Source organism: Mobula hypostoma, chromosome 4, assembly GCF_963921235.1.
Source record: "Mobula hypostoma chromosome 4, sMobHyp1.1, whole genome shotgun sequence".
Taxonomy (NCBI): domain Eukaryota; kingdom Metazoa; phylum Chordata; class Chondrichthyes; order Myliobatiformes; family Myliobatidae; genus Mobula; species Mobula hypostoma.
The window spans coordinates 27,506,151-27,751,115 of NC_086100.1; the positions used below are offsets into that span (position 1 = coordinate 27,506,151).

Consider the following 244,965-nt stretch of genomic DNA (forward strand, 5'->3'; position numbering starts at 1 on the left):
TGGGACAGGAGGCCCACGGAGAAGGAAAAGGGGGAGGGGGGAAAGAGGATGGGCAAGGGGTATAGTCAGAGGGACAGAGGGAAAAAAAGGAGAGTGAGAGAAAGAATGTTTGCATATAAATAAATAACGGATGGGGTACGAGGGGGAGGTGGAGCATTAGCGGAAGTTAGAGAAGTCAATGTGAGGCGACACTTCACCTGTGAGTCGGCTGGGGTGATATACTGCGTCCGGTGCTCCCGATGTGGCCTTCTATATACTGGTGAGACCCGACGCAGACTGGGAGATCATTTTGCTGAAGGTTGGAGGAACAACACCTTATATTCTGTCCGGGTAGCCTCCAACCTGATGGCATGAACATTGACTTCTCTAACTTCCGCTAATGCCCCACCTCCCCCTCGTACCCCATCCATTATTTATTTATATACACACATTCTTTCTCTTTCTCTCTCTCTCCTTTTTCTCCCTCTGTCCCTCTGACTATACGCCTTGCCCATCCTCTGGGGTTTTTCCCCTCCCTCCCCCTTTTCCTTCTCCCTGGGCCTCCTGTCCCATGATCCTCTCATATCCCTTTTTCCAATCACCTGTCCAGCTCTTGGCTCCATCTCTCCCCCTCCTGTCTTCTCCTATCATTTTTGATCTCCCCCTCCCCCTCCCACTTTCAAATCTCTTACTAGCTCTTCCTTTAGTTAGTCCTGACGAAGGATCCCGGCCTGAAACGTCGACTGTACCTCATCCTAGAGATGCTGCCTGGCCTGCTGCGTTCAGCAGCAACTTTGATGTGTGTTGCTGGAATTTCCAGCATCTGCAGAATTCCTTGTGTTTACACTACCATGGTGTCCCAGCATTCAACAGCAACAACTTGCAATTGTTTAGCTCTTGTAACTTCAGAAAAAAACTCGCTTCACAGGCTGAATAAGACTTAAAATTGGCACTGGGCTAAAAATGGGAGATGTAAGTAAAACCTTAGTTCAAGGATTTTTTTAAGATGGGACAGAGAGACAAAGGTTTAAGGAAGGATCTTCAGAAATTTGGGCCAAGTCATTACCACATTTGAAATGAAGGTCACGCAAGAGGCCAGAAATAGAGGAACACACAGTTTTCAGAGACTCCAGAGATTGAGAAATGTTCACTCTGCCTCTCTTCATGATTACCAACCGTATACATGTAATTTAGTAAATCATTCCACTCAATATATAAACCCAGTCAGAGGTCCTTTGGCAAATACTTAAATATCCGCTTTGACAGTTATGTTGAATGCAATTTGTAACTCCAGTTTTTTCTTTCTAGCATCTGAGAGCTGCAGGCTGAACATTCAGTTGTAAATTGATTCCTGCATAGGTAAATAATGTCACTTTAACTCCTTGCTACATCATAATTTGTGGAATTTAACTTTAGCTCTGCATGGATGCTGTCCTTCCACTAATTCACTCACCTCTTCAAAAATATCAATCAGATTTCTCAGACATGATTTACCTTTCTGCAAATTCACATTTGTATCCTTCAATCAATAAAAAAAATGTGCAAGATTTTCATTTGTCCTGTCATTTATTCCAGCAATTATCTAACCACGTTCTGCTCTATAGTTCCCTGTTTTGATTTCCCTTCTCTGTACCTGTCATTCTGTTTTTGAAGACTGGGGATTATTTTCCAATTTAATATGATAGTGGTAGGCGATGGTTAGAATTTAACATTTCTTCTTTGTTTAAAATAGAAATATAGAAAATCTACAGTACAATACAGGCCCTTCGGCCCACAAAGTTGTATTGAACATGTCCCTACCGTAGAAATTACTAGGGTTACCCATAGCCCTCTATTTTTCTAAGATCCATGTATCTATCCAAAAGTCTCTTAAAAGACCCTATCGTATCTGCCTTCACTACTGTTGCCAACAGCCCATTCCATGCACTCACCACTCTCTGCGTGAAAAAACTTACCCCTGACATCTCCACTGTACTTATGCCCAAGCACCTTAAACCTGTGCCCTCTTGTGTTAGCCATTTCAGCCCTGGGGAAAAGCCGATGACTATCCACACGATCAATGCCTCTCATCATCCTATACACCTCTATCAGGTCACCTCTCATCCTCATTTGCTCCAAGGAGAAACGGCCAAGTTCATTCAACCTGTCTTCATAAGGCATGCTCCCCAATCCAGGCCACATCCTTGTAAATCTCCTCTGCACCCTTTCTATGGTTTCCACATCCTTCCTGTAGTGAGGCGACCAGAACTGATCACAGTACTCCAAGTGGGGTCTGACCAGGGTCCTATATAGCTGCAACATTACCTTCCGGCTCCTGAATTCAATTCCACGATTGATGACGGCAAATACACCATATGTCTTCTTAACCACAGAATCAACCTGCGCAGCTGCTTTGAGCATCCTATGGACTCAGACCCCAAGATCGCTCTGATCCTCCACACTGCCAAGAGTCTTACCATTAATACTATATTCTGCCATCATATTTGACCTACCAAAATGAACCACTTCACACTTATCAGGGTTGAGCTCTATCTGCCACTTCTCAGCCCAGTTTTGCATCCTATCAGTGTCCCGCTGTAACCTCTGACAGCCCTTCACACTATCCACAACACCCCCAACCTTTGTGTCATCAGCAAACTTACTAACCCATCCCACCAGTTCCTCATTCTGAAGAGTAAGGGTCCCAGAACAGATCCCTGAGGCACACCACTGGTCACCGACCTCCATGCAGAATATGACCCATCTACAACCAGGTTTTGCCTTCTGTGGGCAAGACAGTTCTGGATCCACAAAGCAATGTCCCCTTGGATCCCATGCCTCCTTACTTTCTCAATAAGTCTTGCATGGGGTACCTTATCAGATGCCTTGCTGAAATCCATATACACTACATCTACTGCTCTTCCTTCATCAATGTGTTTAGTTGCATCCTCAAAAAATTCAATCAGGCTCGTAAGGTACAACCTACCCTTGACAAAGCCATGCTGACTATTCCCAATCGTATCATACCTCTCCAAATGTTCTTAAATCCTGCCTTTCAGGATCTTTTCCATCAACTTACCAACCACTGAAGTAAGACCCACTGCTCTATAATTTCCTGGGCTATCTCTACTCCCTCTCTTGAATAAGGAAACAACATCCGCAACCCTCCAGTCCTCCGGAACCCCTCCTGTCCCCATTGATGATGCAAAGATCATCGCCAGAGGCTCAGCAATCTCCTCCCTCGCCTCCCACAGTAGCCTGACACAATATCTAATCTGAAAAATATAAAATTCCACCTTCTCACTGGGTAGAGCTTTAAAAAAAAAGGATGAAGAAAAAAAATGGGGTGACTTAATAGAGGTGTGCAAGATGATAAGAGGAGTAGATCAAGAGGACAGCCAGAGAATTTTTCCTAGGGCAGAAATAATTTTATTTTTTACATAATTTTAAGGCGACTGGAGGAAAATACAGCGGGGAATGTCAGAGGTAATTTTTTACATAGAGAATGGTGGGTGTGTGGAACGACCTGTCAGGGGTGGTGGTGGAGACAAATACATTCGGGACATTTAAGAAACTTTTAGATAAATACATGGACTAAAGGAAAATGGAGGCCTATGTAGGAGGGAAATGTTAGATCAGGGGTTCCCAAACTTTTTTATGCATTGGACCTCTACAGTTAACCTGACAGGTCCATGGACCCCAGGTTGGGCACCCCTGTGTTATCTTGGAATAGGTTAAAAGGTAGGCACACCATGAGGGGCTGAAAGTCCTGTTCTGTGCTGTTGTTATCTACCTTTAAAAAGAGACAAGCAAGTCGAGCCAATATCACGGATGGATGACTGATCCTGACGGTGAATTGAGTTCTACAACTTAACATTGAACCCAAAAGGCTGTGCCACACCCAGGTAGAAGATGGAGGTGCTGTTTCTAAAGCTTGTGTGGACCGTAGACTAATAGGTCTGAGTAGGAGAGGGGTGGAGTATTAAAATGGCATAAAACAGGAAGCTCTGTGTCGCCCCTAAGGATTGAAGGCAGGTGCTCTACGAAGTATTTACCAACCTGTGTCTGGTTTCTCCAGTGTAGAGGAGACCACCCAGTTGATATGTAATTGCCCAGACTGGAAGAAGCAAATTAATACTGCATCTGTTTTTAAAGTCCACAATGTTTTCTACCATTTTGAGGTTAAAGTTGAGGAGAGAAGCACGTTTCATCGTAACATGGGAAATATTAAATACAATACAAACGAGCGGCAGGAAAATATCAATATGTGACATTTATAAGGTTGATTATTCACAGACCCGCCTGCCAAAATACCATCAGCTGATCTTGAGTAACACACACAAAATGCTGGAAGAACTCAGCAGCTCAGGTAGCATCCATGGAAAGGAATAAAGAGTCAATATTTTGGGTCTTTTCTGGATTGCTGCCTGCAGCATTGGAAATTGTGGGATAATTAGATTAGGAGACCTATAGTCATGTTGTGTATTCTGCCAACACTTTAAAAAACATTTTGGTAATAACAACACAGAGGACAGCAGAGTTGTGCAGAAGATATATCTACTGATGTGCAACTCCAGTGACCCAGTGTGGTGCTGGTGTGGCATTTCCACCCAAGTCCTTGGTTTCTGTCCTAGATCCCAAAGATTTTAACCAGTAACTGTAACCTATCCTAGTGTAGGATTTAGGCAGAAGCATTAGAAGAGTTGATGTGTCTGTAAGGTTATGGGTGAATAAAGGCAATAGGAACATTCTGAGACATGCTATATACGCCATGGCTGCCACTGTGGGAAAACCTTCATGTCATCTTCATGGAAGAGAATTGTGTTAAGGAAGTGTGAGCAAATGTAAAATGGTCTCTGGATGTTCTGAACAAGAGCATGAAGTAGAATTAATTTACTCTTTCTGATCATTATGAATTGCTAGAGATGCTGGAAGTGATACATTGTGCTGTCATAGGGTCATAGGGTATTTCTACCTACTCAAGGGTAGACAAGGTTGTCTTTTATTGGAAAAAAAGGAACAGAAAACTACAATTGCTGAAATACAAAGATAATGTTGGAAAGACAGATCAGAAATTCAGGCAGAATCCGAGGAGGGAGAAATGGTTGAGATCATCGATTCTTCATCCTTGATTCATGCTGATGGTTTCTGGCTGTTTGGTGGAGAAGCACTGGTTAGTGCCAGTCTGCCCTGGGCTTCAGTACCTGGACAGTATGGTGCTGAAATGCAGTAAGTGGTGGACTCACTGCTGGATTTAGTGCAGAGACATTCTTTAACCAGCATTAAAAAGTTGATCATTTTCTTTCTTCTTTGATTAATACAGTTTTACCTTATAAAATTATTTATATAGCTTGAAGGTAGCTTAAATGAATATTTAACACCGTTAATTATTTAAATGTCATTTGATTATTTCTGAAAGTCATTAAAGAAAACAAATGGGGAAGTCCATGGACAGGACTTTGGTTTCCACCACCTGTAACCTACACTCTTGGTTCATTCCATCTTATTGAATCTCAGCCACAATGCTGACAGGATATTGGAAACCACAAGTCTGTAAAATATAAGTGTGATGGCAGGCATCCCATGTAAAGCTAATGCAAGACAAGGGCAGGGTCCAACACTGTCTGACTTACTGTCTTATCTGAAAGATGACGCTTTGGAAAGTACAGTATACCCTCACGACTCCACTGAAGTTGGAGTACAGATTTTGACATTATGTCTATGGAGCTTTTGCCTTTTGTTTGAATGATTCTGTAATGGCAGTCCACCTTATGGGGTGTCTCCCACTTACTTATTCATTAACTGTAGATATGTTGTACTTGTATCTAAATCCCTTAAAACTAAATTAGCTTAAAATTCATACATATAGAACATAGAACATAGAATAGTACAGCACAGTACAGGCCCTTCGGCCCACAATGTTGTGCCAACCCTCAAACCCTGCCTCCCATATAACCCCCCACCTTAAATTCCTCCATATACCTGTCTAGTAGTCTCTTAAACTTCACCAGTGTATCTGCCTCCACCACTGACTCAGGCAGTGCATTCCATGCACCAACCACTCTCTGAGTAAAAAACCTTCCTCTAATATCCCCCTTGAACTTCCCACCCCTTACCTTAAAGCCTTGTCCTCTTGTATTGAGCAGTGGTGCCCTGGGGAAGAGGCACTGGCTATTCACTCTATCTATTCCTCTTATTATCTTGTACACCTCTATCATGTCTCCTCTCATCCTCCTTCTCTCCAAAGAGTAAAGCCCTAGCTCCCTTAATCTCTGATCATAATGCATACTTTCTAAACCAGGCAGCATCCTGGTAAATCTCCTCTGTAGCCTTTCCAATGCTTCCACATCCTTCCTATAGTGAGGTGACCAGAACTGGACACAGTACTCCAAGTGTGGCCTAACCAAAGTTTTATAGAGCTGCATCATTATATCGCGATTCTTAAACTTTATCCCTCGACTTATGAAACCTAACACCCCATAAACTTTCTTAACTACCCTATCCACCTATGAGGCAACTTTCAGGGATCTGTGGACATGTACCCCGAGATCCCTCTGCTCCTCCACACTACCAAGTATCCTGCCTTTTACTTTGTACTCTGCCTTGGAGTTTGTCCTTCCAAAGTGTACCACCTCACACTTCTCCAGGTTGAACTCCATCTGCCACTTCTCAGCCCACTTCTGCATCCTATCAATGTTTCTCTGCAATCTTTGACAATCCTCTACACTACCTACAACACCACCAACCTTTGTGTCGTCTGCAAACTTGCCAACCCACCCTTCTACCCCCACATCCAGGTTGTTAATAAAAATCACGAAAAGTAGAGGTCCCAGAACAGATCCTTGTGGGACACCACTAGTCACAATCCTCCAATCTGAATGTACTCCCTCCACAACCACCCTCTGCCTTCTGCAGGCAAGCCAATTCTGAATCCACCTGGCCAAACTTCCCTGGATTCCATGCCTTCTAACTTTCTGAATAAGTCTACCGTGTGGAACTTTGTCAAATGCCTTACTAAAATCCATATAGATCACATCCACTGCGCTACCCTCATCTATATGCCTGGTCACCTCCTTAAAGAACTCTATCAGGCTTGTTAGACACGATCTGCCCTTCACAAAGCCATGCTGACTGTCCCTGATCAGACCATGATTCTCTAAATGCCTATAGATCCTATCTCCAAGAATCTTTTCCAACAGCTTTCCCACCACAGACGTAAGGCTCACTGGTCTATAATTACCTGGACTATCCCTACTACCTTTTTTGAACAAGGGAACAACATTCGCCTCCCTCCAATCCTCCGGTACCATTCCCGTGGACAACGAGGACATAAAGATCCTAGCTAGAGGCTCAGCAATCTCTTCTCTCGCCTCGTGGAGCAGCCTGGGGAATATTCTGTCAGGCCCCGGGGACTTATCTGTCCTAATGTATTTTAACAACTCCAACACCTCCTCTCCCTTAATATCAACATGCTCCAGAACATCAACCTCACTCATATTTCAAGTTCCCTCTCATTGGTGAATACCGAAGAGAAGTATTCATTGAGGACCTCGCTCACTTCCACAGCCTCCAGGCACATCTTCCCACCTTTATCTCTAATTGGTCCTACCTTCACTCCTGTCATCCTTTTTTTCTTCACATAATTGAAGAATGCCTTCGGGTTTTCCTTTACCCTACTCGCCAAGGCCTTCTCATGCCCCCTTCTTGCTCTTCTCAGCCCTTTCTTAAGCTCCTTTCTTGCTTCCCTATATTCCTCAATAGACCCATCTGATCCTTGCTTCCCAAACCTCATGTATGCTGCCTTCTTCCACCTGACTAGATTTTCCACCTCACTTGTCACCCATGGTTCCTTCACCCTACCATTCTTTATCTTCCTCACCGGGACAAATTTATCCCTTACATCCCGCAAGAGATCTCTAAACATCGACCACATGTCCATAGTACATTTCCCTGCAAAAACGTCATCCCAATTCACACCCGCAAGTTCTAGCCTTATAGCCTCATAATTTGCCTTTCCCCAATTAAAAATGTTCCTGTCCTCTTTGATTCTATCCTTTTCCATGATAATTATAAAGGCCAGGGAACAGTGGTCACTGTCCCCCAGATGCTCACCCATTGAGAGAACTGTGACCTGACCCGGTTCATTACCTAGTACTAGATCTAGTATGGCATTCCCCCTGGTCGGCCTGTCCGCATACTGTGACAGGAATCCATCCTGGACACACTTAACAAGTTCTGCCCCATCTAATCCCTTGGAACTAATCAGGTGCCAATCAATATTAGGGAAGTTAAAGTCACCCATGATAACAACTGTGTTATTTTTGCACCTTTCCAAAATCTGCCTCCCAATCTGCTCCTCTGTATCTCTGCTGCTACCAGGGGGCCTATAGAATACCCCCAGTAGAGTAACTGCTCCCTTCCTATTCCTGACTTCTACCCATATTGACTCTGGATCCTGCTACATTACCCACCCTTTCTGTAGCTCTAATAGTATCCCTGACCAGTAATGCCACCCCTCCTCCCCTTTTTCCACCCTCTCTATCCCTTTTAAAGCACTGAAATCCAGGAATATTGAGAATCCATTCCTGCCCTGGTGCCAGCCAAGTCTCTGTAATGGCCACTACGTCATAATTCCATGTATGTATCCAAGCTCTCAGTTCATCACCTTTGTTCCTGATGCTTCTTGCATTGAGGTACACACATTTCAGCCCTTCTACCTTACTGTCTTTAGACCGTTTATTCTGCTTCTCTTTCCTCAAAGCCTCTCTGTATGTTAGATCTGGCTTTACTCCATGCACTTCTTTCACTGCTCTATCGCTCTGGGTCCCATCCCCCTCGCAAATTAGTTTAAACCCTCCTGAACCATGCTAGCAAACCTACCTGCAAGGATATTGCTCCCCCTCGAGTTCAGGTGCAACCCATCCAATCTGTACAGGTCCCACCTTCTCCAGAAGAGATCCCAATGATCCAAAAATCTAAAACCCTGCTCCTCGCACCAACTCCTCAGCCACGCATTCAACTGCCATCTCCTCCAATTCTTACCATCTCTGTCACGTAGCACTGGCAGCAATCCTGAGAACGTCACCCTTGAGGTCCTGTTCTTCAGCCTTCTGCCTAATTCCCAAAACTCACACTTCAGGACCTCATCCCTCTTCCTGCCTATGTCGTTGGTCCCAACATGTATCATGACTTCTGGTTGCTTTCCCTCTCGTACCAGGATGTCATGCACCCGGTCAGTGACATCCCGGACCCTGGCACCCGGGAGGCAACAAACCATGCAGATGTCCTTCTCTCGTCCACAAAACCTCCTGTCTGCTCCCCTGACTATAGAGTCTCCAATGACGACAGCTCTCCTCTTCTCCGTCCCACCCTTCTGCACCACAGGGTCAGACTCAGTGTCGGAGGCCCTGCCACCATGGCTCACACCTGGTCGGTCGTCCCCGCCAACAGTATCCAGGATGGTAAACTTATTATTCAGGGGAATGGCTACAGGGGTGCTCTGCACTACCTGTCTGCTCACCTTCGCTTTCCCCCCTCTGACTGTCACCCAACGACTTGCTTCCGACAGCCTAGGTGTGACTACCTCCCTGTAGCTCTCATCTATGACTGCCTCATTCTCCCTTATGAGTCGAAGGTCATCCAGCTGCTGCTCCAGATTCCTTACATGGTCTTCCAGTTCGCCCAGCCGTATGCACTTCTGGCAGATGTGACTCTAATATAATCTAATGATACTCCCCACACATTTTGAAATAAGTGTTGCTCAAACAAATTGTGTGTTTTGACTATATATAGGCAGTATGCAGCAGGGAAGACCACTTTGGTTTGCACACCTGAAAGAGCTAACATATCTTTCCAGCCACACGGGTTTAACATCTGAGTTTTATAAGAAATCTACAATAATTCCAGGCCTCTGCTCCACACTCGTAGTGACGAAGGACATCCAGTGTCTAGACCCTCACTCCGCACTTGTAGGTCAGTGGTGTGAACATCTGGAATCTAGGCCGTTGCATCCAAAGGCGGGTGACGTAGATGTGTGATAAAAAGTCATCTGTGGATTCCGGGCTGTCTCAGGACAGTGGGTCCTGGGATCAAATGTTTGTGCAAGCAGGAGGCACAAGGGCCAGTGAATCCAGAGTCCAGGGTCTTGTCATCGGGGATCAAAACTCAGGATCAAAGCCTGAAAGTCAATCAGAAGTCCGGAGGCTGAAGGTGGATGGCTAAAGCCTGGAGACTGCAGGCCTGAAGGCCTATACAATACTGGGGTTGGAGGACTATCAGCCTGTTTGGGTGGGTGGGAGGGAGGTAAGGGCTTGTTCTGATGTTATTATTTTGTTGCTTGTTGTGCTCTGTTTTATTGTGTTCTGTAGAGCATTGTGGACATGCTATATTGGCACTGGAATGTGTGGTGACCTTAGGTGTGTTGGTAGTTAATGCAAACATCACATTTCACTGTATGTTTCAATGTACATGTCACAAATAAATGAATCTGAATTTGAATTACATCATTTGACAATGGCCACCAATGTTAAATGATGTAATTCAGGTCACTTCTTGAAAAAAACAAGCGGATATTGCTTACCTCTAAGAGGACCACAAACTTGTCGCGGGTTTTGGAGACTTACCTGCCTCATTGACCTGGAGGGCTATGTTGGCTGGACTCAGGGCTTTATTCTTTGGCTCTTGGTAGGGTCACCCTTGCAAACAGGTCAAAGGGTAGCGGCCAGACTAAAAGCAGTCCACCAGTCCTTCAGGTTTGGGGGTTCAGCTCATGGCCAATAACCCTGACTGATGAAACAAAATTTTTGAGGAACAGCATTGAAGAATCCTTCTGCATCTGAGCATGAATATCCTTGAGTCTTCACCTGGGACTTGTATGACTGACATGATGAAGGAATACCTGAACACCAGCATAGATGGAGGACCTTCAGTGCTGCCCTAAACGCCTGTGGCGTAATGGGCAGTAAGTTGAGTGAGTGATTTTGCTTGCATTTTGGACAGCAGTATTTGAACATCTAGCAAACTAATTAAATCAAATAGGAAGAGGCGCAGTCAACGTTTCAGGCCGAGACCCTTCGTCCTGAAACGTCGACTGCGCCTCTTCCTATAGATGCTGCTTGGCCTGCTGCGTTCACCAGCAACTTTGATGTGTGTTGCTTGAATTTCCAGCATCTGCAGAATTCCTGTTCTTTGTAATTAAATCAAATAATGTCTTCAGCCGTCCCTAGGTCCCCTGGTGCTTAAAGCCCTAAAAAGTGAAATGTTTTCTACATTTATTGCAATTTCTCAAAAAAAAAGATGTTATGATCTGCAAGATGCTGCAAGTAATCATCAATGCTTTATCGGCCATCAGATCTGTCAGTTGATGTGGGTTCCCTTGGGATTGTGGGGAATGAAAACTGTAAGGACCCAGGTCATTAACAAGTTGCATTCTAATCTCCTGATATGCGTGCTGTCATACGGGGCAACAAGGATCAACATTGGACATGCACCCGTAACCCGAAATGACACGATTTTGGTTAACTAATGGTTTGTAATAAGAGTTCTTGCCTGAGATAATTTATCATTAATTTATTGTTGTTAGTTGTTGGTCTTTTAATTCTGGTCCCTCAAACATTTCCAAATTTAATTGTGTTCAATGAAAAATTCAAGTTATATAGTACCATTAATGTAACAAATTTCTTGTTACTTTACATAGAAATACTTCATAAAAGCAGCACTTCATGTTACTCTAGACACAATAAATTACTTGAAAGTCTTGTGCTTGGAATAACATCCGTACAACACAACATCTGTCTGCGTGAGGGCATAAAAGGGTTATAATGAAATCTTCCATTTGTGAATTGAATTCACCTCATTGTTTGCATATTTCTTCCAGACTCTCTGAAGACGCAGAATATCTTCAGTGAGATAAGATATGAATCATTAAGCTGCTTTATGTTACCAGCAAGTGAAGCAAGTAAAGAAGATTACAATGAGTAATGACGCTAAATAATGAACACACTCTGCTTCCCTCACATTGGCAGGTCATCACTCTTGACATAAACAAAACAAGTACACGTTCAGTATTGTAGCTTTCTCACAGTCTTCACTGAGCCTACTGCATTTCAGGATCCTGTGTTTTTAAAACAATTGTCTCCATCTTTATTTTGTTAAAACTCTCTCTTTCCACAGCCTACTATGGTTAGACAAGATGGGCCCAAAAGTGTTCTGTGTGTAATAGCTTCTCGAGTGATTGGCTGCAAAATAGAGATTATATGGTATTCTGAGGCACTAACAATGTTGAAACAATTTAATTAGGAGGTTGACAAGGACATAAAATGTAAATATCCTTTTCATGTAAGTTGTCCCCACCACAGGACAGCTGGCCCAGGAAAGCCATAACTTCTTCACAAACATGGCCGGTATGTTATCAGGGACTTATGGAGAAATCTATACTATATATGGTGTGAATAATTGGGACTTGCAGTCCAAATGACTGGGAATCACTGAACCAGAATAGTTTCAATAGGTACATTAAATGTCAGAGAACTGTATACAATATACATCCTGAAATTATTTTTCTTCGCAAACACCCATGAATACAGAGGAGTGTCTCAAAGAATGAATGACAGTTAAAAGTTAGAACCTCAAACCCTACCCCCCCAGCTACCCCCCCCACGCACAAGCAGCAGCAAGGCAACAGCCACCCCCTCCCCCCCAGCAAAAAGGCATTGGCACCCCCCACCAAGCACTCAAACGTGCAGCAAAGCATCAATAAAGACGGAGACTTGCAGTACCCCAGAGACTACTTGTTCACCCTGTAATTCAACATTCCACAGGTTTTCTCTCTCTCCCCAATAAGGGAAAAAGGGGTGTCCCCATTTCACAGCGAGAGGGGAGACATAACACAACAACTCGCTGATTTTTGATGTTCAAAGTCTGTTGTGTCGCTTTTTCTGAACTCTGTGGCCAGAGAGTCAGCCCCAGAAAGGCTCAGGTCGCTGGACACACGGCCAACAGCTAACCCACTGCTCCCAATGTTTTGTGTTCCCCCGCGAAGCCTCATTCAGGGGCACCGACCTTCTATCAGCCCATCTCCAGAGGCATGAAAATCCAGCACCCGGAAGGCATGCTAGTCTTCCAGGCCGTGTCCTTGGGATATCAAAAAGCAGCCGGTCGTGAGGACCTCAGAGCGGCTTCCATTCCTGCAAAAAACCAAAGTCAGGCTCTTCAAAAGAACTTTGAAAAGGAAAAAAAAGAGATATCAAAGACAGAAATAGAGCTGTTTCCGGAGATGCAAACAAAAGTGTTGCCGTTTAGCGCCATTGTGACTTTGCTTTGCCCTCTGAGTATTGAATATTAGCAAAATTATTTCATATTTTTAAATATCACAACTATACTTTAAAATGCATTCTGATTTTTTTTGACATCCACGTGATATTAGAGCCAGACTGAATAACTTTTAGATAGTTCTTATAAAGAGCACATAGTCACTATTGCCATATTACTATTCAGTAGGAGAAGAGTAGTAAGAAATTGAAATCCGTTTTATTTTAGTATTTTTGTGGGCAAATGCTTTTCAAAATATTCTTAAACTTGGCAGACATACTTAAGAGCAGTTATTTCAAATTAGATACTTCCACCAGTGTACCTAAAAGGACATTTAAAATTATGGCTCTCCAGCTAGCCCAGCTACTCTGAGCTGCGTTCTCAGTAGGCCCCTATGTGCTCTGTTTAGGGTTGTAAGTGCTATAAAATGACTGGTCATTGTTTTTCTGTCTGTTTTATTTAGGATGTTTGAATAACAACAATGGAGGTGAGCTGCACTCCTGGTAAATATGAGACATATAGATTCATAGATTGGGAACTGTCTGGAGACATGTTAAAATTGATTTTCCTCATTCATAATTACAATGACTCAGCAGTGTGGGCTTTAGCGTTGCTATCAAACATCTTGCAAGTCTCAGCTAGCCTTTTGAGTTCTGAGTTTAGCACTTCAGCCATAGGTTTTAGTAATAGGATATAAAATTAATAGTCTTGGGTGTATTTATTGATAGGATATAAAATGTTTTTAACAGCTACCTTTCCCCTGAGTCCACACACATACCCATATGTTAAAATAGGATGGATTTAAAATAAATTGTGTGGAAATACTGGGGGGATATTTTGTGCCTCCATAATACCATTGCATTTGAAAAACAAGGCGGGGTGGGGGAGAAATCAAAATAGCGGAAGAAAGGAAGGGCTTGTGTTCCTGCCCATTCCAAATTTCAGTGGAAATTGGTCTAGTTTGCCAAAACCTACTTGGAAATGGGTGGGCACTCCGTGAGTGTACATCAATGAGGCTCCGAGTATGTGATTAATGCGGCAATGCCTCTGCACTGTCAGACCACAGAGAGCACAGTACGGTATCTGCCGTTTGCAAGTGATATTCTCACGTGCGTTACTAAAGCTGAAGAAAGTTATCGAAATATGTTGTCTCGTATCACGTGGCTTTCATTTTGTAATTTAGCGATCGTTGGTGTCTTTGTAGTTGGTGTGTTGCTCATATAATTGCAATTATTTCTCTTTCATGTAGGCGATTCTGGAAATTCTACCGGCAGAATGTGGGAGAAACAGCTGCAGGTTGTTGGAGGAAACTGAGCTGCAGCTGGAGGGAGAACAAATAAAAAGAGATGTGTTCACATGAGCACAGACCCAGGCTAACACACTTGCAGTGCTCAAAGAAACAGTGCATGTGGAGGCAGTCCTCCAAGGACACTGTGATATGATGCAGCCAACTACCACTTCGGATATCTTCTCGGTATCCAAGCACTCTTATAATCTGGGGTAGAATGGTGATCAGGGACACCTGCTACTTTTCCATTTTGTCCTTATCTTACTACATTTTAAGTACACATAATGATTTAATTCAAAGGTTCAAAGGGTTATTATTATCAAAGTATATAACTCTGAAATTATTCTTCTCCAGATAGCCACGAAACCAAGAAATAAAAGAACAGCAGCAAGATCATCAACTCCCAAAATCCCCCCTCCCCGCACAAAAAAACCCAAAAAAGTCTGTTGGGGTCATCTATTGCATCCAGTGCTCCCGGTGCGGGCTCCTCTACATCGGTGAAACCCGACGCAGATTGGGAGACCGCTTCGTCGAGCACCTCCACTCCGTCCGCCGCAACAGACAGGATCTACTACCCATTGTTTTCAGGGCTATGACGTCAATGCTTCCCCTCCCCCACCCCTTTGTCTTTCAAGTTACTGGTTTTTCAACTGACGCTACAAGCATTCTTCAAATCCTTCCCCATCTTTCATTCTTCAGTCCTGACGAAGGGTTCCGGCCCGAAATGTCGACTCATCATTTCTGACTGATGCTGCCCGACCTGCTGAGTTCATCCAGCGTACTGAAAGTGTTGCTTTGATCTTTTACAGCATCTGCAGATTATTTTGTGTTTACAAAAAAAACAAACAAAAATGGAACGGGCAAACAGGCACATTGACCCCCCCCCCCCCAATCCCCTTCCCCTACACACAAAAAGCAAGAAAGATCGGGCAAAGAACATAAGAGTATAAAAGATCTAAGACTGGATAAAAAGTCCAAAGACCAAGTCCACATCCAAATCACAGGAAACTTGGACAAAATTCTCCGGGCAAAGCAACAGCTTATCCCCTCTCCAGCAGCAGAGTGATCTCACTGGCAATCAAAAGGCAATCTCCCCTCTCTCACAGCAGAGTGATCTCACCGGTGATCAAAAGTCAGTCTCCCCTCTCTCACAGCAGAGCAATTCCTCTAGTGACGCTCCCCTTTTGCATTTGCCTATATGTTTCAATCTCCCTTATTGCCTTAATCAGCAAATAATGGAAGCTTTAATTGGTGAAATGGCTGGTGCCCTGTCCCACGCACTTCTCACCATGAGGTTTGCGCACACTGCCTCTGCCTCCTAGAATCCTCTCGGAGACTGCAGAGCACTGAAACACCCAAACGATCTTTAAACTGTAAATCACAGGCTCCAACAGTTCCAGAATCACACTTAAGATGAAAAACAAATATAAAATACATTAAAGGAAGTGAAATATATGGTTTCATGATCTATCCAGAAGATGTCGACTGCGGGAGCGTTTTACGCAGGTGCCACCTTGACCAGATTCCCTGCCTTAATCACAATGCAACTATCTCAGAAACAGCTAACAAGTCAACCCTATTTATCCCTACTTGTGGCATGGATTTGTCTGTTTTGGAATGATCACCTTATGCGTTTGGATAAAATGCCTTTGATTTTAACACATTTGCTTTGAGTTTATTCAACGATTCATTATTGGGTTAAACACTCTTCCCAACCTCCCTCATTCTGTTTAGGACCCAAACTGCCACTTTGTCTCGTGTCCTTCACTCTTCCCTTCGCATCTTAACCTTCACCATTTCTCAACAATCCACACCCTTTAAAACAGAAGTCTACAGCCCTTGTAATTCAGTTTATTGCAACTCTGGTCATAGTCTAGTTGATGCATACACTATCAAAACAGGAAAGTTCTCTCTTTTCTCAGAATTGGTTCACTGAACTGTTCCCACAATCTATGGACTTATTTTCAAGGGTTTTTCATCTCGTGGTCCTGATATTTATTGCTTTTATTCTATGTTGCAGTCTGCTGGGGCAGCAGGGTAAGAGCAGCTGATGCCAAGAAGATCAATAAGCTCGTCAGGAAGACCGGTTTCCCTGGTGGTTGTATCTAAACACATAAATAGAACATAGAAATCTACAGCACCTTACAGGCCTTTCAGCCCACATTGTTGTGCCAACCATGTAGCCTACTCTAGAAACTGCCTAGAATTACCCGACCGCATAGCCCTCTATTTTTCTAAGCTCCTAGCTATGTACCTATCTAAGAGTCTTTTAAAAGACCCTATTGTATCCGCTTCCATCACTACTGCCGGCAGTGCATTCCATGCACCCACCACTCTCTGTGTGAAAAACTAGCCCCTGACATCCCCTCTGTACCTGCTTCCAAGCATCTTAAAATTATATTCCTCATGTTAACCATTTCAACCCTGGGAAAAAAGCCTCTGGCTATGCATACGATCAATGCCTCTCATCATCTTATACACCTCTGTCAGGGTACCTCTCAGCCTCCGCTGTTCCAGGAGAAAAAGCCAAGTTCACTCAACCTATTCTCATAAGGCACACTCTCCAAACCAGGCAACATCCTTGTAAATCTCCTCTGCACTCTCTCTATAGTATCCACATCCTTCCTGTAGTGAAATGACCAGAATTGAACACAGTACTCCAAGCTGGGTCTGATCAAGGTCTTATAAAGCTGTAACATTACCTCACAGCCCTTGAACTCAATCCTATGGTTGATGAATGCCAACACACCATACATCTTCTTAGCAACACTGTCAACCAGTGCAGTAGCTTTGAATGTCCTATGGACACGGACCCCAAGATCTCTCTGATCCTCCACACTGCCAAGAGTCTTACCTTTAATATTATATTCTGTCTTCAAAGCTGACCTACCAACATGAACCACTACACACTTATCTGTGTTGAAGTCCATCTGCCACTTCTCAGCCCAGTTTTGCATCCTATCAATGTTCCGCTGTGAACTCTGACAACCCTCCAGATTATCCACAACACCCCCAACCTTTGTGTCATCAGCAGACTTACTAACCCAGCCTTCTATTTCCTCATCCAGGTCATTTATAACAATCACAAAGAGGAGGGGCCCCAGAATAGATCCCTGTGAAACACCACTGGTCACCGACCTCCATGCAGAATACGAACCATCAACAACCACCTTTTGCCTTATGTGGGCAAGGCAATTCTGGATCCACAAAGCAAGGTCTCCTTGGTTTCCATGCCTCCTTACTTTCTGAACGAGCCTGAGAGGAGGATGCTGCAGAAGTTATGGAGCATTATGGGTGATGCCTCTCACCCCTCCATGGCATACTGGACAAACCTTTCATAACAGACTGATTCCACCAAGGTGCACCACTGAACACCACAGGAGATTCTCTCTCCCAGGGGCTATATGACTCTAAAACTCCTCCTCCTTTACTATATCAGTATATGGTTTCATTGCACATCTGTATTTTGCACTATTACTTTTTAATGCACATTTTGTATTATTTTTCATACCTCAATGCTTAAATTCTGTATTTTAATGTGTATATTTCTGATTGAGCAACCTTGCAACAATAAATTTCTTTGGGACAAATGAAGTTTTATCTTATCTTGTTTTCCTATTTATTATTACATTTTCTCTTTTGTATTTGCAGAGTTTGTCATCTATTGCACGTTGGCAGTTGGCTGTGGACTTTCATTGATTCTGTTGTGTTTCTTGGATTTACTATGGATGCCCACAAGAAAATAAATCTCAGGGTTGTATATGGTGACATGTTATGTACCTTGATGGTAAATTTACTTTGGACTTTGAAGGTTGTAGAAATCCAGAGTGTGGCCTCCACAAGACTCCTATTCAAACCTTTGATCCATTTACCTGTAAGCAAATATAGATTTGGTGTATCCAGAGTTTATTATTCTGAATGGTTTGCATTTAAATTACAACCTGAGTTCCTTCAACTCTCTGGGTAGAAACTCATTTTCTAGTTTTCTATGTGAGCTGGATCATCCCACCCCCTGTCTCCCTTTGCCTGACTCTAGCTCTGTGAGATATATTTGACCTTGACCTGGGGCAGGAAATACGGGCTTTATGCTTTGCAGTCATAAGTACATACAGAGATACCTTTGTATGTGGAAGAATAGAAATATGACCCTTAAATGCTGGAATCAACAAAACCGAAAGAGCTTTAAAGATTCCAGAGTAACACACACAAAACGCTGGAGGAACTCAGCAAGTGAGACAGCATCTATAGAAAGAAATAAAAAGCTGACATTTGAGGCAGACTCACTTCAAGAGTCAAAAAACGTCAATTCTTTATTCCTTCACATAAATGCTGCCTGACCTGTTGAGTTCCTCCAGCATTTAGTGTTTGTTGACATTTACAAAAGCAGTTTCAAATGTAAATTCAGGTCCTACCTGAGTGATAAATAAACATCTTATGTCTGTCTCAAAAATATCACTGACCATTTAGGAGATTGGCAGGATGAATATGTCAGATACAGTTTGGCTTGAGGTATTGAATTAATCATAACAGTACCTCATTAGAATAGCAAGTAGACAATCCTTTTCTCCCATTGCTTTTTAAATCCAATTCCCAATTATTTTCTGCCTGTTTGACCTACTTTTCTCAAGGTAGTCTCTTTCTCTTTTTCGCACTTACACCCACAAAAAATGCATATTAAAAAATCTGAATACTATATACTATCTTGTAACCACATTGTGTATTGAAAATGGTATTTATTATTTAGTTTTGACACACAATTTATGTCAACAACTTTCAAATAACATACACTAAATATACATATATATGTGGATATTAATAAAAAATCAAATATGCTTATTTGGGTTCTCCCTAGGTTGTGGCAGAGTTCAGTTCCTGTGAACTGTTTATAATCTGAAACTGAACAAATCAGAAACGCAGAAGGTGCCTGCAGCCAAAAAGCAGCTGGCAAGTTCATCCAGCCAATCTCCTAAACGTTCAGTGGCATATATGAGCCGGACATAAGATGGTTATAACCTGGTTAGGAGCTGAATTTACAATTGAAACTGCTTCTGTAAATGTCAAAGCACTAAAAGGCAGGTCAGGCTGCATTTATGGGAAGGAATAAAGAGTTGATGTTTCTTGACCCTTTACGGATCTCGGCCTGAAATGTCGACTCTTTATTCCTTTCCATAGATCCTTCTGAGTTCCTCCAGCATTTTGTATGTGTTACTCTGGATTTCCAAAATTTGTAGGATCTCTTATTGTTCTATAGCTGTCAAACAGTTACTACATTCTCCCACCAAAGGTGCTGCAACAATCCCTCAGATTTCTGATTCAGACTGCAATGCACAGAAGTTGCTACAATTCAAACACTTATGTCCCAAATTGTTGAGAGTTTTATAAGACATAAGAGCAGAATTAAGCCATTTTGACAAATCGACTCTGCTCTGCCATTCCATCATGGCTGATTTATTATGCTTCTCATTCTCCTGCCTTCTCCATGTATGATGCACCTTCAATAACTCCAAAAGACTGGAAGCAGGGTAAATACTGAAAGGCTTTTATTCGCGGTAAGACGTGACCTTCATACTGAGTGTCTGCCCCGGGACTGAGGAGGAGGAGCAATGGCGTAATCGCCTTTATTCAGGGGTCTGTGGGAGGAGCCACAGGGGCAGTCAGCAGAGGGGCGTGTCCAGACAGGTAACCCAGTTACAACATATATATATGGTTTACCACAGTGTAATCATTGATCCAAAGGTTCAAAGGATCATTTATTATCAAAGTATATAGCTCTGAAATTTTTCTTTTCCAGGTAGCCACGAAACCAAGAAAGAAAATGATCATCAATCCACAAATCCTTCCTCCCTGCACAAAAAAAAGAACAAAAATGGAACAGGCACACTGACCTCAAATTCTCCCTCCCCCACACAAGAAAATGAGAAAGCTTGGGTGAAAACACAGAATACTAAAAAACCATAAGACTGAAAAAAAGTCCACAGTCCAAGTCCACATCCAAAATGCAGAAAACCTGAGGAACATTCTCCCTCTCCGTAGCAGAGCGATCTTACCAGCGATAAAAGGGCAGTCTCACCTCTCCTAATCCTTTACTCATCAAGAACTTATGAACTTCCGCTTTAAATGTACCCAGTGAAGTTTCCATTGAGATATTTCACAATGAAGTATTTTAAATTTTTATAATCAAAATTATAATTTACAATTATATAATATAATTATATTTATTTTATATATAATTTATAATAATATAATGTGAATGCTGGAAAGCTGAAATAATAGATAGCACTTTACAGATCAGGCTACTCCATTAGAAAGAGAAACAGAATTAAATCTTTAGGTTAAACACCCTCTCTTTTTCGCTTTCAACGAGCAGAGAATATTTGGAAGTAATTATTTCTGAGTGATGTGAAAAGTTAGGCAGGCAAAATAGAGAAGGGGAGATTTCTGGACTTCAAGGGATCATAGGATATGTGGACAGGTCAGGACAATGGTGGGTGAGATGAAAGGTCAGGGATGATTTTGTTGAACAGATTTGGTGGAATCAAATGGTCTATTCCTGCTGGTACGTTCAATTTGTTTTGCTCAAAATATAAATATATTCATAAAATATACAGTAAAACATTTGGGATATTCTACTAGCTTCGTTCACTATACCAAATAGTTTATAACAGGGATAGAGTTCTCCCTGTCTTTACTCACCACCTCATGAGCTTCCACATCCATCACATTATTCTCTGTCGCCTCTACTATTATGAACAGTATCTTACCACTAAGCACACCTTTACCCCCAATCCCATTCGTTGCTTTCCACAGGGATTGTCCTCTACATGACTCCATTATCCTCTTGTCCCTCCCCCCCCCGATCTCCTTCATAGCACTTATCTCTGCAAGTGGAACAAATGCTACACCTGCCCCAAAAACCTCCTTCCTGACCGCCATGCAGAGCCCCAAACAATCCTTCCAGGTGAGGTGACACTTCACTCACAAGTCTGCTGGAGTTGTCTGTTGTATCCAATTCTCCCAGGGTGGCCTCCTCTTCATCGGTGAGACCTGACATAGATTGAGGGAAGATCGACCACCTTCGCTCCATCTGCTAGAAAATTTGGGATTTCCTGGTGGTTTTTTCATTTCAATTTGACTTCCCATTCCCATTCCATCATGTTAGTCTACGACTGCCTCAACGGCCACAATGAGGCCACTTTCAGGTTGGAGGAGCAACTTATCTGGGTAACTTCCAACCTGATAGCATTAACATCAACGTCTCTAACCTGGTAATTTCTCCCCCCTCTCCTTCTCTCTTTTTCTATTTCCATTCTAGCTCCCCTCGTCTCTTCTCCATCACCTCCCACTCATGTCCCTCCTCCTTCCCTTTCTCCCATGGTCCACTCTCCACCCCTATCAGATTCCTCCTCCTTTAGCTCTTTACCTCTTTGAAGGTCCAACGGTCAAGAAGGCGGTCTCTGCAAGCGTCGTGGAATGTGTAGAGCACAACAAGACACAGAAGACATCCTGGTCATCTGCTGCGCCTAGTCCCACCTCCAGCCGTCTCGATTCTGTCTTGCCACTGGGTCCAAATGGGAATTGGGAAGAGAGAGTGAGGCTGACACTGCGCAACTCTCCCTCACTTAAATTCAAATCATGCGCTAGTCTCGACACCATCAATGGTGTCGAGATCGTTATGGACGACGACGATGGATGAACAATACCTCTTACACCATTCACCCCCACCTTTTCACTTCATCTCCCCTGCCCCATTGACCACCTTCCCCTTCATCTGGTTTAACCTGTCAGCTACTAGCTTGTACTCCTTCCCCCCCCTCCACTTCTTACTTGAGGTTCTGCCCCCTTCCTTTCCAGTCCTGATGAAGTGACTCAGCCCAAAGCGTCGACTGTTAATTCCCCTCCGTAGGTTCTGCCTGACTTGCTGAGTTCTTCCAGCATTTTGAGTGTGTTGCTTATTACAGTCACTTACGGAGTATTAAAATCACAAATGGTTCATGATTAATCATTCTGTTAAGAGAATCTTTTAAAAGGCTGTTACATTGGGCGTAGCATATCAGCATACTGTGGTTGTTATTTCTGATGTTGTTATCAAAAATTATGGCTTCATTTTACCATTTTGTAGATGATTAATTTGCTCTGTACTCTGGAGTCGTCATCCTCGTTATGTGTCGCATGATGTGGGCGATAATGGTCTTTCACCATGATTGTTCTTGGCAAACTTTCCTATGGAAGTGGTTTGCCACTGCCTTCTCCTGGGCAGGGCCTTTACAAGACGGGTGACCCAGCCAGAATCAATACTCTTCAGAGATTGTCTGCCTGGTGTCAGTGGTCACATAACCAGGACTTGTGATGTGCACCAGCTGCTCATACCACCATCCGCAGGCTGCTCTCGTGGCTTCACGATCAGGGGACTAAGCGAGTGCTGTACCTGAACTGAGTGACCTGCAGGCTAGTGGTGGGAAGGTGCGCCTTACACCTCCTTTGGTAGGGACGTATCTCCACCGCGCCACCCCGCCTCCGGAATGGAAGATGTTAAAAGTGGCATTTTAACACCTTTAACATTCCTTTCTAGATGCTCCAAAGAACATTAGGGCCAGATAACTTCACTGGTAGTATAGTTACTGTTGTATTCCGACAATATTTGCATGTAGGCAATTTGCATACATGGACAGCAATATTAAAATGACCATATCTTCTGTTTTAATATTTTGTTTGTATTCCGGGAATCAACCAGTACTGGGATAGGACGGAAAGTGGCACTGAGCAAAAAAAAATTAGCCACTCTACTGTATGGAGTGAACAGCTTGTTCCTGTTTCTATTTCTCATGTTTCACTGAGGAATTGAGGATATCCATAATAAATCACATTTTTTTTCAAAAAGTGAGACGAAATCTATATCAGTATGAGAGCAAATGCTGCTTGGGTTTATGCGTTAACTGAAAGACAACTCTTCCAAACGCAAAGCAACCTGTTAATACAGCACCCAGATTTTTAGGTACAAATATTTAGTGAATCTTGAATGTACATCCTCCTCAATGATTGTGTGAAATACAGATCACAGAAGGGTTAAGCGCTCTCTATTATGAGCACATTGTTTTAATCAAATACAAAACATACGTAGGTCACCATCACCCTTTTGCATAGAAGCTATTCCAAGTATTTAATGTATTTTATTCCTCCTATGGAAAGTAGAACGGTTTTGTTTAATTCTTATGTACGTAAAGCTGGTACTTCCGCAGGCAACACTCCACACGCGCTACGCGTAAACATACGAATCATTTTGGAAATATTCAGTGGATCCCCTTCCTGAAATGGTAACTTGAGTTTCCCCCTCCTCGGATGCCGAACATTTCCAGCAATCGGGTTTGCGGGGGAGGATTTGTTTCGGATTTCCGACACAACATGCAGTACTGTACTTAACGTCTGTTTCAATTTGTTGGGGATCGGTGACATCACGTTCGGGTCGCACCGGCCCAGCCCGGCCCGGCCTGGCAGAGAAAGCACGCGCTCCAGGCACACGCCGGGCCCTCAGCTGCACCAATGGGAAGAGGTGGAGTGGAGTAGGGCCCCGCCCCCTTCACCTCCCCCCCCCCGGAGAGAGAACGCCCGCCAACGGATGTGAGGGACGCAAGATGTACAGTAGGCAAGCGTTGGGAGGGAGTCATGGCGGAAGAAGATGAAGCGGTTCGCATATTACAGAGCTTGAGGGGAAAGATATGTGAGTTTAACTTCATTCTCCATCGCGCTGCCTCTCCTTCAACTATCCGGCTGTGGCTGGGTGGCCTGGCTGGAAAGCGGCTCTTGATGCCGGTGTTTCCGAGGTGGGGCAGCGGCACACGGTAGCCCCGAACTAGCGCTGCCCCCTCGCCGGTCTGCGAGTGCGGAATGCCTCTTCGCCGTGATCGAGCTTTTCTTTATTTTCTTTCTCACCCGTGGTCGAGCCGGCCCTGGCAGCAGCTGAGGTAGCTCCTAGGGCACTGGGAGCTTTCAGTGTACTGTGTTTCTGAAGCACAGTAATGTGAGAATGGGATTCTACAGGCGCCAGTAAAATTTACATGGAAATTTCAGCGTGCTTACTTGGCTGTGGGATAAGATACCTTCAGTCTATAATCCTCAGTGAAATCCAGCCATCAACCTGTATCCCGAGAGGGTATTATTTTCATAGAAATATGAGGTTGGGGCAATGCGTGCATTGCGATTGACTTGCATGTTCTAATAAAGTGCAATTAAACTTTAGTGTACAGTGTAAGTTTTGTTTTAGCATTTCGTGCAAACATCGCCGGAGCAAATTCACTCAATGAAGATGACAAGTCGAAAATCTTGATCTTTTACGATATGATTTTTTTTTAAGCAGCGGATTTTCTTCATAAGCGCTCTTGCGGTATGTGTCCCTCTATTACTTTGGCGTTCGTGCCGTTAATGCGAACAGTAATCTAGTGACTGTGGTCAAACTGATTTCTCGTTCTTCTTACATCGCCTTCGGGTCTACAGTTATTCTCAAGTCTTGCTGTGCCATTGGTACTCTTTTTCGACAGTGTAATTCTTCGAGTCAAACTTCCCTTCACAGTAATTTTAATTTAGCCCAACCTTTTATAATTAAGTGAAGAATGCCTTCCACTATTCTACTGCATAGTAAATATAAATTCGTAGGTAATAGCTGAGGATTGGTATCATGTTATTCTAATTTAGATTTTAATTTCACTTTAGCATGTGAAATATGAATTAATTTATAATTTTGTTATGCTATTTATTCTGATTCTGTTGACCCACTTAATTTAAGTACATCAAAAATACTTGTTTGCTATTAATTTGTATTAAGGTGGTTTATTGTATTAAAATGTTTCAATATCTCATCTAAAATATAGCACCACTGATTGGTGCATTAAGTGTCAGTTTGGACTATTAGCAGCGATGTGATATGGGATTACTTCTCCTGAACTATGACAGACAAATTCTTTAATATAGAAAATATTAATAATGAAACCATTGATTTATCTAGAATAATGAACATAGTAATAAGAACCCCGTGTTGCTTGTGAATGAGAAGTTTTTCTGCTAACAACAGATATTGAAGAGTTGTCTGAATCAGCATTGTCTTCTGAGTGTATTGCGGTGTTTCTTTTTGAAGAATTATAGTACCATTTAGTACTGTAATGTATATAGTTGGATGACGGTATTAGGTTTGCTCATAGATTGTGATTTTGTTTATGATTAGTACTTTTATTGCAAATGACGTGATTGTACTGCATTCTTCACAGCTAAGTGAGGACTATTTCCGTAGAAAGGCCCTTTTGTTCCATGAGTAAATATTAAGGGCAAACAATGCTGACTTGAACATTAATGGTGGCTACTTATTGCCAGATCTCAGATTCTGCTTTTCTCTGCTTAAACAGTAATGGTCAGTGTTTGAGATCAATGGAGATAATTCTAGTTTATCTTCATTGCTTGGCAAATCGACACTGCTGTCTCATGCCCATTAATGTATCTATGCACCTTATTAATTTCTTTGCCAGGTAAGAGCACTGGCTGCCATTGGCACATCATGTATCTGTACCTCAATTTTAGAATGATCATCCAAATTTTCTGTGAACTTAGCCACCCTTTGGGGCAATGTTAATATTTAAAAATTTCAATCTGGACTTCTGAATATCTGTTTTAATTTGATTTATCATTAGTGACTATGCATTTGACTATGTAAGCCCTCTCTGATAGCCCTATATTTCACTTCCATGCGTCTCCCTTAAAGATTCTCCTTTTTAAAAGCTTGGATAAAATTTTGCCTCTTGTTATAACATCTTCCCATGTATTCTCAACTTCAAATCCTGTCAAGCACTTGGGACATTCCCTGTATTACTTCAAGTTGTTACAAGTTCAAGTTCAGTTTATTGTCATTCAACCATCAGCATGTATACAGCTAAACAGAACAAGGTGCACAGCACAGTACGTATAACTCACATGCACAGCACAGTACGTATAACTCACATGCACAACATATAAAGTAATGTTACCGCAAATAAAGTAACAAATAATAAGTGCATTTATGGCACATTTAAAAAGTAAACAGCATACTATATAAGCATATTTTTGGATGCTGATATATAGTTTGTCAGCAAAACACAAACATTAGAGATGAAAAGCTTAGACTGAGCCAGAGAAAAAGTGGGTCTTGGACAATTTTGTCTCTTGACTGATGAGTCATAGGGAACATCCTATGCTGCCACTGATTGAATTAAGGATTGCTGGCATCTTCTGTTAGTACCATCGTCTGCGTCTCTTCATTTACTTCAAGCTACTGATGCCTTGAGAGTTTGAAGAAAATAGCCCATACAGAGGACAGTTGTGTTTGCTTTTGGACCATGGTTATAGATTATTTTGTCTCAAAGCCGTGTTGAATCTAGTTCCAAGAACACCAGTTTTGCTTATTAGCTTATTCTGTAACTCCAAGCACTGCTTATTCTCACTTCCTGTGTTGATACCATGTCTGTATAATCTTTCTATTATCAGTTCAGCTACTTAGTAATAAGCACTTGGTAGGTTGAGCAGTACCTGAGGAAGGAGAAACAAGTTAACATATTGGAGATTTCATTAAGGGAAAGCTAAATTGTGCCTATTTTTATAATATTGATATATTAGTTTATGTTGTATAATTAATGTGTTTTATGCAGTAAGTTGGAAATGTTATGCCAAATATGATGAGAGAGGTAATTAAAGGTTCATGTCAATGATCAGGTTTCTGGTCTCTGTGGTATTTTGTTTTTTTATTTTATGTTTGCCATATATATTAAATAATACCTTCCATTTCTGTATCTGAAGTGGTTGTTTGCAACATTTATTTAGTGGTCGCCCTAAGAACCACAGAAAATTTACAATGTTCAGCTCATTACAACTATGTTGGTTGAATAACTGCTGCACGACCTAATCCAATCATCCAACAATAAGCTGGCAGTGCTACAGGTCGTTGCTGTTAAGGTATTCATCCATATACTGTTTAAATATGAATAGGGTTTCTGCCTCCAAAAGGCATGCCCTTTTCTCACTGTTAACATCAGGTAGGAGATACAGAAGCTTGAAGGCACACACTCAGCGATTTAGGAACAGCTTCTTCCCATAGAAACATAGAAAACCTTCAGCACAATACAGGCCCTTCGGCCCACAAAGTTGTGCCAAACATGTCCCTCTTCCCATTTGCCATCTGATTCCTAAATGGACTTTGAAGCTTTGGACACTACCTCACTTTTTTTTATATTCAGTATTTCTGTTTTTGCACATTTTTAATCATCTATTCAATATATGTAATTGATTTACTTTATTATTATGTTTTATTTTATTTATTTATTTTTTCTCTCTCCGCTAGATTATGTATTGCATTGAACTGCTGCTGCTTGCTAAGTTAACAAATTTCATGTCACATGCTGGTGATAATAAACTTGATTCCGATTCTGATTCCATTATCCTTTCAGATCTACACCTCAATTGTCATATGGGTAAAATAAATTTTCTACATGTCCCTTCTAATCCTTCTAACAATTACTTTAAATATGTCCTTCATTCAATCATGCGCTTGGAGAAGAATGAGGGTTTTTTTTCTATTTATCTAGTCTAAACTATTTGTAATTTTATTCATCTTAATGCAGTCACTCGTCTGCTCCTTCGATTCCAAAGTACAATGCTAGCTAGTCTAAATTTTGCTCATATGTAGTTTTCCAATCTAGGCAACTTTGTAAAAGATCTTCTGCAACTTCTGTAGCAGAGTTGCATCATTACCTCTAATGTGATGTGCAGAATGATACACAGTACTCTAGCTTACTAGTGTTGCATATAATTCTTAGAGTCATAGAATTTTAAATCATGCTGTCCTTGCATGGACACCCTACTGTGTATTGGTTTATACATCTTGTTTTCTCACTTTTTTATATGAATAATTTGATATGTCCTTTCAGCTGCTTGTGTTTATTGCATATTGAGGTGTTGTTGGACCTAGCTCTTGTGTGGAGAGCAAAACTAAAATTATGCTGAGGGTTTTGATTGTGGAAAGCCACCACAAAGTGTAATTTTGTTTTATGCAAAATATACTGCTGTTGCTGGAAATATGAAATGCAACAAAGTGCTAGAATTACATAACAAGTCAGGCAATGTTTAGGAAGGGGAAATGCATCAGCTTTACTGGCTGGTGAACATTATTTTGGAATTTTAGAGTCTACAGTGTTTTGATTTTGATGAAAGATCATTGACTGGTAGTTCTGATGAAAGCTTGTTAGTCTGAGTTGTTATGTTTACTTTTCGAGCGATGTTGCCTGACCTAAATGTTTTAATTTTCTCTAAATTCTGTAGAATTAATATCTTTAGAGTGCACAGGAAGAATTGTGAGATGTTGGTTCATAAGTCGTAATCCTTGATCCTCAGCAGTAATTTCTATATCAGTTTTCAAAACTCTTTTTGTTTCTTTTCAAGCTGAAGAAATTTTACTCTTATGTTACCAAGGAAGCATCTGAAAAATTTTGATACTGCTTTGTGCAATCTTTGTTTAGTCAAGTTCATTAGACAGCGGATAAATGCAGAGGTGCAGAGCATAGTACAAAGCCATAGACTGGAGATCTTGTGTGTACTTAGTTAAGTAGATAATAACAGAGACCCTGGTGTTCAAGGCTTAAAGGAAGGAAAATGAGAAAATTACAAACAACAGAAAATCTGCAGATGCTGGAAATCCAAGCAACACATATAAAATGCTGGAGGAACTCAGCAGGCAAGACAGCATCTATGGAAACGAGCACAGTAGATGTTTTAGGCCGAGATCCTTCATGAAGAGTCTCGACCTGAAAAGTCAACTGTACTCTTTTCCATAGATGCTGCCTGTCTTGCTGAGTTCCTCCAGCATTTTAAATGAGAAAATTATTTGGGATTGTTGATGCTAAAAACTCTTCACTGAACAACATTAATATTGATTCATGCAGTTAAACTTGATTTTAATTGTTATTCTTCTCTTTTCCTTTCAAAAAAAAACTCATAGCAAAAATAAAGTCGTTGGCTTCCAGAATGCAGACATCCCACCCTGCAAAAACTCATGTAAGGGAGGTAGCACCATCAACTTGCGGGAGACTTCCGGGAGAGGTGGGATGTCTGCGATAGAGTAGCTCCTTAGCAGCCAGCCAGCTAGTTTAAATAATGTTAGCTATGCTAATGAACGGATGACACCTGTTAAACTCACCTCAAGCAACACACATCTAAGTTGCTGGTGAACGCAGCAGGCCAGGCAGCATCTCTAGGAAGAGGTGCAGTCGACGTTACAGGCTGAGACCCTTCGTCAAGACTAACTGAAGGAAGAATTGCTCTTCCTTCAGTTAGTCCTGACGAAGAGTCTCAGCCTGAAACGTCGACTGCACCTCTTCCTAGAGATGCTGCCTGGCCTGCTGCGTTCACCAGCAACTTAGATCTCTGTTGCTTGAATTTCCAGCATCTGCAGAATTCCTGTTGTTTGCGTTTAAACTCACCTCAACATGTCTTTTACAGTCTTAACCCACCATGGGCAATAGAAAAGTCACTGTTACAAACAGTGCAGCGAGCAACACTGTCATTATTTTGACCCCTATTAGGCAGGGGTACACTTTAGTGTAGTCTGGGGTGATGTACGTTTTATTTTTTTTTGGAACACTCTGCAATGGCGTGCGCGCGCTCTCCCTCTCTTGGTCGCTTGCGTGCTCTCAAGCACTCTCGTTTGCTTTCTCTCTCGCTCGCGCGCTCTCGCTTGCTTTCTCTCTCTCTCTCTCTCTTGCGCGGTCTCTCTCGTGGTCGCTCTCGTGCTCTCTCTTGCTTTTCTCTCGCTCGCTCTCAAAAAAAATTGATTTCCATGATATTGTATATAATTTGCGGGCATCAGGGAGCCGCTATTAATATGCAGGAGACTCCCGGAAGTTCCGGGAGAGGTGGGATGTCTGAGAATGGGTGCTTTAGTGTCAAAGTCTCACCCTGGCAAGATAGGCAAAATGCAACTGTCTTTCAGGCTCGAGGATGTCTTGCTTCCACTCTGGTTCCATCAGTTTTAAGTGACTGATAAGACTAATGGTACGTGCAGACTTGACCACAGATTAATCAAGCGGATCTGATGGGATATATGCGTGTGTAGTTTGAGATGGTGTTGCCTGTTTGCTGTTTACATAGCCTCTGTATGCTCCTGGCCTGTAGTCTCTTAAGTTAATGGCATTCCAAATGTTCCTTTTCCACTTTGAGTAGATTCCTAGGGGGTGATGGAGATACTTTTCCATGGAGCCTTTGAGAGTACCTTTTGAATCTTTCTCTTTGCCCACAAAGTAATATCCTCTTGTGGGAAGAGTTCATCTGTTTTGCTAGTTTGACATCGTGCACGTAAATACTGTGGTCTGCCCACTAGACTGAATTTAATTAGGGCCATAGGGTGATGTTGGCTAGGAGAGAACATTGATATTGGTTTGGAGAAGTTTCAGAGACCTTGGTGGTGGTGTATCACCAGTACAAAATTAGTGCCTGCTGCAGGTTAGTCCAAGTCTGTAGCATTCAAGAGAGTGAAGATCACAGCTGCCTGGTGGATGAATAATTTATTAATATGCTTAAGCCTTGAATTTCAAATAACTAAGATCAAGGATTAGGTTTTCTGCCACCATACATTCACACTTGTAACTCGAACTCCTAACATTTCATTTTGCCATTGCCAAAGGTGTGTACAAGATAAGAAAGAAGCAGCTCTGAAGATGATGGCTGTCTACAGTGAAAATGCAAATCATAAATTGTTTCTTATGGCACTAAAAATTGCACTTTTAGAGTGAGGTCACAGATCAGCAATAATTTCATTAAATGGCATGACGTGCTAAAGAGAGCTAAATAGGCTGTTCTAGTTATTAGTTCACTAATACTTGAAGAGCATCTTTAAACAGTACATGTAGTATTTTAAAAGATGAAAACCTAGTTGGGGTCTGTTAGATTGTTAACCTGGTCAAGAACAAAAAAACAAACTGTACTGTCAGAATTTTCCACTTGGTTTATAGAAAAATAGTTGATCCTGAATGTTTAATACAACTGTGCCTTTATTTCGGGTTTATGAATGATGTGATCAGAATTATATCTTCAAGAAAGAAGTATTTAGCCGATGTGGTAGGTCAAACCAAACTCAATATTTCTGTACCCTGTGTGCATGATCTTTCACCATGGCCTTAAGTTTGAGTTTTCAAATAACAGGGGATTGCGGTGAATGGAGCCTTTGGTTAATTGAGGCAGCTGTTTATTTGTGATAACTCTTATAAGAACAAAACTAATTGAGAAGCTAGCTGGGAATCCCTTCATTTACTTAGGACACTATGCCGCTGACCTGTTGCCGAGGAGCTTCTAACTAGTGTCAGACGCATATACACTGTGTGATCATTCGACACTACACCGTGTTTACAGTGAACAGTTTTTAGTGTTCAGAAAGCAGCAATTTTTGTCACTGATAGTTGGTGAGAAATAAGCATTAAGACAATTCAGAATTGTTTTGCTGACTGCAGTTTCAAGCATTCAGGCTTAGAGACGCCAGAAATGGCCTGGAGTGAAAATGAAACGATTTCACTGCTTCAAGTTAGGAACTATGGAGAATTTGGAGGTATTTACGAATCATCTTGAATGTTACAGTGAAAATGGAGATTTGGAGGATGCATTTGTCAACAGCATTATATGAAGACAGTCCATTATCTGCACTAGGTGTTTGCGTTGATTTTGTTTGTTTACACTCTCAAGAGAGCACGGCAATGTAATTCTTCCATCAATAACTACAGTATAGGGAACTAATACAGTTTTATAGTACTGTATTTATAGTGTTCTAGTTTGTTCTGTGTTTCATTTAAATACACAATCTGATACTCAAATTTGTCTTTTTTTATATACCTTTTTAAACTATTTCCATACAACTTCAGTGAATTGAGACAACCGCTTAATTGGGCCAAAACGTACTGGTCTTGATATCTCCAAATTAAATGAAATCCACTGTATTAATTCACTTTTCCAAAGTTGTTATGGTTCTGCTTCTTTCTGTTTCTAGTAGTATCTGTTGTCCTAACAATCTAATGGATTTATTTTTCTTTCTGGCTATTAAGTGATTGACCTAACAAATGTATTTTTAATTTGCTAAAAGCACTTAATATCTTATCTTGATATTCTAATAGGAAAAATTTCTTGAGTTGCTGCTTACAGATAAATTCTCTCATTGATATTTTAATAACTTCCTGCCATTGCCCTATAGTCCTCAAGGGAGCCACCCAATATTTATTACTGGAAGTAAGATCAGCTGCGTCTTTTGTCACCTACCAATGTGCCCGCACATTCACGTGCAGATGCACAGAGTCTAATTCCACCTTTTGCTTGTCTGTTGCCCTTCCCTCTCACTTTCGTATACTGGCTATTTTCTTTTTACACTCTTAGCTCTGTTTGGTCCACTGAGTTCTTTGAGCAGTTTTGTTTTTACTTTCCTTTTAAAGTGGAGAAAAGGAGGGAGAAATTGAGGAAAGTGTACGTTAAAAGGTGGGTTAATTTAAAAAAAGAATGGCAAAAATGTGAGCTGTCTCAAAGACTAGTCAAAACTTTTTTCAAAAGGAGCAAGACAGGCAATTACAAATCTGTCAGAGGTGGAGAAGTTCTTGAAAAAAATGTGAGAGACGATAAATCAATATTTAAAAAGATAAATTGATCAAAGCTAGTAAGCAGGCTGTTGTGTGGGCTTCTGGCTAACCAATTTGAAATTTTTGAAGAGATGACACGATGTATTGATGAGGGGAGTGCAGCTGATTTTGTCTACTTGTTCATTTGTAAGGATTTTGACAAGTTCCCACATGTAATACTGGTCCAAAAGCCCATGTGAATCAAAACATATTGGCAACCAGTTCCAAAATTAAGGCTTGGTGGTAGGAGACCTTAGATAATGCTGAAGGTTTGTCTTTGTGAATGGGTACCTGTGACCTGTGGTATTCCACAGGGATTGGTGCTGAGACCCTTGTATTCACTTATTTGCAACACGCACAACACGCTGGAGGAACTCAGCAGGTCGGGCAGCCATCCGTGGAAACTAGATCAGTCGACATTTCGGGTCGGAACCCTTCGTTGAGTTCCTCCAGCATGTTGTGCGTGTTGCTTTGACCCCAGCATCAGCAGATTATTTTGTGTTTACTATTCACTTATTTGGATGTGAGTGCAGGAAGTACAATGAATAAGTTCAGACATCATGAAAATTAGTGACACAGGAGATTCAGCAGATGCTGGAAATCCAGAATCAGAATTAGAATCAGGTGTAGTATCACTGGCATATGTCATGAAATTTGTTTGACATCTGCAGTACATTGCAATGCATAATAATAAAAGCTTTAAATTATAGTATGAAATAATGAAGTCCAATTAATTGACCAATTGGTTAATCCCTTTTTAGAACAATTCTTAAAGAACAAAAAGTAATCAAGAAAATGGATGGGATTTCCTTTGTTTATTTGGGAGCCTGTGCCACATAATTGGGGTAAGAGACTGTTGCCAGTTTTCCACTAGCGCAGTTGTGTGCAGTTATGTGGCCATTAGATGCTATAACATGCTTGGAGTGAACAGTTTTTAAATAGTGTCAGTTGTGTGTACTTGTGTTCAAAAAACAATGATTTTTGTCACTGATTGTTGGTGAGAAATAAGCAATAAGACAGTTCAGGATTGTTTAGCTCACTGGTTTCAAGCACTCAGGCTTGGAGATGCTAGAAATGGCTGGGAGTGAAAATAAAATGATTTAATGACTTCAGGTTAGGAACTACAGAGAATTTGGTATTGACAATTATCTTGAATATCGCAATAAAAATTAAGATTTGGAAGATAATTTTGTCAAAAGTATTGTTTGAAGCCAGTCCATTATATGCACTAGTTCTCTGCGCAATTTTTGTTCATTTACAGTCAATCAAAAGTACATGACCGCGTACACTAGATGAATTGCTCTGTCGATAACGATTAGGAACTAATACTTTTATTGTGCTGTAGTAATATTGGTAATGTTACATGCATAATTAGTGACTTATTTAAACATAGTTTTTTTAAAAAAATACTTTTTCAACTGTTTCCTTGAAACTTCAGCTAATTGGAACAACCGCTTAATAGGGCCCAAATGTACATGTTCCGATGTGTCCCAATTAACCAGAATCCGTTGTTTGTGTCTGTGTGTGGGGAAGAACCTCCATCAGGACTGGAAAGAAAGGGCGGACGGTGTTCTGGTTTCTTCACCCTTCCTTTCCATTTCTGATGAAGGGTCTTGGTCCAAAACACTGACTGTTTATTCTTTTCCATTATGCTATCTGCTCTGCTGAGTGCTTCCAGAATTTTGAATGAAAATTAGTGATGTTGTTGATATTGAAGAGGATTGTCTTGGGCCACATTAAGATATTGACTAGTCTTGAATTGAATTGACTTTATTACTTACATCTTTCATATACATGAGGAGTAAATATGTTTACATTACATCTCCGTCTAAATGTGCAATTTATAGTAATTTATAATAAGTGGTATGTACAATAGGATAATCGATACAACATAGGAATACAGTTGTGTCTGATGGCCTGGTAGAAGAAGCTGTTCCAGAGCATGTTGGTCTTGGCTTTTATGTTGTACTGTTTCCTGGATGGTAGCAGTGAAACAGTTTGTGGTTGGGGTGACTCAGGTCCCCAGTGATCCTTGGGGCCTTTTGACACACCTGTCTTTGAAAATGTTCTGAATAGTGGGAAGTTCACATCTTCATCTGCACTAGGCTGTCCGCACCACTCTCTGCTGAGTCCTGCGATTGAGGGAGGTACAGTTCCCATACTAGGTAGTGATGCAGCCAGTCAGGATGCTCTCAATTGTGCCCCTGTAGAAAGTTTTTAGGATTTGGGGGCCCTCACCAAACTTCAACCATCTGAGGTGAAAGAGGCGCTGTTGTGCCTTTTTTACCACACAGCCGGTATGTACAGACCGCGTAAGATCCTCGGTGATGTTTTTGCCAAGGAACTTAAAACTTTTCACCCTCTCAACCCCAGATCATTGATGTCAATAGGGGCTAGCCTGTCTCCATTCTTCCTGAAGTTCACAACCAGCTCCTTTGTTTTTGCGACATTGAGGGAGAGGTCGTTTTCTTGACACCTCTGTGTCAGGGTGATGATTTCTTCTCTGTAGGTTGCGTCATTATTATTTGAGATTAGGCCAATCAGTGTAGTGTCATCAGATTTAATTAGCAGATTGGTGCTGTGGGTGGTGATGCAGTCATGGGTATACAGAGAGTAGAGTTGGTAAGATATGTAGAACAGTGGCAAATAGAACTTAATTCTGATGAGTAGACTTGGAATGGTTATAAGGATAGGTCATGCATAATGAATGACCCATGGAATATTGAGGTGGCAAATGCAAATATCCTAAAAAAAAGGTTGCATTTGTAGGTCAGGTGATGATGAAGGCATTTGGATTGTTTGCCTTCATTAGCGAGGGCATAGAATATCAGAGTAGGATGGTTGGGTACAACTTCATAGAAATGTTGTTTAGGCAACAGCTGGAGTTCTGTGTCTATCTCTGGTGCCTTGTACCAAAAGGAAGATTCACTTTTTTGATTAAAGACAGAATAAGCTTGGTTTGGACTGGAGGTGGCTGAGGTTTGGTTCAGTAGAATACCTGATGGAGGTGTATAAAATTGAGGGGCAGATTATAGAAAAAATTTTCCCCAGATCAAAGGTGATGTCGACTTTTAGATAACATGACATCGAAGGGGCAAAGACATTTTGAGGGGATCTGAGGAAGAAATCTTTCATCTAGAAGATGACTGGAACTTGGAAGACACTGCCAAAATGGGTGATGGCAAGATCTCTCTCAACTTTTTTAGTATCTAAGCAAACGCACAGTTATAAGTCATGGAAGGCTGGTACCAAGTGCTAGGAAATGGGATTAGTATAGATGAATAGTTAATAGTCATTTTGGGCTTAGTGGGGTGATGGGCCTGGTTCTGTGCTTGATGTCTCTGTAACACTCTGGCATAGTTGTATCCACTGAACCACTAAATGTTGCAGTACTGGTATGCAGGTGATGTGCATGTTATGGCAGTTTGGGAAACAACTTGGGGAATTCATAAACTACTGTCAAAAAAATCTGAAATGCAGAATAAAAATTTGCTCTGCAAAATTTCTGGAGGGGCGTAAAAATAAATAACACAATCTTGTGAACTTTTTTCTTAATGCATGCAGAAATGATGTGGGTGTGGATTCACACTACAGAAAATCAGTATCAGTTATCTAGGAACGTAAACTACACTCCCTCCCTGGTAATGCAGGGGCCACCATTATGCACTTAGACAAGGGTGGTTCTGGGTCCTCAACGTTGACTCTAGAAACCTGATCAACGCCATCAGCTGCAGCTGAGTGAACATTTTGATGTATCCTGAACCATACATCGAGTAAACAGTGAGTCTGGAAAGATCACTGGATAAGAAATGTCCCTGATGATGATTTGTGCAATTGGCTCACTATTGCGCAAGCAAGCCATGTCCTGAAGGACACAGAGGGCTGCATGGTAGTGTAGAGGTTAGCACGAGGCTTTTACAGCTGTGGGCATTGCAGAGTTCGGAGTTCTGCATGATTCTGTGAGGATTCCTGTATGAGTTCCCTGTGGAATGTATGGGTTTTCTCCAGGTCCTCCAGTTTCCTCCCACAGTTTAAAGATGTACTGAATAGATTAATCGGTCATTGTAATTTGTCCCATGATTAGGTTTGGGTTAATCAAGTTTGTTGTGGCTTGAAGGACCAGAAAGGCCTACTCTGCACTGTACGGTTAAATAAATAACTACAAATTTGGGCCTGCATCAACTGAAGAGAATTAATGTGAAAGAAAAATAAATAAGATTTTCTTTTCACTAGTTGACTTGCTTCAGATTCAGCTGTCTGTGACAGTATTCTTAGGTCCAACCATTCAGTCACTTCAAAAGAAGTACCCTCTCCGTTGTCTTGTGAGGCATAATACAGTGCTAAATGGGAGATTTGGAGCAACCTGGTATATTTCGTCTTCCACCATTGCCATCAAGCCACTGAACAAACCCTGGTTGAAAGAGATTGTCAGGAAGAGTGCCATCATTTGTAAATAAGGATTCAACCCAGTGAAACTGCAAGATTCATATTGTAGCATGAATGCATACTGAGTTGCAGAAGTGTAGTGAAATGGTTCCTTATCCGCACAACCAAATCAAAATCACTCATCATTTATGGACGCTGGTGGGTAATTAAACAACGTACAAGAGGAAAATGATGCAAGGTTTCCTGTCGGCTTTGGTCCGAACTGATTAATAATCCACCTCTGCTTTCTCTTGTATCATCCTCACTACAGAAACCAGTCTGCAGTCAATACAGTATCTTCTGTGTGATGAAAGGAAACAGTTGTCCATTATGCATAATGCAAAGGCTGCAGGTGAGAGGAAAAGTGAATGACTGGTTTTGATATCTTGATAGCATTTAATAGACTGGCAGGAGGAGCTTTAGGAAAGGTTGAATCTTTGGGAATTGGGGAGTACACTCTGTCTAGTTGGAAGTGTACAGAGTACAAACGAAAATGATAATGGATGTTGGAGGCCAGTTATCTTGCATTTTTTTTTGGGAGGGGGTTCCCCTATAGGAGGCCATTTGGCCCATTAAGTCTATGGTGACTATTGAATCAATCCCATCTCCTTGACTTATTTTCCCTGCAACTCATTCTCACTTAACTTCTGTTTCTCATAGCACAAAACCAGTAAAGGGGGGCAGTTCGCATTTTTTTGGGAGGCAACCACAGCACCCAAGGGAAACTTTTGAGGCGATAGAATGTGCAAACTGATTCGGAAATCAGGTCACAATTGAGCCTGATGTACTAGAGCAGGGGTTCCCAACCCTTTTTATGCCTTGGGCCCCTATCATTAACCAGCGGGTCCATGGACCATAGGTTGAGAGTCTCTACTAGAGCTATAAGTGTTGTCGATAATAAAATAACTAGCCCAGAACACATGCAGTCTTACAACTCAAATACGAGGGGTGATGGATAAGTTCGTGGCTTAAGGTAGAAGGAGATGAGTTATACAGCTCTCGTTACATGCACATGCAGTTCAACTCTTTGATTATGCAGAAAGTTTAAAGTTAATAACTCATCGCCTACCTTAGGCCATGAACTTATCAATCACCCCTGATGAGTTATTAACTGGTGAGTTATTAACCTCAAACTTTTTGCATAATCACTCAAAAGGATTGAACTGCATGTGCATGTAATGAGAGCTGTATAACTCATCTCTTTCTACTTTATCAATCACCCCTGCTGTGGGCACTTTCTGGAGGTCCAAGATCAGTATGCTCCACAACCGCTGGACTTAAGGCTGATTTATACTTGTTCGTCAATTTGACGCTGTAACCTACGCAAGTGGCCTATGCACATTGTGAACATTTATACTTGTGTGTTGGTGTGTCTGCGTCGCTCTGCAAATTGCGCACGCAGCGCATGCACACACACCTGCCCGCACAAGGCTTCATGGTCATGGTAGTCTTCCTCGGGGTAAACAAGTTTAAAGCGAGCGTCTTTTTTCGTAAAAGCGAAATGTGTCCTCCATAATTTCGGAGATCTGTAAAGCTTTATGGAAAGCATTGCAGCCAAAGTTCCTTCCCTGCCCTTCAGTCACCCAATGGGAAGCTGCTGCAGCTAGGAGGAAGTGCGATGCTACCAGGTGGACCAATCACAGATGTTGCAGGTTGCGTTGCCGCAACGTGTAGTTACATTTTGGGAGAGGTGCACATCAGGCTACGGCGTACGGATCCGTGTAGGCTCTGCGTAGGGTTCACGGCAACGCCGTACCTATGGCATCGAGTTGACGCAGAAGTATAAATCAGCCTTAAGTGTGCAAATGTAGGAGGGGACTATGTTGAAAAATAACTGCTAGGTTTTCTAAAATTGACTCCTTTTACCCTAGGCCACGAACTTATCAATCACCCCTCGTATATATTTGTGCACAAGGAGAACAGCATGGCCCCGTCACCCACACTGATTTGAAGCCAGAACAGACAACTTGCTATTTTTATACACAATTGGTTTTATCAGTTATGGACCATTTGGTAAATAGCATGTGCTTAAACTCCTTACTTGCATGATCAGTCGCTATTCACAATAGAGGTTGTTAAAAGTCAGTCAAACCTCAAGCTGACAACTGATGATATCTTAAAGCTATTAAGACATTGATCCTTAGTTGTTGTGTGTGTATCATAGCCTTCTGTTTTTCTTATCTCGTATGTTTCCGGACCCCTTATTCAGTAAAGGGACAATGATTTTGGAAAATCTTTCTAGAAAAATCTCAGTAGAGGCCTCACTCGAACGTGCAGCTCCTCCCGTGGAGGGTCAGACACCCTGAGCCAATAGACTGGTCCTGGACTTACTTTCCATCTGGCATAGTTTGCATTTTGTTGTTTGATTGTTTGTGGTTTTTGTATTGCTATATTTACGCTCTATTCTTGCTTGGTGCGGCTGTAACGAAACCAAATTTTCCACGGGATTAATAAAGTATATCTATCTATCTATCTTAATATTGAAGCTGGAAGGTCTGTTACAGGTGAGGATCTGGAGCTGATTGCTAATGATCTATGTAGAAATGCTAAATATATTTTAAAAAGTACTTGGAAGTGATGAAACCCGCAGGACACTGGATCAAGCGCTGGGCAGTGGGGTTAGTCAAATTCTTCCCTTTGACTATGATGGATTTTTTTTGTGTGTTTCTTTCATGGGCCTTAACCTTGGGATAAAGGTTCTTTGTTTTCTTTTACTTTTTAGTGAAGTCTTGGAATGTCAGGTCAAACATGAACAAGAAAAACATTTCTCGATTACCACCTATAGTCATCCCTTAGTTTGAAAAATAGCAAGGTTGCAAATTTATTCCTGTCTCTGTCCCCAAATGGGTGACAAAATAAAAACAACACCAAGGGAAAAAAGTGTTTCAGCCTCACATGTGCGATTGTGTCTGCTACAAGTACTGAATGAGCTGACATGAGGGCAAGCCTGCTTAACCTCATGCTCATCAACCCAGCTGTAGTAAATACACTTGTCTATGGCAGCATTGATAGAAATAACTTTTGCACAGACTTTGTGAAGGGAAAGGTTTGACCTGTCTTCATTACTGCTATGTGAAATGGAATAGAATTGGAACACAATTGATTCTGCAAAGTTGAGCATCATGTGGACTAGGTGTACCTATGCAGGAGATGCTAACCTATTGAAACTGCAGCACTAGATTACATTTGTGTCAAGGGGCAAAGTTGGATACAATAGTTGAAAGAGTCCCAAAATGAATGGATTAAATGTACGTTCTCAGTACTGGCACATCCAGTCAACAATACTAGAAATAACAAATTTGGCAACATTTTGTAGAGAAATTAAAAGGTAAGTTTCAATCAATAGATCTTGGCTAGAAGTGAAGAAATGAGCAACAAATCAGACAGCGTCTCTGGAGAGAGGAGAAACGGTTGATTTTACAAATGGGTGACTTTTCATCAGGTTAACCATTTCTGACACACATGAAAAGCTGTTTATTTGAAAACATTCAATTAGGAATTGAATCTTGAGGGGTGTGTAATAGCCCAGATGGAAGACTTACTTTGGAGCTCTCTGGAACAGTAATGGAAATCAAAGACAGGTCAGGGTGGGAATCAGAAACAGATTTATTATCACTCACCTATATGATGTGATTTTTTTTTGTAGCAGCAGTACAATGCAAAAACATAAATTACTATAAATTACAAAAAATAAATTGTGCAAGAAACAAGAATAATGAGGTAATAGCTTGTAACTATTATTCATTTCAAGTCCACATGCTGTCACATATATTGAGGGTACATCACATTTTATCTCCCTTACTGTAAGGACTCCATTGCATTCTTGTAAGACTTTCCACACCTGTGCCAGTGAGATGTCTTTCCTTAACCCCACCCAGAGCTGATGAGGCTTTTTAAAATATCTCTTCATTTCCCTCTCCTCTCATCCAGCACAATTTTTCCCATTGTCTGACCGACCTCTGTAATTTCCATCACCTTCAATGAGATTCCACCACCAAGAACATCATCTCCTCTATGTTTCTAACATTACAAGGAGAATAGTCCCTTTCTGACTCTCTAGTCCGGTCTTCCATTCCACCAACTACTGTTTGTGGTATTTTCCCACTGCAGTAGATGCAGAACTACCTTTCATCTTTTTCTTTCAGCAACTCAAAAATTCTTTTTAGGTCAATAAGAAATACATTTGCATTATCAATTTATGATGCTCGTAAGGTGGTCTCTTCTGCATTGAAGAAACCAAATGCAGATTAGATAATATTTTGCAGAACAACTCTGTTCAGGCCACAAGGGCAATGATGTATGCTTGTCACTTTAAATATCCATCCTGATAACTCTGTGGCCCAGAGAACAGTACAAAACAGAAACAGGCTGCAGCTCATGGTGGCTGTGCTGACTATGTCAAATAAAATTAATACAATTAGCTTGCACATGGTCTATATCTCTCCATTCCCTCTCTGTTCATGTGCTTGTCTAAATGTCTCTTAAATATTGCTCTTGTATCTGCTTCTACCACTTCCTCTTGCATTGCATTCCAGACATCTACCACTCTGTGAGTCTCTTTTAAACTTAAATATTCTTAAACTCTCAACTTAAAGCAGTACTGTCTAATGTTTGACATTTCTATCATGGGGTGGGAGAGGGGGTGGAAGACCCTATCTCTCCCAGACTTTTGTGGATTTCTGTCAGATCGCCTTTCACCCTCCATTGCTGCAGAGACAATCCAAATTTGTCCAGATTTTCTTTATAGCTAATATTACTTGATCCAGGCAACAACTACCCTCTCCTACACAGACCTCCATATTCTTTCGCAAATGTGATCAGAGCTACACAAGGTACTCTACTTGAGGCCTAACCATAACCATGGTTGATGCAGCTAAGACATGACTTCCCGTCTTTTATACTTGACACCCCAGCTGATGAGATGCAAATATCATACGCTGTTCAACAGCTTTATCTCTTCTGCCTTTGGTTCTGACAAAACACCACATAAGTTCAGAACAGTGCGTCATCATCCATTTTAGTCATTTGCAGATCTGTAGATTCTCTGTTGCATTCAGAAATTTTATTTAGCACCTTTTCATGCTGATTAATCTGGGTAGCAGCATTTATTCATTCCTCTCACTCTACTGACATACTGCCTGATGTGGATTTTTCAAACATTCTGTTGTGCTCCAGAGTTCAAGCATCTGCATGTCAGATTTTGAGGCTGAAACAACAGCATCCATATTCAGCCAGATGTTCTGAGTGGATGATCCATCTCACCTTTCTCCTGAGATTGTCACTACATAAACTAGTCTAAATATATATCAAACAGTGAAAATCATTGGGGTGTGCAATTTATATGATACCAGTGCACATTTTAGCTGTAGTATTGAGAATTTACAATCCAGCATTCTCTGTTCTTCCAGCCAAGCTTCCATATAATTAGAACAATGACATCTTGCAATCATTGTAGAAATTGCCCATGCCCTTTTTCAAAAAGCAAGACAAGCTCAATCTGGCTAACTAATTCAATCACACCACTCTCAATTGCCAGTGAAAGTGTTAGTAAGAGTGTAATCAAGCTGCACTTAACTAATGGCTTGTTTACTTGTATACTGATGCTCACTTTGGGTTTTGGCTGGTCTACTTTGTTCGAAGCTTCATAACAACCTAAGATTAAAGAGATGAATTCCAGAGCTGAGATGACAAGTGACTTTGCTTGAAATCATGGAAGCATTTGACTATGGAACAAGAAGAATTCAGTATTTTTCCTATGAACTTTTCCAACTCCTTCAAACTCTGAGCGTAATCTAATCATCATTGACTACGTTTATTGCTCTTGCATGTTCTGGTGAACAAGTTCTATATAGTCTCACTGCACCACAAGGTTATTCCACAATTGATATAGATGTATCATTTGGACTCAGCAAAATTCTCTTGTAATTAACTTGGACGCTGTAGCTTCTGTGGTAGATATTTTAATGGCTTCCAGAGAGCCTTACATTGATTACTCGTATAGTCGAAAATGGAAGCAATTTCTTGTCTAGTACTCCGCCAGAATGCTGGATTCGGATTGTAGAAAGCATTCTGTCTGCTTTGAGCAAGAAATTGTATTATGATACAGTGAAATCTGTTTTATGTATTTTGATTTATGTAAAGCTGAGAAATTTAAGAGTTATTGTCTATGATCAGAGATGTTTCATAAGGCTCAATATATGCCTTTTACAACAGAAACACCAGAAATGACATTCAGAAGTGTCAGCAAAAGCTGTATGAATGTATTCTACCAGCATTCTGATAGAATTTGGATAAACTATTTGATCTATCGTCTGATCGTGCTGTTTGTTTCGGCAATGTGCCAAATTGGATTATGGCTATTTTTATGATTTGTTTCAGTGGCCTATGACATTTCACAAATATATCACTGATGGATATGTTTGGAAAAATATATACTGTTTCACTGTCTACTGTTGCTGTTATTTTAACAACTTATGCTGGCTGATAGATGACATTTTCACTACGATAAATAATTTGCATGCAAGTTTCAACTGTATCACTTTTCAAATCTTACTCCTGCAACAACACCCACAAGAGCATTTCCGATATTTTTTTTGTAATGGTTACATACCTACCATTGGGAATAATTTAAATTACTTCTTCCCTGAATGCCAGAATATTTTTTTTCTACAGTAGTGTTCCTGTAATTGTGCTAACTAAAAGATTACTCAGCACCCAAAAGAAATCCCCTGTGAAAATTTCCTTTGCTGTGTCAAAGCTTAATTAAGTGGCCTTCTGCAATGAAATTGGTCCCCGATATGATGGAGATACAGTATCCTTTCCACCTAGGCAGTCCTTATCCCAGAATTTGTCCCGATTGCCTTGAAATCTGAAGCTTTTTATCTTGCCCATGCATAAATCTAGCTTCTCTCACTGTTGCTATGCACTGGACTGAATCTTCTGCATTGACCACTGAAGGCAGAAGTGAGGAAGATATTGCCTAGGTTGCACTGGTGAGTCCTTCATGGAATCACATTGCTGTGTAGCCTTTCTAGTTTTCCAGCTCTGGTGGTAAACCAGACTGATGTTGTCACTTAGCATCTCAAACATGGTCACAGATATAGTTGATCAATCAATAGTTGGGTTAGTTGTGTACTTCGAGTCAGCCCTGTCAACATTAGATTTGGGTGTCTGGGATCACTGTCCCCAGAAGCTTTTAGGACAAGCAACACACATAAAATACTGGAGAAACTCAGCAGGCCAGGCAGCACCTATGGGGAAAAAAGTACAGTTGACGTTTCAGGCCGAGAATTACTTTGTCCCAGCAAAGCTGTTTGAAAATTCAAAGGTGTTCCCCACTGTAAATCTGTAATTCAAAAGAAGCATTCTCAACCCAAAATATTAGAGGTAAATGATGTCATTGTAACTTGATCACCTTTGATCTTAAGGGTATAAAAATGTGATGTACTTTGAGTTTGGTAGACTGTATGGAGAAGGTCTTCAGGAGAATGACAGCTTGTCATCATGATTAAAGACCTTTATGTCAACAACTTCATTGTTTCTTCAGTGACTTGGATCATAGTCACAACATTGATTTAGGCTGCAAACTGCTTTTTGAATGAATGTTAACAAGGTGATAATTGGTCTAAGTAATTGGAAGCCTGATACTACTCAGAAGGGTTAAAGGAAAACTTTGGAGTATGACATTGTAGAAAGAAAGTCTAATTCCTCAAACCTTAACTGTTCTTGAAGTAGATGAGCTCTTGCAAAGACTCTTTGGATGTCATAAGAGAGGTAGAATCTTTGAATGTTTTTCTTCATTTTCAAATGAATGTGCCAGTACAAAGTAGAAAATCAACCAATGCACCTATTATAATGTATGGATCTATTTCTTTTAGAGCAATGACTGCACCTCCCCCACAACACTACATATCCATCTGTTGTCTGTGCTGTTATCTACACATGCGCTTTGTTCTCCATCTCGCTGCGATGTGATACGCTAGTTAAAGCCATCTTTCGTGTGTGTGCCTTTATTTTAACATGTATGTAGTTGTGCACAGATACAACCAATTGGTAACAAACCTGAATGTCAGAAAATTTCACTAACTGCACCAACAGTTACGGAATGAAACAGCAAGAGTTAAACAGCATAAAGCCAAAGGACCTGCAAGTAACGGTGAAAGACATGCTGAATTTAAAGCGAAAATAACGTGATGGCTTCAGTCAGGAGAGTTGACGAATTTGATAGTGCTAATGAAGACTGGGAGTGGTATATCAAGAGGGTTGAACTGTATTGTTATGTGAACACGATAGATGAGCAAATGAAAGTATCCATACTTCTTAGGCTACATCCACACTAGACCGGATAATTTTGAAAACGCCGGTTTCGAGTAAAAACGACAGGTCTCCACACTAGGCGTTTTTCAAAACATCTCTGTCCACACTAAAACAGATATTTGGGCGAATCTACTCCTACCGTGCATACACAGACACATCTACAGAAAACAAGCAAAGAGGAAATGGTATAATATTTACGTTTCCGCGGCGGCGTTGTGCTATTTCCATTGGTCAAAAACTAGAGTACCTACAACAACAGCGAAAGAAAGTTTTCAACAATGTTTTTGAGGAATACAAAGAAAACTGGGAAAATCAGACCGGACTTCTTCGTTTAGACAATGAAGTCAAGCTGTTTCTGCAAGTTACAAACGACTACAAAGTCGGCAAAGCAGTGGAGATGTTTAATTCCAAACAAGCTATTAACGTAGACAATAAAGTAAACAACACACGCATGAAGCTGTCCTGTACCCAAGATCAACAATTACAAAATGTTAAATGGTCAACTCGACATAGACTACCAATCCCACATCAAACCCAAACCTATTAGGAGCAGAAGAGGGCACTCAACTCAATTTGAAATACTACCTACCAAGTCAAATGTGTACAGCAGTTCATTTTCCCCCCGCACAATTAAAGCATGGAATAATCTTAATCCTAACACCGTCTCACAACCAAACCCAGTTAAATTTAAGGCAGCTTTTCTGCTTCAAAAATCTCATTCTTAAGCCCACCCTCTGCCACCTGGAGTTTAAATTCCGTGCGGAATATTTTGGAGGATCAGGAACCAAGGGAGTGGAATCTTCTGCCGTCAGATCTGTACAGTATTTCTGACATTAATATTTCTTAAAGATAGACTCAATCAAATCAATTTAGGGGATCTAGTCAAAAAAGCTCACTTTACAATTTAACTCTCACGCCGTTCACACCGACTGCACGTTATAACAGCGGTGGTCAGTCAGCGACAGTGCCGGCTTGGAGACCCCGGCATACAGGAGATTGAGGTTATAACCACCGCAGACTGGGTGACTGGAGGATACGGGCGGAGGAACAGAGGATGCAAACAGAGAAACCAAGGGGACCAGCTTGAAAGCCACCTCCAGTTTAAATTCCATGTGGAATATTTTGGAGGATCAAGAACCAAGAACAGCCATCTGGCAGTGCTTGCGCAGTACCAAGCAGAAGCAGAAAAAGCATTGTTGTTGTGGTGTTGTCATGACAACATTTTTAAATCTCTCCGTTTACCCCATCCACACTACAAGGTGAGACAATCGTTTTCAAATTTACACACTCTGGAGAGTGTTTTCGAAAATCTCCTTTTTCAGGAAATGAAGACGCCGTTTCAGTGTGGACGGAAGGTCAGAACGAAGAGAAAAAGCTTCGTTTTCAAAATTATCCGGCGTAGTGTGGACGTAGCCTTATTTAATGTGTGCAATGATGTATAGTCTTTTACCTAGCAACCTAGTAACCCCTGAAAAGCTGGCAAGCAAGATGTTTGAGAAAATTGTCACACCTTTACAAAATCACTTGAGACCTAAACCGCAGACAATAGCTGAGAGATTTAGATTTTACAAAAGGAACGTGTCAAAAGATGAAAGCCTTTCTGAATACATTGCAGAACTGCATAAAATTTCCCTTTATTGTAACTTTAGAGATAGACCTTCTGATGCATTGAGGGACTAACTTGTATGGGGCATGCATAGTCAAAGCACTGAAGGCTATTGTCCAAAAGAGACCTAACCTTAGAACGAGTATTGATGATTGCAGTATCGTTAGAGACTGTAGCAAAGGATGCAGCAGTACTACAGAAAAAGAGGATAGCATGTGACATGCACAAAATGTTCCAGAATGGTGTAAAAAGCCAAGGATGTTATTGATGTGGCAAATCCTCCAATGATGCAAATGATTGTTGGTTCAAAGAAAGTTTGCTGAAAGTATCATAGATAAGGTCACATAGAGAGAGTGAACAAGGCAGACAAAAAGCACAACTGAGTGAAAAGCCTCAAACTTAAACTAAGCAAATGCATAAAGTGACCGAATTAAAACAGAATCAGACAACATAGCATCTGACAAAGTTGAGCTGTCATGCCTAGAACTGCATAGTATTACTGAAGCAGATTACATTATAATATGAATCACAAAAGATGTGTCTGGTGTAAAGCTGAAAATGAAATTGGATACATGGTCAGCTTTGTCCATAATTCCAGAGGCTGATTAATACATTGTTTTCCAAGATACAATTAGAGACGTTAAAGTGATGCTAAAGACCTACACAGGTGAAAAAGTGTCTCCCAAAGTTAAACTGAATGTAAATGTCACATATGGAGACCAAACGTAGCAGTTGGAGCTTTATGTATTGAAAAATGGAGGGCCAGCACTTTCTCAATATGAATGGTTGAGAAAAATTCAACTAGTCTGGTACTTAATCAAAGCTCTCAGAGTGGCATCAACAGGCAACTTTTGCCCAAATAGTAGCACTAACCAGAGACTGTCACAGATGCTTAAATGTTAATACAAAGGTTTTAAGTAGGGAAAAGATAAACAGATCAAAGACTTGGCCAAAAACTGTTCGGGAGGCCAAAAAGTTCAAAATACACCCCTGCAGGCAGTATTACGCCCATGGGAGTGGCTGTCTTCACCATGGCAAAGAGTACATATTGACTTTTCTGGGCCATTTGTGGACTCGTATTTCTGATTGCTATGGATGCTCATTCTAAATGGCTGGAGGTTAAACCGATGTAGTCAACCACCTCAGCAAAGACTGTTCTTGCTCTGAGGTCTATCTTCACCAGAAATGGCTTACCAGAACAGATTGTGAGTGACAATGGACCACAATACACGTCAGAAGAATTACGATTGTTCGTGAAGAAAAATGGCATCAGAAATTCAAATCAGCTCCTCACTACACAGTAACAAATGGGTTAGCTGAAACCATTAAAGTGATGGGCAAGAAGGGCACTTCTCTACAGCACAAGTTGGACAACCTCCTTTTTGTGTATCGGAACTCTGTTCACGTGATGACAAATCAAACACCTGCTGTCCTGTTCATGGATAGGAATTTGAGATCTCGCATAGACCTCCTGAAACCAGAGGGAAGAATGGAATAAACAGTTCAGCCAGTTGCCAAGTGAAGCAGATAGGAGTTACGATATTGGACAGGAAGTCCAAATCCATGATTACTGAGAAGACAAGTGGACACCTGGTATGATAGCTACAAGAACTGGACCACTGATGTGGATGTTGGAGATCAGACATGGCGACGTCATGTGGACCAGATACTGAATGCTCAACCAAAGAGCACACAGAGTCGATTGCATCCAACAAGACAGACGCATTGCAGTCACCAGACTTCCCTCTCAGTGATGATCATGTCACTGACAGCATCATGACACGGGAAATTGAGAACGTTGTCTTACACCTACCAAACCCAATGCCACTCCTCGGGTCCAGAGGTGCTATCCTGAAAGAAACAGAGTGCCATGTGAAAGCATGTTTATTTGGAATATGGGTTTATGAAAGGGAAATTGAATGTTTTCTACATAAAATTTTATATTGCATTAATCTAAAGGGGGAGGAAGTGTAATGTATGAATCTATTTCTTTTAGAGCAATGACCCCCCCCCCCAGCACTACGTACTGATCTGTTACCTGTGTATGTGCTGTTACCTGCGTAAGCGCATTGTTCTCTCTCTCACAGGAATGTGAATATACGAGTTAAAATCATCTCCCATGTGTATGCTTTTATTTAATCGATATGTAGCTGTGCACAGACACAAAACTCACTATCCCTGAAGCCTGTACTGTTAAATGCAGGTTATCAAGCCCTGGGGAATTATTGTCACTCAGTCCTGCTATTTTTTTTCTTTAGTTATGTTTATTCACTCTGAGACTTCTGTGCACCAATATTTTGAGACACTTCAGTGAAAGTGGATTTAAAATATTTATTTCCCAGTATAATTTTTCTTCCCTCTTTGTAAGGGACACATAGTAACCTTTTTTTTTATAATGTTTTATAGGAGCTGAATTGCTTTTGCTTAATGCTTGGTGCTTTATAGCAATTCTTAGTCATCCAGCCTTTAGGAAGTGTTGAAACCTTCTTTTGCAATCCTATCCTTAAATTTTCTTGATAGATGTGGTTAGATTTTTTCATTGTTTTTTGGCCTAAAAGGTAATGTATTGGTCGTAAACTATATTATTTCTTTAAATGCTAGCTATTGTTCTTTCCTATCTTTCAATTTTCCCAACTAATTAAGTCAACTTTTGCCTTTTGACTTTGTAGTTTACTTTATCAAGGTATATGAAGTGGATTACATAACAACTGGAACTACAAACGTTTGTATGTTAATTCATTCTGAAGAATGCTTATTGTCATTTCTGCTCCCTAAGGTCACCTAATTACCAGATAATTAATTAACCCAATTTTTAATTTACCGAATACCAAACAATTTATTTCTTGAAACACTGGAAAACAATCTTTTAAACATTCCATGAATTTGTTTTCCATGCTCATTGTGTATGTAGATATAAGGCATTAATGTTTATGGTATTAGCTTTGTATTGTCTCTAACTTGCTAAATTAAATCTGCACTGCGTGACATCGCTATTACTATTTAGATTATGAAGACACGTAGTCCTCTTTTATTGTCAATTAGTAATGCATGCATTAAGAAATGATACAATATTTCCTCTGGTGTGATATCACAAAACACAGGACAGACCAAGACTGAAAAAACTGACAAAACCACATAATTATAACATATAGTTACAACAGTGCAACAATACCATAACTTGATGAAGAAGTCCATGAACACAGTAAAGTTCAAAGTCTCTCAAATGTCCCACATCTCATGCAGACGGGAGAAGGAAGAAAAACTCTCCCTGCCATGCCGACCACAATCCGACTCTGAGTCATCCGAAAACTTCGAGCTCTGATCAGCTCTCCGACACCGAATACTGAGCGCCATCTCTGTCCGCATGATTCGACCTTCTTCTTGGTCGCCAAAAGCAGGCAAGGCCGGGGATTTTGAGCCGTACTCTCCGAAAAGACTCCCAACCATGCAGTAATGACAGCAGCGAACGAGCGTTCCAGAAATTTCTCCAGATGTTCCTTTGTGCTTTCACGTCCATTCTCCATCAAATCAGAATTGTCCACGGCCCCTATTTAACAGATATGATATCATTTTTCACCGGAGGGCTGTGCACACGCAGGCGCACCGCCATCTTCTCCTCCTGCCTTTGGGGTCCATAAATCAAACTCCCAAAAATATTCTCTTTCCAACACACTGATTCTGTTACTAATTTTCTTGTGCAAGTCTTTTCCATCTTATCCCACTTTTTCATGTCAGGATTACCCTGTATTTTTTTTATTAATTTTGTTTTTTGCTTTAAAAGTGTCCTGTAGTATTTAATTCCCAGCATTAGTCAATTTGCAGCCATGTCTCTGACATCTGAAAGGAAAGAGAAAATATGTGTATTAAAGTGCTTTCTGTCTGTATCTTGTTTTACGGCGGTTGGCATCCAGCTTCAATTAAAGTGCTTTAATGTAGTGAAGAATAAACTGGAACTGTGGATCACAATAGCTTTGAGATAAAATGGCTTGGTGTTGCTGCAGTGAGTAGTCAAGAGCTTGTGTGGGCTGATGCATAGCATTGAGTGTAGATCTAAGGATGCAGAATGACCAGTGCCTTGAGAGATGCTGGGTGTTTTGAACATACCTATGATCCAGGGTGGGTCTGAATTGTGACATAGAATTTCATTTGAAATCTGAGTTAGAGCCATGCCAAGGAAAAGGAAGTCGCTGTGTAAATGGTTTTGGTCAATATCTTATCATCAAAGGTGAGCAGGCAAAGAGATAGAGGGGCGAATGTCATGTTGGAGAGCAGATTAAAACTTCAGGTTAACCAGTAAAGTTGGAAGAGAATTCAATAATAAAATAAAAAACTAAAAAGCTGCAGATTCTGCAAATCGAAAACAAAAACAAACTGCTACAGATACTCAGCAGGTTGGGTTGCCTCTATAGAAAAAGAAGTGGTGAACTTTTTGGGTGACTGAAACATTGACTGTTTCTCTTCTCACAGCTGCAGTCTGGGCTGTTAAATATTCACATCATTTTCTGTCATTTTAGATTTCCAGCATTGCAGTTTATTTTTGATTTGCAATGTCCCCAGTTCTTTTATATTGTACTTTTTAAAAAAAAACTTGTTCCATTTACCTAATTACTAATGTTTCTTTTCGCAATCATTATAATTAGAGACACACTCTTCCACTTGAATATTGTCCTTTCCTGAAGTTCTTTGAATACCACTGCCTGAAAATGGAGACTTTCTGAATTTATATTCCTAGATACTCTGAAGTAGAAGAATAGGCCTGCAAGATAGTTAAAAAGGCACATGGGATCATTTCAATTATTACCGAAGGCCTAGTGTTTAAATTCAGGAGGTTATGCTTGAATTGGTGAAAAGGAAATTTATAAGCAAATTGCCAAGGCTAAAAAATTGTAGCTATGAGCAAAAACTAACATTTATGTATTTTGGAATAGATGAGGATGAGAGATGATTGAATTGAATACTAAGTTATCTGGGGCCCAGGTGAAGCAAAGAGCAAGAAATTGTTGCTCTTCACCTATGGGTCAAAAACTAATATTTGGTCTAAAGATATAAAGGAAAATGAGAACTGGCAACCAGAGGGTGGTAGGATTATGATATTCACAATTTGAAAAGATGATTAAGGCAGAATCTCTGATCACATTTGCAATGTATTCGGAAGTTTACTTGAAGACTTATGACCTACAGTGGGGACAGACCTTGTGCTGAAAGTTAGTAATGCATTTACAAATGGCACAGATGTAATGAGCCAAATGTACTTCTGATCTGCAGGCAAGTTTTCTGATTCTATAAACTTTGTCCTTGCAGTTGTCTTATTGTGATTTGTGTAGCTTCCCAGCATCAAGGAGAAATCTGTTTAGGTCACTACTGACTGAAAACAAACTCATATTGAGAAAGGAAGTTTCACAACTGTGATTGATTATAATTCCTGATACAGCTATTTTGTTACTTTAATATTGATATTCTCTCCTATGGAGTCATAGAATGTTACAGCACCCTCTGGGTGAAGAAGTTTGCCTCTCATGTTCCTCTTCAACTTTTCACTTTTCACCCTTAATCCATGACATTTAGTTCCAGTCTCACCAAACTCAATGTAAAAAGCCTGCCTGCATTTACTCTATCTATACCCCTTATAATTTTGTATTTCTCTCAAATCTCCCCTCAATCTCCTACGCTTTAGGGAATCAAGTCCTAACCTATTGAACCTTGCCCTATAACTCAGGTCCTCAAGACCTAACAGCATCCTTGTAAATTTTCTCTGCACTCTTTGTAGGTAGTTGATCAAAACTGTACACAGTATCCAAATTAAGCTTCACCAACATCTTGTACAACTTCAACATAACATCTCAACTCTTGTACTCATTATATTGATTTATGAATGCCAATGTTTCAAGAGTTTTCTTTATGACCGTATCTACCTGTGACGCCACTTTCAAGGAATTATGGATCTATTTGTCCTTCCAAAGTGCAAATCCTCACGTTTGTCTGCATTAAATTCCATCATCCATTTTTCAGCCTATTTCTCCAGATGCCGTTGCAACTTTTGGTCTTCCTCTCTATCCACTATACACCTAACCTCGGTGTCATCCACAAGTTTGCTGATCCAGTTTACCATAATGTCATCCAGATCATTGATATAGATGACAAGCAACAACAGACCAAGCACTGGTCCCTGCTACACACCGGCCTCCAGGCAGAGAGGCAACCGTGTACTACCACTCTCTGGTTTCTCATCCTGAATGCCAAAGCCCATGTCAAATGCAATTTACTACCTTGTCCTGAATACCAAGTAACTGAATCTTTTTGACCAACCTCTCATGCAGGATTTTGTCAGCTGTCTTGCAGACAATGTCCATGTAGACAACATCTACTGTCTTGCCTTCATCCTCTTTCCTTGATAACTTCCCTTGGAAAAACTGGGCATGGTACATTGTCTAACCAATCTCAAAGCCAAATTGACTATCCCTAATCAGTCCCTGATTATCCAGATTCTTATATATCTGATTCCTTCGAGCACCTTCTGTTGGATTCTGTTGCTTTACAGTTGTTTTATTAAGAGTTGATAAGAACAGAGGAAAGTTGAATATATAAAGATAGGGGTCTACAAGTGAAGAGAAAGTTAAGATTAAAGAATTAAGAAGTTTAAGCCAAATTGGCTCGGCGTCCAGAATGATCCCAACTTGTCTGACTTTTGACACCCTGTTTTTCCAGTCTGTATGAGCTGGTGTTTAGATTGTTCAAACAGTGGATTGTGCCTTGCAGCAGTGAATTGCTCTGGGCCTTGAACACATCACCCAATGGTTCGCTTCGGACCTGGATTTCACTGCCGAAGGAGCCATTCTCGACCTCTCCAAATCAGCTCGGCACTTAGCGCCATCCAATTTAATTAAATTTTAATTTTAGAATAAGTTTAAGATGGCGTTGCTTTGTGTTGAGCTATTTTATACCCACAGAGATAAACAGAAGTTCCATTCAAATCTATAGACATGAATTAACCAATTAGAAACACTTTATAGAATTATACTTTGAAGAGCCACTAGAGGGATATTAAACTGTGATATGCATATGCAAACTACTTAAAATACAAGCAGATAATTAATTGTTGAACTGCAAAGAAAGTAATAATTAAACAATTTAACCTAAGAATTACAAACAAGAGAAAAGCTGAAAATGCTGGAAATTCAAACAACACACACGTTCTAAGAATTTTAAGAATAAAGAATTGGATCCAGCACTTGCAATAGCTTACCCATTACTGATGTCAGGCTCACTGGCCTGTAATTTGCTGGCTTATTCTCAGAGTCTTTCTTAAACAATTGAACAACATTAGCTATCTTTCAATCCTCTTGCACCTCATCCGTGGCTAAGAACGTTTCAAATATCACTGCTATGGCCCTTGGAATTTTTGCGCTAGCATCCCACAGAGTCCAAGGGGGACATTTTTTCGGGCCCTGGGGATTTATCTACACTAACAACAGAAATTGTGCAGATGCTGGAAATTCAAGCAACACACATCAAAGTTGCTGGTGAACGCAGCAGGCCAGGCAGCATCTCTAGGAAGAGGTACAGTCGACGTTTCGGGCCGAGACCCTTCGTCAGGACTAACTGAAGGAAGAGTTAGTAAGAGATTTGAAAGTGGGAGGGGGAGATCCAAAATAATAGGAGAAGACAGGAGGGGGAGGGACGGAGCCAAGAGCTGGACAGATGATTGGCAAAAGGGATATGAGAGGATCATGGGACAGGAGGCCCGGGGAGAAAGAAAAGTGGGGGGGGGAACCCAGAGGATGGGCAAGGGGTATAGTCAGAGGGACAGAGGGAGAAAAAGGAGAGTGAGAGAAAGAATGTGTGTATAAAAATAAATAACGGATGGGGTACGAGGGGGAGGTGGGGCATTAGCGTAAGTTAGAGAAGTCGATGTTCATGCCATCAGGTTGGAGGCTACCCAGACGGAATATAAGGTGTTGTTCCTCCAACCTGAGTGTGGCTTCATCTTTACAGTAGAGGAGGCCATGGATAGACATAATGTTCGTGCCATCAGGTTGATATACTGCGTCCGGTGCGCCCGATGTGGCCTTCTATATATTGATGAGACCCGATGCAGGCTGGGAGATCGTTTTGCTGAACACCTACGCTCTGTCCGCCAGAGAAAGCAGGATCTCCCAGTGGCCACACATTTTAATTCCACATCCCATTCCCATTCTGACATGTCTATCCACAGCCTCCTCTACTGTAAAGATGAAGCCACGCTCAGGTTGGAGGAGCAACACCTTATATTCCATCTGGGTAGCCTCCAACCTGAAGTGGAGAGGAAGGAATCTGATTGGAGAGAAGAGTGGACCATTGGAGAAGGGGAAGGAGGAGAGGACCCAGGGGGAGGTGAGAAGAGGCAAGAGGTCAGAGTGGGGAATAGAAGAGGGGAGGGGGAGGGATACAATTTTTTAATGGAAGGAGAAGTCAATATTGACGCCATCAGGTTGAGGCTACCCAGATGAAATATAAGGTGTTGCTCCTTCACCCTGAGGATGTCCTCATCTTGGCACAAGAGGAGGCCATGGCCAACTTTTTATAAAGGGGAATTGGAATTAAAATGTTTGACCACTGAGGGGTTCTGATTTTGACGGATGGGGCAGAGATGCTCAATGAAGCGGTCTCCCAAATTATGACAGGTCTCACCAATGCAGAGGAGGCCCCATCAGGAGCACTGGATACAACAGACGACCCCAGCAGATTCACAAGTGAAGTGTTGCTCACCTGGAAGGACTGTTTGGGGCCCTAAATGAAGGTGAGGGGGAGGTGAGTGGGCAGGTGTAGCACTCTGGCCACTTGCAAGGATAAGTGCCGCAGGGGAGATTAGTGGGAGGGATGAATGGACAAGGGAATCACGGAGAGATCAATCCCTGCAGAAAGCAGAGAGATGTGGGGGGAGGTAGGTAAAAGTATGTTTGGTAGTAGAATCCCTTTAGAGATGGCAGAAGTTGTGAAGAATGATGTGCTGGATGTGGAGGATCATGGGGTGGCAGGTAAGGATAAGAGGAACTCTGTCACTGTTAAGGCAGCAGGAAGATAGGGTGAGCACAGATGTCCGGGAAATGGAGGAAATGCAGTTGAGGCCACCATCACTTGCTATCCTTTTGCTCTTAATATTTCTGTAGAAGCCCTTGGGTTTTTCCTTCACCTTGTCTGCTAAGGTAAATTCATGCCTCCTGATTTCCTTAAGTGTTCTCTGTAGTTGTTATACTCCTCGAACAGTATTGGCCACAGGGGTAATCTGCAAGGACTGCCTGTTCCCTTTTCCCCTCCCAATGGTCATTCTGTCCTGACCCTTGTACTTAAGAACCTCCCTCATTCACCTGTCGATGAACCTCTCAGCCTTCTGAATGATCGGGAGTTCATTCAGTTCCAGCTCCAATTCCTTAACACAGACTTTTAGAAGTTGCAGCTGGATGTACTTCTTGCAGGCATAGTCATCAAGGACACTGGAGTCTCCTTGCCTTCCCATATCCCGCCTGGTGTCCCCACTGTTCTGACTGCGCAATAAGAAAGAACGAAAAATTAATCAATAAATCTACCTACATCTTCCACTTCTTGCTGAAGCCTCTACGAGCCAAAGCCTGACCTCCCTACTCGAATACTGGCCAACTCACACAATGACCACTCTGCTTGAACCTAACTTCCATTTATTGGCCTTTGCCAAGTGCTCAACGTCTCCAAGGGAATTGTGGCACGTAGAGTATCCCGACTGCTCCCACTCGCTTCTTTTGAAATCTTTCTCCCACTACACGATCCAGCGTCTCCTTGGAAGGTGTGGTGTGCAGAATGTCCTGACTGCCCACACTCACTTCTTTTGAAATCTCTCTCCTGTTACACAACTCAGCTTCTCCTTGGGAACTGTGGTGTGCAGAATGTTCCCTACTGCCCCCGCTCACTTCTGTTGAAATCTCTTTCCCACTACGCAAATGAACATCTCCAAGGTGACTGTGGCATATAGAATGTCTCAACTGTCCCCTCCCCGACTTCTATGAATGTTCAGGCTGTGAATACTACCCAGGGATTTCTACCATCCACGTTTTTCTTGTTTAACTTTCTTTATTAGTCATTTTGAAACACCTATCGGAGTGTAATTGTTGGTCAGTAAATCTGAAGTATGTGGGATTCCTTTCACACTTTGCAGGTTTGAAATGGTTGGGTAATCTCAAAAAATGACACCTCCACTCAGCTTTTTTGTTAAATCAGGCCATCTATTTTGAAACTTGAATTCTGGTTATGCTTTCAGAAATCTGCTTGCGTTTGGTATGTTTAGGCTAATGACATGCTCATGAATTGATGAATACATTTCTGCTGTTCTACGGTACTGGATAACTATTTTGACTACATGACAGCCTCAGTCAAAGAGTATGTGGGACTAAATTACTTAATTATTTAAGTTAAAAACTTAAATAGAAAGAGGCTTTATTTTTAGATCAGAAGCAGGAAAATATTGTTTAGACCTTTAAGACTGCTCTTCCATCCAAAGCAATTGCGTCGACTTTTTATCTTTGTACAATAGGAAGAAGAAAGTTATGACCATGTTAAGGGGGTTATATCTTATACCATCCAACAGGCTGCAGGATTTAGAGGATCAAATTTGTAGAGAGGTTGCAGACTGGTGCAAGAAACATAAAATTGTCGTATAGGTCATTTTAACTCTCAACGTATTGACTGAGACTCCCATCCTGTAAAAGGACTAGATTGGATAGACATTATCTAATGTGTTCAGGAAAGTTTCCGTAATCAGTACATACAAGTCTTAATGAGAGAGAGTGCGATATGTGATCTGCTATTAGGGAATGAGACAGGGCAAGTGACAGAGGTTTGTGTATGGGAACACTTTACATCTAGTAATTATAAGGCCATTAGTTTCAAAGTAAATATGGAAGAAGATACGTCTGGTTCTTCAGTTGACATTCTAAATTGGAGAAAGGCCAACTTCAATGGTATCAGAAAGGTTCTGGCAAGCGTGGATTGGGACGCTATTTTCTAGCAAAGGTGCACTTGGTAAGTGTGAGGCCCTCAAAAGTGAAATATTGAGAGTACAAAGCTTGTAGTTGTCTGTCGGAATAAAAGTTAAAGACAACAAGTTTAGGTAACCTTGCTTTTCAAGAGATATCAAGGGTCTGGTTAAGAAAGAAAAAGGGAGCTACATAGTATGTATAGGCAGGAAGGAACAAACAAGGTATTATGAAATGCAAGAGAACACTTTAAAGAAAAAGAAATCAGGAGGGTTAAAAGAAGGCATGATGTTGCCCCAGCAGACAATGTGAAGGAGAATCCTAAGGGATTCTACATGTTAAGAGTAAAAGAATTGGAAGGGACCTTTTGGAAGATCAGAGTGGTAATCTAAGCATAGAGCCAAGAGAGATGGGGGAGATCTGAAATGGATAATTTGCATCTGTATTTACTCACAAGACAGACACAGAGTCTGTAGAAGTGAGGCAAAGCTGCAGAGAAGTAATGGACCCAAAACTGATTACAGAGGAGGAGCAGCTTGCTTTCTTGAGGCAACTCAAGGTGGATAAATCCCTAGGGCCTGACAAGGTGTTCCTTTGGACCCTCTGGGAGGCAAGTGCAGAAAGTGTAGGGGGCCTAACAGATCTTTAAATCATCCTTAATGACAGCTAAGGTACCAGAGGATTGGAAAATAGCTAATGCTGTTCTGCTGTTTAAGAAAGGCTTTAAAAATAAACCAGGAAATTATAGGCTAGCATCCTGACATCTGTAGTGGTGAAAGTTACTGGTAGTTATTGTAAGGGAGTTGGATATAATGAGTATTCTGAATAGACATGGATTGATTAGAGGTCATCATCATGACTCTGTGCATGGTAAATTGTGTCTAACCAATCTTTTAGTCTTTCAAGGAAGTTACCAGGAGTGTTGATGAAGGCAAGATTCCAAATGGGAGGTTGGTCAGTCACTTGGCATTCAAGATGAGGTATTAAATTGGATTAGACATTGGCTTAGTGGGAGGAGCCAGAGAATGGTAGTATATGGTTGCCTCTCTGACTGGAGATCTGTCACTAGTGGAGTGCCATAGGGATCAGTGCTGGGTCTGTTGTTGTTTGTCATCTATATTACTGATCTGGTTGATCATGTAGTTAACTGGATCAGCAAATTTGCGGATAACATCAAAATTGAGGGTGTAGTGGACTGAGGAAAAGTACTGAGTTTGTTGTGGGATCTGGACCAGCTGGAAAACTGGGCTGAAAAATGGCAGATGGAACTTAATGCAGACAAATGCGAGGTGTTGCACTTTGGTAGGACTGACCAGGGTACGTCTCAAACAGTGAACGGTAGGACACTGAGGAGTGCAGTAGAACAAAGGGATCTGGGAATACAGGTCCATAATTCATGGAAAATGGCATCACAGGAAGATGGAGTCATTGGCTTTCATAAATCATGGTATTGAGTACAGAAGATGGGATGTTATGTTGAAGTTTAAGACATTAGTGAGGCCTAATTTGGAGTATTGTGTGCTGTTTTGATTATCTATAAGGTAAGATGTAAATAAGGCTGAAGTAGTACAGAGAAAATTTACAAGGATGTTGTTGGGACTTAGGGACCAGAGTTGTAAAGAAAAATTGAATAGGTTAGGACTTTATTCCTTGGAATATAGAAGATTGTGGGGAGATTTGATGGAGGTTTACAAAATTGAGGGCTATAGATAAGATAAATTAATCAGGCTTTGTCTACAGAGGTTGGGTGAGACTACAACTAGAGGTCCTGGGTTAAGGGTAAAAGGTGAAAAGTTTTAAGGGGCACATGAGAGGAAACTTCACTCAGGATTCTGAGAGTGTGGAATGAGCTGCCAGCACAAGTTGTGCATGTGACCTTGTTTTCAACTTTTAAGAAAAGTTTGGGTAGATACATAGAGGGCTATGGTCCCAGTGCAGGTTGATGGGAGTAAGCAGTTTAAATGGTTTGGCACAGATCAGATGGGCTGAAGGGCCTGTTTCTGTGCTGTAATTTTCTATGACTCACTAATGTGAGATCTGTTGATTACCTTAATATTAAAAATAAAACAATTTCAGGTTTTGAATGTATTTGTCCTTTGGGTCACTATTCTTGGGATGAAGAAGCTTCTTTTCATTCATGTTCTAAATGGGCAACCCCTGATGTGTTGTCTCCTGATTCTCGGCAACATGGCCAGGTGAAATCATTGTCTCAGTATTTATCCTGTTAAGCCCTTTATGAATTTTGTACACTTCAATGAGGTTATCTGCCATTCTTCTAAAGTGAAAAGGCTCTATATCAAATCCACTTAATTTCTCCTTGTATGAAAATTTAAGACCATAAGACATGGGAGCAGAACTAGGCCACTTGGCCCATTGAGTCTGCTCCACCATTCGATCACGGCTGATCATTTTCCCCCTCCTCAGCCCGGCTCCCTGGTCTTGTCCCTGTAACCTTCGATGCTGTGTCCAATCAAGAACCTATCAAGCTCTGCCTTAAGTACACCCAATGACCTGTTCTCCACAGCTGCCTGTGGTAATAATTGCCACAAATTCACCACGCTCTGGCTAAAGAAATCTCTCCACATCTCTGATTTAAATGGATGTCCCTCTATCCTGAGGCTGTGCCCTCTTGTTCTAGACTCACCCACCATGGGAAACATCCTTTCCACATCTACCCTGTCTTGGCCTTTCAGTGTTTGAAAGGTTTCAATGAGATTTCTCCTCATCCTTCTGAATTCCAGCGAGTACAGACGCAGAGCAATCAAATGTGCCTCATATCATAACCCTTTCATTCCCAGAATCATCTTTATGAACCTCCTCTGAACCGTCTCTAATGCCAGCACATCTTTTCTTAGATGAGGGGCCCAAAACTATTCACAATACTCAAGGTGAGGCCTCACCAATGCCTTATAAAGCCTCAGCATCACCTCTCTGCTGTTGTATCCTAGACTTCTTGAAATTAATGCTACCATTGTATTTACCTTCCTCACCATGGACTCTACCTGCAAGGTACCTTTTAGGGTGTTCTGCACAAAGACTTCCAAGTCCCTTTGTACGTCAGATTTTTGGATTTACACCCCGTTTATAAAATAGTCTGCACATTTATTTCTACTACCAAAGTACATGACCATGCATTTTCCAAAGTATTAATTCATTTGCCACTCTCTTGCCCATTCTCCTAATTTGTCTTAAGTGCTTCTGCAGTCTACCTGTTTCCTCAACAGCACCTGCCCCTTCACCAACCTTCATGTCATCTGCAAACTTCACAACAAAGCCATCTATTCCATCATCTAAATCATTGATGTACTGCGTAAAAAGAAGCGGTCCCTACACAGACCCCTGTGGAACACCACTAGTCACTGGTAGCCAACCAGAAAAGGATCCTTTTATTTCCACTTGCTGCTTCCTACCATTCAGCCAGTGCTCTAACCATGCCAGTAACTTTCCTGAAATACCATGGGCTCTTAACTTGGTAAGCAGCCTCATATGTGGCACCTTGTCAGAGGCCTTCTGAAATTCCAAATACACAACATAAACCATATCCTCTTTATCCATCCTATTTGTAATCTCCTCATAGAACTCTAACAGGTTTGTCAGGCAAGATTTTCCCCTAAGAAAATCATGCACAAGTTGTCCTATCTTGTCCTGTGTCACCAAGTACTCCATAACCTCATCCTTAACAATTTACTCCAACATTTTCTCAATCACTGAGGTCAGGCTAACTGGTCTATAATTTCCTTTCTGCAGCCCTCCTCTTTTCTTAAAGAGTGGAGTGACATTTGCAATTTTCTGGTCCTCTGGCACCATGCCAGGGTCTGTTGATTTTTGAAAGATCATTACTGATGCCTCCACTACCTCTCAGAATCCTCGGGTGCAGTTCATCTGGTCCAAGTGACTTGTATACCCTTAGGTCTTTCAGCTTTTTGAGCACCTTCTCCTTTGTAATAGTAGAAGAAGAAGAAGAAGAAAGCCCTCATCGGGATGCCGTCATGACAGCAGTTTTTTTTAGCAGGCTTTCTTATTTTTATGAGGCGGGGTTGCTAGCTCGACGCTCAACCTAGCACGGATGGAAAGCGTGCAAGGGAGCTGGGTGGATTAGAACTCGGGAGCCTTCGCTCTGAAGTCCGGCGCTGATGCCACTACTCCACCAGCCAGCTACCTTTGTAAGAGTAATTACACTCAATTCTCTTCCCTCACACCCTTCAACATCTGGCACACTGCTAGTGTCTTCCACAGTGAAGACTGATGCAAAATACTCATTTAGTTTATTTGCCAAACTGCTGTAAAAAGCCATCTCATAGGCATTCACCAAACTCATTCCCTTGAGATCTATTTCCAACCTGATTTTCCCAATTGACCTGCATGTTGAAATCTTCCATGACTATCATACCATTGCCCTTTTGACATGCTTTTTCTTTTTCTTGTTGTAATATATAGTCCTCATCCCAGCTATTGTTGGGAGGCCTGTATATAACTGCCATCAGGGTACTTCTGCAGTTTTTTAACTCAACCCACAAGAATTCAACATCTTCCAATCCTATGTCACATCTTTCTTCTAACTTGATGCCATTCTTTATCAGCAGAGCCACGCCACCCCTCTGCCTACCTTCCAATCCCTACGATGCAATGTGTAATCTTGGGCATTTAGCTCCCAACTCCAACCATACTTTAGCCACAATTCAGTGATGGCCACAACATCATACCTGACAGTTGGTAATAGCGCAACAAGATATCCACCTTATTTCTTATACTCTGTGCATTGAGATATAATACTCTGAGTACTGCGTTTGCTACCTTTTTTGATTCTGCATCCATAATTTACTGATTCTCACCCTGCTGGCTGCAATTATGTCCTATCATCTGCCTGCCTTCCTGACAGTCTGACTGCACACTACCTTTGCTTTTTTACCATCCATCCTATCCTGAGTCCTTTAACTCTGGTTCCCACCCCTCTGCCAAATTAGTTTAAATCCTCCCCAACAGCTCTATCAAACTTGCCCTCGAGAATATTGGTTCCCCTCGGGTTCAAGTGCAACCCATTTCTTTTGAGCAAGTAATACCTTCCCCAGAAGAGATCCCAATGATCCAAGAACCTGAAGCCCTGCCTTCTGCACCAGTTTCTCAGCCACATATTAATCTGCCAAATTATCTTGTTTCTACCCTCACTGGCGGGTGGCACAGGCAGCAATCCAGAAATTACTTCCTGGAAGGTCCTCCTTCTCAGCTTTCTACCTAGCTCTTTAAATTCTCTTTTCAGAACTTCTTTGCTTTTCCTTCCTATGTCATTAGTACCAATATGTACCAAGACATCTGACTGCTCTCCCTCCTTCTCCAAAATGTTGTGGATGTGATCTGAGAGGTCCCTGACCCTGGAACCCTGGAGGCATTTGAGTGTCTTGTTCACATCCACAGAATCTCCTGTTTGTTCCCTTGACTATTGAGTCCCCTATCACTGTATCAGTACCACTGCCCTCTTCTCCCTCTTTCCCTTCTGCACCACGGACCCATGCTCAGTGCCAGTAACCTGGTCTCCATGGCATTCCCTTGGAGGTCACTCCCCACAACGGTATTCAAAGTGCTATACTTACTATTGAGGGGAATGGCCACAGGGCTGCTCTGCGTTAACTGCCTATTCACATTTCCATTTTTCCTGACAGTAACCCAGCTACTCGCCTCCTGCAACTTCGGTATGACTACTTTCCTGTAACTCTGATTGATTATCTCCTCACCCTCCCATACAAGCTGAAGGTCATCCAGCTGCTGTTCCAGATCCCTAACATGGTCTTCAAGGAGCTGCAGCTGGATGCACTTCACGCAGGTGTGGTTCCCTGGGAGAATCTGGGTCTCCTAGGACTCCAACATTCAGCATGAAGAACACACAACAGCCATTTACTACATGAGGTACAGTGAGAGAAAAAAAGAAACCTTAACAAAAGCTTACCCAGAGCCAATGCCTGCTTTGAGCTGAAGCCTCTTTTGAGCCAAAACCTGACACTCCTACTCCCAACAATGGCTGCATCGCTTCTCCCTTCTGTACTTTTAAATAAGTGTCACCAACCTGCGTGAAACCTTGTCTCTGTGGCCTGCTCCTGCTGCCGACTGGGCCGTCAGAACGTGCCATCCCTGGAATTTGGGGAACCCACATCACAATCCCTCAACCAGAGGTATATCCTTAAGTATGGAGAGCAAACCTGTTCATAATAAGCTTGGTCTCATCAGTGTTTTGTTGAATTTGTAGCTTAAATCATCTTTAATACTGTGCTATTTGCCTTCCTAATGGCTAACCAAATGTACCCACTAGCCTTGATCTGCAAGGAAACTCCTTTCAATTACATAAAATCCTGAAAAGTGCTCCCCCTTCTATTTTCATCCCTGCTCACATATTCCATTTTCCATTCTTCACTCATTCACTGACCTTGTCTACATTCCCTTGTAGCTTCTGTCCTTTAGTTTCAGCCTCCCAAGATAAAAATGACAAGTTATTACTACTGTTTCATAAATGTTAACGATTATTTGTATATGTTAAATAGCTTGTTCTCTGAAGTAAGTTTAACAATTTAAGTGGCACCTTATCAATGACCTTCCAAGTCCAGAAGGATCTCTTCTGCTTGTTGCATTAGTGATAAACCATTAATAGATTTGTAAGTTTTAATTTCCCTTTTGTAAATCTAAACTTCTTCATTTGAATCATGTTATTGTTTTCAAAGTGCACTGTGAGCAGTTCCTTGATAAAATAAATTTTAACATTTCCCTTCTAATGTGAGAAACAGATTTGAGGTATGTGTTGTCATTCTTCCTTTCTTGAATACTGAGATTCCCTTTGGTGCATTACAATCCATTGGAACTATTCTAGACTTTTAAGATGATGCAATCAGTGTGCTCAGTATTCCCAAATTTGCCTTTTTCAAAATGTTGAGATGATCATCTAAACCAGGGGTTCCTAACCTCGGGTCCACAGATCCTTGCTTAATGGTATTGGTCCATGGCATAAAAAAAGGTTGGGAACCCCTAATCTGGACCTAAGGCTTTCTGTCGTAACAATTTCTTTTTTTTTAAACTAACCCTAAGCTCTTTCAGCTCCTCTAGTAAGTGAAATTTGTGTACCTCAATTTTATCTTGTGAATATTTTTGTTTTAAGAATGTTGGTGATTTTTAACACTCACATTCTGTGTCTATTCCATTAATCTGCTAATGATTGTAGGCATCTGTCACTAACGTCTCGCACATCAGCAATAATAGAGTTGGGCAATAGAGGCCCCCTCCGTTGGTCGGGCTCAAAATGGATATTGCATCCTAGCTATCTACTTGATACACAAGCCAGAGTGGCACGTTATGGAGAGCGAGCTGTTGCCAATGTGGCATGCTCCTCCTTCCCACACAGCTGATCAATCCAAAAGAGCGGCAGAGACTGATTCAGTTTAGCACCAGTGGTGTTCTAGGAGTTGCCAGTCAACAATGAATGGAACATCGGACTGCCGTTAGGACTCCAGCTCTGGATTTTTCCATGAGGTTTACTCCCAAAGTCTTCCCCATGAGTGGGTGTTGCTCCAAGGCAGTGGAGGTTTGAGGTCTGTGTTTTCCGTCTGGATGAGCTACCAACTGTGGCTGTGGTGCCCCATATGCCCGAAGCAGCTGGCTTTAAGGTGACAATAGAAGCTTTTGTTTCCAATCCTGTTTATCCTCTGCTTGAACAAGGAAATAAGTGAAAATTATCATGTTGTTCTCTCCTGCAAATAGGTTTTCTCAATCAATGTTTTTAAAGCTTTCTGTAATCTAAACATTTCTATCTTCTCAGCTTTTATTATAAAGAATTTCTTTAGCATCGAAGTTGGATTCAAAATTGTTTATTTATTGAGATATAGCACAAAAAAGGCCCTTCCTGCCCTTTGAGCTACACCACCAAGCAATCCTTGATTTAATCTTAGGCTAATCATGGGACAATTTACAATGACCAATTAACCTGCTAACGGATACGTCTTTAAACTGTGGAAGGAAACTGGAGCACCCAGAGAAAACCCTTGCCATCCATGGGGGTGACATAGACTCTTCACAGGTGACATTGGAATTGAACTTCGAACTCTGGCTCAAACTGCAATAGCGTTGTGATAGCCATTATATTACTTTGGCACTCATTAGTGCCATGGGAGAAAGCAACTGGTAATGGGAGTATATAACTCAAGGCTTCCACAGAATTTGTTTCAAGCTTTGCTTTTGTAATTTTTAAAAATTATATATTAACCACTTGATCTTAGAGGCTATGATTTTGAAGTTTGTTGATGATACCAAAATTGGCAGTGTTGTTGATACTGAGGAAGAAAGTTCTGGGCTGCAGGAAGATCTAAGCAGATTGGTTGGATGGGCACAAATATAACTCGATGCAGGATATGTGAATTAATCCTTATTGGGAGAACAAACAAGATGAATGAATACACATTAAATAGCGAGATAATAAGAATTGTAAAGGAACAGAAGGATTCACTAGCCCCTGCAGATAGAAAGGCAGGTAGATTGTGGTTAAAAAGACATCTGGCTACACAGACCAAGGCATCTGATATCAGAACATTTTAGAACTCAAACGTCTTAAGCCACAGCTTGAGTACTCCATGCAGTTCTGGTCGTGCACTACAAGGAGGATGTGGTAGCGCATGAAAGGGTGCAGTGGAGGTTGATGAGGATGTGGCTAGACCTGAGAGATCGGCAGGGCGAGGTTGTTTACTTTGGAAAAAATGAGACTGAGTGGAGATTTGAGTGTGGTGTACAAATTGCGAGGCTTACTCAGAGTGAATAGAAAGAATATATTCACAAGGAGAAGAAATGGATAATTGGGGGAATACAAGGTTCAAAGCATTATTATAGTGTATATGTGTCACCATATGTTACCCTGGGTTTAATTTTCTTGTGGGCGTTCACAATAAATGTAACAAATTAATGAAAAATTAAAAAAACCAATATGCAAAAGACAGCTAGTTGTGTGAATACAAAAAATACACAAAAAAGTAATAAAAAATATTGAGAGCATAAGTTTTAGAGTCCTTGAAAGTGGACACAATGAACGTCCCAGAAGCTTTATAACACATACTAATCATCCCCCCTTCCTCCTCCTCCTCCCTTCCAACCCTCCTGGCTCTTCTGCCCCCTTCCTCATCCTAATACCCTTATCCTCTCTCCTCTATGTCCACCATATTCCATACCTCATCTTCCATCTGCACTCTCTGTTCTCATTCCTTTACTTTCCTTCCCTCTTGCACTACCTTTCTTCTCCCCGTTCCATTTTTTTGCTGCTTCCCACTCTAGCTCCACCTTGATAAAGTTATAAAGAAGACAGGACGGCAGCTATACTTTGTTAGGAGTTTGAAGACATTTGGTATGTCAGTAAATACACTCAAAAACTTCTATAGATGTAACTTGGAGAGCCTTCTGACAGGCTGCATCAGTGTCTGGTATGGGAGGGGCGGGGGGGGCGGTTGCTACTGCACAGGACTGAAAGAAGCTGCAGAGGATTGTAAATTTAGTTGGCTCCATCTTGGGTACTAGCCTACAAAGTATCCAGGGCATCTTCAAGGAGCGGTGTCTCAGAAAGGCAATGTCCATTATTAAGGATCCCCAGCACCCAGGGCATGCCCTTTTCTCACTGTTGCCATCGGGAAGGAGGTACAGAAGCCTGAAGGCACATACTCAGTGATTCAGGAACAGCTTCTTCCCCTCTGCCATCCGATTCCTAAATGGACATTGAACCCTTAGACACTACCTCACTTTTTTAATATACAGTATTTCTGTTTTTTTTTCACAATTTTTAATCTATTCAATATACGTATACTGTAATTGATTTAGTTATTTATTTATTATTATTTTATTTTGTTTTTTCCCCCTCTATATTATGTGTTGCATTGAACTGCTGCTGCTAAGTTAACAAATTTCATGTCACATGCTGGTGATAATAAACCTGATTCTGATTCCTCCTCTTCACCCTTTCACCTCATTTTCTTCATCCTTTCTCCTAATCTCCTCCACCCTCTTCCTCCCCCTCTTCCTCCAACCTCCTCTTTTGCACTCCCTCATTTTTCTCTACTTCTCTACTGCTCCACACTCCTTTGTGCTCAGGTCTTCCCCCCTACCTAGTTCCTCTCCCTTTCAGTAGATTTTACAATAGCTGTATTTTTTGATTGCGTAAAATTTTAGTCTCGCTTTCATAAGCTGCGGTTAAAGGAGCACTATTAAAGAGGGGTGAATGTGATGCCGACTTTTTTTCAAGTTACTGTGCCAATAAAAAGTATTCACTCCCTCCCCCTTTGGAAGTTTTCATGTTTTATTGTTTTACAACATTGAATCACAGTGGATTTAATTTTGCTTTTTTTGACATTGATCAACAGAAAAAGACTTTTTCGTGTCAAAGTGAAAACGGATCTCTACAAAGTGATCCAAGTTAATTACAAGTATAAAACACAAAATAATTGATTCCATGGGGTTCCCCCCCCCCTCTTTCTCCCTAGGCCTCCTGTCCCATGATCCTCTCATATCCCTTTTGCCAATCAACTATCCAGCTCTTGGCTCCATCCCTCCCCCTCCTGTCTTCTTCTATCATTTTGGATCTCCCCCTCCCCCTCCCACTTTCAAATCTCTTACTAGCTCTTCTTTCAGTTAGTCCTGATGAAGGGTCTCGGCCCGAAACGTCGACTGTACCTCTTCCTAGAGATGCTGCCTGGCTTGCTGCATTCACCAGCAACTTTGATGTGTGTTGCTTGAATTTCCAGCTTCTGCAGATTTCCTCGTGATTCAATCGGTGTTGGCCATCATTGGTGCAACCAGTTGGTTTTCGAAGTCACATAATTAGTTAAATGGAGATCTGTTTTTGGAGTCCTGTGTGCAGTCAAAGTGTTTCAATTGATTGTAGTAAAATACACCTGTATCTAGAAGGTTCAACTGCTAGTGAGACATTATCCTGGCAAAAACTACACCATGAGATAAAAGGACACTCCAAGCAACCCTGCGAAAAGGTTATTGAAAAGCACATTTCAGGAGATGGATACAAGTGCAAACTTCCAAGTCAGTGAATATCCCTTGGAGTACAATTAAGTCAATCATCAAGACATGGAAAGAACCTGGCATAGCTGTAAATCTGCCTAGAGCAGGCCGTCCTCAAAAACTGAGTGACCGTGCAAGGAGGGGACTAGTGAGGGAGGCCACTAAGAGACCTATGTCAACTCTGGAGGAGTTACAAACTTCAGTGACTGAGATGAGAGAGACTTTTTCCTGGGTACTTCCCGAGTTGTAGTTTTATGGGAGAGTGGCAAAGAGAAAGCCACTGTTGGGGAAAATCAACTCATGAAATCTCAGCTAGAGTTTGCCAGAAGGCACTTGGGAGACTGAAGTCAGCTAGAAGGAGGTTCTATGGTCTGATAAAAGAAAAATTGAGCTTTTTGGCCATCAGACTAAATGCTATGTTTGGCATAAGCCAGACACTGCACATCATCAAAAACACACCATTCCTACTGTGAAGCATGATGGTGGCTGCATCGTGCTGTGGGTATGCTTCACTGCAGCAGGCCCTGGAAGGCTTGTGAAGGTAGAGGGCAAAATGAATGCAGCAAAGTACAGGGGAATCTTGGAGAAAACCCTGATGCAGTCTGCAAGAGAACTGCGACTTGGGAGAAGATTTATTTTCCAGCAAGTTGATGACCCCAAACATAAAGCCAAAGCTACACAGGAATGACTTAAAAACAACAAAGTTAATGTCCTAGAGTGATCACATTAGAGTCCAGACCTCAATCCAATTGAGAATTTGTAGCTGAACTTGAAAAGGGCTGATCACTTCCGATCCCCATGCCATCTGACAGAGCATGACCAGTTTTGTAAAGAAGAATGGGAAAAAATGGCAGTGTCCAGATGTGCAAAGCTGATAGAGACCTATCCACACAGACTCAAGGCTGTAATTGCTGCCAAAGGTGCAACTACTAAATACTAACTCGAAGGGGGTGAGTAATTATGACATCAATAATTTTGAGTTTTATATTTATAATTAATTTAGATTGCTTTGTGGAGATGTGTTTTCACTTTGACATGAAAGTCTTTTTCTGTTGATCAGTGTCAAAAAAAGCCAAATTAAATCCACTGTGATTCAATGTTGTAAAACAATAAAGCATGAAAACTTCCAAGGGGGTGAATACTTTTTATAGGCACTGTAAGCTATGATCCTCAGACACAATAATTTCATTATGAACCACTGGTTATTCATAAGCCAAAATAGTTTTTCAGTTGATTTGTCCTTCCAGCTAAAATATGTTTTGAAGATTGCTTTCATGATTCAAGATTGTTTATTGTCATTTTTCAGTACAAGAGTGTAATGAAGGAGGAAATGAATGTTCCTCTGTTAACAATGCAGCATTAAAGAAAACCCATAAGCAAAAAAAAAACACAATAAAAGAAATATAAATATAAGAGCAATTCTATAAAATACAAATAATTGTACTTTTCATGTCTTTATTGAACACATTTGTTTAATCATTCACAGTCCAGGCTGGAAAAAGTATGTGAACCCTTGTATTTAGTAACTAGCAGAATCTCCTTTAGCAACAATCATCTCCACCAAGCATTTCCTGTAGCTGCTGATCAAATTTACACAACGGTGAGGAGGAATTTTAGACCATTCTTCCATACAAAACTTATAGTGCACTCTTATCTCTGGGATACTTTGCATGAGCATCCCTCTTCAGATCATGCCACTGCATTTCAATTGGGTTAAGGTCTGGACTCTGACTTGGCCATTCCAAAACATGAATTTTCTTCTTTTTAAACCATTCTGTTGTTGATTTACTCTTGTCTTTTGGATCATTATCTTGTTGCATCATCCAACTTCTGTTAAGCTTCAGGTGACGAACTGCTACCTTGGCATTCTCCTATAAAATGTCTTGACAAAATTTTGTATTCACTGTTCCCTCAACAATTATAAGCTGATCCAGGCCTTGACGCAGCAAAGCAGCCCCAAACCATGATGCTCCTTCCACAATGCTTCACAGTTGGGATGAGGTTTTGGTGTTGGTGTGCAATGCCCTTTTCCCTCTGAACACAGCAGTATGAATTTCTGCCAAAAAGTTCAATCTTTGTCTGAGCTGGCCACAGAGCATTGTCCCAGAAATGTTCTGGAACATTCAGGTGGACATTTGTAAACTTGAGATGTGCAGCATTTCTTTTTCTTTTTGGAGAATAGTGGTTTCCTGTGTGGCGTGGTGTCCTTCCATGAACACCATTCTTGTTCAGTGTTTTTCTTATAGTGGACACATGAACTGAAACTTCAGGAAGTTCTAGAGATATCTGCAGGTCTTTTGCTGTCACCCTTGGGTTCTTTTTCACCTTCTTCAGCATTGCATGTTGGTGTGATCCCTGCAGGACCAACCCTAGGATGAGTAGTACTGAATTTCCTCCATTTGTAGACAATTTCTCTTACTGTGGACTGGTGAACACTCAGGTCTTTAGAAATGCTTTAGTAGCCTTTTCCAGCTTCATGCAGCTCAATAATTCTTCATCTAAGGTCCTCTGAAAGTTGTTTTGATTGAGGGATGGTGCGCATAAATAGATCGTTCTTGACAAGAGTATTCTTTGTCAGTAATCTGACTTTGTGTGTCCTTTTTTTATACGCATAGGGCAGGGCACCTCTACAATCCACACTTCCAATCTCATCTCATTGATTGGAATTCCTGACTCCAAATAGCTTTTATGGAAGTCATTACCCCAGAGGTTTACATGCTTTTTTGAACCTAGACTGTGATTGTTTAAATGGTGTACTCAGTATTGACAAGAGGAAGTACAGTAGTTTGTGTGTTATTAGTTTAGGCAGATGTGTTTGTCTGTTATTGTGACTTAGATGAAGATCAGACAACATTTTATGAGTAATTAATGCAGAAAACCAGGTAAAGGGTTCACAAACTTTTTCTTGCAACTGTACATGGACTGATTGCGTATGCATAAAGTGACACTAGGTGCAGTGTATTTGCATATAAGATGACTGAGAGGAAATGATCAAGTAATCTGACTCTTGGCAAGAGGCACTCTTCTAGGTGGCAGCAGGGCATATGAAAATATAGTAAGGCAGTGACTCTGTGCAAGTATGAGGTGTAGAATAGATGAGTAAAGTGGCAGTGCATGGCGGGGGGAAGGAATGAAGAGTGGTGAGGAGTGAATGTGGTGGATGGGTTAATGGGTGTAGGTGTTGGTCAGCCTGATGACTTGGGCTGTGTAAATGTGTTTGCCTTTGAGTCTAGTGGCCCTGGCATGGATGCTGCATGGAGTGGGACAAACAGTCCATGAGCAGGGTGGGTGGGATTCTGCATGATACTGCTGACCTTTTTCTGGCACATTTCTTAATATACTGTATGTCCTTGATGATGGGTAGACTAAAGCTGGTGATGCATTGGGCAGTTTTAACTAACCATTGCAGAGCAGTCTTGTTTGCTGCAGTGCAATTTACATACCACACTGGTCAGAATACTCTCAACTGCCTGTTTGTAGAAGGTTGTGAGTATTGATGTGTGGATTAATGTGCTCATCGGCCTTTTCATAAAGAAGAAGCATTGGTAAGCTTTTTTGACTCTGAAGGATATGTTCTGGGACCATTTGAGGTGGTGCATGATGTGCACTCCCGGGACTTTTATGAAGTATTCATTTTCCAAAGGAAAATTTAAGTCCTCAGAAACTCACTGATTTTTTTTTTGTTTCAAACATTCCTAATCGTTTTTGCATTGACTCATGAAAAGGTTTCCCTTTTCATTGTATTGTAATAAATTTAACTTGGATGTGTTCCTAAATATTCAAGAATTAGAAAGCATTAATAGATTTTAACATTGTGTAGAATTGCATCACTTTATTTTAGAACTTTTGATTGAGCAAACTACAGCTGAGTGCCCTTTATCCAAAATGCTTGGGGCTGCAAGTGTTTCAGATTTTGGAATAAATGATGGCTTGGCATCTTTTCCGGCTCTGAATTTATTGCCACTAGTAAGCAGTCTTTATTTTACACTTGTTCATCATGCATATGTTCTTAACAATAAGAATTATTACGTTAACAGTCATATAATGAAACTTAATGTGTGCAACACAGCAGCATTGAGAGAATACCTGAATCAGCAGGCTTTCGGTCTCCATCTGCAAATGTCATGTTTTGTCTGAAAGTTTACAACACACTGTATTTTTATTTTACTTTTAGGGTTTTATGTCAGTTATAAAGACAATCAGTGTTGTAGACTTGTTCTGGTGTTAGATTTTCATCAGCAACGATCTTGGCAAACTTATCAATGAATGTCTCTGCTGCTTCGTGATCAGTAGCTGCTTTATCAACACAAATTTTTTTTAAAAATAAGTGTGCCTTTTTGGTAAATTTTGGCAACCAACCTGCTGAATATTCACAATTACCTTCAATTTCCAGTTTATCGTGATAGATCTTTGCTTCATGATCAATAAACCATTAAACGACGTATGTTCATTCTGCGGTTTGCTTTCAAAACACGATTGAGGTCTTCATTTATGACTTTATGCAGTAGTTTTTCTATTTTTCATTAACTTTTGTGTATTACTTAACTGAGGTCACTTCTCAGAACTGTCTGTGGTGCACATTGCCGGGGAGCCTTCCTAGCGCCTTGTGGAATTTGTCAATGATCAAAAAAAATTTAGGATTTTGGATTTCTGTACTCATTCTGTATATTAGATAATCCATGTACACAATAGTAAAATGAATTAATCAGAATCAGGTTTATTATTGTTGACATATGCCATGAAATTTATTGTTTTGTGGCAGCTGTGTAGTGTAAAATATAAAAATCACTATAAATTACAATAAGAATATATAAATAATGCAAAAAGAGATCATGTTTGCTGTTGTGTGCTGGGGCAGCAGGCTGAGGGTAGCAGACACCAACAGAATCAACAAACTCATTGGTAAGGCCAGTGATGTTGTGGGGATGGAACTGGACTCTGACGGTGGTGTCTGAAAAGAGGATGCTGTCCAAGTTGCATGCAATCTTGGACAATGTCTCCCAACCTCTACATAATGTACTGGTTGGGCACAGGAGTACATTCAGCCAGAGACTCATTCCACCGAGATGCAACACGGAGCGTCATAGGAAGTCATTCCTACCTGTGGCCATCAAACTTTACAACTCCTCCCTTGGAGGGTCAGACACCCTGAGCCAATAGGCTGGTCCTGGACATTTCCTGGCATAATCTACATACTATTATTTAATTATTTATGGTTTTATATTGCTATATCTATACTCTATTCTTGGTTGGTGCAACTGTAACGAAACTCAATTTCCCTGGGGATCAATAAAGTATGACTATGAGATAGTGAAGTGATGATCAGGATTTGCTTATGATGAAAGCACTCTATAGGCAATTTTTTGATTACTGAGTTATAGATTTGATTTATTTTTCTCAAACTATTTCTAATTTTGTTTAAAAGGCGAAGCCAAGAACCTACCTCCATGCCATGGACCAAACAAGATGCGAGATTGCTTTTGTATCATAAAACTGGACCAAGAAGAGGTTTATCGGACAAAAGTAGTTGAAAAATCTTTAAGGTAACCACTATATCTGACATAGATATGACCTGCACTTTTGAGTATTTCCATTATGGGTTTTCCTTTATTTGTGATGCCAGCACATGGGCAGGCATCAAGAACATTCCTCACTATACCCTCACCAGTATTGTTTTGTTATTGAATTGGCTTGATTATTAAATTTATCCCACTGTGTTAACACACCTTTCCAGTTTCTCTATGGATAAGTAATTTTCAAAGGAAATGGATCTTATTTTTAATAAATTGTGTGCACAGAATGCAAGTTTGTTTGACTATAATTAAAATTATACAGCATGGAAATGGCCCTTTGGTTGTAGTTAATTGTGGAAATATTCATTTTCTATAGCATTGTTCTTCCCTCCCAGCCCCTCTCTCTGTCATGTAGTGTGCAGCTCTTTAGAAATTAGTTCAGCTATGCTTTGGAAAGGCTAGCTGTGAAATATCTTTAGTCTAATACCAGGTTTGAAACAAGTTTGGTGAATAATGCACATCAGAATCAGGTTTAAAATTTGTTGTGGTACAGTACATAAAAATTACTATAAATAGTGCAAAACAAGAATAAAATAGTGTTCATAGGTTCATAGACTATTCTGAAATATGATGGTGAAGGGGAAGAAGCTATTCCTAAAACAATGTGTATGCATCTTCAGGCTCTTGTATCTCCTCACTGATGTTAGTATTGAGAAGAGGGCATGTCCTGGATAGTAAGGATCTATAGAAAACTTTTTGAAATGTTCTTCATGCATTTCTCTCCTCTATTTCCCATAAAGGTGTCAAAAAATTCCATTTACTCTGTTGGCCAATCCCTTGGGGGTTGGGGAGGACAGCAAAGAGCAGCAACTCATAACAGAACCTTTTGTATAATTATCTGTGTAATGTGGGAATTAAGACTTATGAAACCTATTAAGTTGACAGTACTTTGTTAAGTAATTAGAAGGAAATATTCTGAATGACTCCTTGGCATCATTAACAGAAAGAAAGTGAATTTGTAAAGGGTGATTTTACTTTTAAATAAGGAATATATCCTATAATTCATTAATATAGACTCAGATCATTAACATCGACTCATATGGTGCCCTGCTTTGAATTGCCTTTGGAAACACGAAAATCAGATATATGAAATGAAATGTCTTTATTGTCATTGCATAGTACAATTTGTCATGCACCAATACAGTGAAAAAGAGATTGCAACTCTTGTTGTTGTTCGTCCATCGTTGACGTCGATGAGGACCTCGACACCATAATGATGGTGTCGAGACTAGCGCGTGATTTGGATTTAAGTGAAGGAGAGTTGCGCAGCGTCAGCCTCACTCTCTCTTCCCAATTCCCATCTGGATCCAGTGGCAAGACAGTGTCTAGACAGCTGGAGATGGGACTAGGCGCAGTGGATGACCAGGATGTCTTCCGTGTCTTGTCCTGCTCTACACATTCCACGACGCTTGCAGAGACCACCTTCTTGACCGTTGGACCTTCCATTGGTCTCGTCTGCTCAATCTGCCGCAGTCTGTCTGCACATGCTGGGATAGACAACTCCCTATCTCACCGAGGGTTTGAGACCCTCACCTGGTTTATCCGGCTTGTCGAAGCCGTTGCCCGGGGTGTGGCCGCTGTCGCATGCAAACAGCTACGGGGAGCCACAGGTGAGAGCTGAGTGCCAGGTGGGGACCAAAGGTGGACTAACCGCCCTGAAAAGGACGCGACATGTTCCCCCACCAGAGGTGCTACCCCTCCCTGACACCCCATATACCCCGCAACTCTTATACTCAATGCTATAAAACAACAAATAAAATAAACAATAAATAAAATCAAGTAACCAGCCAGTACAAGCAATGTCCAGCAGTACAAAAGCGCAGCTCAGATGCATGACAGCCATAAAACCAGTATTAAAAGTAACAATTTAACAAATTTCTGGATGATGCTTGATCGATTGGTTCAGAGCAATTATAGCTCTGGGGAAAAAGCTACTTTTCAGTCTGGAAGTGTGGGCATAGAAAGTCTTATAATGTCTGCCAGATGGAAGAAGTTCAAACAGATGATTGCATGGGTGTGTATTGTCCTTCCAGATGCTTGTAGCTTTCCTTAGGCAGCGTGAGCTGTAGGTGTCCTCCAGGGCTGGGAGCTGTGTCCCGATGATCTGTGCACTAGAGACGACCCGCTGAAGTGCTTTCCTATCAGCTGCTGTACAACTGAGATACCACACAGAGATGCAGTATGATAAGGTGCTCTCTATGGTGCAGCGGTAAAAGGTCACCCGCATCTGTTCAGGTAGACTAGCTTTCTTCAGCATCCTGAGGAAAAACAAGCATTGCTGTGCTTTCTTAACTATTGTTGTGGTGTTACCGGACCATGTAAGGTCTTCCGAGATGTGTATTCCCAGAAACCTGAAACTGGACACTCTCTCCACTACGTCTCCGTTAATGTAGACTGGAGCATACTCGTCATCCCGTGACTTTCCAAAGTTGATAATTAGCTCCTTAGTCTTTGCTATATTAAGAGACAGGTTGTTCTCTGAGCACCTGCTCACTAAGTTCTGTACCTCCGCTCTGTACGCTGATTTGTCTGTGTTGGAGATCAACCCAATCACTGTTGTGTCGTCTGCGAATTTGACGATGGTATTGGTGTTAAGTGCAGGTACGCAGTCGTAAGTGAAGAGGGAGTAGAGTTTGGGACTCAATACACAACCTTGTGGTGTACCAGTGTTCGGGATAGTAGTGGAGGACAGGTGATGGCCCAGTCTCGCTGCCTGTGAATGCTCTGACAAGAAATTCAGAACCCAGTTGCAGAGTGATGAGCTGAGGCCTAACTGGTGGAGTTTGAAGATGAGCTTGCTGGGGATGACAGTATTAAAAGCAGAGCTATAATCAACAAACAACATCCTCACATCTGTGCCCTTTCCCTCCAGGTGTGTCAGGACAGTGTGAAGAGCTAATGAGATGGCATCCTCTGCGGACCTGTTTGCTTTATAGGCAAACTGATGCAAGTCCAGTGTAACAGGGATAGTGACTTTACTGTGGGAGAGGACCAATCTCTCAAAGCACTTCATTATTGTTGGTGTGAGGGCAACCGGATGATAGTCATTCAAATTGTTGATGTTTGTTTTCTTTGGGACAGGCACTATGATGGCTGACTTCAGGCACTTGGGGACCGTTGCCTGAGATAGAGACAAATTGAAAATTCCCGTAAATACATCAGCCAGTTGTTCACTACAGTCTTTAAGTACCCATCCTGGAACTCCATCTGGGCCTGCAGCTTTTCGTGGATTTACCCTCTGCAGCGTACGCCTTACATCATGTGTGCTCAGTGTAAGAACCTGTTCATCCTCTATGGCTGGGATTCGTGCACTCCTCACATTGTTGTTAATTTTAAACTGGCAGAAGGTGTTGAGTTCATTGGCCAGTGTGACATCACTGTGGGGGCAGACAGGGTTACTCCTGTGGTCAGTAATAGCCCTGATGCCTTGCCACATGCTCCGATTGTTAGCACTGTTAAAGTGGTCCTCTACCCATTGCCTGTGGATGCCTTTGGCCTTTTTTATGCCTTTTTTCAGGTTTGACCTGGCAACACTGTATGCTGAGGGATCACCAGATTTAAAAGCATTATTGCGTGCTTCTAAAAGATTTTGTACTTCGTTATCCATCCACGGTTTCTGGTTTGGGAATATCTTTATTTTCTTGTCTACTGTTACACTGTCTACACAACTGTTGATGTAGAAAAGCACATTTAGTAAAGGGGAAAGTTTATTGCACAATGCACTTAGAAGGACCTATATATTTTTTGTAGAATTAAACATAAAGGAACAGCTTCCATAGACTTAATTGAATAAAATAATGGTAAGTAGAACTAAATGCTTAGCATTTAGTTGAATATTTTAGACATAATATTTCATATTCCAAAAACAGCAAGAATTCCTCTTTTAGATGCTGCCTCTTATGTCGTTTCATGTTGGCCATATATGCAATCTTCACCACTAAGATTTTCAATTTTATCAATTGGTTATCTGAACTTAAAATTATTGAATTTATGTCTGACGTTTTGTATGGGGGAATTGTAGGCCATCAGTGTCAGCATGAAGGAATCTCTCCTAGTCCTTTTTTCAAAGGGCCTGAATTTAATTTTACCACTATGTCTAATTTTCCTGGATCCACTTGACTAGCAGAAATTTGTCCGTTTACAAATTCTTTTAATTGATCTTGGTTAAATCGCTTTGAGATGTGCACTTAATCAATCAATCAAGGCATTAAAGGCTACTGGCCAAGTGCTGGATGATGAGATCAATGTGGATGGCTGCCTACTGGTGGGTGTGGACGTGAAGGAAGGTTGACTTGTTTCCATGCTGTCTAGCACATCGGTCCTCAACCACTGGGCTACAAAGCATGTGCTACTGGGCCGCGAGGAAGCGATATGATTTGGCGATATGAGTCAGCTGCACCTTTCCTCATTCCCTGTCACGGCCACTGTTGAGCTTGAACGCACGCGAGGTCATTACGCAAGTGTCATCCATGTCAGCGCGGGAAGGAGATCAACTCCTCAAGCTTGCAAATGACGGTGGGCTGAAAAGTATGTTTGATATAACATCTCTGCCGGCATTCCGGATCAAAGTCAAGGCTAAATATCCTGAGATAGCCAAGAAAGCACTGAAAACGTTGCTTCCATTTCCAACGTTTTTCTGCGAAGCGGAGTTTTCTGCAATGAATGCAACGAAAACTAAATTGCGGAATAGACTGGACATAAGGAACCCCCTTTGAGTATCGCCGTCTCCCATCACCCTTCGATGGGACCGTCTTGTTGCAGGGAAACAAGCCCAGGGCTTCCACTGATTCAGCGATATTGGTGTGTTGCAATGATTTTATATGTTCATATGGGGAAAGTATGTGCTGTGTGTTTAATATCCAAACGTTACTTAAAATGTTACGATGCTATTGACTTACTTATATAACCATATAACAATTACAGCACGGAAACGGGCCATCTCTGCCCTCCTAGTCCGTGCCGAACGCTTACTCTCACCTAGTCCCACTGACCTGCACTCAGCCCATAACCCTCCATTCCTTTCCTGTCCATATACCTATGCAATTTTTCTTTAAATGATAATATCGAACCTGCTTCTGCCACTTCTACTGGAAGTTCGTTCAACACTTACTTCAAGCTCCCCTGTCCTCCCCTGATAATTGACATCACAATATTCATGTGAGGAAAATATGCGCTGTGTGTTTAATATTAAATTTGTTAGATAAACCCTTTTAGAAATGAAATGTATTAGCCACTTATCACCTATATTCTGGTCGTGATTAACACCCCCCCCCCCCCGCCGAACAGGATTGCCAGAAACGATTTATAGAGAAAAAATTGGCACGTACACAGATGTGCACTGGTGCCCACGCAAGGCTTCATGGTCATTGTAGTCTTTCTCTGGGTAAACACAATATCTGACTGCTACTCTTGTCCTAAAGAACTGTTTACCTTTGTAAGCTAACCCATAAGCAGCTTTATGCAACAAGTATGTTGTGATGGTAGCAGAACATCTACGTGCAAGGCAAGGCTGAAATAATTCCATGTATTTCCATTTTTTTAGATTTGAAGTTTGTGATGTGACTGGATGAAGGGATGAATTGCTTGGAACAAAATTCAGTAAATATAAACAGGAAAACAGGAAATTCTTTGAATCAATTAACTTCGTGCAAATTTTTATTTGCAATTCAGATTTTGTTTGTATTTGTGCTCTGAAGATCTGTGGTGTCTTGGGATATACTCACGATAGGCAGCTAAATTGTGATTCCAATTAAATGTTTTCCAATTGTGGTTGTTTATTGCTTTGGCTGTTTTATTTGACTCTTACATGTATTAATTAAGACCATAAGACAAAGGAGCAGAAGTTGGCCATTTGGCCCATTGATTCTGCTCCGCCATTTTATCATGAGCTGATCCATTCTCCTATTTAGTCCCACTCCCCCGCCTTCTCACCATAACCTTTGATGCCCTGACTACACAGATACCTATCAATCTCTGCCTTAAATACACCCAATGACCTGACCTCCACTGCCGCCCATAGCAACAAATTCCACAGATTCACCACCCTCTGGCTAAAAAAATTTCTTTGCATCTCTGTTCTGAATGGCGCCCTTCAATCCTTAAGTCATGTCCTCTCGTACTAGACTCCCCCACCATGGGAAACAACTTTGCCACATCCACTCTGTCCATGCCTTTCAACATTCGAAATATTTCTATAAGGTCCCCCCTCATTCTTCTAAGCTCCAAGGAATACAGTCCAAGAGCAGTCAAATGTTCCTCATATGGTAACCCTCTCATTCCCGGAATCATTCTAGTGAATCTTCTCTGAACCCGCTCCAACGTCAGCACATGCTTTCTTAAATAAGGAGCCCAAAACTGCACACAGTACTCCAAGTGAGGTCTTACCAGTGCCTTATAGAGCCTCAACATCACATCCCTGCTCCTATACTCTATTCCTCTAGAAATGAATGCCAACATTGCATTCGCCTTCTTCACCACCAACTCAACCTGGAGGTTAACCTTAAGGGTATTCTGCATGAGGACTCCCAAGTCCCGTTGCATCTCAGAACTTTGAATTCTCTCCCCATTTAAATAATAGTCTGCCCATTTATTTCTTCTACCAAAGTGCATAACCATACACTTTCCAACATTGTATTTCATTTGCCACTTCTTTGCCCATTCTTTCAATCTATCAAAGTCTCTCTGCAGACTCTGTTTCCTCAGCACTACCGGCCCCTCCACTTATCTTTGTATCATCGGCAAACTTAGCCGCAAAGCCATCTATTCCATAATCCAAATTGTTGATGTACAACATAAAAAGAAGTGGCCCCAATACAGACCCCTGTGGAACACCATTGGTAACCAGCAGCCAACCAGAATGGGATCCCTTTATTCCCACTCTCTTTGTTTCCTGCCAATCAGCCTACACTCTATCCAAGTATGTAATTTTCCCATAATTCCATGGGCTCTTACCTTGTTTAGCAACCTCATGTGCTGCACCTTGTCAAAGGCCTTCCGAAAATCCAAATACACAACATCCACTGCATTTCACTTGCCTAGCCTACTTGTAATTTCCTCAAAAAATTGTAATAGGTTTGTCAGGCAGGATTTTCCTTTAAGGAAACCATGCTGAGTTCTGCCTATCTTGTCATATGCCTCCAGGTACTCCGTAACCTCATCCTTGACAATCGGCTCCAACAACTTCCCAGTCACCGATGTCAAGCTAACAGGTCTATAATTTCCTTTTTGCTTCCTTGCCCCCTTCTTAAATAGCGGAGTGACATTTGCAATCTTCCAGTCCTCCGGAACCATGCCAGAATCTTTTGACTTTTGAAAGATCATCACTAATGCCTCTGCAATCTCCACAGCTACTTCCTTCAGAACACGAGGGTGCGTTTCATCTGGTCCAGGAGATTTATCTACCCTTAGACTATTCAGCTTCCTGAGTACTTTCTCTGTCGTAATTGTGACTGCGCACACTTCTCTTCCCTGACACCCTTGAGTGTCCAGTATACTGCTGTCTTCCTCAGTGAAGACTGATGCAAAATACTCGTTCAGTTCCTCCGCCATCTCCTTATCTCCCATTACAATTTCTCCAGCATCATTTTCTATCGGTCCTATATCTACTGTCACCTGTCTTTTACTCTTTATATACTTGAGAAAGCTTTTAGTATCCTCTTTGATATTATTTGCTAGCTTCCTTTCATAGTTAATCTTCTCCCTCTTAATGGCCTTCTTAGTTTCCTTTTGTAAGCTTTTAAAAACTTCCCAGTCCTCTGTCTTCCCACTAATTTTTGCTTCCTTTTATGCCCTCTCCTTTGCTTTAACTTTGGCTTTGACTTCTCTTGTCAGCCATGGATGCATCATTTTTCCATTTGAAAATTTCTTCTTTTTTGGAATATATCTGACCTGCACCTTCCTCACTTCTCGCATAAACTCCAGCCACTGCTGCTCTGCCGTCCTTCCCAGTCAGCTTTGGCCAGTTCCTCTCTCATGCCACTGTAATTTCCTTTACTCCACTGAAATACCGACACATCGAATTTCAGCTTATCTTTCTCAAATTTCACTGATCTCAATCATGTTATGATCACTGCCTCCTAAGGGTTCCTTCACTTCAATCTCTCTAATCACCTCTAGTTCATTACACAATACCCAATCTAGTACAGCCAATCCCCTAGTGGGCTCAACAACAAGCTGTTCTAAAAAACCATCTCGTAGACATTCTACAAATTCTCTCTCTTAAGATCCAGTGCCGACCTGATTTTCCCAATCCACTCATGTATTAAAATTCCCCACAATTATCATAACACTTACCTTCTGACAAGCCTTTTCTATTTCCTGTTGTAATTTGTAGTCCATATCACTGCAGCTGTTAGGAGGCCTATATATAACTGTTATCAGGATCCTTTTACCCCTGATATTTCTTAGCTCACCCCATAAAGATTCTGCACCTTCCGATCCTATGTCACCTCTTTCTAATGATTTAATATGATTTCTTACCAATAAAGTCACGCTACCCCCTCTTGCCTACCTGCCTATCCTTCTGATACACCGTGTGTCCTTGGATGTTCAGCTCCCAGAGACATACATCCTTTAACCATGTCTCAGTGATGGCCACAATATCATACCTGCCAATCTGTAGCTGTACGACAAGATCATCCACCTTATTCCTTATGCTGCATGCATTTAAGTATAACACCTTAAGTCCAGTATTTGGTACTTCTTGCTTTGATTGCACTGTAACTTTAGTGCACTGCAACTCATCCCAATGGCTGCAGATTTGTCCCATCACCTGCCTGTCCTTCCTGGCATCTTTACTGCTCACTATCTTAGATTTATTTCTGTTTTCCCCCTCCTCTGCTCCATCATTCTGGTTCCCATCCCTCCGCCAAATTAGTTTTAAACCCTCCCTAACAGCTCTATTAAACCTTCCCGCCAGGAGTGATGGTCCCCTTCGGGTTCAGGTGTAACCCGTCCTTTTTGAACAGGTCATATTTCCCCCAGAAGAGGTCCCAATGATCCAAGAATCTGAAGCCCTGCCCCTTACACCAGTCTCTTAGCCACGCATTCATCTGCCTGATTTTACTATTCTTGCCCTCTGTAATTAAGTAATACAGTAACTTGTACTGTGCAGTGTTGGACTCCTGACCTGGAAAATGAGGATGCAGTTGTCACATTTTGACTGTTATTATGGTTAATCATTTTGTGAAGGGAATGAAGTAGTAGCACAGAAGCATATTTTTCTCATATCCTTAAAGCATTCCTTCCAGTGGAAGGGTAGAGCTTTTTTTCCATTTATTATTTCAGAGGATGTGGAAATCACTTGCAATTCTCTATATCCACTTGCTCTTGAACAAAAGAAAGCAATTATATTGGTGGATCTGAAATCTTATAAAAGCCAGACTGGGTAAGGTGAGCAGATTCCCTTTCCTGATGAATAGTGGTGAAACTGTTGGATTTTTATGATAATCTGGTAGTTAAAGGTTGCCGTTGCCAAGGCTAGCTTTTTAAAAATATACCTTATTTATTTCATTGTATTTGAATTCTCTAGCAGTCAGTGTAGATCATGGTTCAATAACTTCATAGCAGTGCTACTCAATCCCATGTGTGTAGAATATCATTCCCTCTGAATTCCCCCTATTATGGTTGCATCTGCTTTCTCAATAGAGTCCAAATATATGCTAAAGGGACAGGCCTTACTTTGTCCTAGTGCCTTCATTGCATTTGATTTGATAACATGACGGAATTCATATACAGTTGCTAAATATAGTAAATAATAAAACTACCATCTTTAACTTCCATTCTTATCTGTGCAGCCCCTTCCTGGCTACTTCCGAGGCTAAAATATGTTTTTTGTTCTTGTGATCTGTTATGAACCAGACTCCACATAAACTATGTTGTGGTTGACCCCAAGATGAAATTTTTATCTTGTCCTGTCATCAAGATTATACAAGCCCACCACTACAAGCTCAACTCCAACTGCCCTGATTAGTTTACCTGCTGTTTATAAATCATTATGAATGATTTTGCTTCAGGTTTAAAGTATTTCAGTGCTTTCCTGGTAGATAATTTACCACACTTAAACATCACGTTGTCCAATATTCAGCTGCTGTAACCTACTTAGGACGTAGTATATAGAACATTGCAACACTGCACAGACCCTTCAGCCCACAATTTTGTGCCTACCTTTTAACCTACACCCAAGATCAATGTAACCCTTAATCCTAAACACTGACGCCTTCACATGTCCCCATCTAGCTCTTCTAGGTCTATTCATAAGCTCCTTCCTGGATACCTTGTAACTCTCAAGAGCCGTGTCTGTTCCTTCCTTCCTGAACCTTAAGCATGTTTCATTCTTCCTCTTGATTCTTGCAAATCATGGTTCTACTTATTTTGTAAACCATGAATGCCTCACCCTGCCATCCTTTCCCTAGGACAAACAACCTATGGAAGTGCTCCTAAACAAACTCCACATTTCCGTTGTGCAAACCCAATTTACGCTCCCAAATTCCTGCATATTAGCATCATAATTTGCCCTCCCCCAATTAACTAATTTCTCATTTCTCATTTCTCCTACTTCTGTCCAAGGTTTTGGTAAATGTCAGAGCATTTTGGTCACTGTCTCCAAACTGCTCACTCACCAAGTGATGCTTGTCCCAAGCTTTATTCATCTTGCCTACCAAGTGTCCACTAGCCAGTTTAGTATTGTTACATTATCTCAAATGTTCTCATCCATATATTTGAATCCCTTCACATCTTTACCTGATCGTCTGTAACTTGTTGGTTTCTTGTTTCATTGTATTAGTTTGGCTCATCCATTAGCTGTTTAGACCCTAAGTTTTGAAGCTCCCTTTCTTAAATAGCTTCATTTATCTTTCTCTGTCACTCTTTCTTTTACGCACTCATTTTAAAACATCTGTTGGACCAAACTTTTTGCCTCATTATCAAATTGTCTGCTATTGCTCCTTTGCAATGCCTCATGATGATCCACTCAACAAAGATTCATATGAATACTTGTATTTTGCTCTGTATAAAAAACATTATTACCCCTGCTCATCTGTTACATCTCTCTTTCCCATATGCACAGTTGGCCATGCGTTAAAAGAAATTGTGGAATTTGACATCATCTAGGGTTCTAGGAAGTGTTAGAAGATTTGTTTACAGAAACCTCAAACCATTTACTGAAAAGCCTTTGCCTACAAACCTCAGAATGTAAGGAAGCCACATGTGTTTTTTAATAATGTGAATGCTGTGAGGTGTCTTGGAACAATAATTATCCAGCAGTTATCCTGTTTTCATTATACTATAAACATGTGAAAGGAGAATGAGAGATAGATAAGGAATGGTCATAAAAAGGGAAATCAATAAATTGAATTTAAAAACAATTTTAACAACATCAGGAAATATATAAACCTGTTGGGTTTGAAGATGTGAGATATTTTAATCTTGACCTTTATTAAATTACAAATACTAAAGAACAAATGCTTTATTAAACTTATCTTTCATCAGTTAAAGTGACTGAAAGCATTAATTATTTGAGCATTATAAATCTGGATTCACTAATTAGTGGAATGACAGTTATGAGCCTCATGTTCCCTTATTTGGAGGGAAGTGGTTAGGATAACACTTGTAGCTGCTTAAACTATAAACCTCTCTGCCCCTCCTTGTAAACAGAATCTTTCGCCAAACTATTTTGGCATTTTATCTAATATCTCTTGTGTACCTTGCTTGGCTTAGTGTAGTCTAATTTGATTAAAGATAAAAAGAAGAAAATTCTGGAAGGCCTCAGCAAGACCTGCAGCACGCAAGATAGCATTGCTTCCAGTGAATGGCAAACTGTCATCCAAACTGATATTAGTGTCGTGGTGAAGGAAATAGTTGATTATGATACATAATTGATGTTTATGATAACTTTAATATACTTTTCCATTACTAGCCTTTGAAGCTGAAGTTCTTCAGTGTCGAATTTAGCAAAAAAATTATGAAAAGAAATTCTCATAAGGTACAAGGAAATAGAATTGGTACAGAGCTGAATTTGATAAGGTAGCTTCCAGTAACTGCCAGTTGCAAAAACTTCTTCCATGGTTGAGGTTTGGAATTGCTACTTTTCACTTTAATTAAGGAATTTTCTACTTACACATTTCAAGAGAATTAGTGCAGTATTGAAATAAAATTAATTTGCTTTGTTTTCTATGTCGTCTCGTCTGAAATAGATTTAGGAAAGAATAAAAGATATTGAAATGACCAGAACCGAACACGAATAGGTATATTGTTTTTCCTGGTGAAATGCAAGTCAATAAGAATAGAATGTGGTAAAAGTCAGTAAAGTAGCAACATTTAAAGTAGAGCTAGCAAGATTCTGCTCCAACTTTATACATCCTTGGTAAGATGTCAGTTGGAGTTTTGTATGCAGTTCTGTTCACTGAAGTATAGGAAGGACACGATGGCTACTGGAGAGGGTGCAGCTGAAATTCACCAGGATGTTGTCTGGGTTGGAGCACTTCATTTATCAAGAGAGACTGGAGAAGCTGGGTCTGTTCTCCTTGGAACAGAGGAAGTTTAGAGGGCATATGAATTTAAGTGTATAAAATTATGAGGGGCAGAGAGGGGGTGACTGCAGAAAATTCTAACCCACGTCAGAAGTAGTTAAAACTATGGTATATGGGTTTGGGGTAGAGATGAAGGTTGAGTCTTGTCTAAACTTTGTCACATGGTGTGAGCAGAATTATCTGCAGCTTAATGTGAAAAAGGCTAAGGAGCTGGTGGTAGACCTGAGGAGAGCTAAGGTACCGGTGACCCCTGTTTCCATCCAAGGGGTCAGTGTGGATATGGTGGAGGATTACAAATACCTGGGGATACGAATTGACAATAAACTGGACTGGTGAAAGAACACTGAGGCTGTCTACAAGAAGGGTCAGAGTCATCTCTATTTCCTGAGGAGACTAAGGTCCTTTAACATCTGCCGGACGATGCTGAGGATATTCTGCGAGTCTGTGGTGGCCAGTGCTATCATGTTTGCTGTTGTGTGCTGGGGCAGCAGGCTGAGGGTAGCAGACACCAATAGAATCAACAAACTCATTCATAAGGCCAGTGATGTGGGGATGGAACTGGACTCTGTCACGGTGGTGTCTGAAAAGAGGATGCTGTCTAAGTTGCATGCCATCTTGGTCAATGTCTCCCATCCACTACATAATGTACTGGTTGGGCACAGGAGTACATTCAGCCAGAGACTCATTCCACCGAGATGCAACACAGAGCATCATAGGAAGTCATTCCTGCCTGTGGCCATCAAACTTTACAACTCCTCCCTTGGAGGGTCAGACACCCTGAGCCAATAGGCTGGTCCTGGATTTATTTCATAATTTACTGGCGTAATTTACATATTACTATTTGACTATTTATGGTGCAACTGTAACGAAAACCTATTTCCCCCGGGATCAGAAAAGTATGACTATGACTAAGTGGGAAGAGATTTGGAGGGAAAATGAGAGGGACCTTCACGAAGAGTGTAATGTAGCTGAAGCCCATTGCTTAAGAGTGGTTGAAGCTGGTTGCTGAAATCATTTAAGTAGTAGCAAGAAAAAGTTTGTGGACCCTTTGCAATTACCTGGTTTTCTGCATTAGTTACTCATAAAATGTGTTCTGATCTTCATCTAAGTCACAATGATAGACAAACACAATCTGCCTAAAACTAATAACACACAAACAATTGTACTTCCTCTTGTCAATACTGAGTACACCATTTAAACAATCACTGTCTAGATTCAAAAAAGAATGTGAACCTCTGGGGTTACACAAAAGCTATTTGGAGTCAGGCATTCCAATCAATGAGATGAGATTAGAGGTGTCCTGCCCTGAAAAAGAGACACAGAATTGGGTTACTGACAGAGCCAGCTCTTATCGAGAAAGATCTGTTTATGTGCACTTTTTGGCAAAAATGCATACACCTTTGTTTGGAGGAAAAAGGGCACTGCATATCAACACCAAAACCTCATCCCATCTGTGAAACATGATGGAAGGAGCATCATGGTTTGGGACTGCTTTGCTTCCTCAGGGCCTGGACAGCTTGCAATCATTGAGGGAACCATGAATTCAAAATTGTATCAAGACATTTTGCAGGAGAATGACAGGGTAGTGGTCTGTCACCTGAAGCTTAATAGAAGTTTGATGCTGCAGCAAGACAATGATCTGAAACACAAAAGTAAATCAACAACAGAATGGTTTAAATAGAAGAAAATTTGTGTTTTGGCATTACTAAGTCAGAGTCCAGACCTTAGCCTAATTGAGATGCTGTGGCATGATCTGAGAAGGCCAGGTATCTCAGAATTACTGATGAACTGAAACAGTTTTGTATGGAGGAATGGTCTAAAATTCCTCCTCGCTGTCGTGCACATCTGATCAGCTACAGGAAATGTTTGGTGGAGGTTGTTGCGGCTAAAGGAGGTTCTACCAGTTATTAAATACAAAGGTTCATGTACTTTTTCCAGCATAGACTGTGAATGATTAAACATTGTCTTCAATAAAGACATGAAAAGTACAGTTGTTTGTGTTATTACTTTAGGCAGATTGTGTTTGTCTATTATTGTGACTTAGATGGCAATCAGATCACATTTTATGAGTAATTAATGCAGAAAACTAGGTAATTGCAAAGGGTTCACAAACTTTTTCTTACACCTGTAGGTTAGCACTTGAATTGCCCAGGTGTAGAAGACGGTGGACCAAGTTCTGGGTGATGGGATTGATTTGACATGAATAAGTTGTATGGAATGCGCCTGATTTCCGGTTGGCTCTTTTTGTTTGCTGTATGATTCATAGTTATTTGTGTTGAGTTTGCATATATTTCCCTGTGATTGTATGGGTTTCCTCTAGGCGCTCTCTGTATGATGTGTGTAGTTGATGGCAGTGTAGACTTGGTGGGCCAAAAGGTCAGTTTCCATGTTACCTCGCTATGACTTTGTGACTTCAAAAGGTGATTGTTGACATGTGGCAGATGTACATTCACACTTTAGTGGAAGATGACAAGTAGTGAATATAACACAATGTTTGAAGGAGGGCACAATCAGCAACCCTGGGTGTGAGCTTTATTTTTAACTACTTCACCATGTAAAATGGACAAATGATTTCAGCTAGTGTTACAATGGATTGTTTAGTTTATCACCTAAGTCACTTCATGTTGGAATATCACAAAATTTGATAATGAAGCTTGCACAAGGAAATGGGTTTAAGAGTATTCTTTAAAAAAATACTGCCAATGGTGAAATGATTAAAATGAAGACAGAATTGATTGGTTCTGGAGTGGTGGAAGTAAGATACAGTAGGTTTGGAAACCAGGCTGAGAACTTTTAACACGTGGATCAGATGCTGAAGTTGTTCAGTGATGGGTGACAAAGACTTGTGAGCTGAAGATTTGGGGCTGTAAAGGACATTAAATTGTTAAGTCTAAACGTAATAAAAGACAAAGATGAGGCTTGAGTGGCAAATGAATTCAGTCATGGGGAACCAAGGTGAGTTCAGATATAGATGTAATCTTGGTGATGGAACTGATTATTTGTTGCAAATTTGGCCAATATCTCAAACATCTTGCACAGTGAGATTTCCTGCATTTTAGCTTGCAATTTATCTTGTTGTTGTGACTCACTTTAATGTGGGGAAATAATTACTGTGACCATTTTTAATTTTCATCAGCCTTTCTGAAGAGAATATTGTGTTGCCCCATTTCAACATTCTGTTCCCATGTATGGACCAAAGACTCTGAGTCAACAGTGTTCAATTCATGCGTGGTTTTTGTTGGCAGAAATACCCATTTTCATTTTGAAATTTTGGCACTTCCATCCAAAGTTTATATTCGATATTCTTTATTTCATTTGCACTGCTGGGTATATTTATCTGCTATTAAGAGTGTAGAACAAAAACATGAGGGTGTTCTTAATCACACCTTACCCTGCCAACCTCCTTTCATGCTTCTACTTGGATTGCTGAAGGTGCAGATTGTCCTATTGAGTGCTGTGTAAAGGATTTGAGGCAGAGGTGAAACCAAACATAAAACCATATTAACGTTCATCTGTAAAAGTTGGGAATAAAAATGGATGCAAATGTTAAACCCTTCTGTAGGTGTTATCAAACAATTGCGCGACTGTGCAGGGTTTCCATTAGTTCAAAATCCTGAATGTGGTTCCACTCAATTAACTTACGGCTCCCGGAGGGTGGATTTTGTTAACAAAATGCATGAGAGAATAGGCAGTCTTTCATTCCAAACTAAAGCAACAGATGTGGAGAAGCAGGTGGTAAATTAACTTCTCCTTTTTTCCCTTTCAGTTCCTCCAATTATGTTTTCCAGCATAATGTTGCCAAACCATTGTCCATTTACTGCCCGGTTGAATGATTAGCATATTGATGATATATTTTGAGCTTAGATGAGAAAAAAATGTGGCTATTAAATTCTGTTTAATTGGGTTTTTCCAAGTGTTTTGGTAATCATATATGCTTCATTACATTTTCTTTGTTCTTCAGTCTTCAAATTTTAACACTGACAAACTTTTATTGCATCTAATTCTGCTTTGGGGGAAAAATATGCCAATTCCTACCTATTCTGATGATAGACCTGGGAACAGCAAAAGACAATTGTATTAAAAAGCCTAAGTGAATTCTGGTGGTTGATGGTATTGCAAAAGGATCTGAAATAATTTCTGTTGGAATGATAAACTTGCCCAATCCTCCCTGTGACTAAATGCAGTTCAGGTTCAGATTGCTTACTGTTTGAATATTTGACGTACGTGATTATAAGCTACCGTTTTTTATCAGGCACAGCCAAAAATATTTTCTTTTGTTTTGGAATCTGTAAATTACAAGAGTAACACTGAAATATAAAGTTATCAGATTACTTGGTGTTGCAAAGAGCACTTGACTTTAGTATGCTATCTATGGGAGCTTAAATGATTTTCTTTTATTTGGTTTTATTTTGCTGCTTCAGGCTGTGTGATCTGTTAGAGAACTACATGTCATTTGTAAATTTCTAGGTTAATAATACTGTTCATATTTGGATCGATAGTTGCTCACGTTGTGGTACTTCAAGAAGTGGAGTGATTGTAAGTCATTATTGCTGAGTCCTCAAGATCTTTTCTTAAAAACGTCATGGATGAAGCTTTGATAATTCAGTTCATCAATTCATCCAATCAATTGTGTGCAGTAAAGATTGATTTTCATCTGGGTGCTATTACACTTTGACAGCCTGTTGACACCAGGTTGAATGTCTAGATTCTTGTTCTTTTTGAAAAGGCAGAGTGCAATGATATGAGCATAGTATTTGAAATATCATTGAAAAGGTGCGATTGATGTGGATCCTGTGTGTGGTTTTCGTTCTGGCAAAATACAGTATATTTCTTATGGAAATCATTGGTTGTATTTGAATCTATGAAGCATTTTGTGTTATTTGAAGATGTTTATATGGATGGAGATCTACTTTGAAATTCTAAATGTATTCAGTCAGAGCATTTCCTTTATCTTATTTCACTTTCTTTGTGATCCTGAGCTCCAATTATAGTTCAGAATTTTTATAGCATTTCATTCAAAGTTTATGAATATGTTTATTTGTGGAAGAATAAGAGATATATTGTCAATAAAAATGAATAGTTTAATGACCGTTTTTATCTTTAAATATTTGTTGTTTTGCTAGAATGTATTAATCTCATGTTGCAACTTTGTTTTTCTTGCAGCCCCTTTTATGGTGAAGACTTTTACTTTGAAATCCCCAGAAGTTTCCAGTACCTCTCTTTTTATATCTATGATAAGAATTTTTTCCAAAAGGATCTGCCCTTTGGTAAGTTAGTGCAACCATAATTTGCAATGATATTATCCTTGTCCTAAATACCTGGAACTGTTCCTGCATTTAAAGAGAATAATAATGATATGCCGCGGTTGCAGTTAGATCAGGCTTTGGAGTTGGAATGTGCTGGTTATTGACATGGTCAATCACCAAGTTTGTCTGACAAAAATGTGCAATGTGGATGGGAGAGAAACACGACTGTACCTTATCTAAGTATTAATCTGGCTCCATTCTGTATTCTAGATGCTTAAACACCTTGGAATAAAGCAATAACTTAACTAATAATTAAATATTATTCTGAAAAATTCTTGTTAGGCTTTCAATGCCATAGGTGCTTACCATCTAGCTTTCTGATCTACGTCTTGGCCCAACTTCCAGAAATATTCCAGCACACTTCCTCAGACCTACAGGCCCTTAGTGAGGCAGCAAGCTGAGATGCAGTAAGAACTGTATATGGTATTTACTTATTGGATGGTGGTAATCGTAGCAGTATGGAAGTCAAGTAGTAAATAGTGACTTTTATTTTGTGCCCAATTCTTCAAACTATTTTACCAGAAGTACTTTTATCAAGTCCAATGCAATATTAATAGTTTTTTTTCTAAGTAAATATTAAGATTTTATGATCTGTACGGTTTCACAACATCAATAGTCTTATACTTAGATATTCCCTTCAAGCTTATTTATTAACTGCAGAGTGCCAACACAAAAAGCATTTTTAAAAAAGCATTTCTGAAAATTTAATGCTTAACATCAATTTGCCTGTTTTCTAATTGTGGAAGTGAAAGGACAATCTGTTGCAAAGATTTTTCTTAATACTCTTCTGCTACCTGATCACCCATGGGTGCTTTGAATGGTGGAGCAGATTGAAGCCTCCATGGTTGCCATCTTCTGGTTTCCATATTTCTATGGTTGAGTTATTTACTTTGTAGTTAGTTTGTGGACAGTCATTTCTATATTTGAAATAATCAGAGTGTACCTGTTAAGGTCCTTGCAGCAGTAGAATTAGCAGTTTTTAAAATAATCTAGAGGGGATCTCCTACAGATCTGTGAACTATTGAGACTAACTTTCGTGGGGGAATATCTGGTTCTTTTGCTGGGATTTACTTCTAAATTGAATTTTAAGACAATGTGAAATGCAAAAATTGAATTAATTGTTAAAAACTCTGCAGTCTTCTTCTATTGATTATGCTGATCATCAGAAAAATTGTGCCAGAACAAATACAGTGCAATTGAATAAATTTCAAGTAAACATATGAACATAAGTGTTTAAATCAAGGTGTGGAGAACTTACTGCTATGTATAGTTCTAGATATTGGGTTCTGAAGATGGACACCATTTACAAAACTGGACATGAGTGATAGATAATTTATCCTGTTTGGCCAGTATGTAAAACCAGTCTTTTCCCTCATTTAAGTGGATGTATCCATATTGTGTATGATTAAACATTTCCTTAGCATAAACTCACAAAATGCTAGAGGAGTTCAGCAGGTTAGGCAGCATCTATGGGAATGAACAAACAATCGACATTTCAGGCCAAGACCCTTCATCTACACTGGAAATGAAGGGAGAAGATGCCAGAATAAAATTGGGAGGGAGGGGATGGAGAACAAACTAGAGGGTGATAGGTGAAGCCAGGTGGGTGGGAAAGGAAAAGGGCTGGAGAGGAAGGAATCTGACAGGAGTGGAGAGGGGACCATGAGAGAAAGAGAAGAAGATTGAGCACCAGTGGGAGGTGATGGATAGATGCTTTATTGATCCCAAAAGAAATTACAAAGTCACAGTAGTATTACAAGTGCACAGATATACAAATATTAGAAGAGAAGTAAAAAAAATAAAAAAGATGTTACCTCAAGTAGTCTAATAGGTGAAGGTCATTGCTTCCCTGGCTATAGGTTGACCCATTATAGAGCCTAATGGCCAAGGTTAAGAATGACCTCATATAGCGCTCTTTGGAGCAGCCTTAGTCCATTACCAAAAGTGCTCCTCTGTTCAACCAAGGTGACACGCAGAGGGTGAGAAACATTGTCCAGAATTGCCAGGATTTTTTGTAGGGTCCTTTGTTCTACCACAGCCTTCAGTGTATCCAGTTTGACTCTTGTAATAGAGCCAGCCTTTCTGATCAGTTTATTGAGCCTATTGGCATCACCCGTGTTGATGCCATTACCCCAGCACACCGCCGCATAGAAGATTGTACTGGCAACAACAGACTGGTAGAACATGTGAAGGAGAGGACTGTGTACTCAAAGGACCTCAGTATCGTCAGGAAGTTGAGGCAGGTGAGGAGAAGAGGCAAGAGGCCAGAGTGGGGGAAAGAAGAAAGGAGGGGAAAAAATTACTGGAAGGAGAAATTAATGTTCATGCCTTCAGGTTGGAGACTATCCAGATGGAACATGGGGTGTTGCTTCTCCATCCTTGAGAGTAGCCTCATCGTGGCAGAGGAGGAGGCCATGGACCGACATGTTGGAACAGGAATGAAGATGGGAATTAAAATAGTTGGACCCTGGCAAATTCCACATTTTGTGGATGGAGCAGAGGTATTGACAAAACAGTCCCCCAGTTTATGTCAGATCTCACTAAAGTAGAGGAGGCTGCATTGGGACTGCCAGATACGATAAATGACCCCGACAAGATTCGTTGGTGAAGTGTTGCTTCACTTGAAAGGACTGTTTCGGGCCCTGAATGTAGATGAGGGAAGAGGTGAATGGGCAGGTGTAACACTTCTGTCACTTGTAGGGATACGTGCCAAGAGGGTGATTAGTGGGGAAGGAGCGAGCCCTGTGGGAAGAGGAGAGTGGAAGGGAGATGGATGTGTTTGATGGTAAGATCCCGTTGAAGGTTGCGGAGAGTGATGTGTTGGATGCAGAGGCTTGTGGTGAGGTAGCTGAGGACAAGAGTGACTCTATCCCAGCTAAGGTGGCTGGAAGATGGTGTTAGCACTGATATCTGAGAAATGGAGGAGATGTGGGTGAGGGTAGCATCAAAGGGGAGGAAGAGAAAACCCCTCTTTGAAGAAAGAGGACATCTCTGATGTCCTGAAAAGGAAAGCCTCATCTAGGGAATGGATGCACTGGAGACGAAGGAACTGAGGAAAGGGAATAGCACTTTTATAGGAGACGGGGTAGGAAAAGGTACAGTCAAGATAGCCGTGGGAATTGGTGGGTTTATAAAAGGTGCCGGTAGACAGTTAGTCTCCAGAGATCAAGAAGAGATAGACCTAGTGAATTTTAGTACAGTGTGGAAGTTGGAGGCAAAGTTGAAGAAATTAAGGAGCTTAGCATGGGTGTGTGAAGCAGCGCCAATGCAGTCATCAATGTAGTGCAGAAGGAGTTGTGGAGCATTACCAGGGAAGGCCTGGAACATGAACTGGTCCACATAGCCAACGAAAAGGCAGGCATAGCTGGGGCCCATGTGGGTGCCTTTGAGTGTGAAGAAAATGGGAGGAGCCAAAGGAGAAACCTGTTGAGTGTGAGGACCAGTTCTACCAGACAGGAGGATGGTGGAGGGGAACTGGTTGGGTCTTTTGGTGAGAAAGATGTGAGAATTTTAAGGCTTTCTTGATGGGGATAGAATTGTATAGGGTCTGAACATCCACGGTGAAAATTATACTGTCAGGTCCAGGGAATTGAAAGTTGTTAAGATCTAGAGCATGTGAGGTTTCGTGGATGTTGAGGGGTAGGGACTGAACCAATGGGGATAGAATGGAGTTGAGGTATACGGACACAAGTTCAGTGGGGCAGGACAGGAAAAGACAATGGGCCTACCCAGGCAGTCAGGTTTGTAGATCTTGGGCAGAAGGTAGAAGTGAGCAGTGTGGTGGGTAAGGGAACTATGAGTTTGGTGAACTGGATGGGAGTTCACCAGAGTTGATGGTGGTGCGGGAGACAATAGCCTGATGGTACTGAGTGGGAGGTCCTTTTCAAGGGGTCAGTAAGAGAAGGTGTCGAAAAGTTGCTTCCTGGCCTTAGTAAGGTGGAGGTCAGTCCATCACAATATAGCAGCACCCCCTTTACCTGCAGGTTGGGATTGGTGCAGAGAGAATGGAGGGCAGTGCATTCTGAGGGGGTAAGATTCAAGGAGGAGAGAGGGTGCTGAAGATTGATGTCTCATGGGCAAATAGAGATTAAAAGATCCAGAGCAAACGGAGAACCAGAGTGTGTATTCAAGAAGAGGAGGAGGGTTGGAGATGGGGGAAGGAGTCATTGGTGCGGGTTTTAGAACTTTTTCCAAAGAAGTAGACTTGGAGCATTGTGGCGAGCAAAGAGGGTCAATTGTAAGGCCCTTGCTGAGGACAGAATGCTCTACCTCAGAGGGGAAAGTTGGAGGGATTGGTGAAGACATGGCAGGGATTAGGGCCAGGATCAGAGGGGGGGCAGAGAGTTGGGGAGTGGTGGTGGGGGAAGAGGATCCTGGGGCCCCAGCGGCAGTGGAGAAGATCTGGGCCTGGAAGTATAGGCAGCTGAGGTTGGGACTGGTGCCAGAGCTAGAAGCCATATAATTGGCGGTCTGAAGACATCTGGGGTTTGTTGGAGCCAGAGCTGATGACAGCAGGATCCACAATCTGTAGGTGTCCAGGGCCATTGGAAAGACAGCTGGATCCACAGTCTGGAGGTCAGCAACCTTCTGATCCTTCCTGGATGCAAGGAAGGCAAAGAATTGGCAGTTGAAAGCATGAATCTGGTGGAGGATGAAATATCAAAGAGGCCCATGGCAGGCAAAGGAGTGAGAGACCTGGAGCTGTGGCAGAGACTGAGATGGGGCCTGCAGGTATCTCCGCATAGCGGAGAGGGTAGCGTGTAGAACTTGGAGGGGGAAACACTCAATTGAATGCAGGTACCTGGGATCCTTGGTGGGTCCAAACTAGGGGGCCTGAAAACTAATCTAGAAGCAATGTGGAACAAGATGGTGGCAAAGACAATTTCCTGGGAAGGATACATTGCTGTGGTAGTGAGTCTGGGTGAGCACATGGTTGAAGTGTCAGAGGGCAGCAGAGATCACAGAGGGAGAGCAGTGAGAAGGGGAGGTCTCACTGATCTCCTGCCGGAGAAGATTTAAACTTCTACAGGGTAGGCATATCTTGAAGAGACTTCACAAAGTGGTGGGGTATCAATGAGTACAGACTCTGCTCAACATTTTGTTTTTAAATTTTTCAATTCAAAAACATATATAAGTTTAGATTATTGAGAACTTATATGTTGATGTGTTTACCATGTAATGTTAATAGATGTGTGAGAGACAGAGGCAAATATATAATTGGCATGGAACAGGAAATAAGATTCCTTAGCATAAAGCTTATTTCCTGTTTCATGCAGTTTGTCCGTTTTCCTCAACAGATGCTGCTTGACCAGCTAAGTTTCTCGAGCAACTTTTCTTTTGCAGTAGATTCCAGCATCTGCAGTTTTTTGTGTCTCCAATCTTGTTCCATGGTAGTCGATGTTTGGGAGAGGGGGTGTGTGTACGTATACATACACACATGTACCTCAGTAATCACCTAATTATAGGACTCTAGTAACAATGGATGATGTAGCTCACTTTCAATTAGCAGGTTATTTTTTTCTTCTTAGAAATGTGTGACAAGATTGAAGGAAAGTTTATATGGTTTAATGTTTCTGCTGTATCATTAGCTGTACTGTGAGGTTAATACACAATGAAGCAGAATTAATCAGGATATGCTGAACTCTTTTGGATCAACATGGTGCACAAAAGCCAAATTCTTTACAACAATGTTATATTTAAAATTAAGTATTTTTGTGAAGTGCTTAATTGGAAATCAAAAGCTTTGAGGTCTCAAAGACATGACCAACATTACGTGGGAATGAATTAGTTTCAATCCATTTAAAAATCAAGAAAGAACTTTTTAATGTACTGGCCCAGGTACAGATGTTGTAGGATTGACCTTCACCTCATGCCTTTTTTTAGAAACACATCCTGGGATATTTGATTGCAGCAGTTAGCTTGATAGTACCACACTTCAACTGATATTATATGCAGGCAGCTTGTGAAATGGGGGAGGAGATGATTTTTTTTTAAATTTAAGGAAGTAATTGTATTGCCTAATGTTAATTTGGCTACTTGTGGTTCAGGAAATGGGTGGTGCCTAAATCTGCGCCATGAGAGTCCACTCAGTATTGTCTGCACAAAGGTCACATCACAACTGTGGACACATTTAGGATTGTGCACTCAATGGATCAACATAAAACAAGGTTTTAATAATCCAAAAAATATTCAAAAACAAAATGTTAGAAAGAGCACTCATTAATAGTCTACCACTTTGCTATCTGTGTTTAAGTAGCAGCTGTCATTGGTGACTTTCAGTCATAGAGGAGCTTGACTGTAAGGAGTGAATCTTGGTTGTTGTAATAACTTACATTACATTAGGTGTATATAAACTCTACAGAAATAGATGCATTGATATCATTGTTATATTTCTCTTATTCCATGAAGCAAACTGCTTTTGTGTTTCTGTTTCTTCTTGTTACCATTACTGCACTCCCTGTTTAGTGAGGACATCAACTGAAGAAAACCATAAGATATAGGAGCAGAATTAGGCTACTCGGCCCATTGAGTCTTCTCAACCATTCCATCGTGCCTGATTTATTATCCCTCTCAACTCTATTCTTCAGCCTTCTTGCTGTAACCTTTGATGCTCTGACTAACCAAGAACCTATCAACCTCTACTTTAAACATACTCAATGACTTGGCCTCCAGAGCCATCCAAGGCAATGAATCTGTGCCTTTTAGTCCTAGTCTCACTCACTATAGGAAACGTCCTCTTCACATCCACTTTGTCTGGGTTTTTCAGTGAGATCCCACCGTCATTTTTCTCAAACTCCAGTGAGTACAGGCCCAGAGCTATCCAACATTTTATACCTTAACCATTTACATTCCCAGAATCATTCTCCTGAACCTCCTTTGGACCTTCTCCAATGTCATCTCATCTTTTCTTAGATATGGGTCCAAAAACTACTCACAAGACTCCAATTGGGGTTTGAGCAATGTTTTATAAAGCCTCAGTATCACATCCTTGCTTGTAGATTCTAGTCTTCTTGAAATGAATACTAACATTGCATTTGCCTTCCTTACCCATCAACTCAACCTGCAAGTTAATTTTTCGGGAATCCTGCACGATGACTCCCAGGTCCCTTTGCAACTCTGATTTTTCAGTTTTCTCCCTGTTTAGAAAATAGTCTACACCTTTATTCCTTCTACCAAAGTGTACGCCCATACACTTCCCTATATTATGTTCCATCTGCCATTTCTTTGCCCATTCTCTGTCTGTCCAAGTCCTTCCGCAGACTCTCTGCTATCTCAACATTATCTGTCCCTCTACCTATCTTTGTATCATGTGCTAACTTTTCCTCAAACTCATCAGTTCCATAATCCAAATTGTTGACATTTAATATGAAAAGAAGCAGACCCAACACAGACCCCTGTAAACGTCACTTATCACCGGCAGCCGGCCAGAATAGGCTCCCTTTATTCTGACTCTTTGCCTCCTGCTAGTCAACCAATCTTCTATATCTATATCTTTACTGTTATAGCATGGGCTCTTGTTGAGCAGTCTCATATGCAGCATCTTGTCAAAGGCCTTCTGAAGATCCAAGAAAACATCCACTGACTCTCCTTTGTCTACCCTGCTTGTTATTTCCTCAAAGAATTCCAACAGATTGTCAGGCACAATTTCCCCTTAAGCAAACCATGCTGACTTTGGTCTCCTTCATCATGAGCATCCAAGTGCTCCTTAATAAAGTACTCCAACATCTTCCGAAGAACAAGTATTTCTTATCAGAAAGGGCAGTGTAATAGGCTGCAGCTAGCACTGGATTATGTGAAGGTGTCCTTGAAGCACTGGAGGGACGAATACGAGGTGAGCATATTGAAAAATGTCAGAGAAACCTAATCTGGATGTGACAGAAAAGTGAAATGGCTGCTATGTATTGTCAATTCAAAGTTATCGTCAGAAAATGAACCTCTGAATGTCTTTTTGAGCCATGGTTGGTTGCTAAATAGCAAGCAATATTTGTGTCATGTCATGAACTAAAGTTCTTTCAACAAAGATGAGACTAATTACCAATCCTTCACCATCACCATGTTATAAGCATCCTGGTGGGTATGGAGGTTGGCCAGAAAGTTAACTGGGCCACATATAAAGTGTGCACACAACACCACAAGGAAATAATAGAATCCTCTTCAATTACTTTCATGAAGACAGCTTGAACAGCACATCAGGTAGGCATCATTCAGGGGGAAAAATCCACGTCCAAAATTGACAACTGAGGCACCTTTGCCTCCATCTGAAATTCACTGCATTTATTCACAAGACCCTTCTGAGTGCTCTTTCCAACTTCTGCTGTGTACCACAAGGCAGACAATGAAAAGGTGTATAGGAATCCCATCATCTGGTAACACACCATCTTGACTAGAGTTATGCCCTTGTTCTTCACTTCACTTGGAACATTCAATTTTGCTGGATTACCTCATCATTCAAGGCCATGGCTCACCAACCAATGAAGGGCAGTTGGAAGTGGGAATTATCTGCTGACCCTTGTCACAGATAATCATATGCAATCCATAACATTTTGTTATTGTTTTCATATGAAATAGACAAACAGTTGTAAAGGACATATTTTAACATCATGTTTGAACTGTTGCCCATTTACCTACTACCCTGGTATATCAGTGCAAGTTATCTGCATATATTACTACAACTACAATAATACAACTAATGAATGATGAACAAAAATCTGTGCTACCAGCTGAATCAATCTGACAGGGAAGTTTTTTTTTAAAGTAAACCAAGTGATTTCTTAAATCATCTTAAATTTTCATTTTGTAGTAGTTATAAAATGACTGTCTTAGCACTTCATAATTTAATTTTGTGTCTTTCAGGTAAAGTGTCAATTAGAAAGGAAGATTTGTGCAAGCACAACTGCAAGGACAGCTGGTTTGCACTGCATCTTGTGGATGCCAATTCTGAAGTTCAGGTAAATTAACCAATCCTCTCTCAAATGCCTGTGGTTGTCAAGAAATAAGTTTACTTTTAATTCCTGGCTATACCATTAAATCTGGAACTGAGACTCGCTTTAAAACTTGCACCCATTTATTTTGTGAACCCTATGGCAATAACTTGGATGCTGGGTATATTGTCTGTTGCTGTGAATTGTAGATTTTGAGATGGTCTCACATAGATTTTGTCAGCTACTGGTTTGCAACTTAATAAATCTTTTTACAAAGAGTAAGTGTGTACTTTGAGGAATTCTCAACAGGGCAAACATTTAATTGAATGAAAACTTATAAATCAAACCTGCTTTTCTGACTAGTTTCATCATAATCTAAAAACACTGGTTGTATTTTGAGGCTCAAGAATCTCTGTTAAGAATATTGTTTGCTAGCTCAAACAGTGATGCACTCACATTCTCACTGATCTGCCCTCTCCTACACCTTATTTCCTCCATCAGTCCTCTTTGCCCCAATACTTTGGCTCTGTCCTGTGCTTGCCCACCCTCTTCAAAATTCCCCAGCTACCTCTTCTCCCACTCTGGCTCCCTCTCAATTTATAAATCAAAGGACAGAGAGTGACTATGGAGATGTTACATTCTATATGCCTGTAATCACATAGGCCCTATTACACTACTGTACAAAAGTGTTAGGCACATATATACTGTATAGTTATGGTGCCTAAGACTTCTGCACAGAACTGTATTTGTCAACATGGAGTGGAGAGCGAGTTTGTAAATCTGGTGGGCACAGAGGATGTTGGGAATGGTGAGAATGGAGTGCTACGGAAGGAGTGTGGGACAGGTGGCAGAAGAGGAGTACCAGTGGCAGGGTGGGGGTGAGTGGTCCAGACACACCCGTCTCTGAGACACCCAGCAAGGTGATTTGATTCCAAACAATTGGTTTATCAATTGTCAGAATGTCTCTTTGGTGCTTCTTGCTCTCTCCCCTCTCCCTGCCACCTTCCACTCTCAATCCTCAACAGAGACCCATATCAGATTTATCGTTACTCACGTCATGAAATATTTTGTTTTGTGCAACAGTAGTACAGCACAATACATAAAGTTACCACAATACTGTGCAAAAGTCTAGGCACCCAACTATATGTGTGTACCTAAGATTTTTGCACAGTTCTGTATATGGCACCAAATCTCTTTGCATGTTCCTGTTTCAATTGAGAATTTTAGCTTTGAGAGAGCTTTTTTTAAATTAATCTTCCTCCATTTGACCTCTGTTGTAATCGCTTTGCAATTGGTATGGTTTCTAATTTTGCATAGATATTGACTTTCACTGTCTTTGAGAATACTGCAGCTTGATGTAATCTAGTTGACATCCTTATATAAGTATTGTATGTCTTTGAATTTTTTTGTTATAGGAGTGAGGCAAATGACAGACAATGACGTTAGAAATGGTGGGTAATACTTGTAGATTGTGGTTGGTAACATGGAATGGTGTGAATTGTGGAGTCCTAATTAAACTTGGTTTCTTACCCACAACTAGATTAGAAGTCATTCTGGATCCTGTCCATTTGCTTAACTTATAAGTTCTTAAGTGCTGCTCTTTGTATTATTGCAGTGTGTTTTGTAAAACCAGTGTTTGCGACATTCTGGGTATTAATGAATTTGTAAAGAATTTTTGTAACCAGAGTCGAGCTTTAGAATTGTGCTTACAGACTCGTTTGTCTACTCTTTTCATGCCTTCCATGCATGTTCCTTTTATTTGAGTAATGTAAGCCATTGAACCTCACACAAACAATAGCATAATTATTAATAGCATCACTAATGATGCATATTTTTGCTTTGAAGCTTCATTTTTGTCATGACCATTTGTATTATAAAAAATGTGATGTTTCACTGTGGTCAAGTCCAGATTTGATTATTATAATGCTATATAATTGCTGTAGTTGTTATACAATTGCAGGTTCTGCCTTTTGGTTGTTTTACTCATAATCCAAAAAAACTTAAGCTTTCATAAGAATATATGAATTAGGAATAGGACGAATGGCCTTAGAGCTTGCTCTACCAAGATCGATTCAGATCAATACCATTATCCCACAGTATATCCATATGTTTTGATGCCCTGAATGGTAAATTTGTTTATTATCATCCTGTGTACTGTCGTACAGTAAAAAACGTTATTTTGCATAGCACCCATTACAGATCATTTCATCACACCAGTGCATTGAAGTAGTACAAGGTAATGCAATAACAAAATGAAGAATAAAGTATTTGCAGATGTAATTACAATTGTAATTGCAATTGCAGAGTAAGTTCAGTGCAGGTAGACGAGGTGCATGGTTTTAATGAGATTGTGAAGTCAAGAGACCATCTTACAATACTAGAGGACTTTTAATAGTCTTATAATAAACAGCAGGAATAGAAACTGAGGAAGACAAATGCGATGTTAGCATTTGGAGAGTGTTCAAAGGAGGTTCACGAAAATAATTCCAGATTGAATGACTTGACATATGAAGAGTGTTTGATGGCTTGGTCCTGTATTCACTAGAATTCAGAAGAATGAGGGATGACCTATATAACCATATAACAATTACAGCACGGAAACAGGCCATCTCAGCCCTTCTAGTCCGTGCCGAACGCTTACTCTCACCTAGTGCCACTGACCTGCACTCAGCCCATAACCCTCCATTCCTTTCCTGTCCATATAGCTATCCAATTTTACTTTAAATGACAATATCGAACCTGCCTCTACCATTTCTACTGGAAGCTCGTTCCACACAGCTACCATTCTCTGAGTAAAGAAGTTCCCCCTCGTGTTACCCCTAAACTTTTGCCCCCTAACTCTCAACTCATGTCCTCTTGTTTGAATCTCCCCTACTCTCAATGGAAAAAGCCTATCCACGTCAACCTTATCTATCCCTAAATACCTCTATCAAGTCCCCCCTCAACCTTCTAACGCTCCGAAGAATAAAGACCCAACTTGTTCAACCTTTCTCTGTAACTTAGGTACTGAAACCCAGGTACATTCTAGTAAATCTTCTCTGTACTCTCTCTATTTTGTTGACATCTTTCCTATAATTTGGTGGCCAGAACTGTACACAATACTGCAAATTTGGCCTTACCAATTCCTTGTACAATTTTAACATTACATCCCAACTCCTATATTCAGTGCTCTGATTTATAAAGGCCAGCATACCAAAAGCTTTCTTCACCACCCTATCCACATGAGATTCCACCTTCAGGGAACTATGCACCATTATTCCTAGATCCCTCTGTTCTTCTGCATTCTTCAGTGCCCTACCATTTACCATGTATGTCCTATTTTGATTAGTCCTACCAAAATGTAGCACCTCACATTTATCAGCATTAAACTCCATCTGCCATCTTTCAGCCCACTCTTCTAACTGGCTTAAATCTCTCTGCAAGCTTTGAAAACATACTTCATTATCCACAACTCCACCTATCTTAGTATCACCTGCATACTTACTAATACAATTTACCACCCCATCATCCAGATCATTAATGTATATGACAAACAACATTGGACCCAGTACAGATTCCTGAGGCACACCACTAGTTACTGGCCTCCAACCTGAGGAACAGTTATCCACCACTACTCTCTGGCATTTCCCATCCAGCCACTGTTGAATCCATTTTACTACTTCAATATTACTACCTAAAGATTGAACCGTCCTAACTAACCTTCCGTGTGGAATCTTGTCAAAGGCCTTACTGAAGTCCATATAGACAACATCCACTGCTTTACCCTTGTCAACTTTCCTAGTAACCTCTTCAAAAAATTCAGTAAGATTTGTCAAACATGACCTTCCACGCACAAATCCACGTTGACTGTTCCTAATCATACCCTGTCTATCCAGATAATTATATATACCATCTCTAAGAATACTTTCCATTAATTTACCCACCACTGACGTCAAAGTTACAGGCCAATAATTGCTAGGTTTACTCTTAGAACCCATTTTAAACAATAAAACAACATGAGCAATACGCCAATCCTCCGACACCATCTCCGTTTCTAAAGACGTTTGAAATATTTCTGTCAGAGCCCCTGCTATTTCTACACTAACTTCCTTCAAGATCCTAGGGAATATCCTGTCAGGACCTGGAGACTTAACCACTTTTATATTCTTTAAAAGCGCTAATACTTCCTCTTCTTTAATCATCATAGTTTCCATAACTTCCCTACCTGTTTCCCTTACCTTACACAATTCAATATCCTTCTCGTTAGTGAATACCAAAGAAAATAAATTGTTCAAAATCTCCCCCATCTCTTTTGGTTCCACACATAGCTGTCCACTCTGATTCTCTAAGGGACCAATTTTATCCCTCACTATCCTTTTGCTATTAATATAAAGGTAGAAACCCTTGGGATTTATTTTCACCTTACTTGCCAAAGCAACCTCATATCTTCTTTTAGCTTTACTAATTTCTTTCTTAAGATTCTTTTTACATTCTTTATATTCCTCAAGCATCTCATTTACTCCATGCTGCCGATATTTATTGTAGATATCTCTCTTTTTCCAAACCAAGTTTCCAACATCCCTTGAAAACCATGGCTCTCTCAAACTTTTAACCTTTCCTTTCAACCTAACAGGAACATACAGATTCTGTACCCTCAAAATTTCACCTTTAAATGACCTCCATTTCTCTATTACATCCTTCCCATAAAACAAATTGTCCCAATCCACTCCTTCTAACTCCTTTCGCATCTCCTCAAAGTTAGCTTTCCTCCAATCAAAAATCTCAATCCTGGGTCCAGACCTATCCTTCTCCATAATTATATTGAAACTAATGGCATTGTAATCACTGGACCCGAAGTGCTCCCCAACACATACCTCCATCGCCTGACCTATCTCATTCCCTAACAGGAGATCCAACACTGCCCCTTCTCTAGTTGGTACCTCTATGTATTGCTGCAAAAAAACTATCCTGCACACATTTTACGAACTCCAAACTATCCAGCACTTTTACAATATGGGCTTCCCAGTCTATGTGTGGAAAATTAAAATCTCCCACAATCACAACCTTGTGCTTACTACAAATATCTGCTATCTCCTTACAAATTTGCTCCCCATTAGGTGGTCTATAATACACCCCTATAAGTGTTACTACAATTCCTCAATTCCACCCAAATAGCCTCCCTGGACGAGCTCTCTAATCTATCCTGCCAGAGCACCGCTGTAATATTTTCTCTGACAAGCAATGCAACACCTCCCCCTCTTGTCCCTCTGATTCTATCACACCTGAAGCAGCGAAATCCAGGAATATTTAGTTGCCAATCACAATGCATTTAAGAAAGTTTCCACCTCTTGCTCTCTGTTTATCACTAATGGTGCAAACAAATTTACTATCTCCTTTTTCTTCCTTCTCCCCTACATCTGTTCCTACACTCTGGTTCCCCTCCCCCCTTGTATCTAGTTTAAATCCACTGGAGCCTCTCCAGCAAACCTACCTGCAAGAATATTTGTCCCCCTCCAGTTCAGATGTAAACCGTCCCACTGGAAAAGGTCCCACCTTCCCTGGAAAACTGCCCAATTATCTATAAATCTGAAGCCCTCCCTCCTGCATCATGTCCTCAGCCACGTGTTGATCTGCACTATCTTACTATTTCTAAACCCGCCTGCACAAGGCACTGGTAGCAATCCTGAGATTGCTATCCTGGAGGTCTTGTCCTTTAACTTGGTGCCTAACTCCCTAAACTCGTCCTTCAGAACCTCCTCACTCTTCCTACCCACGTAGGGAGATTAGCGTGGGCTACTGAGGTGACTTTAAACTAGAATGGTTGGGGGGTGGGAATCAAATTAAAGAGGCTAGGCGTGAGGAGGTTAGTTCACAACAGAGGGATGGGAACCAGTGCAGAGAGACAGAGGGGTGTAAAGTGAGTGTAGAAGCAAAAAGTACAAAGGAGAAAAGTAAAAATGGCAGGCCGACAAATCCAGGGCAAGCATTAAAAAGGGCCACTTTTCAACATAATTGTACAAGGGCTAAGAGAGTTGTAAAAGAGTGCCTGAAGGCTTTATGTGTCAATGCAAGGAGCATTCGTAATAAGGTGGATGAATTGAAAGTGCAGATTGTTATTAATGATTATGATATAGTTGGGATCACAGAGACATGGCTCCAGGGTGACCAGGGATGGGAGCTCAACGTTCAGGGATATTCAATATTCAGGAGGGATAGACGTGAAGGAAGGGGAGGTGGGGTGGCGTTGCTGGTTAAAGAAGAGATTACCGCAATAGAAAGGAAGGACATAAGCCGGGAAGATGTGGAATCGATATGGGTAGAGCTGCGTAACACTAAGGGGCAGAAGACGCTGGTGGGAGCTGTGTACAGGCCACCTAACAGTAGTAGTGAGGTCGGAGATGGTATTAAACAGGAAATTAGAAATGTGTGCAATAAAGGAACAGCAGTTATAATGGGTGACTTCAATCTACATGTAGACTGGGTGAACCAAATTGGTAAAGGTGCTGAGGAAGAGGATTTCTTGGAATGTATGCGAGATGGTTTTTTGAACCAACATGTCGAGGAACCAACTAGAGAGCAGGCTATTCTGGACTGGGTTTTGAGCAATGAGGAAGGGTTAATTAGCGATCTTGTCGTGAGAGGCCCCTTGGGTAAGAGTGACCATAATATGGTGGAATTCTTCATTAATATGGAGAGTGACATAGTTAATTCAGAAACAAAGGTTCTGAACTTAAAGAAGGGGAACTTTGAAGGTATGAGACGTGAATTAGCTAAGATAGACTGGCAAATGACACTTAAAGGATTGACGGTGGATATGCAATGGCAAGCATTTAAAGGTTGCATGGATGAACTACAACAATTGTTCATCCCAGTTTGGCAAGAGAATAAATCAAGGAAGGTAGTGCACCCGTGGCTGACGAGAAATTAGGGATAGTATCAATTCCAAAGAAGTAGCATACAAATTAGCCAGAGAAAGTGGCTCACCTGAGGACTGGGAGAAATTCAGAGTTCAGCAGAAGAGGACAAAGGGCTTAATTAGGAAGGGGAAAAAAGATTATGAGAGAAAACTGGCGGGGAACATAAAAACGGACTGTAAAAGCTTTTATAGATATGTAAAAAAGAAAAGACTGGTAAAGACAAATGTAGGTCCCCTGCAGACAGAAACAGGTGAATTGATTATGGGGAGCAAGGACATGGCAGACCAATTGAATAATTACTTTGGTTCTGTCTTCACTAAGGAGGACATAAATAATCTTCCAGAAATAGTAAGGGACAGAGGGTCCAGTGAGATGGAGGAACTGAGTGAAATACATGTTAGTAGGGAAGTGGTGTTGGGTAAATTGAAGGGATTGAAGGCAGATAAATCCCCAGGGCCAGATGGTCTGCATCCTAGAGTGCTTAAGGAAGTAGCCCAAGAAATAGTGGATGCATTAGTGATAATTTTTCAAAACTCGTTAGATTCTGGACTAGTTCCTGAGGATTGGAGGGTGGCTAATGTAACCCCACTTTTTAAAAAAGGAGGGAGAGAGAAACCGGGGAATTATAGACCGGTTAGCCTAACGTCGGTGGTGGGGAAACTGCTGGAGTCAGTTATCAAGGATGTGATAACAGCACATTTGGAAAGCAGTGAAATGATCGGACAAAGTCAGCATGGATTTGTGAAAGGAAAATCATGTCTGACGAATCTCATAGAATTTTTTGAGGATGTAACTAGTAGAGTGGATAGGGGAGAACCAGTGGATGTGGTATATTTGGATTTTCAAAAGGCTTTTGACAAGGTCCCACACAGGAGATTAGTGTGCAAACTTAAAGCACACGGTATTGGGGGTAAGGTATTGGTGTGGGTGGAGAATTGGTTAGCAGACAGGAAGCAAAGAGTGGGAATAAACGGGACCTTTTCAGAATGGCAGGCGGTGACTAGTGGGGTACCGCAAGGCTCAGTGCTGGGACCCCAGTTGTTTACAATATATATTAATGACTTGGATGAGGGAATTAAATGCAGCATCTCCAAGTTTGCGGATGACACGAAGCTGGGCGGCAGTGTTAGCAGTGAGGAGGATGCTAAGAGGATGCAGGGTGACTTGGATAGGTTGGGTGAGTGGGCAAACTCAAGGCAGATGCAATTTAATGTGGATAAATGTGAAGTTATCCACTTTGGTGGCAAAAATAGGAAAACAGATTATTATCTGAATGGTGGCCGATTAGGAAAAGGGGAGGTGCAACGAGACCTGGGTGTCATTATACACCAGTCATTGAAAGTGGGCATGCAGGTACAGCAGGCGGTGAAAAAGGCGAATGGTATGCTGGCATTTATAGCGAGAGGATTCGAGTACAGGAGCAGGGAGGTACTACTGCAGTTGTACAAGGCCTTGGTGAGACCACACCTGGAGTATTGTGTGCAGTTTTGGTCCCCTAATCTGAGGAAAGACATCTTTGCCATAGAGGGAGTACAAAGAAGGTTCACCAGATTGATTCCTGGGATGGCAGGACTTTCATATGAAGAAAGACTGGATGAACTGGACTTGTACTCGTTGCAATTTAGAAGATTGAGGGGGGGATCTGATTGAAACGTATAAGATCCTAAAGGGATTGGACAGGCTCGATGCAGGAAGATTGTTCCCGATGTTGGGGAAGTCCAGAACGAGGGGTCACAGTTTGAGGATAGAGGGGAAGCCTTTTAGGACCGAGATTAGGAAAAACTTCTTCACACAGAGAGTGGTGAATCTGTGGAATTCTCTGCCACAGCAAACTGTTGAGGCCAGTTCATTGGCTATGTTTAAGAGGGAGTTAGATATGGCCCTTGTGGCTACAGGGGTCAGGGGGTATGGAGGGAAGGCTGGGGCGGGGTTCTGAGTTGGATGATCAGCCATGATCATAATAAATGGCGGTGCAGGCTCGAAGGGCCGAATGGCCTACTCCTGCACCTATTTTCTATGTTTCTATGTAATTGGTCCCTACATGAACCACGACATCTGGCTGCTCACCCTCCCTCTTGAGAATACTGAGAATTTGATACTGTGACCAGAGGACACAGCCTCAGAATAGAAGGGTATGCATTTAGAATGGAGATGAGGAGGAACTCCTTTAGCCAGCAGGTGGTGAATCTGTGAAATTTATGCCACAGACAGCTGTGGAGGCCAAGTCTTTATGTATATTTAAGGCAGAAGTTAGTAGATTCTTGATTGGTCAGGGCATGAAGGGGATAGATGGGGAAGGCAGGAGATTAGGGCTGAGAGGAAAATTGGATCTGTCTTGAGCAAATGGTGGAGCAGACTCGATGGGCCAAATGGCCTAATTCTGCTCCCACATCTTATGATCTTACAGTCTTAAGCTGTACCTGAGCCCAGAGACATCTCCTTCCAGGTTTTTGTATTTTCTGGTAAATGGGGTGGGGGGGGGGGGACAGAATGCCTGGGTGAATGGTGTGTTTGATTATATTGGCTTTTTTATTGAGGCAGCAAAGAGTATAAGTGGTTTAGGGAGAGGAGGTTGGTTTCTGTGAAGAGCTGAGCTGTACCTATAGCTCTCCAGAGTTTTCAAACATTGCTGATGCTGGAAATCTTGAGCAACACACACAAAATGCTGAAGGAACCCAGCCTGATAAGGGTCTTGGGCGGAAATATTGACTGTTTATTTCCCTCCATAGATGCTTACTGACCGCTGGCTTTCTCCAGCATCTTGTGTGTGTTGCTCTACAGTTTCTTGTAATCATGGACAGAGCAATTGCCATACTAAGCCATGATGCATCAGATAGAATCCTTTGTCTGGTTCACATATAAACATTAGTGTGAGGTAAAGGGACAAGCTGAATTTCTTTATCCTTTTTTTTTATAGGCCTAGATGCCCTTGTGAATGAAAGTTGAGGTTTCATCATCTTGACAATGGTCTTTCATTTAAAACCACTTTACTGCGTTCTTGTCTATGATGTTCGCTCAATGTCTGGAAATATTAAGTATGTTTACTTTGAATGAACAATGAAAATTCCAACAGCCCTCCAAAATAGAAAATTCCAAAGGTTCATCATCCTCTGATGAAGAAATTTCTCTTCTTAAACAACCTACTCTTTATTCACAAACTGTAGCCCATGGTCCTAGACTCCTCCCTCATTCAGGAAAACAGCGTTCCTGCATCTAACACATCAAAACTGTTATGATTTTTGTAAGTTTTGATGAGAACTTCTCTCATTCCAATATTGTCCTAGTCTACTTAACATCTTGTTTGACAAACCTGCCATTCCTCGAAGCAGTCTGATGAATGTTTCCAGCAAGTACATTCTTTCTTAGGCCAAAACAATACATGCTACTCTAACTGAGGTTTCACTGAGGCCCTATACATTTGTAATTGGATCTTTACTCTTGTCACTTCTGTTCCTTTTTTGTTCTATGTTATATGAAAGATGTGTTCTGAGATTGTTTGCATCCTTTTTTTAAGCTGTTCTGCCACTTACAATTTGTTTATATAATTTTGCAAGTACTTGTGGAAATATTTTTTCCTTGTATCTTGATTTATTGTTGTTTCTACAACTTTAATTGAAGTTATTCAAATTCAAAGTAGCAACTTTTCAAACTACAGAAGCAAACCAAGCATCTTGTGCACAGACAATAAAACCCTAAAATACTTTTCGGTCCATCGAATCTACTCTACTATTTGACATGGCTCACTTGTACGTCCTTGCAAACCCTTTCTCTTGCCTTCTCCCTATAACATTTTATGCCCTTAATAATCAAGAAACTATCAACCTCCATTTTAAATATACTTGATGACTTGGTTTCCACAGCACCTGTGACAATTAATTCCACTAACTCACCATGCTCTGGTTAAAAAAATTCCTCCTCATCTCTGCTCCAAAAGGTTGCCTTTTTATTCTGAACCTGTGCTGTCTGGTTCTAGGTTTTACCACTATTCGAAACATCTTCTTTATGTCCACTCTGTCTTTTCAGTATTAGGTAGGTCTCAATGAGATTCCCATTCAGTCTTCTAAACTCCAGTGAGCACAGGCCTGGAGCCATCAATTACTCCTTGTATGTTAACACTTTAAGTCCTGGGCTCATTCTCATGAACCTTCTCTAGGCATTCTCCAGTGCTGGCAGATCCTTTCTTAGATGTGGGCCCAAAACTGATCATAATATTCCAAATGTGATTTGACCAATACCTTACAAAGCCCCGGTATAGGTCCACAATCCCTTATCCGAAATTCTTGGGGTCAGTTACATTCCGGAATTCAGAATTTTTCGGATTTCAGAAAATTGATAATTATATTGATAATTACCCTGCCTCAGTGCAGGTGGACTTTAAGACCCGAGGGAGCTCATATGCAGCATCTTTGTCAAGGGCCTTCTGAAAATCCAAGCACACAGACTCTGCTTTGTCTATCTTGCCTGTTATTTCCTCAAAGGATTCCAACAGATCTGTCAGGCAAGATTTCCCTTAAGGAAACCATGCTGACTTTAGCGTATTCTATCATGTGCTTCCAAGTACCCTTAAACTTCGTCCTTAACAACAGGCTCTAGCATCTTGACAACTTCTGAAGTCAGGCTAACTGTCCTATAATTTCCTGTCTTTTGCCTCCCTCCCTTCCTAAAGAGTGGAGTGACATTTACAGTGCTCCAGAACCATCTCTAACATCTTGTAGTTCTTGAAAGATCACTGCAAAAGCCTTCACAATCTCCTCAGCTGTCTCTGTCAGAACTTTCAGCTTCCCAAGCTTCTAGAAAATGTTTTGTAGAATTTTGTAAAAAAAATGAAGTTAGTTGTGAATACCAAATAAACACCAGTGTTGTCACAGTGGACAAGACCAGCAAAATGACTAGTTTCTTGACAACCTGCAGCAAATGTAATTCAAGGCTTCACTGCAGTCTGCTAAGATTGGCTAACATTTTTGCAGAATTTTTGTTTTCTAGTTTTAATTTGGATTCTTAAGTTAACACACTTGTATGTTTTTTTAAAAAAATGCCGATTTTGTTCAATGGGATTTTCATATGGCATGAAATAGAATCATGAAATATTGGACCTTTTGATGCAAGGTCATTGACTGGAAACATTAAATTTTGCATATGGAAGTGTTAAAGCTTTAGGTTAGGGAAATGGCAGTTGCAGTCACAATGTTATCAGCTTTACTGTTTTAACAAATTTCTGCTTGTGTTTTCAAACAGGGAAAAGTTCATCTGGAAGTTAAGCTTAATGAACTTATAAGAGAAACAGGATTGGTTTGTCAACAGCTAGTGGTACGGTAAGTACAAATATGACAGAATGACCAATAATTACATATTTAGCATTAATTAAGCTTTTTTTCATTTTGATTGATACTTGATAATTATCTCAGCATTCTAAGGAATTGTTCTTGTGCCTTTTATAAGTTTTGGTTTCAAGAACAGAAATATAAATTTTAGAATAAAACTTCAAGATTTTTGGACATTATGGTTACTGAGAGGTTCTGAGGTAGCGGATTGATACAGAAATCGAGCAGTAAGGTAAAAGATTGGGTGTGATCTTGTATGTTGGAATCAGAATGAAGTGCTCAATTGGCTTGTATTTCGTAAGACTGGTGCATTTTACAGATAGCATTAATTTTGGCTTTACTGTGTTAATTTTAATTCACAAATGTGAAATGAGCCCATGGTGAGTTTTCGTTGCTAAATTGATATGCCAGTGTAGCATGCAGTTTTGCCGGGAAGCTGCAGTGAGGTGGATCTTGTGGCTGACTAAAAACTTGATTTGGGTGAAGAGCTACAGGAAATGTATGATTGAAGAAAGGGTGTGTGAAGGGGGGGGGAGGAGATGAATGGAAATAGAAGTTTGAAAATCACTGTGGTTTAAGGGATTTTTTACATTTTCTACAGACCACAGACAGCTCGATTGGAAAGCCATCCCAGCTGAACATACATTTAGTATATTATGTTGAATCTTTGAAGAGTTGGTTTCATCATTAGGTTAACTTAACTGAAATTATTTGCACAGAATTGGATCTATTTCTACAGATTTCAATATATTGCTGTCAGTAATTGCTTTGTTGGAGCAGAACAATCCCTGACTGATAAATACTCAAAACTCATGTTGCCATCCTGTTCAATTGGATGATCTTGAACAGGATTCGCACTGCCATTGACCCTACGCTAAGATTCGATCAGAATGGCTTTTGGCAGAAGTGCACAACAGTATGCAAATACTTGCTGTTTGTAGAATCATCGAGGAAGTCAAGAAGAACAACCTACCGGTTGTGCTTACTTACATCAATTTTCGCAAAGCTTTTGACTCCATTCACCGAGGTAAGATGCTGAAGATCCTGAAAGCTTACAGAGTGCTAGACTGTCTACTGAGAGCAATAGAGTCCAGCTATACCAAAACCATGGCAGAAGTTTTATCACCAGATGGAGAAACAGCAGTGTTCGAGCTCCTAGCTGGTGTGCTGCAAGGAGACACTTTGGCACCTTACATCTTTATAATCGTCCTTGATTACACTCTACGTCAAGCTACCAAAGAGCATGACAAGCTTGGTTTTTACCATAAAACCAGGACGAACCAAAAGGGTCAGACCAGTTACACTCAGATCTCGATTTTGCAGATGACACAGTCCTGCTCTCTGACCAGTTGGGGGAAGCACAGCAGCTACTGACAAAAGTGGAAATTGAGTGCAATAAAGTTGGACTTCACCTAAACGCTAAAAAGACAGAGTACATGGCGTTTAACTGCGACGAAGGTACTCTCAAGACCGTAAAGAATGATACCATTAAGAAAGTTTTTGACTGCAAGTACCTCGGGTCAAGAATGATGAGTTCGGAGAAGGACATAAAGATACGGAAGGCGCTGGTGTGGAGGGCTGTGAACGACGTGGAGGAAATCTTGAAGTCGAACCTAACCAGAGGGCTTAAAAAGAGGATCTTCATAGCAGTCATAGAGTCCATTCTCACGTACGGATGAGAGACATGGACACTCACCAAGACTATGCGAAAGTCTCTAGATGGTTGCTATACACAAATACTCCAGATGGCTCTTGACATGAGTTGGCAACAGCACATGAGGAACGTCGAGCTCTTTGATGACCTACCGATGCTCACCACTAAAATCGAGGCGAGAAGACTGCAACTAGCGGGGCACTGTCTGCGCCACCCCGAGCTACCTGCCAGCCTAGTCATCATCTGGGAGGCCAAGTATGGGAGGATGAACCCTGGGCGCCCTCCCAAGACTATGGTCAACACGCTCCAAGAAGACAGCAGCGCGGCTAACGTAGATGAACTGAACACACTGATGCCGGCCCCCTAGGCCTGAGTCGATGTAGTAGTAGTAGCACGTTGCCATAATAGTTCATTTTCAGCTGGGTGTGCAACATTAATTCTGTTTATCCAGTAAGGCACTGAAACTCATTTTAGCATGAGATCCTCTGTCTGGAACTGTTTACTCCTCTCTCTCTTCCTATTTACTGCAAAGAAAATTTTTGTCATGATAGTTCCAATGTAACTGGAATTTGTGTGTTACTTATTACCTTTTGTTCTCTTTGGCCTGTTCTTAATTTGTTACTTCCATGCAGTGTTTCAACAAGCAATTCACTTTTTTCAAAAAAATGTGATTTTTTTTTTTCAGTCTTTATTTCATGTGAGATTTGGGAAGTTCTTCCCAATAAATAGGTGCAGTTTCCAACAGTGGCTTTCGCAATTCAAAAATACTTCAGTAGCTTAATTTGTTAATCCTGAAGTCACAAAACATAGCATATAATGTAAGTCTGACTTTTTTTGGTCCTTCTGAGCAGGTGCAGTTATTTCCTTAAGTTTATTTCTTTGTGATTTTTATTTAGGATTATTTCTTTATGTTAGAAGTATTGTTTCTACTGTGCATGAAACTGTTAATGTATTATGATTGTGAGCCGTACTAAGTTAGCTGGATGCAATCTTTCTTGGTTGCAGGTTGTTTCCGAATGTCAATCAATGTATTTAAAGCATTAGTGTGCATCTTATGACTAAGGTTAGTATCTGATCCATTTCAGGTACAGTTGTTTACATTCTTGCCGCAATAAAGAAACTAATGCTGCTGGAATAATCTACTACATGCATATACATTATAATCTTTTATTTTTCAGATGTGTCTCTTTGTAGCTACTATTTCCTGTCTATTAGTGTACCATTTTTTAAAAGAAATAAAGCTGACCGATTTTTCCTTCCATTGTAAGGACAAAGGTTTAATTTCCAGTTAAGTGCTGAATTAACTCATCTCATTTAAGTCAGCAAGTGACCTGAATTATGTCATCGAATGTTGATCAGGTGTCCAACTTTATGTTTGCTATTCATCACTTGTGGAAGTGAGGGGTGATGTTGAATATTTTGTGCTTGCCTATGAGGCCTTGTGTATAAAGAGCCTACCATTGCATGTTAGCAAGACTCACTTGAATTTGGCAATTTGATCAAAGTATTGGAAGGTGACTAGACCTGTGGAACCATAATAAGAATTTTGATTTCACCTTACGGAAAGGAGTGGTGAAGGGGTGCACTGTGTAGTTGGGAGCAGTGCAATAGAGTAGTACCTGTCTTGTGTAAAGTACAAAGCAAAACCTTAAATCTGTTTTAATTTTACTTTGGTTTCTCTGCCAAAAAGAAGCTTGAATTTTCGGAAGAATATTTTCAAATGAAAATAGTTACCCGAAGATTTCACCAACATTACATCCAGTTAAGCCTTTTTGAACATTGTCTTCTGGTGGAAATCTTTTGGTGAAAAGTTACACTGGGCAACAAATCTGTAAATCTTCTTGTCATATGATTCAGTAGAACCATCTAACTTGGACCCACCGGAAGCACTTCAGTTTTTCAGTGATCAGTTTCAAAGCTTTTTTAAAACGAATCGTTTTTCTTGCAACACTTCAGCATTTATCCTCAGTGCTGCTAGGACATGAGTCAACTGGCAATGAGCCATCTTTGTTCAGCATCTTTATTCAGGCAAATTCAAACTTGCCACTTCAGTTCCAAATGTCTGTTCAAGTTCATGTTTAATTATTATTCAATCATACATGAATATAGCTAAATGAAACAGCGTTCCTCTGGAGCCAAGGTACAAAACACAGTACCAACAGTCATACACAGCACAAGGCAAACATAGCATGTATAAGATAGCAGTAAAATATAGTCGCTAGCTGGAAGCACTCTTCCTTGTGAACATCTTCCTAATGTGAATCAATGCACATGTGATGCTATTTGCTGAGAACAATTAGCATTAGACTCCAGTTTATAGAGGGCTTAATTTTGTAGTTATAGAGGATATCATGCTTATACAGCATTAGACTCCATTTTATAGAGGACAAAAGTACTTGAGAGCCTGATGTATAGTACTGTATAAAAGTCTTAAGCACAATATATATAGCTAGGGTTGCCCTAAGACCTTTGCACAGTGCTGTTTCTGTCAACATGGAGCAGAAAGCAAGTTTGTAAATCTGGCAGGAGCAAAGAATGTTGAGAGTGGATTGTCGTAGGAGGAGTGTGGGCAGGTGGCAGAGAAGGTGTGTCAGGCGGTGGTGTAGTTGCAGACATACCCAGTCCTGAGACACAGGCAAGGTCATTTCATTCCAAACAATTGGTTTATTGATCAGGACATAATGTCTTTCTGGTGCTTACTCTTCCTTCCCCTCTTCCCAACCATGATGCCCCTCTCCCTGCCCCCTTCCCACTCTCAGTCCACAATAGAGACCCGCATCAGAATCAGGTTTATTATCACTCACATAGGTCATGGTTTTTTTTGTGTGGCATCAGTACAGTGCAATAGATTTTGAATGGTTATAGGCAAGAATTTATGAGTTTCTCCAAAGAGGCATAGGAAAAGAGGAGCTGCAGTAAACCTGTTTCACCAGTTAATTTCAGTGCTATACTCTTAATATTTTCCCATACCCTTTAATATGTCTAATCCCTGGAAATTTATTTGCATTTGATATATTCAGTGACTTAGCATCCTTGGCTTTCTGTGGTGAGCAATACCACTAGTTCTTTACCCTCTGAACGGGGCAAAAACATCTAATTTCAGTCCTAGATATCTTGCACCATATTCTGCAACTGTGAACTTGGGTTTTAGACTCCTCTCCCTTAGGATATTTTATATTTTTTAATGATCTTCCCATCATACATTTAAATTAATGAATCCATGCTTGGTCAGCCCAATTTGTTTTCGTATAACAGTTCTGCTATGCCAGTAGTTGGTCTGGTTAAACTTCAGTACACTCCCTGTACGACAGATACTTACATAGGAGTTCATACTGCTTCAGATGCAACCTGACCTATATAATCTCAGTAAGGTATCTTGGCTTATATATTCAAGAACCCGAACAATGAAAGTCTATATTCCATTTGCTGCTATAATTGCTTGCTGCTGTTGCAAGCTTATTCCATGTGACTGGTCTTCAATGACACCTAGGTCTCTGTGCGCCAATATTTTCCAATCTATCACAGTTTACATAATACTCTGCATAAAGCCACTGTTAATGGTAACATTTTGACGTACAATCTCCACTCTTGTCATTATGATAGCTGTGTTTAAAAAAAACACTATTGTTTAAATTTGCTTATTGGGTAATAGGAAGGAACTAGGTCTTTGAAAAAAGTGGGATAGTTTAGAGTTCACTTTTCAGAACATTGTGTTTGTGTGATGTACTGCTTTCTGGCTAAAGGCTTTGTGACTTTATTCCTTGGAGAATTTGTATTGTAATAAAACCTTGTGTAATACTCATTCAGGGCTTCTGATGTATAGTTACCGATGAAATTATTTTCTTTTCTGTGACATCTGCCTTATTTCCGCGGTAATGTTACTGAGTTCAATGGAATGCATATCAAGCATGCACTTTGTTTTATTATATAGGTACATTGGAAACATTGCATTTTGGGGGAAAAAATGTCGCAAATTGAAAGCAGCATTTTCCACTGGCATATCAGATAGCCAGGTTTCTGTGCTTTGAAAAATACTTTTGATAATAAAAGTGAATTTAATAAACAGATCTTGTTAATGTAGTGTCTTCTGTGTATTCCAGAGGTGCAGACAAAAATGGAGGCAACCATATAATGTGAACAAAAATTTTAGTGAAAAAGAGGGAGGGAAAGGTGAGCATTTCAGAAGTATCTCTCGGGATGACTGGGGTGGGATCAGTATCCAGAGCCAAAGGAATAGGGTGGTGGTAGAGCATGTAAGATAGTTAGGGTGGTGATGCTGGAAAGTAATTTAAATATCAAAATTAAAGGAGAAGTTGGGGTTCTTGAAGCCTGTGTGGATCTGTATGAAAACTAGAATTGGCAGCAGTTGCTTTGGGATAAGTTGAAATTTAACGGCAATGAAGAGGCCAACCAACTGCGCATTAAAATATTCACAGTTGGAACTAATGAAAAACATTAAAAGGTGTTCAGTAGTGATCAAGATGAGCGTGGTTGGGGGTAAAAGTAGTTGATCTCCATGATGGGCCTTGGCTTGCTGTCTCATTCACTCTAAAGACCACTCTACGTATAGAAAATATAATTGATATGTTTAAAGTTTTGTAGTAGCATCCCAATATCATTGATTTGATGATTCATGAGGAAATTGCTTGATCAAGCAAAATGCTTATGGTATTGAGGCAATGCATGGTTCAAAGAGATTTCCAAGAGTTGACTGGTATAAGAATACGTATAGGAACTCATTTTAAACATTTCCTCTCTTCTTCTATAAACCTATTTCATCGCAGCCAACTCTTTGTTTACATGTAAAGAATTAGTTTCAGAAGCATAATCAAGAAGAGTAAAATGCAGGAGAAGGGATGTTTTCAATTGCACTTTAATCCTGATTATTTTATCAGGATAGAATGGTTTCTCAATCATGGGAGGCAACCATACAGTGATGTTCAGGTAAATAGTGAACATTAGCTCAAGGTGTATTTCCATCTTGAAGCATGTAATAAATAACATTTATTATGCATTACACTTAACAAGAATTACAAGAAATTTACAGATTAATAAATTGAGCCAGGTAGGAAACTTGCGTATATCTGGTTCATAATCTGGATTTTAAACCCTAAAAAAAAGGTTAATTACTCAGTTTTATGACATAATTTTGAGCTCTGGTGTTTTGGAACTGCAAATTGGGTCAATTCCCATTTCTTTCACACGTCACCCCTACCACAATATTAGGAATATATCAATTTTTGCTTTGCGTGGCCTTGCAGATGCCTGTAAAACCTAAAAACTTTATGGAAGAGCCATTCTTTGAGAATGTGGTGAACCACTACTGAATCTATTCAGTCATATGTCCTGCACAACCACATTAACTATTTGATAGTGCTTTGGAGCAGCAGATCTGTTGTGCACATTCTAAGCAGAATTATGCAGGTGGTTAAAATGGATTAATAAATTCACTTGAAATAACAAAATCATAGAGTTTGTTGCAGTAGAGTGTTTCAGGGAACTATTCAAGAAGGGGGAGAGAAGAGAAATGTAGTGGTAATTGGGAACCTCTATATACTATCTATCACTAAAGAGGTAGTACTGAGCAAACTTGTGGGCCTAAAGGTAGACAAGTCCTTTGGTCCTGATGGAATGCATTCCAGGGTACTGACAGAAATGGCAGAGGTTATAGTTGAGGCTTTGGTGATGATTTATCAAAATTCTCTGGACTTTGGGCAGGTCCTGGCAAATTTGAAGAAGTTAAATGTCACACCACTGTTCAAAAAAGGATGTAGGCAAAAGGCAGGTAACTACAGGCCAGTTAGTTTAACATCTGTAGCTGGGAAAATGCTTCAAGCTATCGTTAAAGAAGAAATAGTGAGGCATCTGGAAAGAAATGAATCCACCAGGCAGGTGCAACATGGATACAGCAAAGGCAAGTCTTGTTTAACAAATTTACTGAAGTTCTTTGAGGATATAACAAGCGCAATGGATAGAGGGGAACAGATAGATGTTATTTACTCAGATTTCCAGAAGGCGTTTGATAAGGTGCCACATAAAAGACTTATCCATAAGATTAGGATGTATAGAGTTGGGGTGATGTATTAGCATGGATAGAGAATTGGTTAACTAATAGAAAGCAGAGAGTTGGGATACATGGGTGTTTCTCCATGCAAATTTCTCCATTAACTGGACACCTTGAATTCTTCAGGATTACTTCTTAAGTAATGAGTACAATGACCACATGATTATTCTCTATTCATGGCTTATAGGCTGTGCCGAAAGAGAGATGATTAAAAATAATGCATATATTCTTAGGAAAGAATGACAATGTTGTCACATTCTGCAGTAGCCCTGAAAATAGCTTCTGGCCAGCTTGGGCATGTTTTTGTTTTTTTTTAAAAAAAGGTTCTGTTATGATTTTTTAATCCTTCCCTAGTTCTGTTACTGCCCTGGTATCTCTCCTTCCGCTTCGTAATTGTAACAAATTGGTCTGCATATGGAAATGGTACTGGACTATGTTATTGTGAATGCAACTTTACAAAATTCCTTAAATAAAAATGAAAAGTGAAATAAACAACGCAATCTTCAATGGAAAGTGAATATTGTATACTTATGGGCTATATAATAAAATAGTCCAAAAGATAAATAGTTTTTAGCTAACTGATCAGATGCTTTGATAAAGTAACAGATGATTGAAAGCAAATGTTGTAGATGTGGGCTTTAAAATGGCCGTTTATTAAAAATACTACACAAAAGACCAGGCAAAATTCAAAGCTGAGGATTAAAGGAGAACAGCGACGCAATAGTGTTTCATGTCCACAATGTGCAATGGTGCTGGTGTTGAGGCCAGTGCTCATTTTGTGCAATCATGGTTGGTATATCATAAGATGCAACTTGAAAATGTAAGTATATATGAAGCATGAAAACTTTGTTAACATGGAGTTTCAAGAAAATGTGATTTTGTGTAAGAACAGGCACAAGTTAGAAGGATTTTAACACAAGTATGGAGTGATAAATTTTGGTAGGAAATGTGTGCAGCGATGCAAGTTCATGAGGCATAGCATATTTGAAGGGGTGCAAGAATAATGAGGGTTGGTTATCTATTTGTACTCTAATTGTTTAGTAAGAAATAGATGCAGTCGTAGGCTGTTCAGCCCCTTGTGCGTCCCTGCCTACCCTCCCCAGTCCCAATGATCTTTTACCACGTACCCCATATCCCTTGGTTCCATTTATATCCAGAAACTCAGTGACATCTCTTGAATATACTCAGTGACAGAGTCTGCACAGCCTTCTTGGGTAAATTCGCTGCCTTTTAGACAATTTGTTTTAAAATCTCAGTCCTGAGTGGTACAACTCCTTGAGATTATGACTTCTGGTTCCTGACCATCCCGCTGAGGAAGAAATATTTCTACATCAACACAGTCAAGTTCGCTACTTACTTTGCAGGCTTTGAATAGCCCTTTCAGTCTTCTAAGCTGAAATGAGTATGGACCCAATCTGTTTAATTTGCTGTCATGGGACAAATCCTTGAGTCAATCTCTATTTCTGCTGCACTCAGACTGGTATTTATTATAAGTACGATATCTTTACTCGCATACAGAAATCCTCTTGCAGTAAGATCAACACACATTCCAAAATGCTTTCTGTTCTTCCAGTAGTTTGTGTGCAAAGACTGTCAGGTTCTTTTGAACACACATAATTTTCAATCTTTCACAAATGAAAAAAAAAATTGCTTTCCTAGTTTTGCCACCTTGGATCTGTGACACTTGGTACCCTTAGCAGTTGAGAAAGCAGTTGCATCTGTTACTGAGATTGGATTTGGTCTCAATAGTTCAGCTGGTCTTAGCTTACACAAAGTATTCTTAATGTAGACTAATTTAACACCATTGGCCAATGAAATTATTAATTAAGAGTGCAAACTTAAAATAGTTGTTGACCTGCAAATCTAGTTTTAATTCCTTTTTAATTAATGAAGATAAGTTATGTGATCTGACTAAGTAATTAGATTTTTTGCTAAATTTCACTGATTAAAATACTGCTGCATTTCGTGAGAACTTCACCAACTTCTGCATTGAGTACAGATGACATTTGCTTACAGGAAGTCTCTTATCATTTGCTAAATGATGGCTAATATCTTGTGGCTAAAATATTTAACACTGAAAACATTAATCTTGCTGAAGTCTTAAAAAATAATCTTTTTAGTAGGGTAATGTAGGAGTATGTTTTAACATGGTTTTAATATCAAATTTAGCTTTATGTTACAGATATTTTAATTGAAGCAGATACATTTAACTTCTATTAGAACACAATGCATATCGTGTAGAGTATAAGCATTTGCACAATGGATGACAGCTTCATTCAGTTGCTTTCAGTTGAATTATCTTCATATCAACTTTGGCTTCAATCAAGTCTTCAGAGTTTTCAGTTATTTGCCATTTTGTGCTGTATTATAAACTACAAATATTTATATTAATTTATGGATTTTGTTATTTCAAGTGAATTTTTAATCCATTTTAACCTTGTGCATAATTCTGCTTAGTACGTGTGCAATAGATCTCCTGTTCCTAAGCACTACAAAATAATTAATGTGGTTGTGCAGGACATCTGACAGAATAGATTCAGTAGTGGTTCACCACGTTCTCAAAGAATGGCCCCTCCATAAAGTTTTTAGCTTTTACAGGCATCAGCAGGGCCACACAAAGCAAAAATTGATGCATTCATAAGATTGTGGTGGGGTGGTATGTGAAAGAAATGGGAATTGACCCAAGTTGCATCATTATTTATATAAAAAAGTGACTATCTTGATAAATTTTAATTCTGAGCTTGTTGCTGTTCATTGACACTCCCCGCCACGATGTAATTTTGTTTGAATTTGCATTAGTTATTGACCCTAAGTTGTCAATCTGCATTAGTAACCATTCTGATCATAGCAACAGTCCCTGAATCTTAATTTTAGCATTTGATGATATTAAAAGTCTGATGATTGCCTACTTACCAAGATGTTATTATTTAGAAAATGTTTTCTGCTGGTAATTGGCTTTATTGTGTAAGTAATAACAATAATAGTAATAACATTGAATTTATCTGTAATTGTTTTGTCACTTTTTAGCAATCTGAACAGCTTGCTACTGCACGTCACTTTATCAATGCAGCCCATTTTAACCATTGACTTTCAGTTATTCTCCTAACATTGATGGTATTTAAGAAAAAAGTCAGCTCAGCCACTGCTTTTTCATTGTGATGACAATTTATGACAAATCATATATATATGTAATCCTTCATTGTACATTCGCTATTTTTTTAAATAATTAAAACAGGACCTAAAGATATTTTAATTTTCATTCAAGTAATGTTTGTGGTTGTGAAGGATATGATGCAGTGTGTTCCTATTGCAGCAGGAAGTTGTGCCCCATTTCTGACCGCATTGGTTTTCGTTTCACATCATAATGCAGGCTGAGTAAACATAGGTAGGAGCATGATGTGGACTTCAGTGGTGTTTTCCACTCTCATCAATCATGCTGCTTGTGCAAAACATTGATTCTTGGGAAAGCAGCAAAAACAATTGAGTTGTTTACAAATTTCATTGACAGAATCAAACTGGGCTGCTTACCGCAGTAGCGCATGCAGTACTGTAATATCCTTCCGATCTAGCCTTCTGATCTGTTTCCTTTCTGAAATTATTGCATCAGTTCTGTTTGCATAACAGTATATTTAACATCATCTGTTAGACTTGGGTATATTTCCCACTTTGCGTTTTGATCTAATAGTACTTATTTCAGTTGAATTTCTAACAGGCATACAAAACAAATCATGTGTCTGAAATGTGGGATTGTTTAAAGGTTATCTGGTCAGAATTTAGGACCAACATGTTGCTGGGAAGGACAAGGATGGCAAGGTTTAGGAACTTTGGATAATGAGGCATGTTGCCAGTTTAAAGGGAAGCATGTGTAAACTTTAGGAACCAGAAATTGGACAGGGTCCACAAGGAATATAAAAGAGGACCTAAAAAGGGAGTCGAGGTCTAAAAGTGGCTATGTAATGTTCTCAGCAAGTAGGATTGAAGAAAATCTCAAGGCACTTTATATATAAGTTCAAAACAAGAATGTAACTAAAAGGCAAAGAAGGAAGTTTATGCCTGAAGCCAGAGAAAGTGACTAAGCTACTAAATGAGTACTTCACATTGGTATTCACCAAGCAGAACTACATGGAAGATGGTGAGATGAGGGAAGGGTATGCTGATATTCTAGGGTATATTGATGTCAAGGAAAAGGAGGTGTTGGGATTTTTGAACATTAGTGCAGATAGGCCCCTTGGCCTGATGAGATCTATCGCAAATGATTGAAAGAGGTAAAGAAGCAGATTGCTGGCGTCTTGACAGAGATCTTGATTTCTTCTTTAGCCACAGGCAAGCTTCCAGAGAACTGGAGAAAAACCGATGTTGTTGTTCTGCCTAATACTTGTAATAGGGAGTTATAGGCCGGTGAGCTTTGCATCAATGATAAGAAATTATTGGAGAAGATCCTTGGGGATAGGATCTACTCACATTAGAGGGATGGCTGTGGTGGGGAGTGTACAGAAGGAAAAGGATCTAGTGCTTTCCCGGCGCATATGACAAATAAACTCTTCTCAGGTTTCCAGCCAGGTACAGGCATCTGACCATAAGATATAGGAGCAGAATTAGGCCATTTGGCCCATCAAGTCTTCTCTACCATTTCATCACGGCTGATCCAGTTTTCCTCTCAGCCCCAATCTCCTGTCGTCTCCCTGTATCCCTTCATTCTATGACTAATCAAGAATCTATCAACCTCTGCCTTAAGTATACATAAAGACTTGGCCTCCATAGCGGCCTGTGGCAAAGAATTCCAGATTCACCACTCACCGGCTAAAGAAATTCCTCCTTGTCTTTCTAAAAGGACGACCCTCTGTTGTGAGGCTGTGTCCTCTGGTCTTAGACTCTTCCACCACAGGAAACATCCTCTCCACATCCACACTATCAAGGTCTTTCACCAGTAGATAAGTCTCAATGAGGCTACCCCTCATTCTTCTGAATTCCAGTGAATACAGGCCCAGAGCCATCTAATGCTCTTCATATGACAAGTCATTCAATCCTGGAATCATTTTCATGAACCTCCCTTTGAATCCTCTCCAGTTTCAACACATCCTTTCTATAAAAAAGGACCCAAGCCTGCTCACAATACTCTTAAGTGAGGCCTCACTAGTGCTTTATAAAGTCTCAACATTACATCATTTCTTTTATATTCTAGTCCTCTTATAATGAATGCTAACACTGCATTTGTCTTCCTCACCACAGACTCAACCTGCAAATTATTCTTTAGGGAATCTTGCACAAGGACTCCCAAGTCCCTTTGCACCTCAGTTTTTTTTGTATTTTCTCTTCATTGAGAAAATAGTCAACCCTTTCTTCAACCAAAGTGCATGATCATACACTTCCCGACACTGTATTCCAACTGCCATTTCTTTGTCCATTCTCCTAATCTGTATAAGTCCTTCTGTACCCTCTCTACATCCTCAAAACTACCTGCCCCTCCACCTAATTTCATATCATTGACAATCTTTTCAACAAAGCCATCAATTCCATCATCCAAATCGTTAACATGTAACGTAAAAGTGTCCCAACACAGACCCTTGTGGAACACCATCAGTCACCGGCAGCTAGCCAGAAAAGGTTCCCTTTATTCCCACTATTTGGCTCCTGCTAATCAGCCACTGCTTTATCCATGCTAGAATCTTTCCTGTAATACCATGGGTGTGTAGCTTGTTAAGCAGCCTCATGTGTGGCACCTTGTCAAAGACCTTCTGAAAATCCAAGTATTCAATATCAACCAATTTTCTTTTGTCTATCCTACTTGTTATTTCTTCAAAGAGTTCCAACAGATAAGTCAAGCATGATTTTCCCTTGAGGAAACCATGCTGACTAGGGCCTATTTTATCATGTGCCTCCAAGTACCCTGAGACCTCATCCTTAACTACTGAGGTCAGACTAACTGACCGATAGTTTCCTTTCTTCTGCCTCTTTCCCTTTTTGAAGAAGAGAGTGACATCTGCAATTTTCCAGACTTCTGGAACCATTCCAGATTCTAGTCATTCTTTAAAGATCTTTCCTAATACCTCCACAGTCTCTTTATCCACCTTTTTTAGAACGCTGGGGTGTACACCATTTGGTTCAGGTGACTTACCTACCTTCAGATCTTTCAGTTTTCCAAGAACCTTCTCTCTAGTTATGGTAACTCCACACACTTCATGAGCCCTGACACCTGCTTCTTCCACCATACTACTCATGACTTCCATCATGAAGATGGATGCAAAATATTTATTCAGTCATCCACCATTTTGTTGTCCCCCATTACAACCTCTCCAGCATCGCTTTTCAGCAGTCTGATGTCCACTCTCGACTTTCTTTTACACTTTGTGTATGAGAAGAAACATTTGAAATCTTCTGTAGTATTATTGGCTAATTTACTTTTGTATTCCATCTTTACCTTAATGACTTTTTTAGTTGCCTTCTGTTGGTTTTTAGAAGCTTCCCATTAATTTTTGCTCTATTATATGCCCTCTTCTTGGATTTTATGTAAACTTTGACTTCTCTTGTTAGCCATGCTTGTGTCATCTTGCCTTTAGAATACTTCTTTCTCCTTGGGATGTATATATCCTGTGCCTTCCAAATTACTTACAGAAATTCCAGCCAATGCTGCTCTGCTATCATCCCTGCCAATGTTCTTTACCAATCAATTCTGGCCAACTCCTCTTTCAGAATCAGGTTTATTATCACTGGCATGTGTTGTGAAATTTGTTAACTTAGCAGCAGCGGTTCAATGCAATACATAATAATATAGAAGAAGAAGAAAAAATAATAAATCAATTATAGTATGCGTATATTGAATAGATTAACAATCATGCAAAAAAATGAAATAATATACATTAAAAAAGTGAGGAAATGTTCATGGGTTCAATGTCCATTTAGGAATCAGGTGGCAGAGGGGAAGAAGCTGTTCCTGAATCACTGAGTGTGTGCCTTCAGGCTTCTGTACCGCCTACTTGATGGTAACAGTGAGAAAAGGGCATGCCCTGAGTGCTGGAGGTCCTTAACAATGGATGCTGCCTTTCTAAGACACCACTCCCTGAGGATGTCTTGGGTACTTTGTAGGCTAGTGCCCAAGATGGAGCCTACTAAATTTACATCTCTCTGCAGCTTCTTTCGGTCCTGTGCAGTAGTTCCCCCCCCCCCCGCCCCCATACCAGACAGTGATGTAGCCTGTCAGAATGCTTTCCATGGTACATCTATAGAAGTTTTTGAGTGTATTTGTTGACATACCAAATCTCTACAAACTCCTAATGAAGTATAATCGCTGTCTTGCCTTCTTTATAACTGTATCGATATGTTGGGACCAGGTTAGGTCCTCAGAGATCTTGACACCCAGGAACTTAAAACTGCTCACTCTCTCCACTTCTGATCCCTCTGAGGATTGGTATGTGTTCCTTCGTCTTACCCTTCATGCCTCTGTAATTCCCTTTGCTCCACTGTAAAACTGATACATCTTACTTTAGCTTCTTTTTCTCAAATTTCAGTATGAATTCGATCATATTATGATCACTTAGCCCTAAGGGTTCTTTTACCTTAAGCTCTCTGATCAATTCTGGTTCACTGCACAATACCCAATCCAGAATAGCTGAATCTCTACTGGGCTCAATCACGAACTGCTCTTAAAAAAAAAACACTATCTTATTGGCGCTCTAGAAATTCCCCCTCCTGTAATCCAGCATCATCCTGATTTTCCTAATCTACCTGCATTTTGAAGTCCCCTATGACTACTGCAACATTGCCCTTTTGGCATGCATTTTCTATCTCCCATTGGATCGATTTATAACCAGCATTTCAATGACAAACACTGTCATCTTCACGGATGATGCCTGGGCATGTCTAGTCTGGTGGTATTTATACCCCTGTAGTCCATACCTCTTAATTGGCTAGTCCTAATCCAATCAAGTTTTTGCTCTCACACCTTGTTTACAATCGAATTCCAGACCTTACTTAGACTGAGACCTTCGTCTTTGTTAAAATTCTTTCCCCCTAATTTATTTCAATGACTTCCTTTACCAGGCGGTCCCAAAAGCCATTGGCACGGCACAGTAGTTTTGTGATGTCAAAAGTCAATCCCATAGCCGTTGTGAGTGCAGTGTTCTGCGACCGTCAATTTCTCTGCGTAACCCAAATGGATACAACTCCTGTGCTCCTTGATGCAGGTTTCCACCATGCGTCCATCTGGACAACATACACTGCTCCACATTCACAGGGAATCATGTAAACACCAGCTGACCTGAGTCCCAAGTCATCTTTGACCCACGTAAGCTGTGACTTCAGCTTCCTTGCATGTTTGTGGATGGTATTAATCTGGTTTTTCTTCAGGATCTTGGCAATCCTTCCAGAAACAGTGGAAATATAAGGAAGACAGGTGATAGTGGTGGGTTCCTCCTCGTAAATACATTTCAAAAATTAGTTATTGTATTTATCTGCTACTGAAAATGTCTATGCTGGTTATTAATCACATTTTTTGTAATTGAAACTGGAGAAATGAGGCTACTTTGGATTTAAACCTTTCAGCTGGCTTGATGTGACTTGTGTTAGAATAGAATTGTGTTAGGTAGTGCATAATTCAATCCCCTGCATTGGTTCTGATTTTTGTTTAACTCTTAGATGGGCTTTACCTTAGTTGTTTAAACCTTCTTTAGCACTATTTCATATTGCTTAACAGCCTATGTCAATTTTGAGTTTTTCAACTGGTTCAATGTCCTGGAACTTTGAGAAGAGGATATAATTTCCTCTTCTTAGTGTGAATAAGTGTTTCCCAGCATCACCTCTGAATGGCCAGGTCTAATTTTTAGGGTGTGCATTTTTGTCCTGAATTTCTAGCAAATAACATAGATGGAGAGAAATTGTTTAATATTGTCTGTAATTCAATGCATATGTGTTCTTGGTTTATTTCAGTCCTGTTCATCTTTTTTCAACTTCTTGGGGTAAGCCTCCATGGCTTCTTGTACCTTCCAGAGGTGCCAGAAGTGCAGTGTGCAGAACTGAACCCATTACTCTGCATGCGGTTTAAACAGAGACTTATGAAACTTATCATAACTTCCATTCCTTTTTGTGCAAACCTCTGATGATAAAATGGTGACATGTTCAAATGCAGCAGCTTGTTGAAGCCAACCAACTGTGCATTTCTGAAATATGTTTTTTATGATCGTAAGGCTCTACTCTTCTTGATGAACAACGGGTATAGCAGGTCTACTGCATCAGCGTTCTGTTCGTTGTTCTGAGCAGCTGGCCACCGTATTGAAGAAGAAGCCAGCACTCATGCCAGAAATGGAGAAGGTAGCACTCAGGCCGGAGAAGGTTTAGTGGAGCTGACATGGATGCAGATCGTTCTGCTGCTACTCAAAGACATTGGAGTTGGTCTGCGAAAGCGGTGTGCAGTGTAACCATGAGTGACTATCTTTGACATTTGGATTGCAAGGCCTTGTTGGACATTGATAATGTAAGATGCTGCAGGCCTGTTTCCCTTGTTTGGTGGCAAGACAGGTGACAAGGCAGCAGTTGCAGCAAGGACTAGGCCTCAAACTGTGGGCTAATCTGCTGTTGCAGTCTGAGTGAGAAGACGCTGGAGGTGGTGTAGCGTGGTGCCCATGTTCAGATGGGAGCATGCCTTTCCCACCAATATTGCCCTCCAGTGTTTGACTGGTGGAATGACAGGCTGGATTGCCGGGAGCTGTACCGTCAATTTGCATGCCGCTCAGAGATTTGGACTTTACGTGTGTGTAATGATGTGCTTGTTTTTGTTTCTCTCTCACTGTTTTGAATGTATGTTATGCACCTTGGCCCCAGAGGAACGCTGTCTTGTTCAACTGTATCTATGTATGGTTTGAATGATAATTAAACTTGATTTGATTTTTGATTGGTTTGATAATTCCCAATATTCAGTTGGCCTAATTTTGGCACAGCTGGTCAACTACAGATGCTTCAATTTGCTCCTCCATTGTTTTAAAAACTGTTTTGATTTATCTTTGCCCCCGGATAAAGTGTTGGACATCCTCACATTGAACCATCTTCCAAAATGTTGCCCATTCATGATCTTTCAGTGAACTTTTAAAACTTGCTACAATCAACATTTTTACTGTATCAGCTAATATGGTGGTCTCAGAAAATATGCCTAATTCGCAGTGCAAATTGCTGGAGGACATCAGTTGTTTCTTGCCAATTGGTATGCACAGCAATTATCCCTTCTATTTCCCACCTCCCAACCAGTTCCTTGTGTACATGATGTGTCGCTCTGTCTTAATTTTTTTTGACGGTGTCCTGTATTTGACTATATGCCTTGAAATGGATGATTATATTTCTGACCAGTAACGTTTTAAAAATGAATAATCTGTTATCTGACATTTGATTGCAATACTCATTTGCATATTGTGTAGCTATATAATCCTTTTTGGACATCGTTGATAAATAATGACATAAAACACAAACTGTGACCGATGATGTTCCATGTGAATAGTCGATGATGGTCAATAAAATGTAAATATGCACCAATGAAACGTATTCATTTGTATTATGCAAAATATTAGGTACTTTATGGGCTCAGGCAGCCAAGCCCATATTCAAGGGAAATGGTTTTGACAGACTGAGCCAGCATTTAATTGTACATCCCTAATGACTCTTGCAAAGAATGTGCTGAGCTGCCTTTTTTAATTGACATCATTATGATGTGCGGTAGGTTTATCCACAATGTTGTTTGGTAGAGAATTCCAAGATTTTGGTGACGGTGATGATGGAAGTGAAATACATTTCCAGTTTAGGATGGTATGTGGCTTGGATGGCAATCTCTAGGTGTTGACTTTCTATACTTCTATCTAATCTAAAAGTCATAGTTTTAGATTAGAAGATGCTGTCTAAGGGGTCTTAGTGAGTTGTTGCATTGCTAAAATAATATTGTGGTAGCCATATTTATGGCTTGCTGAAAATGTTTGTTGGATAAGACTAGCATAATTTTTATTCCATCCAATAGACAACAGTTTAAACAGAGCCTGATTCTATTGGGACCCAAAGAGTAGGCTTGCACAATATTTAACTGTGTGAGTCAAAATGATACTTGAGATAATGGTTGAGTTAGGCTGCCATCTAGTGCAATAATTATTAAAATTCTCAAAGAGTAATCCATTCCTGATTTCTGAGTGGATTACAGAAGCAATTTGAAAACTGGTGTTAGATGGCACTAGTTTGTTTAGATATGCATTAGCTTAATCAACATTGTTAGGTCAATGAAGGAAGATTGTCCAGTTATTTTTATGCTACCTTATCTGGCTGTGATCTAGAGTGCATGTATGTGTCCTTCCATTTGAATAGTTTTTTTCATTTAGTTATGAATAAAAATGTATGGAAAGGAGCATAAATTGAACAATATCAACTGCTGATAGAATAAATTGTTCAATGAGGTGAGTAGGATGCTAGTTTTCTGCAGAATCTTTGAATGGCCTTGGTAATGAATTACTAAATCCATGTCAGTGAATTCTTTGATTTTGGTTCCTGCCTTATCAAGTTAGTGAATGTGTAGTTGGCATTTACTACTAATTTTGTAATTATACTGATTGTTAGGCTTCTCCTTTCTTGCTAATCCAGTAATTGTAAAAATCAAATTAACAGGGCAAATTGTGCAGCGGAATTTAATGAATGAGTGTCATGTTAAATCCAGTCGGATGGACAAGCAAAATGTTGCTGCAAACGCAGTTTGTGATAGGTGTTAGTTATTTATTAATGATGAAGCATTGGACTTTGTGACAAAAAAATTCTAGATTATGCAGAGGTGATTTGGATGAATTTGAAGGATTTTTTCCTCCATTCACCACTGCTATTATTGAGAGCTACTCTGTTCATAGTTTGAGGTTGCATTGCACCATTTTCTTTACTTGTATGATTTTGCATTTAAGGAAATAAATAACTGATTATACTCTGGTTTTATCTTGATAAGTATAGAACAGGATAAGGTTTTCAGTGTGGTTCCAGCGCCTGTTTTGTTATAAGATAGTGATGAGACTGAACGCATCTATTGTGGATGGCCAAAAAACGTACAGTATTTTTTAAACTGTTTTGCTGTTGGCCAACAGTAATTTAAGGCAGTGAATTTGCTTTTGGATTGCAGTTGGCATTTAAAAACGAGTTAGGAATTGGCAATGTTAGTAGTCTCAAATAATGTACAAGCAAGTGATGGTGAAACAGTTGTTAATGTAATAACGTGAATTATCAAGGCGAAAACATGAAATGTCATTCTGCTTCAGTGTCTCTAGATAATTTGAATATTCATTTCCAAAAAGTGATTTATCATTTACTTTCTGTGTAAAAGCTGTATAGTTTAAGAAATGTAAAACTCGAAAGAACAGCACACTTCAGCGGCCACCAGTCTATATAATCGTGTAGTAATTAAAACAAGGGTATTATCTAAGTGGTAAGTTTAATGATTGTCTGCAGAATTTTTGTTTTCATCATGATGTTGATTGTAAAGGAGGATCATAGATTCCAAAAAAAGTCCAAACTTGGCTTTGTAACACTGACAGGACTGGAGATGGGCATCACAAAGTCCTGTTTTCATTAAATTTATTCTTTTATATGCAGTATACGAATCTGATGGGCTAATTTCTTGTGGGTTACGCTTATCGGAAGTAACTGCACCATCAAGCTAATTAGCCTGTGCAGTGCTGAGGAGGTATTCTGGGTATCTGAAATTAAGTTAAGGTAATGCTTCAAATTATTCATAGTTTCAAAATCTCTCCACCTACAGAGTTTCAACATTTAGGTTCCCAGGGTGACTTTACAGTTATCTTCAGTTCACAGTTATGTTTTAAACCACAGCAGCGTCAGCATTCAAATTTTGAAGGTTTTGTTGCAGGCCCAAATTGATGTTCTGCAGACAAAAAGTAATTCATGTTGCTGCTTACATATTTTCATTTTGAACTTACTGGAGTTGATTCTAAACTCTTAGTATATGCCATCATCTGTTTGATGCAGCAGTATTCCACATGACTTAAGCAGGAAAAACATTCTAACCAGAGTAACATTGTTAAATACTCGTTTCAAAGTGATATGAATATAGGGAGAATTAGTGAGTACAGAAGATGCTGGATTAGTCTCATATCAAGTATTTCCAATATTTTTCTCTTTAATTGCATGTGCATCAATTTTCAAACGATGTTTGGCAAGTTTCTATATAAACTATTAAAATTGGAACGCTTGTGTTCATAAGAGGTAGAATATTTAATTCCCTGATTAGGAGTTAGGTGGGTAAAAGAGAGCTATAAGTGAATATAGTTGCTGATTAAGCAGTAATATTTTGTATAACTACAAATACCGGTTGTAGAAAAAAACTGAGGTTTAGAGTAAGCCAGTACAGCTATTAAACATATCAGTAAAATTGAACGTTGACATTGAAAATGACCATAAACCGTGAAAAGTGCTCAGTAGGTCAAGAAGTAAATGCGTGGTGAAACATTCAGGCATGGTCTTCGTGAGAAGCAGGGCATGAGGAAAACTAGCCAACTTTAAATTCCCAAAATGGGAAGGCAGAGTTCCTTTCGGACAGGGTTTGCAAGAGATGTAGACCAAATTATCAAATAATTGCATTAGAAATCATTTGTTATAGACAGATTAAAAAAACTGCAACAAAGTGAAATAAAACATGGTGGCTATATCTGTGTATAGAAGAAAAAGATGACTTCTCTGAAATTGTTATATTCAAAATTAAATTCTGAGGACAGCAACATGCCCATACGGTAGATGAGATTCTATTCTTTGATTTTCCCAATTGACATTGTTAAAATAATATAGGAGACTGAAGACAAGGTTAACAGTGGGAGAAGGGTGGAAAATTATAGAAAACTCAGGATTGCCCCTGCCAACTGAATGAGGTCAACCGAGCTACAACTAATTCCTCATGATGTTCTGAGCACTGAATGCATTCCACAGAATTGGATGGACTGTAAAGGAGCTATTGCTTCCTCAGCAAGGACTATTAGGTCTCTGAATGGTGAGGAGGGAAGAGAAATTGGGCAAGTTTTGCATCTCTTATGACTGCATGGAAAAGTGCAATGAGAAAGGTAATGTTTTACAGAGGTGAAAGAGTAGACCAAGGATTCTCAGTGGGAACAGTCTTTTTGGAATGTTGACAGGGCATAGAAGTGGAAGGTGTCTGATAGTGAAATCCCATTGAAAGTGTGAAAGTCATGGAGGATGATGCATTAAATGTGGAGGTGGGTGGCTGCATCCTTGTTCTGATTAGGAGTGAGTAGAAATAAGGTTAATAGAGGAACTGTATTTGAGTTCCCTATCAACGATAGCAGGGGGGAAGGCGTGGTTGATGAAAGAAGATGGCATATCTGAGGCATCTGTGTAGCAGGTACAACTGAGTTGACTATACTGGAAAATCAATTTAAGTCTTTACAGGATCTGGGATGGGTGTATGGGAACTGTGGAGGGGGGTGTGGGTGGGTTAGATAGATTACTAGCCCATCACCTGAGATGAAGATGTAAATGTTAAAGAAGCAAAGGGAAAAATCAGATGTGGATCATGTGCAAATGAGCACAGGGAAGAAATTGGCAACATTAAAATTAAAACAATTTAAAAAAAGAATCTGAGATGACTTTTGCTTGCTATTTTATGAACCTACAGGATTATTGAATGCCAAGGACTTCCTCTTGTAGGTGGACAAAGTGGTGATCCATATGCTTCTATCTCGTTGGTTGGACCTTCCAGGTACGATGTTCAAAATTTTTAATTACCATCTACAGTCTATTTATAGACTAATGCAACTGAATTGAGAATGTTATTTTATAATCACTGTAATATATTAAGTCCTAGAATTAAACGTTTAGTCTTTCACTTTGGCCTTCTCAAAGATCAGATAAAATAATATTTTGAAATGAAGTGAATTTAACTCTTTCTCCTCCTATCTTAAATTTTGTTTCTCTAGTATTTGATGTGTCTACCCTGCGAAAAAGATTCTGATTATCTACCCTATCTATGCCTCTAGCAGGTCCTCAGCCTTTGATTCTCCAATGAAAACAATCTAAGTTTGTCTGACCTCTTTTTGTAGGTAATACTCTCCAATCCAGGCAACAAACTAGAGAGCTACTTTTGTACCTTCTCCAAAGTCTCCACGTCCTTCCTGTAATGTGGCGACTAGATCCCATGTGGCCTAACTGAAGTTTATACAGCTTACGGCATGTCTTCCCAGTTTTATTTTATTCATTCTCCCAGCTGATGAAGGCCTGCATACAATATACCACCCTTACCACCCTCTACTTCTGTTGCCATTTTAAGGGAGCTGCGGACTTGCACACTAAGATCCTTCTACACATCAAAACTCCTAATGGCCCTGCAGTTTCCAGATGACCCTGTATTACAGGGGACAGAAGCTGCATTGCTAGAAAATGGCCTGTATCGAGACTTTCCATAACACAAAACAGTCTCACCTGTACATGTCAAGATATAGTTTGAAAAATAGATAAATTTTGTGTTTACTTGTTTACTTTTTTCATACATATTCTGAGTGAGAATCTTATTCCATGTATCAAACATTTGGATGATTTATGAATTCAGTAAAGGTAAATTCCATTACCCAAATGTCCATAATACATTGCTCTTGCATTTGCCCTCCTAAAACACAATGCCTCATACTTGCTCTGATTAATTTGCTATTTCTGCCCCCACCCCAAACTTCCAACCGACCTTGTATCTTGTATATTCTTTTACAACTTTCATCACTATCCATAATTCAATCAACTTTTGTGTTGTCTGCAATCTTAATTTCCCCATTTTCTCAAATTTCACCAGTCTTGTAGTATTGTCATTTGATATTTAGAATAGTTATTTGATTCTTGGTCAGGTGGCCAAACATTAATCCCTCTTTTTAGAATGCAAGCCATTTTAATTGGTATGTATTGAACCTTAAGCACCTATTTGCTTTATAAATAGACTTAAAAATAATGAAACACAGAAGTCAGACTGTATTTCACAAACGTGCTGTTTTAGTTAATCCATTTAAAGGAATTCCTTAAAATAAAAAAATAATACCAGGTCCTGGTTCACCTAATTGCTGTTGTAAATCTGCAGTAGATTTAGAAGCTGGTCATTGTCAGATTATCTTAGTTCACTGTTTTGCTTGTTGATCCTTAAGATCAGGAGAATGTAATTTATAATATATAATATGAGAAATGGGTATATTAGTACAGGCATTATAAGTGCTGACTGTTTCGCTTACCAAGACAGTTCTCCTGCATGATCCTGACCACAGTTTACATACCACCAAAGGCCAACATTAAGTAACTTGCTGCCTGTTATGCCTGCTGGCATTTAGGGCAGCAGTGAATATCTTCCATAATTGTCTGTCCTTGGCCATCTTCTGGTGGTGTTCAGGGCTTCCTTCGTTGCACTGTAATTTCCTCTCAGTTTTCACTACTGTTGGCCATGTAAGCCCCAAGTGGAGACCCAGGATTAGTCTCCACCTGGGACTACAGATGTAGAAGGATTCGTCATTGCTGTTTCCATACCAGTTTATTTCATCAGTCAAAGTTGTTAGCACTGAGCTGAACCCCTGAACCTGGAGGATCAGTGGACCAGTCTTAGTCTGGCATCTACCCTTTAACTTGTTTGGCATGGGTGACCCTACCAAGAGCCATAAAGCCCTGACTCCAACCAGCATAGCTCTCCTGGTCATTTAGTCATGCAAGCCTCCAAACCATGACAAGATTGTGGTCCTCTTGGAAGGACATAAAGTAAGCACTCTGAAGTATTGAGTGCCTCGATCAGCAAGCTGATGTCTACTATAAGCCTATGGACTCTCACAGCTACCTGGGCTATTCCTCTTCCCACCCTATCTCTTGCAAAATTGCTACCCCTTCTCGCAATTCCTCCATCTCCGCCGCATCTGCTCTCAGGATGAGGCTTTTCATTCCGGGACGAAAGGAGAAGTCTTCCTTTTTTAAAGAAAGGGGCTTCCCTTCCTCCACCATCAACTCTGCTCTCAAACGCATCTCCCCCATTTCACGCACATCTGCTCTCACCTCATCCTCCCGCCACCCCACTAGGGATAGGGTTCTCCTTGTCCTCACCTACCACCCCACCAGCCTCCAGTCCAACATATACCTCTCCATAACTTCCGCCACCTCCAACGGGATCCCACCACCAAGCACATCTTTCCCTCCCCCCCCCAACTCTGCTTTCTGCAAGGATTGCTCCCTACGCACTCCCTTGTCCATTCGTCCCCCCCATCCCTTCCCACCGATCTCCCTCCAGGCACTTATCCTTGTAAGCAGAACAAGTGCTACATATACCCTTACACTTCCTCCCTCACCACCATTCAGGGCCCCAGACAGTCCTTCCAGGTGAGGCGACACTTCACCTGTGAGTTGAGTTGGCTGGGGTGATATATTGCGTTCAATGCTCCCTGTGTGGCCTTCTATATATTGGCGAAACCTGACGCAGGCTGGGAGGCTGTTTCACTGAACACCTACTCTCTCTCCACCAGAGAAAGCAGAATCTCCCAGTGGCCACACATTTTAATTCCACATCCCATTCCCATTCTGATATGTCCATCCATGGCCTCCTCTACTGTCAAGATAAAGCCACACTCAGGCTGGAGGAACAACACCTTATATTCCGTCTGGGTAGCCTCCAACCTGATGGCATGAACATTGACTTCTCTAATTTCCGTTAACGCCCCTCCCCCCCTTCTTACCCCATTCCTTATTTATTTATTATTTATTCCCCCCCTTCTTTCTCTCTCATTTTTCTCCCTCTGTCCCTCTCACTATATCTTCCTCTGATGCTCCCCTCTCCCTTCCTTTCTCCCTAGGCTTCCCGTCCCATGATCTTCTCCCTTCTCCAGCCTGGTATGCCTTTTGCCAATCAACTTTCCAGCTCTTAGCTCCATCCCTCCCCCTCCTGTCTTCTCCTATCATTTCGGATCTCTGCCTCCCCCTCCCACTTTCAAATCTCTAACTATCTCTTCTTTCAGTTAGTCCTGACGAAGGGTCTCGGCCCGAAACGTCGACTGTACTTCTTCCTATAGATGCTGCCTGGCCTGCTGCATTCCACCAGCATTTTGTGTGTATTGCTTGAATTTCCAGCATCTGCAGATTTCTTCGTAACAGCCTACCGTAATGTCTTTCAACTCATTGTTGGAGATTTCAATCAAGCTTGGTGAAGAAATGTCTGCCCTATTATCATCAACATATCACCTGCAGTACCAGGGATCCCAACACACTTGGCGAATGCCTACCATTCCATGCCAGGACCACATTTCCTAATATCTGATCACTTGGTTGTCCTTCTCCTACCTGCATACAGGCAAAGGCTAAAGAATGGAGCTCGAGAGATAAGGTGGTTGCAGGAGACGAAGGAGCAGCTACGGGCTTGCTTTCGATCTGTGCACTTGGCCACGTTCAAGACTCAGAGGATCTGAATGAATACACCATGGTTGTCACAGACTTTATAAAAAGCCATAGACGAGTGTGTCCCCACAAAATCATTAGTCTTCCCCAACCAGAAGCTTTGGATGAACTATGAGATTTGCAATCTGCTGAAGGCATTCAGGACCAAGTTAAATACAAGAGGTCCAGCTACATTCCCCAGAGAGAAGTTAACAAATTTCACGTCACATGCTTGTGATAATAAACCTGATTCTGATTCTGAGAGCCATTTCATGTGTGAAGTGGCAATTCTGTACCAAACTTCAATCACAGAAGGATCTCAACAGCTACGGCAGAGCGTGAACGCTATCACCTCCTACAAAGTGAAATCAACTGACATGGGTGACAACAATCCTTCGCTCCCAGATGAGCTCATGTCTGGTTTGATCATTAAAACACAGATACCTTCACAAGCTCCCACAGCCTGCCAATGTCCCTATGATTTCAGTCTCTGAGGCTGACATAAGAGCATCTTTCAGGAAGGTGAGCCCATGGAAAACATCTGGCCCAGAGAGGGTAACTGTCTGAGTATTAAAGACCTGTGCTGATCATCTGGCTGGATATCTTTTAACCTCTCGCTTCAGCAATTTGAGGTACCCACCTGCTTCAAGCAAGCTTCACTTTTCCAGTGCCTAAGAAGAATGTGATAACCTGTCTCAATGACCATCATCCAGTACCACTTGCATCCACTGTAATGAAGTGTTTTGAAAGGTTGGTAAAGAAACATATTAACTCCCAACTGAGAAGTGACTTGGATTCACTCCAACTTGCCTACTGGCACAACAGATCAACAGCAGATGCCGTTTCATTGACTCTTCACTCCATTCGGGAACATCTGGACAGCAAAGATGCTTACATCAAGATGCGACTAAAAAAAGTAGTAGATACAGCCCAGCCCATCTTGGGCAAAGCCCTCCCCACCATTGAGCACATCTACACACAGTGCTGTCGCAGGAAGCAATCTTGTGACAATGGACATCCATCATCACGGACTACCACCATCCAAGCCATGCTCTCTTCTCACCGCTGTGATCAGGAAGAAGGTACAGGAGCCTCAGGACTCGCACTGTTAGGTTAAAGAACAGTTATTACCCTTAACCGTTAGGCTGTTGAACCAGAAGGGATATAGAAACATAAAAAACCTACAGCACAATACAGGCTCTTCGGCCCAGGATGCTGTGCTGAACATGTACTTATTTTAGAAATTACCTTGGGTTGCCCATAGCCCTCTATTTTTCTAAGATCCATATACCTTTCCAGGAGTCTCTTAAAAGACCCAATCGTATTCACCTCCACCACCATCGCCGGCAGCCTATTTCACACAGTCACCACTCTCTGCGTAAAAAAACTTACCCCTGACATCTCCTCTGTACCTACTTCCAAGCACCTTAAAACTATGCCCTCTCGTGTTAGCCATTTCAGCCCTGGGAAAAAGCCTCTGACTAGCCACAGGATCAATGCCTCTCATCATCTTGTATACCTCTATCAGGTCACCTCCATACTCTATTGCTCCAAGAAGAAAAGACCAAGTTTACTCAACCTATTCTCATAAGGCATGCTCCCCAATCCAGGGAACATCCCTGTAAATCTCTGCTGCACCCTTTCTATAGTTTCCACATCCTTCCTGTAGTGAGGTGACCAGAACTGAGCACAGTACGCCAAGTGGGGTCTGACCAGGGTCCTATATAGCTGTAACATTACCTCTCGGCTCCTAAACTCAATACCACGTTGATGAAGGCTAATGCACCCTATGCCTTCTTAACCACAGAGTCAACCTGCGTAGCAGCTTTGAGTGTCCTGTGGAATCGGACCCCAAGATCCCTCTGATCCTCCACACTGCCAAGTCTTACCATTAATACTATATTCTGCCATCATATTTGACCTACCAAAATGAACCACCTCAGACTTATCTGGGTTGAACTCCATCTGCCACTTCTCAGCCCAATTTTGCATCCTATCGATGTTCTGCTGTAACCTCTGACAGCCCTCCACACTATCCACAACACCCCCAACTTTTGTGTCATCAGCAAGTTTACTCACCCATCCCTGCACTTCCTCATCCAGGTCATTTATAAAAATCACAAAAAGAAGGGGCCCCAGAATTTCACTTGCCCTAACACTGAACTGCTCCCACAACCTATGGACTCACTTTCAAGGGCTCTTCATTTTATATTCCCAATATTTATTGCTTATTTACTATTACTTCTTTTTTCTCATTTTTTTGTATGTGGACAGTTTGCTGTTTTTTTTATTGTACATCGTTTGTATATCCATCCTGGTAGGTGTGGTCTTTCATTGATTCTGTTGTGTTTGTTGTATTTACTGTGGTGGCCCACAAGAAAATTAATCGGAGGGTTGTATATGGTGACATATATGTACTTTGAATATATATTTACTTCAAACTTTTCTAAATCAGAAAAATATAATATTTTAAATCTTGGGGACTTGGGATTTTAAAATATAAGATTGAGCTCAAATTCTGAAAAAGAAATTATGATCTGCATAAACACGAGGAATTCTGCAGATGCTGGAAATTCAAGCAACACACATCAAAGTTGCTGGTGAATGCAGCAGGCCAGGCAGCATCTCTAGGAAGAGGTACAGTGGACGTTTCGGGCCAAGATCCTACTAGCTCTTCCTTCAGTTAGTCCTGACGAAGGGTCTTGGCCCGAAACGTCGACTGTACCTCTTCCTAGAGATGCTGTCTGACCTGCTGCGTTCACCAGCAACTTTGATGTGTGTTGTTATGATCTGCATATTCAACTGGCCTGTGGAATCATTGTCAATTTCATTTAATATGCAGGTGTAGCTTGTGCTTGGTACCTGAATGAGAAGAAATTTACAGTCTTAAAGTGTTCTCTTTAAATATAGTTGTTCATTGATGTTACATGTGAGGTGAGAAATTGTGTTGCTCAGAAAAGTTCTAGATCAAGAGATTATATAATTTAGTCCAGAGCCTCAGCTTTGCTATCCTTTTCTATCGATGTTAGATTGATGAAGAACCAAGATTAGATTATGTACTAACGCTGTATGATTTGAAAGAGCTTATCTAGACCATTTGAGGTGTTGTATTACTCTGAAATGTGAGGGCGACATTGCTTCACGGTTGCATCAAGGTTTATTTTTTGTGCAAGGTGTAAGGAAACTGAATATTTCAGGTCACACATAGAATGAAAAGTAGGATGCTATTCTTTTGGCAATGTATCATATGCCTTCAAGTTCAGAATAGGAATTTGTGATGGTCTTGTACCTGCTGAAATTCAAATTTGCTTTGAAACTATGTGATAGTGTTACTAATTTTTATCCCATCACAATGAGTAGTAAATGTCAGTGCATTGACAGGAATTGGGCTTTGGTATCAAGTTTGTCATGTGTCCTCTGGTGGAGTAGTTCAACAGTAAAGAACTCATTCTGTAGTACAGCACTGTAAACGGTAAGAAGCGTTTGAAGTTAAGTAGCCAAAATGCACGCACACCATATGTGCCTGATAGAGATTTACATTGGAACCGAAATGTTACGCTTAAGATTATGAAAGGTTGAAATGAGGTAGATTGAATTTGCGTTGTGGTTTGTTCTAGTGGTTTACAAGTTATGAATTTAGAGTGTAGGCCTCATCTTGATCCCTCGGGATTGTGGGTGACTTTCATTGCGGTTCTAAAGTGACCAGAGCAAATGTGAGACCGGCTCACTCTACCACAACTGTGAATCACCAGTTGGATAGGCTACTGAGAAGTTTATGGGAGTCCACTGCTACAGTTATGCTGAAGTTCTATATTCTCAGTTCTACCCCAAATGCTTCTTCACTTTTAGCAAGGTTCAGGAACAAGGTCGAAGTACAGAGGATGTGTAATTTGCTTCCAAAGTTGGTGATTGTGGTAGAATCTATGTAAGTAGGTCTGACTGGCTAGAAAGGTCAGACCATCAAACCTATTCTTCGTCCATCTTGAAATTAACTTTGGGGGACTTCCGGGTCATCAAGGGAATGGCGGCGTAAGGAAAAGGTCTCTCGACAAAAAAGAAGGTAAACTGCCCCAAAATCGAATTTAGACAAATACTTAATATTGCATAACTATATTAATAAAAGGGGCAAGGATGATGTCTAAGAACAAGAATAAAAAGTCCGCTTCGAAGGCTGATAAACATAAAGAGATGCAGCAAGGCGACGGGCCTAGCTCTCCCACGGCAAGCCAGGACGGAGATAATGAGGGGGAATCGGTGACTCTGTCTTTGATTCTCGGAGAGATTCGCGAGTTCCGACAAGATAACAGCAAACAGCTGGAAGATATTAAAGGAGAAATAGTAAAAACTAACTCGCGGATAGATGAAGCCGAAGCGAGGATTGTTGGAATTGAAGAGAAGCTACAAAACGCAGAGGAAGTGATAGCAGAAATGCTGGAGCTACAAGACCAACTCCAGTGGAAACTAATAGATCAAGAAGGCCACTCGAGAAGGGAAAATGTGAGGATCTACGGAGTTCCCGAAGGAACCGAAGGTAAACCTGGATTGATGATTCCCTTCGTGGAGAAGCTGCTTAGAGAGAACCTTGATATACCGGCCGCAAAAGACCTACAGATAGAAAGGGCTCACCGCGCGTTGGCACCACAGCCTCCGGCAGGCGCCCAGCCCAGATCGATTCTGATCAGATTTCTCAGTTACAGAACGAAGGAAGAGGTGCTTAAAAGAGCATGGCAAAAGAAAGGTTTCATGTGGAACAACTGCAAAATCAGTTTAGACCACGACTACGCACCGGGGATTCTTGCCAGACGGAAGGAATATACGGAAACACGGAGAGTCCTGAAGGAAAACAACATCAGATTCCAGACCCTGTATCCAGCTCGGCTGAGAGTCTTTTACGACGAAGGGACAAAAACTTACGCTACGGTGGAGGAGGCAACGTCGGACCTGGTGGACCGGGGACTACCTATTAAAGTTATCACCCAACCGGAGTCACTACTGGAGAGGATTCGGCTGAAGTCGTGGCAGTTAGTGGGGCGAGGACGGTCCACTCGAACCAGAGTGTCAAACTACAAGGAAAAGCTGCAAATATTCAGATGCGAATGTACAGAGAATACAGATTAATTAAGAGAAATGACTGAAAAGAGTAAATCGGACTTAAAAGTAAAATGAAAACTGGTAACTGAAAATAAACTAGGCGGAATAACTTGAATGATAGCAATATGGTCGAGACATAAATAGGAGAAAATTCTCTATGATTATTCAAACTGCTGAGGGCCCTCTAACACAGGGTGAAGATAGAGGTTATCCCTCTGAACTGAGGCGGGTCGGTGCTCAGGCCTCACTGGGAAGTCGGGGAAAATTTTCAAATGTTATACGTTCAGAAATGTCTAGGGTGTGGTTATATGTCTTGGTTTACTGTTGAGAAGGGATTGCTTACTGTTTGGTTAGAAAAGGAGAGTGCTTTTTTTCTACTAGAGAAAAATGCAAACTGAATTGGTAAAAATAATTTCCTATAATGTTAATGGGGTTTTGAATCCAATTAAAAGAAATAAGATTATGTCTAAATTGAAAAAAGAGAGGGCACAAATAGCTTTCCTCCAGGAAACACATATGAGCCAATCTGAACATGGAAAATTAAAAAGAATGGGCTTTAAGCATGTATTTTATTCATCATATAAATTGAGTCACAAAAGAGGGGTAGCTACTTTAATATCAAGTACTCTTAATTATGAACATATTTCAGAGACTAGAGACAAAGAAGGACGGTTTGTAAAAATCACAGGAAGAATAGAAGGTACAGAAATAACATTGCTGAATGTTTATGCTCCTCCAGATAGTGAATGGTCATTTTATAGACACATTTTTGACCTAATGGTCAGTTCTCGAGGGGTAGTAATTTGTGGAGGGGATTTTAATATTAGATCAAATCCTATATTAGATTCTTCAAGAATAGTTACTCAGAATAAACCTCTGACTCGGAAAGTGAATTCATTGATGGAGGAGTTGGGAATTATAGATGTCTGGAGGGAATTACACCCTACTAGTAAAGATTATACATATTACTCTTTCCCTCATTCTGCCTATTCAAGGATAGACTATTTCTTTATCTTAAATACAGATAGACTCAGGATAAAAAACTGTAATATTGCAACAATTGATCTGTCGGATCATAGCCCAGTCTCTATGTCTCTAATCCTGGAAAGGAAAATGAGGAAAACACTATGGAGGCTAAACTCACATATTTTATCAAATCTGGAATAAATGGATTGAATATATAACCCCAATGCGAGCAGACTTTAGATGACTCTCCTAATGATTTATATTGCTCTTCTCATCAACACAGTAATATTGCTAACGTAAGCACCCCTAGTCTAAATGTTTGTTGTTTTTTTTTGGAAAATAGAGAATTAACACAAGTAAAGGGAAAGATTTGGGAAAGGGATAAAAAAAAATGAAAAAATTAAGTAAATAAGTACATAGGGATTGGATAATTATGTCTGCGGGCAGGAACAAGCACGAACAAATTGGGATATAAACACCTACAATGGTTGGTATATAGGCTTGTATGCAACATTTTGGACCAGTGGAAATGGTCCAGAAGGGTTGTATGGAAACTATTATTACCATTTTTCTTAACAACTAATTTCATTACTTAGCCTAATAGGTTAGATTTATCACAGTACATAATTATCTATTTAAATGTTTATTTTCCTTTTATATCATCTCAATGTCTACTTAAGAATGTATAAATAATTGTGGTTTTGTACATATAAAAAAAATGGAAAAGTTTATGTGTGAAAAAAGTACATGATAATTGTGAATTCCATATCCAAATAAAAATAAAATTAAAAAAAAAAGAAATTAACTTTGAAGGTGCCCCTAGTTACAAACTTACTCTAAGTCATCTCCCTTTCGTTTCATCAGGTTGGATCAAAAAAGAACCAAAGTAAAGAAGAAAACAAGTAACCCACAGTTCGATGAAACATTCTATTTTGAAGTAAGTAACTTGTGAAGGAGGCCTTTGTTGTGGGTGGAATTAATAATTTTGTATAAAAATAGCATTCTGCATAGAAGAAAATGAAATTGAATTATCTTGATTATTCTAATACATAGTTAATTAAAACATTTCAGGTAACTCGAAGCAGCAGTTACACCAAAAAATCTCATTTCCAAGTGGAGGAGGAAAATATTGAAAAACTTGAAATCAGGTAATTGAATAAATAGAATCAACCATAAAGATGCAGTAAAATCACTTTGATCTAACTTTAATGAGGAATCTTTAACATTCCGATCCAAACAGCTAGGTCTATGTATTCAGTGGCAGTTACTATTATGTATGCAAATACATAATTTTCCAATCAAGATTTTCTCCAGCTGCGCTCTCTGTTGAGATTGTGGCCAGACTTGTTTTGTTTTAAGTTTGTAGTGATGCTTTTAGGGACAGAGAGGGTGGTTAGGAGTCAGGTCAGTGTTCAGAGATAGAGATGTAGAGGAATTAGAGATCAGGCCAGAATGTAGGCCTCCATTCTGTGTTCTGCATTTGAAGTTCGGCAAAGTGGACAGGTGACAAAGGACATCTGGAGTCCAGGTTTCTGCTTTGTACTCGGCAGCCAGTGATGTCGGCATCACTACTCTGTTCCACACTGTAAGGCCTATGATGTGCTCATGGGATGAAGGACATCCGGAATCTCGGCCTATGCTCCACGCTCCAAGGCCAGTGGCGTGGATGGGCGACAGAGTATCTGTGGATGTCAGTAGATCCCGGGATCGGATGTCAGTGGGAAGGATGATTAGGTGACATGACAGAGGAAGGGATGTTGAAGAGGAAGAAGGGCAGTGGCTGGCATAGTTAGAGTAAGATTTCTGAATGTCAAACATAAGCAGATGATAAGAAATTTCTTTGTTAAACAAAATTTTGTAAATTAAAGAATTGTTTAATACACTGGAAAATTTTGGTACAGTGCATCTCTGTAAATGGAGAGTGACACATTCATTGTTTTAGCAAAAATGATGTATATTCAAGAGTTGTACCTCAAGAGTGAATGACATTGTGCCAAAATTTCATGAACTGTTTTGTAAATCGACAGATACCTGTAGAGTATATTCATATGAGATTGTTCAATGTTGGTTAAAGGGAGTTCTACACGATTTCGTCCAATACAGTGATCAGTTCACTGGATACTAACTTTTAAGACAAAAAATAAACTGAAAATTATATCCTTTATGTTGAACATCCAATTATATTGCAAAGGCAGTGCTCTTTTTGTTATAGACTAATCTCTATTAAAGATAAAAGAAAAGTTCACTGAAAGAGTTTTAAGGCTTCATTTAGGGAGAGTTATCAATGTTTTAATTCTAACTGCCCTTTTCATGCTGTCCAATGGGGTTCAATCTCAGTGAGGTAAGAATAGTAGATTATTGAACAATAAATTGCTGCATGTGTTAGTTTCTGGGATCAACGTTTTTATAATACAGGTGCTTTTTAACTGCATGTAAAAGAGTATAAGTTTTTGATTTTCACATTTGCTGTTGATTAGAATGTGATATTTAGGTCTAAAACTTCACTGTTATGCAAGGCTTGTAGCTGGTCTTTGTTCCAAACCCCAACAACTTTCTTACCACCCTCCCTAGAGCATTGTGGTTTATTTTGTGTATGTTGCATGAATTTGTACAGCATTTTATTTCAAACTACTTCCTTCAATGAATTATTTCAAAGGTTTCAAAGGTGCATTTAATGTCAGAGAAATGTATACAATATACATCCTGAAATTCTTTTTCTTCGCAACCATCCACAAAAACAGAGCAGTGCCCCAAAGAGTGAATGTCAGTTAAATGTTAGAACCCCAAAGTCTCCCTCCTGTGTGTAAGCAGCAGCAAGCAACAATTCCCCCCTCCCCCCACCGGCAAAAAAAAAGCATCAGCACCCACCACCAAGCACTCAAACATGCAGCAAAAGCAACAGCAAAGAAACAGACTTGCAGTACTCCAAAGACTACGCGTTCACCCGGTATTTGACATACCACAGGTTCTCTCTCTCTCTCTCCGTGGGTGTCTCCGTTTCACAGCGCGAGGGGAGACATAACAAACAACTCGCTGGTTTACGATGTTATAAGTCTGTTGCCTTGCTTTTTCTGAGCTCTGTGCCCAAAGTGCTCAGGTCTCTGGGCACACAGCCAAAGATCTTCCAAGTCCCATGACACACCGGTCCAGGACATCAACCTTTGATCTGCTCATCTCCAGAGCCCTGAGATCCTAGGCCTCCAAAGGCGAGCCGAACACTTTGGCATTTCTAAAATAGGTAATCCACAGTGAGCCTTTGACCCATCTTGTCTGTACCAGTTCGTAATAGAGCAATACCATCAAATCCATTTCTTCATTCTTGTACTGCAGTTCTGCAAATTATTCCCTTAGGGTGCCCTTTGAAGGCACTGGTTAATTCTGATTTTACCATGCAAGGAGGCATCTAACTACTCAAAATTATCTTTTTTATTTGGAATTGAATGAGGTCATTCAGCTTGTCAGGTCTATATTGGCTCAGAACAATCCCATTTCCCTACTCATTACCCTGTAACTTTTTCTCTCACATACAGTGCCTTTAAAAAGTACTCATCCCCCTTGGAAGTCTTCATGTTTTATTGTTCTACAATTGACTCACAGTGGATTTAATTGGACTTTTTTGACACTGATCAACAGAAAGCACTCTCTCGTGTCAAAGTGGAAACAGTTATCTACAAACTGATCTAAATTAATTACAAATATAAAACACAAAATAATTGATTCACCCCCTTCAAGTCAGTATTTAGTAGATGCATCTTTGTCAGTAATTACAGCCTTAAGTCTCTGTGGATAGGTTTCTATCAGCTTTGCACATCCGGACACTGCAATCTTTCCCCATTCTTCTTTATAAAACTGCCTGAGCTCACTGAGATTGCATGGGGATTGTGAGTGAACAGCTCTTTGCAAGTCCAGCCACAAATTCTCAGTTGGATTGAGACTTGGCCGCTCTAGGTCATTAACTTTGTTTTTAAACCATTCTTGTTTAGCTTTGGCTTTTATACTTAGAGTCATTGTCTTGCTGGAAAACAAAGCAAAGTTCTCTTGCAGACTGTATCAGGTTATCATGATTTTTAATCTATTCAATATACATATACAGGTCGATCTTCACTAATCCGGCACCATTGGGACCTGAGGAGTGCCGGATTAGTGAAAATGCTGTATTACAGAAGAATCACACTAAGCATAATCAGTGCCGGATTATCGAAGGAACCAGATTACAGTTAGTCAGATTAGTGAAGGTCAAGTACTGTAATTGATTTATTTTTTTTCTTCTGAATTACTTATTGCATTGAACTGCTGCTGCTATGCTAACAAATTTCACGGCACATGCCAGTGTTAATAAACTTGATTCTGATTTCCTCCAGGATTTCCCTGTATTTTGCTGCATTCATTTTATGCTCTAATGCCATAAGCCTACCAGGGCCTGCTGCAGTGAAGCATCCCCACAGCATGATGCAGCTACCACAATGCTTCACAGTAGGGGTGGTGTGTTTTTGATTATGTGCAGTATTTGGCTTATGCCAAACACAGGGCTTAGTCTGATGGCCAAAAAGTTTAATTTTAATTTCATAAGACCATAGAACTTTCTTTCAGTAACTTCAGAGTCTCCCACATGCGAGTTTTTTTTCCAACAGTGGCTTTCTCTTTGCCACCCTCCTATAAAGCTGCAACTGGTGAAGCACCCGGGCAACAGTTGTATGTGCAATTTCTCCCATCTCTGCCACTGAAGCTTATCACTCCTCCAGAGCTGTCGTAGGTTTCTGGGTGGCCTCTCTCAATAGTCCCCTTCTTACACGGTCATTTAGTTTTTGAAGAAGTCCTACTCTAGGCAGATTTACAGCTGTGCCATATTCTTTCCATTTCTTGATGATTGACTTAACTGTACTCCAATGGATATTCTGTGACTTGGAAATCTTCTTGTATTCATCTCCTGACTTGTAGTTTTCAATAACCTTTCCACGGAGTTGCTTGGAGCGTTCTTTTGTCCTCATGGTGTAGTCACTGACTCACCAGTAGTTGCACCTTCCAGATACAGGTGTACTTTTGCTACAATCGATGAAACACCTTGACTGCACACAAGTCTCCAAAAACAGATCTCAATTTAACTAATAATGTGACTTCTTAAACCAATTGGCTTCACCAGTGATAATTTGGTGTGTTGTATGAAAGGAGGTGAATACTTAGGCAATCAATTATTTTGTGTTTTATATTTCTAATTAATTTGGATCAGTTTGTAGAGATCTGTTTTCACTTTGACAGAAAAGTCTTTTTCTGTTGATCAGTTTATAAAAAAACAAATTAAATCCACTGTGATTCAATGTTGTAAAATAATAAAACATGAAAACTTCCAAGGGAGGTGAATACTTTTTGTAGGCACTGTATACCCATTAACACATTTCACCTCCTCCCTTGCACTCTGTCTCTGTAGAAGTTAACTTACAACCAGCAGGAATTTAGTGGAGACAAGTGTGAGGTGCTGCACTTTGGGAGAACAAATTAGGATAAGATTTACCTATATTTGGTTACATACTGAGATGTAAGATCGGACAAAAGGACTGGTAATACAGATCCATAATTCCTTGAAAGTGATATCACAGGTAGATAGGGTCATAAAGATTACCTTTGGCCTTTGTAAATCACGAAACTGAGTATAGGAGTTGGAAATTGTACAAGATATGGGTGAGCATAAATTTGGAGTATTGTGTGCTTTTGCATTTTGTTGCTTGTCCTCATACTTGCTCACTGCCCTCATTCCTCTTGACAGCCAGATGACATTTTCCACAATTTATATCCACAGCAACTCCTCCAGCCTTACCTCATTACAGATATTCCCTTTGTCTGTTGCATCCAGCACCCCCGCCCCACCCGTGTTTCTGCAACTTAAACCTAACTTGTTTTCTCTTTTTTATCCACTTCTGACAAAGGATATTCATTCATTCGTTTTCTCTTTCTGTCTAGTCTTGGTGCTTCCAGCATTTTTTTCTTAACTTCATATTTCCAGCATGTGCAATTTTGTTTTGATTTTCATTTAATGTTTTGAGTACTTTTCTGTAAGATAAAGCCATGGTGTCAAACTGACAGCAAGATAGATGCTTGTGCCTCTATTAAGTTCAAGTCACTAACCTGCAGAATTCTCTTATTTTTCGCCTGTATGCATAAAATAGGTAGTAAATATAACTGGATAATTGCATTAAACGGCTGTAATGGATTAAAACCATGTTTGTTCAATATTATCATTGCATTAACAGTTGTAGGGTTGCTGAAATTCTATTGCATTAACCTAGATTTTTTGGTCATAATAGTCCTATCCCACATCATGTGCTCAATGAAATCAGGATTATTACAATTACTGATAATTTGGGGAAAATTGCATACTCAATTAATTTTCTTAATTTGCAATTGAATTCTTTTTGCAAAGCTATTCTGATTATGGTGACAAAATATCATTTTATATTAATGATTTGTGATTCCTTGTAATTGTGTACCAATTTATTAGATGGTGAAACCCTTGTGAATGTTTGCTGTGTGCTGCAGTTGGTATTGTGAGATGATTTTTTTTGACATTATGATCCAACAAGCTAATATGACACATCACAAAATACCTAAAATCTGTTGGAATTTAAGTTATCTTTTCTATTTAAAGCAATAGTACAGAAGAATATTATAAAAAGGAAAAATAACTTTCTTTTCTTTTTTTAGAGTTGATCTGTGGAACAGTGAAAACCTGGTACAGGATATCTTCCTTGGTGAGATTAAGGTTCCTGTGAAGATTTTAAGGAATGATAATTGTCATCGAGCTTGGTAAGGGTTATGGCAACACTGGAGAACCATACTGAGCAATCCAGCCAGAGTGAAATTCTGTGATGGGGCATGGAGTTTTTTGACAGATTCTGTTGTGAAACATGTCCCTGCTTGTAACTGTATATTTACACCACAGTTTTGCATAAAATGGATTCATGAGGTAGATTTTGCGAAAGAGGAGACTGGAATTTTTTTAAAAGCTTGTCTTGTTATTTAAGGCAATAAGAAATAAATGCCATCTTTCACCAAAGCAATTGGAAACAGGATGGAAATGCGTGGCTGCAACATGTTGCACTTTGTTCCATGTTTAATTAGAAAAACATGGAAAAGTACAACATCTGGAAGAGTTGACTAAAGAGCTGGAATCTTTAGTAGAACTGAGTCTAATTAATTTTGAAGAAAAATGTGTTGCTCCATTGATTTATTTTGACCCTGTTTCTTCCTTCCTTACTCTTCTACAGAAACAAACTGTTTACCCCATGAATAAATTGCCTGGGGAGAGTACATGTAGAACTTGAGCCTCGATGTACTACATTATTACAAGCCATTTTAAACATTGTTGTTGCCACCTATGCCTCTGCACAGAAACGTTTTGGCTAAGTGCTTGGGCTTCTCTGAAGTGTGCCTTGGGGGTTGAACTATGGTAATTCTGGGGAAAAATGTAGTTGTGAAGCACATCTTTACCTAGTGTTCAGGAAATGAAAGCTGTTGCTTCTGGAAAACGTATTGACCTTAAAATAATTTCACATATCACATTGTGGCACTAGCTGATTGACCCTTTTCAAAAGAATGTCCCAGAAGACCATTTTTGGATTTTTGTCCCAAATCATCTATGGATTTGGTGTGCATGGTGGCCATAGGACACACTAAATGTCAAATGATACACAATACATAAATGTATGTGTGTGAGTCATATACAAAATTATCCTGTGTGGATGAGATGTGCAGATTAGTTGTAGGCTATCAACACTGAAGCAGGCCTTTGACGAAAGAACGTCATGGAAGGCCTGTTTCATCAGGCATGTTCTCACTGATTGGCCTCTTACAAAATTGGCACATAACTCTCCACCCACCTCAGCTATTTTTTCAGCATTTCTTCAGACTGTATTGTTTACTTATCACATCAATAATTACCCATAATACACAACAGTAATTTACTCACATTGTTTGTGATGAAAAAATCTTTTGATTATTTAAATTATTGCATATCATTGAGAATCAAACAATAAACTGATGCACTCCATTTTTATTTGAAAAATGCAGAAGCCTGCCCACACTATAAAGACCAGAAGACGTAGGAGCTGAATTAGGCCATTCAGCCCATTGAGTTTGCTCCACCTTTCCATTGTGGATAAACCTGGATCCCACTCAACCACATACACCAACCTTCTCACCATAACCTTTGATGCCCTGACCAAGCAGGAAAATATCAATTTTCACTTTAAATATACCTACGATCTTGGCCTCCACAGCTGTCTGTGGCAGAACATTCCACAGATTCACTACTCTCTGGCTAAAAAATGTCCTGCTTACCAATGTTCTAAATGGTTGCCCTCAATTTTGAGACTGTGCCCTCTACTTCTGGACACCCCCACCGTAGAAAACATCCTCTCCACATCCACTTCATCAAGTCCATTCAACATTCAGTAGGTTCAATGAGATACCCTGAATTCTGCTGAATCCCAGTGAGTACAAGTCTAAAGCTGCCCAACACTCCTCAAATGTTAACTCCTTCATTTCTGGAATCATCCTTGTGAACCTCCTCTGGACTCTGCATTGACAACACATTCTTTACGATATGGGGCCCAGAACTGTTGACAATACTCCAAGTATGGCCTGACCTGTATCATATAAAGCCTCAGCATTATCTCATTTTTATATTCTATTTCCCTTGAAACGAATGCCAACATAGCATTTGCCGCCTTTACCACAGACTCAATATGTAAATTAACCTTCAGGGAGTCTTGCTTGAGGACTCCTAGGTCCCTTTGCACCTCTGATCTTTGAACCTTCTCCCCATTTAGATAATAGTATGTACTTTTATTCCTTTTACTAAAATATATTATCATACATTTCCCAGCACTGTATTCCACTTGCCACTTCTTTGCCCATTCTTCCAATTTGTCCAAGTCCTTCTGCAATCGCATTGCTGCCTCAGCACTACCTACCCCTCCACCCATTTTCGTATCATCCACTAACTTTGCCACAAAGCCATCAATTCCATTATTCAAATCATTGACAAACATTGTGATAAGTAATGGTCCCAATACTGACTCCTGAGGAACAAACTAGTCACTGGCAGCTTACTAAAAAAGGCCCCCTTTATTCCCACTCGCTGCTTCCTGCCTGTCAGCCATTCCGCTATATATGCCAGTATTTTTCCTGTAACGCCATTGGATTTTATCTTGTTAGGCAGCCTCACATGTAGCACCTTATCAAGTGCCTTCTGAAAATCCAGGTAATTGACATGCACTACCTCTCTTTCGTCCACCCTGCTTGTTCCTTCCTTGAAGAACTCCAACTTGTCAGGCAAGATTTCCCTTTACAGAAACCATGTTGACTTGGACTTATTTCATCATTAGTCTCCAAGTACACCGAAACCTCATCCTTAATAATGGTCTCCAACACTTTTCCAACCATGGACGTTAGGCTAACTGGCCTGCAATTTCCTTTCTTTTGTGTTCCTCCCTTCTTAATGAGTGGAGTGACATTTGCAATTTTCCAGTCTTCCAGAACCCTGCCAGAATCAAGTGATTCTTGAAAGATCATAACCAATTCATCTATCTCTTCAGCAAACTCTTTCTGAACTCTGGGATGTAGTCCATTTGGTTCAGGTGATTTATCCACCTGAAGACATTTCAGTTTGCCTGACACTTTTTCCTTTGTAATATCAATGACACCAACTCTTCTTCCCTGACACACATGGACCTCTGGCAGTCTGCTAGTCTCTTCCACAGTGAAGACTGATGCAAATTAAGTTCATCTGCCATTTCTTTGTCCCCTGTTACCTCACCAGCATCATTTTCCAGTGGTCCAATATCAACTCTCACTTCCTTTTTACTCTTTATATAACTGGAAAAACTTATAGTATCCTGCTTTATAATATTGGCTAGATTGCCCTCTTATTTCATCTTTTCCCTTCGTATGGCTTTTCAGTTGCTTTTTAGTGGATTTTAAAAACTTCCCAAACATCCAACTTCCCACTCACTTTTGCTACCTTATATGCCCTTTCCGTGGCTTTTATGCAGTCCTTAACTTCCCTTGTCAGCCATGGTTGCCTACCCCTGCCATTTGAGAACTTCTGTGGAACATATCTATCCTGAGCCTTGTGAACTATTCCCAGAAACTTCAGCCACCTCTGCTCTGCCGTCGTTCCTGCCAGTATCCCCCCCAGCCCACCGATCCATCTGGGCAAGCTCCTCTCTCATGCCTCTGTAATTTCTTTTATTCCAATGTGATACTGATACACGTGACTTAAGCTTCTTCCTCTCAAATTGCGGTATGAATTCAATCATATTATGTAAGCTCCCCCATAAAATCTGGATTATTACAAAACGCCCAATCTAAGATGGCCTTCCCCCCACCCCCCCGAGTAGGTTCAAGCACAAGCTGCTCCAAAAAGCCATCTCGTAGGCATTCAACAAATTCCTTCTCTTGCTATCTGACACCAACCTGATTTTCCCAATCCCCTTGCATATTGAAATCCCCATTACAATTGTAACATTACCCTTATTACATGCCTTTTCCAGCTCCCTTTGCAATCTCAACTCCACATGTTGGCTACCATTTGGAGGCCTGTATATGATTCTCATAATGTTTTTTTTAAATTCTTGCTGTTTCTTTACTGTACCCACAAAGATTCAACATTCTCTGACTCTATGTCACCTCTTTCTAAAGATGTAATTATATCTCTTGCCAACAGAGCCACACCACTGCCTATGCTGTCCTGTCTGATGTTTCAATACAAAGTATATCCTTTGATATTAAGCTCCCAACTATGACCTTCTTTTAGCCATGACTTGGTAATGCCCACAACGTCATACTGACCAATCTCTAATCGTGCCACGAGTTCATCCACCTTGCATTGGTTAGAGTGAATTTCATTTGCCAAAGCTCTGCTCAACTTCCTATTTCATCTGTAACCTGGTGTAGCCTTGGATGACCTCCCTTACCATCCACAACACTCCCAGCTAACATTTGAAAACATACCTAATCATACCTCTTGTATTCACATCCAAGTCATTAATACACTTTGCTGGTTGTTCGTCGTTTCCAATGACATTTGTCTGTGCAGCTCATCAATTGTGTGACTCTGCAGTACAATTCTAGAAAGGTATGAGCATTGATGGTGAGGGCAGATAAACCATGCAACCACTGTTGGAGCACTAGACCTTGATCTGGAGTTACACATCGATTTCGGTTCTTTGTGAGAATGGGACCTGCTATCAGGATCTCATGACTGGCTGCTTTTCAATATCCCAATGACACGGCCTGGAAGACTAGTGTGCCTTCACGGTGCCGAATTTTCATGGCTGATTCAAGGCTGGTGCCACTGACTGATGAAACGGGGAAGATCAGATGGGCTTTCTGCTGGTTGTGTGACCAGAGACACAGAGCTCGGAAAAAGCGACACAACAGACTTTTAACACCATAAATCAGCAGTTGTTTTGCTGTGTCTCCTTTCTCGCCATGAAATTGGGACACCTTTTTTCCCTTATTAGGAAGAGAGTGAGCCTGCGGTATGTCAAATACCAGGTGAACGAGTAGTCTTTGGGGTACTGGAAGTTTGTGTCTTTATTGATGCTTTACTGCACGCTTGAGTGCTTGGTGGGGGGGCGGGGCGCCAAGGATTTTTTGCTGGTGTGGGAGGGGTGCAGTTGTTCCCTTGCTGCTGCTTGTGTGTGGGAGGGGGTGCTTTGGGGCTCTAACATGTAACTCATTCATTCTTTGGGAAACTTCTCTGTTTTCGTGGATGTTAGCGAAAAATAAAAGAATTTCAGGATGTATATTGTATACATTTCTCTGACATTAAATTTACCTATTGATATGGAGATTTTTCTCCTCTCTTGAGCAACGACCAGATTTGCATGGTGACTATTCTCAAAATTGTTGGAGGCTCATCTTACCAGGGCATGCCATCCAATCCGGTCCTGAGCACTCCGCTCAAGCTGCTTATAGTGTCTATGAAAAGTATTCACCCCCCCCCCCCAGAAGTTTTCATGTTTTATTGTTATACAACATTGAATCATGGACATAATTTGGCTTTTTAAAAATACTGACCAACAGAAAAAGACTGTTCCGTGGAAGTTTTGCTTTCACACAGTCCTTGAACCTCTTGCGGGGTCGCCACCTGTCTCCTCTTCCTTGCGACAGTGTTCCAAGTAGCAGTTGTTTGGGTATTCTGGAATCCCTGGGCTTGCAGGATCATTGCTCCTGTGCTTGAGCTGTCTGCTCTTTCATGGACTTCTAGGTTAGTGACATGGTCCTGCTGACAGATGCTCAGGATTGATCTCAGGAAAGGTTCCAGCACTTTAAGATACCTTCTGTATATGGAAACAACAGGAATTCTGCAGATGCTGGAAATTCAAGCAACACACATCAAAGTTGCTGGTGAACGCAGCAGGCCAGGCAGCATCTGTAGGAAGAGGTGCAGTCGACGTTTCAGGCCGAGACCCTTCGTCAGGACTGTATATGGTCCAGGTTTCACAGCCATAAAATAAACTACTAAGGACAACTGCTTTATACTTTGAGTTTTGTGGCTTTTCGATGTTATGCTGGTTCAATGCAAGTGGGTGCAAGCACCTGAAGACTTGACTGGCCTTGCAAATCCTAGTACTGATCTCTTTGTCTAAGGAGCCATCACTAGAAATAACACTTCCGAGGTATTTGAATTCCTCCACTGTTCTGAGCTGTGTACCATCGACGCAGATATATGGGGTGGGGGCAGTAGACTCTGGGCCAGGTTGGACCAGGTTGTAGGCTGATGGTGAGGCTAAACAGACGAAGGGCTTCTGCAAACCTATCGAAAAGCAACTGAAGATCAGCTTTTGTGTGAGCCATAAGGGTACGATCATCAGCATATAGGATTCTTCAATGCTATTACTAATTGTTTTAGTACAGGCTTTCGAGCAACGCAAGTCAAAAAGTGATCTGTCCATCCTGTACCTTATGTATATGCCACAGTGTGTGGTGCCAAATGCGTGGTGTAGTAAGTACATGAGGAACACATTAAACAGTACAGGCACCAACACATACTCTCGCGTCACGCCACTTAGAATACTGAATGGCAGCATAGTTTCCCCATTCAGCAGAACAAGGCCACTCATGTCATTATGGAAGAGACGGATGAGGTTGACATATCTGCAGAGGCACCCAGGTTTTGACAGCACTCACCATATGGTCTCCCTGTCGAACATCTTGCAGACTTTGGTTAAATCTACAGAGACAGCAAGTAGTTGCAAATTCTGCTCAGTACACTTTTCTTGAATCTGACGAACTGTGAAAACCATTTCGATAGTACTACAGCCTAGGCGAAAGCCACAGTGTACTTAAGGAAAGTTCGCCTCTGATATGTTGGCGATCAAGTGGTTGAAGATAATGCAAACTAGATTTTTTTCCCCTGACGGACAGGAGGGATATGCCCCAGTAGTTACCACAGTGAGCTTTACTACCTTTGCCCTTGAACATTGAAACAATTATGGTGTCCTGAAGTCCTCGGGCATTTCTTCTTCCTCCCATTTGCTTGTCAGGATGTCGTGGAATGCTGTGTGTGCTAATGGCCCTGCTGACTTAAAGAGCTCGTTAGGAATTCCATCCCTCCCAGGGGCCTTACCAGAGTTCGTCTGAGAAATGACTTTCCTGATTTCATCCAAGGTAGGAGGGAGGTCAAGGATGTCGATAACAGGCTTCTGGGGCAAATGATCAAGCATGATTGATCTATAGTACCCAACTTGTTGGGTAGGCTGCTAAAGTGTTCTCTCCATCTCTCATTGATGTTATTCCTCGCCCTGTGCAGGGTTTTACTATCTGCCAATAAGTGGAGTGTGTACATAGAACATAGAAATCTACAATACATTACAGGCCCTTCAGCCCACGATGTTGTGCCGACCATGTAACCTACTCTAGAAACTGCCTAGAACTTCCATGTACCTATCTGAGAGGTTCTTAAAAGACCTTATTGTATTCGCTTCCACCACCGTTTGCGGCAGTACATTTCACGCACCCACCACTCTGTGTTTTAAAAAAAAACAACTTGCCCCCAACATCTCCTTGGTACCAATTTCCAAGCACCTTAAAAGTATGCCCCCTCGTGTTAGCCATTTCAGCCCTGGGAAAAAGCCTGTGGCTATCCACACGTAAATAACAAACATTCTAGTATTGATTCTGTGGCATCAATCAGAAAATAAAAACCTACTTCTACTGCCTAAACACTGCACCTATGAATCTACTGGGGTTGTCTGTTGTGACTGGTGCTCCCAATGTGGTGCCTTACATTGATGAGGCCCATCATAAATTAGGGCACCACTTCGTCAAGCACCTCTGCTCCATCTGACAAAAGCAGAACTTCTTGATGGCCCAACATTTTAATTCCCATTCCCGTTCTGATGTGTCAGTCCATGGCCTTCTCTTGTGCCACAATGAGGCTGCCCTCGGGGTGGAGGAGCAACCCCTTACATTCTGTCTGGGTAGCCTCCAATCAGATTCCTTCCTGTCCAGCCTTTTACTTTTCCTACCCACCTATCACCTTTAACTATCATCCTTCCTCTCATTCCCACCTTTGTATTCTGGTATCTTCCCCCTTCCTTTCTAGTCCTAAAGAAGGGTCTCGGCCCAAAACGTCGACTATTTATTCATTTCTCTAGAAGGTGCCTGAGCTCCAGAGTTACCAGATTAGAAAACATTTGACAACCAGGCTTCGATCCCAGATGAGCGCAGTGCCTTAAACGCTCGCTCTGATCATCAAAACATGGAGGGACCTTCACAAACTCACACAGCCCCTATGATCCTGTGATTTCATTTTCTAAGGCAGACATGAGTGCATCCTTCAGAAGGCTGAACCCACATATAGCGTATGGCCCAGACAGGGTATCTGACCAAGTACTAATCTTTAACCTCTCACTTCAGCATTCTGACATACTTCCTTCAAACAGACTTGAATCATACCGATGCCCAAGAAGAACATGCTAACCTGTCTCAATTACCATTTCCAGTGTCACTTTATGCTCTGTGATTAAGTGCTTTGAGAGGTTGGTGATGAAACACCAACTCCTGCCTAAAAAGAGCCTTGAATAGAGTCCAATTTGCCTACCATCATAACAGGTCAACAGCAGATGCCATTTAATTGGCTCTTTATTCAACCCTGGAACATCAGGACAGTGAAGATGCATACATCGGAATGCTCTTCATTGACTACAGCTCAGCATCCCCTCAAAAATAATCAATAACCTTCAAGGCCTTGGATTCAATACCTTCTTGTGCAAATGCATCCTCGATTTCCTCACTTGCAGACCCCAGTCAGTTCGGATTGGCAACATCTCCTCCACAGTCTCCGTCAGCACAGGTGCATCACAAGGCTGTGTACATTTGTGCCCTGCTTTACTCGCTTTGTACTTGTGATTGTGAGGCTAAGCACAGCTCCAGTGGCATATTTACATTTGCCAGTAATGCCACTGTTGTTGGCTGAATCAAGGGTGGTAATGATCAGCATATAGGAAAGAGATTGAAAATCTGGCTGAGTGGTACCACAACAACTTCTCTCTCAATGTCAGCAAGATCAAGGTTATTGACTACAGGAGGAGGAAACCAGAGGTTCATGAGCCACTCCTCATTAGGAGTCATAGGTGGAGATGTCAGTAACTTTAGATTCTCTGACATTATTATTTCAAAGGATCTGTCCTGGTTCCAGCACATAACTGCCATTACAAGGAAGGCACAGCAGCGCCTCTACTTTCTTCGAAGTTTGCTAAGTTTTGACAATTTGCTTGAACTGGAACTTCTATAGATGCACAGTGGAGAGCATACTGACTGATTGCATCAAGGCTTGGTATAGAAATACCAATGTCCTTGAAGGAAAATCCTACAAAAATTAGTGGACACAGCCCAGTCCATTTCTGCCCACAATGCAGCACATCTGCAAGGAGTGTTGTCACAGGAAAGCAACTCCCACCCTCTGAGCTATGCTGTCTTCTCACTCCTGTCATCAGGAAGAGGTATAGGAGCCTAGGATACTACACCTCCAGGTTCAGATTCAGGTTTAGGTTTAATATCACTTGCATATGTCATGAAATTTGTTGCTTTCCAGTACCCTTTCCACTGCTGATCCCTCAATGACTGATATGTGTTCCCTCTACTTCCCCTGCCTGAAGTCCACAATCAGCTCCTCAGTCTCACTGTTGTTGAGTGCAAGGTTGTGGTTTTGACGTCACTCAAGCAGTTGATCTATCTCGCTTTTGTACACCTCATCATCATCTGAAATTCTGCCAGCAATAGTTGTGACATCAGCAAATTTATAAGTGGTGTTTGAGCTGTGCCTAGCCATACAGTCGTAACTATAGAGAGTAGAGCATTGAGGAAGCACACATTGGCGAGGTGTGCCAGTGTTGATTGTAATTGGGAAGGAGATGTTATTTCTGATCTGCATAGCCTGTGGTCTCCTGGTGAGGAAGTCAAGGATCCAGTTGTAGGGGGAGTTAAGAGGCTCAGGTTTTGAAGCTTGTTGATTAGAACGGAGGGTATATTTGTGTTGAAAGCTGAGCTGTAGTCAATAAACAGAAGTCTGACGTCAGACGTCTGAAGTCAGAAGTATTATTATTGATCTAAGGCAGAGTGGAGAGCCAGTGAGATTGCATCTGCTGTAGACCTATTGTGGTGACAGGCAAATTGCAGCAGCTCCAGGTCCTTGCCTAGGCAGGAGATGATTCTGGCCATGACCAACCTTTCACAGTTCATCACAGTCGATGTGAGTGCGACTGGTTGTTATTGAGACCGTTTAGCCTGCTTTTCTTGGGCACTGGTTTGATTGTCGCCCGTCTGAAGCAGGTGGAAACCTCTGACTGAAGCAGTGATAGATTGATATCCATGAATACTTCCGCCAGTTGGTTAGCACAGGTTTTCTGTAGCCTTCCGGGTACACCATCAGTGACTGACGCCATGTGAGGGTTTATCCTCATGAAAGATGTTCTGACTTCAACCTCTGAGATAGAGATCACAGGGTCACCAGATGCTGCATACCATAGATGTAGTTTCAAATTTTCCATTTCAAAGTGAACATAAAAAGCATTTAGCTCATTTGCAAGTGAAGCACCACAGCCATTCATGTTAGGTTGTGCCTTGTAGGAAGTAATGGTTTGCAAATTCTGCCAGAGCTGATGTGCATCCAGTTCTATCTCTAACTTTAATTGGAATTGTGTTTTTTGCTCTTAAGATAGTCTTTCATAGGTCGTACCTGGATATCTTGTGTAGGTCTGGCTCATTGGGCTTGAGTGCCACAGATTTAGTCCTCTGCAGACTGCGAATCTCCTGCTTTTCGTTTGTGTATGTCTGTTATGTTATCAAAGGCACGCACTTATCCACACAGGTCGTGTTGAAGTTGGTGACAACTGTGGCATATTCATTCAGATTCAAAGGTGTATCCCTGAACATTGTCCAGTCCACTCACTCGGAGCATTCCTGTAATCACTCCTCGGCCTCACTTGACCATACCACCTTGTCTTCACCGGTCTTTAGTCTCTCCCCGTGCGGCAAGGTGTGGGTATAGGATGGCATGGTAAGCTTTCTTGAGCATGGTATAATAGGAGCAGTTATTACCCTTCAACATTCAGGCTTCTGAATCAGAATGGATGACCTTATTCACCCAACACTGAACTTATTCCACAACCTATGAAGTCACTTTCAAGGACTCTACAACTCCTGTTCTCAAGACTACAGTACTTATTTAATTATTATTATTTTGTTTTTCTTTTTGTATTTGCATAATTTGATGTCTTTTATACGTTGGTTTATTGTCTTTATAGATTTTCATTGACTTTATTGTGTTTCTTTGTAATTATTGTGAATTCTAGCAAGATGATTATTCTCAGGGTTCTATAAATGTACTTTGCTAATAAATTTACTTTGAACCTCTTTGAAGATCTTTGTGAATTTATCTATTGCAAACATAATTGGCATTTTCACATTTATATTTCAAACTGCATCAGATAGTTCCCCACTTTCTTTCCCATTTTCTTCTTATTGTACTTTCATCTTTATTTTCTCTGTGTGTGCATGTATGTGTAATGTATCCAAGAACTTTTCAATATACTATGTGTCAAATTATTTCAGCCTTTTAATTTTGCTCACTTAAATAATCTGTGGCTGTGTAAAAGCTTTCCCTGGGGAAAGTGGAAGCTATATTCTATTGCCAGTTTTGGGTGGAAACTAAATAATCATTTCCTCATTTTTATGTCAATTTACAGCAGTTGAGGGGAAGTTAAAATTTACTGTTGTCTAATAACACTAATGCTCTTTTATCAGGTTAATGTTATCATTATTATCTTGGTTTTCTAGTGGGCAATGTGATAGAGAGTGATGGAAAAACAAGCCTGATGTAGAACAGTGGCAACAGTTTCCATTTAAACATAGTCACGATATTAATTGCACTTTTGACCTGTGTGCAGACAAATTCTGATTATATAATTATTAGTTTTTGTACATTTTTCCAAGTAGCACTACAGCAAAAATTATGCAAGAGGGCTAAGACTATAACCACAGGTTTTCCCTTGTTATCTATTCCTCACCCTTACCTCTATGCACTGTTACTTGTTGACTTTCCAACTACCATCTGCATGAAAAATAATTTTTTTTCCACAGCAGTACTTTTATTGTGCTATAAAACTAATTGGATGAAGCCAATTAGTTGTGTTTTCTAATTGAATATTTGCACTGGTGTTGAAATTCCAAACAACATACTTTTATTATACAGGTATTTATTACAACCAAAGGAGAATGGAAACAAGTCTGCAAAATCAGAAGACTTGGGATCACTTCGCTTGTCTATATTCTACAATGAAGACTATGTCCTTCCATCCCAGTACTACAATTCCCTAAATGAGCTGCTGCTAAAGTCATCTGATGTAAAGGTAGATATTGGTGGAAGTTAAAGCTCTCTGCTTTTATCTGATGTGATGCAGCTTTGTAGTATTCACGCATTCAAGTACAAAAATTACATTAGACTCATCATTATAATGGTTGTTCACTGGGTTTGTAATTCAAAGTGCATAGTGACCTTGTCTGATATTGACTGTGTCTCAACAACATGGTATCTCAGCTATTCTAATATGCATAGGAAAAATTAAATAACAAATTTGGCCTGCTAGTAATGGTGGTGAAAGAGAGTGTATAAAAATGTAAGAAGTCTGGAGGCACAACAGCTTATACTTCAAAATATCATACCAGCCTGAGAACAACAATTAAAATGCCCTTCAAAGTATGTTGTTAAGTAACCTAAAAGGGTAAAGAAGTACAATGAATGGAAGTAACTGCAGTTGAAGAAGATTTCTCTTTTGTTAGTAGAGGAATGGGAAAATGTACATGATGCTGAACCGAAAGCTATGCCTGATCAGGTGTGCAGAATACCTTTCATTGCTGTGTTTAGATATGTGGTCTATTTCACTAAGGAAGAAGTTGTTCTTCTTGAAACCTCTATTAGTGAGAACTCCATCCGCTCAGCATTAACTGTAAGAAGTCTTTAAAAGATATGTTGTGCTAGCCCTGTGCATTATGTTAGACATAACAAAGGACCTTTAGTGCATAAAACGGGGGGAGGTTACTCCTAGATCTAAACAAAATTGTCGTTTTTTTGCCCACTGGCTGTATATTATAAACAGTAGTATTGACATTATCTTGTAGTCTTGTAATGATTGCAATCGCATACAACATCTCAGCATTTTAGAGTGGATATTATTGCACTAGTGCTATGTGCATGTCTTGGGTTTCTTGCTTTTCTATAAGAACACAATAAGTATATGTTTTTGTTGAAAATGTTCGGTCTCCTTTGTTGCTGCAATAAGTTTTGATTCATTGTCATTTCCCAGGTTTTATTAATTCTATTTAACTGTCAATGAACATGCTAATCTGTGAAGTGAATACATATTTTATTGCAAGATAAATAGTAATCTTAAAGTGGTAATCTTGTACAGAATAATGTTTATTGTAGCAAAATACTTCTGTTTGTGTGTTCATATTGTTTATAGTTATTCTAATTTCTGGTCGTGTATACTTCTAAGAATCCAGTTTCTATTAAATGTGAGCTGACGCAAGCTGATGAATTGGATTTGAGTATTTGTGCTGAGAAGTGATTTTGTTCCCACTGACAGTGATTGGTATTGTTGTACACACAAAAAAAAATGAAGTATTTGTCTGATTTTTTTTTTAACATGTCCACTCTTTAAGAAGGGAGGAAGGCAAAAGAAGAGAAATTAAAGGCCAAATAGCCGAACCTCAGTGGCTGGGAAAGTATTGGGAGTCCATTATTATGGACTGGGTTTTGGGGTACTTGGAGACTAATGATAAGCTAAAGTCAGCATGGTTTCTGTGAAGGGAAATCTTGCCTGACAAATCTGTTGGAGTTCTTCAAAAAAGCAACAAGCAGGGTGGACAAAGGAGAGGCAGTGGATGTCATTTACTTAAATTTTCAGAAGGCATTTGATAAGATGCTTCACATGAAGCTACTTAACAAGATAAAATTCTATCATGTTACAGGAAAGATACTGGCTTGGATAGAGGAATGGCTGACAGGCAGGAGGCAGTGAGTGGGAATAAAGGAGGCCTTTCTGGTTGACTGCCAGTGACTAGTGGTGTTCCTCAGGGGTCAGTATTGGGACTGCTACTTTTCATATTGGTTAGATGGTTTAGATAATGGGATTGATGACTTTGTGTCAAGGTTTGCGAATAATACAAAGATAGGCAGAGGGGCAGGTAGTGCTGAGGAAGCAATGTGATTGTAGCAGGTCTTAACCAAATTGGAAGAATGGGCAAAAAGTGGTAGATGGAATACAGCATTGGGAAATGTATGATGATGCATTTTGGTAAAAAAGAACAATAGTGCAGGTTATTATCTAAATGGAGTGAAAATTCAAATATCAGAGGTGCAGAGGGACTTAGGAGTCCTCATGCAAGACTCCCAGAATGTTAGTTCACAGGATGAGTCTGTGATAAGGAAGGCAAGTGCAATGTTGGCATTTATTTGAAGAGGAATAGAATATAAAAACAAGGAGATAATGCTGAAGCTTTATAAGATACTAGTCATGCTGTACTTGGATTATCGTCATCAGTTTTGGGCCCCATATCTCAGAAAAAATGTATTGTCATTGGAGAGAGTCCAGAGGAGATTCACAAGGATGATTCTGGGAATGAATGGGGTTAACACATGAGGAACGTTTGGCAGCTTTGGGCCTGTACTCACTGGAATTTAGAAGAATGCATGGGGGATCTCACTGAAACCTCTTTGAAAGGACTAGATATGGTGGATATGGAAAGGATGTTTCGTTTGGTGGGGAATATCCAGAACTAGAGAGCACAGCCTCAAAATTGAGGAATTATAGAACAGAGGTAAGGAGGAATTTTATTCGCCAAAGAGTGGTGAATCTGTGGAATGCTTTGACACAGACTGCGGTGGAGGCCAAGTCCATGGGTGTATTCAGAGCGGAAGTTGATAGATTCCTAATTGGTCAAGGCATCAACGAATATGGTGAAGGGGCAGGTGTAAGGGGTTGAATAGGATCAGGGATCAGCCATGGGAATGATCCAAAAAATGGCGGAGTGGACTCAATGAGCTGAATAGCCTAATTCTGCTCCTTTAAGTCTTATGGTCTAAAATTGTTTAACTGACTGTTATGAATGAAATAAAAATTAATGCTGAGGTACATAGATCATAAAGTATGGCCAGAGGCCTTGTCTAGGAAAGGCATCCTAAGAAAAGGTATACGAATTGCAAGGGAACAAGATTTTCCTAAGGAGGTCCAGAGCTTAAGGCTTTGACAGTGAAAATGGGGCTATTCAGGTGTCAGGTATTAGAGGAGCAAGTTTTTTTTTGGTGTATTGTGGGCTGCAGGAATTTCCAGAATTCGCTATATTAGCCCATGGAGTTATTTGGAAATAAGAATGAGAATTTTGAAAGTGGGGTGTAGTTTAAACAAAAACCATTGCAAGTCAGCAGGCAAAAACTGAAGGGTAAACAGGAATTGTTTTGTAACCTAATGGGCAACAATGTAGTAGACATGTTCTATCTTTTTTATTAAATAATTAGTCTCACTGTCATTAAGGGTTTCTTGAAATATTTATGATCTGTATTTTTTTGTTTTTTTACACTGTGGACAGTTTAAGTGATCACTCAACAAATCAGACTGAAGTTACTTTTTTCTCTTGTCTTCAAGCCTATATCTGCCTCAGCAGTCCATATCCTGGGTGAGGTGTGCAATGCAAAGCAAGAAGCTGTGTTACCCCTCGTACGCTTATTATTACATCATAAGAAGTTAGTTCCTTTCCTTCATGCTTTGGCTGAATTAGATCTCCAGCAAACACAGTAAGTGTCATTTGGGTCCTTGGTTACTCTCACTCCTGTGCTTTATCTGAGGAAAATCAGATGGTTGCATAATCACTTGTTGTGATACAGAATATTTAAAAAATATTATTTCTGAGGAATCAGTAGAACCAAGTAATGGACCATGCTCCAACTCAAGCAACTGTTAAGTGCCTTCAATGCCAAGAAAATCTCTTTTTATTCTATCCAAGCATAGTACTTCAGTCATATTCTCTTAGGAGATGTTATGCAAGATAATATTTTTCTGTTCCACATCAGTTCTTTTAGCTTTCAGCCTTTGGGGATAAGGTTCCCAATTTGTGCAGCGTTTATTTCTGTAACCTGTGAATTTTAGATGAAACTAAGCCTTATGTTGATCTGGACCTTTAACAGTACCTGAATTCTCTTAAATTTATGAGACTATTTTCTTATAGAATATAGAATAGTACAGCACAGTGTAGGCCCTTCAGCCCACAATGTTGTGCTGGCCCTTAAACCCTGCCTCCCATATAACCCCCCCCGACCTTAAATTTCTCCATATACCTGTCTAGTAGTCTCTTAAATTTCACCAGTGTATCTGCCTCCACCACTGACTCAGACAGTGCATTCCACACACCAACCACTCTCTGAGTAAAAAACCTTCCTCCAATATCCCCCTTGAACTTCCCACCCCTTACCTTAAAGCCATGTCCTCTTGTACTGAGCAGTGGTGCCCTGGGGAAGAGGCGCTGGCTATCCACTCTGTCTATTCCTCTATCTTGTATACCTCTGTCATGTCTCCTCTCAACCTCCTCCTCTCCAAAGAGTAAAGCCCTAGCTCCCTTAATCTCTGATCATAATGCATACTCTCTAAACCAGGCAGCATCCTGGTAAATCTCCTCTGTACCCTTTCCAATGCTTCCACATCATTCCTATAGTGAGGTGACCAGAACTGGACATAGTACTCCAAGTGTGGCCTAACCAGAGTTTTATAGAGCTGCATCATTACATCGCGACTCTTAAACTCTATCCCTCGACTTATGAAAGCTAACACCCCATAAGCTTTCTTAACTACCCTATCCACCTGTGAGGCAACTTTCAGGGATCTGTGGACATGTACCCCCAGATACCTCTGCTCCTCCACACTACCAAGTATCCTGCCATTTACTTTGTACTCTGCCTTGGAGTTTCTCCTTCCAAAGTGTACCACCTCACACTTCTCCGGGTTGAACTCCATCTGCCACTTCTGAGCCCACTTCTGCATCCTATCAATGTCTCTCTGCAATCTTTGACAATCCTCTACACTATCCACAACATCACCAACCTTTGTGTCATCTGCAAACTTGCCAACCCACCCTTATACATCCACATCCAGGTCGTTAATAAAAATCACCAAAAGTAGAGGTCTCAGAACCGATCCTTGTGGGACACCACTCGTCACAACCCTCCAATCCAAATATTCTTTCTCCACCATGACCTTCTGTTTTCTGCAGGCAAGCCAATTCCGAATCCACCTGGCCAAACTTCCCTGGATCCCATGCCTTCTGACTTTCTGAATAAGCCTACCGTGTGGAACCTTGTCAAATGCCTTACTAAAATCCACGTAGATCACATCCACTGCACTACCCTCAGCTGTATGCCTGGTCACCTCCTTAAAGAACTCTATCAGGCTTGTTAGACACGATCTGCCCTTCACATGCTGACTGTCCCTGATCAGACCATGATTCTCTAAATGCCCATAGATCCTATCTCCAAGAATCTTTTCCAACAGCTTTCCCACCACAGACGTAAGGCTCACTGGTCTATAATTACCCAGGCTATCCTTACTACCTTTGTTGAACAAGGAGACAACATTTGCCTCCCTCCAATCCTCCGGTACCATTCCCCTGGACAACGAGGACATAAAAATCCTAGCCAGAGGCTCAGCAATCTCTTCTCTTGCTTCGTGGGGCAGTCTGGGGAATATTCCGTCAGGCCCCAGGGACTTATCCATCCTAATGTATTTTAACAACTCTAACACCTCCTCTCCCTTAATATCAACATGCTCCAGAACATCAACCTCACTCATACTGTCCTCACCGTCATCAAGTTCCCTCTCATTGGTGAATACTGAAGAGAAGTATTCACTGAGGACCTCGCTCACTTCCACAGCCTCCAGGCACATCTTCCTACCTTTATCTCTAATTGGTCGTATCTTCACTCCTGTCATTCTTTTATTCTTCACATAATTGAAGAATGCCTTGGGGTTTTCCTTTACCCTACTCACCAAGGCCTTCTCATGTCCCCTTCTTGCTCTCCTCAGCCCTTTCTTAAGCTCCTTTCTTGCTACCCTATATTCCTCAATAGACCCATCTGATCCTTGCTTCCTAAACCTCATTTATGCTGCCTTCTTGCACCTGACTAGACTTTCCACCTCACTTGTCACCCATGGTTCCTTCGCCCTACCATTTTCAATCAGATTCTTCCTTTAGTACTGAACTCTGAAATTAACTTTCATTGGACTAAGCTGTTAATTGAACTTTAACCAATTGTGCAAAACTCAGATGGATAAAAGGTTGATACCAACAATAAGTGTATTTTATATAATGAATAATACATTAATAGGGTATCTAGAAAGTTGTTAAAGGGCACGGGACAAGAGAGACAAAATATCTTCCCCTGAAATTTGGATTGGTAATGCGGAGGCTGAATCAAGTTTGAAGCTGCAACCAGTAGTATCCTGAATATTAAGAAAATGATTGTATTGCAAGAAATCTTGAAAATCTTTCTCATTGGTTTTACCTATTACTTTTAGTTATCTTGCTTTTAAGATGTGTATTTACATCTGCCATACATAATGACAGGAGGGTGAGTAATGAAAGCAGATTTCAGATGACCATTGCATATAACGTGTACTGTGCGTTGCCAATTGGCAAAATTTCACTTCTGAGCTGTTTTCAGAAAACATGCAAGCTTGAAATAATCAGATTCTTTGATTTTGTAGGGAAGTCAACACTATCTTCAGGGGAAACTCTCTAGCTACTCGGTGCATTGATGAAACAATGAAACTGGTTGGAAAGCATTATCTGAAAGTGACACTGAAGCCAATTTTAGATGAAGTAAGATAGAAATTCTCTTCTCTTTGTTACACGTGTCATTTTTCATTAATATATTTCCAAGTTTATATTTGGATCAAATTTTGTACAAATAGCAAATGGAGGGAAATACATTTTGTTCTTTATCATCCTGTCAATTGCTGAATAGCAGATGTTCAATCAGCTTTTTCTTAAAATCTCTTTCCCCTTAGAATGCTACTGCATAAAAACAGCAACTCAGTCTTCAAAGTGTATATTGGCTTTGTGTAAGAGCAATTCAGATGGTTCCCACTCCTATTTCTTCTCCCCTTGGCCCAGAAATTTCATGAGAAATAATGGCATACAAACATAAGAAACAAAAGCAGAAGTGGGCCTTAAACCTTTTAAAACTTTCTCTGTCATTGAGTAAGATCATGATTGATATTTGACCTCAGTGGCACTTTCTTAAGTTGATTCCATATCCCTTGATTCTTTTAAGCTAAAATTCGATCAATTTCTGAAGAAACTGAGGCTGCACAGCTTTCTTGGGTAATGAACTCTTTAGAGTTATCTTCTTCTTCCCTCATGACTGTCCCTGGTTCTGGACTCTATAACCAGAGAATATATTAAATCCCCATGTGCCTTGTCCAGCACAATAAAAAAATATTTTTCAATGAGATCACATTCTTCTAAACTCAAGAGGATGCAGCCCTGACTTTCTCAGTTTGTCCTCTTGTGATTAACCTTCATCCAAAGAATCAATCTGGCAGGACCTTGGATTTTAGTTCTGTTAATTTTTCCCAATACTTTGTTTTTAAATTCTCTTTGACCCTGAGTTGTGCTTCTAACACCCTGTAGCACTTCCTCCTTTACATTGTTGCCTGACTCTGCGGTTGTTTTAGATCGTGTTGCTGAATTTCTAATCCAAATTTTTATCTATAGATTTAATTAATTCCAGTACTACCTTGGCTAGTCCCTTCTATTTCAACTTCGTAAAGTTCTATCTGAAATTCTTTTGCCAACCATCCATTCTTAAACTTAATAAAACTGCATTCTAATCTGACATTGCCTTACAATGTTCAAACTCCTCCATGGTGATGCCTCTCCCTATTTGATTTCCTCCATCCTTATAAAGCTGATACATGTGCATATTCCATTTCCCTTCACCAGTGCATCTCATTTTTTTTCATTACCTCCCCATCTACATAGACGCCTGTTTCTATGCAATGCTCGGCTTCTCCTTCCTTTGAGCGGTTCTTAAAATCTCATTTGATCATGCATTGTTTATGGCCCAGTATCAACTTACAGTTTCTACTTCTGTTAAAGATGATATCTAAATACATTGCTGTGTGTGCATGTGAATTTTATCACTTATGCTTTTAATTTTATTTTCTATTACTTATACACTTTGTCTACTATCTCTTGATTAGATTCTCACACTTTGTACAAGAAAATAGATATGAGTGTCTTTTTAAAAAATTATACAATAATTAATGAATATTTCTACAAATACGTGATTTCATTCCTGGATATTTTTTTCTGCAGGTAATCTGGCAGAATGTTATGTTTTTGTTTTCTTAACAATGAAAAAAATGTTGTGAAGTATTGTGCTCATAATGTGTTCCTAACCAGGACATCATCTCCCCATTTATGGCCATCTAACAGTTGTGTTCCACATTCACTACATGGCACTCTTGTGTAATGTGTCTATCATTTATTTAAATCATAAAATGCTCAGTCTCCTGCATACATCAAATGACTACCAAATCGTGCTGCTGATGGTGGAAGAAGGGTGGAGATCTTATCCAATAGTACAGCTTAGAGTAATAAAAGGTGTACACGAATTGGACCGGTACTGAAACAATATCCTGACAGTCCTAGAGAAGTAAATATCAAGTCAACAAATGCAAGTGGTTCATTCTGCAGTAGCTCCATTGTTGTTAGATCCTACATGGTAGACTAGTCCTGAAGATCTGAACTGGGTTGGCAACTGGAACTACCCTCCATCTTCTTTCACCAAAATTGGCTTGGTGATGTGAGGCAAAAGGTAGTGGTAGTTGCAAGTCTGTAACAGGTGGTTTACCATGGGGATTGCCTCTGGGACATTTATTGTTTGTAAAATATGCTTAATGACCACTCAGTGGAACAGGAGTGGAACCAGGTGTGGTCTTCTGTTCCTGTAATTCATCCACTTCCAGGTTCAAAGTGTTGTGCGTTCAGAGATGATCTTCTGCAAACCACTGTTGTAATGCTTAATTATTTGAGTTACTGTTGCCTTCCTGTCAACTTGAACCAATCTGGCCATTCTCCTCTGACCTCTCTCATGAACAAGGTGTTTTCACCCACAGAACTGCAGCACATTGGCTGTTTTTTTTTTGTTCTTTTGTTTTTAACACCATTCTCTGTAAACTCTAGAGCAGGAGTTCCCAACCAGGGATCCACAGGCCCCATGGTTAATGTTAAGGCTCCATGGTATAAAAAAGGTTGGGAACTCCTGTTCTAGAGACTGTTGTGCATGAAATCTCAGGAGATCAACAGTTCTTGAGATACTTATTCTGGCACCAACAATCATCCCATGGTCAAAGTCACGAGATCACATTTCTTCCCCGTTCTGATGTTTGGTCTGAACAACAACTGAACCTCTTGACCATGTCTGCATGCTTTTATGCATTGAGTTGCTGCCACATGATTGAATGATTGGATATTTGCATTATCAAATAGGTATACCTAATAAAGTGGCACTGAGTGTATACTTAAATGACTTGGATGAGAATGTACTTAGTTTGTCTACTTTATAAGTTTGCTGATGACAAAAACAGTTGGTGGATACAGCTGGTGGAGTCAGTTTGTAAAGAAGGTTATCCGAGGATCTGGTGGATTAGCTGAAATGTTGGGCAGAATACTCGTAGCTGGAACTTAATCCAGACAAGTGTGAGGTTCAAATTCCAGTAGGATATATAGAAGAGGTAACAGAGACCTTGTGGTGCAAATTCAGAGCTCACTGAAAATGGCAATACATGAATTGGGTAGTGAGTAAGGCGTTTGCTGTGCTTTCCTTCATAGTACTGAGTATAAGAGTTGGGATGTCATGTTGCAGCTGTACAAAGTTTGGTTAGACTGCACTGGGAGTAGTGTGTTCAGTTTTGATCCCATCAATACAGGAAGGATGTAGCAATAAAGCGTGTGCAGAAGAGATTCATGAAGATGTTAGATGGAAAAGACTACTTATAGGGAGATATTAGACTAGATTTATTCTCAGTGGTACATAGGAGGCTGAGGAGCATATATAGGATGGATGGTCAGAAATTTTCCCAGGACAAGGGAATCTGGAACTAAAGGATGCAGGTTTAAGGTGAGAGGTGAGAAATTTTAAAAAATCTGAGGGATAAGTTTTCATACATAGGATGGTGGTTATCTGGAAAATGGTCCTAGAGGAGGTGATAGAGGCATATATAATTTCAGTGTTTAAGAGGCATTAAATAGCAACAGTACTTGAATAGAAAAGGCAGAGAGAGATACAGACCCAATACAGGCAAATGGGATTTAGTGCAGATAGCCATCATAGTCAGCATGGATGTGGGAAGCTGTAAGGACTGGTTATAGGTCTACAATAAAAATAAGATGTTGATTAATGCAACTTTTGGGATAGTTATAAAATCCCTATTAAAGATTATTTGGATTTCTGTTTGTTTAGATCTGTGACTCCTGCAAAACTTGTGAGATTGATCCTATAAAGCTCAAAGAAGGTGATAATGTTGAGGTGAACAAGGTGCGTGCATTCATTTTTTGATAATTGCTTTGCTAATATATATTTTAACTTTATGTAAAGCCAGAATAACACCCATTAAACTAGTTTACCAAACTCTCTCAATCAATGTACTGCCACCGGGATTAACATACTTCTATTTTTCACCATACCAGCACTGGGAATATACAGGTCTTGAGTTTTGCAGGCTGTACACAAGAACTGCTATCAACAGACTACCGACAAACAATCCTGTGACTAAAACTAGCAAGCCTATTATAAACTTTCCTTCCACTAAAACCAGCAAGCTAAGAAAACTGTATTAATTTTTCCCCACGTGGTTCCAATCACAGTCCTAACTACAGAATTAAACATTTAATGCAGTAAAATGCCCGTCCATGAACTTGTTCATGATCTGTGGTGTTCACTATTTCAGTTGGCTGGAGGAGAACACTTGCCTTTTTTCAGCTTTGAACTTTTGACTATTGGTCCCTGTCAGAAATACAGTGGCATGCAAATGTTTGGGCACCCCTGGTCAAAATTTCTGTTACTGTGAATAGCTAAACGAGTAAAAGATGAACTGATTTCCAAAAGGAATAAAGTTAAAGATGACACATTTCTTTAATATTTTAAGCAAGAGAACTTATTTATTTCCATATTTTACAGTTTCCAAATAAGAAAAAAAGGAAAAGGACCTGAAGCAAAAGTTTGGGCACCCTGCATGGCAGTACTTAGTAACACCCCCTTTGGCAAGTATCACAGCTTGTAAAAGCTTTCTGTAGCCAGCTAAGAGTCTTTCAATTTTTGTTTGGGGGATTTTCACCCATTCTTCCTTGCAAAAGGCTTCTAGTTCTGTGAGATTCTTGGGCCATCTTGTATGCACTGCTCTCTTGAGGTCTATCCACAGATTCTAGATAATGTTTAGGTCAGACTGTGACAGCCATGGCAAAACCTTCAACTTGTGTCTCTGGAGGTAGTCCATTGAGGATTTTGAGGTGTGTTTAGGTTCATTATCCTGTTGTAGAAGCTATCCTCTTTTCATCTTCGGCTTTTTTACAGGCGGTGTGATGTTTGCTTCCAGAATTTGCTGTTATTTAATTGAATTCATTCTTCCCTCTACCAGTAAATGTTCCTCGTGCCACTGGCTGCAACACAAGCCCCAAAACACGATCGATCCACCCCCGTGCTTAACAGTTGGAGAGGGGTTCTTTTCATGAAATTCTGCACCCTTTTTTCTCCAAACATAGCTTTGCTCATTGTGGCCAAAAAGTTCTATTCAAAAGGTTCAAAGGAACATCTAAACAAGCCTGATGCATTTTGGAAACAAGTCCTGTGGACTGATGAAGTTAAAATAGAATTTATTGGCCGCAATGAGCAAAGGTATGTTTGGAGAAAAAAGGGTGCAGAATTTCATGAAAAGAACACCTCTCCAACTGTTAAGCACAGGGGTGGATCAATTATGCTTCAGGCTTGTGTTGTAGCCAGTGGCATGGAGAACATTTCACTGGTAGAGGGAAGAATGAATTCAATTAAATACCAGCAAATTCTGGAAGCAAACATCACACTGTCTGTATAAAAAAAGCTGAAGATGTAAAGAGGATGGCTTCTACAACAGGCTAATGATGCTAAACACCTCAAAATCCACAATGGACTACTTCAAGAGGTGCAAGCTGAAGGTTTTGCCATGGCCCTCACAGTCCCACAGTCCATCATCGAAAATCTGTGGATAGACCTCAAAAGAGCAGTGCATGCAAGACGACCCAAGAATCTCACAGAACTAGAAGCCTTTTGCAAGGAAGAATGAGCAAAAATCCCCCAAACAAGAACTGAAAGACCCTTAGCTGGCTACAAAAAACGTTTACAAGCTGTGATACTTGCCAAAGGGGATGTTGCTAAGTACTGCCATGCAGGGTGCCGAAACTTTTGCTTCGGGCCCTTTTCCTTTTTTGTTATTTTGAAACTGTAAAAGATGGGAATAAAAAAATTTTCTTGCTTAAGATATTAAAGAAATGTGTCATCTTTAACTTCATTGCTTTTGGAAATCAGTTCATCTTTTACTTGCTTAGCTATTGACCGGGGTGCCCAAACTTTTGCATGCCACTGTATGTTGCAAGGTCTTCTGTTCAGATATCCACATTTTGAAAATTATTTTTCTGGATGTGGACAATTCTGGCAAGACCAGCGTTTATTGCTTATCTCTATTTTATTCTCCAAGATAGGGATGAGAGTTGGCATTTTGAACCACTCCTAGTAAAAATGCTTCCACAAGGGTATTTATTGGGTATTTACGAGGATATTTACAAGGCTTAGAGACAGTGATGGTGAAGAAACTACAGTGTTGTGCAGGTTAGGGTGCTGGGTGAATTGGAGAAGAACCTGTAAGTGATGATGTACACGTGTCTGCTGCTCATGTGATTGATGTTTATATAAATCATCATGAGCACCAGTGGTGGAAGGGATAAATGGTTAAGTTGGCCGGGGTTTAGCTGCACCCAGCCAGCCACATGCAGGTTATTCATTTGTGCTGCTGTGCTTACCTTGTAGGTAGTAGAAAGACTCTAGTTTTGTAAATTGTTTTACTATTGTCACATGTACTGAGGTATAGTGGAAAAACTTGCCTTGCATGTAATCTATACAGACGAATTCATTTCAACAGTGCTTTGAGGTAATATGTTTGCGAAGCAAAAGAATTTCAGGATGTATATTGTATACATTTCTCTGACATTAAATGTAACCTATTGAAACCTATTGATAAAACAATAACAGTACAGATAATAAATTACACTCTCGCAACAAGGTAGAATGTCAGCTCAACAAAAGATCAATAGTAATTATGTATTATTATCAGAATGATTAGGATGTTTGCATCTTATTATATTACGGAAACATTCACTAGTCTTGTAACTGAGCCTGGTAGTACATGCTTTCAGGCTTTTGTATCTTCTGCCCAATGGGAGGGGGAAGAAGTGAGAAAATCCAAAGTGGGTGGGATCTTTGATTACGCTGGCTGCTTTACTGAGGCAGCAAGTAGTATAGACAGAGTCCATAGAATGAAAGTTGGTTTCCGCACCTGCATTTTCTTGCAGTCATGAGCAAAGCTGTTGCCATACCAAGCATTGATGCATCGGATAGGATGATTTCTGGAGTGCACCAATAAAAATTGGTGAGGATCAAAGTGAAAATGACAAATTTCTTTAACCCCCTGAGGCACTGGTGAATTTTCTTGACTCTGGTGTCAGTGTGGTTAGACCAATTCAGGTTATGGTAATGTTCACTCCTACCAACTTGAAAACCCTCTCTACCACTGCCCTGTTGATGTAGATAGGAGCACGTGCATCATACTCCCCACCCTTTTCTGAAGTCAGTGATACCCTCTTTTGTTTTGCTGATGTTGAGGAAACTGTTATTGTCATGACACCATGTCACTAAGTTCTCTGTTGTCATTGTTTGAGATACAGCCCATTACAGCAGTACTGTCTGCAGACTGTAGTAAGGACTCTATGAGAACTGGTTTGTTCTCCCACCTTCCCCTTCATGAAGTCCGCAGTCAGTTCCTTGGTCTTGCTGGCGTTGCTGTGACACTATTCAGCCAGCTCATCTATCTCACTCCTGTGTGCCTCCTTATCATCATCTGAGGATCTGGCAGCCACTGTGGTGTTATTATTACCAAAATTATAGATGCCGTTTGAGCTGTTCCTAGCATATAATCATGATCGCCTCTTGAATATTGATGTGGTAGTATTGTTGCTGAATAAGCGGTTAGACACTCTGGTCAGAGTCTGACACCTCTTGCAGCACAAATGTTACACCCACTTATCAGATCTCGGTTTTACTGTATTTCCTTGCTGGGGACTTGAAATGGAAATACACATTGTGCAATCATAGATGAATCTTGTGATTGGAAGGAACACTGTTGGTGAACCATTTATGATGATTAGGCTTCAGGCACTCAAAGGACTCCTGCAGTAATGATTTCGGAGTTGGGTATTTGGTCTCCAACAACTAAAATCATCTTCCTTTGTGTGAGATGAGACTCCATAATTCTCTTTAATACCCCATTTACTTTAGGGTCCCTTGATGCCTTTCTCCATCAGTTGTTAGACCTATCATATCTTTAGAGTTCAGAACTTTAACCCAGAATTAAGTCATGGCCAAGATGGAGGACTGGATCCCAGTAGTTCTGGTGAAACCCATAGTGGGCCGCAGTAAATTTGTGCTACTGTTAATGATACCTTCCATCATTTTACTTAAGTTGATCAGCTGGTAAATAACAAGTGATCTTAGTGACTGGACTTAAAGAAATGACTGCAACTGGAACATAAAGCAATTAGGAACCAAAATAGGTCATTTTGCGTTGCAAGCCTGCTTTGACATTCAGCAAAATAATGGCTGAATTTATATCTCTCAGGCTCCATTTTCCTACACTATCTTCACACCCCTTAATTCCCTTAATATCTGGAAATCTTGATGCTTATTTTAAGTGGAATCAATAATCAAGCCTTCACAATGGATAATTCCAAAGATTCACCACCCTCTGAGGGAAAAGAAATTTCTGCTCATCTCATTGCTAAATATCCTCCACCTTATTCTGAGACTGGGATTGCTGGTACTATTCTTGTAAAACAGCCTCCTTCCATCCATCCTTTTGAGCCCTGATGAAATGTCTTAAGTTTCAATAATTCTCCTCTGATTCTTCTAAAGTCTGGAACAGTTACAGTCTCTTTTTATAGCAAATTCACTGCTCCAGGAACTATTCTGGTCAATCTTCATTACACTCCCTTTATGACAAGTATATTCATTCTTGATGAAAGAGACCAGTACTCCAGCCGTGACCTTACCAAGATAATTAAATTCTTGTAATAAAGGGTATTGCAGCACTTGCCTTATTACTGGCGACACATGCACTTCAGCTTTCAGTGACCTCTGAGGACAGAGGTCCCTTTTGAACCTTAATTTTCCACTTTGTTCCATTTGTTCCCAGGCAGATGGAACTAGCTCACTAAGCAACACAGTTGGTATGAATGAGTTGGGCTGAAGGACCTGTTTCCATGCTGTATAACTGATATTATACATTTCTGTTTTGTGTTTGAAAATGGATGATTTTGCATTTTTCCACTGAACTTTCCATCTGCCATTTATCTCACCCACTCACTTAGCCTGACATTTTGCCCCCTTATTCAAATTGTTAAACTGAAAATACTGAGGTCCAATTGCCTCGGCAATTGTTCTGGTCAATTCTGGTAACACCTTAGAACTGTCTGTACAATAACCAATTCTAATGCATGTTAGTATTGTTATCAAAATTGCATGCGGCCTAAATGCCAAAATATTACCACAACTGTATGTACTCTAAGATAGAGTGTAGACAGGCAGCACATTGAGAATTCAGAGTAGAAATCAACAGCAAAAATCCTGGAGTGTCTCCTGTTAATGTTGTTTCAGGTTTTCATATGAAAAAGACATAGGAATGGATGGTGAAAGAAGGAAAATTGAACAGTATGTTGCCAATTGTGCTACCAGTGCAATGGAACTGTTTTTTTTCATTGAGTTTGTTTTGAATTTTGCAGGAGAACCTTCGCCATTATGTCGAGAGGGTATTCAATTTGATTGTGCAATCCAGTATGAGTTGCCCTACTTTAATGTGCGAGGTATTTAATTCACTACAAAATTTGGCAAGGAAACAGTTTCCAGGTGAGAGATGCAAGACATGATAGATGTTAATGAAAATAATTCAGTTTTTATCTGTGAAGTCATGATCTTGGCACGAGTATACTGTGGAAACAAATACATCAATTTCTACTGGGGGAATTTGAGGAGTTAAATGATATATTATTCCAGGCATGTGATTGCTTAGATGGAGATCTCAGTTAATTCTGCTTGATCATTGACTATTTCCCCTGATGTTATTTAGAGTTTAATAGAGATCAGCAAATGCAGTTGACTGAAAGAGACCCCATTTAGTAATATGAGGGGTGGGGGGGAGGGAGGTTAGACGATTGATGGGAGGTGAAAGGTGAAGATTTGTAATGCTATGGGAAGAGGTGAACAGTACTAGTAGAACTGGTTTGACATTGGTTGGTACAGACTTAATAGTTTAAATCTTTCCTTGTAAGTAATCATTCTATGATTCTGAGACATTGGAAAAGACAGCTAGTAGAAGTGTTAACCCTCTTTACTGAATCTGCATTTCCAGATGATCTCCAGGTGAAGTACTCTGCCGTGAGCAGCTTTGTCTTCCTACGATTCTTCGCAGTTGCAATAGTTTCACCTCACAGTTTCCATCTCCGACCCCATCACCCAGTAAGTTCCACAAAACTTTGTGCTGATTTCAAAACTGAGAGGTAAGCTGTCTGGCCTGTATGAATTTTACCTGGGTAATCAGTGGAGTTTAGAGTCAGACAGCATGAAAACGGCCCTTTGGCCCAACTTGTCCTTGCTAAATCTGTTGCCCAGTGAGCTAGTCCCATCTCATGTTTGTCCCATAGCAGTAACAGGATCGGTCCGAGTCAGCATGGATTTACGAAGGGGAAATCATGCTTGACTAATCTTCTGGAATTTTTTGAGGATGTAACTATGAAAATGGACAAGGGAGAGCCAGTGGATGTAGTGTACCTGGACTTTCAGAAAGCCTTTGATAAGGTCCCACATAGGAGATTAGTGGGCAAAATTAGAGCACATGGTATTGGGGGTAGGGTACTGACATGGATTGTAAATTGGTTGGCAGACAGGAAACAAAGAGTAGGGATTAACGGGTCGCTTTCAGAATGGCAGGCGGTGACTAGTGGGGTACTGCAAGGCTTGGTGCTGGGACCGCAGTTGTTTACAATATACATTAATGATTTAGATGAAGGGATTAAAAGTAACATTAGCAAATTTGCAGATGACACAAAGCTGGGTGGCAGTGTGAAATGTGCGGAGGATGTTGAGATAATGCAGGATGACTTGGACAGGTTGGGTGAGGGGGCAGATGCAGTTTAATGTGGATAAATGTGAGGTTATCCACTTTGGTGGCAAGAACAGGAAGGCAGATTACTATTTGAATGGTGTCAAGTTAGGAAAAGGGGAAGTATGAGATCTTGGTGTCCTTGTTCATCAGTCACTGAGAGTAAGCAGGCAGTGAAGAAAGCTAATGGCATGTTGGCCTTCATAACAAGGTGAGTTGAGTATAGGAGCAAAGAGGTCCTTCTGCAGTTGTATAGGGCCCTGGTAAGACCACACCTGGAGTATTGTGTACAGTTTTGGTCTCCAAATTTGAGGAAGGACATTCTCGCTATTGAGCGAGTGCAGCGGAGGTTCACGAGGTTAATTCCCGGAATGGCGGGACTGTCATATGTTGAAAGATTGGAGCAACTGGGCTTATATACACTGGAATTTAGAAGGATGAGAGGGGATCTGATTGAAATATATAAGATTATTAAGGGATTGGACACACTAGAGGCAGGAAACATGTTCCCGATGTTGGTGGAGTCCAGAACCAGAGGTCACAATTTGAGAATAAGGGATAGGCCATTTAGAATGGAGTTGAGGAAAAACTTCTTTACCCAGAGATTTGTGGATCTGTGGAATGCTCTGCCTCAGAAGGCAGTGGAGGCCAATTCTCTGGATGCTTTCAAGAAAGGGTTAGATAGAGCTCAATGATAGTGGAGTCAAGGGATATGGGGAGAAGGCAGGAACGGGGTACTGACTGTGGATCATCAGCCATGATCACAGTGAATGGCGGTGCTGTCTCGAAGGGCCGAATGGTCTACGCCTGCACCTATTGTCTGTTGAATATTTTTCCTCTTGTTTTTTTGCACCATCTCCCTGAGTACAGTCAAGGAAGGCGGAGTAGCATTTTCAGGAGTACTTTGAGTTGGTGGACTAGACAATATGCAGGGGTTCATCTTTGGGTCTCAATGAATATGCCACAGCTGTCACCAACTTCATCAAGGCATATGTGTGCCTTTGAGAACACACTGGACATGCCCAAACCAAAAGCTGTGGATGTACCAGAAGATTCATAGCCTGCTAAGAGCTAGGTCTCTGACATTCAAGACCAGTGATCCAGAACTATACAAGAAGTCCATGTACAACTTGTAGAAGTTCACCTTAAAAGTGAAAAGACAATTCCGATTGAGGCTAGAGATAGAATTGGATGCATGTCAACTTTGGCAGAGTTTGCTAGCCATTACTTCCTACAAAGCAAAACCTAACACGATGAATGGTAGTGATACTTCACTCCCAGATGTGTTCAATGCATTTTATTCACACTTTGAAAGGGAGAATAAAACTACATCTGTGTGAATCGCTGCAGCAGCTGGTGTTCCTTTGATTTCTGTCTCAGAGGTCAATGTCAAAACAGCTTTCAAGAGGGTGAACCGTCACAAGGTGTCAGGCCAGGCCCTGATGGTGTACCTGGTAGGGCTCTGAAAACCTGTGCCTACTAATTGGCAGGAGTGTTTAAGAACATCTTTAAACTCTCAATGCTGCAGTCAGAAGTTCCCACCTACTTCAAAAGAGTGACTGTCATATCAGTGCCCGAGAGGAGCAGGATGAACTGTCAATGACAGTCACCCGGAGACACTCACATCTGCTGTGATGAAGTACTTTGAGAGATTGGTCATGGCTGGCATCAACTCCTGCCTAAGCAAGGACCTGGACCTGCAGCAATTTGCCTATTGCCACAATAGGTCTATAGCAGTTGCAATCTCACTGACCTTGGATCACATCAAGCTGCTGTTTGTAAACTATAGCTCAGTGCTCAACACAATCATACCTTAAGTTCTAATCAACAAGCTCCAAAATCTGGGCCTCTGCACCTCTGGGCAACTGGATCCTTTACTTCCTCACCGGAAGACCACAGTCTGTATGGATTGGAAATAACATCTCCTCGCTGACTATCAACATTGACGCACCTCAAAGATGTGTGCTTAGCCCACTTCTCTACTCTCTTTAAACCCACCATTGTGTGGCTGGACACAGCTCAAACACCATCTTTAAATTTGTCAATGATGCAACTATTGTTGGCAGAATTTCAGATGGTGACAAGGAGGTGTACAGGAGTGAGATAGATCAGCTGATTGAGTGGTGTCGCAGAACAACTTTGCACTCAGTGTCAGTAAGACCAAGGAATTGACCTAACTTCAGGAAGGGGAAGTTGAGGGAACACATACCAGTCCTCATTGAGGGATCAGAAGTGGAATGGGTCAGCAGTTTCAGTTTCTGGGTGTCAGCATCTCTGAGGATATATCCTGGGTCAAGCAAAAGGATGCAATTACAAAGAAGGCACAATAGTGGCTATATTTCATTAAGAGTTTGAGGAGAATTGGTATGTCACCAAGAACACTCGTGCATTTCTACACGTGTACCTTGGAGATCATTCTAAGAAGTTGCGTTATCGTCTGGTACGGAGGAGCCACTGCACAGGATTGGAGAAAGGTGCAGAAAGTTCCATGATGGGCAGTTGAGATTCTGGTTGCAAGGTTCAGTACCTTTCAATTAACATTGATTTTGTGTTACACAAATATGTAGATTTACTCAGTATAATGTATTTCATATTTTGTTTTCTCTTCTATTTCCTGCCCTTGTAGGATGCTCATACATTTCGAGTCTTAACCCTAATTTCAAAAACAATCCAAACTTTGGGAAGCTGGTGCAGTTTATCAAAAAGCAAGCTGGTCAGTACCATCTTAAGCACAGATCCTGGAGATCGTTTTTTTGCAATAATTTAGTGGGAGTATTTCCTCCCTCTCCCCCCCCCCCCATGTTATATATTAATGTATACTTTCTTTTGACTTGCAGTCAAGCTTCAAGGAATCCTATATGTGTGAGTTCTTTAAACTGTTTCAAGAAGACAAATGTATTGATTCAGTTAAAAAGGTGAGTAAACAGTTTTCTAATCATAGAAATGTTTTTTTAAAAAAAGTATGCACTGAAAATAAATTATCCTACAAATAGAAAGTTTGGTCATACCTTAATTTTAACTTTATCCTGAAATGGTCCTGTTTTTAGTTTATAGATGAAGTATCATCTGTGCAAAGTAAGGAGCCCAGTGGTGTAGATGAACCAATTATTCTCAAAGAAGGGTAAGAGGATTTAGCAAATACAGATGTAGTGAATGCACCTTAAATTCTACCTGAGTCTATCAGCAGCACTAACTCCCTGAGAATAGAAAGGCCAATTACATATGTATTGTTCTATATTGCAGAGAAATCATTAAAAGAGCTCAGGGAAGAAATCGAATTCGTAAAGTGCACAATTTTAAGAAGCGATGGCTCCGCTTGACCAACAGAGAGATCTCTTACCACAAACAGTCAGGTATGCGTGAAAAAAAAATCAATTTGTTTTTTTTCAGTAGCGTCAAGAATTTCAAGAATTCACCTGGTTTTAAATTGCATTGAAAAATTAAATAATGCAAATATATCCTGTTTAAAACTTCACACTGTTACCCTTCTTTAGTCAGAGGATGGTGAATCCGTGGAATTCGTTGCCATAGGCAGCTGTGGAGGCCAAGTCATTGGGTTATTGAAGGCAGAGGCGGATAGGTTCGTGATTAGTCAGGGCGTGAAGGTTATGGGGAGAAAGCAGAAGAATAGGATTGAGAGGGAAATGAATCAGCCTTGATAAACTAGTGGAGCAGACTCAATGGATCCAATGTCCCCCAAAAGAGAAGCTGAGTGAAAATTGCACTGTCAGTGAATTTGAATACTTTACTTTCATTTTTCAGGATGTGGGCATTTTTGGCTGTCTTTATCGTCTGTCTCTAATTATCACTAAGATGATCAGTCACCTTTGTGAAATGCTGCTGTCTTTCAGTTGAATGTGTTATTGCATGGGAAGTTCCAGGATTTAGGCTTGGTGTATATTTAGGGCTGCACAGTGGTGTAGCTGTTAAACCCACTGCCTCACAGAACCAGAATCCCAGGATTAATCCTTACCTTGGCTCTTCTGATTTGCTCCCACATTCCACAGCTGTGCAGGTTGGTAGGTTAATCAGGCTCTGTAAAATTCCCCGTGTGTGTGGATGATTGGTACATTCTTCAGGAAGTTGATGAGAATTCAGGGAGAAAAGGATCATTAATTTAGGAATGGTGTATATACAGTAGGTGGTTAATATTCGGCATAGCTTTGGTGGTCCAAAAGGCTTCTTCCCATGCTCTATTTCTATGGCTCTACAGGTCTATTTCCAAGTCAAAATGATGTGTAACTTGGAGAGGAAGTTGCAGGTGATGGTGTCCTGGTCTCTGGAAGAAGACATGGATTTGTAAAGTGTTGATCTGTAAATAGTATGTGTTACATTTACAGTATATCATTAGTGAAAGGAATGAATGTTTTGGATGATGAATGGTTAATAGACTAGCAGCAACCAACTAATCCTGCGTGAATCTGAGCATACAATTACTTCAGTTACACTCATCCAGGGAGGTGATGCCCAGTCCATCATCCACTTTCCGCCCTGTGGATTGTAGACAGATAGTCAATCACTGAATACAGGGTACCTAAACTCTACTTTCAACTTAACACCGTTGTATTTATGAGTCTTTTTGGTCTAATGCAGGCGAATGGCAATGTAATTTCCTTGCATGCCAAGGGAAAGTAGTTATTGGAGTTAATCATTTCTATCCCTGAATTTTCATCCCATACCTGGCTGTTCTGTACTCCTTGCTGCATGCATGCATTAACTATTTTCTGGGGAAGTGCAAATGAAAGCGAAGATTACATAACCATCACTGAATGATCCTGCTTCTGGTGTTTTTGATGAAGCAGAACCATTTAGTTAGGTCTGGGGCACTGCCATGCATCAAAGTTCTGTGACTGAAATGGTTGATCACCAACAACCATAACCTTGTCCTTTTGTGCTTGATATAGTTTCAACCAGTGGAGTGTTTTCTCCTTTGAGTCCACTAATTTTAGCCTGATCTGCCAAACATTTCATAGCTTTTATGTTTCTGTTGGTTGTTTATTCAATATGAGAAAGCAAGGTCTTGTATTTTAGATTTCTTAATATTGAGAAGCTGAGAGGGAACAGCAAAGAGATTTAGGAGTTGGTAAGTATATATCTCTTGGGATCAATAAATGCTGACAGTGGTGTTCACACGCCATAGACAAATTTAAAAAACATTGGGAATTCATGCACCCGATGAAAAGCAACCAGAAATGGTAATGGAATGTTGGCCTGCATTTTAATGGACTGGATTACTCAGGAAAGGAAGTAATGGTTCAGTTGTTCAGAGTATTAATTGAGTACATCTGGAATATTGTGTTCTGTGTTAGATACCAGATCATAGTTGTAAGACCATAAGAAAGACTACTTGGCCCATCATGTCTGATCTGCCATTTCATTATGGCTGATTTATTAATCCTCTCAACCCCATTCTTCTGTCTTTTCTCCTATCAACCTCTGCTTTAAATGTACATAATGACTTGGCCTCCACAGTCATCCATAAGACCATAAGACAAAGGAGCAGAAGTCGGCCATTCGGCCCATCGAGTCTGCTCTGCCATTTTATCATGAGCTGATCCATTCTCCCATTTAGTCCCACTCCCCTGCCTTCTCACCATAACCTTTGATGCCCTGGCTACTCAGATACCTATCAATCTCTGCCTTAAATACACCCAATGACTTGGCCTCCACTGCTGCCCGTGGCAACAAATTCCATAGATTCACCACCCTCTGACTAAAAAAATTTCTTCGCATTTCTGTTCTGAATGGGCGCCCTTCAATCCTTAAGTCATGCCCTCTGGTACTAGACTCCCCCATCATGGGAAACAACTTTGCCACATCCACTCTGTCCATGCCTTTCAACATTCGAAATGTTTCTATGAGGTCTCCCCTCATTCTTCTAAACTCCAAGGAATACAGTTCAAGAGTGGACAAACGCTCCTCATATGTTAACCCTCTTATTCCCGGAATCATTCTAGTGAATCTTCTCTGTACCCTCTCCAACGTCGGCACATCCTTTCTTAAATAAGGAGACCAAAACTGCCCACAGTACTCCAAGTGAGGTCTCACCAGTGCCTTATAGAGCCTCAACATCACATCCCTGCTCCTATACTCTATTCCTCTAGAAATGAATGCCAACATTGCATTCGCCTTCTTCACTACCGACTCAACCTGGAGGTTAACCTTAAGGGTATCCTGTACGAGGACTCCCAAGTCCTGTTGCAACTCAGAACTTTGAATTCTTTCCCCATTTAAATAATAGTCTGCCTGTTTATTTCTTCTGCCAAAGTGCATAACCATACACTTTCCAACATTGTATTTAATTTGCCACTTCTTTGCCCATTCTTCCAATCTATCCAAGTCTCTCTGCAGACTCTCCATTTCCTCAGCACTACCGGCCCCTCCACCTATCTTCGTATCGTCAGCAAACTTAGTCACAAAGCCATCTATTCCATAATCCAAATCGTTGATGTACAATGTAAAAAGAAGCGGCCCCAACACGGACCTCTGTGGAACACCACTGGTAACCGGCAGCCAACCAGAATAGGATCCCTTTATTCCCACTCTCTGTTTCCTGCCAATCAGCCAATGCTCTATCCACGTATGTAACTTTCCTGTAATTCCATCTTGTTAAGTAGGCTCATGTGTGGCACCTTGTCAAAGGCCTTCTGAAAATCCAAATATACAATATCCACTGCATCTCCCTTGTCTAGCCTACTGGTGATTTCCTCAAAAAATTGTAATAGGTTTGTCAGGCAGGATTTTCCTTTAAGGAATCCATGCTGAGTTCTGCCTATCTTGTCATATGCCTCCAGGTACTCTGTAACCTCATCCTTGACAATCAACTCCAACAACTTCCCAACCACCAATGTCAAGCTAACAGGTCTATAATTTCCTTTTTGCTTTCTTGCCCCCTTCTTAAATAGCAGAGTGACATTTGCAATCTTCCAGCCCTCCGGAACCATGCCCGAATCTATCGACTTTTGAAAGATCATCGCTAATGCCTCCGCAATCTCCACAGCTACTTCCTTCAGAACATACGGGTGCATTCCATCTGGTCCAGGAGATTTATCTACCTTTAGACTATTCAGCTTCCTGAGTACTTTCTCTGTCGTAATTGTGACTGCGCACACTTCTCTTCCCTGCCACCCTTGAGTATCCAGTATACTGCTGATGTCTTCCTCAGTGAAAACTGATGGAAAATACTTGTTCAGCTCCTTTGCCATCTCCTTATCTCCCATTACAATTTCTCCAGCAACATTTTCTATCGGTCCTATATCTACTCTCACCTGTCTTTTACTCTTTATATGCTTGAAAAAACTTTTAGTATCCTCTTTGATATTATTTGCTAGCTTCCTTTCATAGTTAATCTTTTCCCTCTTAATGACCTTCTTAGTTTCCTTTTGTAAGGTTTTAAAAATTTCCCAATCCTCTGTCTTCCCACTAATATTTGCTTCCTTGTATGCTCTCTCCTTTGCTTTAACTTTGGCTTTGACTTCTCTTGTCATCCACGGTTGCATCCTTTTTCCATTCGAAAATTTCTTTTTTTTTTGGAATATACCTGTCTTGCACCTTCCTCACTTCTCGCATAAACTCCAGCCACTGCTGCTGTGCTGTCTTTCCCGCCAGTGTCCCTTTCCAGTCAACTTTGGCCAGTTCCTCTCTCATGCCACTGTGATTTCCTTTACTCCACTGAAATACCGACACTGCAGATTTCAGCTGCTCTTTTTCAAATTTCTTGGCAATGTCCCACAGATTCATCACCCACTAGCTAAAGAAATTCCTCTCATCTGTTTTAAATGGATATCACACTTTTCTGAGCCTGTGCCCTTTGGTCCTAGACACTCACACTATAGAAAACATCCTCTCCACATCCATGCTATACCTGTCAATGTTCAATAGTTTTCAATAAGATTCCCCCCTCATTCTTCTAAAATCCAGCGAATACAGGCCTAGGGCCATCGAACTCGCCTCGTATGTTAACCCTTTCATTCCTGGAATCATTCTCGTGAGTCTCCTCTGGACCCTCTCCGATGCCAGCACATCTTTTCTTAGATAAGGGGCCCAAAACTGCTTGCTCACAGTATTCCAAGTGTGGTCTGACCAATGCCTCATAGCCTCAGCATCACATCCTTGTGTTTATATTCTAATCCTCTTGAAATGAATGCTAACATTGTATCTGCCTTCCTTACTACCAACTCAACTGGCAAATTAACCTTTAGTGAATTGTGCACAAGAACTCCCAAGTCCCTTTGCATCTCTGATTTTTGAATTTTTTCCCTGTTTAAAAATAGTGTGTGCCTTTATTCCTTTGACCAAGGTGCATAATCATATACTTCCGTGCGCTGTATTCTATCTGCCACTTCTTTGCCCATTCTCCCAATCTGTCCAAGCCCTTCTACAGAATCTCTGCTTCCGCATCATGGCCTACTCCTCCACCTATCTTTGTATTATCTGCAAACTAGGCCACAAAGCCATCAATTCTATGATCAAAATCGTTGATGTATAACATGGAAAGAAGTGGGCCCAATGCCAAGCCCTGTGGAATACCACTTGTCACCAGCAGCCAACCAGAAAAGGTCCCATTTATTTTGACATTTTGCTTCCTGACAGCCGATCTTCTATCCATGGTACCTTGTCAAAAGCCTTCTGGAAATACAAATGAACCACATCCGCTGACTCTCCTAAGTCTATCCAGTCTTTTATTTCCTCATAGAATTGCAACGGATTTGTCAAGCAAGATTTCTCCTTAAGGAAGCTATGCAGACTTTGGCCTACTTTTTCATAAATGTTCAAGTATACTGAAACCTCATCCTTAATAATGGACTCCCAACATCTTCCCAACCACTGATGTCATGCTTATTAGCCTGTAATTTCCTTTCTTCTACCTCTCTCACTTCTTTAAGTGTGGAATGACATTTGCAATTTTCCAGTCCTCCAGAACCATTCCAGAATCTAATGATTCTTGAAAGATCATTACTAATGTCTCCACAATCTCTTCAGCTACCTCTTTCAGAACCCGGAGGTGTAGTCCATTTGGTCTAGGTGACCTGTGTACTTTCAAACACTGTGCTTCCAGAGTAAAGAATGACGCAAAATACTTATTATGTTCATCCCCCCACTTCTTTGTCCCCCATTTCTACCTCTCTAGCATCATTTTCCAATGGTCTGTATCCACTCTCGCCTCTCTTACTCTTCATATATTGGAGAAAAAAAACTTTGGAATCCTCTTTTACATTACTGCCCTAACTTCCCTTCACATTTCATCTTTTCTGTCCTTATGGCTTTTTAGTTGCCTTCTGTTTATTTTTAAAAGCTTCCCAAACTTCAAGCTTGCCATTAATTTTTTCCATATTGTATGCCCTCTCTTTTGCTTTTATGCTGTCTTTGACTTCCCTTGTCAGCCACAGTTCCTCATCCTCTCTCTAGAATACTACTTATTTGGGATGGATCTGTCCTGCGCCTTCTGAATGGACTCCAGAAACCGTAGTCATCCCTGCCTGTGTTCTCTTCCAGTCAGCTCCTTTTTCATCTCTCTATAATTCCCACTGTGATGCTGATACATCTGCCTCTGTCTTTTCCTTCTCAAACCGTAGGGTGAATTCTATCATATTATGATCACTAATTCCTAAGGGTTCTATTACCTTATGCTCCCTCATCAAATCTGGGTCATTACCCAACACCCAATCCAGAATTGCCTTTACCCTAGTGGACTCAACCACAAGCTGCTCTTCACCTGTTCCTAGGTCTTACTGACAATGTATGCAAGGTTGTTATTGCAACACCACTCAACCAGCTGATCAATCGCACTCATGCACGCCTCCTCATCATCATCTGAAATTCTGCCAACGATGGTTATCATCAGCAAATTTATGGATGGTATTTGAGCTGTGTCTAACTACACAATCATAGGAGTAGAGAGAGTAGAGCAGTGAGTAAAGGTACATTCTTGAGGTACACTAGTATTGATCCTCATTGAGGAGATGCGTCCCCATTGAAACCCCGATTTTATACACCCCGATTTAACACGAATTCGGATATAACGCGATGAGTCATTGGACTCCATGTCTATGTCAATCCATACTCCCCCACCCTCTTCTCCAGCCTTGTATCCTTTTTACCAATCAACTTCCCAGCTCTTGGCTTCATCCCTCCCCCTCCTGTCTTCTCCTATCATTTCGGGTCTCTCCCTCCCCCTCCCACTTTCAAATCTCTTACTATCTCTTTTTTCCGTTAGTCATGACGAAAGGTCTCGACCAGATGCTGCCTGGCCTGCTACGTTCCACCAGCATTTTGTGTGAGTCATTGACCTTTCTTTTTGCTGAAAATGGAACAAACTGCTAGAAAAAGAAAATCTTTTTCTGTGAAAGATAAGCTTCACGCACTTGACGCGATCAAGACCTCGGGATACCAGAATCAGCACTTTGTGGCTGGAAATCTCAGGAAGAAAAGTTACGTGCATTGCTTTGCAAAGTTGGAAGAAGCAGCAGGACTAAAAGACAAACACCTGAAGACAGCCAAAGATGTCAGCCTCGATGACTCCCTGTACGAGTGGTTCTTTCAAGCTTGCTCAGAAGGCCTTCCAATTTCCGGTCCTATTCTCAAAAAGTTTGACAAGCAGATCAACGGAGAAACCTCACAGTTCAAAGCTAGCAATGGATGGCTAGACCAGTTTAAACGCCATCACGGAATTTCTCAAGTGTTAGTGTCAGGAGAAATTTGCTCAGCCGACAGTGCCGCCACCCGCGAATACCCGGCTGCACTGAAATCTCTCTTAGAAGAAGGTGGCTACGTTCAGTGACATGCTACATTCAAGCAAGGAACTCTCGATCACTTTTTTAAGAAATAAACTGTAAATGATGATTGCTAATATTCTTGAATGTTTTTATTTGTTTTGTGTATTAAAAAGCTTTAATAAAAATTAATTTGTGTTTTAATTTCTACAGTAGCAACAATTTGTTCCTGGAATTCTTTAATTCAAAGGTAATTTACTTGCCAGAAGGTAAACGTGCAATAAACAGGTCAAATAGGGCAAAAATAGGGGTGTTTTAGGATGTTAGGTCAATATTGGGTCAGTTTTAACACTGATTTTCTTGAAGGCTGGTTTAGCACAACCCCGCTTTTTTCGTGATGACATTTTATGGACCCAAACGGTTGCGTTATAACAGGCTTTCACTGTATTAGCCTCATTAGTGGAAGATTTTTTTTTCACAAGGTTCTTCATGGGGATTATTGATCCACAAAGCCAGAAATAGCTTGTATACTGATATAGATTGATACTATTAAGATAAACCTACGATTGGTACTCAGTAATTAGTAAGGTAACACAGGAATCTGTGCTTGGTCTCATTTTTTTCTTAATCTATATTGACAATTTGGCTTGGGAACCTAATGACTTATTTCTCAATTTGCTGATGATGCATTGCTAGATAGGGTTGTAAGCATTGAGTAAGTTGTAAAAGAAAATGAAAATGCTTTTACAATAGTGTAACCTCAGTGACAGTAATTTTGGATGTTATGATTTTGTTTTGTATTTGGAAACTATCAGTATATTTTCTGTCTTAAAAAGTCCTGAAAATCATCATGAAGGTTTTTCCACTGAATTTAAACAAAATCTTTGAGACGTAGAACATTACAACACAGGAACAGGTCCTTCGGCCCTATAGTCTGTACTGAACCTTTAATCTGGCTAGTCCCAGACCATAGTCCTCCATGCCCAGCTCATTCATGTACCTATCCAAATTTCTCTTAAGTGTTGAAAGCAACCCCACATCCACCACTTGAAACAACAGCTCATTTCACCTTTCACCCTTAACCCATGACCTCTGGAAGAAAGAAAAGGAGGGGGAAGCACCAGAGGGAGGCGTTGGGCAGGCAAGGAGATGAGGAGAGAGAAAAGGGGATGGGAAATGGTGAGGGGGGTGGTGTGGGGTCATCACTAGAAGTTTGAGAAATCAATGTTTATGCCGTCAGATCGGAGGCTGCCCAAACGGAATACAAGGTGTTGTTCCTCCAACCTAGGTGTGGCCTCATCACGACAGTGGAGGAGGACGTGGATAGACATATCGGAATGGGAATGTGAAGTGGAATTAAAATGGGTGGCCACTGGGAGATCCTGCTTTTTCTGGCAGACGGAGCGTAGGTGCTCAGTGAAGTGCTCTCCTAATCTACGTCAGGTCTCACCAATATACAGGAGGTCACACTGGGAGCACTAACCTACGTCAGGTCTCACCAATATACAGGAGGTCACACTGGGAGCACTGGACACAGAATATAACCTCAACAGACTTGCGGGTGAAGTGCTGCCTCACCTGGAAGATCTGTTAGAGCCCTGAATGGTAGTGAGGGAGGAGGAGTAGGGGCAGGTGTGGCACTTGTTCTGCTTTTCAAGATAAGTGCCAGGAGGGAGATTAATGGAAAGGGATGAATGGACAAGGGAGTCACATAGGGACCAATTCCGGTGGAACACAGAAAATGTGGGGGAGGGAAAGATATGCTTGGTGGTGGGATCACTGTATGTCTATCCATGGCCTCTCTCACCTTATCTCCTTGTCCGCCCATGCCTCCTTCTGGTGCTCCTCTCCCCTTTTCTTTCTTCCATGACCTTCTGACTCTTTTACCAATTTACTTCTCAGCTCTTTAACTTCATCCCCTCCCCCCAGATTTCTGGCATCTGCAGATTTTCTCTTGTTTGCAATCCCAACTCCTGCAATCGATGCATTGATTTATGAAAGTCGGTGTGCCTACAGCTATCTTCATGACCCTAATTACCTGTGATGCCACTTTCAAGGAATTGTTGATCTGTATTCCCAGATGCCTTTGTTCTCCAACTCTCCTCAGTGGCCTCTCACTATCTAAGACCTACCCTGGTTGATCCTCCCAAAGTGCAACACCTCACACTTGTCTACATTAAAATCCATCTGCTTTCTTTCAGCCCTTATTTCTAGCTGTTTCAGATCCCACTCCAAGCTTTGATAGTCTTCCTTGTTGTCCATTACAACCCCAATCTAGGTGTCATCCACAAATTTGCTGATCTGGTGTTACCACATTATCATCCAGTCTATTGATGTAGGTGGCAAACGACAACGAACCCAGCACCAATCCCTGCAGCACACCAATAGTCACAGGCCTCCAGTCAGAGAGGCAACCATCTAACAGCTGCTCTCTGGCTTCTTCTGGGAAGTCGCTGTCTAATCCAATTTACTACATCAGCTTGAATGCCAAGCAACAGAGCCTTCTTGACCAATCTCCCATGCGGGACCTTGTCAAAGGTCTTGCTAAAGTCTACGTAGACAACATCCACTGCCTTGATTTAATCAGCTTTCCTGGTAACTTCTCAAAACTATAGGATTAGTTAGACACGACTTACCACACACAGAGCCATGTTGACTATTGGTAGTCAGACCCTGTATATTCAGTCCTGATGCGAGAACCTACACACTGGATAGAAGCTTCCTTCACTGTGCTATCAGAATTTGGAACAGCCTTCCAGATGCTGTGGTTGGAAACATCTGCGACAATGGGGTCCAAGCCTTCAAGAGTCGAGTGCACAAACACCTATCACCTCTAGGAGAAAAGTCATATGCTTCTTCATAAGCTATCATGAAGGGGACCAGGATGGCAATGCTTGGTTGTTGGTAGGTAGGGTTAATACCTGACTTTCAAGAGTACTTGTGAGTTATGTTCCGGCTGGACTTAGTCCTTTAACTGCTGGAGAACAGTGCGGAAAGAATAGGTGCTGTTTTCTCCCGGTAGGGATTAGTTTTTAGTTCCAAGTGCTCCTGCCACATTTTGTCACTCTGCAGCTTTATCCTTCAATCTCTTTGAATTATGGAGGACAGTATGTGTATAAATGTCTCTCTCAAGCAGACCTCATCATGACGCCAGTATTTCTGTTTTTTAGTTGTACATATGACTTTTTTGTGTTCTATCGCTGAGCAGCAGTGAACCATCTGTTTGGCCTATCAGAGTTCTCTTTTATAACTAGTTGACTTGATCAGCATTTCTGATCTGGCTATTGTTCACGATTGCATCTAATTTAAAAAAAAAGACACTTCAGTCTCCCAAATGATCCAGAGTTCATCCAGTTCCAGCTCTAACTACTCAACACATTCCTTTAGAAGCTGCAGCTGGGTGCACTTCCTGCAGGTGTAGTCATCAGGGACACCGGAGGTCTCCCTGCCTTCCCACATCCTGCAAGAGGAGCATTTCACTATCCTGTCTGACATCCCCACTGTTCTAAATGTGTAATAAGAAAGCCTCTACTCCCCTGCCCTCCTATACTGGCCCACTCTGCTTAACCTAACTTCTTTTTATTGGACCTTGCCAAATGCCTAATTAAGTGCAATCCAATGTCTCTTCGGAACTATGATGTTCAAAATGTGTTGACTGCCCCCACTTGCTTCTTTTTAACTCATGCCATGGAGTTTTATTTCCACCTAGGAGAAGCTTTGGTATAACATCTCATCTGAAAAACCACACTTCTGATTGTATGGCATTCCATTCCTGTGCCTACAGTTGTGTAGTAAAATCGTGTGAGCAGGCCTCAAGTACCTTGATCTTCTTAGGCTGAAGTGAGCAAGCAGGAACTGAGTCGCAATACGACTACATTATCTTACCGTTTTTTTTCAAGGGTCTATGGTTGAACCTTAACTGCACTTGTAAATCTTTCTCAACAGGTAAAGACCCCTTGTACAGCATTCTGATTAAGAATATTATTGCAGTTGAGAAAGTTGAAGAAAGATGCTTCAACAGAAAAAATGTAAGTAACCATGGGATTCTGAATTAGCTTGTGGAAATACATATGATTAAACAATGTTTTGGTTCCCTTTAACGTATGTACATGGAAGATACTGGAACCACTTCAGCAGTACATGCATCACCTTTGGGAACGTTAGCGAAGCTGCCAGTTCCCCATGTCAAATCCTATATTTACTGACAGCATTTCTGTAATTGGCAGTTGTCTGGACTGGTTAGACTTCATGTGGAAAGTTCAGTGTAGTTTTCTTGTAAGAATAAAAGCTCAAATATTCTGGAAAAATTGATTAAGGAATAACAAGGAGTCACTTTAATATTATTTAAACCCCTTTTCATCCATTCTAATTGAATTAAATCTAGAAAAAGGACAGCACCATTTTAGTTACACTAAATGTTTCCAGTCCTCTCTTTCAGTATTCCAACTATGGCCAAAAACAATAAGTCTAGATTTGCTATCGCTTACATTATCCATTCTTTTCCTCCTATTATGTAAAGATTAAGGCTTTATGCTTTCCTTTCAGTTTAAGCAGGCTCCAGTTTTAAGGATTTGTGTGTGTGATTTTCATTACCCTCTTGGAGCATTCCATTACTATGTATTGATATGACCTCTCTTTACTTCCTCTGATGCCAGTTATACAGTGGTAGTTAATTTGATAGATGAAATATTGGAATATGTTTACACTCTCTTGTGGTGTGAGTGTCCTTAATTCAGTAAATTACAGTAGTAGTTTTCTCAGTCTGCTGAAGGGATTTTGGAGTGCAATTAGGTGTGGGGGGGTGGGGTCAGGATTTTAATCTAACTGTTGAGTTGCAATAGAGGAATATTTGCAAGTTAGGATTGTGGAAGCCAGAAAAGAAATTGCTGGTGCTTGTCCACATCTGTTATTGTTAACCATGGTAATGTTATTCAAAGTTAAGGAAGGAAGTCTCACTTCGGTTTGTCGGAAATGTTATTTACCATTTATTAGTCCAAGCCTTAGTGTTAGGCACAAAAATATCTTTATGAAGAGCCTACAGGGGATGGGATGATTGGAATCAGGCTTCTTATCATTGACATATGTTGAAAAATTCGTTGTTTTGTGGCAACAGTATACTGCAACACTTAAAATTTGCTATGTCACAAAATAAGTAATGCAAAAATGGCAAAATGATGTAGTATTCATAGTTCGTGGACTGTTCAGAAATGCGATGGTGGAGGAAAAGAAGCTGCTTAAAGCACTGTGGGTCTTCAGACTCCTGTACCACGTCCCTGATGGTCATAATGAGAAGAGGGAATGGCCCAGATGGTAAGGGTCTTTAATGATGTATGCTGCCACCTTGAAGCAACACCTCTTGAAGATGCCCTCAGTGCCAGGAATGGTTGTGCTCATGATAGAGCCCTTCGCAGTCTCTCTCAATCCTGAGTACTGGAGCATCCATACAACCTATGATGCAACCAGTCACAATGCCTTCTACCATACATTTGTAGACATGTCAAATCTCCTCAAACTCTTAATGAAGTCGAGCCACCCGTGATTGCATCATTGTGATAGGTCTTGTGTTGATGCCATGAAACTTGAATGTGCTGACCCTTTCCAGCGCTGATTCCTCAGAGGACTGCTGTGTGTTTTCCCAACTTTCTTTTCTTACATTTGTCTCCTGCTTTTTGAAAGCAATTTGTTTTAATGAAATACCAGTTGGTTCCATTAATGATTCTTGTGGTTGGGAATATCACAATTCACACCTCCAGTCCAATGAGTATCTATTCTTCTTTGGCTTAAGTAAGATTTTGTTTGAACATTGTTGAAGTTGTGGTCTTTCCCTAAACCATATATTTAATGTTTTAGTGTAAATCATCAAGCATTGCATGCTTTCAATTAATCCACACAAAATTATCTTATTCTTTCAATCAAAACTTTCATCTGATTTTGATTCCTCTCATGATATACCAATGTCAGGTTTACCAGCTTGCATACTCTACATCTTGCAAAAATCCATTTGGTCAATTTAAACAGAAGGTTAACTCGTTGTATTCAGGGGGTTAAAGGAGCAGTGCAAATATCACTCACCCCAACTCAAAAGTTAAAAGCCATTTTGCTCAACAGTAAACATTTGATTTTTTTTTTGCTTTTAGATGTTTCAAATTCTCATCGTGGACAGACCTGAAAGACCCCTTTATATTCAGGCTAGTAACTGTGTGGAAGCTAATGAATGGGTTGAAATAATCACCAGACTGAGCCGTTGCAATCATAAGAGGCTGCAGGTTTACCATCCTTGTGCTTTTCTATCTGGAAGCTGGATATGCTGCAAAAATACAGATGAAAAAGCAGCTGGATGCACCAATTGCACTGGGTGAGTCTGTATATTTAAGTGAAGAGGGATTTGCGCCTATTTCCTCCAATTCCCGCAAATCCGCTCTCACTCATCCCCAGTAGCGTCTGCACTCAACATATTATCCTTCACTTGTGTCAGCTCATACAAGATCCCATGCCAATCACATCATACCCTGTCCCCCCACTTCCTGCTTTCTGCAAGGATCACTCTCCCCTTTCATGCTTTTGCTCTTCCTAGCACTTTCCCCTAACATTGCAGCACATGTCCTTACACCACATCCCTGGGACCTAATCAGCCCTGCCAAGTGCACCCCCTCTAATCTGTTCTGTTTGTTTAGTGCTCTGATGTAATATGCCCCATGTTAACAAGACCAAGCCTAGACCAGGTGAGCAATCTGCAGAGCAACTGCTCTCTGTGATGGCTATTTTGAACTTGTATTTGCATGTCATGTTACCTCCCCTACCATTTGCAACTCCCACCCACCTGTGTGTCCTTAGCCTTTTCAGGTGGTACCTGGTACCATACTGCCCTGGTGAGGCCAGGTACAAACCAAAGGTGTAGTACATTGAATTTTTGAGTTTAAGATAACCCATTCCCCTGAGTTCCTTTCTACTCCCACCAGTCAACCCAGGATGTCTCTCCCTTTGAGTACCTTTCCCAGCTCCCTCCCCTCTCCTGTCGCATTACCTAGACTCATCACACCCATAATTCCATCTGTCCATCACCCACATACCTGTTTACTTGGGTTTCTTCTCCCTTAGATTATCTTTCATATCCCTCCTCATCAGGTTTTATCTGCCCATAATCCCTCTCTTATCTGATTCCATCATCATCTACAAGCCTCTATCTCAACACTGTTCCTTCCACCTCCTCATCTCCCACTGGGCTTATGCCTATTGTCCTCTGCCTACCTCTTGTTTAGTTCCACTTGGTAGCCAAAGTTTCACCCTTCTCTTTCACTTCTATTTACTGGTTATCTTTCCTCTAGACCAGGGATTCCCAACCTGGGATCCACGGACCCCTTGCTTAATGGTATTGGTCCATGGCATAAAAAAGAGATTGGGAACCCCTGCTCTAAACTCTGTCTTGATGCAGGGCCCTGACCTAAAATGTCAATTATCCCAATACCTCCACAGACATTGCTTGACTCAGTTCTTCTGCAAGCATTTTTGCTCCATATTCCCGCACCTGTAGTTTCTTGTCCCCAGTGATTTATTTGTATTGGTTTCAGTTTGACAAATAGTATTTGTTTCTTACAAATACTTCCCTGTACTTTAGGAAACCAAATGCAGATAAGATGAATTCTACAGAGTTGTTAAGTTCACAACACAGGCTTCAATTTCCTGTCGTTTTAATTCTCTAAAATCTACTTCTGAATTCTTGCACTGTACATTTCCACAGTTTGAGTAAGAGCTCCTCTTCACTGATATCATATTGCCTACCAGTTCCACCATTTAGTTAAACTATTTTAGATAATTCTGTCAATCCCATTAGCAACTAGTATTTCTCTCTGATTTTCTATAGTATCCCTCTAGTTTTTTCCACACAATTGCATATCTTCTCTTTCATTTTTCACTCCCACTCTCCAATGCTTCCGCCACATGAAAAAAAAATGATCTGGATCTTAAAATAAGTTTCTACTTTTCTGTTTCTGAAGATGGAGAACTAATCTGAAACATTCATGCCATTTTTCTTTTCTGTTCTCAGATGCTCTGTAATTGCCTAGCATTTTCAATATTTTCTGTTTTTATATATTTAAAGCCTATTTATTTTCTTGTTATTAATATTGTTTATTACTTTACCTTCAGAGGTTCTCCAGCAAATATTCAGCTCGCTATTGACTGTGACCGGGAAGCTGAGAGAATATTTTCATTATTCCAAGCCAACCGGCCCAGGCTGCAAAAAATGGAAGGTAGGTTTTCAGGATTCTGAAGTACCTTGAACTCAATTAGTTTCATGCCCCAAACTTTCTATAAGTGTACATATAAAACTTTAAAGCACATCTAAAGGTAACTGGTGAGAATGAAGCTCAGCTGATTTTGACTGCTTTAACGCTGTGGTGTGCTTTCTCTACAGATGCATGTGGCAGTATGGATGTGTATCAAGGTCCTCAACAAGAGCAAGATGAATATGCCCATTTTACTATTCAAGACTCAAGAGTTACCTTTAAAACACTTCAGCAAATAACTGTAGTTGTGCAAGAGTTGGCTAAATTTCATGAGCAGTACAGAATTAAGAGGTCAACTCATGCTGAATATGGGAGCAAGTAAGTATTAGTTTAATCTGCCATGGTATCACTTCAGGTTCGAATCTTTCAACTGTTCAGACGAGTCATAGGTGGGATTGAATTTGTTACTGGCTTTACATGTCATCTGATTTCATTTTGACTTCAGTGCAAAACAGAAGATATTGTGATGTACCACTTTATTATCCTTTCATTGAGAACCCATTCTAAGAATTTGTTCAGTGGCAATGTCTAAGTAAAATTTTAAAATGTTCTAAAAAAAAATCTGAGGGGGAATTGTCCCTTTTTGAGATGATGGTAGAAATTCTTCACAAAACAGCATTGAGATTTTAATGTATATTCACTCGCTTTGTTTTGGTTGCAGAGAAAATCCAATCGGAGCAAAATAATCCCAGTGGAAATGCAGGACCTGGAAGCTGCTGGAGCTCTGAAATTAATATTTCTCTTCACTATGCTGGTGTCTTACGGACACAAGCCTTCAGTAGATAAATGAAATGTTTCATTGAAGGTGTACATTTATGTGGTCCACAAAAGTGAACTAATTTTGATGCACTTTAATCTCCTGAACTTTCCCAGGTGATATTAATTTATAATTTGTTTTTTTTAAAAGACTAATATCTGTTTTTTTTAAAATCTGTTGAACATTCCATTTGATCATAACATGGTTATTCATTGAAAACTATTCTGTGAACTCCATTTCATTTTTTGGACCATTTAAAATTTGATGAGCTTAATTTTTTTTAAAATATCCTCCAAGTTTTAAAAATGAATAAACTGAGAGCGAAGGGTATTAAGTACTTATTTTAATGTTCCAGAAAGGTCATCTTCATTTCCAAAATCATTCAAGGTACTTTCCCTAGTACAAGGAATGCCCTGCTGTTACACTATTCCTTGTGTATTGAGTCTAGACCGTATTCTTCTGAAATGGCCCATGAGCAGGTTAAGGTCTGGCATTCCCTGTGTCTGCTGCTTTTCAGAACTGAACATATCAAATGGTTTCTATCATCTCATATAGCTTTAATAAATACTTGAATAATTTAGACAGAAGTTTCAAGACCATAATAGCTTTTAAATGTTGATGTCCTAAATAATAAGTGGAGGGGGTAGTCAGTATTTCATATTGTAATGAATCTTAATTACAAAATAACTTCAACATTTCCAAAGAAATCGGTACTAATGATGGGAGGAATCTGGTTTGTAATGGTTTAGGTAAATTATGCAACAGCACACAGAGAAAAAAAAATCCTGAGATAACCTCTCCTAACCGACAGCAATTTGCTTGTTTTAATTGGCAGTGATAGAAAACAATTCTGCATCATTCTAGTATATAACTTCCTTTTCCAAAGGAAAAGAACTTGCTTTTTAATTTGGTTCATTGCTTGCTGTTAAAACGATTTCCCATTGGCTCAAAGAATTTTGTTTCCTTGATTCATAAGTTGGCAGTGGATTTCACTGTCTTTGTTTGGGCGTGTGTGGATCCTTCAAACATGTTCAATCTAAAGCTATATGCAGCTACCTACCAAGGCAAGTCAATTCAACACTCCTCTGTCCTTGCACTAGTTGGTACTTCCATCAACTCGCTTTTGGCAGATCCTCAAAGCAATTGAATACTGCCTCTCAAATACCCAAATATTGGAGATTAGTAATAATGACAGTTTAAAGGAGGTATGGTGGGTGAGAGAAGTCAAGTTGTTAACATCCCATTTTGGAAAACAGCTATTGATCTAACAGAACCATGTATTGTTCTAGGCTGACTCCCTGGAATTGTTACTTCCCCCCTCCCCCACCCTAAAGCGAATTAGTTTACAATGTAAAATAAGACGACAACATGTAGTAAACAATAAATTATCTTGTGTTCCTGATTCTCAGCACTGATAAGAAATTCAAAGGATGAAAGAATGTGATTGATTGCTGCCAGATGAATTAAGATTAATTAAACATTGTATAAAACAATTTAGTACATGATTAGCCATTTTACAAAGTCTATTTTGTATTTTGATGTCTATATATTCTCTTCAAGAACAATAATGTTTTATTGTATATGTTGATAAGCCACATTGTTGTATTATATTGTACATTGGCCTTACTCATTTTTTTAAGAAACGCACTGTTTAACTGCATGTTAGTGTTTTAGAAATGTATTTTTATTTAAATTTTATTTTCTTATCAAAACATTAAACCAAATTTGAATCCTGTACTACGGTTGTATCATTTGTATATAATTTTACAGACTTCTGAGGGAAGTATTTGTATTTTCAGTCAACATCTAATTATGTTTTAGTTTTTGAGTGCATTCTATATCATTCTATTGTACAACAAGATAGAAATATCATGATACCTAATGAATAAACTCTTCTTGAGCTTCCAGTCAGGTATCGATTATAACAGGTTTTGATGACAAACTCTGTCATCTGGCCTCAAATTTACCTGGTCCATTTACTACACCTCATTCCCCTTTCTGGATCTCTCTGTCTCTACTCTGGAGACAGCTTATCTGCTGATGTCTATTATAAACGCTGACTTTCACAGCTACCTGGACTATACCTCTTCCTACCCTGTTACTTGTTAAAATGCCATCCTTTCTCTCAATTCTCCCGTCTCGTCTCTGCCACATCTGCTCTCAGGATGAGGCCTTTCATTCCGGAACTAAGGAGATGTCCTCTTCCTTCAAAGAAAGGGGCTTCCCTTTCCACCATTAATGCTACCCATAACTGCATCTCTTGCATTTCGCGCATGTCTGTCCTCACCCCATCCTTCCGCCATCCCACCAGGGATAGGGCTCCTCTTGTCCTCACCTGCCACACCACCAGCCTCTCTATCCAGTGCATAGTCCTCTGTAACTTCCACCATCTCCAACAGGATCCCACCACCTAGCACATCTTTCCCTCCCCGACACTTACTGCAAGGATCACTCTGTACGAGACTCCCTTATCCATTTGTCCCTCCCCACTGATCTCACTCCTGGCTCTTACCCTTGCAAGCAGAAGAGTTACACCTGCTCCCTCACTACCATTCAAGGCCCCAAACTACCCTTCCAGGTGAGGTGATAGTTCACCTGTGAGTCTGTTGGGCTCATCAACTGTATCTGGTGCTCTCAGTTTGGCCTCCTGTGTATCGGTGAGACCCAACGTAGATTCGGAGACTGCTTCACTGAGCACCTACGCTCCAGCCATCAGAAAACCAGGATCTCTCAGTGACCACCCATTTTAATTCCACTTCCCATTCCACCATGTCAGTCCATGACCTCCTCTACTGTCGCAATGAGGCTACACTGAGGTTGAAGGAGCAACATCTTGTATTCTGTCTGGGTAGCCTCCGAACTGATGGCATGAACATTGATTTCTCAAACTTCTGGTAATGCCCCCAACTCTCACCACCTCTCCTTTGCCATTCCCCATTCCCATTTCCCCTTCTTGCTTTATCTCCTTGCCACCCATCGCCTCCCTCTGGTGCTCCTCCCTGTTTTGTTTCTTCCTTGGTCTTCTGTTCCCTATCAGATTCCCCCTTTCCCAGCCCTGTATCTGTTTCACCAATCAACTTCCCAGCTCTTTACTTCACCCTTCCTATTTTCACCTATCATCTTGTGATTCTTCCTCCCCTTCCCCACCCCGCCTTCCTACTCTGACTCCTCATCATTTTGTCTCCAGTGCTGATGAAGAGTCTCAGCCCGAAACCTCGATTGTACCCCTTTCCGTAGATGCTGCCCGGCCTGTTGAGTTCCTCCAGCATTTTGTGTGTTGCTTGGATTTCTAGCTTCTGCAGATTTTCTCTTGATTGTATTAAAACAAATCTTTTATTTACATCACTTTTTTATACTTTTACTAATCACCTTCATTCTACATGTACTAATTCTTGAACCGTCCACCAGTGTGAATGGTCTCACACTGTCTACTGCCTGTACTCCATAGTTTAAGTGCTTCCTAAATCCTCTTCTGTTGCAAATGGATAATTCTAGCTTCTGGCTATCCATGCACTTCAGTTGTGGAGTTGAGCCTATTAAATACCAACTTAACAATGGCAGCTTTAATGCCATAACATAAATTTAGATATTACCAAAGCAAATGATTCTGAAATCTCAGACAAAAATAGGTGTTAATTTTAGCATATTATGGACTATTGTTTTAAGTGGTTATTAAATGAATAATAGATCAGAAACGTTGCAGAATATTCTCAAGTGGGAGGGTGAGCAGTCAGAGGTCATGATGCACATTGGTACTAATGACGTGTGGAAAGGGGGAAGAGGTCCTGCGTCAGTCAGTATAGAGTTAGAAAAGAGGCTGAAGAGTAGGACCTCCAAGGTAGTAATCTCTGGATTACTCCTGGTGCCATGTGTTAATAGGAAATTAGTACAGGTGTATCAGTGGTTGACAAACTAGTACAGGGGGGCAGGGTTTCAGGTTCTTGGATCATTGGAACCTCTGGGGCAGGGGGGACCTGTACAGAGGGAAGGGTTGCACCTGAACTGGAGGAGAACCAATATCTTGTCTGGAAGGTTTGCTCGTACTACTCGAAGATTTAAACTAATTTGGCAGGTAATCTAAGCACCAGGTAGGAAATGAAGGGATGCAGAGAAAGGTAGATGTCACGGCCAGTAAAAATGAGCAGGAGAAAGTAATAGGATTTATACATTTGAAGTGTGTGTATTTTAAAGTAGGGAGTTTTAGGGCATGGATCAATACATGGGACTATGACATTGTGGCTATTACAGAGACTTGGTTGAGAGGGGGACAAGAATGGATGTTTAATAGGTTTCGATGTTTTACAAGAAATAGGAAGGTAAAGGGAGTTGCACTACTAATCATGGACAGTATCAGAGCTGCACTCGTATGGAACATAATGGAAGCCCTGTCAGCTGTGTCTATATGGATAAACTTAAATACAGGAAGGGTTCAATCACTCTGATAGGATTGTCCTACAGATCCCTCCATAGACACTGGGACCTTGAGGAACAAATATGCAGGCAGATTAAAGAGAGGTATAAAAGCAATAGGGCTGTCATGGGTTCTTCAACTTGCCAAATATAAAATGAGACCACTTTAGTGTATCTTGGGTCACAATTTGTTTGATGCATCCAGGAGTGCTGCTTTAATCAATATGTAGATAGTCCAAAAGGAGGAGGGGCTGTACTGGACCTGATGTTGGGTAATGAGCCTGGCCAGGTGACCAACTTTTCAGTGGGTGCGCAGTTGGAGAATAGTGACCTCATCTCCAAGTTTTGAGTTAGCTATAAGTACGGATAAGTATGGACCCTGCAGAGAGTATTAAATTGGAGCAGGGCAAGTGGAGAGCATTAGAGAGCGTTAATTGGGAGCAGCTGTTTAGGGCAAGTCCACATCTGATGTGGAGGGTGTTTAAAGACCAACTGCACAAAGTACAGGGCAGGTATGCTCCAGTCAGAAGGAAGCACAAGGATGGCAATGTACAAGAAGCTTGGATGTCAAGGGATGTGATAAATTTAGTCAAGAAGGGAAAGTGTGTAAAGCTTAGGAAGCTAGAATCAGAGACCTGAAGGGTCTCTGATTTTAAGCCAGAAAAGATCTAAAGAAGGGAATTAGGAAAGCCAGGAGAAGCCATGAGAAGTCCTTGGCAAGTAGGGTTAAAGAGAATCCCAAGGCATTCTATACATGAATGTGAGGGAGATGGAGGGATATGGACATTGTGTATTTTGATTGCTGGGGGGATCACTCTGCTATGGAAAGGGGAGACTGCCTTTTGATCACTTGTGGGATCACGCCAGTACAGAGAGGGAAAGGCCTGCTAGCGGGCCCGGAGAATGCTACCCAGGTTTTCTGCATTTTGAATATGGACTTAGACTATAGACTTCTTTCAGTCTTATAGTTTGTTTATATTCTGTGCTTTTTGCCTGATCTATCTCATTTTTGTGTACGGGGAGGGGGATTTGGGGATCAATGTACCGGTTCCATTTTTGGGGGGGGGGTGCGAGGAGGGGAGATTTGGGGTTGATGATCTTGCTGCCATCCTTTTCTTTCTTGGTTTCGTGGCTATCTGGAGAACAAGAATTTCAGAGTTGTATATGTCAATAATAAATGAAGTTTTGAATAAGGGATGATTTGATTACTATTTTATTCAATTTTGCACAATATTGTGGGCCGAACAACCTGTTCTTGTGCTGTACTGGTCTATGTTCTAAATCATTCAATTGTCACAGTAATCAACAATTGCTTGCAGTTTACGGCTGAGATAAGTGTTTGAAATAGACAGACACTGGAGGTTAATTTAGGATTGAACAGTAGTTAATGACAGAATTTTAAACACAAGTTTAGGATACAACAATGTCAGATGGTCTGCATCCCAGAGTGCTTAAGGAAGTAGCCCAAGAAATAGTGGATGCATTAGTGATAATTTTTCAAAACTCTTTAGATTCTGGATTAGTTCCTGAGGATTGGAGGGTAGCTAATGTAACCCCATTTTTTAAAAAAGGAGGGAGAGAGAAACCGGGGAATTATAGACCGGTTAGCCTAACGTCGGTGGTGGGGAAACTGTTGGAGTCAGTTATCAAAGATGTGATAACAGCACATTTGGAAAGCGGTGAAGTCATCGGACAAAGTCAGCATGGATTTGTGAAAGGAAAATCATGTCTGACGAATCTCATAGAGTTTTTTGAGGATGTAACTAGTAGAGTGGATAGGGGAGAACAAGTGGATGTGGTATATTTGGATTTTCAAGAGGCTTTTGACAAGGTCCCACACAGGAGATTAGTGTGCAAACTTAAAGCACATGGTATTGGGGGTAAGGTATTGATGTGGATAGAGAATTGGTTGGCAGATGGGAAGCAAAGAGTGGGAATAAACGGGACCTTTTCAGAATGGCAGGCAGTGACGAGTGGGGTACTGCAAGGCTCAGTGCTGGGACCCCAGTTGTTTACAATATATATTAATGACTTAGACGTGGGAATTAAATGCAGCATCTCCAAGTTTGCGGATGACACGAAGCTGGGCGGCAGTGTTAGTTGTGAGGAGGATACTAAGAGGATGCAGGGTGACTTGGATAGATTAGGTGAGTGGGCAAATTCATGGCAGATGCAATTTAATGTGGATAAATGTGAGGTTATCCACTTTTGTGGCAAGAACAGGAAAACAGATTATTATCTGAATGGTGGCCGATTAGGAAAAGGGGGAGGTGAAACGAGACCTGGGTGTCATTGTACACCAGTCATTGAAAGTGGGCATGCAGGTACAGCAGGCGGTGAAAATGGCGAATGGTATGCTGGCATTCATAGCAAGTGGATTTGAGTACAGGAGCAGGGAGGTACTACTGCAGTTGTACAAGGCCTTGGTGAGACCACACCTGGAGTATTGTGTGCAGTTTTGGTCCCCTAATCTGAGGAAAGACATTCTTGCCATAGAGGGGGTACAAAGAAGGTTCACCAGACTGGTTCCTGGGATGGCAGGACTTTCATATGATGAAAGACTGGATCAACTAGGCTTATACTCTCTGGAATTTAGAAGATTGAGGGGGGATCTGATTGAAACGTATAAAATTCTACAGGGATTGGACAGGCTAGATGCAGGAAGGTTGTTCCCGATGTTGGGGAAGTCCAGGACGAGGGGTCACAGTTTGAGGATAAAGGGGAAGCCTTTTAGGACTGAGATTAGGAGAAACTTCTTCACATAGAGAGTGGTGAATCTGTGGAATTCTCTGCCAGAGGAAACAGTTGAGGCCAGTTCATTGGCTATATTTAAGAAGGAGTTAGATAAGGCCCTTGTGGCTAAAGGGATCAGGGGGTATGGGGGGGAAGGCTGGGGCGGGGTTCTGAGTTGGATGATCGGCCATGATTGTAATGAATGGCGGTGCAGGCTCAAAGGGCCAAAAGGCCTACTCCTGCACCTATTTTCTATGTTTCTAGAGTAGGTTAGAAGGTTGATACAGCATTGTGGGCCGAAGGGCCTGTACTGTGTTACACTGGTCAGTGTTCTGTGTCTATGCATGTGTCTTGAGAGTTGGTGCCATAATCAATGCTTTTTGACGTATATTTAAATCTTGGACTTGGAAGCACAATTTTGAAAGTTGGTGTAGCAACAGCTGTGGAAGCCAATGATGACTCTAGGATAGTACAAAAAACTAAAGGGGATGTGTGTGTGCACAAAGCAGGACAAATCCAACCTGGCTTATACCACCCAGTTGCTCTCAATTACTAACAGAGTGCTGACAGGAGCTCCTGACAGTGACACGGGTCAATAGATTACTCGACAATGTAGAGTATGGATTTTGCTGGGGCCATTCAGCCCCAGACCTCATCACAGCATTAGTCCTACTCTGAAGTGCAGAACTAACTTCCATGGATGAGATGAGGGTCTCTGTCTTTGCTACGAAGGCAAAAGTTGATAGTGAAGCATCTGAGAATACGAGTAAAGCTGGACATCAAAAGGAACATATAGTAATAGTTGGAATCAAATTTCACAACTGTTATTGGTCAATCACACCAGCCAAGGGTATCACTGCAGAATTATGTTTAGCTATTTCTTTAAACTTTCTTCAATTTTAAAGTTAGGCATACCGATGTTTGCTTGTGACTACACAATGCTCAATTCCTTTCAAAGCTCAGCAGAATGCAGTAAGACCTAGACAATATTCAGACAAGAGCTGATATATACTAAACGCTGGAGGAAGTCAGCAGGTCCTGAAGGGTCTTGACCAAAAACACCGACTATTTCTTTTCCATAGATGCTGCCTGACCTGATGAGTTCCTCCAGCGTTTTTTTTTGTGTTGCTTTGCATTTCCAGCATCTGCACACTTTCTCATGTTTGCAATGAGCTGATATATGACCCATTATATTTGTGTTGCAAAGTGATCATCTCCAACATGAGCCTAACCACCTATTCTGATACCCAAGGCATTAGGATTAACATGCTGGAGCTCAGCTGCAATTCAAACGGTCCAGCTACAAAAATATTGTTATTACTGCAATCGATCAGAGCCTGGGTGTCCACCAGTGAGTGCCTTGCCTCCAGGTAGGCTAAAGCCTCCCTGTAATCTACGAGACTTTGTACAGGTGACAGGGTGCACATCATCAGCATGGTTGTCTCCATGACTCTCAACATCCCTGCTTAGATAAACAGTGCAGATCCTTAATAGCTGCTGGGTCTAAATGCTGGAACTCAATTTCCAAAAGCAATCTGGTAAAACTGTATCTCACCATTTGGCAAATACCGATTAGGTGACTGTTTTGTAGATACCTCTTCAGCTTGCGAGGGTAATCCTGCTTTCACTTTAATTCTCCCACCAATTCACGTTCTGACCCTGGCCTTTGATTTCCCACACTTCCGGTGAAGCCCGCCATAAGCTCAAAGGCTAACACCTCATCGTCCATCTGGCCCTCACAGCCCTTAACTCACAAAAGTACTAGAAGTTAACATCATTAATAAATAGTGTAAAAGCTGAACTACTCATGGCAAAGGAGAAGAAGCTGTTTCTAAAATGTTGAGTATGGGTCTTCAAGCTCCTATACCTGTTCTCTGATTGTAGTAACAAGAAAAGGGCATATCCTGGGTGGTGAGGGACCTTAATGAAGGATGGCGTCACCTCGATGCAAAGCCTTTTGAAGATCACCTTGAAGGTGAGGAGGCTTGTGCCCGTGATGGGGCTGCCTGAATCTACAATTCTCTGCAGTCTCTTCCAATACTCTTCATTGGAACCTCCATATCAGACAGTGATGCAACCATTTAAAATGCTCTCCATGGAAATTTGCTAGAGTCTTTGGTGACATACCAAATCTCCCCAAACTCCTAATGAAGTATAGCTGCTGGCACACCTTGCTCATAATTGCATCAATGTGTTGTGTCCAGGATAGATCCACTGAAATGTTGATATCCATGAACTTGAAGCTGCTCACCCTTTCTACTGTTGACCCTTCAATGAGGACTAGTGTGTGGTCTCCCAGCTTCCTTTTCATGAGGCCTATAATCAATTCCTTGGTCCTGCTAGTGTTGAGCAACATGGTTATTGTTGCAAGACCATAAGACATAAGAGCAGAATTAGGCCATTTGGCCCATTGAGTCTACTCCAGCATGATGTCACTCAACATGCCGCTGTTCCCCTAAGCTGCTCAGGTGTGCAGCTGTGCAGGAACTGAAATTTTCCTATGCACATAGCTTTTGTTGCCATGCCACTGGAATTTTGTTTTTATATAATGTTAATATAATTTTGAAATACCCTATTATTGTGTTAATGAACATAATCCATAAATCTTCTAAATAATAAACATACTACAATCTTTAATTTGAGAAATTTTAGAGTGCCAACATATTTACATTGTTAGTATTAAATTGTAACAATAAACACAGAATGGAAGCCGGTAGCTCATTGTTAAAAAACTGCCAGCCCACTGAACACCGCCATCTAATCAAAATATTTTACTTTTGCCATTGTCCGTCAGTTGTTTTGACTGCCTCACATCATTACTTGTGTTGTGAGTTGTGGTTTGTGCTTGTTTGATGTGAAAAATTCTATATTCTGACTTTTATTGGTAAGTAATCTTTCAAAAAATGTTCATAATCTAATAAGAAATTTTTAATTAAAAAATTGTTAGAACAAGGTAAAAAGTTGTTTCTTTTAAATTGTTTGCAAGACTGGGGTTGTTTTATGAAAATTATACATCTTTCAACTTACCTGGTTGAATTTTTCAAATAATTTTTTTAGTATTCTCAGAAAATAATAATTATTATTATTTCATCATAGCCTTCTCCCTATAGCCCTTCAATGCCCTGACTAATCAAAAACCTATCAACCTCTGTCAAATAATAATTAGTTCCTTGATTAGTCAGGGCATTGAAGGGTTATGGAGAGAAGGCAGAAGTTTGGGGCTGAGGAAAATGGATCAGCCATGATGAAGTGGCAGAGCAGACTCGATGGGCCAATTGGCATAATTCTTCTCCTATATTTTATGGTATTATTTTCAGTTTGCTAAGGATATTGATAAAAAGCAGAAGAGTTTAAATGCTTTGACGAACAAAGCTTGTTCAAAATTTAAGGTAGAATGGCCTTTGCAACTTGTTAGATACTGAACTACTGTTAATTAATTAATTAATTCCCAGGATGGCAGGACTGTCATATGTTGAATGATTGGAGCGACTGGGCTTATATACACTGGAATTTAGAAGGATGAGAGGGGATCTGATTGAAATATATAAGATTATTAAGGGATTGGACACGCTAGAGGCAGGAAACATGTTCCCGATGTTGGGGGAGTCCAGAACCAGAGGTCACAGTTTAAGAATAAGGGGTAGGCCATTTAGAATGGAGTTGAGGAAAAACTTTTTCACACAGAGGGTTGTGGTTCTGTGGAATGCTCTGCCTCAGAAGGCAGTGGAGATCAATTCTCTGGATTCTTTCAAGAAAGAGTTAGATAGAACTCTTAAAAATAGCGGAGTCAAGGGATATGGGGAGAAGGAAGGAAAAGGGTACAGATTGTGGATGATCTGAGTGAATGGCGGTGTTGGCTCGAAGGGCTGAATGGCCTACTCCTGCACCTGTTGTCTACTGTCTTTGCATCTAACAAAAAAAAATTGGTGATATTTATACGTACATTTCAAGATACTGGCAATGTTGTATGCAGCACTTGTGTGGAAGCGAAAGTTGGGTGGCAGTTCAGTAGTGGAAAAAAGGGAAGAATGGAAATTAGATTATTTAAAAGACATCTTAATCAGAGAATTCATATAGAAGCAATTACTAAATTTTGCAACAGAAGAAATGTGGGATTTTGCACATTAACTGAAACTCTAAAAGAGCATGCAGTAAGAGTGAAACAAGGTGACCAAAATCTAACTCTGATATGATCAAAGTGGTAATTGTTAACATTATCTTAGCAATTACAATTAATGCTTCTGTGCATTCCATGCAAGAAATTCATGCACATGTGGCCAAATATGTAAATATACCAGATAGCTGCCACAGCAAGAACAGTGTTGGGAATTGTAGAGCGCTTCTGAAACAGATAATGGAAGAATTGCGGATATCTGTTTTCCACACACTAATTGCTGAGAAAGTACAGATATTTCTGTACAGAAAATAATAGTTTTGTATTTTAAGTTTCCACCAGAAAATGAAACTTCCCTTAAGACTGTTTTTGTGGGTATTTGGAAACTAACTGTATGTGACAGTATCACTATTACTGAAGTAATAAAAATATATCAACAACAATCTTGATATTCAAAAGATGGTGATGTTTACATCAGATGGGGCAAATATTATGCTTGGAAAGGATAATGATGAGGCAGCAATTCTTCATCGAGAAATAAAGCATCCGTCTGGGCAACATTGCTTTGCACACAACGAAGACCTGGGATTAGATGGCGCGCGGAAAAAAGTATCAAATATTCAGGATATAGAAACAATGCTATGAACAGTTCAGCAGGTCGTCGGTTAAAAAAGGACAGATAGAAAAATTAGCTAATGTTGCAGAATGTGATGTTGTGTCATTTAGATCTCTACTGCTTTAATGAGTAATTATGAAGTTTTGATCCAGTACTGCAAAGATCAAGATAATGAATGTAATGATCCAATTGGCAATTACTGCCTGAAGAGTTTGGCCAATCCATGATTTCGAGCAGCATTGTCTTTTACAAGGCTTTAGAAGATCTGACATCTCTGTAAATTCCTTCAGAAAAGCTGTTTGAATACAGTTGAAGCACTGCAGTATACAATAGTGAAAATTAACAAGTTGCCGTCAGAGTATCTTGGCGATACCGTTTATTGGCGGGACAAAGTGAAAGATCTATTAGTTCTCATTATCGATATTGCTACACCTATTATATAGTTCATTTTACGTTGTGTCATCACTTGAATAATAGATTTTCTGACAATGAGTTAAGAGAATGGCAAATTTTTGACGCTGTTGCTATTGCAAACGCAACTAGCTTTGAATTTGGGAAAGAGAATGTTGATTAAAGAAATACTCACTTACTATTCTAAACTACAAAGAAAGCATTGCCTCAAAAATATCACAGCAATATTGAGATTTCAAATTTGTCGTTTCTGAGAACAGCAAGTCTGATTCAATTAAGATGTTTGCTGAAGCAAAGAATTTGAAGAACTGCCAATTCTTGTTGACACCGTTGGAACATTTTATGCTTCTAGTGTTGCCTGAGAAAGTGGATTCAGTCATATGTAAATCCAGAAACAAACTCGAAGTGGAAAACTTGGATGATCTAAGGAGGTTTAAGGCATATCTATTATCTGGATGCAAAACTAAACTGGACAGTGTTTATAGACAATGGATTTGTAATAAAGGCAGACAAGAAAAAGTTCACCAAACATGAAAGATTTTCTTTGTTGTACTGTATTTCAATATAACCTTCAATTAATAATTTCTTCAATTTCCGAACTCACCCTATGCACATTACAACAAAAAAACATTTAAAGTGCTGTGCTCTTTCCAGGCCATGTAAAGATTTCCTGCTCAGAGCAATGGTTGCCCCGCACAACTGTAAAAAAAAGAGAGAACATAGCTATCAGCCCATCCATTCCCTGTGTGCCTGGACACACTAGTTACAAGACCATAAGACAGCGGAGCAGAATTAGGCCACTCAGCCCATCATATCTGATCTGCCATTCCATCATGGCTGATTTATTATCCTTCTCAATCCCATTCTCCTGCCTTTTCCTTATAAACTTTGAAGCCCTGACTAAAGATGAACATAAGAATTTCTGCTTTAAATATACTCAATAACTTGGCCTCCACAACTATCCATGGCAATGAATTCCACAGGTTCATCATCCACTGGTAAAAGAAATTCTTTTTCATCTCTGTTCTAAATGGACATCCTTCTATTCTGAGGCTGCGGCCTCTGGTCCTAGACTCACCCACTGTAGGAACCATTCTCTCCACTTTCACTCAGCTTATGCCTCCCAATATTCAATAGGTTTCAAAGAAATCCTGCCCTGACTCTTCTAAACTCCAGCAAGTACAGGCTCAAAGCCATCTGAGAGCTCCTCATACGTTAACCCTATCGCTCCCGGAATAATTCTCGCGAACCTCCTCTGGACCTTCTCCAACTGTCAACTGACCAATGCTGTGTAAAACACCAGCATCACATTCTTCCTCTTATATTCTAGCCCTCTCGAAATGAATGCTGACATTGCATTTGGCATCCTTACCACTGACTCAACCTGCAAGTGAACCTTCAAGGAATCCTGCACCCAGGACTCCCAAGTCCGTTTGCAACTTTGTTTTTGAATTTTATCCCTACTTAGAGGGAAAAAAAAGTCTACACCTTTATTCCTTTTACCAAAGTGCATGAACATACATTTCCCTACGTTATATTCCACCTGCCACTTCTTTGCCCATTCTCCCAATCTATCCAAGTCCTCCTGCAGATTTTCTGTTTCCTTAATACTACCTGCTCCTCCACCAAAGATCCAAAATGATCTTTGAATTGCCTGCAAACCAAAGAAGTGGTCCCAATACAGACGTCTGTGGAACGCCACTTTTCACCGGCACCCAACCAGAATAAGACCATAAGACACAGGAGCAGAATTAGGCCATTCAGCCCATCAAGTCTGCCCCACCACTCCATTGTGGCTATTCCTGGATCCCATTCAACCCCGTACACCTGCCTTCTTTCCTGACCGATCAGGAAACTATCAACATCCGCTTTAAATATACCCACGGACTTGGCCTCCACCGCAGTCTGTGGCAGAGCATTCCACAGATTCACTACTCTCTGGCTAAAAAAATTCCTCCTTACCTCTATTCTAAAATGTCGCCCCTCAATTTTGAGGCCGTGGCCTCTACTTCTGGATACTCCCACCATAGGAAACATCCTCTCCACGTCCACCTTATCTCGTCCTTTCAACATTCGGTAGGTTTCAATGAGATCCTCCTGCATTCTGACTCTTTACCTCCTGCCAATCCTCTATCTATCCTAGTATCTCTCCTGTAATACTGTGTGCTCTTATCTTGTGAAGCAGCCTATGTGCAGCACCTTATCAAAGGCCTTCTGAAAATCCAAGTAAATAACATTTACTTATTCTCCTTTATCTGCCTGTTATTTCCTCAAAGAATTCCAACAGATTTATCAGGCAAGATTTCTTCTTAAGGAAACCAGATTGACTTTGGACTACTTTATCATGCATCTTCAAGTATCCTGAAACCTCATCCTCAACAATCGAATCCGACATCTTCCACTGAAATCAGGCTTACAGGCCTATAATTTTCTTTCTCCCTTCCTAAAGAGTGGAGTGACATTTGCAATTTCCAGTCCTCCAGAACCTAAAGCTTCTTGAATAATCATTACTAATGCCTCCACAATCTCTTCAGTTACCTCTTTCAGAACCCTGGGGTGTAGTCCATCTGGTCCAGGTGACTTATCTACCTTCAGACCTTTCAGCTTCCCAAGCACCTTCTCCCTAGAAAAAGCAACTGCACTCACTTCTGCCCACTGGCATTTTTGAATTCATGGCATACTGCTTGTGTCTTCTACAGAAAAGACTGACACAAAATACTTAAGTTTGCCTGCCATTTCTTTGTCCCTCATTACCTCTGCAGTGTCATTTTCCAGTGGTCTAATATCCATTCGTGCCTCTCATCAGGGCTTTCATATATTTGAAAAAAAACTCTTTGAAATACTGTATCCGCTTTGATATTTTTGGCTCACTTAACTTCAGATTTCATCTCTTCTCTCCATTTGGCTTTTTTCATTGCTTTCTGTTGGTTTTTAAAAGCTTCCCAATCCTCTAACTTACCATTAATATTTTGCTATATTTCACGCTGTTCTGCTTGTATGCCTTCTTTGACCTCCCTTGTCACTCACAGTTACCTCATCTTCCTTTTAGAATACTTTTTTATCATTGGGTTGTATCTATCCTGCACTTTCCAAATGGCCCCCAGAAACTCCAGCTATTGCTACTCTGCCTTAACCCTACTTAGCGTATCCTTTCAATTCACTTCGGACAGCTTCTCATCCATGCCTCTATAATTCCCATAACTACACAGTAATACTAATACATCTGACTTTACCTTCTCCCTATCAAACTGTAGGGTGAATTCTATCATATTATGATCACTGCCTCCCAAGGGTTCCCTTAGCTTAAGCTCCCTTATCAAATCTGGTTCATTACACAACACCCAATCCAGAATTGTCTTTCCCCTTCCTTGCTCAACCACAAGCAGCTCTAAAAAAACCATCTCGTAGGCAACCTACAAATCCTCATTGGAATCCACCATGACTATCATAACAATGCCCTTACTGCATGCCTTTTCTATTTCCCGTTGAAATTTATATCCCACATACTGGCTACTGTTCAGGGGCTTGCATATAATTCCCATCAGAGTCATTTTATCCTTGTAGTTTCTTAACTGCACCAACCAAGGATTCTACATCTTCCAATCCTCTTTCTAAGGATTTATTTCATTTTTTTTTAAACCAACAGAGCCACACCACATCCTCTGCCTTCCTGCCTTTCCTTTCAATACAAGGTTTATCCTTGGATGTTAAGCTCCCAACTATGATCTTCTTTCAGCCATGACTCAGTGATGCCCACATCATACCTGCCAATCTCTAACTGCACTACAAGAGCATCTACCTTATTCCATATACAGTGTGCATTCAAATATAATACCTTCAGTACATCACCCTTATTGATTTTGCCCCCATGTTACACTACGCATCACCTCATCCTACTGACTGCAATTTTGCCCTATCATCTGCCTGTCCATCCTCTCAGTCTCAGGACACACTGCAGTGACTTGTATCCCAACTGCCCCATCCTCAGCCTTATCACTCTGGTTCCTATGCCCCTACCAACTTAGTTTAAACTGTAGGGTTCTCAGTAATGTTAACTGCTAAGGCTAATGAAATGGCTTCTCTGTAGTGTTATAATAAAATGGTTTCTCTGTAGTGTTATAATACAATGGCTTCTCAGTAGTGTTAAATGAAATGGCTTCTCTGTAGTGTTATATGATGAAGTAATGTTTCTCTGTAGCTGTGATGTTTGGGTTAAAGTTACAGATAACAGGGAACTAACCAATGACGACCTGTTATGCTATCTTGTATGGTGGGACCAAGAGAGAGATCGTGGTCTTTTCGGCGAGGCAAGAGAAGAGAAAGGGCAAGTGCGGGAGCGGCTGGCAGTTCCCGGACAGCGGATACCGGAATCCGACGGTCCGGATGCTGTCAGAGGTTCGGAGGTCGATTGTGGATTGATCGGCAAGGCGTGAGTTCCAACGAATTGTATTTTGTGCACAAGACTGATAAACCTACTGAGTGGCACCTTTGTGTTATTTGTTTCTACTAACCACACCACCTAAAAGAGTTATAAAGTGTAATCATTTAATCGTACATTGGGTACTATCTGATATTTTGTGTTGTGGGTTTGTACCGGGGTGCATTACACAGCACCTACGCAAACGTAGACACAGTTTGGTGGGCCAACAGCAGTTTCCCCTAGACGGATGTGAGTTGACAGAGCTGAGTGTAACAAAACCCTCCCCAAAAGCTCTAGGAAGCTTGCTCACAAGGATATTGGTCCCCTTCGAGTTCAGATGTAACCTGTCCTTTTAGTACCCGTCACTTAGCATCACTTCCTTAGCCACCCATTCACCTGTACTATCATACTGTTTCTGCCCTGACTAGCACGTGGCACTGGGAGTAATCCAGAGATGACTATATTGGAGGAACTATTCTTCATCCTTTTCCCTAACTCCCTATACTCACGGTGCTGGACCTCTTCTCCCTTTCTACCTCTGTCATTGGTCACTGGCTACTCATTCTCCCTCTTGAGAATCTCCGGTAGTTGCTGTGAGCCTGTTTCTGACTCCAGACCTATAAAAACCCTTAAAACAGCAGATGGGATGGTTTACGACCACGGGACTGCAGGCAGTGGCTCCCCATCACATCCTCAAACAGAGGAAATCCTGACCAGATTTCCAATCAATCAATATTGATATCACTCAATCAACATTAGATTAGATTATGAGGACACTCAGTCCTCGTTTATTGTGTGCATAATATGCATGCATGAAGAAATGATACAATGTTCCTCCAGAGTGATATCACAAAAAAAACAGGACAAACCAAAGACTAATACTGACAAGACCACATAATTATAACATATAGTTACAGCAGTGCAAAACAATACCATAATTTGATAAAGAGCAGACCATGGGAACGGTAAAAAAAAGTCTCAAAGTTCCGATCGACTCCCGATGGTCCCCGATAGCAGGAGGCAGAAGGGAGAAACTCTCTCTGCCATAAACCTCCAGGTACCGACAACTGTCGATGCATTGGAAACATCCGACCACAGCCGACGCTGAGTCCGTCCGAAAACTTCGAGCCTCCTACCAGCCCTTCGACACCAAGCACCATCTCTGCCGAGCGCTTCGACCCCACCCCAGCCGCCGAGCAACAAGCAAAGCCGAGGACTCGGGGCCTTCCCCTCAGGAGATTCAGGATCACACAGTAACAGCGGCAGCAAAAAAGGCATTTCAGAAGTTTCTCCAGATGTTCCTCTGTTCTCTCACGTCTGTCTCCATCAAATCAGAATTGTGCACGGCACCCTACTTGACAGATAACAGACATCATTCACCGGAGTGGCTGCGCAAGCTGCATCGCGTCGCCATCTTCTCCTCCTCCTCCAACCAAAGCAGCTGGATTTTCTACTTTTCGGGCATCCAGAAGCTGAAATCTGTTGTAAATCCTATCTCCTCCTATCCTGCTGCATTGGAAGTTTTCTTTTTACTACTAAAATATTCATTGTGTTCTTTAACACTCATGTCCACTCCATCTACCTTTAGCCCACATATTTACCAAAAGGACTTTAGGGTTCTCGGTTAGTTTTGCATTTTCTCTCTCCATTCTCTTCTTAATATCAGTGTTTTTTGTACATTCTGCTGAATTGACTATGTTGGAAACCTCACAACTACATAGAATCATAGAACAGTACAGCACTTAAACGGACCCGTTGACCCAAGTAGTGCTGAATTAATCTGCTGTCCCATCAATCTGTACCCGAACCACAGCTCTCAATACCCCACCCAGGCACAGATAATCACCTTCACATCAAACATCCACCGGCAGCTCGTTCCACACTCTCACCACCATCTGAGTGAAGCTCCCCCGATGCTCCCCTTAAACATTTCATCTTTCACCCTTAACCCATGTTCTCTAGTTGTGGACTCACCCAAACTCAGCAGCAAATAAAAGCCTGCTTGTATTTAACCTCCCCCCACCTTCTAAATCTACTCATCTTTTTTTCTCCAGTCCTGCTGAAGGGTTTTGGCCCGAAGTGTTGACTGTACTTTTTTTCCATAGATGCTGCCTGACCTGCTGAGTTCCTCCAGCATTGTCTGTGTTGCTTGGATTTCCAGCACCTGCAGATTTTCTCTTGTTTGTGATTACGTTTTACCTATTTATTTAATTTGGAGAGACAGTGCAGAACAGCCCCTTCCAGCCCAAAGAGCCCTGTTGCCCAGCAACCCACCCATTTAACCCCAGCCTAATCAGAGGACAATTTACAATGACCAATTAACCTACTGACTGATACATCTTAAGATGGCAGGAGGAAACCCATACGTTCCTGAGGGGGAACATACAAACTCCTTATAGAGGACACCAGAATTGAACTCTGAACTCCGACTCCCGGAGCTGTAAAAGTATTGCACCAACTGCACACAAGGAGTGTTGTGAACAAAGGGCATGAGCTTAGAGCGTGGATCAGTATTTGGAGATATGATGTGGTGGCCATTACAGAGACTTGGATGGCTCAGGGACAGGAATGGTTACTTCAAGTGCCGGGTTTTAGATGTTTCAGAAAGGACAGGAAGGGAGGCAAAAGAGGTGGGGGTGGGGCACTGTTGATCAGAGATAGTGTCACAGCTGCAGAAAAGGTGGACACCATGGAAGGATTGTCTACGGAGTCTCTGTGGGTGGAGGTTAGGAACAAGAAGGGGTCAATAACTTTACTGGGTGTTTTTTTTTAAATAAGCCGCCCAATAGTAACTGGGATACAGAGGAGCAGATAGGGAAATACATCCTGGAAAGGTGTAATAATAACAGAGTTGTCGTGATGGGAGATTTTAATTTCCCAAATATCGATTGGCATCTCCCTAGAGCAAGGGGTTTAGATGGGGTGGAGTTTGTTAGGTGTGTTCAGGAAGGTTTCTTGACACAATATGTGGATAAGCCTACAAAAGGAGAGGCTGTACTTGATCTGGTATTGGGAAATGAACCTGGTCAGGTGTCTGATCTCTCAGTGGGAGAGCATTTTGGAGATAGTGATCATAATTTTGTCTCCTTTACAATAGCATTGGAGAGAGATAGGAACAGACAAGATAGAAAAGCATTTAATTGGAGTAAGGGGAATTATGAGGCTATCAGGCAGGAAACTGGAGGCTTAAACTGGAAACAGATGTTCTCAGGGAAACGTACAGAAGAAATGTGGCAAATATTCAGGGGATATTTGTGTGGAGTTTTGTATAGGTATGTTCCAATGAGACACGGAAGTTATGGCAGGGTACAGGAACTGTGGTGTACAAAGGCTGTAATAAATCTAGTCAAGAAGAAAAACTTATGAAATGTTCAGAGAGCAAGGTAATGTTAGAGAACTAGAAGATTATAAGGCTAATAGGAAGAAGCTTAAGAAGGAAATTAGGAGAGCCAGAAGGGGCCATGAGAAGGCCTTGGCAGGCAGGATTAAGGAAAACCCCAAGGCATTCTACAAGTATGTGATAAGACGTGAAAGAATAGGACCTATCAAGTGTGACAGTGGAAAAGTGTGTATGGAACCAGAAGAAATAGCAGGTACTTAATGAATACTTTACTTCAGTATTCACTATGGAAAAGAATCTTGGCGATTGTAGGGATGACTTTCAGCAGACTGGAAAGCTTGAGCATATAGATATTAAGAAAGAGGTTGTGCTGGAGCTTTTGGAAAGCATCAAGTTGGATAAGTCACCGGGACTGGACAAGATGTACCCCAGGCTACTGTGGGAGGCGAGGGAAGAGATTGCTGAGCCTCTGGCGATGATCTTCACATCATCAATAGGGACGGGAGAGGTTCCGGAGGATTGGAGGGTTGCAAATATTGTTCCTTTATCCAAGAAAGGGGGTGGAGATAGCCCAGGAAATTATAGACCAGTGAGTCTTACCTCAGTGGTTGGTAAGCTGATGGAGAAGATCCTGAGAGGCAGGATTTAAGAACATTTGGAGAGGTATAATATGATTAGTAATGGTCAGCATGGCTTTGTCAAGGGCAGGTCGTGCCTTACAAGCCTGATTGATTTTTTTGAGGATGTGACTAAACACATTGATGAAGGAAGAGCAGTAGATGTAGTGTTATATGGATTTCAGCAGGGCATTTGATAAGGTACCCCATACAAGGCTTATTGACAAAGTAATGAGGCATGGGATCCAAGGGGACATTGCTTTGTGGATGCAGAACTGGCTTGCCCACGGAAGGCAAAGAGTGGTTGCAGACAGGTCATATTCTGCAAGGAGGTCAGTCACCAGTGGAGTGCCTCAGGGATCTGTTCTGGGACCCTTACTCTTCGTGATTTTTATAAATGACCTGGATGAGGAAGTGGAGGGATGGGTTAGTAAATTTGCTGATGACACAAAGGTTGGAGGTGTTGTGGATAGTGTGGAGGGCTGTCAGAGGTTACAGTGGAACATTGATAGGATGAAAAACTGGGCTGAGAAGTGGCAGATGGAGTTCAACCCAGATAAGAGTGAGGTGGTTCATTTTGGTAGGTCAAATATGATGGCAGGATATAGTATTAATGGTAAGACTCTTGGCAGTGTGGAGGATTAGAGGGATCTTGGGGTCCGAGTCCCAAAGGACACTCAAAGCAGCTGCGCAGGTTGACTCTGTGGTTAAGAAGGCATACGGTGTATTGGCCTTCGTCAATTGTGGAACTGAATTTAGGAGCCGAGAGATAATGTTGCAGCTATATAGGACCCTGTTCAGACCCGACTTGGAGTACCGTGCTCAGTTCTGGTCGCCTCAGTACAGAAAGGATGTGGAAGCAATAGAAAGGGTGCAGAGGAGATTTACAAGGATGTTGCCTGGATTGGGGAGCATGCCTTATGAGAATAGGTTGAGTGAACTCGGCCTTTTCTCCTTGGAGCGACGGAGGATGAGAGGTGACCTGATAGAGGTGTATAAGATGATGAGAGGCATTGATCATGTGGATAATCAGAGGCTTTTTCCCAGGGCTGAAATGGCTGCCACAAGAGGACACAGGTTTAAGGTGCTGGGGAGCAGGTACAGAAGAGATGTCAGGGGTAAGTTTTTCTTTTATTTTTTTATTTTTTACGCAGAGAGTGGTGAGTACGTGGAAGGGGCTGCCAGCAACGGTGATGGAGGCGGATACGATAGGGTCTTTTGAGAGACTTTTGGATAGGTACATGGAGCTTAGTAAAATAGAGGGCTATAGGTAAGCCTAGTAATTTCTAAAGTAGGGATGTGTTTGGCACAACTTTGTGGGCTGAAGGGCCTGTATTGTTCTGTAGGTTTTCTATGTTTCTATGCTGTGCTACCGTGGCTCTATACCCACTATAATTTTGTATACCTCTATCAAATTTCCTCTCATTCTCCTACGCTCCAGAAATAAACTCCTAATCTATCCAAACTTTCCCTACAACTCAGGTCCTCCAATGCTGGTAACATCCTTGTAAATTTTCTCTGCACTCTTTCAATCTTATTGACATCTTTCCTGTAGGCAAGTGACCAGAGATGCACACAATACTCCAGCTTAGGTCTTACCAGTGTCCCATACAACTTCAACATAACATCCCAACTCCTGTACTCAATACTTTGGTTTATGAAGATCAATGTGCCAAAAGCTCTCTTTATGATCCTGTCTACTGTGATGCCACTTTCAAGGAATTGTGGATCTGTATACCCAGGTCCCTTTGTTCTACCACACTCCTCAGTGCCCTACCGTTCACTGTACAAGTCCCATCTGGATTTGTCCTCCCAAAGTGCAACACCTCACACTTCTCTGCATTAAATTCCTTTTGCCATTTTCCAGGGTATTTTTCCAGCTGGTTCAGATCCTTTGCTTTGATAGCCTTCCTCACTATTCACTACAGTCCCAATTTTTCATAAATTTGCTGATCCAGTTGCACCAATATTATCTGGATCGTTGATGATAGATGACAAGCAACAATGGGTTCAGCATCATACCCTATGGCACACCACCAGTCAGAAAGGCAACCATCTACAACCACTCTCTGAACTTCCTGAACCAGTGTTATTGTAATATCTAATATTTAGTGGCCATATTCAGAAACCCCAAGGTGGACTATCACTCCGATTTTTTATGCTGGCAAAATGTGTACTCCCTACCTAACCATACAGTTGCGTAGTGCTAGCATAACACTTAACCGCACCAGCTGTAAAATAAGGATCAATTCCCTTCACTATCTGTAATGAGTTTGTATGTTCTCCCCTGTGACCATGTGGGTTTCCTCCAGGTGCTCTGGTTTCCACCCACAGTCCAAAAAGATGTACTGGTTAGGGCTGGTAAGCCATGGGCATGTTAGGTTGGTGCAGGAAGCGCAGCAACTCTGCGGGCTGCCTCCAGCACATATTTCAGGCTGTGGAGGTAAACAACGCATTTCACGCACACGAGGGAGTCTGCAGATGCTGGAAATCCAAGGCAACACACACAAAACACTAGAGGAACTCAGCAGGTCAGGCAGCATCCAAGGAAAAGAGTAAACGGTCAAAGTTTTGGGCCAAGACCCTTCTTCAGGACAGACAAGGAAGATTGGAGAATAAAAAGGTGGGGGGAGGGGAAAGGGGCTCGCTGGAAGGTGATGGGTGAAGACAGGTCAAAGGCTGGAGGAGGAATCTGACAGGAGAGGAGAGTGGACAGTAGGAGAAAGGGAAGGAATCTGACAAGAGAGGAGAGTGGACAGTAGGAGAAAGGGAAGGAATCTGACAGGAGAGGAGAGTGGGCAGTAGGAGAAAGGGAAGGAATCTGACAGGAGAGGAGAGTGGACAGTAGGAGAAAGGGAAGGAATCTGACAGGAGAGGAGTGTGGACAATAGGAGAAAGGGAAGGAATCTGACAGAAGAGGAGAGTGGGCAATAGGAGAAAGGGAAGGAATCTGACAGGAGAGGAGAGTGGACAATAGGAGAAAGGGAAGGAATCTGACAGGAGAGGAGAGTGGACAATAGGAGAAAGGGAAGGAATCTGACAGGAGAGGAGAGTGGACAATAGGAAAAAGGGAAGGAATCTGACAGGAGAGGAGCGTGGACAATAGGAGAAAGGGAAGGAATCTGACAGGAGAGGAGAGTGGGCAGTAGGAGAAAGGGAAGGAATCTGACAGGAGAGGAGAGTGGGCAATAGGAGAAAGGGAAGGAATCTGACAGAAGAGGAGCGTGGGCAACAGGAAAAAGGGAAGGAGGTGGGGACACGGGGAAGTAGTAGGCAGGTGAGAAGAAATGAAAGGTCAGAGTGAGGAAAAGAGGAAGGTGGGGGGACAGTTATTCACCGCAAGGAGAAATTGATATTCACATCATCAGGTTGGAGGGTGCCCAGATGTTGCTCCTCCACCCTGAGCACAAGAGGAGGCCATGGATCAACACATCGGGTCGGTAATAGGAATCGGAATTAAGATGTTTGGCCACCGGGAAGACCCGCTTGTCGCTAGTGGTGTGGAGGTGCTCGACGAAGCGGTCCCCCAACCTACAGCAGGTCTCATCAGTGTGGAGGAGGCCACATCGAAAACACAAGACACAATAAGCAATCCCAGCAGATCTGCAGGTGAAGTGTTGCCTCACCTGGAAGGACTGTTTGTGCCCAGAGTGGAGGTGGTGTATGTGCAGGTGTGTTACAATGCATTTCAATGTGACAAATAAGGAGTAGTTTAACACACCTTCTTAGATTTCAAACTATCTAGGCCAGGTCTTTTTTCCCTCAACTCATTCAAGTTTATTAACTTCAGCATTGTCTTTCACTGACATGATTGTAGATCTTTTAATATTTTAACCACCATTCACCAAAAGCTCTCACATTGAAGTTGGCAGCACATTTCTTCATTCCACTGAACTAAGTACTTTACACATTTTTCTATATATAACCACATACCAATTACAGCACGGAAACAGGCCATCTCGGCCCTTCTAGTCCATGCCAAACTCTTACTCTCACCTAGTCCCACCGACCTGCACTCAGCCTATAACCCTCCATTCCTTTCCTGTCCATATATCTATCCAATTTAACTTTAAACGACAACATCGAACCTGCCTCAACCACTTCTGCTGGAAGCTCATTCCACACAGCTACCACTCTCTGAGTAAAGCAATTCCCCCTCATGTTACCCCGAAACTTTTGTCCTCTAATTCTCAACCCATGCCCTCTTGTTTGAATCTTCCCCACTCTCAATGGAAAAAGTCTAACCACGTCAACTCTATCAATCCCCCTCATAATTTTAAACACCTCTATCGTCTCCCCTCAACCTTCTACACTCCAAAGAATAAAGACCTAACTTGTTCAACATTTCTCTGTAACTTAGATGAAACCCAGGCAACATTTTAGTAAACCTCCTCTGTACTCTCTCAATTTTATTGACATCTTTCCTACAATTTGGTGACCAGAACTGTACACAATACTCCTGATTTGGCCTTACCAAAGCCTTATACAAATTCAACATTACATCCCAACTCCTATACTCTATGCACTGATTAATAAAGGCCAGCAAACCAAAAGCTTTCTTCACCACCCTATCCACATGAGATTCCATCTTCAGAGAACTATGCACCATTATTTCTAGATCCCTCTGTTCTACAATATTCTTTAATGCCCTACCATTTACCATTTATGTCCTATTTTGATTAGTTCTACCAAAATGTAGCACGTCACATTTTTCAGCATTAAACTCCATCTGTCATCTTTCAGCCCACTCTTCTAACTGTCCTAAATCTCTGCAAGTTTTGAAAACCTACCTCATCATCCACAACACCTCCTATCTTAGTAACATCTACATACTTACTAATCCAATTTACCACTCCATCATCTAGATCATTAATATATATTACAAACAACATTGGACCCAGTACAGATCCCTGAGGCACACTGCTACACACCGTCCTCCAATCTGACACACAGTTATCCACCACTACTCTCTGGCGTCTCCCATCTAGCCACTGCTGAATCCATTTTACTACTTCCATATTAATGCCTAACGATTGAACCTTCCTAACTAACCTTCCATGTGGAACCTTGTCAAAGGCCTTACTGAAGTCCATATAGACAACATCCACCGCTTTACCCTCGTCAACTTTCTTAGTAACCTCATCAAAAAATTCAATAAGATGTTGGAAGTAAGTTAATCAATAAAATTCTCCACGGCATAATGTGTTGGTTTTTGTAACATAATGAAAAGCACTCTAACAAAGACAGTTATGGAAACATTCACAACACGCTGGAGGAACTCAGCAGGTCGGGCGCATCCGTGGAAAAGAGCTCCGGCCCGAAACGTCAACCGATCTTTTCCACGGATGCTGCCTGACCTGCTGATTTCCTCTGGTGTGTTGTGAGTGTTGTTTTGACCCTAGCATCTGCAGATTATTTTGTGGTTATGAAAACATTTCCTGTTTATTTGGCGTAGCTTGCTGACCAAATATTAAATGCTGGATTGTTCAAATGCCCAGACAAAGGCAATCTACGATCTCATCAAAGTTGAATTGAATTGACTTCATTTCTTACATCCTTCACATACATAAGTAAAAATCTTTATGTTACGTCTCCATCTAAATGTGCCATGTGCAATCATAGTAATTTATAATTTATAATAAATAGAACAAACAATGCAATATAGAGGACACTCAAATCAGCGTGAGTTCATCAGTCTGATGGCCCGGGGGAAGAAGCTGTCCTGAAGCCTGTTGTTCCTGGCTTTTATGCTGCGGTACCGCTTTCCAGATGGTAGCAGCTGGAATAGATTGTGGATGGGATGATTTGGGTCCCCAATTCCTACGGGCCCTTTTTACACACCTGTCCTTGTAAATATCCTGAATCGTGGGAAGTTCACAACTACAGATGGGCTGGGCTGTCTGCACCACTCTATGCAGAGTCCTGCAATTAAGGGAAGAACAGTTAAATGTATCAATTCAAGCCTGAATTGTCCTGTGTTTAATGATTTAGTTTGACTTTTCTATGTATTTTTGGCTATGGTTTATGATGGAAGGAATCATGCACTTGAAATGAAGGGTCCATTTGGGAGTGTTCTCTTCACAAAAGAGTTAACCAGGCAATCAAAATGAATGGAAGTATGCCCAAGCCAGGCTGGTGTGTGATGTGGAAGGGAACAAAGAGATGATTAAGTCACTGGGGCTACTGTCACAGGAATATTATATCCAGATAATTTTCATGTGATGAAACCATAGTTACAGAATTGTATAAATGCATGGCATTAATAAAAAATTGTTTTACCACTTACATATTTCAAAGTGACAAAGAACTATTAATTCTTTTTAAAAGCATTGCCAGAAATTTGCAGGCACGATATTTTGCAAAAAATAGTCAGCCAAGCCAAGTATTAGCTGATCATCTGGATATTTTTTTCGCCCATTTGAAAACCTTTAAAAACACCACACACAAGATTCTGGAGGAACTCAGCAGGTCAGGCAGCAACTAAGGAAGGGAAATAAGTAGGTGATATTTCAGGCCAGTACCTTTCAACATGACTTATAAAAACACCATTAAGTTTTACCATCGCAAAGAAACCAACTTGGAATTTACAGGTTGAAGTAGTTATCAACTGTAATGACTAATGCATCAGGAATTATTCCAGGAAACATTTTAATAAATAAGACTTTCTCATAATGAAGGCAACGGGATTATTTCCTATGGCCACATGACTACTAAAAAGCACTGAGTCTGAAGCTCAAGTTCAAGTACGCCCTACCTGTACTTCTTGCATGTTCGTTGTGACTGCAAATAAAGTTCCAGGTCTTGCAAACTCTATTCCATACTTTGGTACAGAATCTCAGAGTCCTCTCAAACAGATGCCTTACTCAGTGGCAATAGAGCGCAGGAGAGCAATCTTCGGGGAGTGCTGTTGCCCGTGTACCGGCTGATGCATTCATAGTCGTACACCTCGAAAACCTTTAAAGAGATGAATTATTTGTCATTAATAGATGAGCATACCAGGACAGCAGAAATAATAGGCATGTCCATTGAGGATACACGGGGAGCCCACACCGAGTCTACGGAGGGCAGACTAGCTTAGTTTTGATTGCCTAGGTCGATCCATTGAGACCATATTGCTCTACCACTTTGCCAGTCGAGAAGGTGGCGCTCTTTAAACTGACAATCTGCTATCATCTGTTTCTCACCAGGACAAGATCAAATGATGTTCCTGAGCAATAATAGAAGAGTGGTATGGTATCTAGGTTCATCACCGTGGCGACTGTGTGGAGGGTCCTCCCATTCCAGGTCCTTAACTTGATGACATGGAAAGGTGATGAAGGAACAGTAATGGATTTTGTCTCCATGACTTTAGCAAGGCCTTTGACAAGGTCATGTGGTAGTCTCCCCGAGGTGAATCAGTCTAAGATTCTATGAAAATGGGATGTAAACACCAGAATTTGGAGTGAACAATTGAAAATTCTGTTTCAAAATCAAGAAATTTTGGTGATGGGCTTACAGACAATAATGGTTGAGGGGAGGAGAGGGTAAGGATGGAACACATATACTGAATTTCATACTTATGGCAAAATCTAATAGAACTGTGTCAGACTACAGTCAGTAAACATTGATTTTCTTAGTTGGTATTCTCCCATTTTAATTGTTCGTTTTATACATGTTTGTTTCAAACTAGTAGATAACTCAGCCTAACAATATAGATTATTGACCCCCATTCCCCATCCCGTTCACTAAATTACTTCAAAGCAGGACTGCAGCCTAACACTGAGTGACAGAAGATTTGTGTGAAGCACAGAGGAGTTTAACTGGAACTGGGAAGTTGTCATGATTCAGAGTTTTCAGGGAAATTGCAGAAATTCTCTATTAACTAGTCATTCAAATGACCGGTAATGACTTAGCTCAGAAAATGAGGCAGATTTTACCAGGTAATGGACAAATGAAACCCTTTGCGCTGTCATCTGTTTAATATAGAGTATATGCTGCTTTACTGTTACTTTATTAACATTGTTTGAAGATTCCAGGAAGTTCAGACTTCTGTGGAGACTAAATGCTGACCGACACCAACTAATGTGTGACTCAAACACTCTACCTCAGAGTGACTTCCAGAACATCAATAAGAGAGTTGTAATTCTGCATATTATTTATTACTTATAAAGGGGAAATCCCGCAGTGATATTTCATATTGAGAAACTTCTCTGTTTAAGGTATTTTTAAAAGTCCCTTAAACATTCTCGATAAATCATTCAGTGGTCATTGTGGATATTTTCTGCAGTTTGCTTTTTAAAGTAAGTTAGATTTCTAATGATCAAATAAATCATTTGTATCAAAAATGAATATTTCACAATAACGAACAAATTTTATTCACTGTGTTTTCCTCTATTGTTTTAATACTTAAGAACATAATTATTAGGAGCTGCAGCAAGTCAGTCAGGCCATAAGCCAGTTTCGCCACTTAATAAATCATGGTTTATCTAATTATAATCTCTACCCTGCATTCCCACTTTTCCATGGTAATCTTTTGTCCCCCTGTTTATTGGCTAACCATCTATCTGCCTTAAAATATTTAAATACTATTTTCAATTGCTCTTTGAGGAATTATTCTTACTGCCCATTATGCTACTGGAATTTAGGGCAGCAATGAAGGTCCTTCATCTCTCTGGTGCTCGAGGCTTCCTTTATCATGTCAGTAGCTTCCTCTTGGTTTTCAATGCTGTCAGTCATGCAAGTCCCAGGTGGAGACTCAGGAATACCGTCACGTTCAGATGCAGAAGGATTCTGTTTCTGTAACAATTTTGTTTTGCCAGTCAGGATTGTTAGCCCCGAGTTAAACCCCCAAACCTGAATGACTGGTAGACCACCCTTAGTCTGGCCTCTTACCCTTTGATCTGTTTGGCATGGGTGACCCTACCAAGAGGCAATGCGTAAAGCCCTGATCCCAGCCAACATAGCTCTCTGGGTCATTGAGACATACAAGCCTCCATAACCACGACAAAGTTGTGGTCCTCCTGGAGGTCTTTGAGGAAGAGAACGGAGAATGGAAAAGTCTACAAAAAGTGGTCGTCCCAGCCCAGTCCATCAGAGGCAAAACCCTTCCCACCATAACAAGGAGCAGTATCCATCATCAAGGGCCCCCACCATCCTGGCCACGCTCACTTCTTACTGCAGCCACCGACTAGGAGTTACAGGAGCCATAGGTCCCACCTGACCAAGTTTAGAAAGTTATTACCCTTCGACCATCAGGCTCCTTAACCAGCGTGGATAATTTCACTCACTCCAACACTGAGCTGATCACTGAACACTTATGGACTTACTTTCAAGGACCCTACAACTCATGTTCTCAGTATTATTTATTTACTTACTTTTTTTTCCCCATTTGGACAGTTCAGCTACTTTCTCACATTATCAGTCTTTGTGTGTAGTTTTTTATCCTTTCTATTGCGTTTCCTTGTTCTACTGTGAATGCCTACACGAAAATGAATCTGAAGGTAGTATATTGTAACATATATGAAATTTGGCAATAAATTTACTTTGAACTTTGGACTCCAAAGACGTACAACACTTGGACATCCAGATTGAGAGTACTGAACATCATGACCCATTCCTTAGGCTGCAGAAGAGAGAATGTCTGGGGTAGCTGATTTGCGGTTAGGTTGCACCCTACCCACTGCTCAAAAACCTCCAAGGGAAATACCAATGAATTGAATTGACTTGACTTTACTTCTTACATCCTTCCCATACATGAGGAGTAAAAATCTTAACGTTACATCTCCGTCTAAATGTGCAATCATAGTAATTAACTTATAATGAATAGGACAGTCAACGTAACATAGAAATGTTACATTGTTACATTCTAGTCGCTTAGTCCTTTGAATATTTCCAGATCTCCAGATTCTAAGGCTTCCCTTCACAACACCTCTCTACCAGTGACACCCCAAAATTACCCCAGTGGTCTTGGTACTTGTTGTGGATCCCAGGACTCCATGAAGTTTTCATTAGATTCCAAGACACCCCACCCCTGCTTCCATCCTTATCAAACCTTAAACCCCCTTCGCACTGTTCTCGGGTCCCTAGGAACTGCAGCTCACTTCCCTTCACACCAATAAAACTGTCGCTCTCATATGCTTGGTATATGCAGTATCAGTCACCAATATGATGATGAAAACTGTTGCCCCAGACAGCCATGGAGGCCCAAGTCATTGTCCATATCTAAAGCAGAGTGGGCACGTGGCCAAGTGGTTAAGGCATTGGGCTAGCTACCTGAAGGTCGTGAGTTCGAGCCCCAGTCGAGGGAAAGTGTTGTGTCCTTGAGCAAGGCACTTATCACACATTGCTCTGCGACGACACCGGTGCCAAGCTTCGCTTGGACAACATTGGTGTCATGGAGAGGGGAGACTTGCAGCATGGGCAACTGCTGGTCTTCCATACAACCTTGCCCAGGCCTGAGCCCTGGAGGGTAAAGACTTTCCAGGCACAGATCCATGGTCTTGCAAGACTAACGGATGCCTTTTGATAGGCTCTTGATGAGTAAGGGTGTTAAAGATTGTAGGGAAAAGGCAGGAGAATGGGGTTGAGAGGAATAATAAATCAGCCATGATGGAATGGCAGAGCAGAGTTGATGGGGCAAATGGCCTAATTCTGCCATTATGTTTTACAGTCTTATAGAAACACACCCTCACTGGGTCAACGTGCAAACTCCACACAGACAACGTCAAACCTGTACTTTCAGAACTATGGAACAACAATTCTATCAGCTTTGCCTCCGTGTTGCAGAATCTGGTTATTCTAAAAACGTGTTGCTTATCCAAGGCCAGTCTAGGTCCTGAATGAGGGGTGTACGAGACCTGGAGTGAGAGTTCGGATGTTGTCAATGGGAGTTTTGAGGAGTTTCAAACTTGTAGGCAGTGGGACGAGAAAGTTTACTCAGAATGCTTTAGAACAGTCAACTCTGGACATTATAGTGGCCGCCGATGAGCTGAGGAAAGAGTATGGCAAAGTTACGTTGTTGGACATAGAAAGACTTACAAAGGCTTTCATGAACAATCGGTAGTCCGTAGGTCAAAGCCCAATGGCTGAAGGTCTGACCTGGAGTTGGAGGACTGTCCATGTGTGGGTGGGAGGGGAGGAAGGGATTAGAAGCTGGGAGGTGATAGGTGGAAGATGCTGAGAGCTGAGGAAGGAGAAATCTGACAGGATAGGATGGTGGAATAACATGAAGGAGGTGGGGATCCAGAGAGAGGTGTTGGTCGTGTCATTTTACTGGTGCAGTGGAGTTCAGTGAAGGCGAATCGAGTGTGGTTGGTGATCACAAGGAATCAGAAGGTGATCAGAGGATGCAGCTTCCTTGGTCATGGAGAACTGGAGTGGAACTCATTCAGATTAATGTTGGTGAGAGTTTTGTGTGGCGAACTAGATGACAAAGAAAATATGCCAGAGAAGTATGGATGCATCAGCCTGTGTGTAGGGCGCCAATTCCAAAAGCTGAGAAGCAGAAAAAACATCAGCTTTAGAAGTAACAAAATATTAAATTGGAACATTCTGTTCAGATTTACAGTTTTGATAATAAAAATACATATTGTAGGAGAAACTGGCAAAAGTCTCAAAGAAAAAATAAATGAAAAGGAAGTCTGCAGCCCCTCTCCTGGTTCCCTTAATTTTTCTTAATGTGTTGGCAGAACTAAGACTATAAATTGTACTCTTGTTGATTTGCCACCCCTGAATGGTTTGAATTTTCACAGTCATGCATTTAGAAGCTTGTATAAGTCTTAACATTTGTTCCTAAAATTTGATTGATATTTGGGGCCTGGTCTGAATCAGTGGTAGGTAGTGTGTGTTGGTTAAATTATAACCATATAACAATTACAGCACAGAAACAGGCCATCTCGGCCCTTCTAGTCCATGCCAAACGCTTACTCTCATCTAGTCCCACCAACCTGCACTCAGCCCATAACCCTCCATTCCTTTCCTGTCCATATACCTATCCAATTTAACTTTAAATGACAAAATCAAACCTGCCTCTACCACTTCTGCTGGAAGCTCGTTCCACACAGCTACCACTCTCTGAGTAAAGAAGTCCCCGCCCCCCCACCATGTTATCCCTAAACTTTTGCTCCCTAACTCTCAACTCATGTCCTCCTGTTTGAATCTCCCCCACTCTCAATGGAAAAAGCATATCCACATCAACTCTATCTATCCCCCTCATAATTTTAAATATCTCTATCAAGTCCCCCCTCAACCTTCTACATTCCAAAGAATAAAGACCTAACTTGTTCAACCTTTCTCTGTAACTTAGGTGCTGAAACCCAGGTAACGTTCTAGTAAATCTCCTCTGTACTCTCTCTATTTTGTTGACATCTTCAGACATCCCACCCTGCAAAAACTCATTTCAGGGAGGTAGTACCCCTGCCACCCCATATCCCCCCACCCCCGTCAACCTCCAAGGGTGTATGTAATATTTTGTTTAGTGACTTTGTCTAACCTGTAAACCAAGTTGGGTAATGCAGAAAATGTGACATTAAAATATGTACTTATATTATATTATCATGTTTATTCTATACAGCTTTAAGCAAGTCTACAGGGAGTTTGGCCTCATCACGTAGGACATCAATAGCGTAGCTCCTTAGCAGCCAGCTAGCTAGTTTAAATAACGTTAGCTATGCTAATGAACGAATGACGCCTGTTAAACTCACCTCAACATGTCTTTTACATTTTAACCCACCATGGGCAATAGAAAAGTCACTATTGCAAACAGTGCAGCGAGCAACACTGTCATTATTTTTGAGGTCGACTGTAAAGCCTGCCCACAGAGAAAACTGATAGGTCTACTTAGCAGGGGTCCCCGACCTTTTTTGCACCACGGACCGGTTTAATATTGACAATATTCTTGCTGACCGGGGGCAGGGGTGTTAATCACGACCCGGGCCAGAATATGGATGATAAGTCAATTATAAGTCAATAGCATCATAACATTTTAAGTAACGTTTGGATATTAAACACACAGCACATATTTTCCTCGTATGAACATATAAAATCATTGCAACACACCAATATCGCTGAATCAGTGGGAGACCTGGGCTTGTTTCCCTGAATCGAGACGGTCCCATCGAGGGGTGATGAGAGACAGCGATACTCGAAGGGGGTTCCTTATGTCCAGTCTATTCCGCAATTTAGTTTTCATTGCATTCATTGCAGAAAACTCCGCTTCACAGAGATATGATGTTGGAAATGGAAGCAACGTTTTCAGTGCTTTCGTAGCTATCTCAGGATATTCAGCCTTGACTTTGATCCAGAATGCCGGCAGAGATGTTATGTCAAACATACTTTTCAGCCCACCGTCAAGCTCAAGGAGTTGATCTTTTTCCCGTGCTGACATGGATAACGCTTGTGTAATGACCTCGCGTGCATTCAAGTTCAACAGTGGAAAGGAGGAAAGGTGCAGCTGACTCATATTGTTTCCTCGCGGCCCGGTGGTTGGGGACCACTCTTAGCACAAAGAGAGACCAATCAGGATGCTCGCTCTTTCTCTCCCTCTCAAAAAAATCTATTTCTGGGATATTTTATATAATTTCCGGGCATCAGGGAGACACTAATCGATATGCGGGAGACTTCCGGAACTTTCGGGAGAGGTGGGATGTCTGCATCTTTCCTATAATTCAGTGACCAGAACTGTACACAATACTCCAAATTTGGCCTCACTAATGCCTTGTACAATTTTAACATTACATCCCAATTCCTATACTCAATGCTCTGATTTATAAAGGCCAGCATACCAAAAGCTTTCTTCACTGCCCTATCCACAGGAGATTCCACATTCAGGCAACTATGTAGCATTATTTCTAGATCATTCTGTTCTACTGCATTCCTCAATGACCTACCATTTACCATGTATGTCCTATTTTGATTAGTCCTACCAAAATGTAGCACCTCACATTTATCAGCATTAAACTCCATCTGCCATCTTTCAGCCCACTCTTCTAACTGGCCTAAATCTGTCTGCAAGCCTTGAAAACCTACTTCATTATCCACAACACCACTTATCTTAGTATCATCTGCATCTGCATGAAATTGAATGAATCAATTGCACAACATAGCAGAACTTGTCACGTGGACCTGTGCACAGGCAGGGCAGGCATACGTACAATGGTGGGAAGAGCAAATTTTGTGGTGTTGCTTCACAACCGATTTTAGTGAGCTGGGTCTTATTTCTGCGAAAGACCTCACTTAATACAACTATGTTCAAATCAGCAGTTGGCACAGATCTCTGGCATTTCTGGTTTACGTCCACTTTCCTGTTGTCTAGTTGTACTGAGATCGGAAAATTCAATCAGCACAGGGGTTCTGAAACTGCCTGTGATCAAAATTTACTGCAATACTCAGAACACTTTTAGCCTGCAGTACTTTACTCACGCCATTTCAAAGTCAATGCTACGTACACTCACTGGTACTTTATTAGATCCAGGAATGGAACCCAGGGTAGTCTGTGCAGCTGTTACCCATCCATTTCAAGGTTCATCATGTTGTGTGTTCAGGGATGCTCTTCTTCACATCACTGCTGTAACAGGTGGTTATTCGAATTACTGACACCTTCCTGTTAGCTTGAAACCGTCTAGCCATTCCCCTCTGACCGCTCCCTTTAACAAGCAACACACACAAAGTGCTGGAGGAACTCAGCAGGCCAGGCAGCATCTGTGGAAAAGAGAAAACAGTCAATGTTCGCCCTTCATCAGGACTGGAAAAGAGTTGAAAAGTTCCACTGCCATTTTGTGTGTTGCTTGGATTTCCAGTATCTGCAGCTTTTCTCATCTCTCTTTCGCAAGATGTGGTCACCCTGCAGCTCGCTGGATGTTTTTGGGGTTTACTCGCACCATTCTATGTAAACTCTGGAGACAGTTGTGCATAAAAATCCCAGAGCAGCAGTTTCTGGGGATACTCAAACCACCCTGTCTGGCCTCAACAATCCTTCCACGGTCAAAGTCGCTTGGATCACATTTCTTCCCGATTCTGATCTTTGGTCTGAACAACAACTGAACCTCTTGACCACGTCTGCATGCTTTTATGCAGTGAGTTTCTGCCAGATGACGGGCTGATTAGATATTTGCATTAACATACAGGTATACTAATAAAGTGGACATTGCATGTACGTCTGAGCTTCAGTACGGTGCAGTCATCTGCGAATGAAGGTTAGGACAACATTTGGATGTCATTGTAATTAAGTGCATTGAGCACGGTAACACAGTGGTTGCACAACGGTTTGCAGCACCGGTAATTAGGGTTTATTTCCCATAGGTGACGGTAAGGAGTTTGCGAGTTCTTCCTATGACTGTGTGGAGAAATTTCTGAAACGCTCGTTCGCTGCTGTCGTTTCTGCGGGGTCGGGAATCTTCCAGAGGGAAGGCTTCAAAATCCCCGGCTTTGCCTGCTGTTGGCAACCGAGATTGAGGTCGAATCGCTTGGACAGAGATGGCGCTCAGTACTCAGTGTCGGAGAGCTGATTCGGAGGCTCGAAGTTTTCGGATGACTCAGAGACGGACTGTGGTCAGGCATGGCAGGGAGAGTTTTTCTTCCTTCTCCCGTCTGCATGAGATGTGGGACATTTGAGAGACTTTGAACTTTTACTGTGCTCATGGACTTCTTCATCAAGTTATGGTATTGTTGCACTGTTGTAACTGTATGTTATAACTATGTGGTTTTGTCAGTTTTTTCAGTCCTGGTCTGTCCTGTGTTTTTGTGATATCACACCGGAGGAAATATTGTATCATTTCTTAATGCATGCATTACTAAATGACAATAAAAGAGGACTGCGTGTCTTCATAATCTAATTTCCTCTGGATATTCGGTTTTCTCTCACATTCCAAAGATGTACGGATTAGGGGTTTGTAAGTTGTGGGCATGCTAGGCTAGCAACACTTGTGGCCTGCCTCTCCTAAGACAGTGTTGGTTGTTGATGCAAACAATACATTTCACTGTATATTTTTGATATTTCGATGTACATTTGACAAATGAATGAAGCTAATCTACGTGATATCACACAGCAGCGAGTGAACATTGCAGACTGAAATTAGGTTAAGTATGGCTTAATGTGGGGCTGCTGGCATTGCACGTAGTTAAATAGTTAATGATTTCTGAGGTTTGGAACACTTTTAAAGGCCACCTGGTCAGAGTTAAAGGCCAGCATAATCATGTGAGGATGAATGATAAGAAAGGCACAGTTCGAGAAACTTAAGATGACCGAAACTATTGTGAAAAGAGAAAGGAAGCATATTGTAATGTTTAGGAAGCAGAATTTGGACAAAGCCCTGAAGACCACAAGACCAAGGAACTTATTGTCACAGACAGCTTTGGAGACCAAGTCACCGAGTATATTTAAAGCAGAGGTTGCTAGGTTCTTGGTGAGTCATAGTGTCAAGGGTTATGGGAAGTAAGCAGGAGAACGGGGTTGAGAGGGAGCAGACCCATCAAGTGGCCTAATTCTGTTCCCATGTCTTATGGTGTCCTAATGAAACCTGGTTCATTACACAACACCCAATCCAGAACTGACTTTCCCCCAGAGGGCTCAACCACAAGCTGCTCTAAAAAGCCATCTCATAGGCAGTCAACAAATTCTCTCTCCTGGGATCCAGCACCAACTTATTTTTTCTCAATCTAGCTGCAAGTTGAAATCCACCAACGTTGCCCTTGTTACACGTCTCTGCTATCCCCATTGTAATTTGTATCCTACATCCTGGATACTGTTCAGAGGACTGTATATAACCCTCATCTGGGTCTTTTAACCCTTACAGTTTCTTAGCTCTACCCACAAAGATTCTACATCTTCTTATCCTATGCCACCTCTAAGGATTTAATTTCATTTTTTACCACACCACCCCCCTCTGCCTGTCATTTCGATACATGGTGTATCCTTCAATGTTAAGCTCTGAAATGTAGCCCTGTCCTTCCTCACACTCACTACACACTGCATCTACTTGAGTTTAAGCCCTCCCCAGCAGCTCTAGCAAACTTGTTCACAAGCATGTTGGACCCCCTCGGGTTCAAGTGCAGCCTCTCCTTTTGTGCAGGTCATACCATCCCCAGAAGAGAACCCAATGATCCAGAAATCTGAAACATTACCCCCTGCACCAGTTCCTCAGCCATGCATTCATATGCCAAATCATCCTATTCCTACCCACAGTGGCACATAGCACAGGCAGAAATCCAGAGATTACTGCCCTGGATGTCCTGATTTTCACCTTTCCACCTAACTCCCTAGATTAGGTTTTACCTTGTTCCTCAGCCCAGAACAATGACTTTCATTCTGCCTCACAGAGAATGCTTAACCTACTTAGTTCTTCCAACTGTTTAATTTTTGATCCAGGTTCCTGCATCTGCAGTCTCTTGTGTCTCTGGGAAATATCCTTTTGTTGTAAACGTGGATGCTCTGTTGTATGAGAACTAAGCACTAAAAACATTTCATCCTGTTTGCTTTGGGTTTGCCCTTTTCTCTGGCTTACTTATTGTCTCTCCCACTTATTGAAATGAGACATGCCAGGAAAGCTTGTTTGTAATGGGTTTATAACAGGTCTGAGAAATGCACTTTATAAGGCAGAACAAATCTGAAATAACATTGTCATGACTTTTACTTTTGAACTTTCTTACTTTGACCTACAAATGTTGCAGATTTTGAGTAAGCTTTGATAGGCTGTGAGAAAAACGAAATGGGATACTTGAGGTTAACTCCCATCAGTGCTGCCCTCCAGTGCTCGCTTGGAGCTTCCCTCTGGCGCTCATGTCGAGCTGCTCTCTGGGGGTGCTTGCTTGGTGCTGCCTCTGATGTTCGCTCGGTGCTGCCCTCTGGTGCTCACTTGGTGTTCACTTGGTGCTGCTCTCCGGTTGTCACTTGGTGCTGCCCTCTGGTGTTTGCTCAATGGAAGTATAAGCTGGATCAGGACAAATCAGGGACTTGGACTACATTATTATTCTTTTTTCTCTTTATGACTGTTTTTCTGAAATTGTAACCACATGTGCTATTTGTGCAATGTGCCAGTGTCCTGTTGGTAATATGTTTTGCACTTTGACCCTGGAGGAACACTGTTTCGTTTGGCTATAGTCATGTATGGTTGAATGACAATTGAACTTGAAACTTGAACTGCAAACCAAGGCAAGAGAATAATTTGAGGAGATAATACACTCAATTTCGTTTTTAAAAGGGTTTATCTAACGAATTTAATATTAAACACACAACGCATATTTTCCTCGCATGAATATAGTGATAAGTCAATTATCAGGGGAGGACAGGGGACCTTGAAGTAAGTGTTGAACAAACTTCCAGCAGAAGTGGCAGAAGCAGGTTCGATATTATCATTTAAAGAAAAATTGGATAGGTATATGGACAGGAAAGGAATGGAGGGTTATGGGCTGAGTGCAGGTCGGTGGGACTAGGTGAGAGTAGGAGTTCAGCACGGACTAGAAGGGCCGAGATGGCCTGTTTCCGTGCTGTAATTGTTATATGGTTGTAATCCCGATCCTGGGATATCAGCAGTCGAAGCTGGGGTGGGAGCTTAGTTAACAGCTGTAAATATTTGAATTACTTTCTGAGATTAATTGCATCCTATAGGAAGGATATGGTTAAACTAGAGGGAGTGGAATAAAGATTGACACAGAAACTCACAATTTCATTTGGAATAATTCTAACAGGTTGTATGCGGAAAGAGTTAATCACAAATTGGGTTTAGTATCCATCAATCTCTGTGTCAAAATGTGTGCATTTCTGGTTGCCAGCTTTTCCACACTCTCTAGCCAAATTGCATCCTATCGGAAGGATATGATTAAACTAGAGAGAGTGCAAAAAAGATTCATGAGGATGTTTCCAGCCCTGAGAACTTGAGTTATGAGAAGAAATTGGATAGGCTGGAACTGTTTCCCTGGAGCAAAGGACATTGAGGGGTGACCTGTAGATGAGATCATGAGGGGCATAGATAGGGTAAATACCAACAACCTTTTTCTCAGGGTAAGGAAGTCTGCAACTTAGAAGGCATAGATTAAAGGTATGAGGAAGAAGATTTAAAGGAGGTGTGGGGGGGGGTTCACGGTTTTCCACACGGAAGGTAGGTATATGGAATGAGCGCCAAAGGAGCTGGTAGATGAAGGTTCAATGACAACATTTAAAGAATTTTTGGACGGGTACATGGACATGAGAAATTTATAACTCTATGCCACTATGACTTCTGATAAATCTTATCAATGTTTTACCTCCAACACACACAAAATGCTGGAGGAACTCAGCAGGCCAGGCAGTATCTATGGGAAGAGTCTGCAGATGCTGGAAGTGTTTTATCTCTGCTTTATTTATTAAGATACACGTGGAATAGGCCCTTCCAGCCTTTGGAACCGCACCGTCCAGCAATCCCTCGATTTAATCCTAGTCTAATCATAGGACAATTTACAATGCCCATTTAACCTACCAACCCATACGTCCTTGGACTGTGGGAGGAAACCAGAGCACCCGGAGGAAACCCATGTGGTCACAGGGAGAACGTACGAATTCCTTACAGGCAGTCGCAGGAATTGAACCCAGGTCACTGGCAACTGTAAAGCATTGTGCTAACCACTACGCTAACATGCCACCCTAAGCTTCACATAAACTAATTCATATTTCTCATTTATTGTACCAAGATTCTTTCTCAGCCTTTATCCTATTCCTTATTCGTGACTCTTTCTCCATTCTACTTTGCCCATCACTTCTCAGCATTCACTGTGCACAATATTTATTCCTACCCTTGGTCACTCTCAAACCACCTTGGTTTTTAGAACATTTATTTCTCTTTCTGCCATTTTATTGCAAATCCTCATGCATTCTAACAAGGAGCCTTTAATGTTGCCTTTTTACTATTTTTCTCTTACTTTCATGTGTATTGTGTCTGATACGATCACTATCCATTGCATAGCTCTACCTTCCTATAACTACACTAGTCCAATGAAATAATGGCCACGCATCATACAGATGTCCTTGAAAATTTATTTTTCTCTCTCTCTTTCTTCAGCAGACACCGTGAAAACTACAAGAAAATGAAAGACATAAAAGATTTGAAACATACATCTCTCAGTCTTTTAAAGTCTCTCAAGCTAGTGTCCACCGATAAACAGGCTCAAAACACGTCAGCACAACGGAAGTGTGCTGAAATCAAAGAGAATCACTAAAAACATATCACACTGTCCATGTAAAGACACAATATACACAATATAAAACAAATAAAAACAATTACCATGTGCACCTCTTGGGCCATATGTCTTCCTCAGCTTCCATGTTGGTTCTGACCCATAATGCCACAGTCAAGCTCTTATTAAACTCTGGTCATGTGACCCATTACACCCTACATTAAATAAAACCTTACATAAAAAGCACAAAATTTTTAATCAAACTCTAGTTTAAGATTTTAAAAAAATCATGAATTTATGACAAAAACATATAAAATAAACATCTCAATGAAACATGTCTCTGAGACAGTTACACTTCCCTTTCACTTTTCAAATTTCCCTCACCAGAATCATAGAATATAGTACACTACAGGCCCTTCAACTCACAGAAAAATACCCATGTTTTACACATATCCCTCTGAATGCCTCCTACCCGTGCACTTATCAAAATGGTCTTTCAATATTATTGTACCTTCGTCAGCCCTTTTCCCAGGCCGCTCAGCCCATATAGACACCATCCTCTGTGTCAAAAGGTTGCACCCCAGCTGCCTTTTAAATTCTTCCCCTCTCCCTTAAATATATGCTCTCCAGTTTTTAGTTCCCCTTCCCTGGGAAAAGGCTGTGCGTTCACCCTCTCTATAACCTCATGATCTTGTACCCCTCTATGAGGTTAGACCTCAGTCTCCTACGTTCCAAGTCGTAAATTGTCCTGTAACCCGGCCCTCAGGTCCTGATAGCATCCTTGTAAATCTGTACTCTTTGCTGTTTAATGATATAGAGTTTAATCACACAGAGTCTACAGAAGTGAGGCAAAGTGGCATCAACTTCATGGACTCTGTAGAGATTACAGAGGAGGTGTTTGCTACCCTGAGGCAAATCAGGGTGGATAAATCCCCAGGGCCTGACAAAGTGTTCCCTCAGACACTACAACAGGCAAGTGCAGAAATTTCCGGGGCCCTAGCAGATATATTTAAATCATCCCCAGCAACAGCAGAGATACCAAGGGATTGGGGGATAGCCAGTGTTATTCTGCTATTTTAAAAAAACATAAACCAGGAAACTATAGGCTGGTGAGATTGTGGGAAAGTTATTTGAAGGTATTCTAAGGGACCGGACGTATAAATATTTGGAGAGACATAGACTGATTAAGGATAGTCAGCATGTACGGTAGGTCATGTCTAACCAATTTTCTAGAGTTTTTCAAGGAAGTTACCAGGAAAGTGGATGAAGAAAAGGCAGTAGATGTTGTCTACGTGGACTTTAGTGAAGCATTTGACAATGCCCCACATGGGAGGTTAGTTAAGAAGTTTCAGTCACTCGGCATTCAAGATGAGATATTAAATAGGATTCGACATTGGCTTTGTGGAAGAAGCTGGAGAGTGGTAGCAGATGGTTGCCTCTCTAACTGGAGACCTGTGACTAGTGGTGTGCCACAGGGATCAGTGCTGGGTCTACTGCTGTTTGTCATCTATATCAATGATCTGAATGATAACATGGTTAACTAGATCAACAAATCTGAGGATGATGCCAACGTTGGGGGTGTAGTGGACAGCGAGGAAGGCTGTCATGGCTTGCGGAGGTTAAGCTGGAAAAATGGGCTGAGAAATGGCAGATGAAGTTTATTGCAGACAAGTGTGTGCACTTTGGTAGGATTAACCAAGGTACGTCTTACACAGTGAATGGTAGGGCACTGAGGAGTGTGGTAGAACAAAGGATCAGGGAATATACGTCCATAATTCATTGAAAAGAGCATCACAGGTAGATAGGGTCATAAGGAAATCTTTTGGCACGTTGGCCTTTGTAAATCAAAGTACTGAGTGCAGGAGATGGGATGTTATGTTAAAGTTGTATAAGACATTGGTGAAGTCTAATTTAGAGTATTGCGTGCAGTTTTGGTCACCTGCCTAAGGCTGAAACCGTACAGAGAAAATTTACAAGGATGTTACAGGTCTGCAGGACCTGAGTTATAAGGTTATAAGGAAAGATTGAATAGGTTAGATCTTTTTTGATAGAAAGTAGAAGACTGAGAGGAGATTT

The 244,965-nt window shown here is 40.9% G+C and overlaps 1 protein-coding gene across 2 annotated transcripts; it reads left to right on the forward strand.

Annotated features, from left to right (window-relative positions):
* The first annotated feature begins 24,149 nt into the window (after positions 1-24,149).
* rasa2 (RAS p21 protein activator 2) lies at positions 24,150-203,426 on the forward strand. 2 transcript variants are annotated; one of them, XM_063045475.1, is made up of 24 exons: positions 24,150-24,269; positions 74,984-75,101; positions 92,822-92,925; positions 101,818-101,912; positions 114,017-114,093; positions 136,462-136,545; positions 147,144-147,216; positions 147,351-147,427; positions 152,976-153,077; positions 165,037-165,193; positions 168,488-168,636; positions 171,596-171,710; positions 175,360-175,434; positions 180,978-181,101; positions 181,604-181,710; positions 184,980-185,066; positions 185,191-185,268; positions 185,401-185,474; positions 185,597-185,706; positions 197,011-197,093; positions 199,203-199,420; positions 201,211-201,314; positions 201,479-201,668; positions 202,012-203,426. In XM_063045475.1, exons 1-24 carry the CDS (start codon positions 24,215-24,217, stop codon positions 202,034-202,036), a joined length of 2,481 nt encoding a protein of 826 aa, XP_062901545.1. In that variant the 5' UTR covers positions 24,150-24,214; the 3' UTR covers positions 202,037-203,426. The 2 variants fall into 2 exon arrangements, with proteins under 2 accessions (XP_062901545.1, XP_062901546.1); XM_063045476.1 differs by lacking the exons at positions 24,150-24,269; positions 74,984-75,101; positions 92,822-92,925; positions 101,818-101,912; positions 114,017-114,093 and adding an exon at positions 134,507-134,531.
* Positions 203,427-244,965: the final 41,539 nt, after the last annotated feature.

What these genes read in the sequence shown, in the direction of transcription:
- rasa2 (XM_063045475.1), top strand. Translation starts at nt 24,215, where the DNA reads ATGGCGGAAGAAGATGAAGCGGTTCGCATATTACAGAGCTTGAGGGGA. An exon ending in GTATTGATTCAGTTAAAAAG is followed by an intron (nt 185,269 to 185,400) that starts GTGAGTAAACAG and finishes TCCTGTTTTTAG; the next exon opens with TTTATAGATGAAGTATCATC. An exon ending in CCAATTATTCTCAAAGAAGG is followed by an intron (nt 185,475 to 185,596) that starts GTAAGAGGATTT and finishes TCTATATTGCAG; the next exon opens with AGAAATCATTAAAAGAGCTC.